This window comes from Lissotriton vulgaris, chromosome 10 (genome assembly GCF_964263255.1).
Source record: "Lissotriton vulgaris chromosome 10, aLisVul1.2, whole genome shotgun sequence".
In the NCBI taxonomy this organism is placed as follows: Eukaryota; Metazoa; Chordata; class Amphibia; order Caudata; family Salamandridae; genus Lissotriton; species Lissotriton vulgaris.
This window is the reverse complement of record NC_141698.1, coordinates 1,146,846,124-1,147,134,481: the sequence shown is the minus strand read 5'-3', so window position 1 is coordinate 1,147,134,481 and position 288,358 is coordinate 1,146,846,124. Positions and strand designations below refer to the sequence as shown.

Here is a 288,358-nt window from a genome sequence, read left to right as displayed (position 1 = left end):
ATATCTTGCTATTAGATAGCAAGCAACCCAATGGATTAAATATGGGGGAGGACATGTACACATATCTGGAATGATAGCATAATCATAACATCCATATCTCTACCCATAACAACTTAAGGGATGAGGAAAACTAACTGAACATAAGAATATAAAGGGGTCAAGTCAGGAAGAACACCAGGAATCGTTGTATTTAGTAAATCTTTAAATTAGTTAATTTTATGAATTTTTGATATGTATCTTAAATTTATTGTAAAAATTTACTTTTAGAACCTTATTATATAAATGTGCCTTTTCTATAAAATGTATTTTTATATTGGTTTTATGATCTCGGATGGATTGGGAATTTTTAGCTATTTAAACATGAATTGATTTTTTATGAATTTTATTGAAAATTAATTGTGGGAATCATGTTTTATAAACCCAGCTAAGAGATAATCCATTTAACCTGCACCCTACTAAACGTGAAAAAAACACCGGCATATATATGTAAGAAAACAGCATAACAGAAAATACCGCACAGATAAAAGTATGTAGCACATTAGCACTTTATTATTTATATGCACTTGAATAGCACTTTTTTATGTGAGACACTAAAAAAGGCTAATTAGGGGATGTTCCGGGGGAAGCACAGTATTTTGATTTGAATAACAGAGGTATTGAAAACACAACCACAATTTCAATGAGAAATGGGAAAACATACAGTCACGTAACCATGTCATTTCAATATTGAAGTTTGTTACATGTATTTATACAAAACATTGGAGTAACTGTAAAGAGCAAAAATGTATTATACAAGTATTTTTGGTGATAACGGCGAAATGCCATACTGTAAGGTGGACATGAATGTTCCTTTAATTCCCAGAATGCATAAATGTATTGTACATATAATCACAAACAACGGAAAAAGTTTGTAGTTGTAAATATGAAATGCCAAAAAACGGATTACCGTGATGTATATATCTAAATACCTCTTTTATGTCTATTAATGAGCACTAGCACTTTAAAAAGGGATGTGCTTCACTGACGTGTTGTCATGTGATCAAGGCAGGGATCTGCCGAAACGCGTCGTGAGGGCTGGTGAAATAAACTGAACGAAAGCACTAAGAAGGGTCTGCCTCGTTTTCTTTCTGACCCTATGGGAGTTGGTGGCTGAAGCGAGCAATTCCAAAAATATATATATATATATATATATATATATATATATATTACGCTCGACTCTCCCAAAGTCCAAAAGAAAGAGGCAGCACTCGCGGAGCAAAGTCAGACCAGGGTTTTAATCAGAGGGAAAAAGAAAAGCACAGACGCGTTTCGGCGTGAGCCTTCGTCAGTGTGTCATTCGTCCACATCTAACAGTCCATGTTATAAACATACACACAAACCATAGGCATTGTCATGGACATAGGACTACAACCCTTACGCCACTGTGGGCGCCATCTTGGAATGGTGTTCTCTCCAAGGGTCAAATACTGATTTTAACATGAAGTGATCATGGTTAAAAATAAAGCCGTGGATCGGCATGTGTCCTATGGCATGTATCTACAATGCTAATATGGTCACATTAGTGCAAAGAAAACATGCAAGAAGTCATATAAGTTCTCAAGCACATGAAAGCAAAAAGCAAAGAATAAGAGGAATCCAAAAGAGAATCAAAAATGGAATTGGTACCTGTCCTATAACAGTCAATAAACCAAACATTCTGTCATAATTCGTCACGGTTCATAGATAATGCTGTTTACAGGATATATAACAGGAAAAAACTCTTTTATATTCCTAAAGCTTGCAAAGGAAAGGTGTATTTACACTATTTACATGAATAGAGTCGAACTAAGCCATTTCTACGTGTGTATCGTAGTGAAAATGAAATTGAAAATTTAATATATAGTTGTTTGTCAAGATGGAAATCCCAAAGTCACAGACAAACCTATACTCTCAAAATTATACCCATCATCCAATTATTTACAAATACATCTACAAGCGGAATCACACACTTTACATATATAGTGTATGTATATATCAGTTGGGATGGAGTTTCTCTGGGTATATAAACACGTCCATGGTAGTCCATACTCGATTCCATCAGGGGGCAAGGGTGTATAGGTGTTGCAAATTCTACATAATAATTCAGAAAGCATATATACAAATATACAGGTTGTACAGAAACTCATAGGTCAGGTTCAAAGATCTTATGATTGAAGACTGCCACCCAAACAGAATGGGAGAGATGTTACTGATCTTGCAGAGTCCATATATACAGAGGTAGAGGTTGTCCCATGGCGCAAACCTATTCCAGATGGATTTTCATCACAGTGTGTATGGCTACCTATAGGAACGGACACTCTACTCATCCCATATCGTTACTTGCCCAAATGATATGCTAATTCCTCCCCGCTATTGAGCCCACCAGGTTGTTTCGTGGAGAGATCTACAATATATATATATATATATATATATATATATATATATATATATATATTCACTGTAAAAACCATAGGTTATAGACCATATATAGTTAGGAATTTGCATTTACAAAACCTTGAAAATTCACTGAAAAAACCATAGGTTATAGACCATATATAGTTAGCTGGACATTTTATTGACATAAAACCAATGAAATTCCAGATATAGTTAGTTGCACTAACTATATATTTCGCGCACCCGCAATCCACTGCTGATGATGTCACATATTGCATCATTCATGACATGGTCAGTGACATCACTGATGACATCATCCAGTGACTGTGTGTTTCTGTAAAGTTTAAATATGTTTTACAAATTGAAGAATGAGTGGATGTATAAGTGTCTGGATGAATGATTCAGTAGGTGCGTGACTGACTATATGAGTGAGTGAATAAATGTGTTGTACTAAATGCATGGGTTAGTGACTAAACTGTCTGAATGTGTGCATCAGTATGTCTGTTGTGATGTAAACTGCTGCATGTGTTGATCATTAGCTATACGAGAGGCTATATGTGTTATTGATTGGTTGCCCAAGTATTTGTATGGGAGATTGAGTTTGTGTGGGGGTGGCTGGGAGGTGTGTGACTCTGTGCATAAATGTGTGAGCAGTTGATTCACTAGGTGTATGAGTTCAAGAGTGCATGTGGAAACAGCTACATGGGCGGTTGACTGTGTGCATGAGTGTATTGATGAGTGAATGGATATCTCAATGCTACATGTCATAGTAAGTACCTATGTAAAACACAGTACATGTGAGAGTTGGCATATATAAATAACTGTACATGAGAGCGAGTGAATGTGTGAGTGGCTGTATGGATCATTGTGAACTTGTATCAGTGATTGTTTAAGAGAGTAAATATGTGTTAGTATATGTTTGAATAAGTAAGGTGTGTATAACTGTATAGTTGAGGAAATGGAGGTGAGATTGATTCTTTCCATGACTGACTAGGTGTGTGAGTAACTCCATGGATGAATGACAGTGTGTGAGTGTCTGTATACACTGAGTGTATCTAAGGTTATATTAGAGTTTGAAGAGGTTCATCGTATTAGCACATGAATGATGTCATCAGTGATGTCATTTGAGATGTCATCAGTGATGTCATTTGAGATGTCATCAGTGATGTCATCAGTGATGTCACTGACCATGTCATGAATGATGTAATATGTGACATCATCAGCAGTGGATTGCGGGAGCGCGAAATATATAGTTAGTGCAACTAACTATATATAGAATTTCATTGGTTTTATGTCAATAAAATGTCCAGCTAACTATATATGGTCTATAACCTATGGTTTTTTCAGTGAATTTTCAAGGTTTTGTAAATGCAAGTTCCTAACTATATATGGTCTATAACCTATGGTTTTTTCAGTGAATTTCCATGGTTTTTTAATAGCAAATATCAAAAGCTTTTTTGTGGAAAATGACTAAAATTAGGTATACATAAGCGGCGTTCATTTATGTTCACCACAGCCACTGTTGAAAGTAAAGTGAAAGTCGCGAAACAGTGGCCACGCCATCTAGTCCCTTTTAGGCCCCATCATGCACGTAAGTAACAGCCATTTTGTGTGTCATGGCCTCTCTGCCCACTGCCAATAGCCTGTGATTGTTCAGAATTGGTTCTCTTTGGGTGATTCTCTATTCACAAATAGGCACAGAGTCGCAATACTCTGTTTAATTTTTGCAGATAGTGAAGGATAGGTAGTGCAGACTTTTGTCCCCTTTGTAACCCGTCATGCCTATCTCTGCCCCGTTTGTTGGTAGTTGGTTCAACCCGAACCGTTTATTAGAGGTAGATCGACCGACTCCACCGGAGGACACCCCTAATAAAAAGGACATATATATAAAATGCGGACTAGCCGCTGTATCGTGCTAGCAAACTATAACATAAAAATCGTTAGAAAAAACTAAAGGAATCGAGCAAAATCAGTAGACCACTGATGGGATCTCTTTTTGACCTCGCTAAAATAGAAACATTAGATACAACCCCTCATGAGAAATATGAAACTAGTGAGAGGAACCGAGCTCGACGCCATGATGTCTGCAAGACAGCTCGGCACTGCCGCCCACCCTGCCCAAAATAACGACAAACCCTATGCAAATATTATAAATATATACAACACACCAGCAAAGTAACAGGGTAAAACGTTTTATTAAATAACTATTTACATGGCAGCCTGCTGCAACATCGATCCAAATACATGACGCTGTTCCTGTCGAGGTAGCATAGCTGGCGGCCTAGGGGTGGAGGACCATTGTGCAAATAGCCCGGGGACGACACCATGCGCCAAGGCTCGTCCCCAGTACATCCAGAGGTGATGTCTGACAAGTTGTGTGGGGAGATGCCTTGCTGATGCCGCCACCCCCACCACCTTCTTGTTGCCTAATCCGGCCAGCTCAATCGATCGAGCATGAGACTCATGCACTCTGACACCTTGGCCTCAGTCAAGCATCAATAGTAAGATTTTCATAGGTGAGTGTAGGTTCATGGTTTTCCATCCACAGACTAAAAGCCTGGAGTGGGAGTGAAAAAAACATAACTAGGTAAGAAGGAAGGCAGGGGCTGTAGGAAGGACTCTGGATATGCTTGGTCCCTGAGATGCTTCGATGTCACTGCCTTGCACAAATGGCATAAGTCCTGGATGTTGGGTGCCATAGTTGAGGGTTTGACCTAAAGACACGTCCTGCGGTGCCCTGGTCCAACCATCACATATACCTGCGCCAGGAGACGGCGTGGGGTGCACTGGAAGGGAGAGGTGGCGCGAACGAGCCTCCCCCACCTCCCCAGGTGGAGGTTTCACAGCTACACCCCAGCGCTTCACTCGACAAGCTGAGTTGCGCCCGCTCCTGCGGCACATTGCCTCGCTCGGCCAGCTGAATTACGTCTGCTCTTGCTATTACAGCGTCTCACCCGCCATCCGGCTGAATTGCACCCACTCTTGCTTGCCGGTGAGAACAACTGATCTGAAGAAGAGCTGCCTGCGGTGCCTCCCTGAGCCGCTTGACGGAGGCCCCCGAGGGGCGGTGTGGTGGCACGGACTCGGAGGGGGCGCTTGGCTCCTGCCCCCTCCCCAAGTCTTGTTGCCCTGGTATGGCCTGAGATCGCCCCCGACATAGGCAGCCGGCTTGCGGGGTCAGGCGGAACTTGTTGCCTTTTGATGCCTCTTCCATTCTGGACCTTGTCCCACAATCCGTTTGACCTAAGGACACGTCCTGCGGTGCCCTGGTCCAACCATCACATATACCTGCGCCAGGAGATGGCGTGGGGTTCACTGGAAGGGAGAGGCGGCGTGAACGAGCCTCTTCCACCTCCCCAGGTGGAGGTTTCTCAGCTACACCCCAGCGCTTCACTCGACAAGCTGAGTTGCGCCAGCTCCTGCGGCACAGTGCCTCGCTCGGCCAGCTGAATTACGCCTGCTCTTGCTATTACAGCGTCTCACCCGCCATCCTGCTGAATTGCACCCACTCTTGCGGTACAGCAACAGGCGGCTGCCATTGAGCTCAGGAAATGGCGGTTGGCTCCACAGACTTGGGCCTGGCCTACAAGGATGGCTCTGGGCAACCCTGGAACTCGGACGCTTGACTGCTAGGGCATGGGCCCCCTTCCCAAAAGCGTCCCCTCAGCCTTGAAGATTCTACAAGAGTCACCGGGGCCCCCGACTCCCACAGACTTCCGGTGGGGAGCGACTGCCATGATTGCTCGCGGAATGGCCACGACGTAGCTACAGGATGGTGGTGCTCTCATGCTGATGCCAGCTTCAGTCTGAAACATCCAGAAACACTGTAGACTACCAATTCGATCAGTTCCGGTGGAGCCCCAACGACGTATCGCGTTGTTGCGTAATGCGTCATATGACGCGCCGCGTTAGCGCACCCGGAAGTGCTCCGGTGCGCGAGGCGCGAAGCGCAGCTTCCCGGAAGCGATCCGGGGCGAGGCGCGGAGCGCGTAACGTAAGCATAACAGGTCATGTGACTTGTTAATAAAACTTTTCATTGGTTCATTTCACTTTTGGGTTCCTAATGATGTAAGGCTAGGACATGTGACCTAAAAATAACACTTTTCATTGGTTTAGAACTATTTTTTGTCCCAAATGATGAAAACCCCTCCTTGTTTCCTCACTCTGACTTTCATCTTTGTGAGAGGAAGACCTTTTTTCCTCACTTAGCAATAGCAAGTGTTGTAGCTTCAGCTGGTGCATCCGCACCACCACCACCACCTCCTAGGAAGAGAGTACCATACCACCTCCTCAGGTGGTGGTTGAGCAAGAGGTGCCCCCCTCCCACACCTTCTTGTTGCCTGATTCGGCCAACTCAATCGATCGAGCATGAGACTCTGTTGTGATCTGAAGAACCGCTGCCTGCGGTGCCTCCCTGAGCTGCTTGACGGAGGCCCCCGAGGGGCGGTGTGGTGGCGCGGACTGGGAGGGGGCGCTTGGCTCCTGCCCCCTCCCCAAGTCTCGCTCGGCCAGCTGAGTTTTGCCCACTCTTGCGGCCTACGACATGGAGAGGCCGGGGCGTTGACTAGGCGGGGCCTCCGGCCACAACCACAGCGCCAACGATCGCTGCTGACGGAGGGGAGCCTTGCCGGTGAGAGCCACTGATCTGAAGAACCGCTGCCTGCGGTGCCTCCATGAACAGCTTGACAGAGGCCCCCGAGAGGCGGTGTGGTGGCGCGGACTGGGAGGGGGCGCTTGGCTCCTGCCCCCTCCCCAAGTCTCGCTCGGCCAGCTGAGTTTCGCCCACTCTTGCGGCCTACGACATGGAGAGGCCGGGGCGTTATGGATCAGTATGGACAAGTATACACTTGAGGATTCACAAGCAAGAACAAGCCTTTGTATTTTGGGCTCAAAATCAAAAACAGTGACAGAGAACAGAAGCGAACTAAGCACTCAGGGGCTACGTTTAAACGTAACATCATCTCCCCAGAGGTACATCACCTTACACAGACATGCACTCTGATCTCCTTGGCCTTAGTCAAGCATCAATAGTAAGATTTTCATAGGTGAGTGTAGGTTCATGGTTTTCCATTCACAGACTAAAAGCCTGGAGTGGGTGTGAAAAAACCATAACTAGGTAAGAAGGAAGGCAGAGGCTGTAGGAAGGACTCTGGATATGGTATGTTGCTTGGTCCCTGAGATGCTTCGATGTCACGGCCTTGCACAAATGCCATAAGTCCTGGATGTTGGGTCCCGGGGTCAGGCGGAACTTTTTGCCTTTTGGTGGCTCTTCTATTCTGCACCTTGTCCCACAATCCGTTTGACCTGAAGACACGTCCTGCAGTGCCCTGGCAATGTGGCCTGGACCCTGAATGTGTGTAGGGGGACGGTATTCCTCGCTCGGCCAGCAGAGTTGCACCACTCTTGTGACCTACGACATGGAGAAGCCAGGGCGTTGACTAGGCGGGTCCTCCGGCCGCAACCACAGCGCCAACGATCGCTGCTAACGGAGGGGAGCCTTGCCGGTGAGAGCCACTGATCTGAAGAACTGCTGCCTGCGGTGCCTCCCTGAACCGCTTGATGGTGGCCCCCGAGGGGCGGTGTGGTGGCGCGGACTGGGAGGGGGCGCTTGGCTCCTGCCCCCTCCCCAAGTCTTGTTGCCCTGGTGTGGCCTGAGATCGCCCCCGACATAGGCGGCCGGCTCCCGGGGTCTGGCGGAACTTTTTGCCTTTTGGTGACTCTTCCATTCTGCACCTTGTCCCACAATCCGTTTGACCTGAAGACACGTCCTGCGGTGCCCTCGCAATGCGGCCTGGTCCCTGAATGTGTGCAGGGGGACAGTATTGATTGGATTAAGATGGCGGCTTCACACAAAGCTGACTCAAGTGTTGATGCTGATGCTATGCAGACAAAAACTGGTTTTCAGTTTGTACATTCTTCAGGATTTTTCCATCCAAGGCTGGTTGAGATGGCTTCAGATTTTCAACATACTACTCTTCAACATTCTTCATAAATGTAAAAATGTGAGACTCACTAGGAGAATGGCCATTTATCTTTCCTTTCAAAATGCTGCCAACAATATTTTCTGAATGGAAGACACCATCTTGTACCATAGAGGGCTGCGTCAAGGGTGGTCCTACCCAAGTCTTGTTGCCCTGGTATGGCCTGAGATCGCCCCCGACATAAGCGGCCGGCTCCCGGGGTCAGGCGGAACTTGTTGCCTTTTGATGCCTCTTCCATTCTGGACCTTGTCCCACAATCCGTTTGACCTAAAGACACGTCCTGCGGTACCCTGGTCCAACCATCACATATACCTGCGCCAGGAGACGGCGTGGGGTGCACTGGAAGGGAGAGGCGGCGCGAACGAGTCTCCCCCACCTCCCCAGGTGGAGGTTTCCCAGCTACACCCCAGCGCTTCACTCGACAAGCTGAGTTGCGCCTGCTCCTGCGGCACAGTGCCTCGCTCGGCCAGCTGAGTTACGCCTGCTCTGGGTACTGACTGGGAATACGGACAACCCTATTTATGTCGATTTTTCATTATTGTTTATTGTATTAATAAAGCTTCGAAGTAATGTTACCCATGATACTCGCCCATGGTGTGCGTATGGACGATTTTATTGTAACTGATCCTATTATACTTTCAATTATAAAATCAACCTTCACTGATCCTGCAACCGTTTGGCACGTTTAGTTTTTTCAATTAAATGGCTCGCTTGTTACATACTCCTATACCACTGGCTTTTGACCCTTTCCTACGCACGGTCTGTACTACCGCCCTCGGGCGATCTATGTAATGAACAGACTACTATTGCCGAAACACAAGGGAATGCATCTCAGAGAGATAAGTCAAGTACGTGGTAGATAAAACATTTTTTGTTTTTATGCACGCTGATGTGCTTTGAACGCTGCCCCCCCCCCCCTTTCCCCCTCTCCTCATCATTTAGATTACCACCGCCCATTGCACAAAAGCGTACCGGGCGCTCCCCACGCAAAAAAAACGATTTTTTATTTTTATTTATTTTATATTTTTTGCCCCGTGGGGCCCTTTTAAAGCCTCCACATCAAACCTAGGGGGTCAGGGAGGATCTACTATGCCCCCTTATGGTCATTTCCCCCTTCGTTTTGGCCTCCTCTTGTCTCTCGATCCTACCGAGAGACAAGATGGCGGCCGCTCCGCACTGTTTAGAATGTCGACAGACACCGGAGAGCCAATCAGCTTCGCTTCGCGAAGTTCCGTTACGCGTCAAGTACGCGAACCGAAGCGCTACCTGGAGCGCTGTCACAGATATATCTGTTTTTTAAAACGTTAATTTCTCAAAATCCACTGGAGCACATATATTGAGACCTAGCAAAGGCACATCGGGCTAACAGTCCCTACAATTTTGCCAAGTTTCGTGCAAATCCATTCAGCCGTAGTGAGGCCAACCGCCCTATGGAAATTAACAGGGGCTGCTCAGAAACAAATCGTGCCATTTTCCTGAAAATTTCAGTCGATTCCATCCACAAACGCCAAAGTTATTAGACATAGAATTTTCAAAAATCCCATAGAGAAAAAATCCTAAATATATATATATTCACTAAAAAAAACATAGGTTTCACATCAGTTATTGTTAGCTGGAAACTTTTACTGACATAAAACCATTGAAATTCAACTTTATAGTTAGTTGGACTCACTATAACTTGCGCGTGTAATGCACTGCTGATGACGTCACATATTACATCACTCATGACATGGTCAGTGACATCACTCATGACATCACTGATGACACCATCCAGTGAATGTGTGACTTTCTGAAAAAGAAATATATTTTATATATGTATATGTAAAGGTCCATGGAACAATAAATGTTTTAATAAGTGTGTAAATGGATGTTTTTTAAAAAAAAAATGATTGATTAACTGGCTTGTTAAGTGTATCTTAGTGAATACATATATTAACGATTAATGTTTAAATATTTAAATATATGTATCAGTGTTTCACTTTGTGTATAAATGGCTGCATGGGTTGGTGAGTAGCTACATATGTGTGTATATAGATTATTAGATTTTTTTAGTATCAGTATGAGTGTCTGTACCCACACTTGTGGGACACCCCCGCGCCGCACGGCCACCAGCTGCTGCGTGTGCCCCATCGCCTTGCCCTCTGCCTCGCTGCCTGCCTCGCTGTCGTCTGTTTTGTTTTGTTTTTGTTAATCATTTGTGCTTGTTTTAACAGTATTTTCTTCCCGTGTTAGCATTTTTGTTTTACATTTGTGCCTGTTTTTTCTTGTCAGTTTCTGCCCTTTTTTGCGTTCTCCTTCCTGTCTGCCCGCCTACCTCGCCGCCCTCCGCCTTCCCTCCCCGCTCCCCGGTTCCCGCCACCACCGCTGACCACGCCCCTTTTTCCCTTCTGTTCCCTCCCCGCTCCCGCCTCCCAGCTGCCCCGCCCACCCGCGCACTTCGCCTTATATGGCGACCGTGCGAACGCGCAGCGGTCACGCGCAGCGGGCGCGCCGATTGTGCGCCGAAGGCGCGCCAAAGGTAAGCCCGTCTGCGCCCGTCCGCGACCGGACCGCGCCCAGTGCCAGGACCCCTGGACCTCGAAGACCCCGACCGACCCACCGGACGTACTCAGCCGCCACCCTCAGCGCACTCAACACCGGCCGACGCCCAGAGTGCCACCAAGCCACACCACGACGCACCCACAGACCCTTCAGCTGCCACGCCTGCAAGTTCTCCTGCATCCGGACCTGCCTCGCACCAACACCCGCCAAGTCGAACACCAGCAGCACCCACCTCAATTGCATCCTACTCAACACCCGCTCCGTCCACAGACACGCCATCGAACTCTGGAACCTCCTAGACACCACTGCCCCTGCCTTCCTCACAGAGACCTGGATGAACGCCTACAAGATCGTCCGGAGGGACCGCAACGCCAACCAGATGGGAGGAGGCATCGCCATCATCCACAGGAACACCATCCGTCTCACGACCAGCACCGACAACACCCTGACCACCGCCGAACACCTGCATTTCCAGATTCACACCGACCCGAACACCACCCTCAGAGGCACCCTGATCTACCGACCTCCGGGACCACGCACCCAATTAAGCGAGGACATCGCCGACTTCGTCAGCCCACATGCCCTCCCCTCCGCCGACTACATCCTCCTGGGGGACCTCAACTTCCACCTGGAGAACAACAACGACCGCAACACCAGCACCCTGCTCGACAACCTCGCCAATCTTGGACTCAAGCAGCTGGTGTCCACCCCCACCCACCTCGCCGGACACACACTCGACGCAGTCTTCTCCTCCAGCACAGACATCGACTTCAGCCACGCCACAGAGCTTCAATGGACGGACCACAGCTGCGTCCACTTCACCTTCAAGAGAACGACGACCCACCACCACCAGCATCAGGCCACCCGCAGAAGCTGGAACAAGATCACAGCAGACCAGCTCGCCGCTTCCCTGAGCCAGCACCCTCCCGCCAGCTCAGCGAACCCCAGCCAGGCCGCCGACAACCTCACGAAGTGGATCAGCAACTGCGCGGACGAACTCGCCCCGCTGAGGACCCCGCCCAGCAGATCCGGCAGCAAGAAAGCCCCGTGGTTTACCGACGAGCTCAAGAGCTCCAAGAAGAACTCCCGAGCCCTCGAGAAAGTCTGGAGAAGGGAACCTACACCGGACAACAGGACCACCTTCAAGCTGGCCACCCGGAAACACCACCAGCTGATCCGTGCCGCCAAGAAAACTGCTTTCAAGGACCGGCTGGACAACAACGCACACAACTGCAAGGAACTCTTCAACATCGTGAAAGAGCTATCCAACCCCAGCGCAGGAAACAACGACATCACCCCATCGCAAGACCTCTGCAACTCCCTCGCTTCATACTTCCACAACAAGATCGCGGACATACACAACAGCTTCAACAACCAACCAACGCACACCAAGACCGAACAACCACCCCCCACCACCACCCTCCACGCCTGGACCCCGATCAGCACCGAAGACACCATCCGCAAGATTAACTCCATCCACTCCGGATCACCGACTGACCCCTGCCCTCACCACGTCTTCAACAAGGCTGACGCTGTCATCGCACCCCACCTGTGAGACATCATCAACACATCCTTCGACACCGCCACCTTCCCTGAGAGCTGGAAGCACGCCGAACTCAGTGCTCTTCTCAAGAAACCCACAGCGGACCCCACCGAACTCAAGAATTACCGCCCCATCTCGCTCCTCCCGTTTCCAGCCAAAGTCATCGAGAAGACCGTCAACAAGCAGATGGCCGCCTTCCTCGAGACGAATGGATCCCTCGACCCCTCACAGTCCGGCTTCCGAGCCAATCACAGCACCGAGACCGCCCTCATCGCCGCCACCGATGACATCCGAGCCCTCATGGACAACGGAGAAACAGCAGCCCTCATCCTCCTAGACCTCTCCGCGGCTTTCGACACTGTCTGCCACCGCACCCTAGTACAGCGCCTCAGCAACATCGGAATCCAGGACAAGGCGCTGGAATAGATCATCTCCTTCCTCGACGGAAGAACACAGAGAGTCCGCCTAACACCGTACAAGTCAGAGGCCTCCGAAGTCATCTGCGGCGTCCCTCAAGGATCATCCCTGAGCCCCACCCTCTTCAACGTCTACATGAGCCCCCTCGCGGCCATCGCACGCCAGCACAACCTCAACATAATCTCCTACGCCGATGACACCCAGCTGATCCTCTCCCTGACTAACGACCCCGCCGCCGCCAGAGCCAACCTGCACGAAGGGATGAAAGAGGTAGCCGAGTGGATGACGACCAGCCGCCTGAAACTGAACTCGGACAAGACGGAGGTCCTCATCCTGGGCTCCTCACCCTCCGCCTGGGACGACTCCTGGTGTCCTCCTGCCCTGGGCACCGCACCCAAACCGACAGACCATGCACGCAACCTGGGCTTCATCCTGGACTCCTCCCTCTCCATGACCAGGCAAGTCAACAACGTCTCCTCGGCGTGCTTCAACATCCTACGCATGCTACGGAAGATCTTCTGGTGGATCCCCACCGAGACCAGGAAGACCGTCACCCAGGCCCTCGTCACCAGCCGACTGGACTACGGCAACGCCCTCTACGCCGGTACCACCGCCAAGCTCCAGAAGAGACTCCAGCGGATCCAGAACGCCTCAGCCAGACTCATCCTCGACATCCCACGAACCAGCCACATCTCCGGACATCTGAGAGACCTTCACTGGCTCCCCGTCAACAAAAGAATCACCTTCTGCCTCCTCACCCACGCACACAAAGCCCTACACGACCAAGGCCCGAGCTACCTCAACAGCCGAGTCAACTTCTACGCTCCCAAACGCCACCTCCGATCAGCCAACCACGCCCTCGCCGCAGTCCCCCGCATCCGAAGAGCGACTACAGGAGGAAGGTCCTTCTCCTACGTGGCCGCCAAGACCTGGAACTCCCTCCCGACCGACCTGCGCCTGACCCAAGACCACCTCTCCTTCAGGAAGAAGCTGAAGACCTGGCTGTTCGAGCAGTAGCGGCACCCCCCCCTCCCCCAGCGCCTTGAGACCCTACGGGTATGTAGCGCGCTCTATAAATGTCATTGATTGATTGATTGATTGATTGTATGGTTTGGTGGGAGTGTTACTTAGCACATAGATGCATCAATGACTGACTCACTGTATGTTTTTTGAAGACGGCACATGTGCAGGACTGTATGGGTGGATGAGTGTGCATATGCGTGTGTTAGTGAGTGAATGACTGTCTCATTAGTGTCTTTATCAGTAAGTACATATGTTTTAATCTAGTGTATGTGAGTATTGATGTATATGAGTGAATATATGTGAGAGTGATTGTTTAAGAGAGTAAGTATATGTAAGTTTCCTTAGAAGGTGGTAGTGTGTGTTTAGCTGTATATGCAAATAAATGGATGTTCAATAGTTTATTTGCTTGTGTGAGTATGTGTGTGAGTAACGTTTGAATGACTGTCGGTGTGTAACAGGATGTATAGGTGTATCACTACATATGATGAGTGTATATATGTATGAATGACTATATAGAACTGTTGGTGAATGAGTGAATGTGTATATAGATGGTGGAATTATTGAATTGGTTGATGTAACTGGTATGGGTATCTCCATTTTTAAAAAAAATTTAATTTATATTTTTCAATATGTGTTTTCATGGGTTACATTACAGTGAAAGGAGGTCTGTAACTCTGTCACAAGGATGATGTCATCAGTGATGTCATGAGTGATGTCACTGACCATGTCATGAGTGATGTAATATGTGACGTCATCAGCAGTGCATTACACGCGCAAGTTATAGTGAGTCCAACTAACTATAACGTTGAATTTCAATGGTTTTATGTCAGTAAAACTTTCCAGCTAACTATAACTGATGTGAAACCTATGTTTTTTTTGTGAATTTAATAGGTTTTTTAAATGCTAATTCCTAACTATAACTGGTGTGAAACCTATGGTTTTTTCAGTTAATTTCATAGGTTTTTTAAATGCTAATTCCTAACTATAAGTCTCACTTTATAAGTAAGACTGTTAGCGCTCTAGTTGTTTAGAACACTCTGATACATTCTGTCATTGGGCAACAGATGGGCTATATTTGAGCTATATTTTTTTTTGTCTCTGGTGGCCATCTTTGGGCTACATTGGGCTACATTTGGGCTACATTTTTGCTCTAACATATATAAAGCCCAATGTAGCACAATACAGTTAATTTTCGTAAAAAGCACTTCAGAATAGGGCTACCTGTCCCTACAATTTCCCTTTTTTTTTTGTGCGCTCCTGATGCGCGCCCCGGGGAGCGCCCCGAAAAGCGTACTTCTATAAAGCGTCCCGAGGCGCGCTCCGGGGAGCGTCCCGAGAGCGCCAATATCACGAACGAAAACATGATTGTGACGTATCGCGTAGCCGCGTCCGCGTGATACGCACGGCATAAGCGCACCCGGAAGCACTCGAGCGAATACGATCGCGCAACGTACGCATATGACACGCTTACGCGGAGCGCCTCTGGCCGCGCCCTGCGGCGCGGCGCGTAAGCACGTCGGGTCATGTGACCAGAAAATAACACTTTTCATTGGTTCATAACAGTTTTGGTTTCATAATGATGAAGCCCATGGTCATGTGACCTGTAAATAACACTTTTCATTGGTTCAATAATTATTTTTTTCAAAATTTAGAGAAACCCACCCATTTCTCTCACTATTGATTTGCACTTGGAGAGAGCAAGAGGTGTTTTGTGAATTTTCAACTCATTACTTTCCTGATCTACAGCAATGACTGCAAGGGAGTCATCCAGCAGTGATTCAGATGGATTTGTGCAAGAGGACCCTCCTCACCAGAAAACAAAGAACCACTTCATCTGGAAATTTTATGACATCCCTGAAGGACAAAGAAAAGTTAATGCAAGTAAAGTAACTTGTAAAATATGTGGAAGTATTTTATCCAGAGGCAATCCTCTAAAAAAATACAGCTTTGCAAATGCCAATTTAATGAGGCATGTCAAAAGAAGACACCCCAACAATTACTCCAGGGAGAGTGTCAGGGAGCTGGCAGAGAAGGCACGAAGAGATGGCAGCAGCACCTCCACTGGTGGAGCAACACCTTCATGTTCAACATGTGCAAGAATGATCCCTAACGTCCAGCCGGTATTTGCAGGAATAAAATTTTTATGCAAGGACTGTGACAAACTACTCTGTTACGGGGAGCAGAGCGTTGAACTCATTGCAATAAAGAAACAGGAACACCAATGCTCTCCCCGTCCCTAAATTTTCTCATTTTTTTGCTCCTGTTGAGCATTTTTTGAATCCCTGTTTTTGTTTTTCCCCTGTAAAAAATCCAAAAAAAATATAAAATCGTTTCAAAAAGTATAAAAAAAAATATAAAACAACAAAAACAAAATAAAAGTTCTTTTCAGAACTACCTCCAATTTATAAAAAAATGCTATTTTTTTTAAAAAAGTGTCATTCTTTTTCTCAATCGTACGCTCACCGGTGCGCGTACCAGGCGCTCCCCCGGCGCAAATTAAAAAAATAAAAAATGTTTTTGCCCCGTACGGCCCTTTTATGACCCCCACATCAAACCTAGGGGGTCAGGGGGGGTGTACCCTGCCCCCTTTTGCTCATTTCCCCCTTTGATTTTTACCACCTCAATCCTACCGAGCTACAAGATGGCGGCCGCTGCGGACTGTTTCGAATGTTTACAGACACCCGAGAGCCAATCAGCTTTCCGTACGCAAGTCACGTGGCGCGCTTTGAGCGCTCCCCGGTGCGCGTACCGGGGCGCGGCTCTAGATATATATATTTTTTTGAACCTAAATTACTCAAAATCCACTGGAGCACATATCCTGACACATAGCAAAGGCACATCGGGCTACCAGTCCCTACAATTTTGCCAAATTAGGTGGAAATCCATTCAGCCGTTCGGGCTAAAAGTGACATCGACCGCCCTATGGAAATTAACATGGGAAAAACACGTTTTGGGACCCCCGTTTTATCTCGGCCCCCGCTTGATGCATCCCCCCCAAACTTTCAGGGAAGGACCGGAGCTCCACGAGCCCATTTTGAGGAAATGTTCAGGCAGATTCGTCAACCGGCGCCAAAGTTATTCCAAATAGAATTCTGAGATTTAACATTGAAAAAAATCCTAACTATAACTACCTACTGGCGACCGCCAGTAGGTAATATATATATATATACATATATATATATATATATATATATATATATATATATATATATATATATATATATATATATATATATATATATATATATATATATATATATATATATATATATATATATATATATATATATTACCTACTGGCGGTCGCCAGTAGGTATATATAGTTAGGATTTTTTCCCTATGGGATTTCTGAAAATTCTATGCCTAATAACTTTGGCGTTTGTGGACGGAATCGGTTGAAATTTTCAGGAAAATGGCACATTTTGTTTCTGAGCAGCTCCTGGAAATTTGGGGGGGGTTCGTCAAGGGGGGGCTGAGAAAAAAGGGGGGTCCCAAAACGCGTTTTTCCCATGTTAATTTCCATAGGGCGGTTGGACTCACTTTTAGCCCGAACGGCTGAATGGATTTACACGAAACTTGGCAAAATTGTAGGGACTGTTAGCCCGATGTGCCTTTGCTAGGTCTCAATATATGTGCTTCAGTGGATTTTGAGAAATTAACGTTTAAATCAAGATATATATCTGTAACAGCGCTCCGGGCAGCGATCTGGTTCGCGTACTTTTCGCGTAACGGAACTTTGCGCACGGAAAGCTGATTGGCTCTTCGGTGTCTGTCAACATTCTAAACAGTCCGGTGCAGCCGCCATCTTGTCTCTCGGTAGGATCGAGAGACAAGAGGAGGCCAAAAGAAAGGGGGAAATTTCCATAAGGGGGCATAGTAGATCCTCCCTGACCCCCTAGGTTTTATGTGGAGGTTTTAAAAGGGCCCAGCAGGGTTCAAAAAAATGTTTTCTTTTTTTTTTTTTTCGCGATGAGCGCCTAGTACGCGAACCGGAAAGCGTTCTAGGCAGCGTACTATAAGGATAATAGAATGATATACTTTTCAAAGACTAAATGTTAATTGTTTGTTGTTTTGTTTGTTGTTTTTGTTGTTTTTTTTGTTTTCTTTATTTTTAACTTTTTTTTTTTATTTTGATTGTTTTTCATAATTTATTAAACTTTCTAACATTTCAGTGTCTGAAATGTCATTATTTTCTTGAAATATTGTTTGCAATCTGTGAAGTTGTAAAATGTCCTCATTTGCAAGGAGGGCATCTACTGCTTGGACACATTGCAGCAGTTCATTATCCAAGCTTTGATCCATAAATTCCATGTCAATTTGTTCAATCAATTCCTGGCTGCTCTCTTGCAGGTCCATTTCAAAAGAAACTTGGTTTTCGCCTTCCATTTTGCCTGAAATTTGGATTAAAAAAATATATATTAGTAGAGATAGGGCACTGTTGGGATTAATTTTAGATAGTCATTTTTTATCAGTGAATTTATCTTTTGGCAGTGTATAGTATCAGAGTGGAAATAGGACTATAAAAAAGTGTATGTGATTTAACCACGACAAGCCTAACTCCATTCATAACTATAACAGAGAAGTCTATCTAAATACATTACTACTACAGAGGGATAGTGTATATCTAGCAGAAAAAGTCTACTATATTAAGTTATAGTGCACAATATATGTCATTTTTAAAAATTATAACTTACCTTCACAAAGAAGTTGAAGTTTTTGGAAGCTATTGAAATGTGATGTACAACAAGAAGTAGTAGTAGATATCTTGCATGTAGTAACGCAAGTTATTGTTGTACAGAGAGCCCATTCCATGGTCTCTCATGAAAGCTGAAACAGATTTGTTTACATGCTTCCTCGCTTTCTCAATTTGTGGAGAAAATTGGTTGGACCACCTCCATTTCTGTCTTTGGAATATATTGGAATATACCAAAGCAGTTTGAGGAAAAAGTGCCATTAATTGCTCAAAGGTGTCCTTTAAAAGCATTTCCAGACCTACCCCTGTCAAAGTGCCCAAATCATTACCTCCACAGTGCACTATTAACAGGTCAGGTTTTGGCAAATGCATAAAGGTTTTCACCAATGGTATCAATTGGTGACATTTTAATCCTCTTTGGCCCAACCACTTAATTTCCACATCCTGTAAATTGAGGTTGTGTAAATTTCTGTTCTCAGCATACCTTTGAGCCCAGTGGATGTAACTATGTCCAACAATCCAGACCTTAAACATGGTGGGAGAAGGTTGTTCTGCAGTCAGATGAAGTGTGGTAATGAAAGGGCAGTTGAAACAGTAGGAGTTTGTAAAGAAAAAAAACTGTGGATTTCCAATGCTAATGAATCATTAGCAGTGATTGGTGCATTTCCATTTCTGAAAACAGAAAGTTAGGGTGCATGGATGTGTTCTTTGAAAGATGTAATTTGAATGGTCAAGGAAGAAACATTTAATGAAAGATTGCACTGGATACGCAGGTGCACTGAGAGTTCAGAGTTCAATTGAAACATTGTTGTGTGAATTTGCAAACATGAGAGGTCTTCCAGGAGGCGGTTGCTATGGAAAAAAGGCAGAGAGGGCAGAGGGGGGAAGGGTTTTGATTTGAAAAAAGTGAGGGAAGAGTTATGATTGGCTAATATGAGAGATATGTGAAATGAATATCTGTATTTCTGTGCTTTCAATAGCTGCAGCCTCTGGAGTGCATCGTTTTTCTTCTGCTGAAGACAATTTGGTGTATTTCTGAGACTGTTTTCAAAATTAAAAAAGTATTTGCTAAGGTGAGAAAAGATTTATTTATTTTAGATAGAGAATAGTATGAATTAAGGAGAAAATTATGAAGAAAGCTGTGTTTTTAAACTGTGGCTTTGTCTGTAGTGATATAGAAATAGATTTTGTTACTTTGAGAAATTGTAATTGCATATTCGGTGTAGCATTCTGGCATGCAGTAACACAAGTTATTGTGGTACATGGAGCCCATTCCATGGTTTGTTATGTAAGCTGAAACAGATATGTTGTTTTTAAAAACCATTTTAGAAATCAATTACATTTCTGGATATGTACTGCTAGAGCTTCATAGGTTGTTTTGGGCCATATTTATAAGGCATTTGAGTGTCTATTATGCTATTTTACGTTCTTCATGGTGCAAATTTCTTGTAAATACGCTCCCACTTGTGCTTTGCAAATTTAGATTTTGATTATGGGAGTTACATAGCCATGTTAATAATGTCCAAACAATGGTGGTAGGGCATTCAAGAAAACGCTTTCCTGTGTCTCTAGGACATTTTCAGTCCTTTCCTCTTGAAAACAGGTATACAATTGATTTATATGCTGTGTTTAAAAAGGAATTTTGAAATCAATTACATTTCTGGATATGTACTGTTAGAGCTTCATAGGTTGTTTTGGGCCATATTTATAAGGCATTTGAGTGTCTTTGATGTTATGTTTTCCTTTTAAAATGGATAGTGTTCCTCATGGGGCCCTGAGCAGTTCTTAGCCATGTTATTTAATGGGAAGTGGATAACATGGCTAAGAGCATTTGCTGGAAAATGCATGAATATCGCTGACTGTTCAGCGATATTCATGCATTGCGGCCGTTTTTTTTTGCATTTGCGAGCAGTTCTTAGCCATGTTATCCAATGGAAGGTGGATAACATGGCTAAGAGCATTTGCTGGATAATGCATGAATATCGCTGACTTTTCAGCGATATTGATGCATTGCGGCCGTTTTTTATCGCATTTGCGAGCAGTTCTTAGCCATGTTATCCAATGGGAGGTGGATAACATGGCTAAGAGCATTTGCTGATATTCATGCATTGCGGCCGTTTTTTTTTGCATTTGCGAGCAGTTCTTAGCCATGTTATCCAATGGAAGGTGGATAACATGGCTAAGAGCATTTGCTGGATAATGCATGAATATCGCTGACTTTTCAGCGATATTGATGCATTGCGGCCGTTTTTTATCGCATTTGCGAGCAGTTCTTAGCCATGTTATCCAATGGGAGGTGGATAACATGGCTAAGAGCATTTGCTGATATTCATGCATTGCGGCCGTTTTTTTTTGCATTTGCGAGCAGTTCTTAGCCATGTTATCCAATGGAAGGTGGATAACATGGCTAAGAGCATTTGCTGGATAATGCATGAATATCGCTGACTTTGCAGCGATATTCATGCATTGCAGCCATTTTTTATCGCATTTGCCATAAATCTTGCTAAGGAGAAAATGATGAAGAAAGCTGTGTTTTTAAACTGTGGCTTTGTCTGTAGTGATATAGAAATAGATTTTGTTTCTTTGAGAAATTGTAATTGCATATTCGGTGCACCATTCTGGTATGCAGTAACACAAGTTATTGTTGTATATGAAGCCCATTCCATGGTCTCTTATGTAAGCTGAAACCATTTTTGAAATCAATTTCAATAAATTTCTGAATATGTCCTGCTAGAGCTTCATAGGTTGTTTGGGGTCATACACCTTTTTTAGGGAGAGATTTATGACTGTTGTATGCCTGTTTTGTACCACTGTGTGTCATTTTTGTGATGCAGTGCTGGTGCAAAAGATTTGCTATGTTAAATAATAAGTAGGGCATTAAGTTTTTGATGACTGTTATTCACTTACTGTTTGGTAATAGTGGTTAATAACATTTTTTATTATATTTTTCCACAGATTCAACTGCAGATTCTTTCATAGTTTGGAAAATGCCTACAAAAAATAGAATTAGAAAGGCTAGAAAACGTCAAAGACAGCAGGATGATGTTTTATTGCAGCAGTCCTCTTCCCCAAATACTTGTCAAAACACCAAGAAAGCTCCGGGTAAGAGCACGAAATCATTCTTAAGAAATATTTGTAGTAAAAAAAGTATTTCTCCAAAAAATGTTTCAGTCCACAAAAAGAAAAGCAATTTAAATGGAAAGGAGAGACCCATCAAAAATGTTACTGGTAGAGGAAGAGATAACTCTGTGCATGATAGTAGAAGGAAACAACAGTTTAGGGACATTCGACATCGAATGTTCCGTAACAGGATAATAGTTAATTCATTGAAAAATATTTAAAAAAAAGGCCAACAGAAAGCGGCATTTTATAAGAAGAAGAAAAATGTAGAGAAAATTATTGATCATGCTTTTGAAATTAAGCGAAAGTTGTTTATTTTGGTAATCAATAGAATTAGGAAACTAAGCAAGGTAATTTCTGATTTCAAAACAAAAAGTAGATGGAAGAGAGTAGTAAATCGTACTAACTTTTGTGAAGTTTTTTCCAGAGAATGGATGCATAGTTCAAGTTGTGAGGCATTTTTTAATGAGGAGAGTTATTTTCAGGATAATGATTTGGTGTTTGCAGTTGACACCAGTGGTCGAGCTTATGAAGTGAAGGATGGTTGTCGAGTTGAAAAAGAACAACTTGTGACAACAGAGACAGAAGAGGCGCTAAGTGATGAGGTTTTAGGAAGACGTCCTAAGGGTCCTGTGTACATTTGGAAGTGTAGTTCTATTTGCAGTGTGCGACAGGTTTCCATCAATTTGCTTTGTGATTTTATACGGACATTTGATAAGAAAAGTTTGAAGCAGAAAATGAAGTTGTTGCAAGATTTAGATCCTTGCAGAGTGAGACAAATGACAGGTTTGCGTGGTCATTCACTGGCTTGTCTTTCCAGGAGAGTATGCCAGAGTGTTTTTCATCATTTCAGGATGCTAGCAGTGCATCATAATAAAGTGAGAAAATTAGTGAGAATGTTGTATTATGCTAAGAGTCCAGCAATTATGCTTAAACAATTATGTGCTGCTCTTTTGCATGGGTCTGAAATAGATGTGAAGAATATTTGTGAAGAAATTGAGTTTTGTTACTTTGGTAGTAGAGATGAGAATGTTCAAATTGACCCAGAAGTAGAGGGTTATGTTGAAGATAATGTACAGGTTTCCAGTACATATAATTTTCAGAAGGAAATTGCCACTTTTCAGATGAAATCAAGTGAGAGGCCTAATTTCACTTGTGTATGTTGTCGACGCACTTATTATAAGAATCAGACTAAGTTAGTGGATTTATATGCAAAAACTGAAAGGGAAAATAATAGTTAATGGAAGGATTTTGCCACATACTTGATGGTAGAAAATTGTTTTGATTTGGGAGTGGACCAACGTGTGTGTACTTATTGTTGTAATAAATTAAATCAAAACCAGATGCCTGCTAGGGCAGTTCATAATAATCTGGAATTGGTTGAGATTCCTTCAGAATTGAAGGATTTAAATACTTATGAATCTATTTTGATTCAAAGTATCCATCCCTTTCAGGCTATTGTAAGAATGGAGCCAAAGACAGGGAAGTTGCCTCCAGCAGATTTACAGAGAGGATTAAAGGGAAGAGTTGTTTATTTGCCTCTAGATTTGAACAAAAACATTAACACAATTGGAGTTGAGAAAGTGGAAGAGGAACCTCTGGTTATCTTGGTTAATGGGGTTCCAACAAAGAATAAGAAAATATGGCAAGATTTAGTGGATGTTAGGAAAGTGAAAAATGCAACTTTGTATTTGAAGAAAAATAATAAGTACTATAAGAATGTATATGTTGCAGAAGAGGAAGTAAGTGATGAAGAGGATAGCGTTTTGTGTGCTGGCCAAATTGAGAAAGTAGAGGTGTCTAAAAGTGAAGAAATATATGAACATTATAGTGTTCATCCTTTGCATTCCAAGGAAGTCATGGGGAATGCTATTGAGTTGTTTCAAATGAAACAAGCCAAAGGGAGTCCCATTAGTGTTTGGGAGGAAAGTTTGGAAGCTCGGTGTTTCCCACAGCTATTTCCCACAGGTCAAGGAGGAAGATATGATGAGCGACCTCATCAAATTCCTGCGTCTGAATACGATTTTATGCAGAAGATCCTAGGTTTCGTCAATGCATTCCCTATTTGTTTCATCTCCTGTTTGAAAGCGATCTGTCAGGACTGTCATATGCAGTGAACCACATTTTAAAAAGTGGTATACAGATGCGAAACATCTCTGCAAGTGACTTTATGCATAAAGTCAATGTCCAAGACAGTATTTTGGATTCTCACTTAATTAATCTCATGGCGTGTCAGCGTGGTACTAATGAGTACTGGTACCGTCGTCATGGTGATTTAAAATGTATGCTGAGGAACTTAGGAACTCCAACATGGTTCCTCACTCTGAGCTGTGCCGAGTATGGCTGGGAAGACTTACTTGAATTTCTACGAGAGGCAAATGGAAATATTGAAAACATTGAATTCAAGACACCTGGAGAACTGTGTTCTTTGGATCCAGTGAATGTATGCAGGTACTTCAATCATAGATTTGAAGCTATGATGTCTTTCATCACAAATAAAAAGAATCCACCTCTTGGAGAGGTGTTGGATTTCTTCTGGAGAAAGGAGTACCAAGCAAGAGGTGCCCCTCATATACATATGTTGTTGTGGATCAAGGATGCACCTACATTTGGAACAGATCCGGATGACTTAGTGATGAATTTCATAGAACAGTATTCTACGTGTGCTGTTCCAAATGCAACGGAGAAGAAAAGCCTAAGAGAACAAGTTCTACGTTTCCAAAGCCATCGTTGTGGAAAGTACTGTCGTCGTAAATTCAGAAACAAGGACAAGTTCTACACCAAATGTCGTTTCAACTTTCCACGACCAGTGATTTCTAAAGGAAGAGTGAACAGTTTGATGTCTTCGCTGCGACATAATGTGACGAGGAAATCACCCAAGAATACATACAATTTGAAAAGGAACGAAGAGTCCAAGTACATCAATGACTACAACCCAGTGATTTTGTCAATGTGGAATGCTAACATGGATATACAGTTTGTGGCTGACAACTGTATGGCTGTGGCTCGGTATGTGACATCTTACATCACCAAAAAAGAAAAGACAGAACTGAAGGATATGTGGGAGGACATTTCCCATGAAAAGAGCCTCAGCAAGAAGTTGTACAGTTTCAGTCTGAAGATGTTGTCGCATCGAGAAATCGGAGCTTACGAATGTTCTGATCGATTGTCTTCAGCAAGTCTCTATGCTAAATCCAGGAGTCTCGTTTGGGCGAGTCTTGGTCTTGCTGCAACGCGAAATCGAGTTCTAAAACCTGTCCGGGAAATTGAGTATTTGGCAGAAAAGGAACCAAACAGTACCGACATTTTGAAGAGCAACATGTTGGATACATATTATCCAAATCGAAGCAGTCACCTTGAGAATGTTTGTCTATATGAGGTTCTCCAAAATTATATATTCAAGAGGAACATCAAAGAAGATATTGAGAAAGGAGTGTATGCTGTAATTGGAAGTGAGGGATGCCTGGTCAAGCAAAGAAAATGCCAATTAGTAAACCATCGAAAATTGAGTGGTGAATCTCCAGAAAAAAAGGAGTTTTTCTATTTAGCACTTTTGCAACTTTTCAAGCCTTGGCGTGCAGAAGAGGAACTGCTTGGAGATTTCCTCTGTTACGAAGACTCTTTCAATGCAGCCAAGGAGTCCATAGAATGTCCTGCTTTTCCTAAATATCAAGAAATGCTAACTTTGGAAATTGAGCAGGAAGCAACGATTGCAGCCGAGATTGCCAGAGACAGTTCTCAGGACAGTCAGAGTTCTGTTTCATTGAGTCAAGATCCACTTGGAGGACCTATTATCGAAAATGAAGCTGCCACTGCTATGAATGAAGTAGAAAGAGCCATGGCACATGCTCAGGAGGATTCAGTTAACTTAGAAGACTTGGAAAAACAACTCAACGTTGAGCAGAGGAAAATATATGATGAAGTTACCAAGGAAATTGAGCACGGATTAAGTCATGAGAAGAACGAGTGCTCATGTACATCGTTGAAGCCTGTCCGACTGTACGTGAGTGGAGAAGCGGGAACTGGAAAAAGTTTCCTCATTAAAGCAATTTCTTGATATTTGCAGGAAAGGACTGAGTCATCGCTGTCTTGTGTTGTCACCGCTCCTACTGGACTGGCAGCACATAACATTAAAGGTATTACTTTGCATCGTCTACTGATGCTGCCGGTGGAGCATGACAACAAATTACAATACAACAAGTTATCTGGGGATGCTTGCTGTGAAGTTTCAAGAGTCTTGAGGAAAATGAAACTACTTATCATTGACGAAGTAAGCATGGTTTCTAATGTCATGCTTGCCTTTGTGCATTTGAGAATGCAAGAAGTACTTAAAACTGAATATGATGTGTTATTTGGTGGCAAACACATCATTGTTTTCGGAGATCTTCTGCAGCTGACACCAGTTAAAGGTCAACCTGTGTTCAAAATACTCACGCATGAAGATACCAGGGAGTGCCTAGGGAGCATTGGCAACGTCAATATATGGTTAAACTTCAATTATGCTGAACTGCATGAAAATATGCGTCAGGCAAAGGATGAAGATTACAAGACTATTCTACAAGATATTAGAATTGGAAAAGTGACCGAGCATGGGAAAGAAGCTTTAAATGCACGATTACTGTCAAATTTATATCCCAAACAAGAGATTGTGCCTGAGAATATTTTTCAGAAAATTACTGAGAAGAAATCCGGGATATGTTTGATGCCAACTCTTGCAGAATGTGCCATCTTCAACAACAAAATGTTGAATTTAGAAAAGCAAGAGATTGTGAAACTTGAAGCTATCGACAAATTAGAGCATATGGGATCAACAATTATTTTGTCAGACAATTTGAAATCAAAATTGGATTCATTAGAGAAGACTATATCTAAAACAGCGGGTTTTGAAAAGACTTTGAATGTGTGTTTAAATTGCCGAATCATTTTGAGAAGGAATTTACATGTAGAAAGAGGTCTGGTAAATGGATCAATGGGTAATGTTGCTGATTTTGAGAAATACAGAAATAGAGATGGAATAGAATTTTTAAGAATTACATTTGATGGCATTGAGGAAGTACAGCAAATTGGTCGTTGTTCTGCTAGGTTTTTGCTTGTTAAAGACTTATATGTTCGCCGTAAACAGTTTCCTGTTTGCTTGGCATATGCGGTGACAATCCATAAATCGCAAGGTTTAAGTGTAGACAGTGCATTGGTGAATATTGGCAGTTCTGTGTTCAAGGAGGGTATGGCATATGTGGCATTGTCACGAGTTAGAACTTTATCGGGATTGTACTTGATTGACTGTGATGTCACAAACATTTGTGCGGATCTAGATTGTGTTAAGGAATACAATAGGTTAAGAAGAGAGTATGCGCCACATTTGCCTCAATATACTTTGTTTGAGAAACGTGTGGTAGGCCGGAAACGTAGAAATATCAGTAATAGTAGGGAGGTTGTTGCAAAAAGACTAAAAGTCAATGAACCGAAAAGTGTTAGCAGAAAGAAAGTGGATTCTGTTGAAGATGTTGTCGGTTTTCAATTTGAAAACAGTTCTGGTGTCAACTGCTATGCAAATGTAGTGGTTAATGTTCTCTTTTCACTAGAGAGTTTAAGAGAACAGATTCTGTTGAATTCAGAACAAATTTTATGCTGTTTGTTGAATTCTGTTTTCGAGAAATGTAGCACTGATCGAACAAAAGTAGAAAGTGTGTCTGAAGTTCGTTATCTGTTAGATGAATGTTCAGGTCAAACAGACTTCTCTGAAAATAATCAGCAAGATTGTCAGGAGTTTTTAATGTATATGCTTGATGTATTGCAAGATGAGGGTGTAGATGTAGATCACCTGTTTGGGCTTTCTTATCAATGGCAGCATGACTGCGAGAACTGTATGGTATCAAGTACTACTAGTGTAGACTCAGAAAGATTTATATATTTAACTTTGCCAGACAGTAAATCAGTGTCCTTTAATAAGCTAGTAAATGCAGCGGATCACAACATGGAGTGTAGCCAATGTAAATGTGATATGATGTCAACATTATTTATACGTAGATATGGCCAGTATGTCATTTTAATGATCCAACGATGTAGGCCTGATGGATCAAAATTGTCAACTTTAATAAAAAATTTTGTAGCTTCTCAGCTGTCAATATCAGGGAGGACTTTTGTAACTGTAGCAATTATCTATCACGATGGTCCATCAACAACATCAGGACATTATACAGCTTACTTAAAGTCTCAAAACGGCTGGTCATTCTGCAATGATTCCGTTGTAACTTTAAAAAAAAAATTGCCGTTTGACCTTAAAAATTCTTACCTGGTGTTTTTAAAACCAAAATTTTAAGTAGAGGGAATGTAAGTCTGCAATGCTGTCTAGATTAAAAATCCAACTATATAAACATGATGCAAGTAAGTCTGCTTCATAGTAAGCAGTATCAGTGTCATAGGAAAAGGAGAACATGAGTGACAAAGAAAAGTAAGATATTAGTAGTCCAGGATTGTGAAAATAATCTCAAATGTTTTCTTTTTGAAAGTTGCGAAAATAGAAAATGTCGGGATTTGATTGGAAGAATTACAAGACTTGCGAATCGCGGCAACATGATTTGGCCTAGTGGAAACATGTGATAGAATGAGAGAAGTCTTTTTCTCTATGTAACATATTTTTCGTATCGATGGAGGTTTGCTTTCAGAAAGTGGCGGGCTGAAAATATTTATAGCACAACAGAGTGGATGCTGTTCATAGGAGATCCTTCGACGTCATTGAAAGTAAGTTAATTTTAAGGAGTTTTGAAATCAGATTTCTTAGGTTGTATGGGTTTTTTAAACACAGTCATTTTGATTGTGTTTTTTTTTCCCCGCTGTTACATGATGAATATCTTCAAGTCACTGATTTAAGTGAAATTTGATACATTCTGAGAACAGCAAAAATAAACCATTTAACATGTATAATTAATGTTATGCTTTTTGTACTTATGATATACATTTAGAAATGTGAGGTAGATATGGAGAGGCTGAGTTTTCTGTAAGTGTCAATTTTAATGCTTACAGTGCTGTACTTCTGGGTACTGTTTTTAAAAAAAAAAAAGAAATAGGCCTCACCTCAAAGAAAGCTCTTGAAAGCACACATCTTATTTGCATCCTAAAACAATCATTTAAAATGTTAGACACAATTTTATGATGGTTTTACATCTCTTTCGCGCTCTTATTGCATCACTATTGTGAGACATAAGCAATGCAAAAGAAGCATCATATTTCAAAATAGGCCTCATTTCATCAGCATGAAGATACTGTTTGTTTAAAATAAATATATTTAGGATTGTGTAGGGGTCGTAGAGAAGTAGAGGTTTCTGTAAGTGTCAAAGTTGTTTAAAAACTGTTTCTTCTTGAACCTTTTCCCTTCTTTTTTCTAATTTTTAAATACATGTTTTAATATTTTTGGAAATGTTTTTTCTCTCTTTTACAGATTGAATGTATGAAAAATTTCTTGAAAAGTTAACAAGAATTATAAGGTAAATGTTTTCTACTTTTTTAACCTGCATTGCACTGCTGATGATGTCACTGACTATGTTATGAATGATGTGATAAGTGGGCACGTTTTACTGCAATGGTAGGTCTTCACATCTATTATCTTGTCTGTATTCTTCAACAAGCATAAATTTGATATGCAACCCAGAGTACGGTTCACCTTAAACAAACTTTTAGAGAGGACACACCTTATCGTCACACTCACTCAATCATTTAATCTATCACATTTAACATCTATTAGTTCTACTGCTTCATTTCTTTAATCTTTACTTTCCTGTGTTTGCTACTTCTCTCCTTCCTTTCTCTATTACTTAATTTTTCTACTCCTTCCAGTATTTTTCTCACTCCCTCTCTTCTCATACTTCTTCATTATTATTCACTAATTCTGTCTCTATTAATGTTACTGTTTCTGAATGATCTCCAAAAATTTTTAAAACAAGAACAGTAAGTATAAGGATAGTAAAAGACATTTATGTTACAAGAAAGACAGCTATAGGAAGTAAACAAAAAAAAATGTTACTCGCAATCCACTGCTGATGATGTCACTGACCATGTCAAAAATTATGTCATATATGACATGATCAGAAGTGAATTGTGGGTAACAGTATCTTTTCTTTACTCCCTATAGCTGTCTTTTTTGTGACATAACTGTCTGTTTCCTTTCCTTATACTTACTGTTCCTTTTTTTTAAAAAAAAATTTTGGGTTCGCTTAAAGTTCGCGTACCGGAGTTCGAACTGGGAGCGAACTAATAGAAATAGAGCTTGGCAGAGTTCAAAGAATTCTACCAATTTTTTTTAATAATGGGGAGGTAGTTCTGAAAAGAACTTTTTTTTTTGTTTTTGTTGTTTTAAATTTTTTTAATTAGTTTTCTGAACATTTTTTATATTTTTTTGTTTTTTTCTGAACATTTTGTATTTTTTTTAATTTTTTGGGGGTAGGGGGGAAACAAAAATGATTCATCGAAGAGGCTCAACAGGAGCAACAAAAAAAAGAAGAATTTATTTTTTGGGGCGTTTTGGGCACACATGATTGTTGATGGCTCTCATTATAAGGATAATGCTACTTTCGCGGTAGCAAAGTGTCTGGTTGCACCACACACAGACTTGCTTCACTTCCCCCATGTTGATTTGGATGTTCGGGATTACCTCCCTCGCCTCCGGTCCCGATACCTCCTGAACAACAGATCTTCTTGCCATTTCTGGGGGATTTTGTTGTTGGTCGCGAAGCTGGGCATTACTGTAATTGTTAGGGTGCCACCGACTCATGTGCCTGTGCATTGTATAATTCCCATAGCTGTACTTTTTGTCAGTGCCCCTTGAAAGACGTTCGCCGCAAATACGGCAAAAGACGTATCTGGCATTGACTTTTTTTTGGTCAGCTGGAAATTTAAAAAATTGCCAGATGTAATTTTCTTTCCTGTTATATCTCCTGGGCTCTTCTGGCAAAAACTCAGGATGTTCTTCCTCTTCCTCCTCTTCTTGATTTTCCTCCTCTTCTATAATTAGTGAAGCAGGTGGTCCTTTCTTCCCATGAGGAGGTGGAGGAGGTGGTGGGGGCACACTGGCTGAAGCAACCATTGAAGCCATTGCTGAAGAATCAAAAAGGGTCTTTCTCTCACCAAGATGAAAGTCAGAGTGAGGAAAGAAGGAGGGGTTTTCATCATTTGGGAGAAGGAAAAATTCTAAACCAATGAAAAGTGTTAATTTTATATCACATGACCAAGTATTACATCATTAGGAACCCAAAAGTGAAATGAACCAATGAAAAGTGTTATTATCGAGTCACATGACCTGCTGTGTTTACGTTTCGCGCTTTGCTCCGTTTTCCGGTCCACTTCCGGGTCCGCTAACTTGGCGCGTCCAATGACGTATTACGCGATAACACAAAACGTCATGCGATCGTAACAGTTACGCTAAAGGAACGATTACCGGTTCGCGTACTAAGCCGCAGCTTTAAATTGAGCTAACGGGAAGCTGACCGGTTCGCAGACTGGGAGCGAAACAAAAAAAATGTTTTAAAAATATTGTCTAAAGAACATGACAAATATATTACAAGATTTAAAGAAGAATATATTTTACAGCTACAGATATTAGCTTTTAAAAAAACCATTGAAATTCAATGAAAAAACCATAGGTTATAGTCCATATATAGTTAGGAATTTGCATTTACAAAACCTTTAAAATTCAATGAAAAAACCATTGGTTTTAGGCCATATATAGTTAGGGATTTGCATTTACAAAACCTTATTTTACTCGCATAAAACCATTGAAATTCCATATATAGTTAGATGCGCTAACTATATATCGCGCACCCGCAATCCACTGCTGATGATGTCACATATTACATCATTCATGACATGGTTAGTGACATCACTGATGACATCACTGATGACATCTCAAATGACATCACTGATGACATCACTGATGACAACATCCAGTGACAGTATGTTTCTGTAAAGTTAAAATATGTCTTACATATTGAAGAATGAGTGGATGTATAAGTGTCTGGATGAAGGATTTAGTAGGTGCATGACTGACTGTATGAGTGAGTGATTAAATGTGTCTCACTGAGTGCATGGGTTAGTGACTAAACTGTCTTAATTTGTGCATCAGTATGTCTTTTGTTGTGTAAGCTGCTGCATGTGTTGATCAGTAGCTATAAGAGTGGCTATATGGGTTATTGATTGGTTGCCCAAGTATTTGAATGGGAGGCTGAGTGTGTGTGTGGGTGGCTGGGAGGTGTGTGACTCTGTGCATAGATGTGTAAGCAGTTGATTCACTAGGTGTATGAGTTCAAGAGTGCATGTGGAAACAGCTATATGGGCGGTTGACTGTGCATGGGTGTGTTGGTGAGTGAATGGATATCTCAGTGCTACATGTGCAAGTAAGTACGTATGTAAAACACAATACATGTGAGAGTTGACATATATAAATAACTGTGGATAAGAGCCAGTGAATGTGTGAGTGGCTGTATGAATCACTGTGAGCTTGTATCAGGGATTGTATAAGAGAGTAAATATGTGTTACTATATGTTTGAATAAGTAAAGTGTGTATAACTATATAGTTGAGGAAATGGAGTTGTGATTGATTCTTTGCATGACTGACTAGGTGTGTGAGTAACTCCATGGATGTGTGACAGTCTGTGAGTGCCTGTTTACACTGAGTGTATCTAAGGTTATATTAGAGTCTGAAGATGTATTATCACATAAATGATATCATCAGTGGTGTAATCAGTAATGTCAAATGAGATGTCAGTGATGTCATCAGTGATGTCATTTGAGATGTCATCAGTGATGTCATCAGTGATGTCACTAACCATGTCATGAATGATGTAATATGTGACATCATCAGCAGTGAATTGCGGGTGCGCGATATATAGTTAGCGCATCTAACTATATATGGAATTTCAATGGTTTTATGCGAGTAAAATAAGGTTTTGTAAATGCAAATCCCTAACTATATATGGCCTAAAACCAATGGTTTTTTCATTGAATATATATATATATATATATATATATTCACTGAAAAAACCATAGGTTATACACTATATATAGTTAGGAATTAGCCTTTAAAAAACCAATGAAATTCACTAAAAAAAACATAGGTTTTAGGCCTTATATAGTTAGGAATTAACATATAAAAAACCATTGAAATTCCTCCTATATAGTTAGCTGGACATTTTATTGACATAAAACCCAATGAAATTCCATATATAGTTAGTTGCAATAACTATATATCGCGCACCCGCAATCCACTGCTGATGATGTCACATATTACATCATTCATGACATGGTCAGTGACATCACTGATGACATCACTGATGACATCATCCAGTGACTGTGTGTTTCTGTAAAGTTTAAATATGTTTTACATATTGAAGAATGAGTGGATGTATAAGTGTCTGGATGAAGGATTTAGTAGGTGCGTGACTGACTGAGCGAGTGAATGAATGTGTTTTACTGAATGCATGGGTTAGTAACTAAACTGTCTGAAAGTGTGCATCAATATGTCTGTTGTTGTGCAAGCTGCTGCATGTGTTGATCAGTAGCTATATGAGTGGCTATATAGCTTATTGATTGGTTGCCCAAGTATTTGTATGGAAGACTGAGTGTGTGTGTAACTGGCTGGGAGGCGAGTGACTCTGTGCAGATCAATGTGTACTTGTATCAGTAATTGTATAAGAGAGTAAGTATGTGTTAGTATATGTTTGAAAAAGTAAGGTGTTCTGTGTTTAACTGTATAGATGAGGAAATCGATGAGTGATTGATTCTTTACAGGACTGACTAGGTGTGTGAGTAAGTCCATGGATGAGTGGCAGTGTGTGAGTGTCTGCATAGGTGTATGAGTGCATATGACAGTGTTGTAATAATGAGTGACTGTATGTACGAGTGATTGTATGGGTGAATGAGTGAATGTGTGCGTAGACGTAGGAATCAGTGAGTGCGTATGTAGTAACTGGTATTGGTGTGTCATGATGTCATCAGTGATGTCATTTGAGATGTCATCAGTTATGTCATCAGTGATGTCATTTGAGATGTCATCAGTGATGTCAACAGTGATGTCACTGACCATGTCATGAATGATGTAATATGTGACATCATCAGCAGTGGATTGCGGGTGTGCGATATATAGTTATTGCAACTAACTATATATGGAATTTCATTGGGTTTTATGTCAATAAAATGTCCAGCTAACTATATAGGAGGAATTTCAATGGTTTTTTATATGTTAATTCCTAACTATATAAGGCCTAAAACCTATGTTTTTTTTAGTGAATTTCATTGGTTTTTTAAAGGCTAATTCCTAACTATATATAGTGTACAACCTATGGTTTTTTCAGTGAATTTCATTGTTTTTTTAAATGCTAATATATAGATATGTAAGGGCAGAAACCTATGGTTTTTTCAGTGAATTTGCAAGGTTTTGAAAATGCTAATTCTATTAGCGGATAACGTTTAAATATGTTACTATCCTTGTGGGACCACCTGAGCAGCCCTAGGGATCCGATTTTTGATGCATGAACGATGGTTGGATGCATGATGGATGAATGATTGTTGGGTGGATGAATGGATGGATGCATGCATGATAGATGGGTGAATGGATGCATGAATGATGGATGGATGCAGGATGGATGGATGGGTGGGTGGATGGATGTGGTGCATGAATGGTGGGTGGGAGGGTGGGTGGGTGTTGGATGGATGCATGCAAGAGCTCATAAACATGAGACTCGCCTGCAACATCATTCACACTACAAAAGTTGTGGAGATGCAGCAATATCAACACAAAAATAAGATGCATCAGCCAACATGCATGGAGTATCAAACGACAACATACACCACTCATTGCCAAATCATAGCACGAATCATCTACAACGGGTCAGAATGGTACTAAAATGTGTCATCATATGAATTTAAAATTTGCAATGCAGATGTTTGAATGTAAGAATGAACACTTGGCATAGTACAGCCGATTCCATATGCAGCTGTAACTATAATTAACGTTTACGATCGGCTCAATAAACTGATCGTTGAGGAATGAATATACATCACAACTTGCCATGGGGTAACTATGCTTCCAACCCCTCGCTGTGAGGTATGAAGAACGAAACTGCAGACACTGAGAAATGCAGTAAGCAATATAGAAAGATACATGGAAATGGTTCATGTATTGCACACATCTACATAGGCACCAACTAAAGTTATGACTAGTGACATGAAGTATATCATTCATAAACAAGAAAAGGGCTAGATATGTTAAACGTAAACAATCTCCAAAGTGAAGTAGACTTCTCAATAGTTTAATCAAAGCTGTGGTCAGATTAGGAGACAGAGGCACAGTAGGCGCACGATTCACCCAAGATCGCATACTTTGGTAAAGTAGGAAACCCGAAATAGCAATGATGCACTTGCATGTTCCAAAGGCTATAACTTTGCCCTCATAATACATTGCCAGGAATAAGCTGGAAAACTGGGCTCTGCTGAAAGGTACCAGCTCACAAAAAATATAATAAATACAATAACGAGATGGATAGAATTCTTTAATCTCAACCACTAGTAATTACTCTGGTTGCATTCCAGTCCATCATTTTTGGCTCAATGCGAGACTACCAACAGTAGCCAACTAAATGCAATTCCACCCAAGTCAACTCCAACAGAAAGTCTAGTCGGACCGCTAAACCTCCTATTCTGGAGATTATAGCTTACAGGCAACATTCAGTAGGAAAGAACTCCAAGTTAAAGCTATTAATCCAGGTGAAGGGCTTGGGTGCGGAAAGAATGGTCACCACAGGTGAGCGACACTTGTCTGGCATATCCTGGCTGGGGAGGAGGGTACTTAGTAGCCGAGAGGCAGAAGACTCATCGGATGAGAGACAGTGAAGAAGAAATCGTGGGTAAGTGATGGTACGTAAACAAACCACACGTGCTTCGCAAGTGCTGAGGAGCAAGGTGAATGGGAGGGTACCCATTGATGCGTAGGGAGGGCACCATGAACAAGTGAAGATACGATAATCTAGGCGAGTGACAAGAAGCCACCGCGGGTGAAGAGCTGTTGATGTGGAAGACGCCACAAGTAGAGAAACGGAGACCCATAAGGGATTGGCAGGTGACGGCTCGGAGGCCAGTTCCGATTGGCTATCAGGTGCTTGAGGGGCACAACATCGATATGGGTGAGGGTTCAACCTTGGCTAGGAACAACTGCTCCGTCACTTTTCGTCATGCTGTAACAGTTTGTGCTGCCCTATGCTATGCATGGAGACGAGTGGCGCATCTCTAAGTACACACCGCAGACTGAGAAAGCAGCTACAGAGGGAGATATATAGATTGTACACGCGGTCTGGTTGAGACAGCGTGGGGAGTAGAGGGAGGCTGAAGCGCCTTCTTGTTCCATGCCCTCCAAGCCAGCCCTACAGCTGCAAACACCGCTATCCGAAAGCGACCAGTCTTTTAAAGGATCAAGGTTGCCGTGAGAACGGTCCCTTCTGTCTCCCACAACAGGAACTTACCCGTCATTTGAAAACCTTGGTAGCAACTAAACCAGAGCCAGCAGGAAGAGCGAATCAGCCGCGCGCGCTCCGTTTCCGGACGCCACCTGACGTACTTCCGGCGGTGTTGGGATAAACAAACGCCTCCTAAAGCTCAGCATCATAATGAGAGTGCAGGAAAGAGGCGAGAGAGCCGAGCCTGCTAGGCGCGATTGCACGTTTTGGAAAGAACATATGACTTTTGCGCACTTTGGCATAGATCGTTTACAAAGGAGTTAACCTCCGAACGATGGGCCAATCCCAGCGCGGCCCTGAGGCAAGCCCCCTGATGATGTCAAAGCTCCTTGACCAATCGGAGGGCGGCTCCTTCGCCGGCCCCGCCCACAACCAGGCGGCGGCCATCTTAAGGCAGCTCGGGCGGCGGCGGTGATCTCGGGGGCCAAAACGAGGGGTGGGCACCCTCGAAATTAAAATAAAAACATTAAAATGAAAGAGAGAAACCCCCCAAGCCCACCCCCCCAAAAAAAAAAAAAATCGCGAAAAATCGCGGGGTGCGCGCACGCGTTCGCGCTTATATATATATATAATGGATTTCTCTTCTAATTTTCTCAGGAACCACTGGAGGGATTTACACAATTTTACCAAAAGCGTGATCTGCATACCAGACACTACCATTTTGACAAGTTTGGTGTAATTCCCTTCAGCGGTACAAGCTTCAGCTGAGTCTAAAGGTCCTATGGAAATTAACATGGGGAAAACACGTTTTGGGACCCCCCTTTTTTCTCAGCCCCCACTTGACGAATCCCCCCCAAACTTTCAGGGAAGGAGCGGAGCGGAGCGAGCCATCTTCTTTGAGAAATTTGCGAAGATTCATCAACCAGGGCCAAAGTTATTCCCAATAGAATGTTGGGGATTTCCTATGGGACACCGTCCTAACTATATATACCTACTGGCTATCGCCAGTAGGTAATATATATATATATATATATATATATATATATATATATATATATATATATATATATATATATATATATTCATAGAAAAAACCATAGGTTATAGTGGATATATAGTTAGGAATTTGCATTTACAAAACCTTGAAAATTCAATGAAAAAACCATTGGTTTTAGGCCATATATAGTTAGGGATTTGCATTTACAAAACCTTATTTTACTCGCATAAAACCATTGAAATTCCATATATAGTTATAAGCGCTAACTATATATCGCGCACCCGCAATCCACTGCTGATGATGTCACATATTACATCATTCATGACATGGTTAGTGACATCACTGATGACATCACTGATGACATCTCAAATGACATCACTGATGACATCACTGATGACAACATCCAGTGACTGTATGTTTCTGTAAAGTTAAAATATGTTTTACATATTGAAGAATGAGTGGATGTATAAGTGTCTGGATGAAGGATTTACTAGGTGCATGACTGACTGATTGAGTGAGTGATTAAATGTGTCTCACTGAGTGCATGGGTTAGTGACTAAACTGTTTTAATTTGTGCATCATTATATCTGTTGTTCTACAAACTGCTGCATATGTTGATTCGTAGCTATATGAGTAACTGTATGGGTTATTGATTGGTTGTCCAAGTATTTGTATGGGAGACTGAGTGTGTGTGTATGGGTGGCTGGGAGGTGTGTGACTCTGTACATAGATGTGTGAGTAGTTAATTCACTATATGTATAGATTCAAAAGTGCATGTGCAAACAGCTGTATGGGCGGTTGACTGTGTGCATGAGTGTATTGGTGAGTGAATGGATATCTCAGTGCTACATGTCAAAGTAAGTACATATGTAAAACACAGTACATGTGAGAGTTGACATATATAAATAACTGTGCATAAGAGCCAGTGAATGTGTGAGTGGCTGTATGGATCATTGTGAACTTGTATCAGGGATTGTATAATAGAGTAAATATGTGTTAGTATATGTTTGAATAAGTAAAGTTTGTATAACTGTATAGTTGAGGAAATGGAGGTGTGATTGATTCTTTGCCTGACTGACTAGGTGTGTGAGTAACTCCATGGATGAGTGACAGTCTGTGAGTGTCTGTTTACACTGATTGTATCTAAGGTTATATTAGAGTCTGAAGAGGTTCATCGTATTATCACATGAATGATATCATCAGTGATGTTATCAGTCATGTCAAATGAGATGTTTTCAGTGATGTCATCAGTGATGTCATTTGAGATGTCATCAGTGATGTCATCAGTGATGTCACTAACCATGTCATGAATGATGTAATATGTGACATCATCAGCAGTGGATTGCGGGTGCGCGATATATAGTTAGCGCTTATAACTATATATGGAATTTCAATGGTTTTATGCGAGTAAAATAAGGTTTTGTAAATGCAAATCCCTAACTATATATGGCCTAAAACCAATGGTTTTTTCATTGAATTTTCAAGGTTTTGTAAATGCAAATTCCTAACTATATATCCACTATAACCTATGGTTTTTTCTATGAATTTCATTGGTTTTTTAATAGCAAATATGAAAAGCTTTAAAATGTCAAGTACGTGATAGATAAAAACATTTTCGTATTTATGCACGCTGATGTGCTTTGAACGCTGCACCCCCCCCCCCTCCCCTCTTTTGTCTTAGTAGTACTCTCTCTTTGCAGATAGTGAACGGTAGTTAACGCAAGCCTTTGCCCCCGTTGTAATCCGTCGTGCCTGCTTGTCTCTCCATTTGATTGATTGTTGTCCAAGCATTTACTGTTTTAGAATTGGTTCTCTTTGGATCATTCTCTATTTACAAACAAGCACAAAGTCGCAATACTCTGTTTAGTCTTTGCAGATAGTGAAAAATCGTGTAAAAAAATAAAAGTAATCGAGCAAAATCAGTAGGCCACTAATTGGATCTCTTTTTGACCTCGCTAAAATAGAAATATTAGGAACAACCCTTCATGAGAAATACGAAAATAGTGAGATGAACTGAGCTCCACACCATGAGGGCTGCAAGACAGCTCGCCTCCGTCACCCATCCCGCCCAAAATAACGACAAACCCTATGCAAATATTAAAAATATAGACAACACACCAGCAAAGAAACAGGGTAAAACATTTTATTAAAAAACTATTTACATAACGTTGGTTTATAAGATGATGTCAGTAGTGGACCGATGTGTGAATAGATCGAAAACAGCACAAGGCTCCAAGATCCGGATGGCAAGCTCCTGGATGTTGGGTGCCATAGTTTAGAGTTCTGAATTTCAGCCTTTTTCAATGCCTGTGCTTTGTTGAATCAAAATGGCGGCTTCACACAAAGCTGACTCAAGCGTTGCTACTGATGCTATGCAGACCAAAACTGGTTTTCAGTTTGTACATTTTTCTAGATTTTTCAATCCAAGTTTGGTTGACTTTGTAGAACGATGGCTTCAGATTTTCAACATACGGTGTGGTGGCGCTGACTGGGAGGGGACGCTTCGCTCCTGCCCCCTCCCCAAGTAAGATTTTCATGCGTGAAAGTACGTTAATGGTTTTGGTCCCTGAGATGCTTCGATGTCACTGCCATTCTCAAATAGCATAAGTTCTGGATGTTGGGTGCCATAGTTAAGAGTTCTGAGCAGTGCTTGTAACACTGTCTGAAGCTTATTTCCACCTACTGCAGCTTCACTATTCTCAAAGTAAGTGAGTGTCGTTTGTGGACCTGACTGCATTAGAAAACAATGTGATATGTTACCTTCCTAAACAGCTTGACGGAGGCCCCTGAGGGGCGGTGTGATGGCCATGGACTCGGAGAAGACGCTTGGCTCCGACACCCTCCCCAAGTCTTATAGCACTGGTGTAGCCTGAGATCGCCCCCGACATAGGCGGCCGGCTCCCGGGGTCCGGCTGAACTTTTTGCCTTTTGATGACTCTTCAATTCTGGACCTTGTCCCACAATCCGTTTGACCTGAAGACAAGCTGTAGTGAGGCGCCCCTTTATCGTTTTAGTTGCCATTCCGCCCGCTTTTGCTACACTGTGCCTCTTCCGCCATTCAGCTGTTTACCGCCCGCTCTTGCGACTACAGCGTCTCGCTCACCATGTAGTTGAGTTGCGCCCGCTCTTGCGGTGCAGCGATAGGCGGCTGCCAAAGGACTCTCAAAATGGCGGCCGGCTCTTCGGTTTTGGGCCTGGTCCACTAAAATGGCCCTGGGACACCTTGGAACTCGGACGCTTCCCTGATAGGGCTTGGGTCCCATTCTCGAAAAGCGTCCCCTTCCCCTCAGCCGTGAAGATTCTACAAAAGTCTTGGGGGCCTCCAACTCCCGCAGGCTTCTGGTGGGGAGCGGCTGCCATGATTGCTCGTGGAATGGCCACGACGGAGCTACGAGATGGTAGTGGTCTCATGCTGACGCCAGCTTTAGTCTGAAACATCCAGAAACACTATAGACTACCAATTCGATCAGTTCCGGTAGCGCCCCAACATGACCCGGAAGAGAAGAACTTGCCCTCCCCTCTTTGACTGATGGTTCTTGTTGCCTGTCCCCTCTGTTGTCATTTAACAGAACTTTTTGGACTGCTGAAAGGGGTTGTGTTCTGAACGCTGGTTGGTGGAGACATTTAGACTATATTCTTGACCTACGTTGTCGCGTAATGCGTTTTATGACACGCCGCATTAGCGCACCCGGAAGTGATCCGAGGCGCGGCGCGCAGCGCGTAACGTAAGCATAACAGGTCATGTGACTTGTTAATAAAACTTTTCATTGGTTCATTTTACTTTTGTTAATTTAATGATGAAAAGCTTGGTCATATGACCTAAAAATTACGCTTTTTATTGTTTTCGAACAATATATTTTTTTCAAACATATGTTATAATATTCCAGGCTAATGTACTTTCCCGGAAAATTTACAACTGTCTTGCAAGTAAAATATATTCCTTTTTCGAGAAAAAGGGCGTTTCTTCCTTCCATGACGGAGCCGTTGAGTAAAAGAGATTCGGCCTGCTGTCTTAGTCGCCGATACGCCTGATTATCAGATTCTTATCGATCACTTTATGTTGCAGACATGAAAAACACAACTGCCCTTGACCATTTATCTTTACTGCGTTCCTACATATTATACCTTTTATCCGTCATGTATTTGGACTGCTTTATTTCACTTGCCTTTTACTGATTCGAAAACAGTGACTAAAAGTAAAAACTTTACCAATGTAAATACTACTACCGTGTTTTGTTTTAAAAACCTTTATTGTGAAAATGTCAGTATACAAATACGGGCCTATAACCACGTGGGCCGGCCACGGAGCAAACTGAAATCGTATATGATGAGGAGACATTTACACTGTAGAGGAACGTAACGAGCGGGCCATTAGGTTGCAAGAACTAAGGTGTCTAACAGTTGCGGAATCGGTGGACATACATTTTGTAATTAAAATAGAACAGGGCCACTTACAATAACATTTTCTAGATATACATTTGCGGGCAAGGAGTTACGAGTCCCATTTATACCGGCGCCATTTTGGGCGAGGCCGGGCAGGTCCAAGATATAGTCAAAATGTCTCCACCAACCATCGGCCAGACCAGAACCCCTTTCGGCCCTTTATGCTACAAGATGGTGTCTTCCATTCAGAAAATATTGTTGGCAGCATTTTGAAAGGAAACAGAAACAGCCGTTCTCCTAGTGAGTTTCACATTGTTACATTTAGGAAGAATGTTGAAGAGTAGTATGTGGAAAATCTGAAGCCATTTTTCTACAAACTCTCAATCAGACTTGGATGGAAAAAAAAAACCTGAAGAATGTACAAACTGAAAACCAATTTTTGTCTGTATAGCACCAACAGTAACGCTTGAGTCAGCTTTGTGTCAAGCCGCCATTTTCATTCAATCAATAGCGTCCCCCTGCACACATTCAGGGACCTGGTCGTGTCTTCAGATGAAACGGATTGTAGGAAAAGAAGCAGAAAGGAAAAGGAAAAAAGTTCTGCCGGACCTAGTGAAGCTGCAGCAGGTGCAAATAAGCTTCAGACAGTCTTACAAGCACTGCTCAGAACTCTCAACTGAGGCACTCAACATCCAGGACTTGCCATTCGGATCTTGGCTCCTTGTGCTGGTTCCGACCTATTCACACATCGGTCCACTACTGACATCACCTCATAAGCCAACGGGGCACCCCACGCCGACTTTCGGCGCAGCATTGTAGGATGGCCACACCAGTGCGGCAACTTGCTGGACACAACATCAGGGCCATCCAGATCTCGGCGCGTTCGACTCACTGTACCGCAACAGTGACCGCAACTCAGCTGGACACGCCGTCTTTTGGCGCAGCATTGTAGGATGGCCACACCAGTGCGGCAATTTGCTGGACACCACCTCGGTGCCATCCGGATCTCGGCGCGTTCGAGTCACTGTACCGCAACAGTGACCGCAATTCAGCTGGACACGCCGTCTTTCGGCGCAGCATTGTAGGATGGCCACACAAGTGCGGCAATTTGCTGGACACCACCTCGGTGCCATCCGGATCTCGGCGCGTTCGAGTCACTGTACCGCAACAGTGACCGCAACTCAGCTGGACACGCCGTCTTTCGGCGCAGCATTGTAGGATGGCCACACCAGTGCGGCAATTTGCTGGACACCACCTCGGTGCCATCCGGATCTCGGCGCGTTCGAGTCACTGTACCGCAACAGTGACCGCAACTCAGCTGGACACGCCGTCTTTCGGCGCAGCATTGTAGGATGGCCACACCAGTGCAGCAATTTGCTGGACACCACCTTGGTACTATCCGGATCTCGGCCCGTTGTGCTGCCTTCGGCCTATTCGCACATCGGTCCGCTACTGACGCCGCCTCACGTGCCAACGGATTTTCTACACTTTTTGTAGCCCTATGCCGCATAACAGGTCATGTGACTTGTTTATAAAACTTTTCATTGGTTCATTTTACTTTTGGTTTCCTAAAGATGGAAGGCTTGGTCATATGACCTAAAAATAACACTTTTCATTGGTTTAGAACATTTTTTTTTCCCAAACGATGAAAGCCCCACCTTGTTTCTGGATCATTCAGACTGAAGCTGGCGTCAGCATGAGAGCACCACCATCTCGTGGCTCCGTCGTGGTCATTCCGCGAGCAATCATGGCAGCCGCTCCCCACCGGAAGCCTGCGGGAGTCGGGGGCCCCCAAGACTTTTGTAGAATCTTCACGGCTGAGGGGACGCTTTTCGAGAATGGAGCCCAAGCCCTAGCAGGCAAGCGTCCGAGTTCCAAAGTGTCCCAGGGCCATTTCAGTGGACCAGGCCTAAAACCGAGGAGCCGTCCGCCATTTTAAGAGCCATGTGGCAGCCGCCTATCGCTGCACTGCAAGAGTGGGAGCAACTCAACAACATGGTGAGCGAGACGCTGTAGCCGCAAGAGAGGGCGCAACTCAGCTAGATGGCCGCCACCTGGGGAGGCCCGTTCACGCCGCCTCCCCCACGCCCCCCCCGGGCCGCCGCACGCCAATTTTCGGAGCAGCATTGTAGGATACCAAAACCAGTGCGGCAGTTTACTGGACATCACCTGGGTGCCTGTCGTACATGTTGTGTCAGCCATGTGACACTGGACACAGACCGCTACTGACGAGGCCTCCCCCCGCACCACCCGGGACGCCCCACGCTGTTTTTCTGTGCTGCATTGTAGGATCCCTAAACCAGTGCGGCACCCAGGCGACATCACCTGGGTGCCGTCCAGAACTCTGCACGTTGTGCTGCCTTGGGACTATTCGCACAAAAGACAGCTTCTAACCATTGTTGCTTTTTGTGTTGAGAAATGTTTAAATGTTTTTAGTTTTTGTTCCGTTCGTTAAAGTTAATAGTTAATAAAGTTTTATAACCTTACTTTGTTGGAGTGTTATCTATTTTTTTTAAAACGGGTGAATGGGGCCTTGAATCGGGTTATTGTCATGTGTGGGCTTTGGAAGTGTGCTGCTGCAGGATCGGACATTTCAAACTCAAATGCACGTTCTTTTTCTTACCTTTCCGAAGCATGGAGCGCAATAGCAAGCAGAGAAAGGGTGATGCACGTGTTGAACACTACCTGACCTGGCAAGTTGCTGGCAGTGCCCCCCCGCCCGCTCCTGAAAGAGGGCACACACACACACCGCCGCTCCGAGTACTTCACAAATCTTTAAAAGACCATGCGCTTGTTCATGAGGCTTAAATGGTTTATCACCTCTTCTAGAACCCCTGCATCGACCCTCTGACGTTTCCTGGAAAAATTACCATGTAACACAATACCAAGCCCTGTCAGCTGAAACCCCCAAGGAATCGTGGGGCATATTATCAAGGGGGTTTATCTCCGCTTTTTTGGCTTTAAAAGCCTTGAAAGCGGAGATAAAATTATCTCCCTATTACCAAGCTGTCGCTAACACCAGTTAGTGACAGCTAAAAGGAGATAGCGACCATCTTGGGCCCCGCTTTGCATGTCAGTGATACTTATCACTAATGACATGCTAAGTGGCGTGCCAAGATGTTAGCGACTGGAAACAGTCCCTAACATCGCTACCTTCTATTACCAACTTTTGGAGATATTCGCGCTAAGCGCGAATATCTCCAAAATCTAACACCTGCCCTGAGCAGTTCTTAGCCATGTTATCCAATGGGAGGAGGATAACATGGCTAAGAGCATTTGCTCGATAATACATGAATATCGCTGACTTTTCTGCGATAATAGCAAGGTTTATCTGCGATAAAAATCGCCGATGTGCGGCGATAATTTTTGTCTCTAAACAAGTTAGAGACAAAAATGATCGCTAGTTGTTCGTAATATGCCCCCGTGTTTTTGCTTGCAGAAATCGGGAGGCGGGAGACTAGCACTGAAATCAGTAGTCACACGCCTGAATCGGGAGGGTTGGCATGTCTGAATTCTCTACAGCTGGGGCCATAAACTACATCCGCAGGGGTAGGTGATAGCCTGGGACCAGCCTGGCATCTAAAATGGCTGCCGTGCACGACAAAATTGTGGCATTGGAAAAAAGGCAAGATGGCGCAGCCGCTGGAAGAGATGTATCAACATATATCAGCCTCCTCAGCCACCCTCAGGAAACATAGGGGATTAGGATACGTCTCCCGCACCCACTTATACCTAGTAATTTAATTAACGAAGCACAAAATGGCGAATTCCCGTTTCGCTACCAGTTTGCGGCCCAGTTCGCGGCCCGTGAAGCGCTTCTACCGTGAAAAATCTTTTTTTTTTTATTTTCCCCACGGGACCCTTTAATAACCCCAACAACATTCCTAGGGGGTCAAGAGGGGGATACCTTGCCCCCTTTCATTAAATTCCCCTTTCGTTTTTCACCTCTTCTTCTCTCTCGATCCTACCGAGAGACAAGATGGCGGCCGCTCCGGACTGTTTAGAATGTTGACAGACACCGGAGAGCCAATCAGCTTTCTGCGCGCAAAGTTCCGATAAGCGAAAAGTAAGCGGACCGGATCGCTGCCCGGAGCGCTGTTACAGATATATATCTTGATTTAAACGTTAATTTCTCAAAATCCACTGAAGCACATATATTGAGACCTAGCAAAGGCACATCGGGCTAACAGTCCCTACAATTTTGCCAAGTTTCGTGCAAATCCATTCAGCCGTTCGAGCTAAAAGTGAGTCCAACCGCCCTATGGAAAACTCAATGCAAAAAACGCGTTTTGGAACCCCCCTTTTTTCTCAGCCCCCCCTTGACGAAACCCCACCAAATTTTCAGGGGCTGCTCAGAAACAAAATGTGCCATTTTCCTGAAAATTTCAGCCGATTCCGTACACAAACGCAAAAGTTATTAGACATAGAATTTTCAGAAATCCCATAGGGAATTAATCCTAACTATATATACCTACTGGCGATAGCCAGTAGGTAATATATATATATATATATATATATATATATATATATATATATATATATATATATATATATATTACCTACTGGCGGTCGCCAGTAGGTAGTTATAGTTAGGATTTTTTTCAATGTTAAATCTCAAAATTCTATTTGGAATAACTTTGGCACCGGTTGACGAATCTGCCTGAAAATTTCCTGAAAATGGCCTCGTCGAGCTCCGGTCCTTCCTTGAAAGTTTGGGGGGGATTCGTCAAGCGGGGGCCGAGATAAAAGGGGGGTCCCAAAACGCGTTTTCCCCATGTTAATTTCCATAGGGCGGTCGATTTCACTTTTAGCCCGAACGGCTGAATGGATTTACACCAAACTTGGCAAAATTGTAGGGACTGGTAGCCCGATGTGCCTTTGCTATGTCTCAAGATATGTGCTCCAGTGGATTTTGAGTAATTTAGGTTCAAAAAAATATATATATCTATAGCAGCGCACCGGTGCGCGCACCGGGGAGCGCTCCGGGCGCGTGACGCGAGGTGCGCACGGAAAGCTGATTGGCTCTCGGGTGTCTGTAAACATTCGAAACAGTCCAGAGCAGCCGCCATCTTGTGTCTCGGTAAAATCGAGACATAAGAGGTGGCTAAAACAAAGTGGGAACTGACCATAAGGCGTCAGGGATAGACCCCTTTGACCCCCTAGGTTTGATGTGGGGGCTATAAAAGGGCCCCGCGGGGCATTTAAATTATTTCTTTTTTTTTCGTTTTGCGCGGGGGAAGCGCACGGTGCGCGCACCGGGGAGCGGCCCTGGGAGCGCACTATGATGAAAAAAGGTGACAGAGTGTTTAAAAAATGAAGTTTTGATTTAGAAATTGGAGGTAGTTCTAAAAAGAACTTTTTTTTTTCTTCTTTTTGTTGTTTTAGATTTTTTTTGTGTTTTTTGAACTTTTTGTACTTTTTTTGGCTTTTCAAAACAGTTTTATATATTTTTTTGTATTTTTTTGGGGGAGAAACAAAAAAAGGGAATTGAAACTGGCTCAACTGGAGCAAAAAAACAAAAAACCCAAAAAATTACTTCTTTTTGGGGCACTTGTGATTATCACCTGCAAGGACGATGAGTTTCACACTTTTTTCCCCATAGGAGATAAGTTTGCCACAAGCAGTGCAAGTAATTTTAAAATCAGCAAATCTCGGCTGAATGCAAGGCATCACCTCAGATGTTTCTGGTTGCGAGGAAGTGGGTTGGTTTCTTTGGGAGGGGGTCCTTGATGACTGGGGGAGGTTACTGGCCATTTCCCGGAACTCTGCACGAGAGTAGTTATTTGGATGCTTTCTTGTCATGTGCCGAATCATGGTATAGTTACCAAAAGAATATTTCTTATTTGGGTTGCCCCGTGAAAGTTCATCATTGCAGATGAGGCAAGTGACTTTGGGCGCATTCACCTTTTTTTTCCCCTCTGGAATTGAAAAAAACTGCCAAATGAAGTGTGGTTTGGGTTTATAAGGTGTGTTTTCTTCAGGCAGCCATCTTCTTCTCCCCTCCTCCTCTTCCTCTTCCTCTTCCTCCTCCTGTTCTTGACCACCAATATAATTTGGAGCTGGTCCTCTTGGTGGTTGTGGTGGTGGTGGTGGGGCAGATGCACCAGCTGATGCTACTAATGAAGCCATTTTATAGTACAAAATATTACTCAAAGAGCAAAAAAGTAGACAGAGCAACAAACAGGTCTTCCTCAGTCAAAGGACAAAGTCAGAATAAGGAAAAAAGGTGGGGTCTTTCATCATTTAGAAAAAAAAACTGTCCTGAACCAATGAGAAGTGTTATTTTCAGGTCACAAGACCAGGGGCTTCATCATTATGAAACCAAAACTGTTATGAACCAATGAAAAGTGTTATTTTCTGCTCACATGACCCGACGCGCTTACGCTACGCGCCCGGGGCGCGCCCCGGGTCGCGCAGCGTAAGCGCGTCGGAAGTTTACGTTGTGCGATCGTATTCGCTCGAGTACTTCCGGGTGCGCTTACGCCGTGCGTATCACGCGGTCGCGGCTACGCGATACGTCACGATTATGTTTTCGTTTGCGATATTGGCGCTCACGGGACGCTCCCCGGAGCGCGCCCCGGGGCGCTTTGTAAAAATACGCTTTTCGGGGCGCTCCCCGGGGCGCGCTCCGGGAGCGCTCCCCAAAATAATTTTTAAAAAAAAAATTGGGAAAATTGTAGGGACAGGTAGCTCTATTCTGAAGTGGTTTGTAAAAAACATTAACTTTAGAAAAATATGTATTGTGCTACATTGGGCTTAATATATGTTAGAGCCAAAATGTAGCCCAAATGTAGCCCAAAGTAGCCCAATGTAGCCCAAAGATGGCCACCAGAGATCAAAAATTGAAAATGTAGCCCAAAATTCAACTAGATGTAGCCCAACTGTAGCCCAATGAGAAAATGTACCAGAGTGTTAAAAAGAACAACTAGAGTGCTAACAGTCTTATTTATAAAGTGAAACTTATAGTTAGGAATTAGCATTAAAAAAACCTTTGAAATTCACTGAAAAAACCATAGGTTTCACACCAGTTATAGTTAGGAATTAGCATTTAAAAAACCTATTAAATTCACTGAAAAAACCATAGGTTTCACACCAGTTATAGTTAGCTGGAAATTTTACTGATATAAAACCATTGAAATTCCCACGTTATAGTTAGTCGGACTCACTATAACTTGCGCGTGCAATGCACTGCTGATGACATCACATATTACATCACTCATGACATGGTCAGTGACATCACTCATGACACCATCCTTGTGACATAGTGACAGACCTCCTTTCACTATAATGTAACCCTTGAGACACATATTCAAAAATAGAAACTGAAATTTTTAAAAAAATGGAGATACCTATATCAGTTACAACAAGCAATTCAGTAATTCCACTATCTATATACACATCCACTCTTTCACCAACAGTTCTATATAGTCACTCATACATATACTCACTCATCATATGAAGTGATACACCTATACATCCTGTTACACACCGACATTCATCCAAAAGTTACTCACACACATATTCACACGTGCAAATAAACTATTGAACATCCATTTATTTGAATATAGAGTTATACACACACTTCCACCTTACTTCTATTTAAAATTACACATATTTATTCTCTTAAACAATCACTTATAGAAACACATACTTATTTAAACAGGAACTCTTACAATCTCTTACTCTCACATATACTCACTTATATACATCAATATTCATATATACTAGATTAAAACATATGTAGGTACTGATAAAGACACTAGTGAGACAGTCATTCACTCACTAACAAACACATATAGACACTCATCCACCCATACAGTCCTGTACATATGCTGTCTTCAAAACACATACAAACAAAGAGTCAGTCACTCATGCATCTATGTGCTAAGTAATACCCCCACTAAACCATATAGACAGTCATACTGATACTAATAAAAATATCTAATAACCCATATACATACGCATGTAGCTACTTACCAACACATGTAGCCACTTATACACAAAGTGAAACACTAATATATATATTTAAATATTTAAACATAACTCACTAATATTTATTTTTCAGAAAGACACATATTCACTGGATGGTGTCATCAGTGATGTCATGAGTGATGTCACTGACCATGTCATGAGTGATGTAATATGTGATGTCATCAGCAGTGCATTGCACGCGCAAGTTATAGTGAGTCCGACTAACTATAACGTGGGAATTTCAATGGTTTTATATCAGTAAAATTTCCAGCTAACTATAACTGGTGTGAAACCTATGGTTTTTTCAGTGAATTTAATAGGTTTTTTAAATGCTAATTCCTAACTATAACTGGTGTGAAACCTATGGTTTTTTCAGTGAATATATATATATGTATATATATATAAATATATACATATATATATACATATATATATATATACATATATATATATATATATATATATATATATATATATATATATATTACCTACTGGCTATCGCCAGTAGGTATATATAGTTAGGATTTTTTCCCTATGGGATTTCTGAAAATTCTATGTCGAATAACTTTGGCGTTTGTGGACGGAATCGGCTGAAATTTTCAGGAAAATGGCACATTTTGTTTCTGAGCAGCTCCTGGAAATTTGGGGGGGGTTCGTCAAGGGGGGGCCGAGAAAAAAGGGGGGTCCCAAAACGCGTTTTTAACATTGAGTTTTCCATAGGGCGGTTGGCCTCACTTTTAGCTCGAACGGCTGAATGGATTTGCACGAAACTTGGCAAAATTGTAGGGACTGTTAGCCCGATGTGCCTTTGCTAGGTCTCAATATATGTGCTTCAGTGGATTTTGAGAAATTAACGTTTAAATCAAGATATATATCTGTAACAGCGCTCCGGGCTGCGCTCCGGTCCGCTTACTTTTCGCGTTTCGGAACTTTGCGTGCAGAAAGCTGATTGGCTCTCCGGTGTCTGTCAACATTCTAAACAGTCCGGAGCGGCCGCCATCTTGTCTCTCGGTAGGATCGAGAGAGAAGAAGAGGTGAAAAACGAAAGGGGAATTTAATGAAAGGGGGCAAGGTATCCCCCTCTTGACCCCCTAGGAATGTTGTTGGGGTTATTAAAGGGTCCCGTGGGGAAAAGAAAAAAAAAATGATTTTTCACGGTAGAAGCGTTTCTCGGGCCGCGAACTGGGCCGCAAACTGGTAGCGAAACGGGAATTCGCCATTTTGTGCTTCGTTTTAATTGTTTAGAGACAAAAATTATCGCCGCACATCGGCCACAATGCATGAATATCGTTGAAAAGTCAGCGATATTCATGCATTATCCAGCAAATGCTCTTAGCCATGTTATCCACCTTCCATTGGATAACATGGCTAAAAACTGCTCTGTGCGTGACGTTTGTTAACGTTCGATTCGATGGAAATCAGGAAGTGTTGAACACCATTTTGTCACTGCGAGTAAATATTTTGTTATAAATGAATCCTTATTGATAAACATTGTCTGCGCCATCTTGCGTTTTTGTCCAATGCCACAATTTTGTCGTGCACGGCAGCCATTTTAGATGCCTTGACCAGGGCCACTCTCTGCACGCCGCCGATTCTCAGCATGGCTCCCCACCCTCGCACGCATCTCCCCCACGCAATGGTCACCCCCGCTCTCTCTCTCATGCATGGGACATATACTTCCCCCATCTGCGCTGCTCTTCTCTGAGAATCACACCCTGTGCCCGCTCGACACCTCCCTTTCACCCTATTCACTACCGCACCCTCTGACACTCCTCTTCCTCTGTGTCCGATTGTCCAGGCCGGACCTAGGCTATCACCTAGCCCCGCTGAATAGCGTTGAAAAGTCAGCGATATTCATGCATTATCCAGCAAATGCTCTTAGCCATGTTATCCACCTTCCATTGGATAACATGGCTAAAAACTGCTCTGTGCGTGACGTTTGTTAACGTTCGATTCGATGGAAATCAGGAAGTGTTGAACACCATTTTGTCACTGCGAGTAAATATTTTGTTATAAATGAATCCTTATTGATAAACATTGTCTGCGCCATCTTGCGTTTTTGTCCAATGCCACAATTTTGTCGTGCACGGCAGCCATTTTAGATGCCTTGACCAGGGCCACTCTCTGCACGCCGCCGATTCTCAGCATGGCTCCCCACCCTCGCACGCATCTCCCCCACGCAATGGTCACCCCCGCTCTCTCTCTCATGCATGGGACATATACTTCCCCCATCTGCGCTGCTCTTATCTGAGAATCACACCCTGTGCCCGCTCGACACCTCCCTTTCACCCTATTCACTACCGCACCCTCTGACACTCCTCTTCCTCTGTGTCCGATTGTCCAGGCCGGACCTAGGCTATCACCTAGCCCCGCTGAATATCGTTGAAAAGTCAGCGATATTCATGCATTATCCAGCAAATGCTCTTAGCCATGTTATCCACCTTCCATTGGATAACATGGCTAAAAACTGCTCTGTGCGTGACGTTTGTTATCGTTCGATTCGATGGAAATCAGGAAGTGTTGAACACCATTTTGTCACTGCGAGTAAATATTTTGTTATAAATGAATCCTTATTGATAAACATTGTCTGCGCCATCTTGCGTTTTTGTCCAATGCCACAATTTTGTCGTGCACGGCAGCCATTTTAGATGCCTTGACCAGGGCCACTCTCTGCACGCCGCCGATTCTCAGCATGGCTCCCCACCCTCGCACGCATCTCCCCCACGCAATGGTCACCCCCGCTCTCTCTCTCATGCATGGGACATATACTTCCCCCATCTGCGCTGCTCTTCTCTGAGAATCACACCCTGTGCCCGCTCGACACCTCCCTTTCACCCTATTCACTACCGCACCCTCTGACACTCCTCTTCCTCTGTGTCCGATTGTCCAGGCCGGACCTAGGCTATCACCTAGCCCTGCGGATGTAGTTTATGGCCCCAGCTGTAGAGTATCCAGACATGCCAACCCTCCCGATTCAGGCGTGAGACTACTTATTTCAGTGGTAGTCTTTCGCTTCCCGATTCCTGCAAGGAAAAACCCGGGGGCATATTACCAAAAACTAGCGGTAATTTTTGTCTCTAACTTGTTTAGAGACAAAAATTATCGCCGCACTTCGGCGAATTTTATCGCACATAAACCTTGCTATTAGCAAGGTTTATCGCAAATGCGATAAAAAACGGCCGCAATGCATGAATATCGTTGAAAAGTCAGCGATATTCATGCATTATCCAGCAAATGCTCTTAGCCATGTTATCCACTTCCCATTGAACAAGCGCATGGTCTTTTAAAGATTTGTGAAGTACTCGGGGCGGCGGTGTGTGTGTGCCCTCTTTCAGGAGCGGGCGGGGGGGCACTGCCAGCAATTTGCAGACCAGGCAGTGTTCAACACGTGCATCACCCTTTCTCTGCCTGCTATTGCGCTCCATGCTTCGGAAAGGTAAGAAAAAGAACGTGCATTTGAGTTTGAAATGTCCGATCTTGTAGCAGTACACTTGCAAAGCCCACACATGACAATAACCCGATTCAAGGCCCCATTCACCCGATTTTTAAAAAAAATATAGTACTCCAAGACAGTTACATTTTAAAATTTTATTAACATTTAAATATAACGAACGCAACAAAAACTGTAAATATATTTAACCATTTTTTGAAATTAACCAGAACTATAACGATAACAACAACAACAACAATAATATAACTTTTATGCCTAAATTACGCAAACATTTAGCTAATCTGCTAAAGGGGGGAGTCGCCATTTCTTTACAATAATCAATAATGAAAAATCCACATCAATAGGGTTGCCCGTTTTCTCGATGCAGCACTATAGTGCAATATACACAGCACCTGGGGTGTCAAGAGTGAACAGGTCTTTCTTTGTTCCTTAAGATGTTATCTCCGAGAATGCTGATGCATTGGTGTCTGTACACTTCTTTGTCAATTCTGTCAAGATGATAACTGCTTTATAAACAGACGATATCTTTGTTTAGTCATTAGTGTTAAGTGTGTCTGAAACTACAGTGCCCTTCTGTTTTTTTTTCTTCAGTCTCTACAGAGTTTTGTGTGTTGTTCTTTTGAGCGACAATTATTCCAGAGGTTTCAGGTTCACTTGTTTTGTCCTGCAGTGAGTTAACAGCTTTAGAGAGTTCATGTTTATTTACTATGTCCTGCTGTTCGTCAACTGCTTCAGAGACGTCAGCCTCATTTTTTATGTTTCAGTAGATCCTGGACCTGCCCGGCCGCGCCCAAAATGGCGCCGGTGTAAATGGGATTCGTAACTGCTTGTTCTGTACTGGTTGCCCAACCTTGATATCACGAGATACAGATGCAGTTTTGAAGCACATGGCGGAGGCTTGTCTGCTGTAGTGGGGCGCCCCTTTATCGTTTCAGTCGCCATTCCGCCCGCTTTTGCTACACTGTGCCTTTTCCGCCATTCAGCTGTTTAGCGCCCGCTCTTACGGCTACAGCGTCTCGTTCACCATGTAGTTGAGTTGCTCCCACTCTTGCGGTGCAGCGATAGGCGGCTGCCACAGGACTCTTAAAATGGCGGCCGGCTCTTCGGATTTGGGCCTGGTCCAGTAAAATGGCCCTGGGACACCTTGGAACTCGGACGCTTGTCTGCCAGGGCTTGGGTTCCATTCTCGAAAGCGTCCCCTCAGCCTTGAAGATTGTACAAAAGTCTTGGGGGCCCTCGACTCCCGCAGGCTTCCGGTGGGGAGCGGCTGCCATGATTGCTTGCGGAATGGCCACGACGGAGCTACGAGATGGTGGTGCTCTCATGGTGACGCCAGCTTCAGTCTGAAACATCCAGAAACAAGGTGGGGCTTTCATCGTTTGGGGAAAAAAAATGTTTTAATCCAATGAAAAGTGTTATTTTTAGGTCACATGACCTAGTCTTACATAATTAGGAAAAGAAAAGTAAAATGAACCAATGAAAAGTTTTATTAACAAGTCACATGACCTGTTATGCTTACGTTACGCGCTGCGCGGCGCGCTCTGGATCGTTTCCGGGAAGCTGCGCCTTGCGCACCGGAGCACTTCCGGGTGCGCTAACGCGTCGCGTCATATGACGCATTACGCGACAATGCAGGTGCAGAATATAGTCAAAATGTCTCCACCAACCAGCGGTCGGAATACAACCGCTTTCAGCAGTCCAAAAAGTTCGGTCAAATCTTAAGAGCGGGAGCAACTCAACTACATGGTGAGCGAGACGTTGTAGTCGCAAGAGCGAGCGGTAAACAGCTGAATGGCGGAAGAGGCACAGAGTACCAAAAGCGGGCGGAATGGCAACTAAAACGGTAAAGGGGCGCCCTACGACAGCGTGTCTTCAAGTGAAACGGATTGTGGGACAAGGTCCAGAATGAAAGATTCTTCAAAAGGGAAAAAATTCCGCTGGACCCCGGGAGCCGGCCGCCTATGCCGGGGGCGATCTCAGGCCTCACCACGGCAACACGACTTGGGGAGGGAGCAGGAGCCAAGCGCCCCCTCTCAGTCCGCGCCATCTCACCGCCCCTCGGGGCCTCCGTCAAGCGGTTTAGGGAGGCACCGTATCACATTGTTTTCCAATGCAGTCAGGTCCACAAATGGACCCCACTTACTTTGAATAGTGAAGCTGCAGCAGGTGCAAATAAGGTTTAAACAGTGTTACAAGAGCTGCTTAGAACTCTGAAGTATGGCACTCAACAACCAGGACTTATGCCATTAATGTAAGGCAGTGACATGGAAGCAACTCAGGGACAAAAAGCATGAACGAACATTCACGTATGAAAATCTTATTTGGAGAAGGGGTAGAATCCAAACGCCCCCTGCCAGTTCGCGCCACTACACCGTATGTGGAAAATCTGAAGCCATCATTCTACAAACTCTCAACGCTTGTTATCAGTGCATGAGTTTCATGCTCGATCGATTGAGCTAGCCCGATCGGGCAATAAAAAGTATAAAATAGTTATGTAAATAGTTATTTAATAAAATGTTTTACTCTGTTTCTTTGGTGGTGTGTTGTGTATATTTATAATATTTGCATAGGGTTTGCCGTTATTTTGGGCGGTGTGGGTGGCGGAGTCGAGCTGTTTTGCAGCCCTCATGGTGTGGAGCTCAGTTCATTTCACTATTTTCGTATTTCTCATGAAGGGTTATTCCTAATGTTTGTATTTTACCGAGGTCAAAAAGAGATCGAATTAGTGGTCTACTGATTTTGCTCGATTACTTTTATTTTTTTACACGATTTTTCACTATCTGCAAAGACTAAACAGAGTATTGCGACTTTGTGCTTGTTTGTAAATAGAGAATGATCCAAAGAGAACCAATTGTAAAACAGTAAATGCTTGGATAATAATCAATCAAATGGAGAGACAAGCAGGTACGACGGATTACAACAGGGGTAAAGGTCTGAGTTAACTACCGTTCACTATCTGCAAAGAGAGAGTACTACTAAGAGAAAAGAGGGGAGTGGGGGGGGGGGCAGCGTTCAAAGCACATCAGCGTGCATAAACACGAAAACGTTTTTACCTATCACGTACTTGACATTTGACAGCTTTTGATACTTGCTATTAAAAAACCATTGAAATTCACAGAAAAAACCATAGGTTATACTCCATATATAGTTAGGAATTTGCATTTACAAAACCTTGAAAATTCAATGAAAAAACCATTGGTTTTAGGCCATATATAGTTAGGGATTTGCATTTAGAAAACCTTATTTTACTCGCATAAAACCATTGAAATTCCATATATAGTTATAAGCGCTAACTATATATCGCGCACCCGCAATCCACTGCTGATGATGTCACATATTACATCATTCATGACATGGTTAGTGACATCACTGATGACATCACTGATGACATCTCAAATGACATCACTGATGACATCACTGATAACATCTCATTTGACATGACTGATCACATCACTGATGATATCATTCATGTGATAATACCATGAACCTCTTCAGACTCTAATATAACCTTAGATACAATCAGTGTAAACAGACAGTCACTCATCCATGGAGTTACTCACACACCTAGTCAGTTATGCCAAAAATCAATCACACCTCCATTTTCTCAACTATACAGTTATACACACCTTACTTATTCAAACATATACTAACACATATTTACTTTACTCTCTTATACAATCTCTGATACATGTTCACAATGATCCATACAGCCACTCACACATTCACTAGCTCTTATGCACAGTTATTTATAGATGTCAACTCTCACATGTACTGTGTTTTACATATGTACTTAATTTGACATGTAGCACTGAGATATCCATTCACTCACTAATACACTCATGCACAGTCAACCGCCCATACAGCTGTTTCCACATGCAGTTGTGAATCTATACATATAGTGAATCAACTACTCACACATCTATGTACAGAGTCACACACCTCCCAGCCACCCATACACACACACTCAGTTTCCCATACAAATACTTGGACAACCAATCAATAACCCATACAGTTACTCATATAGCTACTGAACAACATATGCAGCAGTTTGTAGAACAACAGATATAATGATGCACAAATTAAAACAGTTTAGTCACTAACCCATGCACTCAGTGAGACACATTTAATCACTCACTCAATCAGTCAGTCATGCACCTAGTAAATCCTTCATCCAGACACTTATACATCCACTCATTCTTCAATATGTAAGACATATTTTAACTTTACAGAAACATACAGTCACTGGATGTTGTCATCAGTGATGTCATCAGTGATGTCATTTGAGATGTCATCAGTGATGTCATCAGTGATGTCACTAACCATGTCATGAATGATGTAATATGTGACATCATCAGCAGTGGATTGCGGGTGCGCGATATATAGTTAGCGCTTATAACTATATATGGAATTTCAATGGTTTTATGCGAGTAAAATAAGGTTTTCTAAATGCAAATCCCTAACTATATATGGCCTAAAACCAATGGTTTTTTCATTGAATTTTCAAGGTTTTGTAAATGCAAATTCCTAACTATATATGGAGTATAACCTATGGTTTTTTCTGTGAATATATATATATATATATATATATATATATATTCAATGAAAAAACCATAGGTTATAGTCCATATATAGTTAGGAATTTGCATTTACAAAACCTTTAAAATTCAATGAAAAAAACATTGGTTTTAGGCCATATATAGTTAGGGATTTGCATTTACAAAACCTTATTTTACTCGCATAAAACCATTGAAATTCCATATATAGTTAGATGCGCTAACTATATATCGCGCACCCGCAATCCACTGCTGATGATGTCACATATTACATCATTCATGACATGGTTAGTGACATCACTGATGACATCACTGATGACATCTCAAATGACATCACTGATGACATCACTGATGACATCTCAAATGACATCACTGATGACATCACTGACATCTCATTTGACATTACTGATTACACCACTGATGATATCATTTATGTGATAATACATCTTCAGACTCTAATATAACCTTAGATACACTCAGTGTAAACAGGCACTCACAGACTGTCACACATCCATGGAGTTACTCACACACCTAGTCAGTCATGCAAAGAATCAATCACAACTCCATTTCCTCAACTATATAGTTATACACACTTTACTTATTCAAACATATAGTAACACATATTTACTCTCTTATACAATCCCTGATACAAGCTCACAGTGATTCATACAGCCACTCACACATTCACTGGCTCTTATCCACAGTTATTTATATATGTCAACTCTCACATGTATTGTGTTTTACATACGTACTTACTTGCACATGTAGCACTGAGATATCCATTCACTCACCAACACACCCATGCACAGTCAACCGCCCATATAGCTGTTTCCACAGGCACTCTTGAACTCATACACCTAGTGAATCAACTGCTTACACATCTATGCACAGAGTCACACACCTCCCAGCCACCCACACACACACTCAGCCTCCCATTCAAATACTTGGGCAACCAATCAATAACCCATATAGCCACTCTTATAGCTACTGATCAACACATGCAGCAGCTTACACAACAACAGACATACTGATGCACAAATTAAGACAGTTTAGTCACTAACCCATGCACTCAGTGAGACACATTTAATCACTCACTCATACAGTCAGTCATGCACCTACTAAATCCTTCATCCAGACACTTATACATCCACTCATTCTTCAATATGTAAGACATATTTTAACTTTACAGAAACATACAGTCACTGGATGTTGTCATCAGTGATGTCATCAGTGATGTCATTTGAGATGTCATCAGTGATGTCATCAGTGATGTCACTAACCATGTCATGAATGATGTAATATGTGACATCATCAGCAGTGGATTGCGGGTGCGCGATATATAGTTAGCGCATCTAACTATATATGGAATTTCAATGGTTTTATGCGAGTAAAATAAGGTTTTGTAAATGCAAATCCCTAACTATATATGGCCTAAAACAAATGGTTTTTTCATTGAATTTTAAAGGTTTTGTAAATGCAAATTCCTAACTATATATGGACTATAACCTATGTTTTTTTCATTGAATTTCAATGGTTTTTTAAAAGCTAATATCTGTAGCTGTTAAATATATTCTTCTTTAAATCTTGAAATATATTTGTCATGTTCTTTAGACAATATTTTTAAAACATTTTTTTTGTTTCGCTCCCAGTCTGCGAACCGGTCAGCTTCCCGTTAGCTCAATTTAAAGCCGCGGCTTAGTACGCGAACCGGTAATCGTTCCTTTAGCGTAACTGTTACGATCGCATGACGTTTTGCGTTATCGCGTAATACGTCATTGGACGCGCCAAGTTAGCGGACCCGGAAGTGGACCGGAAAACGGAGCAAAGCGCGAAACGTAAACACAGCAGGTCATGTGACTCGATAATAACACTTTTCATTGGTTCATTTCACTTTTGGTTTCCTAATGATGTAATACTTGGTCATGTGATATAAAATTAACACTTTTCATTGGTTTAGAATTTTTCCTTCTCCCAAATGATGAAAACCCCTCCTTCTTTCCTCACTCTGACTTTCATCTTGGTGAGAGAAAGACCCTTTTTGATTCTTCAGCAATGGCTTCAATGGTTGCTTCAGCCAGTGTGCCCCCACCACCTCCTCCACCTCCTCATGGGAAGAAAGGACCACCTGCTTCACTAATTATAGAAGAGGAGGAAAATCAAGAAGAGGAGGAAGAGGAAGAACATCCTGAGTTTTTGCCAGAAGAGCCCAGGAGATATAACAGGAAAGAAAATTACATCTGGCAATTTTTTAAATTTCCAGCTGACCAAAAAAAAGTCAATGCCAGATATGTCTTTTGCCGTATTTGCGGCGAACGTCTTTCAAGGGGCACTGACAAAAAGTACAGCTATGGGAATTATACAATGCACAGGCACATGAGTCGGTGGCACCCTAACAATTACAGTAATGCCCAGCTTCGCGACCAACAACAAAATCCCCCAGAAATGGCAAGAAGATCTGTTGTTCAGGAGGTATCGGGACCGGAGGCGAGGGAGGTGATCCCGAACATCCAAATCAACATGGGGGAAGTGAAGCAAGTCTGTGTGTGGTGCAACCAGACACTTTGCTACCGCGAAAGTAGCATTATCCTTATAATGAGAGCCATCAACAATCATGTGTGCCCAAAACGCCCCAAAAAATAAATTCTTCTTTTTTTTGTTGCTCCTGTTGAGCCGTCTTCGATGAATCATTTTTGTTTCCCCCCTCCCCCCCAAAAATTAAAAAAAATACAAAATGTTCAGAAAAAAACAAAAAAATATAAAAAATGTTCAGAAAACTAATTAAAAAAATTTAAAACAACAAAAACAAAAAAAAAAAGTTCTTTTCAGAACTACCTCCCCATTATTAAAAAAAATTGGTAGAATTCTTTGAACTCTGCCAAGCTCTATTTCTATTAGTTCGCTCCCAGTTCGAACTCCGGTACGCGAACTTTAAGCGAACCCAAAAAATGTTTTTTTAAAAAAGGAACAGTAAGTATAAGGAAAGGAAACAGACAGTTATGTCACAAAAAAGACAGCTATAGGGAGTAAAGAAAAGATACTGTTACCCACAATTCACTTCTGATCATGTCATATATTACATAATTTTTGACATGGTCAGTGACATCATCAGCAGTGGATTGCGAGTAACATTTTTTTTTGTTTACTTCCTATAGCTGTCTTTCTTGTAACATAAATGTCTTTTCCTATGCTTATACTTACTGTTCTTGTTTTAAAAATTTCCGGAGATCATTCAGAAACAGTAACATTAATAGAGACAGAATTAGTGAATAATAATGAAGAAGTATGAGAAGAGAGGGAGTGAGAAAAATACTGGAAGGAGTAGAAAAATTAAGTAATAGAGAAAGGAAGGAGAGAAGTAGCAAACACAGGAAAGTAAAGATTAAAGAAATGAAGCAGTAGAACCAATAGATGTTAAATGTGATAGATTAAATGATTGAGTGAGGGTGACGATAAGGTGTGTCCTCTCTAAAAGTTTGTTTAAGGTGAACCGTACTCTGGGTTGCATATCAAATTTATGCTTGTTGAAGAATACAGACGAGATAATAGATGTGAAGACCTACCATTGCAGTAAAACATGCCCACTTATCACATCATTCATAACATAGTCAGTGACATTATCAGCAGTGCAATGCAGGTTAAAAAAGTAGAAAACATTTACCTTATAATTCTTGTTAACTTTTCAAGAAAATTTTTCATACATTCAATCTGTAAAAGAGAGAACAAACATTTCCAAAAATATTAAAACATGTATTTAAAAATTAGAAAAAAGAAGGGAAAAGGTTCAAGAAGAAACAGTTTTTAAACAACTTTGACACTTACAGAAACCTCTACTTCTCTACGACCCCTACACAATCCTAAAGATATTTATTTTAAACAAACAGTATCTTCATGCTGATGAAATGAGGCCTATTTTGAAATATGATGCTTCTTTTGCATTGCTTATGTCTCACAATAGTGATGCAATAACAGCGCGAAAGAGATGTAAAACCATCATAAAATTGTGTCTAACATTTTAAATGATTGTTTTAGGATGCAAATAAGATGTGTGCTTTCAAGAGCTTTCTTTGAGGTGAGGCCTATTTCTTTTTTTTAAAAACAGTACCCAGAAGTACAGCACTGTAAGCATTAAAATTGACACTTACAGAAAACTCAGCCTCTCCATATCTACCTCACATTTCTAAATGTATATCATAAGTACAAAAAGCATAACATTAATTATACATGTTAAATGGTTTATTTTTGCTGTTCTCAGAATGTATCAAATTTCACTTAAATCAGTGACTTGAAGATATTCATCATGTAACAGCGGGGAAAAAAAAACACAATCAAAATGACTGTGTTTAAAAAACCCATACAACCTAAGAAATCTGATTTCAAAACTCCTTAAAATTAACCTACTTTCAATGACGTCGAAGGATCTCCTATGAACAGCATCCACTCTGTTGTGCTATAAATATTTTCAGCCCGCCACTTTCTGAAAGAAAACCTCCATCGATACGAAAAATATGTTACATAGAAAAAAAGACTTCTCTCATTCTATCACATGTTTCCACTAGGCCAAATCATGTTGCCGCGATTCGCAAGTCTTGTAATTCTTCCAATCAAATCCCGACATTTTCTATTTTCGCAACTTTCAAAAAGAAAACATTTGAGATTATTTTCACAATCCTGGACTACTAATATCTTACTTTTCTTTGTCACTCATGTTCTCCTTTTCCTATGACACTGATACTGCTTACTATGAAGCAGACTTACTTGCATCAGGTTTATATAGTTGGATTTTTAATCTAGACAGCATTGCAGACTTACATTCCCTCTACTTAAAATTTTGGTTTTAAAAACACCAGGTAAGAATTTTTAAGGTCAAACGGCAATTTTTTTTTTAAAGTTACAACGGAATTATTGCAGAATGACCAGCCGTTTTGAGACTTTAAGTAAGCTGTATAATGTCCTGATGTTGTTGATGGACCATCGTGATAGATAATTGCTACAGTTACAAAAGTCCTCCCTGATATTGACAGCTGAGAAGCTACAAAATTTTTTATTAAAGTTGACAATTTTGATCCATCAGGCCTACATCGTTGGATCATTAAAATGACATACTGGCCATATCTACGTATAAATAATGTTGACATCATATCACATTTACATTGGCTACACTCCATGTTGTGATCCGCTGCATTTACTAGCTTATTAAAGGACACTGATTTACTGTCTGGCAAAGTTAAATATATAAATCTTTCTGAGTCTACACTAGTAGTACTTGATACCATACAGTTCTCGCAGTCATGCTGCCATTGATAAGAAAGCCCAAACAGGTGATCTACATCTAAACCCTCATCTTGCAATACATCAAGCATATACATTAAAAACTCCTGACAATCTTGCTGATTATTTTCAAAGAAGTCTGTTTGACCTGAACATTCATCTAACAGATAACGAACTTCAGACACACTTTCTACTTTTGTTCGATCAGTGCTACATTTCTCGAAAACAGAATTCAACAAACAGCATAAAATTTGTTCTGAATTCAACAGAATCTGTTCTCTTAAACTCTCTAGTGAAAAGAGAACATTAACCACTACATTTGCATAGCAGTTGACACCAGAACTGTTTTCAAATTGAAAACCGACAACATCTGCAACAGAATCCACTTTCTTTCTGCTAACAATTTTCGGTTCATTGACTTTTAGTCTTTTTGCAACAACCTCCCTACTATTACTGATATTTCTACGTTTCCGGCCTACCACACGTTTCTCAAACAAAGTATATTGAGGCAAATGTGGTGCATACTCTCTTCTTAACCTATTGTATTCCTTAACACAATCTAGATCCGCACAAATGTTTGTGACATCACAGTCAATCAAGTACAATCCCGATAAAGTTCTAACTCGTGACAATGCCACATATGCCATACCCTCCTTGAACACAGAACTGCCAATATTCACCAATGCACTGTCTACACTTAAACCTTGCGATTTATGGATTGTCACCGCATATGCCAAGCAAACAGGAAACTGTTTACGGCGAACATATAAATCTTTAACAAGCAAAAACCTAGCAGAACAACGACCAATTTGCTGTACTTCCTCAATGCCATCAAATTTAATTCTTAAAAATTCTATTCCATCTCTATTTCTGTATTTCTCAAAATCAACAACATTACCCATTGATCCATTTACCAGACCTCTTTCTACATGTAAATTCCTTCTCAAAATGATTCGGCAATTTAAACACACATTCAAAGTCTTTTCAAAACCCGCTGTTTTAGATATAGTCTTCTCTAATGAATCCAATTTTGATTTCAAATTGTCTGACAAAATAATTGTTGATCCCATATGCTCTAATTTGTCGATAGCTTCAAGTTTCACAATCTCTTGCTTTTCTAAATTCAACATTTTGTTGTTGAAGATGGCACATTCTGCAAGAGTTGGCATCAAACATATCCCGGATTTCTTCTCAGTAATTTTCTGAAAAATATTCTCAGGCACAATCTCTTGTTTGGGATATAAATTTGACAGTAATCGTGCATTTAAAGCTTCTTTCCCATGCTCGGTCACTTTTCCAATTCTAATATCTTGTAGAATATTCTTGTAATCTTCATCCTTTGCCTGACGCATATTTTCATGCAGTTCAGCATAATTGAAGTTTAACCATATATTGACGTTGCCAATGCTCCCTAGGCACTTCCTGGTATCTTCATGCGTGAGTATTTTGAACACAGGTTGACCTTTTACTGGTGTCAGCTGCAGAAGATCTCTGAAAACAATGATGTGTTTGCCACCAAATAACACATCATATTCAGTTTTAAGTACTTCTTGCATTCTCAAATGCACAAAGGCAAGCATGACATTAGAAACCATGCTTACTTCGTCAATGATAAGTAGTTTCATTTTCCTCAAGACTCTTGAAACTTCACAGCAAGCATCCCCAGATAACTTGTTGTATTGTAATTTGTTGTCATGCTCCACCGGCAGCATCAGTAGACGATGCAAAGTAATACCTTTAATGTTATGTGCTGCCAGTCCAGTAGGAGCGGTGACAACACAAGACAGCGATGACTCAGTCCTTTCCTGCAAATAACAAGAAATTGCTTTAATGAGGAAACTTTTTCCAGTTCCCGCTTCTCCACTCACGTACAGTCGGACAGGCTTCAACGATGTACATGAGCACTCGTTCTTCTCATGACTTAATCCGTGCTCAATTTCCTTGGTAACTTCATCATATATTTTCCTCTGCTCAACGTTGAGTTGTTTTTCCAAGTCTTCTAAGTTAACTGAATCCTCCTGAGCATGTGCCATGGCTCTTTCTACTTCATTCATAGCAGTGGCAGCTTCATTTTCGATAATAGGTCCTCCAAGTGGATCTTGACTCAATGAAACAGAACTCTGACTGTCCTGAGAACTGTCTCTGGCAATCTCGGCTGCAATCGTTGCTTCCTGCTCAATTTCCAAAGTTAGCATTTCTTGATATTTAGGAAAAGCAGGACATTCTATGGACTCCTTGGCTGCATTGAAAGAGTCTTCGTAACAGAGGAAATCTCCAAGCAGTTCCTCTTCTGCACGCCAAGGCTTGAAAAGTTGCAAAAGTGCTAAATAGAAAAACTCCTTTTTTTCTGGAGATTCACCACTCAATTTTCGATGGTTTACTAATTGGCATTTTCTTTGCTTGACCAGGCATCCCTCACTTCCAATTACAGCATACACTCCTTTCTCAATATCTTCTTTGATGTTCCTCTTGAATATATAATTTTGGAGAACCTCATATAGACAAACATTCTCAAGGTGACTGCTTCGATTTGGATAATATGTATCCAACATGTTGCTCTTCAAAATGTCGGTACTGTTTGGTTCCTTTTCTGCCAAATACTCAATTTCCCGGACAGGTTTTAGAACTCGATTTCGCGTTGCAGCAAGACCAAGACTCGCCCAAACGAGACTCCTGGATTTGGCATAGAGACTTGCTGAAGACAATCGATCAGAACATTCGTAAGCTCCGATTTCTCGATGCGACAACATCTTCAGACTGAAACTGTACAACTTCTTGCTGAGGCTCTTTTCATGGGAAATGTCCTCCCACATATCCTTCAGTTCTGTCTTTTCTTTTTTGGTGATGTAAGATGTCACATACCGAGCCACAGCCATACAGTTGTCAGCCACAAACTGTATATCCATGTTAGCATTCCACATTGACAAAATCACTGGGTTGTAGTCATTGATGTACTTGGACTCTTCGTTCCTTTTCAAATTGTATGTATTCTTGGGTGATTTCCTCGTCACATTATGTCGCAGCGAAGACATCAAACTGTTCACTCTTCCTTTAGAAATCACCGGTCGTGGAAAGTTGAAACGACATTTGGTGTAGAACTTGTCCTTGTTTCTGAATTTATGACGACAGTACTTTCCACAACGATGGCTTTGGAAACGTAGAACTTGTTCTCTTAGGCTTTTCTTCTCCGTTGCGTTTGGAACAGCTCACGTAGAATACTGTTCTATGAAATTCATCACTAAGTCATCCGGATCTGTTCCAAATTTAGGTGCATCCTTGATCCACAACAACATATGTATATGAGGGGCACCTCTTGCTTGGTACTCCTTTCTCCAGAAGAAATCCAACACCTCTCCAAGAGGTGGATTCTTTTTATTTGTGATGAAAGACATCATAGCTTCAAATCTATGATTGAAGTACCTGCATACATTCACTGGATCCAAAGAACACAGTTCTCCAGGTGTCTTGAATTCAATGTTTTCAATATTTCCATTTGCCTCTCGTAGAAATTCAAGTAAGTCTTCCCAGCCATACTCGGCACAGCTCAGAGTGAGGAACCATGTTGGAGTTCCTAAGTTCCTCAGCATACATTTTAAATCACCATGACGACGGTACCAGTACTCATTAGTACCACGCTGACACGCCATGAGATTAATTAAGTGAGAATCCAAAATACTGTCTTGGACATTGACTTTATGCATAAAGTCACTTGCCGAGATGTTTCGCATCTGTATACCACTTTTTAAAATGTGGTTCACTGCATATGACAGTCCTGACAGATCGCTTTCAAACAGGAGATGAAACAAATAGGGAATGCATTGACGAAACCTAGGATCTTCTGCATACAATCGTAAAGTCCGGTATTCAGATGCAGGAATTTGATGAGGTCGCTCATCATATCTTCCTCCTTTACCTGTGGGAAATAGCTGTGGGAAACACCGAGCTTCCAAACTTTCCTCCCAAACACTAATGGGACTCCCTTTGGCTTGTTTCATTTGAAACAACTCAATAGCATTCCCCATGACTTCCTTGGAATGCAAAGGATGAACACTATAATGTTCATATATTTCTTCACTATTATACACCTCTACTTTCTCAATTTGGCCAGCACACAAAACGCTATCCTCTTCATCACTTACTTCCTCTTCTGCAACATATACATTCTTATAGTACTTATTATTTTTCTTCAAATACAAAGTTGCATTTTTCACTTTCCTAACATCCACTAAATCTTGCCATATTTTCTTATTCTTTGTCGGAACCCCATTAACCAAGATAACCAGAGGTTCCTCTTCCACTTTCTCAACTCCAATTGTGTTAATGTTTTTGTTCAAATCTAGAGGCAAATAAACAACTCTTCCCTTTAATCCTCTCTGTAAATCTGCTGGAGGCAACTTCCCTGTCTTTGGCTCCATTCTTACAATAGCCTGAAAGGGATGGATACTTTGAATCAAAATATATTCATAAGTATTTAAATCCTTCAATTCTGAAGGAATCTCAACCAATTCCAGATTATTATGAACTGCCCTAGCAGGCATCTGGTTTTGATTTAATTTATTACAACAATAAGTACACACACGTTGGTCCACTCCCAAATCAAAACAATTTTCTACCATCAAGTATGTGGCAAAATCCTTCCATTCACTATTATTTTCCCTTTCAGTTTTTGCATATAAATCCACTAACTTAGTCTGATTCTTATAATAAGTACGTCGACAACATACACAAGTGAAATTAGGCCTCTCACTTGATTTCATCTGAAAAGTGGCAATTTCCTTCTGAAAATTATCTGTACTGGAAACCTGTACATTATCTTCAACATAACCCTCTACTTCTGGGTCAATTTGAACATTCTCATCTCTACTACCAAAGTAACAAAACTCAATTTCTTCACAAATATTCTTCACATCTATTTCAGACCCATTCAAAAGAGCAGCACATAATTGTTTAAGCATATGGCTGAGATACCCGCCACCCCCTCTCAACACAATCCCCAAGGATGGGAAACCGGAAACAGTTCTGAAGTTTTTGGAGACGGGAGGGAGTGACCCTCCCGGGCCGTATTTATTAAAATATGAAACAAAATTAAAACATTAAAATAAACAGTTTCATATTATGTACAATTTCATTACCACATTGCGATGTTTGGCTAACCTTAACATATCCTCTAGTACAAAGGTTCTCCTAGCCGAACTAACATCCTACCAAACATTTACTTAACTTTTGAAATTGTACATCCTAACGTTTAAGGGCCAACGGCAAGGTCGTAACCGGTGTCAAGATCCCTAACCCAGACATATCCCCCTCACTTGAGAGGGGCGGCACGGAGGCATACCTCAAGTGCAACTACCGATTTCCCTTGACTTGACGGGGGCCCCAATAAAACTCGACGCCACTTAAAGGTCGTACGAGGACTCGTGTGAGGTATCTAGAAGGTAGCGTAGACCCCCCCCAAACCCCACACAACTTACCACATCTGCCGTCGCAGACGTCCTGGCCCCGGGAAATTCCCCAGGAGGGGGCTGTAACCCCTCCTACCCATGAAGGGGCCTTGACCGCCTTCCCTTTCCTTTCGGCGACCCATCCTTAGAAGGGACCGCCTCCCCGTTGAGGGGCCAATGGCCACCTCCCCCGAGCGCCCCCATCCGTAATGGGTGACGCCCACTCATAGGGATCTTCCAATTAGTGCTCACCGATCATGACCTTACCGCCCGACCAAAATAAATACGACAAGATAACTAAATAACTAAAGACTAAATATAACAGACAGTATCGACAACACTTTATTCAAAGCATGCTTACTGATGAACACTAAAGCACAATTACTTTATTTGCAAAACATAACACAAATCGATCATTCTTTATTGCATACTCAAAATCTTCACGATTATACCACAACCTGTAAACGAAAATCAGAATTATCCATCAAACTTTATTCAAAACCACTCGCTGTCTTCAGGGGCTGGTGGGTGGGTCAAAATTGGCTCTTCGTTCCGTCTCGAGCTCACGTGCAGCGAGGAGGGCAGCTTCAGAGCACAGGAACAAGAGGATGCTTTCTGGTCTTGTTCCTCCTTTTATCCGTCTTCAGGGCGGGCGTAAACCCGCCCCTGCCTGCCCCAAGGGCGTGGCCAGCCGCTTCAGTGTCTAGGCCAACCCACTCTAGGGCGGGAAAAAGGCGCGCCCCGGCTACGCCGCTTCGGGCATACCAGCCGAGACTCGCCTCCCGCCCAAGATGGCTTCCCGGGGGGATCGTGGTACTCTGCCATACGTTCGGGGGGACCGATTGGTCGCCCCTTTCCATATGGCTGAGATACCCGCCACCCCCTCTCAACACAATCCCCAAGGATGGGAAACCGGAAACAGTTCTGAAGTTTTTTGGAGACGGGAGGGAGTGACCCTCCCGGGCCGTATTTATTAAAATATGAAACAAAATTAAAACATTAAAATAAACAGTTTCATATTATGTACAATTTCATTACCACATTGCGATGTTTGGCTAACCTTAACATATCCTCTAGTACAAAGGTTCTCCTAGCCGAACTAACATCCTACCAAACATTTACTTAACTTTTGAAATTGTACATCCTAACGTTTAAGGGCCAACGGCAAGGTCGTAACCGGTGTCAAGATCCCTAACCCAGACATATCCCCCTCACTTGAGAGGGGCGGCACGGAGGCATACCTCAAGTGCAACTACCGATTTCCCTTGACTTGACGGGGGCCCCAATAAAACTCGACGCCACTTAAAGGTCGTACGAGGACTCGTGTGAGGTATCTAGAAGGTAGCGTAGACCCCCCCCCAAACCCCACACAACTTACCACATCTGCCGTCGCAGACGTCCTGGCCCCGGGAAATTCCCCAGGAGGGGGCTGTAACCCCTCCTACCCATGAAGGGGCCTTGACCGCCTTCCCTTTCCTTTCGGCGACCCATCCTTAGAAGGGACCGCCTCCCCGTTGAGGGGCCAATGGCCACCTCCCCCGAGCGCCCCCATCCGTAATGGGTGACGCCCACTCATAGGGATCTTCCAATTAGTGCTCACCGATCATGACCTTACCGCCACAGGTCCGGATAGTTGACCGGCTATCCGGACACCCCACCACACTCCTACCTAAAGGTCATGTTTAACGTCTTCAGCCAAGCTATGAAGTCTCCTATGAGTAACTCATGCCCCATCCGAGACAAATGAACACCATCCCCCAAGTACATACTGTCATCATTAATACATCCATGCGCGATAGAATGCAGTGCATTGGAACGGAACAACCTACTAACTTTGTTATTAATTTTTCTCACAGAGTGATTTAAAGCAGAAACCGAAAAAGCCCCCCGCCACACTTTTCGTGGGATCATATGGGACCACGCAATTGTGCACCCTGGAACTCTCCTCGCTAACCAACTTACAGTGGAAAGCATCGCTTCCAGGAGAAGTCGTCTACCAGTGGTGACCAAATCATTGCCCCCAAGATGTACTATGACTACAGACGGCGGTGACCTCGTCCGCCCTAGCAAACCCTCGAAAAATGATTGAAACTGGTCAATACAGAGACCGCCCTTTCCGTAGAAGGACACACTGTACCCGTATTCCCCAGCCACGTGCACCATGTCACCTGCCTTGAATACGTCCGCGGCACGCCTCACGTATGAGTGGCCCACGACCCACACCTCCTTTGTAACAGCCGGTGATGTCTGACCGCTGGCCCGGTGTTGGGTCGACTGCATAGTCCGCCCCGCCTCGTAGGCTTGCGTAACTGAAAACCAAACAAAACAAGAAGCGTGAGTACATCATTACAGCTTCACAACATGTGCAAACGCACATACCTTTTATAACAATTGGAGGACCAACGCCCCATACGTTTAACTTGTTCCACATTCAGACCCCTGGCTGTAGCCTCTGTAGCAGCCCCTATCCGAAAGGAATGGGTCCCAAATTCGCCCGTGTTCAAGCCCGCAGCTGTAATCGACATCGCAAGCACCCGCTGAAACTGAAACCTTGTCAGTGGGGTGGCGTCCGCGTGTCTCAACAAGGTCCCCCCCCATGATGCCACCCTTCGTGTTTAATAATCCTCTAAACACTTCACTGGGCACATGGACGACCCGGGAATCCTGCGTATAATTATGCATTCACCCATCCCACTCTGGTCGGTCTTGGACCTCACAAACGAGACAGTCATCGTCTCCCCTCTGATCTGAACGTGCTCTGCGCACAGTCCTCCCGTCACATCCTGCTTGTTCCTTGCCACTAATTCGCTTACCCGCATAGCCCCATGAAATGCCAGCGTAAAAGCGGCTCGGAATAACACTGTCTCAAACTGAGACGAACATGTTGTAGGGAGTCTGGATAATAACTGGGCCAACCTATCCAAACCTATCGGGCGCCTCTCATCTACTCTGCGACCCTCAAGGCGTTGCCACCCACGTAGCGCTTTTTGCACAACGAAAGACGCTGTCGGGTCCTGGATCCCATGAGCCCTAGCAACAAAGGAAATGGCAGCCCGATGCCTCTGGGCCGTGGCCACCGTTTTCCCTGCCAGATGTAATGACATCAGAAAGTTCACTACCCCTTCCTCCTGGCCCCAAAGCTCCTCTCTAGCAGTCCCCAAAAAGGCTAAATAGGACCGGAACGCCCCTTCATATGCCTTCCTCGTCCTGGGTGCTAAACTCTCTCCCACGAGGTTACGAAGTTCGGGGCACCGAGAGACCAGAGAGCTTCGGGAAAGGGTGCCGGCTCTGGGTCCGCTGTGGGAAGAAAACCCCAGAAGGCCTGCATACGAAAACGAGAAAGGGCATCAGCCGCCTGGTTCATTACCCCCGGGACATGTCTTGCTTTGAATAACACATTCAATTGCATACACAGTAATACGATTTCCTTGAGCAGTCTCAAAACCCATTTGCATCGTGCTGCCTGGCTATTGATACACTCAACCACGGTCATATTGTCAGACCAAAATACCACAGAGTGATCTCTGAACCCTTCGGGCCACATTCTCAGGGCCACAAAAATGGGGAAAAGTTCCAGGAAAGCAATGTTACTTGTCAGTCCACTGTCATGCCACCATGCCGGCCATTTTTGTGCAGACCATCGAGTGCCGAAAATGGCACCAAAACCCATGCTCCCTGCCGAATCTGTCCACAGCCCCAGCTCCTCAGAGGACACGGCCGGTTTGTTCCAGACGACTCGACCATTGAAATCCGCCAGAAATGCCAACCAAATGCGCATGTCCTGGCGGACCTCTGCCGAGAGCCTTGTGCGATGATGGCCCTCCTTCAGTCCAACCATGGCTTGAGCGATCGAACGGGAAAAAGGGCGGGCCATTGGTATAACTCTTAGGGCGAAATTCAACTGTCCCACTAACTGCTGTAATTGATGCAGCTTAACCTTAGATTCACTCATACACATTTGCAGGGATGCCCTGAACTTTAACACTTTATCACTTGGTAAACGGAAACAACCTTCTCCGGAGTCTAACTCGATCCCCAGAAACTCGAGGCAAGTCGAAGGACCCACCGTCTTACCTGGTGCCAATGGAACGCCAAACTGATTCATTAAAACACAAAATGCAGCCAAAGCTTGCCCACATTCCGGATCCCCGGCTGCCCCCAGGAACAAAAAATCATCGAGATAATGCATCACATGTTGAAAACCTGTCTTCTTAGTGAAGACCCATTGTAGGAAGCTACTGAATTTCTCGAAATGGGCACAAGAAATAGAGCATCCCATCGGCATACACCTATCCATGTAATACTGACCCTGAAACATGAAACCCAGGAGACGCTGATCGTCTGGATGTACCGGGAGCAACCGGAACGCTGACTCAATATCAGATTTTGCCATCAGCGCCCCGGGCCCCAGGCGATTCAAAATGGCCACGGCCTCATCGAAAGATGCGTACCGTACCGAACACATTTCCGGGTCTATCGCTTCGTTTACGGAAAGACCACGTGGGGCTGACAAATTATGTATCAGCCGAAACTCACCCGGGTCCTTCTTGGGGACCACTCCTAAAGGCGAACAAACAAAGTTAGCCACCGGGGGTACACTAAACGGACCGGCGACTCGACCTCGAGTAACCTCCTTCCGGATCTTTTCCTGTACCACGGTCGTATGCTGCAAGACCGATATCTGATTTTTGCATTTCTCCACACCCTGAAAGTCCCCCACTGGGATGCGGAAACCATATGAAAACCCGTTCCGCAACACCCCAGCAGAAGCACGATCCGGGTATTCACTGAGCCAGGGAATCATTGCCAAGGTATCAATCGGGGTAGGTAAAGGCGCCCCTCGGACTATGTTAGACCTGTTTGGCACCTCCTCTACCCCCGTTATCACCCGTTTTGGCTCTGCACGTGGACTCAGGATGGGATGATTGCCCACACCCACTGCATTCATGTTTAAATTTGCACGATCCCTGGGGCCTAGTACATTTACCCCTGTTAAAATTCCAACAAACCCCCTTTTTACCTGTATTACCGGTAGGCCTCGAGTGATTGTCGGTACCCGTACCTGATCGAAAAGGCGTCCCCGCATACTGACGGGAGGATTCGCCCACATTACTCCCTACTAATGGCACTTTCAACATACCAGTATCCTTCATTTTGGACCAGGACACAGAATCATAACAATCCCAAGTTAAGTTTTTATCATGTTCTTTTGCTTTTCTGAAAAGATTATCATAGCAAAACCAATGATTACCCTCGTGTGATACCGAGTACCCCATGATCCGTGACTGATAACTCGGCAATTCAGGTAGCAATTCGGGCCTCCGTTCTCCCAAGATCGATGTGAAAATCCCCCATGCCTTGCCCCAATTGCCAATGTTTTCATTAACCTTAAAGGCGGCCATCTTTGCGCGCCAAACACTCGGATGCATGAGATCCTTCTGACTTTTAACATGCTCCATCTCATAATGATCAGTAAGCAACGAGAAGATGTTTACATATTCCCCTGCCCATATCTTTTCTTTAATAGCTAAAGGAACATGCTGACCCAACCTCTCCCTTCGAGAGGGTGCCGACTCCTCCCTCGCAATCGGCAATGGCCGCTTACCTGAACTGGACGCTGTCTCTGCGACTAAAACCGTCCCCTGAGGCTTCTCTACGGCCGCGGCCGGCGTGGGCACCCTCGCTGCTTCACGAGTTTCCCGCAGTTGCTTCATCAACACCTGCGCGTCGACAGCCGTGGCGCCCTCGCTACTTTTACCCAACCACGCTGCTACTTGTGCTGCCAGCTCGGGCGGCATATCTTCCCCGGACACGGGGGTGACCACCACGGGAATCGGATTCCCTTCCTCCGGCACAGGAGTGGGTGCTTCGAGCGGGACACTGGGACCCGGGGTATCTCCCCCAGCTGCTCCTCTCCTGGGCCTCTTGCCTTTTCCTCCCGGGGCCATTCCCTCCAAAGGACGTTTCGGGCCCCCTTCCTCATTTTTATCCATCCGCCTCTTTAGGTCGGTCATCTCCTTCATGAGAACACGCAGCATCTGTTCGGTAGTCATTCGCTTTCCCGCCTTCTTTGGCATTCTCCGACAGAGTATCTGCAAAACAAACGAGAAAGATTACAACGCTCAAAATTGGCTCTTCGTTCCGTCTCGAGCTCACGTGCAGCGAGGAGGGCAGCTTCAGAGCACAGGAACAAGAGGATGCTTTCTGGTCTTGTTCCTCCTTTTATCCGTCTTCAGGGCGGGCGTAAACCCGCCCCTGCCTGCCCCAAGGGCGTGGCCAGCCGCTTCAGTGTCTAGGCCAACCCACTCTAGGGCGGGAAAAAGGCGCGCCCCGGCTACGCCGCTTCGGGCATACCAGCCGAGACTCCCCTCCCGCCCAAGATGGCTTCCCGGGGGGATCGTGGTACTCCGCCATACGTTCGGGGGGACCGATTGGTCGCCCCTTTCCATAATTGCTGGACTCTTAGCGTAATACAACATTCTCACTAATTTTCTCACTTTATTATGATGCACTGCTAGCATCCTGAAATGATGAAAAACACTCTGGCATACTCTCCTGGAAAGACAAGCCAGTGAATGACCACGCAAACCTGTCATTTGTCTCACTCTGCAAGGATCTAAATCTTGCAACAACTTCATTTTCTGCTTCAAACTTTTCTTATTAAATGTCCGTATAAAATCACAAAGCAAATTGATGGAAACCTGTCGCACACTGCAAATAGAACTACACTTCCAAATGTACACAGGACCCTTAGGACGTCTTCCTAAAACCTCATCACTTAGCGCCTCTTCTGTCTCTGTTGTCACAAGTTGTTCTTTTTCAACTGGACAACCATCCTTCACTTCATAAGCTCGACCACTGGTGTCAACTGCAAACACCAAATCATTATCCTGAAAATAACTCTCCTCATTAAAAAATGCCTCACAACTTGAACTATGCATCCATTCTCCGGAAAAAACTTCACAAAAGTTAGTACGATTTACTACTCTACTTTTTGTTTTGAAATCAGAAATTACCTTGCTTAGTTTCCTAATTCTATTGATTACCAAAATAAACAACTTTCGCTTAATTTCAAAAGCATGATCAATAATTTTCTCTACATTTTTCTTCTTCTTATAAAATGCCGCTTTCTGTTGGCCTTTTTTTTAAATATTTTTCAATAAATTAACTATTATCCTGTTACGGAACATTCGATGTCGAATGTCCCTAAACTGTTGTTTCCTTCTACTATCATGCACAGAGTTATCTCTTCCTCTACCAGTAACATTTTTGATGGGTCTCTCCTTTCCATTTAAATTGCTTTTCTTTTTGTGGACTGAAACATTTTTTGGAGAAATACTTTTTTTACTACAAATATTTCTTAAGAATGATTTCGTGCTCTTACCCGGAGCTTTCTTGGTGTTTTGACAAGTATTTGGGGAAGAGGACTGCTGCAATAAAACATCATCCTGCTGTCTTTGACGTTTTCTAGCCTTTCTAATTCTATTTTTTGTAGGCATTTTCCAAACTATGAAAGAATCTGCAGTTGAATCTGTGGAAAAATATAATAAAAAATGTTATTAACCACTATTACCAAACAGTAAGTGAATAACAGTCATCAAAAACTTAACGCCCTACTTATTATTTAACATAGAAAATCTTTTGCACCAGCACTGCATCACAAAAATGACACACAGTGGTACAAAACAGGCATACAACAGTCATAAATCTCTCCCTAAAAAAGGTGTATGACCCCAAACAACCTATGAAGCTCTAGCAGGACATATTCAGAAATTTATTGAAATTGATTTCAAAAATGGTTTCAGCTTACATAAGAGACCATGGAATGGGCTTCATATACAACAATAACTTGTGTTACTGCATACCAGAATGGTGCACCGAATATGCAATTACAATTTCTCAAAGAAACAAAATCTATTTCTATATCACTACAGACAAAGCCACAGTTTAAAAACACAGCTTTCTTCATCATTTTCTCCTTAGCAAGATTTATGGCAAATGCGATAAAAAACGGCTGCAATGCATGAATATCGCTGAAAAGTCAGCGATATTCATGCATTATCCAGCAAATGCTCTTAGCCATGTTATCCACCTTCCATTGGATAACATGGCTAAGAACTGCTCGCAAATGCAAAAAAAAACGGCCGCAATGAATGAATATCAGCAAATGCTCTTAGCCATGTTATCCACCTCCCATTGGATAACATGGCTAAGAACTGCTCGCAAATGCGATAAAAAACGGCCGCAATGCATCAATATCGCTGAAAAGTCAGCGATATTCATGCATTATCCAGCAAATGCTCTTAGCCATGTTATCCACCTACCATTGGATAACATGGCTAAGAACTGTTCGCAAATGCAAAAAAAAACGGCCGCAATGCATGAATATCAGCAAATGCTCTTAGCCATGTTATCCACCTCCCATTGGATAACATGGCTAAGAACTGCTCGCAAATGCGATAAAAAACGGCCGCAATGCATCAATATCGCTGAAAAGTCAGCGATATTCATGCATTATCCAGCGAATGCTCTTAGCCATGTTATCCACCTTCCATTGGATAACATGGCTAAGAACTGCTCGCAAATGCAAAAAAAACCGGCCGCAATGCATGAATATCGCTGAACAGTCAGCGATACTCATGCATTTTCCAGCAAATGCTCTTAGCCATGTTATCCACTTCCCATTAAATAACATGGCTAAGAACTGCTCAGGGCCCCATGAGGAACACTATCCATTTTAAAAGGAAAACATAACATCAAAGACACTCAAATGCCTTATAAATATGGCCCAAAACAACCTATGAAGCTCTAACAGTACATATCCAGAAATGTAATTGATTTCAAAATTCGTTTTTAAACACAGCATATAAATCAATTGTATACCTGTTTTCAAGAGGAAAGGACTGAAAATGTCCTAGAGACACAGGAAAGCGTTTTCTTGAATGCCCTACCACCATTGTTTGGACATTATTAACATGGCTATGTAACTCCCATAATCAAAATCTAAATTTGCAAAGCACAAGTGGGAGCGTATTTACAAGAAATTTGCACCATGAAGAACGTAAAATAGCATAATAGACACTCAAATGCCTTATAAATATGGCCCAAAACAACCTATGAAGCTCTAGCAGTACATATCCAGAAATGTAATTGATTTCTAAAATCGTTTTTAAAAACAACATATCTGTTTCAGCTTACATAACAAACCATGGAATGGGCTCCATGTACCACAATAACTTGTGTTACTGCATGCCAGAATGCTACACCGAATATGCAATTACAATTTCTCAAAGTAACAAAATCTATTTCTATATCACTACAGACAAAGCCACAGTTTAAAAACACAGCTTTCTTCATCATTTTCTCCTTAATTCATACTATTCTCTATCTAAAATAAATAAATCTTTTCTCACCTTAGCAAATACTTTTTGAGTTTTGAAAACAGTCTCAGAAATACACCAAATTGTCTTCAGCAGAAGAAAAACGATGCACTCCAGAGGCTGCAGCTATTGAAAGCACAGAAATACAGATATTCATTTCACATATCTCTCATATTAGCCAATCATAACTCTTCCCTCACTTTTTTCAAATCAAAACCCTTCCCCCCTCTGCCCTCTCTGCCTTTTTTCCATAGCAACCACCTCCTGGAAGACCTCTCATGTTTGCAAATTCACACAACAATGTTTCAATTGAAATCTGAACTCTCAGTGCACCTGCGTATCCAGTGCAATCTTTCATTAAATGTTTCTTCCTTGACCATTCAAATTACATCTTTCAAAGAACACATCCATGCACCCTAACTTTCTGTTTTCAGAAATGGAAATGCACCAATCACTGCTAATGATTCATTAGCATTGGAAATCCACAGTTTTTTTTCTTTACAAACTCCTACTGTTTCAACTGCCCTTTCATTACCACACTTCATCTGACTGCAGAACAACCTTCTCCCACCATGTTTAAGGTCTGGATTGTTGGACATAGTTACATCCACTGGGCTCAAAGGTATGCTGAGAACAGAAATTTACACAACCTCAATTTACAGGATGTGGAAATTAAGTGGTTGGGCCAAAGAGGATTAAAATGTCACCAATTGATACCATTGGTGAAAACCTTTATGCATTTGCCAAAACCTGACCTGTTAATAGTGCACTGTGGAGGTAATGATTTGGGCACTTTGACAGGGGTAGGTCTGGAAATGCTTTTAAAGGACACCTTTGAGCAATTAATGGCACTTTTTCCTCAAACTGCTTTGGTATATTCCAATATATGCCAAAGACAGAAATGGAGGTGGTCCAACCAATTTTCTCCACAAATTGAGAAAGCGAGGAAGCATGTAAACAAATCTGTTTCAGCTTTCATGAGAGACCATGGAATGGGCTCTCTGTACAACAATAACTTGCGTTACTACATGCAAGATATCTACAGAGGAGATGGAGTTCACTTCTCAGATGAGGGCAACAGAATTTTCATTCTGAATTTAAGACTGTGCATTGGTACCTACTTATAAGTACCTAAATGTACCATAAACCCAAAAGCTCTTCTCAGAGCTACCCTTCATCTGATCACACACTTTTATTATTTTTTTTCTAACTTTTTTCTGCAAACTACGCTCAAAGAGCGCTATCCGGTACGCGAACTGGAAGCTAACCGCGCAAAATTAAAAAAAAAAAGTTTTTCCTCGCACATATAGTCCTCCTCAGCCACCCTCAGAAAACGTAGGGGGGCAAAATACTTGTACCATGCCCCCTTCTACCCATTCAGAACATTATTTACCCGCCATTTTATACCTTGATTCGACCGAAACACAAAATGGTGGACTCCCGTTACGCTCCTAGTTCGCGGACCGGACCGCTTTCCGGGAAACGGTCCAAAAAAAGGTGGGAAAGTAATTTACAGAAAAACGACTAGAGACACTCTCACCAAATATAAATTAGCTCATACTACATAACAATCCCTTTCATTCTCACAAATTTGATTGAAATTTAATTTAGCCATTTAGCCTGTAGACCTCTCCAAGTACCGTGAGGTAAATTACTTCACAAAACACATCTGAAGTGTTGGAATTGACAACCAATGAAAATGTTACTTTCATTTTCTACTTTTATTACCTGACATTTGATTGGTTATATACTTGAATATATAAAGGAAGAGAAGAAAACACAGCCATTTTGACTACTACTTCTTGTTGTACATCACATTTCAATAGCTTCCAAAAACTTCAACTTCTTTGTGAAGGTAAGTTATAATTTTTAAAAATGAAATATATTGTGCACTATAACTTAATATAGTAGACTTTTTCTGCTAGATATACACTATCCCTCTGTACTAGGAATGTATTTAGATAGACTTCTCTGTTATAGTTATGAATGGAGTTAGGCTTGTCGTGGTTAAATCACATACACTTTTTTATAGTCCTATTTCCACTCTGATACTATACACTGCCAAAAGATAAATTCACTGATAAAAAATGACTATCTAAAATTAATCCCAACAGTGCCCTATCTCTACTAATATATATTTTTTTAATCCAAATTTCAGGCAAAATGGAAGGCGAAAACCAAGTTTCTTTTGAAATGGACCTGCAAGAGAGCAGCCAGGAATTGATTGAACAAATTGACATGGAATTTATGGATCAAAGCTTGGATAATGAACTGCTGCAATGTGTCCAAGCAGTAGATGCCCTCCTTGCAAATGAGGAAATTTTACAACCTCACAGATTGCAAACAATATTTCAAGAAAATAATGACATTTCAGACACTGAAATGTTAGAAAGTTTAATAAATTTTGAAAAACAATCAAAATAAAAAAAAAAAGTTAAAAATAAAGAAAACAAAAAAAAACAACAAAAACAACAAACAAAACAACAAACAATTAACATTTAGTCTTTGAAAAGTATATCATTCTATTATCCTTATAGTACGCTGCCTAGAACGCTTTCCGGTTCGCGTACTAGGCGCTCATCGCGAAAAAAAAAAAAAAGAAAACATTTTTTTGAACCCTGCTGGGCCCTTTTAAAACCTCCACATAAACCCTAGGGAGTCAGGTAGGATCTACTATGCCCCCTTATGGAAATTTCCCCCTTTCTTTTGGCCCCCTCTTGTCTCTCGATCCTACCGAGAGACAAGATGGCGGCTGCACCGGACTGTTTAGAATGTTGACAGACACCGAAGAGCCAATCAGCTTTCCGTGCGCAAAGTTCCGTTACGCGAAAAGTACGCGAACCAGATCGCTGCCCGGAGCGCTGTTACAGATATATATCTTGATTTAAACGTTAATTTCTCAAAATCCACTGAAGCACATATATTGAGACCTAGCAAAGGCACATCGGGCTAACAGTCCCTACAATTTTGCCAAGTTTCGTGTAAATCCATTCAGCCGTTCGGGCTAAAAGTGAGTCCAACCGCCCTATGGAAATTAACATGGGAAAAACGTGTTTTGGGACCCCCCTTTTTTCTCAGCCCCCCCTTGACGAACCCCCCCCAAATTTCCAGGAGCTGCTCAGAAACAAAATGTGCCATTTTCCTGAAAATTTCAACCGATTCCGTCCACAAACGCCAAAGTTATTAGGCATAGAATTTTCAGAAATCCCATAGGGAAAAAATCCTAACTATATATACCTACTGGCGACCGCCAGTAGGTAATATATATATTTATATATAAATATATATATGTATATATATATATATATATATATATATATATATATATATATATATATATATATATATATATATATATATATATATATATATATATATATATATATATATATATATATATATACATATATATATTTCTATCTCTGAGTTCCATGCGAAATACTGGTTTGGTTTCACAATCATAATGGCAGCTCCCAAACAATTCTACAGATTATTACCATTGTTTGGGCTGCTAGAATTATGCGGCACAATTATATAAGTTATGTGATATGGGTATCTATATTATGCTGCAAAAAGGGCACAATCCTTCACTCTTTTATCCCTCAACTATCGTTTTCAATTAAAATTAACAGACTAACATGTTCACTTCTCAAATTCCATATTCAAATATACCAATTCACCACTAATCCTTTATGGGTTCCAGAGTAGTGTGCAACTCGCCAATAACGCGTTTCCCTTTTCTACCCCTCCCCAACCCTTCTCAATCCAAACAACTGACTAACATATCCACCACAAAAATGAATTTCATGTTTCACCATATTGATTCAACATAATCCTTATGGGTTACAGAGTAGCGTGCTACTTGCTTTTCAAAACCCCATCAGGGGTGGCAAGTGCTTTATAAATGCAAACCTCTTTCCCATTTCTATCCCGCCACCTACCCTTCTCTACCCAAATAGCTGAATAACATATCCACTACTCAAATTACTTCATATTTTACCATACTAATTTTCATCACTAATCCTTTATGGGTTCCGGAGTGGCGTGCTACTCGAAAGGAAAGCGCTTCAACATCCATCAGGGTAACAAGTGCTATATAAATGCAAACCTTTCTTCCCCTTTTATCCCTCCACTACCCTTCTCACTACAAATAACTGTCTAATATCCACCACTGAAATTACTTTCATTTTTCACCATATTAATTCACTGCTAATCCTTTATGGGCTTCCTGAATAGCATGCTTCAACACCCCATCAGGGGTAACAAGCGCTATATAAATACAAACCTTTTTAGGTCTCGACCTCTGCCAATGCGCTTGCGCATTGCAGATGTCGAGACTATTGAGTTGAAACAAGGAAAGCTAAACCAGGCGGATTGCGCCGAGTGCATGTGTGTCAGTGCACGCGTTTTCCATTTGCTTCCCGAGCCGCCTGCCTGCTTCAAGCTTCAAAGGAATGCGCCCCCTGCCCACGCAATGCTGAGAGCCAGCGCTTCCTTCCCACTCGCTCACTCCCCTTCTCCCCCGCCCCCATCAAATCCGACTTGATTTTTTATTGCCGCACGGCGTCACATTTACAGCCGCGCGGCGCCAATGCTTGTTGAAATTGCATTCACTTATACAGAAAACAACGTGTTGTTTTTAAGTCCCGACAGTACATAGTTATGTCTGTGATACAATTTGTTCATTGTAAAACGGAATTCCTTCTTTAAAGCACCTCAGCGAATCAGCACTGACTCATTCATTCACTTCATGAGTTACAGGAAACGACTACTGTAGTTAAAGTGCAACTTGTGAGTTTTCTGTATCCTCCTTTTTTCCGCAACTCAACACTGACATCCGAACCCTCAGCCTCTTAATTATATGTGGGTGACCCGTAGCTGCGTGATTCACTTGGCCACGCTCTCGTTGACGTTCTTGTTTACAAGGAGGTTGCAATTACACAAGACACTACCATCCGATATTTGTGGAAAACAAACACCAGGTATTCGGTTGGTTTCCTGGACCGGGCAGGGCTTCCTTCACAGGCACAAACTGCGCACGTTTCCAGACAGCCATGTTGAACGTGGAATACTTCACTTTCTGCAGGCAGAACCATTCTTTTCTGATAGATGTTCTCGATAAAAGCGTTTTATTCTTGGATTCAAATGCTTCTTATGTAGGGCAATTGTTAAGCTGTGGATAGCTGGTGAATATTTCATATTGAGACCCCGGTATCCTCGCACTTACACCTTCATAACTATGACGTTTGTATTATTGGTCCCAGTTCTGAATATCTTTTGCTGAATGGACACTGTAACTTAAAGTAGGTGTCTGTGGCCTTTGTAAAATTTCCGGCATAATTTTGTCTGAACAAATATTCTGTGCATTGAGACATAATGTTCGCTGGGATTGAACCCACCTAGATGCAAAGTGTATGCAGACTTATTTTTCCCTTTTTTTCTGCCCTTATGCCCTCAGTTAAACCCGTTTTTTGTGCCTTTGTGCCCTCTGTTAGACTCGTTTTTTGTGCCCTTCTGCCCTCTGTTAGACTTGTTTTTCCCTTGTTTTTGTGCCCTTCTGCCCTCTCTTAGACTCGTTTTTGTGCCTTTCTGCCCTCTGCATCACCACATCATCACTCAGCGCTACCCCAGCATCACTCAGCACCACCACATTATCACTCAGCACCATCACATTATCACTCAGCACCACCACATTATCACTCAGCACCACCACATTATCACTCAGCACCACCACAGCACCACTCAGCACCACCACATTATCACTCAGCACCACCACATTATCACTCAGCTCCACCACAGCACCACTCTGCACCACCACCACAGCACCACTCAGTACCACCAAAACATCACTCAGCAGCACCACCACAGCACCACTCAGCACCACCACATTATCACTCAGCACCACCACATTATCAATCAGCACCACCACAGCACCACCACAGCTCCACCTAGCACCACCACAGCACCACTTAGCACCACCACAGCATCACTCAGCACCACCACAGCACCACTCAGCACCACCAAAGCACCACTTAGCACCACCCCAGCATCACTCAGCACCACCCCAGCATCACTCATTACCACCACATTATCACTCAGCACCACCACAGCACCACTCAGCACCACCACAGCACCGCTCAGCACCAACACAGCACCACTCAGCACCACCACAGCACCACTCAGCACCACCACATTATCACTCAGCACCACCACAGCACCACTCAGCACCACCCCAGCACCACTCAGCACCACCACAGCATCACTCAGCACCACCACAGCATCACTCAGCACCACCACAGCACCACTCAGCACCACCACAGCATCACTCAGCGCCACCCCAGCATCACTCAGCACCACCACAGCACCACTCAGCACCACCACAGCACCACTCAGCACCACCACAGCATCACTCAGCGCCACCCCAGCATCACTCAGCACCACCACAGCACCACTCAGCGCTACCCAAGCAGCACTCAGCACCACCACATTATCACTCAGCACCACCACAGCACCACTCAGCACCACCACAGTACCACTCAGCACCACCACAGCACCACTCAGCACCACCACAGCATCACTCAGCACGACCACAGCACCACTCAGCACCAACCAGCACCACTCAGCACCACCACAGCACCACCACCACATCACTCAGCACCACCACAGCATCAGTCAGCGCAACCCCAGTTTATAGGTGTCACATTTTCAAAAGTTATAACTATTGGCATTGTAAATGACTAAGCTATTAATTTAGCTATTTACAAAACCAACACATAAATAAAAAAATTGTCATTTACAAGGCCAATAGCTCAAACTTTCCTAATACGAGACCTATTGCATTGCAAATGCTTGTTATAAGTTTGCATGTGAATTGAGCTGTGGACAGAGCAACCGATTCAACCGTCTGGGATCTCTTAAGATTTGAATGTACACTACTCACCTCGTGCTGATCTCCTCGTGCTCTTATTTTATTTTTTTTCTTTTGTCATACATGGTTCTTTGCTGTGTGAATCATTCCTCTTCAAACATTGGCTACTTTCTCTCTGCTAGCCTCTCACTGAAGGTCAGGTTATTTCCTCTAATCGCGTCCAGCGTCATCACGCATTGCATGGAACCATTGTGATTTTCTAAAGTTACCTCAGGTTATTTTCTCTAATACCATCTGTGACATCATCATGCACTGATTAGAAACTATCGTAAGTTCGTCAAGCAATTTTTACAGTTACTGGGCTGCAGCGGAAGCATGATAAAAATAAGTTTTTCTTATTAAAACTGGAATCGGTCTTTGTTTAAAAGAAAAGGAAAAAAAACAGTACTGTTATATACCTTGGTGTGATTTGTGATACTTTTATATTTTGGTGAATATTTCAGCGTGCACTACAAGGATAATGCTACAGTGACACGCACACTATTTTTCAGCGTGCACCAACAAATAGCATGCACCAACAGATAGTACTGTGTAATACATTGATGTGATTTGTGTCTCCTTACATTTTTGTGATTATTACAGCATGCACTACAAGGATGATACTGCAATGACACGCACACTACTTGCAGCGTACAGTGACATGTACGCTATTTCAACATGAAGCTTATGTTTTGTTTTTAATGAGACAAATGTTCTGCTTATGTTATTTTATTGCTTTATATTGCAGGTAATTTTCAGTGACACACACATTATATTTAGCGTGTTCTACATTTTAGGGTATCTTTCAGTGTATCACAGTTATATTTTTGTGATTATTTCAGCGTGCACTACGAGGATGATATTGCAGTGACACGCACATTAGATTATCAGCGTGTATACTGTAAGGAATTTATCTGTGGTACGCACACTCTCATCTGCATATTCAAGTTGACATTTAAGTAAATAGGTGTAATGACATTGTATTTTTAATTTCAGTGGCATACACAGTTGGTCTTTTTCACGTATTGACGGTTTAATTTAGTGAAAATGCAGAACTTCACTGCTGCTCCATTTTTTTTTGACAGATCCAGAAGATCCTCCAATTAGGTAGAAAAAGTGAAAAGCAGTCTTTGAGAGATATGCGAGAGTGTGTGGTCCATCACTCAGTGCAGAAAGGAAATCTGCTCTTCTTTTACACTGTTTAGGATCCGAGGGACAGGATGTGTTCCATCACCTTCCTGATCTCTCAGCTATTGATGCTAGAGGTTTAAATGATTATGAAATCTGTATAAAAAATTGGATAATCATTATCTTCCCAAGGTTAGCATGATTTTAGAGAGATACGAATTGCTTAACGACGTATGCCGGCAGAAGAAGAATGTATTGAAACTTATATCACTCATTTAAGGAAGCTTGCTTCCTCATGTAAATTTGATAATCGTACTGATGAAAGAATACGTGTTCAATTAATGTTTGGTTGCAACATACTAAAGGTCAGGGAAGAACTTTGGTTGCGTGATGAGCCATCTTTAGAGGAAGTTTTACCAGTGGCTAAAAGAATTGAAGTGTGTGGCGGTCATCAAGAAGGACAGCAATAAAGATTTAAAGGTTCAAGTGGTCAAACAGAAGCCTGAAAGAAAAGGTAAAGTGTTTGTTGGTAATAAGAATGAAACCAGTAAATCTGATATTGAAAGAAAATGTTTTAGATGTGGAAAATATGATCATCTTGCTAATGATAAGAAATGTCCAGCTATTAATCAAATGTGTAGCAAATGCAGGAAAAAAGGGCATTTCTCATCATTTTGCAGAACTAAGCCAAAGAGCAAGATAAAGAAGGTTGAAGTGTACAACGAGTGTGAAGGTGAAGAGCGTTCTGAGGATGCTGACTGTGGTCAAGTTGTAGTACAAGTTGTTAGCAATTCAAAAGGTAAACAGAGTCCCCTTGATGAGATCTTAATTGATGGTGAGTCCGCGAAAGTTTTGTTTGATTCAGGGGCAAAGATTACCCTAGTGTGAAATGATTTTTATGTTAAAAAACTGAAGCAAAAAGTTCAATTGTTGAAACCTGACACAATCCCACTTGCATACGGTGGTGAACCAATTAAATTGTATGGATATTTCATGGGTTTAATTGAATATAAAAATAGATTAACCTCTGGGAAAATGTATGTGTCAAAGAGTGGTGATAGACTTATAAGTTAGTTACATCAAGGAGATTTAAGGGTCTATCTTGAACCAAATTCCAATCCTCCTATTTGTCTCAGAGAGGATATTTGTTCTGTTTCTAAAGAATCTGTTGAGGATTTTATACACTCATTGAAATCTGAGTTCAAAAATGTTTTTAAAGAAGAATTGGGGTGTTTAAAAGGGTACTGTCACAAGATTACGTTGAAAAAAAATGCTTTTCCTACATGCTCTAAAGTAAGAAATGTTCCTATTTCTGTAAGGGACGACATGAAAAAAAAGAAATTCAAAAGTTATTGGAAGGTGGATTTATAGAGGAAGTTGAGGGCACAGAATGGTTGGCTCCGGTCGTCGCAGCACGTAAAACCAATGAGGACCTTCTGGAGTTCTGGACTTTTTGGTTCCGTCCAGAGGTGTCAGGGAACAACACCCAAAGACCCCGGAGTTCCACCTGCCTTGGTGCGCAAATGAACAGAAACACGGGCTTCTCGATGGTGGCGTCAAGGACCAAAGGTTTATTACTGCAGGGACACAGAAGTCACAGAAACTACGCATGGGCAGTAACCAGGAGCCTGTTCGATTTGTACATTGAGGGTTGCTCCTTATATACTAAAAATTGTGCTTCAGGCAAATATTTCACATGTCAGTACATTCCTAAACCTTTGTATCTTAAACAATAAATATTTGGCGTTACACAGGAACTGTCGATAATATCTGATGCCAAACATCACGAAGAGGGGTTCCCACTAGTCCATCACAATCCCTTGTCAATATTGCATTCAAGAGCCGGACCGCCTCATCGTAAAGTTCGTTACCTCCCCCTAATAAAGGCCCAGAAGGAAAGGAGCAGAGCCAGGTGCAGGAGATAGGAAAGCGGGATAAGAGATGTTTGTGGGTTGTAAATGGGCAAGACTACCGGCTTCGGCCGCCTAATCATGATCGGGACAATGGACACGAGAACCAGTTCAGGTGGGCTGGCCTCGGGCAGAGGAGGCAGCCTTTGTCAAGTCATGCAGCTACAGCGTGATCTGGTTTAAGGTACACGTGTCATGAAAGAGGTGAATCTCCGGCTAAGGCTACGTGTCCTTAATCGAAATGAAGTGATCAGAGGTTATTGCGTATGTGAGGGCAAGAAACACAAAATGGCGGACATGATCTAAGATGGATGCCGTGGGTAGATCAGAAATGTGTTCATAACAGGAGTGCTCTTGCTCGTATCGTAGCGAAAACACCAGGATATGCTAAATGGATCATTTGCGGTTCGCTGATACTAATATTATGTATTTCCGACAAACTTGAAAACACGGGTTCAAATCGTCACGGAACCTCACTTCGTCTCAGCATAGATTTGAGAAGTCTAAATAAAAATGTAGTTGTTGATAGGTATCCCTTGCCCAATATCACTGAGCTTTTAGTTCTCCTCGGTGGTGCAAAAATTTTTCAGCACAATCGATTTAACATCTGCATATCACCAGATTGAGTTGCATGAGTCCTCTAGAGATTACACGTCTTTCATCAGGCCATTTGGAACATACAGATTTAAACGTATTCTTTTTGGATTGGTGTCAGCATCCTCAGTGTTTCAGCGAGTGATGGAAAAAGCTTTAAGGGATCTTCCTGGAGTATGTGTATATCAGGATGACATCTTGATATTTGCTAAAGACATGTTTGAACATGACTCAAGATTGAGGAGTATGTTAAATAGCTTGAGTGTACACAATCTTACGGTTAAAGTTGAAAAGTGCAAATTTCGGTCAGATTCCATTAACTATCTTGGTCATAATATAACTGGTGTTGGCATTAAACCTAAAATGGAATTAGTCAACACAATTAACAATCTGTCTGCTCCTGTTAATAAGAGTGAGTTGATGAAGTTTCTAGGCATGATAGAATATTATGCTAAATTTGTTAAGGGTTTTGCTTCTTCGACCGTTAACATGAGAAATGTATTATGTAAAGGTGTGGACTTTGTGTGGTCTTCACAATGTGAGGAGGAATTTGATGACATTAAAAAGAGACTTAATGATGCTCCATCTTTGAAAAGTTTTGATCCCTCTGCCAAGTCCATTGTGATCACTGATGCGAGTAAAAATGGACTTGGAGCGGTATTACAACAAACAGATGCTTCAGGAATTCGAACGGTTATGTTTTTGTCCAGATGCTTGAGAGATCCTGAAAACATTGTTCAGTAGTGGAAAGGGAATCTCTTGCTGTAACATGGGCTATAAAGAAATTGAAGACGTTTTTGTAGGGCGTTGAATTTGAGGTTCATTCTGACCATAAACCTTTGGTTGAGATTTCTTACAAAAAGGGCTTAGATTCCATCTCGGGTAGGATATCAAAATGGATTATTAGTTTACAGGAGTATAATTTTGAGTTGAAGTACTTGCCTGGTGTTAATGAGGTCGCTGATGTTTTATCTTGTCTGGTACCTTCAGAGGTTTCTTGTGAAGATGATGCAGACAATGATGATGAGTGGGTTTGTTGTGTTGATCATGAAATCATTTTGGAAGAAAAATAGCGTGAAGAGGTGGACCAGGATCCCACTTTGGTTGAAGTTATGTCTTTGATTCAAAAAGGTTGGACTACTAATAAATGTGGTTCCCAAGACTCTAAACCTTTTTGGGTTTTGAGAAATGAGTTATTCATAGATAAAGGTTTGTTGTTTAGAGGATGTAAATTAGTTCCTCCTTGTAATCTTAGAAAGGAACTCATTGATGTAGTTCACTCTACTCATACTGGAATTTCAAAGTGCAAAGAGCGTTTGCGTATGTCTTATTGGTGGCCAGGAATGGACAAAATGGTTGAGAGGGTCATTAGAGATTGTGTTCCATGTTTGCTTAGTGACAACTCCAAGAGCACATATGAACAACCAATGATGTTAAGAAAGCGTCTTGGCAAGACATTGCATTGGATATAATTGGTCCTATACATGGCAAAGCATCTGTTTCTTATGCTCTGACGATTATTGATATGTATTCGAGATGGCCCATTATTTTCTTCTTATCTAGTATTGATACTAGTTGTATAATTAGCTGCTTGGATTAGGTTTTTGCAGAAGAAGGGTTTCGTGGAACGTTGTTGAGCGATAATGGAGTACAATTAATCTCTAAAAAAAATGGAAGAATATTTGGCTTCAAGGGGTATTGTTCATAAAACTTCTTCGTTATATAATCCCGGGGCAAACGATATGATTGAGAGATTCAATAGGGTTGTAAAAGAGTCTATTATGTTGTCTAAATCTCAATCATTAAACTGGAAAGATGCAGTTCAGAGGAAATTTGAGGAATACAGGTTGTCTCTAGGGGTGGGCGTAGTTCGCGAAGTAGCGCTACGCGAAGCTACGCGAAGTGCACTTCGCATTACGCGAACTTCACGTAGCACTACGCGAGCTGCGTAGTACCATGTTCGCACTGTGCAAGATGCATTTTCAATGATTGCACAGTGCGGACAAGCATCCGGCACTGTGCAATCATTGAAAACGGCATCTTGCACAGTGCGAGCTGTAGTTTTCTGCTGCTCGAGTAGATTATTACTCGAGGGGCAGCTTTCTCAACGCGAACTGGTAGTTTCTCATTGAGAGCGGTCGCGACCATGCGCAACCACTCACAATGAGAAACCTTACCTCCCAGCGTTGATAATCTCGACGGGATGTCATTTTGCTTGCTCGCTATCGCAAACATGACGTTCAGGACCGCGAACAAGCAAAAAATGAGTGCTGCACCAGGCTACGCTGCACTACGCGTGTTTGCACTGTGCTACATGAAGCTCGCATAGTGCGAAGTTGTGCAAACTTCGCAAACTCTGCGAGCGTAGCGTAGTGCTTCGCCCAGGGTTAGTTGTCTCCTCATTTTACCACTGGCAAAACACCTTTTCTCTTGTTTAGAGGAAGGATACCTAACACTGTGGTGAACCTACTTGGGTGAACAAGTATGAATTATTTTAAGGGAAAGAGAGTTATGTGATGGTGAGGTTGTACAAATGAAAGATGAAGAAGAAGCGAAGCATAGGAAAATATATTTTGATGCTAAAAAGGGTGTTAAGAAAACCATTGTAAAGATTGGTGACTGGGTGGTGATAAAGCATCCAGTTGTGTTAGGGGGATCTTTTCCTAAATTTATGAAACCTATTAAAGTTATTAAAGTATTTAATAACGCTATTCAGACACAGGACCATCGAATATGGAACTTAAACAGAGTTGCAATTGTCGAAGGTAAATTTGATCATATTATCAAGGATGACAATGTCATGGTGGATGCTCATAATACTTTGATTAAAGATAATGATCTTTCTCTGAATATAAGACGGTCATCAAGAAGCATCAAAGCTCCTATTCGTTATAAAGATTTTGTACGATGAAAATGTATTTGTTTTCTTTTTCTCTTCTTTGTTGGTAAATTGTTTGTTGATAAAGAAGGGAGATGTGTAGTATTTCATAGTATTTCATTAGTTATGAAATATTTATTTATATAGTCAATATGATGTGTTAGAATGTTAGGTATGTAAGATAGCTCCAGGCTTAGAGGATTCTGAGCTTGTGGAATGTTTTAATGTGATTTGCAGCTGACAACTGGCTTGTGGTGTATGGGATCTTCCTCCCAGAATAAACTGCATTTGATCTGCCTTCCTGTGTCCATATCATCATTAACTGGATTACTTCAATGGTTCAAAAGAGTGAAAATTAATGCTTCCCGCATTGAAGACGGCATACTGTTAGCATCACCCATCTCCTCGTATAATGTAAATAAGTGGAGTTGGAGCAATTCCTGATATGTCTTGTAAAAAAAGGCAGTGAGGCCATCCATTCCTGGGGCATCTGCAGCTCGCATGTTCTTTAATACCTCAAGGATCTCAGCAGGCTCCACGGGGGTCATAAGGTGCTCTCTGTGCTCAGGGGTGAGCCACAACATGAGTATGTGCTCCAAGTTATGAAGTATAGCCTCATAGTTGGCAGTAATTCATGAATTGTCCAAAGTGGCATAGTATCTGCAAAATCTGTCTGCTATTTGTTCACTGTCATAGAGGGACTGTCCAGTTTTGTCTAAATTTCTGTGATTGTTACGATGTCTCTCCTAGACCGCATCAGCCCTGCCAGAGTAGCTCCTGGTCTTCCACCTTCCCCATACATCCTAGCAGTTGAGTATTACCCAAGTGTTTAATTTCACAGTGCACCATGTCATAATTCTCCTTAAGATTTGTCCTGATGTCATGCAGAGTTTGTGGATCACTGTAACCTTGATGTTCTCTCTCTAACTGTGCAATGTCTGCTTCCAGTTTCATGAGACTACCTCTCAAAGACCTGAGAACCCATACATGCTTTGCAATGGTGACCCCCTGATAGAGACTTTAAATGTCTCTCAAACTGTTGCAAACGTGTAAACTGTGCCTATATTATACAGTTCAGCCTTAAAATGGTATCTAATAAGTTATAGGGTGGGAAGCACAAGGCGAATAGCTCAAATGTTCAAGGAGGAAGTGCTAAATCTAAAATTATTGGTGAGTGGTCATAGTAGGTCCTTGGAAGAGGATCACACTTAATTACTCGGCGACCTAAGGTTTTGGACACTTACTAAAACCCAATGCGGGTGCAAATTTTGTGTACATCCAAATGATGTATATACCCAGTGATTTCTGAGAACTTATGTTTCCATATGTCGATTAGGCACAATTGCTCCATTAAAACCAGGATCGCCTCAGCCTTACTAATGCAATCACTGAGAAAAGTAGATACAACAACCTATTCCTCCTCAACATCCACTGTGTCACTCTCCAATGACAGCAGCACCCACCGCAATGTTGAAAATGCATGTTGTGCATTACAGTGCACTAAGTGGCAGTCACCACAGGGGTGCCTTCCACTTATTGTACTCAAATATAGGGGGATACCTATGCACATACACCACCCCCATTGGGGGCCTGCAACAGGCTGCCAAACAAGATCTCCACCAGCCTTTTCATGACAGTGTCGCCGCCATGGAAAGGCTGGCTCACAGCCTGCATGATAATATGGTGGACGTGCCAGTAAATGTCAAATGTCAAATGTAAATGTCAAGGTATTTTGTAGAGCGCACTGCCACCAAGCGGTTTCCTGGCGCAATTACTCATACCGCTGTGGAACCCTTCCTGGCTTTCCCTGTGAAGTGTCCACTCCTAGGCACCCCCAGGGTGAAGCCAGGCATCCTAGCGCTGTTGGGGCCGGTGTGGAGGTTAAGCAAGCTATTGCCCAGAGTTGCAGAGTGGGGCCCATGATTAGAATAGGCACCGAGGCGAGAATTGTCAGGTCCGAGGAAATTGAGCCCAAGACCCGCCGAGGCGGGAATTGAACCCTGGTCCCGGGTCAGAACTCTGCATCAGGGTCTGCCGCTCTAACCATTGAGCCACACTCCTCCACTAAGGCACCACCACCATTTTATGCATGCAGACGGCTCCGCCAGGCATTCGGTCTGATTGCCTGTGGTGGTTCCGTGGTGAAAGGTCTTTCCGTCCGCCATGATTACAGTCTAGATCACCTGCCATCGTAATGTGGCTGGGAAATTCACGGTCCAATGGCCGAAGGACTGCTACCGCATGGCTGGCGGTGACGGTCCTTCCGCCATCGTAATGAACCCCTTAGTCCCTAGTCCAGTGTTTGTACCACAATATAGTCACTAGTTGTTACTGCCGCCAGACACTCTAGATGATTTTAGCAAATTATTGTGACTTCTGTTGTGCTGTCTAGCAGAGTCAGAGCCCACTCTGTTCTGAATACGAGTCCTCAATATGTGTGGCATGTCTTTTATCTCAGTCACCTTCTTCTTTTCAAATTGAGGTTTTTACTGTGGAAATTTTTCTTCCTTTTTTATTATCAAGTCAGAAGAGCATTGCGACTCCTTCATCTGTTTCACGTACTCCACTAATCTGCGCTCTGATCGACCTCCTCGCTCTCTTTTCGATGACTCCTGAAGGAATGAGAAGGTTGTGTATTAGTGGCCTTATACCTTTAAAGCTGTTTAATTGTTTCATAGTTATGCAAATTGTAGCACATCTCAGAAGACTCCTGTGGAGGAGATCCGCCTTGTACTTTAATCTTGTCTTTATTTTTCTTATTATCCCAGCATTCTTTTAAAGACTGTGGTGCCTGTTTGCGGTTATCCTTTTCAGAATTATACTTAATTTGTAGTTTGTTAGGCCTGGCTCCCAAATTATCTCAACCTCTGGATGTATAGGCTTGAGCGATAATCATTTTTGGCAGTTCTCACTCCTGATTCATTAATGGTATATGGGCGAGACATTTCTATACCGCTGACTGCTGCTGCTTCCTCTTTAATAAAACTAGAAATAATTCAAGAGACTGTAGCATAATTGCTAATAAGTTTAATTCCCTGATCCAGGGCATGGGCAACAACTATTGATGTTGTATAAATAGCAGCAATTACTGTGCCCTACTTGGCGCAGTTTTCTACCGGGGGAACCATCTCCAAAGGAAGGCACTTTGTGAGAATTCTATGTTTATCTTGGGGTCCTGTATGGGGAAACACTGCTTCAAACTGATTTCTTTTGTGCAATCCAGAACGGAATCTGCTCCGGTCTAAGGGGAACCTTACCTATAACTCTGTACTAATTTTGGGCAGCTCCAATTGTGGTTGTGCAGATAGAACAGCCCTTGCTGGGGCTGATGTTATGTCTCGCATAACAAATTGTATTAGTTGTCTGTATAGTGTAATTATAGCTGTATAAAGTCTACACATTTCTGCTGCTGTGAGAACTCCTATTTGCGGATATGGTCTATAGCTGGCTAGGACTGGCCATGTTACCTCCTCATTACTGAGGTGACCCAGTCTGACATTTTCTATTGTATGTGGTAGGGTGCCTTGGATGAATGTGTATTTAGAATCTGCTAGTTGCTTCAATCTACCCACGTTTCAACACAATGTGAGGAAAATGTGTTTTTTTACAAAGTTTGAGGTTTGCAAGGAATTCTGGGTAACAGTCCTTGGTGAGAGCCAGACAAGTCACCCCATCCTGTATTCCCCTGGGTGTCTAATTTTAAAAATTGCATAGTTTTGCTAGGTTTCCATAGGTGCCAGCAGTGCTAGTGTTTAAAATCTACAGCTAGGCACTTTGCAACAAAAGGGTCAGTTTTCACTTTGAAATTGTGGTGTGTCTATGTTGCGTTTTGGGCCATTTCCTGTTGTGGGCACTAGGTCTACCCACACAAGTAAGAAACCATTTTTCTTGAAAGACTTATGGGAATGAAGGGTGGGTGTAATTTTGTGGATCCACGCAGATTCCAGAACTTTGCACCACAGAAATGTGAGGGATATGTGTTTTTTTTTACAAAGTTTGAGCTTTGCAAGGAATTCTGGGTAACAGACCTTGGTGAAAGCCAGACAAGTCACCCCATCCTGGATTCCCCTGGGTATCTAATTTAAAAAAATGTATATGTTTTCTAGGTTTGCTTAGGTGCCGGCAGAGCTAGGGTTCAAAACCTACAGCTAGTCAGTTTGGGCCGTTTCCTGACGCGGGCACTCGGCCTACCCACACAAGTGAGGTACCACTTTTTTTCTGAAGACTTTGTGGAATGTGGGGTGGGCGGAATTTTGTGGATCCATGCAGATTCAAGAACTTTCCATCACAGAAATATGAGGAAAATCTATTTTGTTTTACAAAGTTTGAGGTTTGCAAGGGATTCTGGGTAACAGAACCAGGTGAAAGCCAGACAAGTCACCCCATCCTGTATTCCCCTGGGTGTCTCTTTTTCAAAAATGTATATGTGCCAGCAGAGCTAAGGTTCAAAATCTACAGCTAGGCACTTTGCAAAAAAAAGGGTCAGTTTTCACTGTAAAAGTGAAGTGTGTCCACGTTGGGTTTTGAGCCGATTCCTGTTGCGGGGGACTAGGCCTACCCACACAAGTGAGGTACCATTTGTATTAGGAGACTTAGGGTAACACAGAATTGTGAAGCAACTGTTATTACCTATTGACTTTTGATGCAGTACTGCCTTTCAAATGAAAGACAATGTGTAAAAAAGAAGTCACTTATTATCATGCTACTATGGGTACTTACAATTTCGGAAATGTGCAAATAGCTACTGTTTATAAACTCTATATTTTGTTACAATTTCAGAAATACATAGGTGTCTTTCATCCCGACTTTTCACTGTATTTTTGTTCTCAAATCAATTGCTATATACCCGGTACATACCAAAACATTGCAAGATGCTGCTCAGTTATTGGCTTTAGCTACGTCGGGTTCTTGGTGAACCTACAAGTCATATATACCCCTACGTCCAGGAAGGTCTAGTGGATGTAACTGTATATTTGTGTCAACTCATTTTCAATTTTTCCTATTTTCAACTTTTAGTTTCTATAAAGAAACCTTGAAGGATCTACACAAATGACCCCTTTGTGAATTCAGAATTTTTGACAAATTTTCTAAAATGTATAGCTTTCCAGGATCCATTATTGCTTTCATACCTGTTTCTACCATTGATTGGAAGAAGGTTGAAAGCACAAAAATTGCAAAAATAGGTTATGGCCCAGTAAAATGCCAAAACTGTGTAAATATTTTTGGTTTTCAGACAAACGTCTCTCAGTCCCTGAAATCTGGAAAAATTGTAATTTCAGCCCCAAAACCCTTTGTTGATACAATTTGCTGGGGGAAAAACAGACGCTTTCATTTGCAGCACTTTTTATTCCCAGTTTTAAAAAAAATATATATATTGCTGTATTTTGACTAATTTCTCGGTCCCTTCCAGGGGAATCCACAAACCCTGGGTACCTTTAGAATTCCCATGATGTTGGAAGAAAAGGACACAAACGTGGCATGGATAACTTATGTGGTCAAAAAGTTACAGGGGCCTAAGCGCAAACTACCCCAAATAGCTAAAAAACGCTTGGCACAGGGGGGGGATAGGCCAAGCAGCGAAAGGGTTAAAACTCTTTGCACTTGCTGTGAACTGTCGTCATATGGGTGTATTTTCAAAAGATAAAATTATCAGAGATTGACCGGTGATGGTACTGAAGCTCGGAGCAGGGAGCCCAGTATGTACGAGAATCACTTGATTGATAAACAACCCAACATGCCTCCTCATGCAGGTGAATAATCATATAACAGCATTAGAACAAAAATGTTCAGAAAATATAGAAACCGTTATATTTTAATATGTTGCTGAAAATGCATTAATAGGCACTGTCCACTGAATAGCTCCAGTTATTGCCTTCATGGCCTGCCATCATGACCAACTCCTGCAACACCTCTCACTTCACTCTGACCTGTCTGCCCAGTGCCATCATCCAACGCTCTTCAGCAGCGGCGGTGTGGTCTCTACCACTGATGTCCATCTTGTTTCAATAGCACATTCATTACCTCAAACCCAGTGCAGCAGCTCTTTCCCTGCATGCTCTGTGCACATAACTAAACTGGGCAATGCACTTATCATGTGGTGCATTGATTTGGAACCTTTGTGACCTGTGACTCACTAAAAAGGCTTTAATCACAACCTCCAGTGCTACAATGAAAGTAGCAGCTCAGTCAGGACACTATTCATTCTACTGTAGGTATTATTCCAATGTGTGGTTATTTATTTGCTGTGTCCTCTTTCTGTTTCTCTGTCTTCTTCCAGTTACATCATTACATGAGGGATCTTCATTTTAAAACTACCTCTGGTGATGAAATCTACTTCGATGATCTTGGGGACCCGCCCACGCACTTTCACATTTTTAACTGGCATTACCTTGATTGGGGTAATTCGACAAGAATCAAAGTGGGAAGCTTCCATCGAAGCCCTTCTGGGGAGGAACAGCTCACCATTGATGACCGAGCCATTCTTTGGCACCCCGACTTTAAGCAGGTAATGGCTCCTGTCTGAATTGGGAACAGACGTGGACAAAAGGTGAGATCCATATGGATGTGCAAGAATAAGAATAATCAAAAGAGAAGTCATTGTTGCCTCATTTTGAGTTTGTATCAGCAGGTGAACCACAATCTATCACGGTTCAGTTGCCCCCCTTACCTCTCACGTACATATTTACAAGCCCCTAGCGCCACGGGAATGTCACTTTTTTCATGCTCCAGCGGGGTCCGTGCAAGCCCATATTTAGAAGGCTGCGTTGAGCCATTGTGCATGGCTTAACAGTGACCTGCTAATCTAGCCCTCCAAACACAGCTTTTCTGCAGCAAAGGGACATGCAATGGGTGCTTCTGGGGGCGTTCCCAGCAACACCCAGGGCTTTTTGACTCTGCCCCAGATGTACAAGGATCTGTAAATCTGAGGCAGCGCTAAACATGTGCCTTTCAAAAGGAGGACGTAATGTGATGTAAAGAGTAGTAATACTTTTATTTCTCCTAAGTGTTTCTATATAAAATGTTGATGCCCTGCAGCCCAGCAAGCCTTCCTGCTGCGCTACTGTGCATCAAAACAAAAGGGTAGGAATGTGCAGTATCTATGAGGGCGCCTGCCTAGGCGCATGTCATCCCGTGTGCACCAGTGCAGGGGAGAAGGAGAGAAATGCACCACATCTTTTAGATATTGCGCACACCTACCCAATGTGAGTTTTCTGCCGGTAGAGCCTAAATATTCTCAAGTGGCAGAGACCTTTAACCTCACATCTTGTCTTCCACTTGACCGCCAGCTTACAGTAGCAAATGCCTGGGTTGTATTGGGCAGAATGAAGGTCACAACGTTCCCCAGCCCTGGGCTACCGTGTCAGGCTTGGCGACCCACGGCAGGGACATTGTCAAATGATGCCCACACTCAAGGACAAAATTCCTCAAATTCCAGGACCATTTACTTTATTGTTTTTCAGGAAAAAACTCAAGAACTATAATATAAAACACAAAAGTTTGTATCTTGCAAGTTCTTATGCCTTCAAAGCAAACACCACTGCAGTGGATGCTCTGAAGGCTTAGAGGTTCCCAGCAGGAATGCGGGGGTCTCTAAAAGCAAGTGGCAGCACTTTATCAGAGGAGCAGAGAGTGTAGCCTTTGCTGACCTCATGGGTAAGCACATTTCCACCACAGTCTAAATGCCAGTTGTCATGTGTGCAGGATGGACCACATGCTGATGACGTTGCTAATATAATCAAGTGTACTAACCACGTACAATGGTTGTTGTTAACAGAATAACACACTAAGTGCCACAAGTACAACCAATTCATGTTGTGACTCTCAAATCACAATTTGCAAGTTGCTCATTGAAAAGTGCTGTGTATCAGACACATCTAGCAATGGGATTGCAAATGACCTACCTCATTCATTTTCATGAGGTAGGTTGCAATTTGTGGCCCATTGGGTATGGCCTGTGATCTCATGGATGGTGGACTACTAGGGTCAGCAGACCACCATGTGTGTGGTTGCTTTTTAAATGAAGCAATATTCTTTATAGTTAAATACAGCCCATTTTCCATTAAGGAAAACAGGATGCATTTAAAAAAGAAAAACAAACAGTGTCCTTTTCATTTTAGAGTAGGCAGTGGTCTGAGGGATCACTGCCTGCTCTTAAGAAGAAAAATGTGCTACCATTCACTAAGGAGAAGGGCTCCCCTTACTGTTTGCAACTGGCTAACCACCTACTTGAAGTAGGCAGTAAACTCAAAATATTTTGCGGTTGCAAAACAAGTGTACATACCCCTGTGACCCGCTGTTAAGAAAGGACACCCTTGGCACGCTCCTTCCTAATAGCAAGTAGCAAACCCTATTTACCAAGTCAGAAATAGGTTACTGAGGGTTGGTACATGGCAAAAGCCATTTTAGCGGTGGCAAATGGGCCGAATCTCCATTTGAAAGTAATTACTTAATTGTAAGCTTCAACTATGATTTATAATGCTTAGCTAATATTTGAGAAACAATTCCTGGGCTATATCTTTAGCTGTCAAGCTTTCGTTTCATACCAAAGATCCAACGGTTTGATGAGTGCAGGAAGAGTCCGGACCAGGGTGGGTCTGCTCAGTTCTTTAGCAGAGATTCACCCAAGGAACCAGATCCGCAAATGTTTTTGAAACAACAAATTCTTGCAGTCAGAGATTTGGGGGGGTTAGAAATTGAGAGTGCATATGAATCATCTTCGTCCTGTTTCTTAAGAAGGTTGCATTAAGGTGACGTAGAAGTAAGAATGAAGTAAAGCAGAGTTGTTTGGCAGGCTGGTGGAAGTGTATGTGACTTTTGAAGTAAGTTTGTCCAGTATTGTTTCAAATGTATGTGTGCATGAGAAGCTGGAATTAGATGTGCTTGTGCATGAGGAGCAGTGAAGCTCTTTGAGGTGAAATGTGATGTGGGTGTGGTGTGAGAGGTTACATTTCAGTATTATAGTAGTGTTCTGGATGATCTGAAATCTGTGAATAAGTTATTTGGAGATTCCGATGTATTGTGCGTTGTCGTAGTCTAGACAGCTAGTAAAGCCAGCTAGCAAAGTATTGTTGCATAACTGTCCTTCTGGTGTTCTGGGGCATCACCTTGAAGTCTTTCATAGTATATGTAGGATGTGAAAGCAGGAGGCACTCTCTGCATTGACTTGTGCCATCACTGTGTCCTCTAGAAAGACCCCCAGGTTTTCTGCATGGTTGGTAGGTGTTGGTCCTAGCTCCAATGGGCGAAAGTTGTAGCCCTATGAAAAGGTCCTGGTTGCAAAGATCAGAACCTTTGTCTTGTTAGACTTTAGTTTAAGACAGATGGTTTGCATCCATGCTTCTACCATGGTCATGCATTTGGTGAAGTTGGTTCTAGTGGCAGTTGTATTGCCCATCAGGGAGAGGATGAGTTGGGTGTCATCGGCACAGGGGATGAAGGTGAAGTCTTGTGATTGGATGATGTTGGTGAGCGGTGTCATGCAGATGTTGAACTGGATAGGGCTGAGGGACGATCCCTGAGGGAGTCTGCAGATCAGGTGCTTGGTTTCTGATGTGAAAGAGGCAGTCTGGCCCTTTGTGTTGTTCTTGTGAGGAAGGAGCAGATTCAGGTAAGCGTGGATCTGTGGATGACAATGTTATGGAGTCTTCTGATGAGCGTGTTGTGGGAGACAGTACCCAAAGCCATGTAGAGGTCAAGGAGAAAGGACGGCTGTGCTTCCTCTGTCCAGGATGGTCTGGATGTCATTGATGGCTGCCATGAGTGGTGTTTTGGTGCTGTGGTTCATACTGAGTCCTGATTGGGATTGTCTAGCAGGTGGTGATGCGCGAGGTGGGTTGAGAGTTGCTTGTTGATGGCTTTCTTTTGCAGCAAGGCACAGACACATACAGAAACTATGCTAGGCAGTTGCATCAATTTTCTCTGCCTTTGAAAGCTGTTCCGGTTATATAGCCAGTTTGACTTGGCTGGCTCTGGTACAGACACTGGGACCAATTCATCTGGACAAGGAAGAAAAGGCAGAAAATCAGAGAACAATACATTTTATCTTGGGGTAGGAGAACATCAGGCTTTGAGATGTAGAAAAATGATCCAAATTCTGGCATGTGTTCGTTTCGGTTCAGTTTACTTTTTTAACTTTTTTAACTCTTCTCTCAACACTCACGCTTGTCCACATCCTTGGGTGATACATTTAACAAATACTACTCTGGACCTCCAATCAAACAATTGAATGTACCGATAAAGTCATTTCAGAGACAGAAGTCAATCTAAACAAGGTTGTTTCTACTATTAAACACAGCCTTGTAGGGAAAGCCCTGGACCTGATGGTGTCCTGATAAAATGTTACATATTATGTTACAATAATTAATATTGCATACAAATCACCCCCAGGGGGTTATCTCGGCACAAGGAGCCTCCAGACACCATACCGCTGTCACTTCAAAAACTATCCCTAAAACAGTTCAGTTTTAAGTGATTTACTAAATTTGAGATGATCCGTACAGAAACATAAATGAACAGGGAGAGCATTCCAGTAGAGAGAATCTAGAGAGGAGAAAGCTCTCCCCTCTAAGCGAGACTTTTTAACACAAGGGATCACAAGCAACCTTTTTCCACGTGAATGAAGTGACTTGTTAGACTTTACAGAGTGTGCCTCGAGGTTAAGCATTGTGAGCCCTTCCCTATAAGGGTTTTGTGAGTCATACAACGGATCTTAAAGACAATCCCCTTACGAACTGGCTATCAATGGAAAGACCGTAACAGAGAAGTGGGTGAGGCCTTTGCAGGAGCTTTGCAGATAAGAGATCTGCTGTGTTTTCTCCACCTGTAGTTTTGTCAACTAGGACTCATTGATAGAAGTGAGTAAAGCATTACCATAATCCAAGTGACTCGCCACTAAGGCTTGGACAAAGGAAGAATTGGGATGGCACTTCTTCACAAATGTTTCATTTAAAAACAAAGTCCCCCAGTTTTGCAGACCTGAGCTTCCATACACAGGGATTGGCCCAGGAGCACTCTAAGATGTTTAACAATCATCTTTGTGGTTGGAGCAATACCAACTTCTTGTGACCACAGGTTTGAGGCCCATAGGTTGTAATCTGTAATAAATGGGGGTCTCTCGTTGGCAGAGATAGGTACCTTTGTCCAGACCCCTGGAGCTGAACCCCCTTGCAGAATTGTCAGGTCACCTGTGGCAGGTGTCCTGTACAATTGCCCCACCAGTTCAGAGGTTCTATCCTGGATTGGATCTCAGCCCAGGGTCTGTACCCTTAGACTAGGCAGAGGTCAGGGGTGAGGTTGCTCTCTCCCTAAACCCATACTGGGGACTTGCCCCCTCCTACCTAGACCGGTGCCCTGAGAAGACAAACCAGTAGGGGTACTGTTAGCAGGCTCCCCTTCCTTCAAGTCAGGGTGGGACACCTTGAAACTGGCCCTCCAACCCAGGGTTTGTACCCTTAAGCTGGACCTGTGCCTGGCAACCCAGGACTAATGGGGGAGTACACCAACACGCCCTAAGGGAAACACACTCCTCTGTGTAATAGTCTGCCTGGTGTAGGCCCTTCTGCCTCTTGTCCACCTGACAGAGCATGAAGACTCCCCAGGCCAGAAGTGGCCACTCCAGGGTTAGTCCTGGGGGGCTCTGACCTCAGAGCTGGCAACCCCTTAACCACTGTTCTTTCCACTTGGGACTGTACCCCCCTCACCCCTCTCTCTGGACTCACACACACCCCCAAATGCAGAGGGGCTGTCAGTCAAGAGAGCTGGTATCCCAAAGCTCAACTGACACCTTTGGATCCCCTCAGGGAATGGCCTCTCGGGACAGACTAGGCCCCCTCCTGGTGTTCCCTCATGGAACCAACCATGACTTGAGACTGGGTTTCAGATACCTCAGGACACAGCCCACTCCAACTCCTTCTCCTCTGAGATAAGACATGGGACCCATCACACCCTCTCACTACCCTGGGACCTATCTGTGCCATCACAACCCTCCCCTACCTCACTTGGTGAGGGCAATCATGAGCCACCTCCTTCAGGAGCACCCCCAGATGCCTCTTGAGACCCTACAGAATCCACCAAAAGGTCTGCCTCCAGTGTGAGCTCCCAGGGGCCAAAGAACTCACACTCCACCAGGTGTTGGCAAAGCTCTGAAAAACGGGGACTTAAAATATGCTCTAGGCTATTTGAATCACACAGCCCCATGCAGGTGTTAACCAAGATACCTTTTGCCTCACCATCCAATGTTGCACACATGTACCCCACATAACTCTCCTGAGATTAGCAAGACTGTCTCTGTCACTCAACCTACACTCTTCTGGGTGGCCTCCACATTCCCGACCGGGACTTCTAGCAAGGGGGAACCCCTCTCCCTACACCTCTCATCTATGATATTGTACCTGAGCCTCAAAACACAGTTCATCACGATGATCCTATAGTGGTTCCCGAGGCTCCTGAGTGTGCCCAAATTCTGGAGAGGGAATATAAAACATGCAAAAACAGAAAAAGAGCGAGACTACACAAGACGCAAGCCTCACGGTACAGAGCTACTACAAAATCACGACAACCCTTAACTAAGCTCGAAGGGTCAATTAAAGACATGATTGAAAGGGTCCTAACAGATACCATCGAAACTATGTTGATTAAGATCTCAAGTGATATTGTAGAAACCCTAAAAGACTGCGTATCTGCTATTCTAAGCAAATGTGATAGAATGAACTCACTGTTATTCCAAAAGGTAACAGAGCGCCTTGCTCTAGATCCACAACAGACTCTGACACAACAAAGCCAACCTACGGAGGAGACCAATAGTGCAGTGACTATGCCTAATCCAGTACATTTGCCACATATCCCCACCTCGAATTCCACAATTAACTCTAAAACTGTTGATAAAACATTGCATTCAATTCGACAGCACATCCCAGACCCTAAAAATAACTATAGACCCAACTCCAATGAAGAGGATGCCTCAAAAAGATTTAGCCATAGAACGGGCAATGGACAATATCCTAAACCTATGGTAAATTTACCCCCAGAGGCAACTCCGTTTGTGGCGGTACTGGTTAATGTACCAAGGCTTAAACCAGGAGAATCAGAAACCCAGCTTACCCTTATGGAAAACGTAAAGAGTTGGTGTGATACAAATTGCACAGGCCCAAGTGACATTTCTGCATCTATAAGCCTGGCAAGAAGAGTAACTTGGTTGGGTCCGACCGCCAAATGCTTTTCTGATGACTGTGTCATTATAAACTTTAGGAACCCACATGTTTGCACAAGGTTATTTTGGGACGCTACAAATATTACTCTTGGGCAAATTTGTGCTGTCCCACTAGGTTTTTTCTATCCCCGCCCAGCACAACAAACTCCCCTGTTGACTAAGAATACAAGGAAAAACACCCAACGACAAAATGTGCATCTAGCTACCTGGGCAACTCAATCACTAAGCTCCCAACTGACTCAAAATAACAAAGACCCTGTGGCTTCTACTCCAGGTCTGGAACTGAGAAACAGTTTTGATGTCCTAACAGATCTTGATGCTAATATTTGACTGTCTCCACAGGAGGGGGTGGAGGATCAGCCCGGAAATATCACTGACACCAGAAATTTAAAATTAATGACATGGAACATTTCTGGTCTCCAAGCCAAAAGGGAAGACACACTATGGCTGGAAATAATAAAGCAACATGATGTGGTTGCATTACAAGAAACTTGGGACACCGAATGTAACTTTTGGGTTGAAGGTTATGTATCCTTTTTCTTAGCAGCACAAAAGTCACATAGGGGGAGAAGCAAGGGAGGCTTAGTGCTCTTAATCTCAGTAAGTCACACGGGGGTGATGAAAATTATAAATGCTAACTCTCCCAACTGCCTAGTTTTAGAGGTTTTGATGAACACGGGGGAAAAAATCCTCTATGTAAATTTTTATAATTCAACAGAAGGTTCACAAGGTAGTGAAAATATCCTTATGTTGACCTACTTTTTAAATGATTATAAAAAGAATCAATCTACATTTGTTCATTATATACTCTTAGGTGATTTTAATACACATTTATGTAGTTTAAACTGTTATTACGGTGTTTGCCTGGAAGACGATTATTTGACTCACCCGCATTTTGAACACTCCGCAAAAGGGGGTGCCCTAGAAGAACTGCTGATAAATCTCGATATATCAGAACCCATTTTTGTGAACCCTAAAGACAGAGTGGCAACATACAGTGCCAGGGGTAGTAACACTATCATTGATTTTATTTTTGGGTCACCCAGTATTCTTAAAAATGTAATTTCCTATAATGCAACTCAGACGGCATTTAGTGACCATAACCCGGTTATTATGGAACTAATTAACAGTAACTCAACCATAATAAATACCGGACAACAACCAATTTACCCCACAGCAATCCGGGCTCATGACCAGGGTAGACGAGTCAAATGGTCTAGGATCATTGCTGATGACTTTTTTAATGATTTGTGTGACAAAGTAAGTTTAGAATTAAACATTTACAGAGATCCACTGACTACTGGAGGGAATGTTATAAAAGCCTTTGAAGATATATGTAAAAATGTTGCTCAGACACTTACGTGTAAACCTAACCACAAGCCTCGCAAAGTGCCTGGATGGTTCAACGCCGAATGTTCCAAGGCACATAAAAACCTACTAGAAGCCTTGAAATGTACTCCGCGTGATACTGTAGAAGTGTCAAAACTCAGGAAGGTATATAAAATAACGACTGAGGCACGTAAGAGAGAAATTAGAGACAAGGCCTGGGAATCATTATACGATAGACTAACATTGAGGGACAGTGCCAAGTTTTGGTCTATAGTGAATTCACCTCTGTTTAATGGCAGAGAAAATGAGGTATTGGAGGTTAACATCACTGAGAAACAATGGCTGGACCATTTTGAAATTATCTATGGCAGTAAGATCACCATAACTCCTTTCACCCCTATAGACTCTATAACCCCAGATACCCCATTGAGAATAACGGTGAAAGAAGTACAAAATGCCATAGAAAATACAGCAGGCGGAAAAGCCCCCGGCCCGGACGGGGTTCCCGCTGATATGTACAAGGCACACTCTCATGTGTGGTCCGTGGTCCTTGCAAATGTTTTTAATCTAGCTTGTATGGACAAATCTAATATACCTACATCTTGGTCACACTCTATCATCATCCCAATTTTTAAGAAGGGCCAAAGGGGTGACCCTAGGTGTTACAGACTGATATCGTTGCTCGACTCGTCATTTAAGATTCTAGGCAAAGTCATTTTAAATAAAATTAATAAGTGGGAAAAAGAAAATGAAATTTTATGCAATACCCAATATGGGTTCAGAACTGGGAGGGGTACTGAGGAACAGTGTCTTAATATGTATATGACCATTTGTAAATATACTGTTGCTGCCAGGGGGTCAATCCATCTGGCTTTTATGGACTTGCACACAGCCTTCGACCTAGTAAATAGGTCGAAGCTGTGGACAATTCTCCTGGAGATGGGTTTGGACCCAGCACTGGTAAATTTTCTAGCTTACCTGCACAGTGATCTGACTGCATCAGTGCGTATGACAATAGATGGAAAATGCACCTCTGGGTTTAGATCTGCTAGAGGGGTAAGACAGGGGTGCATTTTAGCCCCCATGTTGTTTTCTTTGTATATCAACTCATTGTATTCTGTTTTATCAACTGCTACACCAGATATACCTAGCATGGGTGGGTCCCCTCTGCCCGTACTGATTTATGCCGATGACACGGTCCTCATTTCTAGAACCCCAAATGGATTACCGTTGCTTCTTGACTCATTTGGGACTTTTATGCAGAAATTAGACCTGGTAGTAAACATGGAAAAGTCACACGTTATGTCAATTGGGAAAGGAAAGAAAACTACAAAAACCCTGCGATGTAATGGTGTGATATTGTCTAAAGTTAAAACATTTACATACCTAGGCGTAATATTCGATGACTTGGACACCTGGACCCCCCAGATTGCTAATAAAGCGATGGCCGTACGTAGGTCATTTGCAGCCATATTGAGCTTCGCAAAAAGACTGGGAGGGAAACCTACTGAAGCCATACTCACCCTGTATAGAGCCAAAACTCTGGCTTTGGCTAGATATGGGGCTGGGATTTGGGGCTATAAGGATCTTACCCCAATACAGAAAGAAGAGAACAAGTCCATGCGTTCTCAATTGGGTTTACCACAGTCCACTCCCTCCTTTTCTGTCCTTACGGAATTTGGGCTAGGACATATTGAGGATGCACTTAACCTGGCCCCACTACTTCTCTGGGTGAAATTATGGCTGAATCCTAGTCTGACTTTAAATCATAAAATTATCAGCGATTGTATGGGGAGAGATAATGCCAATGACATAAAATGGCTGAAACACATTAAATCCGTAGCTACACAATTGGGCCGCCCGGAATTATATTTTAACCCCGAAAGTCTGTGTAAAGAGGATGTCACATGGATTAAAATCCAATTTATGAATAATAGAAACACCCATCGTGAAGACCAGGAAATCGAGAAAACTACTGTAAGGGCACACTACACAGTAATATCAACTATGACCATTCAGCCTTATTTGATGGTAGTGAATAGGCCATATCATCGGTGGCTATTGATGAAATTCCGTTTTAACCAGATGCATCTTCTATTGGGTGAATATCTGAAACTGGAATAAGCCTAGGGATAATGCTCCTTTTAAATGTGATGCCTTCACTGATCAAGACCTGATACACTTTGTATTTTTTTGTCCCTTTTTTGTTGAGGGAAGGAAAAAATATATTATACCACTCCTTAGGGACAAGGGATTTAGGCAAGTGAAACCTGCATTGTTGTTCCTACAACTCATGGAGACCCCTATTGTGATGTTCGGGGTTGCCAATTTTTTAGTAGCAGCGATGCGTGCTAAACGGCATTGATCGCTGAATACTCCAATGACGGAATGTATTATGGAATAGCCAAAGTTTTAGATTTATTTTTTCTATCATGTGCTGTTCATTTATTTTGCTCCCTGTTGTGATCAGGCTTTCAGGATGAAGTAACATGGTAATGAAACTACCTATAAACGTAATCTGATGGTTTTTAGGATATATGAATCATTTCTAATGTTTTAATTGTTTCTGACTTTTTCCTACACAATTGTTCTTAATCGTTTTTAACAATTGCTTGTAATTGAATTGCATTATTGATTTGTGTATGTATGTGTACTCTCGTATAAATGTGTGTGTAGTATACTTTTATGATTTTAAAATAATCGAATAAAGTATTTTTGACTCTGAAAAAACCTCTCATCTAGAGTCAGTAGAGTGTCCCTCTCACTACTAGGAATATGAAACCCTGTGCCAGTTCTCAATCCACTTCAGGGACACTGCACACCACTGGAGCAACATCATCAGCCTGAACCCCCTTGTATATGTCAACCCTCTCCTTCAAGTCAGGTGCCACATCTTTGGGTGTGTGTGCTGCTCCCTCAGCACTACATAACACCATTTTTGCTGCCACCATCTGTGCTGGACTTCACCTCCAGCCCAGAAAAGCTCACTTCCTGAGCTACACACATTTCTTTTTCAGCAAAGGCTCACTCTATGGATTACAAACAGCTGCCTGAAGCTAAACTCTGTGAACACTGAAATCCTTATCCTCAGACCCTCCACCTCCACCTGGGACAACTCCTGGTGGCCTTCTGCCTTCAGGAGCCCGCCCACCCCTACAAACCACACACATAGCCTAAATATCATCCTCAACTCCTCCCTCACCATGACCCGCCAGATCAATTCCATCGCCTCCACCAGCTTCAGCTGCCTTCAGATACTCCGCAAGACCTTCAAAAGGATTCCCCCCGAATGCAGAAAGACCATCACCCGTGCTCTCATAGCAAGCACACTGGACTACCGCAACATCCTCTATGCCAAAATAAACAGCACTCTCCTACACAGGCTCCAAACCATCCAGAACACCACAGTCAGACTCATGCTTGGAAGCCCACTACACAAACACATGACCCAACACCTACAAGACCTCCACTGGATCCCCATTGAGAAGAGAGTAACCTTCAAACTGCTCACCCACACCTACAAAGTCCTCCACAACATCAGACCCAAAAACCTCAACGGGAAATTCTCCTTTTCACGTACCTAAGAGAAACCTACGCTCCGCCGACCTCGCCCTCACAGGGACACCCCACAACCGCAGAACCAGAGCAGGTGGAAGAGCCTTCTCCTACGTCACAGCCAAAACCTGGAATGAGCTCCCAGTCAACATCAGAAGCTCCCCCACCCGGCATGCCTTCAGGAGGAGCCTCAAGACCTGGCTCTTTGACTGAACCGGAGCTGCCCCCTCCCCACCAGCACCTTGAGACCCTCACAGGTAAGTTGTGTGCTTTATAAATCCTTGTTGATTAACCCTGGGCGTAGTGGGAGTAGTGGGGCTATGCGAAGCTTCGTGAAGGTGGCATGAATCTACGCCCACCCACGCTCTTCGCATAGCCCAACTAAGCGCCGCCCGCCTCCCTCCCGCCCTCTTTTACACCCCTAATTTGGATTTTTAATAAGTTAAAAAGTAAAGAAAAACAACTACCTTTTATGCAGCGTCCCGGGGCTCCATCTTCTTCTTTGCGTCCTGCAAATTGGGTTAGGGAAATTGGAATGTGTGAAGACAGAGTTGAGAGTGTGAAAACGATTCAGGGAGAGGCTACTGAGAAGGAATTGAGTATGTGGAAAGAAAGTACGGGAATGTTAGATTCATTGGGTTGTTGGACAGAGTTGTTGGAACATCAGCGGAGTGGTGTGGCTCACTGGTTAGAGACGGCAGACCCGGAAGCAGAGGACGGCCCGGGACCAGGGTTCAATTCCAGACGCGGCAGGGTCGTGAACCAGGGTCACCAGACTCAATAATTCTCGCCTCGGTGCCTACTCTAACCAGGGATCACACTCGGCAACTCTGGGCATTAGCTTGCCTCATCTCCACACCGGCCCCCCACAAACGCCGGGGATGCCTGGTTTCACCTTGGAGATACCCAGGAGGGAACATCTCACAGGTAAAGCCAGGACGGGTTCCCCAGCGGTCTCTAGCGCCAGGACGCCTCCGGGTAGCAGTGCGCTTTACAAGACACACACATTTACACATTTACATTTGTTACCGGACGCTTATGTGTTACCGGTCGTGACTATGGCTTATGGTCCAGCTCACATTAGTGCAAAAGGCATATGTAAGCTCTTGGCCCCGGTATGGCAGAATGAAGGAATTCCGAAATGTGCAGAAAATGTGGTTAAGCATTGTATTGTTTGTCTAATGCATAACCCCGGAAAGGGTACCCCAACTCCGGCAGGTCATTTTGCTCCCCCGTCATATCCTTTTGAAGTGTTGCAGATTGATTACATTCATATGGATCGCTGCAACAACCTCAAGTATGTTGTAGTGGTGGTATGTGCCTTTTCCCACTGGATAGAGGCCTACCCCTTGAAGGATAACACTGCTCTGTCGACTGCTAAAGTATTGATTAAGGAGTTCTTCCCTAGTTTTGGTTTGCCGCGCATTGTCTAGAGTGACAATGGAAGTGAATTTGTGGGCCAGATTATGCAGAAAGTATGTTCTGGTCTTGGTATTAGACAGAAATTCCATGCGGCAAACCATCCACAGTCAGCGGGTTTGGTTGAGTGTTATAATGGTACACTCAAGCTTAAACTGGCCAAGATTCAAGCCAGTACGGGTCTTGCTTGGCCTTATGCTTTGCCCCTAGCTCTTTTGTCAACCAGAACTACTGTGCACTCTCGTATGGGACTTAGCCCATATAAAGTAGTATTTTGGACACCCAGCTAATGTTTGGGGCGTCCCCCGCCCCAAAAGATATTCAGACATACCATATCCTTTGTTAATTGACTATTTGCATGATTTGACTTCAAAATAAGTGTTATTCGCCAACAGGTACAAAGTAGTTTGCCGGAGGCCTCCACAGACCCAGGTCACACCATCTTGCCCGGTGACTGGGTCTGTGTGAAGAACTTTCAACGGACTAAGAATCTGGAGCCTCGCTGGTCTGCGCCTACACAAGTTTTGCTCGTTACTCGCACGGCCGTGAAAGTGGTTGGCAAGCGTAACTGGATTCATGGTGTGCACTGTAAAAAGGTGCCACTGCCGTTACCCTTTGACCAGTGGATTCGTAGTGATGTAGGAGAATCGGACACTGCAGCGATTCCTTGCTTTGTTCCTTTCAGTGATGCTCAAATTTATGGGACTCAGTCTGAAAAAGCAGATTATGATATTCTTCAAGCCGCTGTGCCTGTGCATTGTCGAATAGACACTACCAACCCAGAAGCTTTATTCACGGATCAGATCGTGCCGAGCAAAACACGTTACGACTAAAGATCAAGAGCTAATAAAGAGAACTGAACATTTTTTTCTGAACACTTTTTAACACTTAAAGACATTCCTTTTTGGGTCCTTTTTTTTTGTTTTCTTTTTTGGTATAATATTAGTATTAGATGTGCCATCTGTCTCCGTCGCAGGGTCACGGTAGGAGACTCAGACTGTAACCTGATTTTTGTTCCTTTAGTAAGTGGCTAGTGCCTCAGGATATACAGAAGTGAGTAGCTGAGTGATTAAGGAAGAGTTCAGTGAGCCACATTTTTTTATAGATAAAGATGGATGGCGCAACAACCAGAGGTAGGGAAAATAGGAAGCAGGAAATGAGATCAAAGTATTGTAAATTATTGCGTAGTCGATTTGGCGTAACTTTGTGTGTTTTTATGTTTTTGTATAATTTATTAGCCTGCACAGGTTGGATCTTACATGTTTTGCAATCAAGAAATGTTGCTAATTCTACAACTTCTTTGCCTTCTCGTCTTTCTGTCTTTTCACACAAAATGCATACTCTACCCCCTCATGAGCAGATAAGGAGAGCTGAATATATGAATAATACGTTCATTCAGTTGTTACACCAACATCAGTTGGCTATTAATATGACTGACTGTTGGGTGTGCTGACTTATGCCACATAATACGCGAAAGGGAATGCCATATCTCGTTCTTCCTTTCTCATACAAAGGTTCAGCTTGGGCTTATCTGACAATGTTTTCAGCCGCATACCACAACAGACTTAGAAGCCCTGTAAGAACTTCTGGGAATGGACTAGATTTCCGTCACAGCTCTTTGATTAAAGGTATAGTGCTAATGGCTAAAATCATAGAGAAGAATAAGATTCCATTAAATGAGAAGAGAGCTTATGACGGATGGAATTTTACCCACTATGTCTCTATTCTTGGTGACAAAACTGAGAAGGGTGAGTCTTCTCCAGTATGGACTGTACCCCATCAAGGTAATTTTTGTCTCCAAGTCAATAGCAAGAAAGCTGACATCCAGCAGAAATGTTTATATACGTACAATTTTTCGTCCCCTGATTTTCCTCCGTTGGTCCAGTCTCAGGAACCTATTTTGTCTGTAATGACCGAGCTTATACTTGGTTCCCTTCCAACTTTTCTGGAACCTGTTACATAGCTTTTCTCCTTCCCCCTACATATACGGCTCTGTCAGACCATCACAGAGTTAGGCATAGCAGAGGTGTAATTGATGCCAAAGACACGGCAGAACAAGAGGGAGGAGATTTCCTTAAAGGATTTCTTCCCTTTTGGGTCCCGATGATTAACAGCAGACACATCAGGCAACTGGTTCGAGTGGTTGAGACCACTATTAATGTTACTGCAGCTGCGATAGGTAACATTACAGCAGAGCTTCAGGCTGACCGTCTCATGACGTTGCAAAATCGAATTGTGTTAGATGTGATCTTAGCAGACCGAGAAGGTGCCTGTAGATTGATTGGATCTAGTTGCTGAATTTATATTCCAGATGATGCCCCGGCAGTATACCAAGCCATTTCCAAATTGCACACGGTCTCCGAGTCGATTCATCAAGACGAAGGAGATTGGTCTTTTATGAGATGGTTTTGGGGAATATTGTCAGCTTGGGAATGGAAGATCTTAACATTCCTTGGAGCAACCTTGGCCATCATATTCTCCTGTTGCCTATGCGTTCAATGTGGTCCTGCAGTTTGTGGCCTGTTGGCTACTTTATGTGTTCCACAATCTGCTACTCAGAAGACAGAGAATATTAGAATGATGGTGCAGCAACAGCTTGAAGATCTTATGAACATCAGTGTTGATTCCGACTCAGATAAGCATGAGTTGGTTTGTTTTTGCCTGAGTAAAGGCAAAAGGAGGGTCTGAGGTTCTGAAAATTACGAATTCGAACGTGCTCAGCCTCCATTTTGTGATCGCCGCCATTTTATGGTCCCCTCACTCAGGCAACTCGGCGAACGCGATGTTTTTGTCGTTTCTGCCGTTGCGTGTCAGGTGGCTTCTCTGCTTATGTTTACTAACGAGTGTCAGGGTCTGACCAAGTACACTAATTCCAGTCTGAGCTGATTAATCCCCGTCCGGATTACATGTTGGTTCACACCATTGTTTCCTTTAAGTTATCTTATCTGCTGTCCTTTGCTACATGTCTCATGCATTCTCCTGTTTCACGACTGTCCTTCTACAACACGCAGCTTTGTTTTCTCTACGTGGAAATTGAATTGAGTGGATTCATTTGTAATTTACTTAAGGGGTCGAGTGACAAACGGAACCGGGAATTTGAGTTGCCTTAGTCTTAAAACATTGTCTATAACGTTTGCCTATAGCTCATGCTCTTGTGTGATTGCATTTTTGCATATTATTGTATCGTATATAAACCTGTGCGCTACGGAGTTAAGTGGCAGTCTCTTTTGAACCTTGTTGTACTGACGACTTCTAAGACCACTCTACTAGCTGCAGCTAATAAATACCATCTTCTACGCCAGACGAAGAGTCCGCGTCTCTGTATTTGACAAGGCAGGTGAATCCCGGGGATTTTAGGCGTACCCTGTGCCGCCGGGCCTTAAGGCTGCGGTTCTCCACAACTTAGTGATCCAAATTATTCGGGGTCAATGTGGATTCACCTACTTAACTTTTAATGAAGGTGAAAAAGTACCTATTGCTTACAAATCACATTTGTACACACAAGCAGAAATTAAAATTCACTTCTACAGAAAAAATTCTGACAGCAGTTCAAACCACTGTAGCAAAAGAGAGAGCCCTAGCGCAGGGAAAACGCATTATGGTTGTGACACCTGTACCAGCCTTAGTGGCAGTTAACAAAAGCGAGCATTCCAAAGGCAAAAGCTTTACATCCAAGATGGATACAATGGTTTAATTCTCTGGCTGAAACTGATCTTGAATAAGTTCTTGATCCTTATTTAAAAACACAAGCATTCCTGCAATACGAAAAAGAATGTCCTCTGCCTACTGAAATTCGGCCTCTTGACCAGTATGAATGTATAATTCATACTAACGGATCTGCACAATCACCTACTGGGGGTAAACAAGCTTTTAGTGAGGCATGCGCAATCATTAAAGGTCGTATGCGCGATATCAAATTCAGACCTAGGGTCACAAAAACTTAATCTCTAGGAGATTGTACAGCTCAGTGAGCTGAACTACAAGCATTCAAAACGGCTCTTGAAAATACAGATCACGAATTTCCCACACTAATAGTGTGCGATTCCTTTTATTGTGTTCAGTCATACAATGAATATTTATAGAATTGGCTTCAAAACGGTTTCAAAGTTGCAAAAGGTGGCACAATCAAGCATAAAATGTTTTGGGAACAAGTAGTTTAATTACGAGAAGGACTACAAAACACCCACGTGATACACATGCTGAGTCATCAACGTGATGGCATTCACGTTGAAGGGAATTCATTGGCTGATGAAGCCACGAGGGGGGCTGCTGCAAACGGCTTCCGTAGCTGTAATCACTCGCTCAAAAAGGAAAATAGACAGTGAAATAGTATTGGCTGTCAATGCTTCAAGCAAAGTCAGCGGTGCAGCGTTACCTAAATGGTGTCCACTCAAATACTCATATATAACTGATACAAACAATGTTCCATTTGCTCGAATCCCTGGCGTGGGGGATAGGGTAATTCCAATCATAGAACATAGATTAGGACTTATCCTAGCAGCACATGAAGGGCTCGCCTCTGATCATGTAGGTGTTTCCGCCACAGTATCATTATTAAAACAAAGATACATTGGGGGGTTGAGGATCTAACCAAAGTTTACAAATTTTCCTAGCCAGAAGGATAAAATAAAACAGCAACCCCCTCTGTTTAGATCTTAGTGCCTGCTGAGTTACGTAGTCCACTCCTAAGAGAACCAATGTTCCTTTTAGGGTTATATTTTCTCCTAAAATATCCCTTACCCTGTTTTCCACAGCGCTCTAGTAATCCTTTAGCCCTGCACATGTAAAAAAGACATGTAGATCATTTGCTTTGAGAAGGTTACACCTTTTACATCTTGGGGCCGGCCGTTGCACAAGTTGTGAACAAAGGTATGAGTGTCATTCTTGCTGATTAATATGTAATACATCATTTAACTTTAACATCAGGCAACTGAATTATTACCCGGTGGCCATTTTGCTATACCTTGCCTTAAACACGAATACATGTTTTACGGTACCTTCCTTGGCATTAGGAGATTGTGACTCACCCTTGTCGAGTTGAAATGGGAATGTTGCCTCCGTGGGATCTTCTGGTAGAGCAGATGAGACAGAAATTCCTAGAGCAAGTGTAATTGTAATAAACAGCAAGTTCCCAAACGTTTGACTCCTGAGGACCCATCGTTCAGTCACCACTTGAAGCCGGACCCCCAAGCAATTTGTATGATTTAAATATCAAACAGTTATTAAAAAAAATAAACACTTGTGCGTACAAAACAAAGACTCAATTTACTAAAAATGTTAGTAATTTTTATTGAAAGAATCAGCAAAAAACGAAAAATGTTAATGGGAAGGTTGGTACTGCATCTCCGTAAATAACTTTTAAATGGTTGGTTTTATTTTGCATTACGAGGCACCTGCTCCTGCTCCTGCCAGGGCCAGACTGGAAACCCAAAGCAATGTTTTCAGACCAGGCCCCATAGGGTGCACACCAAGTGCAGTGAGTGAGCCTGACCACTACAAAGGGGGCTTTGGGAGGCTGTCCTCCCCAAGAAAATGTAGGAAATATTGGTGCATTACACAACACGTTTATTATTATATATTGAATTGTATTCTCTTTTAAAGAAAAGTAAATGATGAACTTACTAAACACCAGGATACGATAATCTTTGTTGAGGTTCTTCAATGATTGCCTTATTATCACCCTCCGGCAGTATCTCTGATCTCTCCACAGCCCCTCTGTCACATGTATTTCATTTGTTTTATAGCATCTCTCATACCATGGTAGGATTTCAGAGCACTTCACATCACAAACATATAGAGACAATGAAATATATGTGTACATCAGTGTACAGAAAATGTTACAAAGGGTAAAGGGGACTATAAGGTGTATGATTCACATGCTATTCATACTGGAGGGAATTTGTAAAGTGCTTGGTCTGGAGAAGCACAAACTCAGATTTCAGAACATAATACAGCGGTTAGCATTGACTTTAACAATAAAAATGTATTTCCACCCAAATAAACCTTTTTAGCAGCATCAAGATAATGAAAGACTGGGAAAAAGCATAAGTTACTAACTGGTACCATGCAGTTGCAAGCAGGTCTTTGATAACAGTTTATAGGTCACTGTGTTAGACTACGATAGTCACTTATGAACTGCACAGTAACAAAAGAATCTGCAGGGTACGCGCTCTTTGCAGTAGGCACATTAACCCTCTGTGCTACATTAGATATGTCAATGCAGCCACAGGACAAAACTCTCATCTCTCTCCAGCAGCCACATTAATCAACCCAGTTATCTTGACACTTTTATTGTTGCTCGAAAACTGGTAATTAATCCTGGAACTTTGCAGTGCTAAAGCTGCTGCCTGAGGACCCGCTGGGAATGTGTCACAGACGTTGGGGGTCCGCAGACCCCAGTTTGTGAAACACTGGGTCGTACATGCACTGTTAGGGGCAGTCTAAATACAGTGATTTAGTGATTTGGGGCGCGATAGTAAGCAGCAAGGGGGTTAAGAAGGGGCAAAAGGCCACCCTATGCACAACTCCCCCCTCGCTGAAGACAAGTAAACCTGAATTCCACCTACCCAATCTAGTTGAAAGGCGGGCGTCATAGCCACAGGGAAAACCTTAGACTGATAGAAAAAGGAGATAAATTGCTAGAGGTAGATGGAAGACTCTCACATGGTCCTTAGAATGCCTCACCGCAGGGGCACTGAGGGAGCCAGTTGTGGCAATCACCCACAGGCAGAGTAGATATGATGCTCACGCTGGGCCCTTGGGATGCCTCACAGCAGGGGTACCAGAAGGAGCGAAATGTCAGAACTCAGCACCAGGCTCGATAGATGAAGTGCTCACACAGGATCCTTGGGATGCAACACAGCGGGGATCCGGAAGAGCAGGAAGGGGCCAAGACGGTGGTCAAAGGCAAGCAGGACTGCACTTTCAGCCCGGGTTGGTCCTGACGGACACCGACTAAATCGGTAGCAAGTTGAAGCCTAACAACGCGGAAACAATGGCGCTGGTGGTAGGCCCCCCCCTAGAGATTGGCCTGCCTGAGGACAGACAATAAACAATAATGGACTAAAAGGACTATAAATTCAAAGACAATATAAGTGGCAACATAATGTTATACATGAGCATGAAATTGGCAATATGGATACATGTTACGTTTTAATAAACTGCGACCTTTTAAGGCACCAAGCACGTGGTCACTGGTGTATATCAGAGGTTAAGAGGGGCGCAGTTGGAAGGGTGGGGGCGGTGACTCGCCGCCTGGGAGTTTTCATCTAGCTTTCCTCGGACTCTCCTTGTGTCCTCTATAGCATTAACAAGCCTTTGCCACTTTCGGAGAGAGATGAACAGCGATGGAATGTGTGTTCTGGGTGCTCGTTGGAGGTTAGATCGTTCTCTTTTTCCTGTGGGAAGGATGGGTCCGCTCTAGTGTCCAGAGGCTGCATAAGATAAATAAGCACCAACTATCTGTTTGGTGACAGAATATTGAAAAGGCTACTCAGGCTTGTGGCAGAAGACTAGAGCAGCCGACCTGCGAGCTGGGAAAGCAGGTTCGATCCTCGCCGTGGCTCAGTCAACATCCTGTCATTCAAAAAAGAAAATGCGTTTTGTGTAATGTAACTTATGCTCATGCAAGGCACTCCATGTTTGCTGCAGTATAAAACAAAAGAACAAGTCTCTTTTAACTTACATCAAAGGCCGAGTTGAACTATTGCAAAGTTACGTTTTTTTTACCCTGAGGGTACAAATGGAGAGCCCGACAGGCACCCATTTTTGGCACCTGCTTAAAAAAAATTCCAGTGCTGAGCACTGTCAGGCCCCGGCCCACTTAAAGCCCAGGTCTGATCCCTTGCTACTAAAGGCGATTCGCCTCCGATGTGTTTCTGACTTACTCCAAGACACTTTCTTGGCTAATGATAGATTGAGGGCAACAGTCGACTGGAGCACACCAGGCGCCCTGACAGACAGTCCAGGCTTACGAGAACTAGCTTTGAAAGGTATTGAATCTAATAATTTCCATCTGTCAGGAAAGGGACAAGACAGGTAAACTTTTGTCAACCCACTAGTGCTAAGAAGTAGCTCACAATCACAAGAAATCTCAATAAAACAAATAAGTAAATTCTAAAGGAACAATCTGTGAAATCAATAAAAGTATTACACATTTCCCCAAATCCATTCCGAGAATGGGCAGTACGTTCCATGATGGGCTGTTACTTAAAGTAGCCACTAACTTTCTCTGCCGCCTTCTCCCGAGAAAGGTTTTATAAACTCTTGACAGTGCTTAAACTAAAGGTTTCCAAAACCCAGTAACCCTACTAATGGAATGCAAGGCTTTCAGTGAGTCAGGGCCATCCCAGTCTCAGAACCTGGCAGCAATTAAAAACAGTCAATACAACGTGTCCCTATTGTGAGTTGTATTAATATCCTTAACTCTACACAAACCAACACCGATCGGGTGTGTAATAATTGTGAAAACTATTAGGGTAATGCAGTACTCCACCCCCAGGCATCAACACTCAGCATGCACACCTTGGCCCCGGTGTCTCTGGTGCAGGTGTGCCGCAGCCTGGCGCTCTCAGCCTGCACACCATGGCCCCGGTGTCTCTGGTGCAGGTGTGCCGCAGCCTGGCGCTCTCAGCATGCACACCATGGCCCCGGTGTCTCTGGTGCAGGTGTGCCGCAGCCTGGCGCTCTCAGCATGCACACCGTGGCCCGGGGTCTCTGGTGCAGGTGTGCCACAGCCTGGCGCTCTCAGCATGCACACCGTGGCCCGGTGTCTCTGGTGCAGGTGTGCCGCAGCCTGGCACTCTCAGCCTGCACACCTTGGCCCTGGTCTCTCTGGTGCAGGTGTGCCACAGCCTGGCGCTCTCAGCATGCACACCATGGCCCAGGTGTCTCTGGGCAGGTGTGCCGCAGCCTGGCACTCTCAGCATGCACACCGTTGCCCTGGTGTTTCTGGGGCAGATGTGCCGCAGCCTGGCGCTCTCAGCATGCACACCGTGGCCCTGGTGTCTCTGGTGCAGGTGTGCCACAGCCTGACGCTCTCAGTACAAAAGGGGGTGGTGATGGACGGAGCATCTGAACCAATCAAACCCTCACACCCAGTCAAAAGATCTGGCTTTATTCCATCATCGTTCTTTAGCCCACTCTGCCACCCCAGTTCTGACATGGCTATATGCAAACCAGTCTGACCCTTTGCCTCATGGGAACAGTCCAGCCCGAACTGCCAAGCCATGCCTTCCCTGGACCGGAAACAAGCTTCCGAGGACCGGTTTCTGGCATTCCAGCCGTCTTCAGCCCGGCTTGCTTGAATCCAGTGGCAAAGTGAGCAAGGGACTCATGACTGAGCATACCCTGCCACACTTATGGCGAACAAAGCAGTAAAAAAGGGGTGGTGATGGATGGCCTGGCGCTCTCAGCATGCACACCTTGGCCCCGGTGTCTCTGGTGCAGGTGTGCCGCAGCCTGGAGCTCTCAGCATGCACACCTTGGCCCCGGTGTCTCTGGTGCAGTGTGCCACAGCCTGGAGCTCTCAGTATGCACACCATGGCCCCGGTGTCTCTGGTGCAGTGTGCCACAGCCTGGAGCTCTCAGCCTGCACACCTTGGCCCGGTGTTGCTGGTGGAGGTGTGCCACAGCCTGGCGCTCTCAGCATGCACACCTTGCCCCCGATGTCTCTGGTGCAGGTGTGCCGCAGCCTGGCGCTCTCAGCATGCACACCGTGGCCCGGTGTCTCTGGGCAGGTGTGCCGCAGCCTGGCGCTCTCAGCCTGCACACCATGGCCCCGGTGTCTCTGGGCAGATGTGCCGCAGCCTGGTGCTCTCAGCATGCACACCTTGGCCCTGGTGTCTCTGGTGCAGGTGTTGTGGTAAATATTTTACCTAATCAATTTTTCCGTATAATTATCATTACAAGACAGCTCATAAAAATGAGAGGCAGAGTCCGTGGTATCTGAGTCATACGGGTTTTAATGGAAAAACCTCGAGGTTGGAGATCATGTTCCGTCACCACTAGGGTTCGGGAAGGGACAGTCAACGATTTATTAACATTACGCATTATATATAGTAAAGTAACATAATTGAATCCAATACAGTAGGCGTAACAGGTGAAAAAGAGAAGATAAGAACACATGTGCGTAACAGGAGGCGTGAAAGAAGGCGTGTAATAGGCATACACGGAGGCGTGCACTGTACATGTCAGAGAAACGTCACAAGAATCGTCACATGTGGGTGGGTGCATAGAGAAAGTTGCAGGATCAGCAGAAAGTGCGGATGCGCGCGCAACTAGCATGACGTGACATAGATGTGTAACTGGGGAGAACTTTAACACTAGTAGAAGAGACAGAAGTCTGGGATGTCAGAACGACCTGGACCTATAACATATCTAGTATCTTATGTTTGGAGGACGTATTATCTGGAGTAAAAGGTCTCTCGGGCAGAGGCTAGTCTATACTGAATGCTAGTGCGTGCATAAGTGTCTACGTGTCTACGTGCAGGGGCCATGGGCCTACTATGGCAACGGGAACTGTAAATTACTTGCATGGAAACAGGAAGGCTTGCTCTTTGCTCTGCAGCCGAGGAGATGTTTACGTAAATCACTAGACAGGAATGTATTTTCGAGGAGGCTGAACAGATAACTTGAAGGCAAAATACGATCTTGGCAGGCAGGCCAGGTTGAGCCAGGCACCGCTTCGCTTGGCAGGAAGTAAGGCAGAGGTCAGGGATACGTGTCCATGCTGCAGCTTTCAGAGGCAGGAGGCAGAAAGGGCTCGGAGACAGAAATCAGGGCCTAGCTCGGCAGAGCCAGGAAAAACGTAAAAGTGTACCATGTCAAGACGTTGGCATGGTATGGTTAGGAACTGAATTATCGATCCATTCATGGTGGATCTGAAAGAGGACATGTTAACGTTGGACGCAAATGTATTTGCGTCTTCATATTCGGTCATGGAGGGAAATTACATGTACTTGAAGCACGTACATGGAGACGTTGGGGTACCCGATAGGGGACATACTTGACCATAAAAATTTCAATTACCTCATTCCCTCCTTGTCCCCTACGGACCCTTCAGGATATATAAATCTTCATGAGTCCATCTATCTGTTCATATAACATCATTTGCTCATCTTTTTTCATTCGGGATTTGGAACGTGGACTTGGACGGGGAATACATGATGTGGCGCACAAAGCACAAATTGCCGGCCCACATTGTAGACATAGGCAACAACTGATTACTATGAGGAGGGCTATTCCAAGGAAGGATAGGACTTTCCATCCCCAGGCTGATATCACGCTCCAGAGCCAACCGGACCAGGTCCAGGTGCCTGGATTCTGGTGTATCTGACTTGCAATCTTGTGGAGCCGAGTTATGGCTCTGTATACTGACGGTGCGTTATTTAGAATGAAAACACAACAACTGGATCCGATGACTCTACAAGCCCCGCCCCTATCTGCCAGGATGACGTCAAGGACGAGACGATTTTGAAGAACGACAAGTCTCATAGCAGACTGTTCGTCTGTTAAGTTACCTAGGGCAAAAGTAGTTTCATTCACCACTGCTTCAAGGGTTCTGGTCAATTTACGTATCAGTTTACTATTTGAGACAGTTCCTAAATAAGGAAAGAATCCTTTATTGAAATCTGTGTATTGTTCCCATGTTGTTTCAGTGTAATCGACAATCGGGAGATCTCTCTTGGGTCTAACGTGAATGAGATGAGAATTTCTATGGTAATCAGGTGGGGCTAGAAAAACAGGTGGCAGTAGGAATGCAATGTAACAAGTACCATCCCAGTCTAGAGGTAAACTTATATAAGCTGTATGGCCACAAATGAAATAGGAATGTCGGGAAGCTTTGAATGTAGACTTGCCTTTATCACTGAATTCAATAACTGTATTACAATCGCTGTGTCCTAGATGTACTGAACCATTCTTTCTAACGCATAGGTCACCCTTCACTGGCAAAACTGATATCGAGGGTAAGTTCGACTTGTTTCTGACTGGACATTCAAAATCATGAGGCTAAGTGTAAAATTACCTAATCCATATACTTTGTTTTCTAGATCGGTACCTGTCATTTGGGGAAGACCCTCCTTGTCAGGGAAACATGCCTTATTCATAACTGTATTCAGGTCTCCCCATATCCAATTACCTTGGGAAACTTTAGACTTACTATCTAACGAGGACATTAATGTAAACCATGCACCACATGAACCATTATGTGTAAACGGGTAAGGAAAAAGAGGCAAGGCTCCCGTCATTTTCTGGTAGGGAGGGAGTCGGCCACATACCCAGCAATTAGTGGCATTACTGGTCTGATGGGAATGATGTAACATACGGATGAAAGAATTGTTGCGCAGTGCAAGTCGATGTGAGAGTTCATGTGGGGGCAGATCACTAAAGGTGTGATCTGTAGTGTCATTGAAAGAAGAATGTGCTTGTATAGGAAGATATACATGTAAAACATAGCTTAGACATATAATCGTAAGACTCAGAAAAAACATGACAATTAAAGTTACAATACATCTACTTCGGAGATTCTTGCAATATTTCTGTTTCTTGATCTCCTGTCTATCTCTCTCACTATGGGGGTCTAGCTTGTACATGTCAGGAACCTGTCTAACCGCTTCACCCAGGGGGGGACTTAAACAATTAAACTGTCTGACTTACTAGACCTCAACTTTGATCTGTACTCCTGGGACGGAGTTTTCTCTACCAGGGGGAGTTTAGTATCAACGATTGGAATGTGGCAGTCCTGGGAATCAGTTTTTGGCGGAAGTCCATAGCATTTTTTCACATGGCTCGAGTGGAGTCAATTTTTTCTGCCCTCTAGTTTTACAGCAGTCCTTGTGGTCATTAAAACGATCTTCGGCTCCTTCCAACGGGGCTCCAGAGGGCTCGACCGGTCAAAATTACGAATGTACACAAAGTCACCAGGGACGATCTTGTGTGGCTTCACCTCGGTGTTGTCTGGAAAGGCTGCTGCGACCTGTGAACGACATGATTGTAGTGCAGACATCAAGGAAGCAAGGTAATCTGTCAGCATATTACTGTCAACATCAGTTAATTTACGGGGCAGAGGCGTCCCGCACATATTGGGTGGCCGGCCAAAAACCCCCTCATACGGGGATAGCCCTGTCCTAGAATGGGCTACCAGTCGCATATAGAAGAGAGCAACTGGAAGGGCTACTATCCAGTCTACTCCTTTTTCTGCACAGACCTTGGCAAGACGTGTTTTCAGAGTCTGATTGTGTCTCTCTACTAATCCAGCTGCTTCGGGATGCCGAACACAGTGGAACTTCCATTGGTAACCTAACAAAAGGGAAACTTGCTTCATGAGCTCGGACGAGAATGGCTGTCCGTTATCTGAATACACGACACGAGGCAAACCAAACCTCAGGAAAAACTCACGAACCAACTGCTTGGCAGTGGTCGGGGCAGTGTAATCTGGGACTGGATATGCTTCTGTCCATCGGGAAAGTGCACATACAACTACGAGGACGTACTTGAATCCTCGGCATCTGTCCATCTGGATATAATCCATCTGGAGGACTTCAAAAGGGTGATCAGGAGGATGAAATCCACCTTGCTCGACGGGAATGCCTTTACCTGGGTTGAACTGACAACAGATCATGCAAGTACGCACTTTCTGTTTTGCTGCTGCTCGTAAATGTTTATTGAACCAAAGGTTTTGAATACTGTCTAACATGGCCTTTTCTCCTAAATGTGCAGGACTATTGCTGTGTTAATGATAACTTGAACCATAGAGTCGGGGATAAACCATGTGGCTTTTCCCTTCGTCATCCATCCTTGTTCTGTCTGTATCCCTCCTAGTTCAGTCCATTTCTTGATTTCGTCTGGGGTAGCATGTGTCTGTAAGTCAATTACATCTAGGGCGGGATCCCTGACTGTCATGCATTGTGTTGGAACTACTGTCTTTGTCATATCAGTATGAGTCTGTGCTGTATGCTTGGCTGTTTGATCTGCCAGGTCGTTACCCTGGGAATTGGTATCTGTGACTTTCGTATGTGCTTTACATTTCATGATGGCTATGGCTGTAGGCAAATGTATTGCTTCTAACAGAGCTTGAATGAGGGGACCGTGCTGTATCTTGGCCCCGTGTGAAGTTAAAAAACCTCTCTCTTGCCAAAGGACTCCGAAGTCGTGTACAACTCCGAATGCATAACGGGAATCTGTGTATATGTTAAGTTTCAGGTTCTTGGCTCGAATACAGGCTTGGGTCAGAGCAATGAGCTCTGCTGCTTGGGCAGACAGGGTGTCAATACGATGTGTTTCTATGACTTCAGTTTCGGTGGTCACGGCATACGCGGCCACTAACTATCCTGTACTTGTTCTCATACATGAACCATCCACATAAAGTGTCAGGTCTGGATCTGGTAATGCGATATCTGTCAAGTCTTGTCTGGGCTTCGTCATAGTGTTAATGACTTCCACACAGTCATGTGCCATAGGGTCTGTTGTACTTAACGGTAAAAGTGTAGCAGGATTCAGTGTGTTGCAACGTCTGATTTCTATGTGTGGCTGGAATAATGTTAATTCATAACCTGTCAGTCGTGCTATAGTCAAGTGCTGAGTCTGTGTACGGTTTAAAAGAACTTCCACGGAATGTGGAACCTGTACTGTCAGTTGGTGACCTAATACTATGGAATCACTTTGTCTGATTGCTAGAGCTGTTGCTGCAACTGATTTCAAGCACGCAGGCAGAGCCTGGGCTACTGGATCTAATGTACTGGAAAAATAAGCACATGGTTTGTGTGAACCTGCTTTATCTTGGGTGAGTACTGACAATGCAGTACCTTCGCATTCTGTGACAAAAGTGTAAAAGGCTTGCTGTAACATAGTGTCGCTAAAACAGGTGCTTGACATAGGGCTTTCTTCAAGTCGTCAAAAGCTTGTGTATGTTCCTGAGTCCAAGGGAGGACAGTCGATGACGCTGCCTCCTGGGTTGTCAACTGTATAAGGGGCTTGGCTAGATATGCGTTCTGAGGGATCCATTGTCTACAGTAAGAGGTGAGGCCTATGAAGGCCCGTACTTCTTTTTGTGTCTTGGGTCGTGGCATATGTACAATTAACTGGATGCGGTCAGGTGTAAGCTGTCTCCCCCTCTTGGACAGCAAGTGACCAAGGTACACAACTTGCTGAACACAGAATTGCAGCTTCGAAGGAGACACTTTGTGTCCCTTGTCGGCCAGAAAATATAGGACTGTCAGAGATGCATGTTCAGATTCTTGTTCACTTCGGGCGGTGATCAATAGATCATCGATGTACTGAAGTAGGGCAGTGTTAGCAGGCATGTGGAAACTGTCAATTTGTCTTTTCAATGCTTGGCTATAGATACTCGGACTTTCCGTGAACCCTTGAGGTGCACGTGTACAGCAGCCTGGCGCTCTCAGCATGCACACCTTGGCCCTGGTGTCTCTGGTGCAGGTGTGCCGCAGCCTGGCGCTCTCAGCACGCACACCTTGGCCCCGGTGTCTCTGGGCAGGTGTGCAGCAGCCTGGCACTCTTAGCCTGCACACCATGGCCCCGGTGTCTCTGGGCAGTTGTGCCGCAGCCTGGAGGTCTCAGCATGCACTCCTTGGCCCCAGTGTCTCTGGGCAGGTGTGCCGCAGCCTGGCGCTCTCAGCATGCACACATTGGTGTAAGTGTCTTTGGTGCAGGTGTGCCACAGCCTGGCGCTCTCAGCATGCACACCTTGGCCCTGGTGTCTCTGGTGCAGGTGTGCCGCAGCCTGGCGCTCTCAGCATGCACACCTTGGCCCCGGTGTCTCTGGTGCAGGTGTGCAGCAGCCTGGCGCTCTCAGCATGCACACCTTGGCCCCGGTGTCTCTGGTGCAGGTGTGCCGCAGCCTGGCGCTCTCAGCACCCACACCTTGGCCCTGGTGTCTCTGGGCAGGTGTGCCGCAGCCTGACACTCTCAGCATGCACACCTTGGCCCCGGTGTCTCTGGTGGAGGTGTGCCACAACCTGGCGCTCTGAGCATGCACACCTTGCCCCCGATGTCTCTGGTGCAGGTGTGCCGCAGCCTGGAGCTCTCAGCATGCACACCTTGGCCCCGGTGTCTCTGGGCAGGTGTGCCGCAGCCTGGCGCTCTCAGCATGCACACTGTGGCCCTGGTGTCTCTGGGCAGGTGTGCCACATCCTGGCACTCTCAGCCTGCACACCTTGGCCCCGGTGTCTCTGGGCAGGTGTGCTGCAGCCTGGCGCTCTCAGCATGCACACCTTGGACTAAGTGTCTTTGGTGCAGATGCGTCTTAGCCTTGCGCTCTCAGCATGCACACCGTGGCCCGGTGTCTCTGGTGCAGGTGTGCTGCAGCCTGGCACTCTCAGCATGCACACTGTGGCCCCGGTGTCTCTGGTGCAGGTGTGCCGCAGCCTGGCACTCTCAGCACGCACACCTTGGCCCTGGTGTCTCTGGGCAGGTGTGCCGCAGCCTGGCACTCTCAGCCTGCACACCGTGGCCCCGGTGTCTCTGGGCAGGTGTGCCGCAGCCTGACACTCTCAGCATGCACACCTTGGCTCCGGAGTCTCTGGTGGAGGTGTGCCACAACCTGGCGCTCTGAGCATGCACACCTTGCCCCCGATGTCTCTGGTGCAGGTGTGCCGCAGCCTGGAGCTCTCAGCATGCACACCGTGGCCCCGGTGTCTCTGGGCAGGTGTGCCGCAGCCTGGCGCTCTCAGCATGCACACCGTGGCCCTGGTGTCTCTGGTACAGGTGTACAGCAGCCTGGCGCTCTCAGCCTGCACACCTTGGCCCTGGTGTCTCTGGTGCAGGTGTGCCGCAGCCTGGCGCTCTCAGCACGCACACCTTGGCCCCGGTGTCTCTGGGCAGGTGTGCAGCAGCCTGGCACTCTTAGCCTGCACACCATGGCCCCGGTGTCTCTGGGCAGGTGTGTCGCAGCCTGGAGCTCTCAGCATGCACTCCTTGGCCCCAGTGTCTCTGGGCAGGTGTGCCGCAGCCTGGCGCTCTCAGCATGCACACATTGGTGTAAGTGTCTTTGGTGCAGGTGTGCCACAGCCTGGCGCTCTCAGCATGCACACCTTGGCCCTGGTGTCTCTGGTGCAGGTGTGCCGCAGCCTGGCGCTCTCAGCATGCACACCTTGGCCCCGGTGTCTCAGGTGCAGGTGTGCAGCAGCCTGGCGCTCTCAGCATGCACACCTTGGCCCCGGTGTCTCTGGTGCAGGTGTGCCGCAGCCTGGCGCTCTCAGCACCCACACCTTGGCCCTGGTGTCTCTGGGCAGGTGAGCCGCAGCCTGACACTCTCAGCATGCACACCTTGGCCCCGGTGTCTCTGGTGGAGGTGTGCCACAACCTGGCGCTCTGAGCATGCACACCTTGCCCCCGATGTCTCTGGTGCAGGTGTGCCGCAGCCTGGAGCTCTCAGCATGCACACCTTGGCCCCGGTGTCTCTGGGCAGGTGTGCCGCAGCCTGGCGCTCTCAGCATGCACACCTTGGCCCCGGTGTCTCTGGTGCAGGTGTGCCGCAGCCTGGCACTCTCAGCATGCACACTGTGGCCCCGGTGTCTCTGGTGCAGGTGTGCCGCAGCCTGGCACTCTCAGCACGCACACCTTGGCCCTGGTGTCTCTGGGCAGGTGTGCCGCAGGCTGGCACTCTCAGCCTGCACACCGTGGCCCCGGTGTCTCTGGGCAGGTGTGCCGCAGCCTGGCGCTCTCAGCATGCACACCGTGGCCCGGAGTCTCTGGTGCAGGTGTGCCGCAGCCTGGCACTCTCAGCATGCACACCGTGGCCCCGGTGTCTCTGGTGCAGGTGTACCGCAGCCTGGCGCTCTCAGCATGCAAACCTTGGCCCTGGTGTCTCTGGTGCAGGTGTGCCGCAGCCTGGAGCTCTCAGCATGCACACCTTGGCCCCGGTGTCTCTGGGCAGGTGTGCCGCAGCCTGGCGCTCTCAGCATGCACACCGTGGCCCTGGTGTCTCTGGGCAGGTGTGCCGCAGCCTGGCGCTCTCAGCATGCACACCTTGGCCCTGGTGTCTCTGGGCAGGTGTGCCGCAGCCTCTCACTCTCAGCCTGCACACCTTGGCCCCGGTGTCTCTGGGCAGGTGTGCCGCAGCCTGGCGCTCTCAGCATGCACACCTTGGTCTAAGTGTCTTTGGTGCAGATGTGCCACAGCCTGGGGCTCTCAGCATGCACACCGTGGCCCGGTGTTTCTGGTGCAGGTGTGCTGCAGCCTGGAGCTCTCAGCATGCACACCTTGGCCCCGGTGTCTCTGGGCAGGTGTGCCACAGCCTGGAGCTCTCAGCATGCACACCGTGGCCCCAGTGTCTCTGGGGCAGTTGTGCCGCAGCCTGGCGCTCTCAGCATGCACACCTTGGCCTTGGTGTCTCTGGTGCAGGTGTGCCGCAGCCTGGCGCTCTCAGCATGCACACCTTGGTCTAAGTGTATTTGGTGCAGGTGTGCCGCAGCCTGGCACTCTCAGCCTGCACACCTTGGCCCCGGTGTCTCTGGGCAGGTGTGCCGCAGCCTGGAGCTCTCAGCATGCACACCTTGGCCCCGGTGTCTCTGGGCAGGTGTGCCACAGCCTGGAGCTCTCAGCATGCACACCGTGGCCCCAGTGTCTTTGGTGCAGGTGTGCCGCAGCCTGGCACTCTCAGCCTGCACACCTTGGCACCGGTGTCTCTGGGCAGGTGTGCTGGAGCTTGGCGCTCTCAGCATGCGCACCTTGGCCCCGGTGTCTCTCGGCAGGTGTGCCGCAGCCTGGCGCTCTCAGCATGCACACCTTGGCCCCGGTGTCTCTGGGCAGCTGTGCCTCAGCCTGGCGCTCTCAGCATGCACACCTTGGCCCCGGTGTCTCTGGGCAGGTGTGCTGGAGTGTGGCGCTCTCAGCATGCACACCATGGCCCCGGTGTCTCTGGGCAGGTGTGCCGCAGCCTGGCGCTCTCACCACGCACACCTTGGCCCCGGTGTCTCTGGTGCAGGTGTGCCACAGCCTTGCGCTCTCAGCATGCACACCTTGGCCCCGGTGTCTCTGGGCAGGTGTGCCGCAGCCTGGCGCTCTCAGCATGCACACCATGGCCCCGGTGTCTCTGGGCAGGTGTGCCACATCCTGGCGCTCTCAGCATGCACACCGTGGCCCCAGTGTCTCTGGGGCAGTTGTGCCGTAGCCTGGTGCTCTCAGCATGCACACCGTGGCCCGGTGTCTCTGGTGCAGGTGTGCCGCAGCCTGGCGCTCTCAACATGCACACCATGGCCCCTGTTAGACGGGACCTGGAGGGTCGGCCGAGGACAAGGGGAGAGGTCTCCGGGGAGAGCCGTCTCCAGCGATCGTACAGACAAGCAACTTCCCCCCCACAGATGGACACCACACAAGGATAAGATTTAACGTTCTTTATAAGCAATCTTGAGGTACGGTAGGATGGTACAAGGAGGTCTGGACTCAGGGGTCCCCTCGATTCTAGTCTCTTGGATGGGAAAGGGGGTAGCGGGACAGTCTTATTACCAATCTGGTAGTTGCGATGAGATGATGGGTAGCTCACAATCCTCGAGCTCGGCGTTCTTGAAGGACGGGCCGCGGCAGCGCCAGCAGGTCCCGGGGTGGTCGAAGGTGGCAACGGTCCGCGGCAGCGCCAGCAGGTCCCGGCGAAGATGGTAGTTACAACGGGTCGCGGCAGCGCCAGCAGTTCCCGACGAAGATGGTAGTTACAACGGGTCGCGGCAGCGCCAGCAGGTCCCGATGAGGATGAAGGATGCAGAGGGCCGCGGCAGCGCCAGCGGCAGGACGACAGTTCACAAGGCAGGGCTGCGGCAGCGCCAGCAGTCCGTCAAGGATGAGTTCTTCTCGGTGTCTCTCGACTCCAGGATACAACTGCCTTCCTGCTCTGGAGCTGCCCCAGTTATAGGTCTGGTGGCCTTTGATGTCCGGACCCTCGCACTTGGAGGTCGGGAGGTCCGGGATGATGGAGTCCAGACACCCAGCAGGGGGGTGTAGCCAGCGCCCGGGGGAGCTGGAGCGATCGGCACCTGGCGGGGGAGAGCCATCGACACTTCTTTCTCCCATTGACCTGCCAAGTGGTCCGTTCACCACCTGGGTGGATGGTGGTGCCGGGATGTCGGGGCCTGGCTAGGCCCAGGGTTGGGGTCGAGCTGAGGCCATGTGGCCTCGTGGTGCAGTGTCCAAGATGGCGGCCGGGCCCGGCAATGATGCTGACGGTGGCCCGGGCCCGTGATACAGAGATGTCCGGGAGTAGGAGTCCCGTAGGGGACGGAGTGTGGGTTGCTTCTGTGGGTAGCACCTGGAGAGCTGATGTCCGGGTTCTGTCATGCGGGGAGGGAGCGAGCCCTTCATGTGGCCTGTCCAACATGCGTCCCCCCCAGCTGAAGGCGGGGAGAGTCACCCATCTTCTTGGGGACTCTCCTCGTCGAGGCGGAAAAATCGTGACAGGCCATCCGCGTTGGCGTGCTCCTGGCCGGGGCGGTGTTCCACAGTGAAGTCCATCCCTTGCAGGGATATGGACCATCGCAAGAGCTTGGGATTCTCCCCCTGCATCTGCATTAGCCATTGCAGGGGGCGGTGATCTGTTTGCACCCGAAAGTGGGTACCGAAGATGTAGGGCCGGAGCTTCTTGAGGGCCCATACCACTGCGAAGGCCTCCCTCTCGATGCTGCTCCAGCGCTGTTCTCGGGCCAACAGACGTCGACTGATGAAGGCCACTGGTTGGTCGACTCCCTCGGTGTTCAGTTGGGAGAGGACGGCTCCAATGCCATGGTCGGAGGCATCAGTCCGGACGATGAACTCCCAGCTGTAGTCGGGAGCCTGGAGTACCAGGGCGGTGCACATGGCGACCTTCAGCTTCTCGAAGGCCGCTTGACAATCGGGAGTCCAGTCGACTCTTTTTGGCTGGTTCTTAGATGTAAGTGCCGTGAGGAGCCCCACAATGCTGCCATAGTCCTTCACAAACCGCCGGTAGTACCTGGTGAGCCCCAAGAAGGCCCGGACCTCGGTTTGCGTTACGGGTGGTTGCCAGGACTGGATGGCAGCGATCTTGAGTTGGAGGGGGGCCACCAGACCGCTCCCCACTTGGTGTCCTAGGTAGGTCACGGACCCCTGGCCAATCTGGCATTTGCTGGCCTTGATTGTGAGGCCGGCCTGTTGGAGGGTGTTAGACGGACCGGGAGGGTCGGCCGAGGACAAGGGGAGAGGTCTCCGGGGAGAGCCGTCTCCAGCGATCGTACAGACAAGTAACTTCCCCCCCACAGACGGACACCACACCAGGATAAGGTTCAACGATACTTTATCAGCAATTCTTTAGTTACGGTAAAATTATACAAGGAGGTCTGGACTCAGGGGTCCCCTCGATTCTGGTCTCTGGATTGGGAAGAGGGTAGCGGGACAGTCTTGTTACCAATAGATGAAAATAGCTCTCAATCCTCGAGCTCGGCGTTCTAGATGATCGGGCCGCGGCGGAGCCAGCAGGTCCCGAGATGGATGAAGGAAGCGACGGTCCGCGGCGGAGCCAGCAGGTCCCGATGAAGATGGTGGTTACAAACGGTCCGCGGCCACGCCAGCAGGTCCCGACGACGATGATGATTACGAAGGTTTCGGCAGCGCCAACAGGCAGGACGATGGTTCGCAAGGCAGGGCTACGGCAGCGCCAGTAGTCCGTCAAGGATGAGTTCTTCACTGCGTCTCTCGACTCCAGGATACAACTGCCTTCCTGCTCTGGAGCTGCCCCAGTTATAGGGCTGATCCTCTTTGATGTCCGGACCCTCGCCCTTGGAGGTTGGGGGGTCCGGGATGAAGGGGTCCAGACACCCAGCAGGGGGGTGGAGCCAGCGCCCGGGGAGATGGTGGGCGAGCGGCACCTGGCGAGGGAGAACCATCGACACCTCTTTCTCCCATTGACCTGCCAAGTAGTCCGCTCACCCCCTGGGTGGATGATGGTGCCGGGATGTCTGAGGCCTGGCCAGGCCCAGGGTTGGGGTCGATCGGGGGCCACGCGGCCTCGTGGCGGAGTGTCCAAGATGGCGCCCAGGCTGGGCGCGCGGGCCAGTGAGGGATCGGGCCCACGAGGTCGATATGTTCAGAGGCAAGGGTCCCGGAGGGGACGGAAAGCGTGAAGTGGTGGTGTGTGACACTTGAGGGACCGGGCTCGGGCCTGGTCGGGCAGAGGGGGAGCGGCCCTTCACGTGGCCTGTCCAACATGCGTCCCCCCCAGCTGAAGGCGGGGAGAGTCACCCATCCTCTTGGGGACTCTCCTCGTCGAGGCGGAAAAACCGGGACAGGCCATCTGCGTTGGCGTGGTCTGGCCCAGGCCGGTGTTCAACAGTGAAGTCCATCCCTTGTAGGGAGATGGACCAACGTAGTAGCTTTGGGTTTTCCCCCCGCATCTGCATCAGCCACTGCAGGGGTCGATGGTCGGTCTGCACCCGGAAGTGTGTGCCAAAGAGGTAGGGCCCGGTGGCGGATAGGGGGGCTGTCCCCCGTGTCCACATCGTGCACACACCAGGAAGTGACACCTGGGGTGAGGGAAAACAGGTCGGTGAACTGCAACAGAAGGTCCCGACATTCCTGGCGTTGGTCCAGGGTGAGGGCTCCCGAGAGTCGGACCCCATCCACGGAGCCATCTTTCTCCCGAGTCCGTAGGAGGTCAGGAAGGGGTTCGGAGTCTTCTTCGGCTCCATTGTCTGTGGCCATCAGGAGGCTGAGTTCTGAACGCACAAAGTGGGGTTTCAGCCTATTAGCGTGGAGGACTCGGAGGGGGTTCCGGGAAGATTCCATGTCGATGAGATAGGTGACAGGACCCTTACGTTCGACTACTTTGAAGGGCCCCGTCCATTTGTCTTGCAGGGCGCAGGGCTCGGTGGGGGACATCACCCATACCTGTTGTCCGGGTTCAAATTCGATGGAGGAGGCATTTTGGTCATACCACTTTTTCATGTCCTCTTGACTGGCCTCCAGGTTTGCTTTTGCCAGCTCTCTGAACCGTCGGGTCTGGTTGCGGAGGGTCAGGAGGTATTTGAAGACATCCGGGGGGTTCTTTAGAGGGGGCATTTCCCAGCCTTCCTTGATTAGACTGAGGGGCCCCCGTACGGGGTGTCCATACAACAACTCAAACGGGCTGAAGCCGAGGGACTTCTGGGGGACCTCTCGATATGCGAAGAGGAGGCACGGCAGCAGCACATCCCACTGGCGACGGAGGGGCTCTTCCAACCCCCCAATCATCCCTTTGAGCGTGCGGTTGAACCGCTCAACGAGTCCGTTTCCTTGAGGGTGATAGGGGGTCGTGAATCGGTAGGTGACCCCACACTGTTGCCAGAGGGACTTCATATATTTGGAAATAAAGTTTGTGCCCCTGTCGCTGACGACTTCTCTGGGGAAGCCCACACGGGAGAAGATCCCCATCAGGGCCCGACCGACCACCGGGGCTGTCACAGTTCGCAGGGGAATAGCCTCGGGGTAGCGGGTGGCGTGGTCCACTAGTACCAGGATGAACCGATGTCCTTGTTTTGTACGGGGGTCCAGGGGCCCCACAATGTCTATCCCGACCCTCTCGAACGGGGTGGTGACCACGGGAAATGGTTGCAGGGGGGCTTTTAGTTTGCGGCCGCTCTTCCCACTGGCTTGGCACGTGGGGCAAGATCGGCAATGCTGGAGAACATCATTCCTCATTTTGGGCCAGAAGAAGTGGGTTACTAGGCGGCTGTAGGTTTTATCCTGGCCCAGGTGTCCCGCCAGGGGGACATCGTGGGCTAGGTTTAGCAAGAAGTCTCTAAAACGGAGGGGCACCAATAGCATTCGGCTGGCCCCCAACTCCGCGATCCTTTGTTCACTGTATAGCAGATCATTGTCCCAGTAGACCCAATGTGTTCCGGAGGTATCCCCTGCGCTCTGGGCGAGGGCTTGTTGGCGGAGTCCCTCGAGGGAGGGACAGGTCTTTTGCTCTTGGCGAAACTGTTCCTGTGTGGGTACCCCCTCTTGATGCCACTGGTCGAGGCCAGCGAGGTCCGGAGGTTGAGCTGGTTCTGGGGGGACGGCACGGTCGGTGTCCTCGACTGGGGCGACCGGGGGAGGAGGTGCCGGCCATTCGTGTTCCTCTTGTCGGGGATTGGCACGGGCGGCCATGGACCGGGTGGTGACGCACGCCCAGTCCGGGACGCCCAACATCCCCAGGTGTTCTCTTCGTTCTACGGCTGCCCAGGGCGAGCTTTCAAGGTCATTTCCCAGGAGACAGTCTACGGGAGCATCATCTCGGACCGTTACTTTCAACATGCCGGAGACCCCTCCCCATTCGAAAGGGACGCAGGCCATCCGACACAGACTTTCTGAGTTATCGGCTGAACGGACAGGGCAGAGAATGTTTGGTATGAACTGTTCTGGGGTCACCAGGTGACAGCGGACGGCTGTTACACTGGCCCCGGTGTCACGGAGGGCTTCGGCCCGGCGTCCATTGATGCTCACCCATTGGCTGTACTTCCGGGTGTTAGCGGGTAGGGGGACCCGCGGGACCATGTCTTTCCCCCCTAAGCATGCTAAAGTCATGGCGGCTGGCTCCCATTCTTGATGCTCTTGTTCGTATTCTTCCTGCTCCTCAGAGATCTGTTCTTCCCCTAGGGCAGCAGCAGCCACTTGGCGGGGTCTTGGGCTCTGGTACTGCGGGCAATTTGGGTCGTTTGCATAGTGGCCGACTCGTTGGCATCGGTGACACGTGACATTGGCTCTGTATCCCGGTCGCGCCGGGGTGCTGCCCCGGTTGGCCGGGGGGGGTGGTGCTGGTAGCGGGGGCGACCGGAGCGTTGTCTCTTCCTCGCCCTTGGCCCCCTCCTCCTCCTCGGGGACGGTGCTGACCGTTGTTGTTCCGGTTCTGTTCATAGGATCCATTTCGGCCCACTCTGGTGATTTCCCACCGGTCAGCCTCGGCTGCGAGCTGCCGTGGATCAGTCAATTTGCTGTCGAGGAGGTGCTGCCGGAGCTCAATGAAGCAATTGTTTGATAGATGCTCCCACACCATGAGGTTGAAGAGTTGTTCGTACGTTGTGACATTGCTTCCTTTGATCCAGCCCTCGAAGGCTCGGCTAAAATAGTTCACGTAGTCCACCCAAGTTGTACCCGGGATGCGGGTGCAGTCTCGGAACCTCTGACGGTACATCTCGGGTGTGAGCCCATAGCGGGTGAGGAGGGCAGCTTTCATGTGGTCATAGGAGGTCATCTGATGGTCCGGGAGCTGTAGCAGGGCATCGCGGCCCTCATTGAGGAATCTCCCCCAGAGACCGGCTCCCCAATCGCTTCGATCGATCCGGTGGGCGGTCATAGCGATTTCGTAGGCCTTGAACCATTGCTGGATGTCGTCCTCTCGGAAGTATTCTCGGACGACATCCTTGGGGATGTGTACCTTTTTCTCTGTTGCCCCTGGGTCGCGGGGTTGCTCGGGCACCCCTAATTCTCTGTTCTGCTTGCGTAAGTCTATCTCCGCTAGTTTGCGCTCATGTTCATACGCCAGCCTCTTTTCCTCGAGCTCCCTTTGTCTCTGTTTTTCCTCTCTTTCTTCTCGGAGACGCAGGTGCTCTAAGCTTATTTTTTGTTCGGCCAGCTTAAGTTCAACCTCCATTTTGAGCCGGGCCATTTCTAGTTCGTGTAGTCGTGTTTTCTCTCGTTCCTGGATCTCGTCTTGCGAGAGACCCGTTCTTTGCTCCTCGGGTGCCGTGGTGTTTTTTTCTACTGCTGCGATATTTTGGTCGGTGGTTTCCACGGCCCCGGTTTCTGCCCAGGACTCTAAGGCCTGCTTAAAATCGTCTTTGGTACTTAGACCGGTGGTAGCGATACCTAGTTCGATGCAGAATTGTTTTAGTTCACGATGGCTGTACTCGTTCAATTTCTCCATTTGAAATTTCTCGGTGGATCCGCTTTCTTTAGTTGTCATCGTGATTTCGTCGTGGGGTGATCTACTCTCTGTACGATTATGCGGTGATTCGGATCGCGCCGCTGGCCACCAATGTTAGACGGACCGGGAGGGTCGGCCGAGGACAAGGGGAGAGGTCTCCGGGGAGAGCCGTCTCCAGCGATCGTACAGACAAGTAACTTCCCCCCCACAGACGGACACCACACCAGGATAAGGTTCAACGATACTTTATCAGCAATTCTTTAGTTACGGTAAAATTATACAAGGAGGTCTGGACTCAGGGGTCCCCTCGATTCTGGTCTCTGGATTGGGAAGAGGGTAGCGGGACAGTCTTGTTACCAATAGATGAAAATAGCTCTCAATCCTCGAGCTCGGCGTTCTAGATGATCGGGCCGCGGCGGAGCCAGCAGGTCCCGAGATGGATGAAGGAAGCGACGGTCCGCGGCGGAGCCAGCAGGTCCCGATGAAGATGGTGGTTACAAACGGTCCGCGGCCACGCCAGCAGGTCCCGACGACGATGATGATTACGAAGGTTTCGGCAGCGCCAACAGGCAGGACGATGGTTCGCAAGGCAGGGCTACGGCAGCACCAGTAGTCCGTCAAGGATGAGTTCTTCACTGCGTCTCTCGACTCCAGGATACAACTGCCTTCCTGCTCTGGAGCTGCCCCAGTTATAGGGCTGATCCTCTTTGATGTCCGGACCCTCGCCCTTGGAGGTTGGGGGGTCCGGGATGAAGGGGTCCAGACACCCAGCAGGGGGGTGGAGCCAGCGCCCGGGGAGATGGTGGGCGAGCGGCACCTGGCGAGGGAGAACCATCGACACCTCTTTCTCCCATTGACCTGCCAAGTAGTCCGCTCACCCCCTGGGTGGATGATGGTGCCGGGATGTCTGAGGCCTGGCCAGGCCCAGGGTTGGGGTCGATCGGGGGCCACGCGGCCTCGTGGCGGAGTGTCCAAGATGGCGCCCAGGCTGGGCGCGCGGGCCAGTGAGGGATCGGGCCCACGAGGCCGATATGTTCAGAGGCAAGGGTCCCGGAGGGGACGGAAAGCGTGAAGTGGTGGTGTGTGACACTTGAGGGACCGGGCTCGGGCCTGGTCGGGCAGAGGGGGAGCGGCCCTTCACGTGGCCTGTCCAACAGAGGGCCTGCAGGACCTCTCGGAGGTGGCGGAGATGGTCTGACCAGTGGTGGCTGTACACCGCGATATCGTCCAGGTAGGCGGCGCTGAACTCCTCGAGGCCCGCCAATACCTGGTTCACCAGGCGTTGAAAGGTTGCTGGAGCGTTTTTCATGCCGAATGGCATCACTTTGAAATGGTAGTGGCCATCCGGGGTGGAGAAAGCGGACCGTTCTTGCGCACTGGGGGTGAGGCCGATCTGCCAGAAGCCCGCTGTCAGGTCGAAGATGCTGAGGTAGCGGGCAGCCCCCATGCGGTCGATCAGTTCATCGGCTCGGGGAATGGGGTGAGCGTCGGTCCGGGTGACAGCGTTCAGGCCCCGATAGTCAACGCAGAATCGGAGTTCAGGGGTGGTGCCGGGGGCAGCAGCTTTGGGGACCAGTACGACTGGGCTGGCCCAGGGGCTGTCCGAGGGTTCAATGACTCCAAGTGTGAGCATCTTGGAGACTTCTTCTTGGATGCAGGCACGTACCCGATCTGGCACGCGGTACGCCCGATGTCTGATGGGGGGACTGTCCCCAGTGTCCACGTCGTGCAGGCACCAGGGGGTGACCCCTGGGGTGAGGGAAAATAGGGCTGCGAACTGCAGCAGGACAGCCCGACAGTCTTGGCGCTGCTCCGAGGTCAGGGCATCTGACAGTCGGACCCCGTCTACCGAACCATCTTTTTCACGGGTCTTCAGCAGGTCAGGGAGGGGCTCGGAGTCTTCTTCTGCCCCACTGTCTGTAGCCATCAGTAGGCTGAGCTCCGAGCGCACAAAGTGGGGTTTGAGTCTGTTGGCGTGGAGGACCCGGAGGGGGTTCCCGGGAAGATTCCATGTCGATGAGATAGGTGACGGGTCTCTTGCGCTCGATCACCTTGAAGGGCCCCGTCCACTTATCTTGCAGGGCACAAGGTTCGGTGGGGGACATCACCCATACTTGCTGGCCAGGTACGAACTCTATGGAGGAGGCGTTCTGATCGTACCATTTCTTCATGTCCTCCTGACTGGCTTCAAGATTGGCTTTGGCGATTTCTCGGAACCGCCTGGTCTGATTGCGGAGGGTCAGGAGGTACTTGTAGACGTCTGGAGGGGTTTTCAGGGGGGCCATCTCCCAACCTTCCTTGACTAGGCTGAGGGGCCCTCGAACAGGGTGCCCATACAAGAGTTCGAAGGGGCTGAAGCCGAGGGACTTCTGAGGGACTTCTCGGTAGGCGAAGAGGACGCACGGGAGGAGCACATCCCACTGGCGGCGGAGGGGCTCTTCCAACCCCATAATCATTCCCTTGAGTGTACGGTTGAACCGCTCAACCAGTCCGTTTCCTTGCGGGTGATAGGGGGTTGTGAATCGGTAGGTGACCCCGCACTGCTGCCAGAGGGATTTCATGTATTTTGAAATGAAGTTTGTGCCTCTGTCGCTGACGACTTCCCGGGGGAAGCCTACCCGGGAGAAGATTCCCATTAAGGCTCGGCCGACCACCGGTGCTGTTACAGTTCGAAGGGGGATGGCCTCGGGAAAGCGGGTGGCATGGTCCACCAGTACCAGGATGAAACGATGCCCTTGTGCTGTTCGGGGGTCCAGGGGCCCCACAATGTCTATTCCCACCTTTTCGAACGGGGTGGTAACCACCGGAAAGGGCTGCAGGGGCGCCTTGAGTTTGCGGCCGCTCTTCCCGCTGGCCTGACAAGTGGGACAAGACCAGCAGTGGTTGAGTACGTCATTTCTCATCTTGGGCCAGTAAAAGTGGGTCACCGGGCGGTTGTAGGTTTTGTCCTGACCCAAGTGTCCGGCCAGGGGGATATCGTGGGCCAAGTTCAGCAGGAAGTCTCTAAAACGGAGGGGCACCACCAACACTCGACTGGCCCCCAACTCGGCGATTCTTTTTTCACTGTACAATAGATCATTGTCCCAATAGATCCAGTGGGCCCCGGCGGTATCTCCCGTGCTCTGGGCGAGGGCTTGTTGTCGTAGTCCCTCGAGGGAGGGACATGTCTTTTGCTCTTGACAGAATTGTTCCTGGGTGGGTCCCCCTTCTTGACGCCACTGAGCCAGGTCTGGGAGATCCTGGGGCTGAGCGAGTTCTTCTTGGGTTTGTTCCGGGGGGTCGGCGGTGTCGGCGTCCCCCACTGGAGCGATCGGGGGAGGAGGTGCTGGACATTCGGGTTCTTCTGGTCGGGGGATGGCGCGGGCCGCCATGGACCGGGTGGTTACGCACGCCCAGTCCGGGAGGACCAACATCCCCAGGTGCTCTCTTCTTTCTACGGCGGCCCACTGGGAACTCTCAAGATCGTTCCCCAGGAGACAGTCCACGGGGGCATCATCGCGGACCGTCACCTTCAGCATGCCGGATACCCCTCCCCACTCGAAGGGGACGCAGGCCATCCGACACATGCTCTCCGAATTGTCGGCTGACCGGACGGGGCAGAGAACGTTCGGTATTATTTGCTCGGGGGTCACCAGGTGACAGCGGACGGCCGTCACACTGGCCCCGTGTCACGTAGGGCTTCGGCCTTGCGCCCATTTATGCTCACCCACTGACTGTACTTTCTGGTGTTGGCGGGTAGGGGAGCCCGCGGGACCATGTCTCTCCCCCCCAAGTACGCCAGGACCATGGCGGCCGGTTCCCACTCTTGTTGCTCTTGTTCATATTCTTCCTGCTCTTCGGAGACTTGCTCTTCTCCTAGGGCGGCGGCAGCTACCTGGCGGGGCCTCGGAGTCTGGTTCTGTGGGCAGTTCGGGTCATTGGCGTAGTGACCGACTCGCTGGCACCGGTGACACGTGACATTGGCTCTGAACCCCGGGTGCATCAGGGGGTTGCCCCTGCTGGCCGGGGGCGGGGTGCTGGTAGCGGGAGCGGCCGGGACGGTGTCTTTCCCCCGGCCCTGGCCTCCTCCTCCTCCTCGGGGACGGTGATGGCCTTGGTTGTTCCTGTTCTGCTCGTTCGGGCCACCCCGGCCCACTCGGGTGCTCTCCCATCGGTCAGCCTCGGCGGCGAGCTGCCGTGGATCAGTCAGTTTACTGTCGAGGAGGTGCTGCCTGAGCTCGACAAAGCAGTTGCTGGAGAGGTGCTCCCACACAACAAGGTTAAAAAGCTGCTCGTAGGTCGTTACGTTGCTCCCCTTGATCCATCCCTCAAGGGCTCGGCTGAAATAGTTCACATATTCCACCCAAGTTGTACCCGGGATTCGGGTGCAGTTGCGGAACCTCTGGCGGTACATTTCGGGTGTCAGCCCATATCGAGTGAGGAGGGCGGCCTTCATGTGATCATAGGACGTCATTTGGTGATCCGGGAGCTGTAACAGGGCATCACGGCCTTCATTGACGAACCTCCCCCATAGACCGGCTCCCCAGTCACTTTGATCGATCCGGTGAGAGGACATGGCGATCTCATAGGCCTTGAACCACTGCTGTATGTCGTCGTTTCGGTAGAAGTCTCGGACGACATCTTTGGGAATGTGGACCTTTGGTTCTGAAGTTCCTCGGGTGCGTGGTCGCTCGGGCTTGCCTTGCTTACGTAGTTCTATTTCGGCTAGTTTGCGCTCGTGTTCATATGCCAGTCTCTTTTCTTCAAGCTCTCTTTGTCTTTGTTTTTCCTCCCGCTCTTCTCGGAGCCGTAAGAGTTCTAGGTTCAATTTCTGTTCCGCTAGTTTTAATTCTCCATCCATTTTTAGCCGTGCCAACTCTAATTCATGCAGTCTGTTTTTCTCTTGCTCTTGGATCTCTTCCCGGGAGAGACCCGTTCTCCTTTCCTCGGAAGGAGCGGGGTTAGTTTCTGGTGTTTCGATGCGTTGGTCCCGGGGACCAGCGGTGTTTGCCTCTGCCCATGATTCTAGGGCGTGTTTAAAGTCATCTTTTGTGCTCAGACCGGTGGTAGCAATGCCCAGTTCCATACAAAATTGTTTTAATTCTCGATGGTTGTACTCCTCCAGCTTGTCCATTTGGAATTTCTCTGTAGACCCACTCTCTTGGGCCGGCATTGTGGTTTAGTTGTGGGGTGAGTTGCTTTCTGTACGATTATGCGTTGGTTCGGATCGCGCCGCTGGCCACCAATGTTAGACGGGACCTGGAGGGTCGGCCGAGGACAAGGGGAGAGGTCTCCGGGGAGAGCCGTCTCCAGCGATCGTACAGACAAGCAACTTCCCCCCCACAGATGGACACCACACAAGGATAAGATTTAACGTTCTTTATAAGCAATCTTGAGGTACGGTAGGATGGTACAAGGAGGTCTGGACTCAGGGGTCCCCTCGATTCTAGTCTCTTGGATGGGAAAGGGGGTAGCGGGACAGTCTTATTACCAATCTGGTAGTTGCGATGAGATGATGGGTAGCTCACAATCCTCGAGCTCGGCGTTCTTGAAGGACGGGCCGCGGCAGCGCCAGCAGGTCCCGGGGTGGTCGAAGGTGGCAACGGTCCGCGGCAGCGCCAGCAGGTCCCGGCGAAGATGGTAGTTACAACGGGTCGCGGCAGCGCCAGCAGTTCCCGACGAAGATGGTAGTTACAACGGGTCGCGGCAGCGCCAGCAGGTCCCGACGAGGATGAAGGATGCAGAGGGCCGCGGCAGCGCCAGCGGCAGGACGACAGTTCACAAGGCAGGGCTGCGGCAGCGCCAGCAGTCCGTCAAGGATGAGTTCTTCTCGGTGTCTCTCGACTCCAGGATACAACTGCCTTCCTGGTCTGGAGCTGCCCCAGTTATAGGTCTGGTGGCCTTTGATGTCCGGACCCTCGCACTTGGAGGTCGGGAGGTCCGGGATGAGGGAGTCCAGACACCCAGCAGGGGGGTGGAGCCAGCACCCGGTCAGGCTGGGGGCGATCGGCACCTGGCGGGGGAGAGCCATCAACACTTCTTTCTCCCATTGACCTGCCAAGTGGTCCGTTCACCTCCTGGGTGTATGGTGGTGCCGGGATGTCGGGGCCTGGCCAGGCCCAGGGTTGGGGTCGAGCTGAGGCCATGCGGCCTCGTGGTGCAGTGTCCAAGATGGCGGCCTGGCCCGGCGATGGTGCTGACGGTGGCCCGGGCCCGTGATACAGAGATGTCCGGGAGTAGGAGTCCCGTAGGGGACGGAGTGTGGGTTGCTTCTGTGGGTAGCACCTGGAGAGCTGATGTCCGGGCTCTGTCATGCGGGGAGGGAGCGAGCCCTTCATGTGGCCTGTCCAACAGCCCGGTGTCTCTGGTGCAGGTGTGCCGCAGCCTAGCGCTCTCAGCATGCACACCTTGGCCCCGGTGTCTCTGGTGCAGGTGTGCTGCAGCCTGGCGCTCTCAGCATGCACACCATGGCCCCGGTGTCTCTGGGCAGGTGTGCCGCAGCCTGGCGCTCTCAGCATGCACACCTTGGCCCCGGTGTCTCTGGTGCAGGTGTGCCGCAGCCTGGCGCTCTCAGCATGCACACCTTGGCCCCGGTGTCTCTGGGCAGGTGTGCTGGAGCTTGGCGCTCTCAGCATGCACACCATGGCCCCGGTGTCTCTGGGCAGGTGTGCCGCAGCCTGGCGCTCTCAGCATGCACACCTTGGCCCCGGTGTCTCTGGGCAGGTGTGCTGGAGCTTGGCGCCCTCAGCATGCACACCTTGGCCCCGGTGTCTCTGGGCAGGTGTGCCGCAGCCTGGCGCTCTCAGAATGCACCCCATGGCCCCGGTGTCTCCGGTGCAGGTTGCCGCAGCCTGGCGCTCTCAGCATGCACACCATAGCCCGGTGTCTCTGGGCAGGTGTGCCGCAGCCTGGCGCTCTCCGCCTGCACACCGTGGCCCGGTGTCTCTGGTGCAGGTGTGCCGCAGCCTGGCGCTCGCAGCATGCACACCATGGCCCCGGTGTCTCCGGTGCAGGTTGCCGCAGCCTGGCGCTCTCAGCCTGCACACCATGTCCCCGGTGTCTCTGAGCAGGTGTGCCCCAGCCTGGCACTCTCAGCTTGCACACCATGGCCCGGGTGTCTCTGGTGCAGGTGTGCCGCAGCCTGGCGCTCTCAGCATGCACACCATGGTCGCGGTGTCTCTGATGGAGGTGTGCCACAGCCTGGCGCTCTCAGCCTGCACACCTTGGCCCCAGTGTCTCTGGTGCAGGTGTGCCGCAGCCTGGCGCTCTCAGCCTGCACACTATGGCCACGGTGTCTCTGGTGCAGGTGTGCCACATCCTGGCGCTCTCAGCCTGCACACCATGGCCCTGGTGTCTCTGGTGCAGGTGTGCCACAGCCTGGCGCTCTCAGCCTGCACACCATGGCCCCGGTGTCTCTGGTGCAGGTGTGCCGCAGCCTGGCGCTCTCAGCCTGCACACCATGGCCCCAGTGTCTCTGGTGCAGGTGTGCCACATCCTGGCGCTCTCAGCATGCACACCTTGGCCCCGGTGTCTCTGGGCAGGTGTGCCGCAGCCTGGCGCTCTCAGCATGCACACCATGGCCCCGGTGTCTCCGGTGCAGGTTGCCGCAGCCTGGCGCTCTCAGCCTGCACACCATGTCCCCGGTGTCTCTGAGCAGGTGTGCCCCAGCCTGGCACTCTCAGCTTGCACACCATGGCCCGGGTGTCTCTGGTGCAGGTGTGCCGCAGCCTGGCGCTCTCAGCATGCACACCATGGTCGCGGTGTCTCTGATGGAGGTGTGCCACAGCCTGGCGCTCTCAGCATGCACACCTTGGCCCCAGTGTCTCTGGTGCAGGTGTGCCGCAGCCTGGCGCTCTCAGCCTGCACACTATGGCCACGGTGTCTCTGGTGCAGGTGTGCCACATCCTGGCGCTCTCAGCCTGCACACCATGGCCCTGGTGTCTCTGGTGCAGGTGTGCCACAGCCTGGCGCTCTCAGCCTGCACACCATGGCCCCGGTGTCTCTGGTGCAGGTGTGCCGCAGCCTGGCGCTCTCAGCCTGCACACCATGGCCCCAGTGTCTCTGGTGCAGGTGTGCCACATCCTGGCGCTCTCAGCATGCACACCTTGGCCCCGGTGTCTCTGGGCAGGTGTGCCGCAGCCTGGCGCTCTCAGCATGCACACCTTGGCCCCGGTGTCTCTGGGCAGGTGTGCTGGAGCTTGGCGCTCTCAGCATGCACACCTTGGCCCCGGTGTCTCTGGGCAGGTGTGCCGCAGCCTGGCGCTCTCAGCATGCACACCATGGCCCCGGTGTCTCCGGTGCAGGTTGCCGCAGCCTGGCGCTCTCAGCATGCACACCATGGCCTGGTGTCTCTGGGCAGGTGTGCCGCAGCCTGGCGCTCTCAGCCTGCACACCGTGGCCCGGTGTCTCTGGTGCAGGTGTGCCACAGCCTGGTGCTCTCAGCATGCACACCATGGCCCCGGTGTCTCCGGTGCAGGTTGCCGCAGCCTGGCGCTCTCAGCCTGCAAACCATGTCCCCGGTGTCTCTGGGCAGGTGTGCCCCAGCCTGGCACTCTCAGCATGCACACCATGGCCCCGGTGTCTCTGGTGCAGGTGTGCCGCAGCCTGGCGCTCTCAGCCTGCACACCATGGCCCCGGTTTCTCTGGTGCAGGTGTGCCGCAGCCTGGCGCTCTCAGCATGCACACCATGGCCCCGGTGTCTCCGGTGCAGGTGTGCGGCAGCCTTACACTCTCAGCATGCACACCTTGGCCCGGTGTCGCTGGTGGAGGTGTGCCACAGCCTGGCGCTCTCAGCATGCACACCTTGCCCCCGATGTCTCTGGTGCAGGTGTGCTGCAGCCTGGCGCTCTCAGCATGCACACCGTGGCCCTGGTGTCTCTGGTGCAGATGTGCCGCAGCCTGGCGCTCTCAGCATGCACACCGTGGCCCTGGTGTCTCTGGTGCAGGTGTGCCACAGCCTGACGCTCTCGGTACAAAAGGGGGTGGTGATGGACGGAGCATCTGAACCAATCAAACAATCACACCCAGTCAAAAGATCTGGATCATCGTTCTTTAGCCCACTCTGCCACCCCAGTTCAGACATGGCTATATGCAAATCAGTCTGACCCTTTGCCTCATGGGAACAGTCCAGCCCGAACTGCCAAGCCATGCCTTCCCTGGACCGGAAACAAGCTTCCGAGGACTGGTTTCTGGCATTTCAGCCGTCTTTAGCCCGGCTTGCTTGAATCCAGTGGCAAAGTGAGCAAGGGACTCATGACTGAGCATACCCTGCCACACTTATGGCGAACAAAGCAGTACAAAAAGGGGTGGTGATGGACGGCCTGGCGCTCTCAGCATGCACACCTTGGCCCCGGTGTCTCTGGTGCAGGTGTGCCGCAGCCTGGAGCTCTCAGCATGCACACCTTGGCCCCGGTGTCTCTAGGCAGGTGTGCCGCAGCCTGGCGCTCTCAGCATGCACACCATGGCCCCGGTGTCTCTGGTGCAGTGTGCCACAGCCTGGAGCTCTCAGCCTGCACACCTTGGCCCGGTGTTGCTGGTGGAGGTGTGCCACAGCCTGGCGCTCTCAGCATGCACACCTTGCCCCCGATGTCTCTGGTGCAGGTGTGCCGCAGCCTGGCGCTCTCAGCATGCACACCGTGGCCCGGTGTCTCTGGTGCAGGTGTGCCTCAGCCTGGCGTCTCAGCATGCACACCGCGGCCCGCAGTCTCTGGGCAGGTGTGCCACAGCCTGGCGCTCTCAGCCTGCACACCATGGCCCCGGTGTCTCTGGGCAGATGTGCCGCAGCCTGGCGCTCTCAGGATGCACACCTTGGCCCCGGTGTCTCTGGTGCAGGTGTGCCGGAGCCTGGCGCTCTCAGCATGCACACCGTGGCCCGGTGTCTCTGGTGCAGGTGTGCCGCAGCCTGGCGCTCTCAACATGCACACCGTGGCCCTGCTGTCTCTGGTGCAGGTGTGCCACAGCCTGGTGCTCTCAGCATGCACACCTTGGCCCCGGTGTCTCTGGTGCAGGTGTGCCACGGCCTGGCGCTCTCAGCATGCACACCTTGGCCCCGGTGTCTCTGGTGCAGGTGTGCCGCAGCCTGGCGCTCTCAGCATGCACACCAAGGCCCTGGTGTCTCTGGTGCAGGTGTGCCGCAGCCTGGCGCTCTCAGCATGCACACCTTGGCCCTGGTGTCTCTGGTGCAGGTGTGCCACAGCCTGGCGCTCTCAGCATGCACACCATGGTCCCGGTGTCTCTGATGGAGGTGTGCCACAGCCTGGGGCTCTTAGCATGCACACCTTGGCCCCAGTGTCTCTGGTGCAGGTGTGCCGCAGCCTGGCGCTCTCAGCATGCACACCATGGCCCCGGTGTCTCTGGGCAGGTGTGCCGCAGCCTGGCGCTCTCAGCATGCACACCTTGGCCCCGGTGTCTGTGGGCAGGTGTGCCGCAGCCTGGCGCTCTCAGCATGTACACCATGGCCCCGGTGTCTCTGGGCAGGTGTGCCACATCCTGGCGCTCTCAGCATGCACACCGTGGCCCCAGTGTCTCTGGGGCAGTTGTGCCGCAGCCTGGCGCTCTCAGCATGCACACCGTGGCCCGGTGTCTCTGGTGCAGGTATGCCACAGCCTGGCGCTCTCAGCATGCATACCATGGCCCCGGTGTCTCCGGTGCAGGTTGCCGCAGCCTGGCGCTCTCAGCCTGCACACCATGTCCCCGGTGTCTCTGGGCAGGTGTGCCCCAGCCTGGCACTCTCAGCATGCACACCATGGCCCGGTGTCTCTGGTGCAGGTGTGCCGCAGCCTGGCGCTCTCAGCATGCACACCATGGTCCCGGTGTCTCTGATGGAGGTGTGCCACAGCCTGGCGCTCTCAGCATGCATACCTTGGCCCCGGTGTCTCTGGTGCAGGTGTGCCGCAGCCTGGCGCTCTCAGCCTGCACACCATGGCCCCGGTGTCTCTGGTGCAGGTGTGCCACATCCTGGCGCTCTCAGCCTAGACACCATGGCCCCGGTGTCTCTGGTGCAGGTGTGCCACAGCCTGGCGCTCTCAGTCTGCACACCATGGCCCCGGTGTCCCTGGTGCAGGTGTGCCGCAGCCTGGCACTCTCAGCCTGCACACCATGGCCCCGGTGTCTCTGGTGCAGGTGTGCCACATCCTGGCGCTCTCAGCATGCACACCTTGGCCCCGGTGTCTCTGGGCAGGTGTGCCGCTGCCTGGCGCTCTCAGCATGCACACCTTGGCCCCGGTGTCTGTGGGCAGGTGTGCCGCAGCCTGGCGCTCTCAGCATGTACACCATGGCCCCGGTGTCTCTGGGCAGGTGTGCCACATCCTGGCACTCTCAGCATGCACACCGTGGCCCCAGTGTCTCTGGGGCAGTTGTGCCGCAGCCTGGCGCTCTCAGCATGCACACCGTGGCCCGGTGTCTCTGGTGCAGGTATGCCACAGCCTGGCGCTCTCAGCATGCATACCATGGCCCCGGTGTCTCCGGTGCAGGTTGCCGCAGCCTGGCGCTCTCAGCCTGCACACCATGTCCCCGGTGTCTCTGGGCAGGTGTGCCCCAGCCTGGCACTCTCAGCATGCACACCATGGCCCCGGTGTCTCTGGTGCAGGTGTGCCGCAGCCTGGCGCTCTCAGCATGCACACCATGGTCCCGGTGTCTCTGATGGAGGTGTGCCACAGCCTGGCGCTCTCAGCATGCATACCTTGGCCCCGGTGTCTCTGGTGCAGGTGTGCCGCAGCCTGGCGCTCTCAGCCTGCACACCATGGCCCGGTGTCTCTGGTGCAGGTGTGCCACATCCTGGCGCTCTCAGCATGCACACCTTGGCCCCGGTGTCTCTGGGCAGGTGTGCCGCAGCCTGGCGCTCTCAGCATGCACACCTTGGCCCCGGTGTCTCTGGGCAGGTGTGCTGGAGCTTGGCGCTCTCAGCATGCACACCTTGGCCCCGGTGTCTCTGGGCAGGTGTGCCGCAGCCTGGCGCTCTCAGCATGCACACCATGGCCCGATGTCTCTGGGCAGGTGTGCCGCATCCTGGCACTCTCAGCCTGCACACCGTGGCCCGGTGTCTCTGGTGCAGGTGTGCCACAGCCTGGCGCTCTCAGCATGCACACCATGGCCCCGGTGTCTCCGGTGCAGGTTGCCGCAGCCTGGCGCTCTCAGCCTGCACACCATGTCCCCGGTGTCTCTGGGCAGGTGTGCCCCAGCCTGGCACTCTCAGCATGCACACCATGGCCCCGGTGTCTCTGGTGCAGGTGTGCCGCAGCCTGGCGCTCTCAGCCTGAACACCATGGCCCCGGTGTCTCTGGTGCAGGTGTGCCGCAGCCTGGCGCTCTCAGTATGCACACCATGGCCCCGGTGTCTCCGGTGCAGGTGTGCGGCAGCCTGACACTCTCAGCATGCACACCTTGGCCCGGTGTCGCTGGTGGAGGTGTGCCACAGCCTGGCGCTCTAAGCATGCACACCTTGCCCCCGATGTCTCTGGTGCAGGTGTGCTGCAGCCTGGCGCTCTCAGCATGCACACCGTGGCCCTGGTGTCTCTGGTGCAGATGTGCCGCAGCCTGGCGCTCTCAGCATGCACACCATGGCCCTGGTGTCTCTGGTGCAGGTGTGCCACAGCCTGACGCTCTCGGTACAAAAGGGGGTGGTGATGGACGGAACATCTGAACCAATCAAACACTCACACCCAGTCAAAAGATCTGGCTTTAATCCATCATCGTTCTTTAGCCCACTCTGCCACCCCAGTTCAGACATGGCTATATGCAAATCAGTCTGACCATTTGCCTCATGGGAACAGTCCAGCCCGAACTGCCAAGCCATGCCTTCCCTGGACCGGAAACAAGTTTCCGAGGACAGGTTTCTGGCATTCCAGCCGTCTTTAGCCCGGCTTGCTTGAATCCAGTGGCAAAGTGAGCAAGGGACTCATGACTGAGCATACCCTGCCACACTTATGGCGAACAAAGCAGTACAAAAAGGGGTGGTGATGGACGGCCTGGCGCTCTCAGCATGCACACCTTGGCCCCGGTGTCTCTGGTGCAGGTGTGCCGCAGCCTGGAGCTCTCAGCATGCACACCTTGGCCCCGGTGTCTCTGGGCAGGTGTGCCACAGCCTGGCGCTCTCAGCATGCACACCATGGCCCCGGTGTCTCTGGTGCAGTGTGCCACAGCCTGGAGCTCTCAGCCTGCACACCTTGGCCCAGTGTTGCTGGTGGAGGTGTGCCACAGCCTGGCGCTCTCAGCATGCACACCTTGCCCCCGATGTCTCTGGTGCAGGTGTGTCGCAGCCTAGCGCTCTCAGCATGCACACCGTGGCCCGGTGTCTCTGGTGCAGGTGTGCCACAGCCTGGCGCTCTCAGCATTCACACCGTGGCCCGGTGTCTCTGGGCAGGTGTGCCGCAGCCTGGCGCTCTCAGCCTGCACACCATGGCCCCGGTGTCTCTGGGCAGATGTGCCGCAGCCTGGCGCTCTCAGCATGCACACCTTGGCCCCGGTGTCTCTGGTGCAGGTGTGCCGCAGACTGGCGCTCTCAGCCTGCACACCGTGGCCCGGTGTCTCTGGTGCAGGTGTGCCGCAGCCTGGCACTCTCAGCATGCACACCGTGGCCCTGCTGTCTCTGGTGCAGGTGAGCCACAGCCTGGCGCTCTCAGCATGCACACCTTGGCCCCGGTGTCTCTGGTGCAGGTGTGCCACAGCCTGGCGCTCTCAGCATGCACACCTTGGCCCTGGTGTCTCTGGTGCAGGTGTGCCGCAGCCAGGCGCTCTCAGCATGCACACCGTGGCCCTGGTGTCTCTGGTGCAGGTGTGCCGCAGCCTGGCGCTCTCAGCATGCACACCTTGGCCCTGGTGTCTCTGGTGCAGGTGTGCCACAGCCTGGCGCTCTCAGCATGCACACCATGGTCCCAGTGTCTCTGATGGAGGTGTGCCACAGCCTGGCGCTCTCAGCATGCACACCTTGGCCCCAGTGTCTCTGGTGCAGGTGTGCCGCAGCCTGGCTCTCTCAGCATGCACACCATGGCCCGGTGTCTCTGGGCAGGTGTGCCGCAGCCTGGCGCTCTCAGCATGCACACCTTGGCAGCGGTGTCTCTGGGCAGGTGTGCCGCAGCCTGGTGCTCTCAGCATGCACACCATGGCCCCGGTGTCTCTGGGCAGGTGTGCCACATCCTGGCGCTCTCAGCATGCACACCGTGGCCCCAGTGTCTCTGGGGCAGTTGTGCCGCAGCCTGGCGCTCTCAGCATGCACACCGTGGCCCTGTGTCTCTGGTGCAGGTGTGCTGCAGCCTGGCGCTCTCAGCATGCACACCATGGCCCCGGTGTCTCTGGTCCAGGTGTGCCGCAGCCTGGCGCTCTCAGCATGCACACCTTGGCCCCGGTGTCTCTGGTGCAGGTGTGCCACAGCCTGGCGCTCTCAGCATGCACACCATGGCCCCGGTGTCTCTGGGCAGGTGTGCCGCAGCCTGGCGCTCTCAGCATGCACACCTTGGCCCCGGGGTCTCTGGTGCAGGTGTGCCGCAGCCTGGCGCTCTCAGCCTGCACACCATGTCCCCGGTGTCTCTGGGCAGGTGTGCCCCAGCCTGGCACTCTCAGCATGCACACCATGGCCCCGGTGTCTCTGGTGCAGGTGTGCCGCAGCCTGGCGCTCTCAGCATGCACACCATGGTCCCGGTGTCTCTGATGGAGGTGTGCCACAGCCTGGCGCTCTCAGCATGCATACCTTGGCCCCGGTGTCTCTGGTGCAGGTGTGCCGCAGACTGGCGCTCTCAGCCTGCACACCATGGCCCCGGTGTCTCTGGTGCAGGTGTGCCACATCCTGGCGCTCTCAGCCTGCACACCATGGCCCCGGTGTCTCTGGTGCAGGTGTGCCACAGCCTGGCGCTCTCAGCCTGCACACCATGGCCCCGGTGTCTCTGGTGCAGGTGTGCCGCAGCCTGGCGCTCTCAGCCTGCACACCATGGCCCCGGTGTCTCTGGTGCAGGTGTGCCACATCCTGGCGCTCTCAGCATGCACACCTTGGCCCCGGTGTCTCTGGGCAGGTGTGCCGCAGCCTGGCGCTCTCATGCACACCTTGGCCCCGGTGTCTCTGGGCAGGTGTGCTGGAGCTTGGCGCTCTCAGCATGCACACCTTGGCCCCGGTGTCTCTGGGCAGGTGTGCCATAGCCTGGCGCTCTCAGCATGCACACCATGGCCCGATGTCTCTGGGCAGGTGTGCCGCATCCTGGCACTCTCAGCCTGCACACCGTGGCCCGGTGTCTCTGGTGCAGGTGTGCCACAGCCTGGCGCTCTCAGCATGCACACCATGGCCCCGGTGTCTCCGGTGCAGGTTGCCGCAGCCTGGCGCTCTCAGCCTGCACACCATGTCCCCGGTGTCTCTGGGCAGGTGTGCCCCAGCCTGGCACTCTCAGCATGCACACCATGGCCCCGGTGTCTCTGGTGCAGGTGTGCCGCAGCCTGGCGCTCTCAGCCTGAACACCATGGCCCCGGTGTCTCTGGTGCAGGTGTGCCGCAGCCTGGCGCTCTCAGTATGCACACCATGGCCCCGGTGTCTCTGGTGCAGGTGTGCGGCAGCCTGACACTCTCAGCATGCACACCTTGGCCCGGTGTCGCTGGTGGAGGTGTGCCACAGCCTGGCGCTCTAAGCATGCACACCTTGCCCCCGATGTCTCTGGTGCAGGTGTGCTGCAACCTGGCGCTCTCAGCATGCACACCGTGGCCCTGGTGTCTCTGGTGCAGATGTGCCGCAGCCTGGTGCTCTCAGCATGCACACCATGGCCCTGGTGTCTCTGGTGCAGGTGTGCCACAGCCTGACGCTCTCGGTACAAAAGGGGGTGGTGATGGACGGAGCATCTGAACCAATCAAACACTCACACCCAGTCAAAAGATCTGGCTTTAACCCATCATCGTTCTTTAGCCCACTCTGCCACCCCAGTTCAGACATGGCTATATGCAAATCAGTCTGACAATTTGCCTCATGGGAACAGTCCAGCCCGAACTGCCAAGCCATGCCTTCCCTGGACCGGAAACAAGTTTCCGAGGACAGGTTTCTGGCATTCCAGCCGTCTTTAGCCCGGCTTGCTTGAATCCAGTGGCAAAGTGAGCAAGGGACTCATGACTGAGCATACCCTGCCACACGTATGGCAAACAAAGCAGTACAAAAAGAGGTGGTGATGGACGGCCTGGCGCTCTCAGCATGCACACCTTGGCCCGGTGTCTCTGGTGCAGGTGTGCCGCAGCCTGGAGCTCTCAGCATGCACACCTTGGCCCCGGTGTCTCTGAGCAGGTGGGCCGCAGCCTGGTGCTCTCAGCATGCACACCATGGCCCCGGTGTCTCTGGTGCAGTGTGCCACAGCCTGGAGCTCTCAGCCTGCACACCTTGGCCCGGTGTTGCTGGTGGAGGTGTGCCACAGCCTGGCGCTCTCAGCATGCACACCTTGCCCCCGATGTCTCTGGTGCAGGTGTGCCGCAGCCTGGCGCTCTCAGCATGCACACCTTGCCCCCGATGTCTCTGGTGCAGGTGTGCCGCAGCCTGGCGCTCTCAGCATGCACACCGTGGCCCGGTGTCTCTGGTGCAGGTGTGCCGCAGCCTGGCGCTCTCAGCATGCACACCTTGGCCCCGGTGTCTCTGATGCAGGTGTGCCGCAGCCTGGCGCTCTTAGCATGCACACCGTGGCCCGGTGTCTCTGGTGCAGGTGTGCCGCAGCCGGGCGCTCTCAGCATGCACCCCTTGGCCCCGGTGTCTCTGGTGCAGGTGTGCCACAGCCTGGCGCTCTCAGCATGCACACCTTGGCCCTGGTGTCTCTGGTGCAGGTGTGCCGCAGCCTGGCGCTCTCAGCATGCACACCGTGGCCCTGGTGTCTCTGGTGCAGGTGTGCCGCAGCCTGGCGCTCTCAGCATGCACACCTTGGCCCTGGTGTCTCTGATGGAGGTGTGCAACAGCCTGGCGCTCTCAGCATGCACACCTTGGCCCCAGTGTCTCTGGTGCAGGTGTGCCGCAGCCTGGCGCTCTCAGCATGCACACCATGGCCCCGGTGTCTCTGGGCAGGTGTGCCGCAGCCTGGCGCTCTCAGCATGCACACCTTGGCCCCGGTGTCTCTGCGCAGGTGTGCCGCAGCCTGGCGCTCTCAGCATGCACACCATGGCCCCGGTGTCTCTGGGCAGGTGTGCCACATCCTGGCGCTCTCAGCATGCACACTGTGGCCCCAGTGTCTCTGGGGCAGTTGTGCCGCAGCCTGGCGCTCCCACCATGCACACCGTGGCCCGGTGTCTCTGGTGCAGGTGTACCGCAGCCTGGCGCTCTCAGCATGCACACCATGGCCCCGGTGTCTCTGGTGCAGGTGTGCCACAGCCTGGCGCTCTCAGCATGCACACCTTGGCCCCGGTGTCTCTGGTGCAGGTGTGCCGCAGCCTGGCGCTCTCAGCATGCACACCATGGCCCCCGTGTCTCTGGGCAGGTGTGCCGCAGCCTGGCGCTCTCAGCATGCACACCTTGGCCCCGGTGTCTCTGGTGCAGGTGTGCCGCAGCCTGGCGCTCTCAGCATGCACACCTTGGCCCCGGTGTCTTTGGGCAGGTGTTCTGGAGCTTGGCGCTCTCAGCATGCACACCTTGGCCCCGGTGTCTCTGGGCAGGTGTGCCACAGCCTGGCGCTCTCAGCATGCACACCATGGCCCCGGTGTCTCCGGTGCAGGTTGCCGCAGCCTGGCTCTTTCAGCATGCACCCCATGGCCCGGTGTCTCTGGGCAGGTGTGCCGCAGCCTGGCGCTCTCAGCCTGCACACCGTGGCCCGGTGTCTCTGGTGCAGGTGTGCCACAGCCTGGCGCTCTCAGCATGCACACCCTGGCCCTGGTGTCTCTGGTACAGGTGTGCCGCAGCCTGGCGCTCTCAGCCTGCACACCATGTCCCCGGTGTCTCTGGGCAGGTGTGCCCCAGCCTGGCACTCTCAGCATGCACACCATGGCCCCGGTTTCTCTGGTGCAGGTGTGCCGCAGCCTGGCGCTCTCAGCATGCACACCTTGGGCCCGGTGTCTCTGGTGCAGGTGTGCCACATCCTGGCGCTCTCAGCATGCACACCGTGACCCCGGTGTCTCTGATGGAGGTGTGAAAAGGGAAGTGGGCACGGCGCACTACTAAGGTTGAAAAGCTGAAATTCAAGAGAAGAGTAATTGAGGTTTGTGGATTTCAAGGTGCTCCTACAGGTGACGCAACTGTTCCAGTGCGTCTGGAATTGTCAATGAGGGTAAGTGCGCTACAGAAATGTAGGCGCATCCCTGTATTGGGCACACTTATTCAGGTTCTGTGTGTCAATGACACCGTGGATTCCACTGATGGAGGTGTGCCACAGCCTGGTGCTCTCAGCCTGCACACCATGGCCCCGGTGTCTCTAGGCAGATGTGCCGCAGCCTGGCGCTCTCAGCCTGCACACCTTGGCCCCGATGTCTGCCACATCCTGGCACTCTCAGCATGCACACCTTGGCCCCGGTGTCTCTGGGCAGATGTGCCGCAGCCTGGCACTCTCAGCATGCACACCTTGGCCCCGATGTCTGCCACATCCTGGCACTCTCAGCATGCACACCTTGGCCCCGGTGTCTCTGGGCAGGTGTGCCGCAGCCTGGCGCTCTCAGCCTGCACACCATGGCCCCGGTGTCTCTGGGCAGATGTGCCTCAGCCTGGCGCTCTCAGCATGCACACCATGGCCCCGGTGTCTCCGGTGCAGGTGTGCCGCAGCCTGGCACTCTCAGCATGCACACCTTGGCCCCGGTGTCTCTGGTGCAGGTGTGCCACAGCCTGGCACTCTCAGCATGCACACCTTGGCCCCGGCGCTCTCAGCATGCACACCGTGGCCCGGTGTCTCTGGGGCAGTTGTGCCGCAGCCTGGTGCTCTCAGCATGCACACCATGGCCCTGGTGTCTCTGGTGCAGGTGTGCCGTAGCCTGACACTCTCAGCATCATCTCTTCAATTGTTCAGGCCAATGCTTTCAACGGAAGCCATATCAGGGGTCAATGCCACTTAAAATTGGAACAACAAGGGTTACATGTAGGCTAAAAATGCTCTACGCCTTGCTATCGAAAGTGGCAGCATAAATTACATCAGACAAAAGTGAAAAACGTATAAGTAGCCTCAGGCAACGGAGTGAGTTAGCTAAGACCAGGGATGATAAGATGTTTTGGGGGATGAAAGCTAATGGGGGTGGGGGTGAATGTCCTACTTAGCAAGCACACTTAATTTGGATTCCGTGTTCAAGCATTTCTCTGACCTCTATGGTCCTCTGTTGGAACCTGAGGAGCTGCCGGACCCAATGGGATCCCAGTCATGTTTTGCTTTGACTACATTAAGAGAATATCTGATGCAATATTGGAAGGTGTTGGAATTCCTTATAGTTAAAAAGCATCAGAAATTGTCCCTGTTCACAAGAAGGGCTCTAGGGACTCCCCACTTAATTATAGGCCAATAAACATTATTGATGTGGCCCAAAAGGTCTTGTGTAGGTGGATCTTAGAAATAATTGACCTTTCGATTGACAAACGCAATGCCCTTTCTAACTTTCAAGCCTTTATTGGAAGAGATGTGACTTCTATTAACAAGGTAATATACTGCAGAAGCCACATCTTTATTTAGTATTTGTGAACTTGAAGTCTGCATTAAACTTGGTCCTGCGTCAAAAACTATGGGAGACACTGAAGATGAAAAGGGTCCCTCCTGATTTTCTGAGTATCCTTGTGTGTTTGTACCAGGATACCTATGCCCAGGTTCGCTGGGGGAACAAGGGGAAGTTCATGGATGTACTGGAGTCTACAAAGGTGTTTTGCAGTGATGTGTATTGTCCCTACCTTGTCCTTTGTATAACTTAAAGATGTGATAGCTTATCTGGATGTGCACACACCAAGGGTTGCAGGTATAAAAGACCCTCTGCTTTTATTTGGAGAAGATACTCTACTGATCTTTAAATTGCCAGCTGGCTTGCAGATGCTGGTTAATTGGTTTGTGGCTTTTTGTTATGACCATGGGTTGATGGTTAATAATACAAAAACAAATTATATTTAATAATCCCCACAGGTTGCTCAGGGTTTCCATCCCCCTTGATGGAAATAGTCTTGAAAGGGTTTCCTCCTTTTACTAGATTGAAGTAACTCTAACCCAGTACATGCAATGAGTCCTCCAAGTTAGGAAAAGGAGTTTAAACATATGCCACCATACGTCTGGCATCTTGAGGATATATTATGGCTTAAAGATTAGACCTATTTCACCAGCTTTAAAGGTTTACATTGCCAAGGTGGAAGGTAGTGCCCCATATAGGGCTGAGTTATGGTGTATATCTGGTGGCTAGGCACAGCAGAGAATAACTTCTTAAGATCCCTGTTGTTCTTCCCAAAAAGCACTCCCCTACTTCCCTTACTATGGGAAAAGGGTATCCACTTCATTTCTTCTAGGGAACAGCTACTTCATCTTTCATTTTGGCGTAGGCTCAAGTACAACCCATCTCTCAGTACATACCTTGATGCATTTAGGAATATAGCTGAAGTAGATATAGGCATAGAAAAATGTGGTTGTGCTATGTTATGGGCATGTTGACTAGGCCTGGGAAAACACTACGCTACGCTTGCGTAGTTTACGAAGTTTGCAAAATTTCGCACTACGCGAACTGCAAGTAGCATAGTATGAATACACGTAGCGTAGCGTAGCACAGCGGTCATTTTTTGCTTGCTCGTGGTCCTCAACATCAAGTTGGCGACCGTGAGCAAGCAAAAATGACATCCTAGCGAGAATTTTTCCTCGTTCATGATCAGCAACATCAAGTTGCCTATCGCGAGAATAGAAAATAATACTCCCTGCAAAATTCTCAACGCTGAGAGGTCTGGTTTCTCAGTGCAAGTGGTCGCATATGCTCGCAACCGCTCACGATGAGAAACTACCAGTCCGCATTGAGAAAGCTGCTGCTCGAGTAAAAATCTCCTCGAGCGGCAGAAAACTACAGCTCGCACTGTGCAAGATGCCGTTTTCAATGATTGCACAGTGCCAGATGCTTGTCCGCACTGTGCAATCTTTGAAAACGGCATCTTGCACAGTGCAAACATGCTACTACGCAGTTCGCATAGTGCTACGCATAGCTCACGTAGTGTGAAGTGCACTTCGCATAGCTTCGCGAAGAGCTACTTCGCAAACTATGCCCTGCCCTAATGTTGACCCAATTGGAATTACCAGCATATTGGTGTGATTGTGAGGGCTGCACGCCTCTTTTTATTAGAGGCCCACCTATTGGGCTCATATGTGAGATCTGGAATTCAGCAATAGGACTCATGGGTCACTAACTACTGCGTTTTTAAATTTCAAACCATATTGTGAGTTGGAATACTTCATAGATTTTTTCCCACTTTATGCTGCTAGACTCATTTGCATTATGTAATGGCACTTTACCACTCTAAACGTTTTTCTCAAGATGGAAATCAAAAATTGTAGAAAGCACTATCAGCCCAGTGTGCTGTGATGCAGAGGAGACTCTATCCCACTTATTTTTCTTATGCCCCAGGTATGCTAGACCGAGAAAATGTCTGACCGCTTCTGATATGCAGATTACGGAGGGTTAGGCAGTGCTCAACTGCACTTAGGGTGCTGTGCATTGACACCAAAGAATCTTTTGTGTGTGTTGTCGACACATACCTGCACTGGAGCTGGCGTATTAGAGTCAGAGCACTGGGTTTGTAGTATATTTATGATCATTCAAGGATTGTACATTAATGTTTATAAGGTCTTTGTAAACTCTGTATAATTGTGACTCCTTCCCGACCGCCCCTTGAACTTCCTTATTATTTCTAAAATGATTTTAATGTTTAGTCTATTCTTTCTAATGTATTGCAGATGTTGCACATCAGAATTGTATGGACTGGATCTTTCAGATTAATTTTTAACTTTTAAACTGTTGTTAGGATCATACTTTTATGGTTTATTCAACCACAAAAGTATTTTGATGATGATGATGATGAATGATAGTCAGCATATGGGCATCTCTGCTGTCTGAAAACGTCACAGGTAGTGTTAGACGGGACATGGAGGGTCGGCCGAGGACAAGGGGAGAGGCCTCCGGTGAGGGCCGTCTCCAGCGATCGTACAGACAAGTAACTTCCCCCCCACAGATGGACACCACACAAAGATAAAGTTCAACGTTCTTTATAAGCAAACTTGAAGTACGATAGGATGGTACAAGGAGGTCAGGACTCAGGGGTCCCCTCGATTATAGAGTCTCGGTTAGGGAAAGGGGGTAGCGGGACAGTCTTGTTACCAATCGGTAGTTCCGATGATGGGTAGCTCACAATCCTCGAGCTTGGTGTTCTAGGTGGACGGGCCGCGGCAGTGCCAGCAGGTCCCGAGGAGATCATAGGTGGCAACGGTCCGCGGCAGCGCCAGCAGGTCCCGACGAAGTTGGAAGTTACAACGGGCCGCGGCAGCGCCAGCAGGTCCCGACGAGGATGAAGGTTGCAGAGAGCCGCGGCAGCGCCAGCGGGCAGGACAACAGTTCACAAGGCAGGGCTATGGCAGCGCCAGTAGTCCGTCAAGGATGAGTTCTTCACGGTGTCTCTCGACTCCAGGATACAACTGCCTTCCTGCTCTGGAGCTGCCCCAGTTATAGGTCTGGCGCCCTTTGAAGTCCGGACCCTCGCACTTGGAGGTCGGGGGGTCCGGGATGAGGGAGTCCAGACACCCAGCAGGGGGGTGGAGCCAGCGCCCGGGGAAGCTGGGGGCGATCGGCACCTGGCGGGGGAGAGCCATCGACACTTCTTTCTCCCATTGACCTGCCAAGTGGTTCATTCACCTCCTGGGTGGATGGTGGTGCCGGGATGTCGGGGCTTGATCAGGCCCAGGGTTAGGGTCGAGTTGAGGCCATGCGGCCTCGTGGTGCAGTGTCCAAGATGGCGGCCGGGCCGGACAATGGAGCTGACAGTGGCCCGGCCCAATGATACAGAGATGTCCGGGGGCAGGAGTCCCGTAGGGGACGGGGAGCGGGTTGCTTCTGTGGGTAGCACCTGGAGGGCCGGTGTCCGGGCCCTGTCATGCGGGGAGGGAGCGAGCCCTTTATGTGGCCTGTCCAACATGCGTCCCCCCCAGCTGAAGGCGGGGAGAGTCACCCATCTTCTTGGGGACTCTCTTCGTCGAGGCGGAAGAAGCGTGACAGGCCATCCGCGTTGGCGTGATCCTGGCCAGGCCGGTGCTCCACAGTGAAGTCCAACGCCTGCAGGGAGATGGACCAGCGCAATAGTTTGGGATTTTCCCCCCGCATCTGCATTAGCCATTGCAGGGGGCGATGATCTGTTTGCACCCGAAAGTGGGTACTGAAGAGGTAGGGCCGGAGCTTCTTGAGGGCCCACACTACTGCGAAGGCCTCCCTTTCGATGGTGCTCCAGTGCTGTTCTCGGGCCAGTAGGCGTCTGCTGATGAAGGCCACTGGTTGGTCGAGTCCATCGGGGTTCAGCTGGGAGAGGACCGCCCCGATGCCATAGTCAGAGGCATCAGTCTGTACGATGAATTCCTGACTGGCTTCAAGATTCGCTTTTGCTATTTCTCTGAACCGTCTGGTTTGATTGCGTAGGGTCAGGAGGTACTTGTAGACGTCTGGAGGGGTTTTCAGGGGGGGCATCTCCCAACCTTCTTTGACTAGGCTGAGGGGCCCTCGAACAGGGTGTCCATACAAGAGTTCGAAGGGGCTGAAGCCGAGGGACTTCTGGGGGACTTCTCGGTAGGCGAAGAGGAGGCACAGGAGTAGCACATCCCACTGGCGGCGGAGGGGCTCTTCCAACCCCATAATCATTCCTTTGAGGGTGCGGTTGAACCGCTCAACCAGTCCGTTTCCTTGAGGGTGATAGGGGTCGTGAATCGGTAGGTGACCCCGAACTGCTGCCAGAGGGATTTCATATATTTTGAAATAAAGTTTGTGCCTCTGTCGCTGACGACTTCCCGGGGGAAGCCCACTTGGGAGAAGATCCCCATTAAGGCTCGGCCGACCACCGGGGCTGTTATCGTTCGCTGGGGAACAGCCTCGGGGTAACGGGTGGCGTGGTCCACCAGTACCAGGATGAATCGTGAATCGATGTCCTTGTGCTGGTCGGGGGTCCAGGGGCCCCACAATGTCTATTCCCACCTTTTTGAACGGGGTGGTAACAACCGGGAATGGTTGCAGGGGTGCCTTGAGTTTGCAGCCGCTCTTCCCGCTGGCCTGGCAAGTGGGGCAGGACCGGCAGTGGTTGAGGACGTCGTTTCTCATTCTTGGCCAGTAAAAGTGGGTCACCAGGCGGTTGTAGGTTTTGTCCTGTCCCAAGTGTCCAGCCAGGGGGACATCGTGGGCCAATTTCAACAGGAAGTCTCTAAAGCGGAGGGGCACCACCAACACTCGACTGGCCCCCAACTCCGTGATTCTTTGTTCACTATACAACAGATCATTGTCCCAATAGATCCAGTGGGCCCCGGCGGTATCTCCCGCGCTCTGGGCGAGTGTTTGCTGTCGTAGTCCCTCGAGGGAGGGACAGGTCTTTTGCTCTTGGCAGAACTGTTCCTGGGTGGGTCCCCCTTCTTGTCGCCACTGAGCCAGGTCTGGAAGGCCCTGGGGCTGAGCGGGCCCTTCTGGGGTTGGTTCTGGGGGGTCAGTCTGGTCGGTGTCCTCCACTGGAGCGATCGGGGGAGGAGGTGCCGGCCATTCGGGTTCTTCAGGTCGGGGGATGGCACGGGCGGCCATGGACCGGGTGGTTACGCACGCCCAGTCCGGGAGGCCCAACATCCCCAGGTGCTCTCTTCTTTCCACAGCGGCCCACGGGGAACTCTCGAGATCGTTCCCCAGGAGACAGTCCACGGGGGCATCATCTCGGACCGTCACCTTCAGCATGCCGGATACTCCTCCCCACTCGAATGGGACGCAGGCCATCCGACACAGGCTCTCAGAATTGTCGGCTGAACGGACGGGGCAGAGAACGTTTGGCAGGATTTGTTCTGGGGTCACCAGGTGACAGCGGACAGCCGTCACACTGGCCCCCGTGTCACGTAAGGCTTCAGCCCTGCGCCCATTTATGTTCACCCACTGACTGTATTTTCTGGTGTTGGCGGGTAGGGGAGCCCGCGGGATCATGTCTCTTCCCCCTAGGCATGCCAGAACCATGGCGGCCGGTTCCCATTCTTGTTGCTCCTGTTCGTATTCTTCATGTTCTTCGGAGATTTGCTCCTCTCCTAGGGCGGCGGCAGCTACTTGGCGGGGCCCCGGAGTCTGGTTCTTTGGGCAGTTCGGATCATTGGCGTAGTGGCCGACTCGCTGGCATCGGTGACAAGTGACATTGGCTCGGAACCCCGGGCGCATCGGGGGGTTGCCCCGGTTGGCCAGGGGCGGGGTGCTGGTAGCGGGAGCGGCCGGGACGGTGTCTCTCCCCCGGCCCTGGCCTCCTCCTCCTCCTCGGGGACGGTGCTGACCTTGGTGGTTTCGGTTCTGTTCGTTCGATCCACTCCGGCCCACTCGGGTGCTATCCCAACGGTCAGCCTCGGCGGCGAGCTGCCGTGGTTCAGTCAATTTACTGTCGAGGAGGTGCTGCCTGACCTCGACGAAGCAGTTGTTGGAGAGGTGCTCCCATACAATGAGATTGAAGAGTTGCTCGTAGGTGGTGGCTTGGCTACCTTTGATCCACCCTTCGAAGGCTCGGCTAAAATAGTTCACATATTCTACCCAAGTTGTACCCGGGATCCGGGTGCAGTCGCGGAACCTCTGGCGGTACATCTCGGGCGTGAGTCCATATCGAGTGAGGAGGGCGGCCTTCATGTGATCATAGGACGTCATTTGATGGTCTGGCAGCTGTAACAGGGCATCGCGGCCTTCATTGATGAACCTCCCCCATAGACCGGCTCCCCAGTCATTTCGATCGATCCGGTGGGAGGTCATGGCGATCTCGTAGGCCTTGAACCACTGTTTTATGTCGTCGTTTCGGAAATACTCTCGGACGACATCCTTGGGGATGTGGACCTTTGGTTCTGTAGCTCCTGGGGTGCGTGGTTGCTCGGGCACCCCCAGGTCTTTGTTTTGCTTCTGTAATTCTAACTCTGCCAGTTTGCGCTCGTGTTCATACGCTAGTCTCTTTTCTTCGAGTTCTCTTTGTCTTTGTTTTTCTTCCTGCTCTTCTCGGAGCTGTAGGTGTTCCAAGTTCAGTTTTTGTTCCGCTAGCTTTAGTTCACCGTCCATCTTGAGTCGCGCCATCTCTAGTTCGTGTAGTCTGTTTCTTTCTCTTTCTTGGATCTCTTCCTGTGAGAGACCCAATCTCCGCTCTTCGGGAGCAGTGGTGTTGATCTCTGATGCTGCACGGTCTTGGTCCGGGGGTCTGGCAGCCCCGGTTTCCGCCCAAGACTCAATGGCGTGCTTGAAATTGTCTTTCGTGCTCAGACCGGTGGTAGCAATGCCTAGTTCGATGCAAAATTGTTTTAACTCACGATGGTTGTACTCTTCCAATTTCTCCATCTGGAATTTTTCTGTGCTCTCTTTGGTTGTCATTGTGGTTTAGTCGTGGGGTGAGTCACTTTCTGTACGTACGCGTTGATTCGGATCCCACCGCTGCCACCAATGTTAGACGGGACCTGGAGGGTCGGCCGAGGACAAGGGGAGAGGCCTCCGGTGAGGGCCGTCTCCAGCGATCGCACAGACAAGTAACTTCCCCCCCACAGATGGACACCACACAAAGATAAAGTTCAACGTTCTTTATAAGCAAACTTGAAGTACGATAGGATGGTACAAGGAGGTCAGGACTCAGGGGTCCCCTCGATTATAGAGTCTCGGTTAGGGAAAGGGGGTAGCGGGACAGTCTTGTTACCAATCGGTAGTTCCGATGATGGGTAGCTCACAATCCTCGAGCTTGGTGTTCTAGGTGGACGGGCCGCGGCAGCGCCAGCAGGTCCCAAGGAGATCGTAGGTGGCAACGGTCCGTGGCAGCGCCAGCAGGTCCCGATGAAGTTGGAAGTTACAACGGGCCGCGGCAGCGCCAGCAGGTCCCGACGAGGATGAAGGTTGCAGAGAGCCGCGGCAGAGCCAGCGGGCAGGACGACAGTTCACAAGGCAGGGCTACGGCCGCGCCAGTAGTCCGTCAAGGATGAGTTCTTCACGGTGTCTTTCGACTCCAGGATACAACTGCCTTCCTGCTCTGGAGCTGCCCCAGTTATAGGTCTGGCGCCCTTTGAAGTCCGGACCCTCGCACTTGGAGGTCGGGGGGTCCGGGATGAGGGAGTCCAGACACCCAGCAGGGGGGTGGAGCCAGCGCCCGGGGAAGCTGGGGGCGATCGGCACCTGGCAGGGGAGAGCCATCGACACTTCTTTCTCCCATTGACCTGCCAAGTGGTTCGTTTACCTCCTGGGTGGATGGTGGTGCCGGGATGTCGGGGCTTGATCAGGCCCAGGGTTAGGGTCGAGTTGAGGCCATGCGGCCTCGTGGTGCAGTGTCCAAGATGGCGGCCGGGCCGGACAATGGAGCTGACAGTGGCCCGGCCCAATGATACAGAGATGTCCGGGGGCAGGAGTCCTGTAGGGGACGGGGAGCGGGTTGCTTCTGTGGGTAGCACCTGGAGGGCCGGTGTCCGGGCCCTGTCATGCGGGGAGGGAGCGAGCCCTTCATGTGGCCTGTCCAACAGGTAGTAGTTCTGCACTGCCAAAACACTGCACTGTCCCCTCTAAAGTTTTGTTTTACATAGAGGTTCTTTAGGCTAACCTCTACAGTGAAAGCAGATTGTGACACATGCAACAGCGTCTACTCTGAACAATTCTTTGAGGAATTGCACACCAGTGTAGAAGTTATCCACCTACAAAGGATGACCATTGCCAAGCATCCACACAATTTTCTACCTCAAAAAGTGGGAGGACAACTAGGGGCTCAATGGAAGAATCCCTACCAGTGTACAACCTGAATTTATAGACATATCCAGTCCTACTCTCAGAGAACATATAGAGCTTAATTCCATAACGTGCCCTCTTGCTAGGAATCTACTTCCTAAAAACTAAACAGCCTTTGAACAGGACCAATGAATCATCCACAGCTATTTCTTGCCACGGAAAATGTTCTACAAAGTGATCAAGGACAGGCAGCATTCTGAAGAGCTGCTCACAATCAGGGTGATCCTCTGGCAATGCTGAACCATTATCAACAAAATGCAGCATCCAATGCTGAAGCAAAAAGCTAGCACGATTCTTGGGCGCAGGAAGTGTACAGTTGCCATCAAAGGACTAGAAGTCTAATATGAAGACAGCTTACTTGTGAATCTCATAAAAAAACTTCTTCAACTGATTCATATTTGTGGAAGGCCACTGGTTAGCTCTAGAGTGGGACTTAAGTCTGGCGCTGCTGTCCCTCAAACACTGTTCAGCATTCAAATTAGTCTGGTCAGCAGTGTCATCCAAAAATACACCATCCATAAACAAAGACATTTAAACACAAAACAGTTATAAACTATCAATCAAAGGTGCTGGTATTTTCTTGAAAGGACACAAGACAAAAGCAAAAAAATACACCAATTGATAAAAGCAAAATTTAACCCGTGAAGACAATCACCCATCACATACATAACGTTTTTCCAAGTTGACTCAAGTATTACTTCCCACCCTGAGGCCCAATCCACTAAAAAAGACCAAAAACCCAGAAAAATGCCCTCAAAGGGAGCAGCAAAATCCAAACATAAGAGGACATTACAATACAAAATCCCTGGTATATAATGGGCTTCCATCACCCCCAGAGGACAGATCATCCTAAAAAGGCCTAATCTGCCAGGGGAGAGGGAAGGGACAGTGAGAAAAATATGGTTCCCAAGGGTTACTCCCATTAAAACAACATCCCTTTTTCTAATATGATTCTGTACCCCCACAAAGGACATATAGGCCAGAAATGACTTATACACCCCCAGGGGGGCAGAATATAAATAGAAACAAAGGCCCCCAAGAGGGGTGACCCTTCTACACACTATCCCTAGTGGGCTTCTTACCAAAAGAGTTGATCACATTTTAAACAAAATTCTATGATGTATGCTGGGCTTCCGCCAACCGTGATTGAAGAACGGCCTAAAAATGATTGATTTGCCCTTACTGGGGGGAGGGACGGAATACAAACAAAGAGCCCCAAAGGGAAGCGACCCCATGGACAATTATTGCAAAAATTACATCCCTGGTGTCAAGTCGGTTTTGATTCCCCCCGGGGGTGGGGGGAGGGGGGGAATTAGCTGAAAAGAAAGGCCTAACTAGCCTGTGGGGGAGCTGAAACATAGTCATATCATTAGCCCATAAGGAGAGTGGCTCTTGCCCAAGGGACCACTACCACAACAAAAAATAAACCCTCATGGTCTGTTAGATTCAATTTCTTGCTCCACAATCGCAGCCCCACCCGCAACCATAGAGCTGAAATCCTCTACAGACAGACATGGCAGGAAAGGAAAAACTCTCTCCTTTTCCCATATGTAGGGCTGCCTAGTAAACTCCTCTCTCCCGAGAAGGTCTTACCTAAACGGAGACCTCTCTCTAAAATGCACTGAAAGAAAATCACTTCCAGCATGTCCCAGACACCATCTGATGATGTTGGTGCTCCATGCACGCATTGACATCATCAGAATGCTGAAGGGGGATTTGAGTGCCGCTGACACCCCCATTGGAGGCATGTCATGGGGTGGCGTGGGGGAGCCCCCAGTGTTCTCCATATGGGTGGGTGCCAGGACAGCCTGGATTTCTCCTCAGCACACAAGCACTGTGGCTGAGGATGGCTCCAGACCTTTGGGAGATTCCCTTCATCTCTTCGTCATCCAAGGACTTATTAGGTGGATGTTACAAATTAAATTGTAAAACTACTTCTACAGGTTCCTCCAACTTTTGATTAAGATTTTAATTATTTTTGGAATTCAAAAATACGTTCACAGTAATCCAGAAAGGGATTGTCGCACAACTGCTAATATCAATGTAGAAATCCCATCTTTGAATGAGAAATTGTGCATATACATTCATCGGAAAAATCCTGAGTAAGTGAAAGTGTACTTGCTCATTTTTTCATTTTCTCTATGCAAAAATATTTTTCCCATTGCAAAAACAATTTCTTTGCATTTTCGCCAATGTTGGGGTTGTTTCCTGCACTTCACACTTTACAAATGGATTTCCACCTGCCCTTGACAGATGTGTATCTCCACCATTTACCAGGTGGTTATGGATCAGAAAAATCTTGTCAACCCCTTCAAACAAGAATGTTCACTCTTAAGAAACTCTAATTTCCAAAGTATGTTTACACTTCATAAGGGTCTGTATATTTAAACTACACCTACACATTCAAAAAGGTCTGTATAGTGACGTCCCTGTTCCTCCTACTTCGGATGCTAGGTTTCTTAGTATTGTCTTTCAACCTGTTGTCCTCAGACCTCCTGGCTCTGTAATAATATGGCAAGTACCCTGTGTTTCTTCCCCATGAAGACCCTGACTCTGTTATATCAAGTGCCCTTAAATATGTCTTCTCTGTTTCACTGTTGTTATCTCATCTGCCCCACACCTCTTGCTTTCTGGATCTCTCACACTAACATTATCACACCTCCCCTGGCTTTCTGGCCATTGAATACCTCACACTGAGTTATCACATCTTCCTCACATCTCTTTCTCTCTGGACACTCACACTGATGCTATCACATCTGCTCTGCATCCCTTCCTCCCGTAAACCCTTGCACTGATACACCACATTTGCCATGCATCTCGTCTTCTCTTGAATCCACTCACTAATATTATCACATCTGCCCCACATCTCCACCTCACTGGTTCCCTCACACTGATGTTATCACGTGTGCCCCACATCTCTACCTCACTGGTTCCCTCACACTGATGCAATTACATGCTCCCACCTCTTTCACTCCCTCAATCCCTCCCACTGAACCTATGACATTAGCCCCTTATGTCTTTCTTCTCTGTTCTCTCACATTACAAACTATACAAATTCTTTCTCAGTCCGCAGGATGTGTGATAATATTGCATGTCCCCTTTGCTTCTTTCCCTGTTGATGTCTCACACATCTCCATCTCTTCCTCTCCAGATCCCAACCTCTGTGTGCAGTGAGAGTTGTCCTCCTGGATACAGGAAGGTCCCTATAAAGGAGAAACATGTCTGTTGCTATGACTGCACCCTCTGCTCAGAAGGAGAAATTACCAACAATAGCGGTAAGTGGTAAAGCTTTGCGTGACCACCAATGATCCTTTTCAAAGACCCAAATGAGAAGATGTTCAATTTGCTCATGAGTGTGAGTTACCTTGGCAAATAACCCTCCTCATTTTATATTTAATTTACATATATTCACCATGCCAGTCACATGGAAATAAAGTTATTTGAACAGAATGATCATATAATTTAAGGATCTGCCACAGCTAGAATTAGTCCATGGTCATCAATTAAACCACACCTTTATTTTTTTATTCTCTCTCCCTCTCCCTCTCCATTCTCCCAACTGTCATGGCTGGATTTTCTGATTAGATGGGATCAGCCCCTAGGGGCCCCTATAACCCAGCCAAAACGTAACCACATCCCTCCTCAGGACCATCTATCCAGGCACCTGGGTACCTACCTGAGGATGGGGAACTCGCAATATACAAGCTCATATTATTAAAAACACCACTAAATCTATAGGGATACTAAGAATACTCACTGATTACTAGGGATATCCATACCCTACACCACACTCATACATCAGTTAGTCTCGCGGCCACTCAGACCCAGACTGATCTACCTCAGGGCAGACATGACACACAATCCGGTGCGTCTACACACGTGGGTCTGCAGCCCCAGTGCTCTCCCTTATTTCCAAACGGTTCGCAATCCGGCAAACCTACACGCCAGTATCCCCCCTGACGCTCTCACTTACGCAAGCCACAATCCTGTGGGTATCCACGCTGGTCATCCACCCCAGCGCTCTCACTAACGCCGTATATCAACGACGACCACATTCCTATGAACACCTTCAGATATATGTCTCTTCACTAAGGGTCTGCTACTACAATAATATTATGGGATAGCCGAATTACTTAGTGTCAACAATTCCCTAGCTCAAGGGCTCCCTGTTCTCTCTATTTATTCAGACTTACCGGATCAGGGGCAGCATCTGTTCTGGCTGTAACATCTGACTAGGAGAAAAAGGTTACCTATGCTTTGGAACAGAAGACGCTGTTTACAGGATTATGGGAGAGTGTACTACCGTGGTCCCTTAGTTGCAGGTCTCCTCTCTCCCTCACTATTACTTACCTGATCAGGGGTAGCATCTGTTCAAACAGTAATACCTACCAGGACAGAAGATTACCCTCACTGTATGGGGACAAAGATATACACACTATGTGATTGAGTTATTTCTTGATTTAAGCGCTCCTACTCCCTTCTGATCCATCAGTGGCTCAACGGCAACTGGCTAGAAGCTAAGATAGCTTTATCATAAAAAACTCATGCACACTAATTCACTAATTAATGGGGATGTTTATTGTAACAATAATAAAGTATACATATACAAAACTATGGGGTCTCTATAACTAGCAGTAACTTTAACACACCGCTGAAAGAAAAGGATTAAACATACAATTTATTTGCGGGGTAACAGGAACACACCGCTGAAAGGGAAAAGATTAGACATACAATAGCCTAGGGAATAAGAACAAGATTAAAGTGTAAGTGTAAGTGTAACTAATTCAGACTACCTCACCTATTAGAAGGAAGATTTCTCTCTCTGCCTCTGGTGGGATTAGGGCTCTCTCTGTCTCTCCCTCCTTCACCACATCACCACGCCTCTGGTTCAGTTGCTCCAGCTGACAGCCTTCTTTGATGCCCTCTGCACTGCTCTCTCTCTCCTCATCTTCAGCAATCGTCTGCCTTCTTCCTCCATTCAAGAACTGCACTCTATTCTGCAGCTCCAGCAGACATTCTCTCTCTCTCTCCAAGCTGAACTGAGCTCCAAGCTGAACTGAGCTCCCAGCTGTTCTGAGCTCCAAGCTGTTCTGAGCTCCAGGCTGTTCTGCACACAAGCTGGAATGAACACCACGCTGAACTGACCTCCAAGCTGAACTGACCACTCCTCCTCTCCTGTAGCTCACTAATATGGATTCCTCTCCCCTCATGGAAATTTCCACCAGAGGGCTGCCTCCTACCGAATTCCTGTCCCAGCTCCCAGGCTTCCACGCAACCGCAGTGGCCATCTGCTTGTTACGTCTGGGCCCAAGAGAAAAACACATTCCTCGGATAAGAAGCAGTCCTAACTGGATTTTCCTCTAGCACACAACAGCCTTAACTATAAACTTTACCTTTACCCTGAAAAGCCTCTCAGCTTCATCAAGAGGGAGTCCCTCTAGTTCTAGGCCTGTAGGCCTGAAAGGGATGAAATGCCCCTTAGCTCTGTCAGAATACCTACATAAACCATACCAATGTGTCTAGTATGTCAAAGCCAATAGGCAATAGACAGGTTAAAGTCAAGAATAAAGGATCTATCATCATATTAAGCAGCTATCCTCTTCTAGGCCTGGAAGAAAGGGCTTAAAAGGGCCAACACAAGCTAAGAATACCTATCCTAGATGTGAGCAAGACTAAGATCTATATCACTGCTAAATAGAGCCAAAAACTCTGCCATTACTTTCCACCCTTAGATCCTTATCTTGCGAACATCTATACACAACAACATCCATATAAACAAACATCAACACAATCTATCAACAAATCAAAAACTAAAAAACTCTCTAAAAAGAATGACAACTTAAGGAAATTCCACCTGAAACTCAATTGTAGGGAATACAAATCTAACAACCAACTGAAAACAAATCAAAGCACCCTTGATTCGAATGCTGAAACATATCTGAGATTGGATCTGATAACAACAGAAACTAACCAAAGCATCCTCAAACTAAATGTGCCTCAACTTCTAGTGATAACTGGTGAAATCTAGTGATGTAGGCACTTATGTGTTGAATGAAAACAGGAAGGGGCCTAAATGGGGCCTACCTACTTCAGACAACTTAAGAACTAAATGTGTTTCAACTTCTAATGAAAAAACAACAAAGGGCCTAAATGAGGCCTACCTACTATGGTCAACTTAAGCTAATGATGACTCATGAAATCTATTGGTGTAGGGGCTTGTTTGTGGAATAAAAATAACAATGGGCCTAAATGAGGCCTACTGACATTTGTCAATTTAAGGAAACATTTTAGTGAAATCTGAGAAGTAAACATGACAAACTGTTCTCAAGGTCTGGGCAAACATTAATACATAATCATACTAAAAGACACACCTCCCAGGACAATCTAAAGTCTAGGGTAACCACCCTTTGATCAATCAAGGTGAAAATGTAATAACAGTAAAAGACAACCCCATTTCTACAAGATAGCTGGTGTATATATATAACACTTAGTTTCTTCACACTGTGGAACACATGTGTGCACCACCATTCAAAAAAAAAAGTCCTTCATTGGCAAAAACTGTTTTGAAGAAAACAGGAAAACTATAATAGGTGACATGTTTGTGTTTTTTTAAAAAGTGGGGCCTGCTCATAGTGATTGCAAAGAAAAACATGGGAACAATGCAGGCCAAGGAATTATAGAAGAAAATCCTTTTGCGATTCTGTCACAAAAAAAAAAAATTGTCTCTGATTGTTCAAGTCCAATGTCAATTTTGGGACATCAGTGTAGGCCACCACCCTGCATCTTCGGTATCCGGACACTTCCTCCGATGCGGCCATCCACCACCCTTCCGGTCTGGTCTGGTCTGGTTCCATCTTCCAAAAAATAATAAACTAACATAAAAACATGAAAGTAAAAAACTAAAATAATAAAGGAAGTGGGGGGGGGGGGGCACCCACGCACCAACACCACAACCCAGCAATCCTAGGACAAGAAAACAAGTATCATTAATCTTGCATGATAAAATTTTCCATTTAAAAAGCACCCCGGGTGCCTTTCATTATTGAAAAGAAAATATCCTAATTAATTAAAAACATTCAAAATCTAATTTTTAAGTTCATTTAGAAGGGCCTAACATACCCTAATCCTCTGTGAGACAGCCCCTCCCTTCAGAATAAGCGGGAGCCAGGCTACAGTGTGAAGCAATTTGAATCACTGCCAAATGATGATCTCACAGCAGGAGCAGGGGCTGCAAGCCTCCCTTTCCCTGATCAGAGGAAGCCCGCCCAGGCCCACTGTAACTAACTAACTCCAAGGGCCAAGAGTCTGCAAGAATCCCTTATCAGCAGGCAATGAAGCTGCCCGCGCTGACAGCCAGGAAGAGCGAGTTCACCCCACCCTTACATAAACACGCCGTCCGCAGAACAAAATTGGATTACAGCCAATCATAACAGGACAGGCTGCAGTCGAAGCCTGCAGAGGAAAAAACCCGTCTTCACAAACCAGCTGGTCTGCCAAGGTCGACAAACAAATTCCTTGTAAGCTTGTTCCCAGGCCTGATTTCTCTAACTAACGAAAGCTAGCATTTTAAAAAAAAACAATTCTGTTACAATGTACTGCTACTTTAAAGCTCCACTTTCTAAAAAGACTTTTGTCTAACTAATTCAGCATTTATGCAACATGCAGATCAACACACAAAAAGGGGCAATTTACTTCTGCACACAAAATTATGCATTCTGCATTTGAAAAAAAAACGAATTATCATGGACCATTGGGTTTAAAATTTGTCTGCACATATATCTATCAGGCAGCACGTTTATCGTGCAAGGTATTAAAAATATATATTATCAGCTGTTGAAAGAGAAATAATTTTAAAACAACATAAAATGCAGACACATTTCACCATTGTATTTTGTTCAACCAGGGGCATCATGTAATTTTGCATTACAGTGTAATTTATAGCGCAAACTTTTCAATTCAACCTAATAAAAGGGCCACATTCATATATTACTAAACAGCCATTTATTTTCTAACTGAGTTGGTTAACTTACCAATGCCGGTTTTGCTGCATACAGTCGCATTTAAAAAAAAAGGTTCAGTTTGGATTTGGGAAAATAATAATGAGAACACTTTTAACTTAAAAGCACACGGTTGCCTTTCACTAATTAAAAGCACATGTTACCATGCACTGTCGAGCAAGATTGATTATTCTCAACCTGTGATCATTGCAACCAGCACATTCCTTTCTAAATGGAAAACCCTCAAAGAAATAATTAATGAAAACAGCCCGTAGCATGCATTCTAACGGGCCACCTCCTTAACATTTCACTCATTTTAAATCATGCATTCAAAAATAATTCTCCACACGTCTGTGGGTGCATATTAAGAAGCATATTTAAAAGAACACAGCTCTCTCCGTGCAAACCCTTATCTCAATCCGACTGGTTGATTTATAACCGACCGACCCCTAATAGTCAGACACATGAAGTCATCAGTTCCAAGGCAAACCCACACAAATTCGTAGACGCATTTCAAAAAGAATGTGAAATGAACAGAACCCTTTGCAAAGCACAAGATGTTACCTTTCCGTCAAGAAGCTGACAAAGCACGTAGGCAGACCAAGGAATCAATAAAAGTCAAAATCAAACCACCAATCCTTAAAATAATACACTGACTTTTATAGTCAGTTCAGATAACCATGCAAGGTAAAACAGCATGTTAAAAATAAAGACTGCCATCTCAATTCAAGATATTAACCCTTTGGCAGCTCAAGCACAATCATTCCCCAATGTCCATGGATACATGGGAAAGTCATGAGCACATCTCTTCACGTTTACAGATAACAAGTACACACATTTTCAAAACGTTATCCCCAAGCACCCGAGAGAGATCCAGCTCTCTCCTGCCAAACGCAATGATAACATGCCCTGTCCAAGCCATTACCACATGGCGCTATTCACAAGCCATATTTACAAGACAAACTCTTCACAAACAATATATCCAAGGCGCAATTCACAAAGAACACAGCAGATCAACATGAGAACATGCACCTCACAAGCCACAATAACATGGCACTATTCACAAGCCATATTTACAAGGAGCTATATGTAAAGAACTCCACAAATCATATAACAATGAACACATTTCACATTGCACAGCATAAGCAGATGCAGCAAGCAATTTAATGGACAATTTAAAAGCATTTTTTACACACATTTATACAATTGGACCATCACAAAGATGTAACTGGCTCCCTCATGTAATGCCATCCTTCAACCCTGACAGTTTAAACACCAAGATGAAAACCATTCCTTCCACCCTGAATAAACCAAATGCCATGATGTAATGCAATCTCCTCACGCTGCAACTGTTCAAGCCCATAGGTCACACAGGCTACATAAACTGCAACATTACGCCAGATGGAACCGGCGCTCAGGGCACTCCCACACAACACATGGGAAACTCTCTAAGCACATGGCCAGGACACACAGGATAGGTAAGCAGTTTGTGACGCCAGATGTCATGGCAAACCTACACGCCAGTATCCCCCCTGACGCTCTCACTTACGCAAGCCACAATCCTGTGGTTTCCATGCTGGTCATCCACCCCAGCGCTCTCACTAACGCCGTATATCAACGACGACCACATTCCTATGAACACCTTCAGATATATGTCTCTTCACTAAGGGTCTGCTACTACAATAATATTATGGGATAGCCAAATTACTTAGTGTCAACAATTCCCTAGCTCAAGGGCTCCCTGTTCTCTCTATTTATTCAGACTTACCGGATCAGGGGCAGCATCTGTTCTGGCTGTAACATCTGACTAGGAGAAAAAGGTTACCTATGCTTTGGAACAGAAGACGCTGTTTACAGGATTATGGTAGAGAGTGTACTACTGTGGTCCCTTAGTTGCAGGTCTCCTCTCTCCCTCACTATTACTTACCTGATCAGGGGTAGCATCTGTTCAAACAGTAATACCTACCAGGACAGAAGATTACCCTCACTGTATGGGGACAAAGATATACACACTATGTGATTGAGTTATTTCTTGATTTAAGCGCTCCTACTCCCTTCTGATCCATCAGTGGCTCAACGGCAACTGGCTAGAAGCTAAGATAGCTTTATCATAAAAAACTCATGCACACTAATTCACTAATTAATGGGGATGTTTATTGTAACAATAATAAAGTATACATATACAAAACTATGGGGTCTCTATAACTAGCAGTAACTTTAACACACCGCTGAAAGAAAAGGATTAAACATACAATTTATTTGCGGGGTAACAGGAACACACCGCTGAAAGGGAAAAGATTAGACATACAATAGCCTAGGGAATAAGAACAAGATTAAAGTGTAAGTGTAAGTGTAACTAATTCAGACTACCTCACCTATTAGAAGGAAGATTTCTCTCTCTGCCTCTGGTGGGATTAGGGCTCTCTCTGTCTCTCCCTCCTTCACCACATCACCACGCCTCTGGTTCAGTTGCTCCAGCTGACAGCCTTCTGCACTGCTCTCTCTCTCCTCATCTTCAGCAATCGTCTGCCTTCTTCCTCCATTCAAGAACTGCACTCTATTCTGCAGCTCCAGCAGACATTCTCTCTCTCTCTCCAAGCTGAACTGAGCTCCAAGCTGAACTGAGCTCCCAGCTGTTCTGAGCTCCAAGCTGTTCTGAGCTCCAGGCTGTTCTGCACACAAGCTGGAATGAACACCACGCTGAATTGACCTCCAAGCTGAACTGACCACTCCTCCTCTCCTGTAGCTCACTAATATGGATTCCTCTCCCCTCATGGAAATTTCCACCAGAGGGCTGCCTCCTACCGAATTCCTGTGCCAGCTCCCAGGCTTCCACGCAACCGCAGTGGCCATCTGCTTGTTACGTCTGGGCCCAAGAGAAAAACACATTCCTCGGATAAGAAGCAGTCCTAACTGGATTTTCCTCTAGCACACAACAGCCTTAACTATAATCTTTACCTTTACCCTGAAAAGCCTCTCAGCTTCATCAAGATGGAGTCCCTCTAGTTCTAGGCCTGTAGGCCTGAAAGGGATGAAATGCCCCTTAGCTCTGTCAGAATACCTACATAAACCATACCAATGTGTCTAGTATGTCAAAGCCAATAGGCAATAGACAGGTTAAAGTCAAGAATAAAGGATCTATCATCATATTAAGCAGCTATCCTCTTCTAGGTCTGGAAGAAAGGGCTTAAAAGGGCCAACACAAGCTAAGAATACCTATCCTAGATGTGAGCAAGACTAAGATCTATATCACTGCTAAATAGAGCCAAAAACTCTGCCATTACACCAACCCAATGATGGCTTTGAGGTGTGACCACTGATACAGTGGCACTAGGTGCCAATGTCAAGGACGTGCCCTTTGCATGGCAGACTGAACTGAGATAAGAGGATTCCGCAGAGATATTTGTGTGGGCAGCATTTTCAGGTGTTATTACAAATAGAATGACAACTGTGGGGGTAAATGCAATTGAGGGAGGATCTTAGATTTGTCTATCACAGTTTTGACTCATGATATAGTAGCATAGAGGGTTAATGTTTCTGCTGCAATGCACAAAATGTGACATGCAGATCACAGATTAGTAATATATGTAGATAGCTTACTGGGTTATCGCTTTTATCACATAGATCCTTCTGTACTTGGAGTTCAAAAGTGACAATCCTTCAGATATAACCTATTGAACTATGAACTGGCCTCAACATCTTGCAAGCAAATTGAAAGGCAGATGTTTAGATCATTATTGTTTTTCTTCTCAATCTTTTGTTATTCCAGGATTGCTGAAAAAGCCACCTTTGGGGGGCAATGCAATTTTATTAGTTTGAATCCTCGATCATGTGTCACATTTATGGACAGATTTAGAAAGACTTTGTACCTGGTTTGCTGCACAAAAGTGTTGCAAACCTGGTGCAAAGTATTGCTTTGGGGCTTACCAGGGGTGGCAGATTGACCTTCCCCTGCACTCACCCATAGATTTTGATTTCCATTTACTAACGTTGATATGAAGGGATCGACATAAACAAATGATGCATCCATGAGACAGACATAAAGTTTAAAGAACCTTTCAAACTTTACATACGTGCTGCACAGTACGACTCACATACAAAGTGGTAAAGGGTTGCACTTTGTCAAATATAGAATGTTGTGCTGGATGGTCATGCGTCCAGTATAAAACCCAAGTTTGAAATCACCTGAACTCCCTTGCACCATGGTGCAAGTGTGTGTGCATTGGTGCAAGGCAGCCTAAAGTATGCAAACACTGGAGGAGAGAGCAACAGCATCATATCTTAGTGCCCCTTCGTTTCTCCATGGCCAGCACTGTAAAATGTAATGCCTACCTGTGAGAAAGTCATCGTTTTTACCCCGATCAGCCCCATTGTTTGATTGATACTGGTGGTAACTCACTCTGATTGTGCCCTGGGCCATGATAACCAGACCCAGGGCCAGTAGTCTGTGTCACCCCTAGGAGCCCCAGGGGTAGGGTGCCTTGCAACTATAAACAGGAACATTATATAAGAGATGTTTTATATTCCCAGGTGTAAGAAAAACTGCATATGTTCCCATTGTAGCACATGGGCTCCAAAGGCTAACATAGGAATACTGCAATTAATTAAAACTATTGATAGAAGCCAGCTAATAATGTACTTTAAATATTAAAATGATTGTTAGAATAAATCCAACAACTTGCCATGGTTACATTTATTATAACTATCACAGATAATAAATTATAGAACTATGTTTAGGATGTAGTAACAAGTCAGCCTTCCAACAGTCTCTCCTGATTGGCCAGCCTTTGACAGGCTGGTCCACATTGCTCTGATGAGGTGTGAAGTAACCTGAGCTGAGACAAAGGGCATCCGGTAGGAGGAGATCTGCAATCTGCAGAGCAAAAGGCAGGGTGGGCTTGGAGTAGCTAAAGTGGTCTTTAAATAGTGAATGACAGTTAGGACAGGGCACACGCTCACACTCACTTTCTGCACCCCAAGCCAGACAGGAGCCCCAGTAATTGAATTAGCAGAGGGGCTTGAAGGGAAGTGTTAATGAAACTTAGCCATGCCTGTTGTTTGGCTTAGCCAGATCTTAACCTCCAGAGATACTTCTCCATTTTGGATTTTTATGAAATAGTGTTTCTGGAACAAGAATAACCCTCACATTGGAGGAAGTGATCATACCTGAGGGTGGCACCCTGCACCCCATTGATCAGGGGTGCCCTGATGCTTATCACCCATCGACACTGGATACATATGGGAGAGCTGCCCCGCAACTTAGATCCCTGCCATTGCGTCAAAATCTTGCGCCTGCTTCACAGCAGGTGTAAGACTGATGCAGGCCCTTTCACATGGGGTTTGCCCCATGTGAAAGGACACATTGCTGGAGTTGCGTTACTTTTGTGACACACTCCACCAATGCGTCACTTTTGCGCTTACAGATACGTCAGAAGTACTGAGGTATCTGTAACTCCTTGCGACATGATGCGTCATACTGTAAATATGACGCATCATTAGTGTCGCAAGGAGGGCGCAATGAAAAGTGATGCATCGCTGTTTTCACGCAGCGATGCGTCACTTTTCATAAATGAGGGCCCTGGTCTGCACCAAGAGGATTGCACTCTGAATGACTGCACCTGCTGCACACTTTTGGAACTACAGATTTAAGGTCTTTGCCTTGCCTTAAAAAGAGAAGGAGTGGACTCCCTGAAACCAACATGTTAAAAGAACTCCACGAGCATCATCTTGAGAAGAAGAAACCAGCTGACAACCTTCAGCTGGACTTTAGAGGATTTGTCCAGGTTCATTGTGAGACACATAGTAACAACATCCCACGGAGCAACTCAGAGCTTCTGGAACCTTGGATTGGTGTTTCTACACTTCAGTAACCCAAAAGTTCATTCTGGAAGCGGTCGCTCCCCCACCTCCTCTCCTCTCCTGGTATTGTACCATACTGCTGATTTCTGCCTCGCAAATAACATTATTTATTTACATAACTGCACCGCGCTCTGTAACGCTGCTGTGCCTTGTGCTTGCTTGCTGCCTATTACAATTGTATTTTGATTTTGATGTGCTCCGTAATTTGCTCTGTTCAGCGCTTTCTGGCTTTACTTGTTATAGCGCTTCCTCTGCTGGCCTGAAATAATCTTGCCCCATAGCGCTCCATTACCATTATAGCTTTTGCTGTTGGAGACCCTTGCAGCATTTGTTTACCTGACTGCCATTTTCTTTGTTTTCTGCCCGTCCCAGACCCTCCCTGCACCTCGCTCCCGCCTCCCAGCTGACCCTCCCACGTTCCCGCCCCCTCCACTATCCATTTAAGACAGATTTCCCAACGTGCAGCGTCCACGCGCTGCGGCCGCGCCAAAGGTGCGCCAAAGGTAAGCCCGTCTACGCCCGTCCGCGCCTGGACCGCGCCCAGCACCAGACCCCCTGGTCCCCGCATCACCCACCCCTCCCGCTTTACATACAACGCCTCCACCCTCTTAGCACTTAACCCCGGCCGACTCCCTAACTGCGCCCAAGCAGCACCAGGACACACCCATGGACCCTTCACCTGCCACTCCTGTAAATTCACCTGCATCAAGACCCACACCAAACCCACAAACACCAAACAGAGATCCAACACCAACCACCTTAAATGCATCCTTCTCAACACCCGCTCAGTTCACAAACACGCCATCGACCTTTGGAATCTACTCGACACCAGTTCTCCGGACATCGCCTTCCTAACAGAAACCTGGATGAATGCCTCTTCAGCTCCAGACATCACCATAGCCATCCCGGATGGCTACAAGATCATCCGTAAGGACCGCACCATCCAAACTGGAGGAGGCATCGCCATCGTCCACAAGAACACCATCCGCGTCTCAACCAGCTCAGAAGACAACCTCGCTATCGCCGAACACCTTCACTTCCAGATCCACACCGACCCCAAGACCACACTTAGAGGCACCCTCCTCTACAGACCACCAGGACCCCGCACTAGATTCAGTGAAGACATTACTGACTTCATCACTCCACACGCCCTCCCCTCGGAAGAATATATTCTACTGGGAGACCTCAATTTCCACCTGGAAAAGAGCAACAACAGTAACACTACCACCCTCCTGGACAACCTCGCCAATCTCGGACTCAAACAACTTGTTAACACCCCCACACACTATGCAGGACACACACTCGACCCTATCTTCACTTCCAGCAAGCATATCTCCTTCACGCACACCACACCCCTCCACTGGACGGACCACAGTTGCATCCACTTCATTTACAATAAGACCACGATCCACAACCACCCTCAACCAACTCTGCGAAGAAATTGGAACAAAATCACCATTGACCAGATCTCCACATCACTGCTTCAAAACCCCCCGGCCTACTCAACGAACCCTAACCAAGCCGCCATCAACCTCACACAATGGTTAACCCAAACCAAACAACGCCCACAACAGCAAGGAACTTTTCAACATCATCAAAGAATTCACCAACCCCACCGCCAGCTCCAACGACATCACCCCCTCCCAAGTCCTCTGCGACTCCCTCGCCTCATTCTTCCATGACAAAATCGCCGACATTCATAACAGCTTCGACAACCAGCCCGTAAACCAGTCAACCTCACTTACCTCCGAACCTGTAACTCCTCCGAATAACCTTTTCGACTGGAACCCAATCACCACAGAAGACACCATTCGCCTAATGAACTCCATCCACTCAGGATCCCCTACAGACCCATGCCCCCATAACATCTTCAACAAAGCAAACTCCATCATCGCACCCCATCTCCAAGACGTCATCAACTGCTCCCTCAACTCCGCCACATTCCCAGAAAGCTGGAAACACGCAGAACTCAGCGCCCTTCTGAAGAAGCCCACAGCTGACCCCACCGAACTCAAAAATTACCTCCCCATCTCGCTCCTCCCATTCCCTGCCAAAGTCATTGAGAAAGCCGTCAACAATCAGCTCGCCGCCTTCCTCGAAACAAACAAATCACTCGACTCCTCACAGTCTGGATTCCGAGCCAAACACAGCACCGAGACCGCCCTCATCGCAGCAACAGACGACATTCGAACACTACTGGACAACGGAGACACAGTCGCTCTCATCCTCCTTGACCTCTCTGCAGCCTTCGACACAGTCTGCCATAGCACCCTGATACAACGCCTCAAAAGCATTGGAATTCAAGGAAAAGCATTAGACTGGATTATCTCGTTCCTCGCTGGAAGAACTCAGAGAGTCCACCTCCCCCCTTTTAAGTCAGAGGCCACCGAAGTCATCTGCGGCGTCCCGCAAGGATCATCACTCAGCCCCACCCTCTTCAACGTCTACATGAGCCCCCTCGCAACCATCGCACGTCAAAACAACCTCAACATCATCTCCTACGCTGATGACACTCAGCTGATCCCCTCACTCACCAAAGACCCAATCTCCGCCAAAACCAACCTACATGAAGGAATGAAAGAAGTAGCCGAGTGGATGAAGCAAAGCCGTCTAAAACTGAACTCGGACTAAACGGAAGTCCTTATCTTAGGCGCACCCACCTCCGCCTGGGACGACTCTTGGTGGCCAACGGCACTAGGAAAAGCCCCCATACCGACGGACCACGCACGGAACCTGGGCATCATCCTGGACTCCTCACTCTCGATGACCAGACAAGTTAACGCCGTCTCATCTTCATGCTTCAACATCCTACGCATGCTCAAAAAAACATTTCGCTGGATCCCTGCTGAAACAAGAAAAACGGTCACCCACGCACTGGTTACTAGCCATCTGGACTACGGAAACACCCTCTACGCCGTTACCACCGCAAAACTGCAGAAAAAACTCCAACGCATCCAAAATGCTTCAGCCAGACTCATACTTGACATCCCCCGCACAGACCACATTTCCATTCACCTGAAAGACCTTCACTGGCTCCCCATCAACAAGAGGATAACGTTCCGTCTCCTCACCCACGCACACAAAGCCCTATACGAACTTGGACCTGATTGTCTCAACAAGTGCCTTTCCTTTAACACCCCCACCCGCCAGCTGCGTTTGTCCAACCAAGCCCTCGCCGCTGTGCCGCGCATCCACAAAGCCACCATGGGGGGAAGATCCTTCTCCTACTTAGCGGCCAAAACCTGGAATTCCCTTCCCACCCACCTACGCCTTACTCAAAACCACCTATCCTTCAGAAAACAGCTTAAAACCTGGATATTCGATAAGTAAAACTCCCCCCCTTCCTCAAGCGCCTTGAGACCCTCTGGGTATGTAGTGCGCTATATAAATCTCGACTTGACTTGACTTGGAGAAGATTAGAGAATTTTTGGTAAAAATCACCATGATGGTGACCCACCCATCGACGGGAATCAAGCCAGAGACGTTGAATTACAATCCCCCCTGATATTCACAATTGCCCTGCTGAATCTCTGGAGCTTTTTGTTGCTGACAAGACTTCCAGGAGATGGCTTAGGTATCGCAGTGAGCCAAACTTCTGTCATTAACTCAAAACCCGGCCTGACAAGATTCCTTGCTTGACCTCAAGAGAGAAAGCTCCAAAAACGTGGCGTAGTCAGAAGGTAAAAACTTGACAGGGTCCTACTGCTAAGTGTCAGTCCAGAAACTTTGACTTTGCACCGGTTAATCACAACCAGAAGTCCCAAAGTGGTGCTTTTAGCTTTTAGGCATTAGAAATAGCTTCTTCTTTAAAAATCAATGTCTCTTGTTCCCCACATTGGGTTTTTGTTGTCTTGGTGTCATTTTAATCATAACATAATTTTCCTATTTTTATAAATTGGTGTTGGGTTTTTCTTGTGTGTTGTCTCTTACCTATTTAACATATTGGTGTTTTAAATGCTTTACAAACCTATTGTCAATGTAAGGCCTGCATGCTCTAAGCCAGCTTTTAAGGGTTGAGCAAGGGGATTATTTCTCCAGACCTTGATTGGACCTTATATTGTTATTGTGGACTTATTACTAGTGGTAGGTACCTACCTTCACCTACTAATGAGCTACATTCCAACCCTACCATGGTGGATGACGCGTGACTCCAACATATTTTAGTCATTATCGTTTTAAGTGACATTTCCTATTCATTGCTTTACACACTTTTTTTGTTCTCTGTATATGATGTAAATATACAAATGTAAATGTACATGTATTTATATAGCGCAAATCACCGACCCGGTATCTAAGCGCTTGCTTAGGGAACCCGTCCTGGTATTCCCCAGTGAGATAACCCCGGCAGGGTATCCGCAAGGTGAAAGCCAGGCATCCCACCGCGAGGGGCCGTTGTGGAGATTAAGCAAGCTATTGCCCAGAGTCGCAGAGTGTGAACCCGTGAGTCGAGTAGGCACTGGAGCGAGAATTGTCGAGTCCATGGAATTTTTTGAGCCCAAGACCAGCCGAGGCGGGGAATAGAACCCTGGTCCAGGGCCGATCTCAGCTTCCGGGTCTGCCGCCTCTAACCCCTGAGCCACACTTCTGTCCTGTGAAGCACTAGGACAGTCTACGTTGGAATGATTAGCGCTATAAAATAAATACATGCCGGTTAGTGGCTAAGGAGATGTGGGAGCACCATTGGCAGGTGGCAGAGTGGGAATATATGAAGAATAAGGTTATGGCGGGGTCAAACAAAGATTGTTGCACTGTGCGACACTAATGATGATGCCGGCCCTATTTCAATCCCTCACTGAAAGACCTTCTCTCCCTTTCCTTCAGTTTTCAGGATAATGGATCTCTCACTAGATCCTCTTCCCCTGTCAACACAGAGCACCCTCTGCCTTTCTCTTTTCTCTGTGCAGTGTGCTCTCTTTATTCCTTCTGTCCCCACCTTGCAACACATTTTTCTTCGATGTCTGTCTTTGTCAGTTTGTCGGTCTCTCTCTCTCTCTCTCTCTCTTTCTCTCGGTCTCTCTACTCCATCGAGCTCTGTACCTCCTACCCTCTTTCTCTTTTCCCCAGTTGTCTCTGTCTATATCCGTCTTAACCATGTTTTCAATTTCTCTCTTCTTCATTGCTTTTACTCTCTCTCTTCCTACACTGCTTTGACTCCATTTGGGTCTTATGTTTCCTCTATCCACTGTTGTCTTCCCTTTATTCTCCCAATTCTCCTAGGTTCCCTTTCATTCTGCTACTCTGTCTCTCTATTTTGTGCTCTCCTCCTCTTGCCATTGTCTGTCTTTCTCTTCATCTACGATTTATCTCTTCTGTCTCTCATCTGAAGCCGCCTATGCCACACTACTCCCCATTAGACCATCTACACATATGAGCAGGAGACAGAGGTGAAGTGTAAAGACACAGAGGTTTGAATAAGAGGGGTAGAGGCAAACAGGAGAGATAAACTAAGAGAGACAGAAGGGCCAAGGAAAAGATAAAAGATCAGACAAAGATGTTGATACTCAGGTCAATTCAGGCCAATTCACAAGCTGCATTTTGTAGCACAAACAATAGTACTACTCACATAATACATAATACTATTCACCAACCTACATACAGAGGCCTACGTCTCTGTCTCTCCTAATATTTTAATGCCGAGACCTCTCTCTCGTTGGAGGACATCTCCATAAACATACATCTATGTTTATTTTGTAAATGTGGATTAGGGGCAGGGATCAATTACTAGAAAATGGGGAATACTTACTACAAAAGAGAGGGGAATAGAGAGGGTTAAGGAGGAGTTAAGGGAGGCTCAAGGATGGGTTTTGGGAGGGACAACATTAACCCATAAAAGAATAAGGCCATTGCTAATCCCAGATCTAGAGTAATCCCAGCACCACGCACAACCAACCACTGGTACTGCAACACTCCTAGAGAAGTAATAGAGGCAGGGCCTTATAATAACACTATACAGAAATGCTGTTAAAATAAATGAATGTACTTTTAATTTATATATATATATATATATATATATATATATATATATAAATATATATATTACCTACTGGCAGACGCCAGTAGGTAGTCATAGTTAGGACCTAGTTTCCATAGGAAATCCTCAACATTCTATTTGGAATAACTTTGTCCCTGGTTGAAGAATCTTAGCGAATTTCTGAAAGAAGATGGCACGGTCCGCTGCGCTCCTTCCCTAAAAGTTTGGCGGGGATTGGTCAAGTGGGGGCTGAGATAAAAGGGGGGTTCCAAAACGTGTTTTCTCCATGTTATTTTCCATAGGACCTTTAGACTCGGCTACAGGTCGAACGGGTGAATGGATTTATAAGAAATTTGGCAAAACTGTACAGTCCGGCTCGCAGATTACGCTTTTTTTGGAATGGTGTAAATCCGTTCAGTAGTTGCTGAGGAAATTAAAGTTAAAGTCAATTATATATCTATACGCGCGCACACGTGCGCGCACCCAAACGGCTGCGCACGCGAGCGGAATTTTGCTGCGTGACGTCTGTTAACGTTCGATTCGAAGGAAATCAGGAAGTGTTGACCGCCATTTTGTCATTGCGAGTAAATATATTGTTGATTTCAAAGCGTTGGAACATGGAAAGGGGAGAAGGTAGAGATTGTTTTGCTGCGTAGGTTTTCTCAGGGTGGGCAGTAAGGCCCTTAAAGGCGAAAATATATATATATATATTTTTTTTAAAGTTGCGTGGTGCGCGCACTCGGTCGCGCACACCTTTTTACAAGAGTGTGAAAATGGAGATAAATCAGAAGTTTGAGTGCTTAGATATAAGGTGGCTCTGAAAAGAGCCATTGTGTTAATTGAGTGTTTTCTGCATTTATAAGTAAGTACCGATGCAGAGCCTGATGTTGCAGAGGAAGATTCTGTTTCCCTCATTCGTGAAATGAACACCGTCTCTCCTATAGACGTCTTGCATGTGGTATCGCAAGTTGTTGTGGTAAATAGAACCCATGCTATAATCTCTGAGGAAAGCAGAAACAGATTTATTTACATGTCTCCTTGCTTTTTCAAATTGTGCACAATGTTGATTGGACCAATTCCATTTCTGTCTTTGGCATATATTGGAATATACCAAGGCAGATCGAGGAAAAAGTGTCATCAATTGTCGAAAGGTGTCTTTTAGAAGCATTTCCAGACCTACCCCAGTGATTGTGCCTAGATCGTTCCCACCACAGTGCACAATTATAAGGTCTGGTTCTGGGAGATGCATAAAAGTTTTCACCAATGGAATCAATTGGTGACATTTCAATCCTCTTTTGGCAATCCATGTTATGTGTACATTTGGTAAGCCGAGGTTGCAAATTCGTCTGCTTACTGCATATTTTTCACTCCAGTGAATATAAATGTGTCCTATTAGCCAGACCTTCATTTTCAAGGGATTTGTAGTCGTCCTCCGATCGGTTCTGGAAGTGGAATGGTAGTTAGAATAAAGAAAAAGGAAGAGGCTGGGTGTGGTTTAAAAAATAAAAATGATTGGTTGATTGTAAGAAGTGGAGATTGAACAGTACGTTGCATGTTAATGTTTATGTTAAACGAAAAGTACTATTGGGTGTGAAAAAAAAGACATGTAACAGAGCTGTGGATTGGCAGGTGTTTCTGGAGGGAAAACAGTGTTGTTACTTTGCTGTAGAACGTTGAGATATGAACTTTTGACCTGTGCCTTCAGCCAGGTGCAGAATGAGGTGTTACCATGGAAACAGCCAGAGATGGCAGTGGGTGATGGGTGACTTTTATGTGACATTGAAAATATTGTGAGGGAGAACCAACTGAAATGTAAATGCTTACGTTACGCGCTCCGCGCCGCGCCCCGGATTGCTTCCGGGAAGCTGCGCTTCGCGCCTCGCGCACCGGAGCACTTCCGGGTGCGCTAACGCGGCGCGTCATATGACGGATTACGCAACAACGCGATACGTCGTTGGGGCTCCACCGGAACTGATCGAATTGGTAGTCTACAGTGTTTCTGGATGTTTCAGACTGAAGCTGGCGTCAGCATGAGAGCACCCCGTGGCTACGTCGTGGCCATTCCGCGAGCAATCATGGCAGTCGCTCCCCACCAGAATTCTGCAGGAGTCGGGGGCCTCGGTGACACTTGTAGAATCTTCAAGGCTGAGGGGACGCTTTTGGGAATGGGGCTCATGCCCTAGCAGTCAAGCGTCCGAGTTCCAGGGTTGCCCAGAGCCATCCTTGCAGGCCAGGCCCAAGTCTTTTGGAGCCGACCGCCATTTCCTGAGCTCCGTGGCAGCCGCCTGTCGCTGTATCGGAAGAGTGGGTGCAATTCAGCCAGATGGCGGGTGAGACGGTGTAATAGCAAGAGCAGGCGTAATTCAGCTGACCGAGCGAGGCACTGTGCCGCAGGAGCAGGCGCAACTCAGCTGGCCGAGTGAAGCGCTGGGGTGTAGCTAACAAACCTCCACCTTGTGAGGTGGGAGAGGCTCGTTCGCGCCGCCTCTCCCTTCCAGTGCACCCCACGCCGTCTCCTGGCGCAGGTATATGTGATGGTCGGACCAGGGCACCGCAGGACGTGTCTTCAGGTCAAACGGATTGTGGGAGAAGGTCCAGAATGGAAGAGGCATCAAAAGGCAAGAAGTTCCGCCTGACCCCGGGAGCCGGCCGCCTATGTCGGGGGCGATCTCAGGCCATACCAGGGGAACAAGACTTGGGGAGGGGGCAGGAGCCAAGCGCCCCCTCCGAGTCCGCGTTTCTTGGACCCTGAAGTATGGCACTCAACATCCAGAACTTATGACATTTGTGCAAGGCAGGGACATCGAAGCCTCTCAGGGACCAAGTATATCCAGAGTCCTTCCTACAGAAGGTGGTGGGGGTGGCAGCATTAGCAAGGCATCCCCCCACACAACTTGTCGGACCCTGAAGTATGGCACTCAACATCCAGAACTTATGGAAAGGGGCGACCATTCGGTCCCCCCGAACGTATGGTGGAGTACCTCGATCCCCCCGGGAAGCCATCTTGGGCGGGAGGCGAGTCTCGGCTGGTATGCCCGAAGCGGCGTAGCCGGGGCGCGCCTTTTTCCCGCCCTAGAGTGGGCTGGCCTAGACACCGACGCGGCCGGCCACGCCCTCGGAGGCAGGCAGGGGCGGGTTCACGCCCACCCTGAAGACGGATAAAAGGAGCGGAAGCCCAAGAAAGCATCCTCTTGTTCCCGTGCTCTGAAGCTGCACCTCCCCGCTGCACGTGAGCTCGAGACGGAACGAAGAGCCGATTTTGAGCGTTGTAATCTTTATTTGTTTTACAGATATCCCGTCTGAGAATGCCCAAGAAAGTCGGAAAGCGGGTCGGTACCGAGGAGATGCTCCGCATGCTCATGAAGGAGATAGCCGATCTGAAGAAAAAGGTTGAGGCTAAGGACGGGGAGGGAGGATCGAAGCGGCCTTTGCAGGGAACAGTCCCCGGTGGAAAAAGCAAGAGGCCCAGAAGGGGAGCACTTGGGGGAGAGACCCCGGTTCCCGAAACTCTTCGAGAGGAGCCAACTCCGGTGCCGAAAGAGGGGAATCCAATCCCTGTGGTGGTCACCCCCGTGAACAGGGAGGATATGCCCCCCGAGTTAGCGGCACAATTGGCAGCGTGGATGGGAAACGATAGCGAGGGCGCCACGGCTGACGACGCCCGGGCAGTAATGAGGCAACTGCGTGAATCTAGGGAGGCTGCGGAGGCGCCATCTTCTATTCCCCCACAGGTCCCGGCGGCTGGAAGTACACCAGACCCAAGTTCGGCGACAAGCGCGGGGTCTACTTCAGGTAAGAGGCCATTGCCGATTGCGGGGGAGGGGTCTGTACCTTCTCGAAAGGAGAAGATTGCCCAGCATGTCCCACAAGAAATCAAGGAATTGATCTGGGCGGACAAATATGTAAACATGTTTTCATTGCTTACCGATCATTACGAGATCGAGCATGTGAAGAGTCAGAAGGAGCTCATGCATCCGAGTGTTTGGCGCGCAAAAATGGCCACCTTTAAGGTCGACGAGACCATTGGTACTTGGGGCAGAGCGTGGGGTATTTTTACTTCCATCATGGGTGAGCGCAGGCCCGAGTTGTTGACCAAGTTACCCATTTATCAGTCACGTATTATGGAGTATTCTGTGGCATATGGGGGCAACCAGTGGTTCTGCTATGACAATCTGTTTAGAAAAGCTAAAGAGCACAACCCATTGTTGTCTTGGGATTGTTACGACTCCGTGTCTTGGCAGAAAATGGAGAGTACAGGGATGTTGAAGGTTCCATTGGTAGGGAGTAACGGGGGGGAATCCTCCCGCCAAAACTCTGGGACACCCTTTCGGACGGGTGCAGGTAACGAGTACCACTCGAAGCCGAGTGGCAACACAGGTAAAAGGGGGATCTGTTGGAATTTTAACAGAGGCAAATGTACTAGGCCCCAGGGGTCATGCAAATTCAGACATGAGTGTGGGGGGTGCGGGCAGCCATCCCATCCTGAGTCCATGTGCAGAGCCAAAACGGGTGATAACGGTGGTAAGGGAGGCGCCAAACAGGTCTAATATAGTCCGAGGGGCGCCTTTACCGACCCCGATTGATACCATGGCAATGATTCCTTGGCTCAGCGAATACCCGGATCATGCTTCCGCTGGGGTGTTACGGAACGGGTTTTCATATGGTTTCCGCATCCCAGTGGGGGATTTTCAGGGGGTACCAAACTGTAAGAATCAAATGTCGGTCTTACAGCACACGGCGGTGGTGCAGGTAAAGATTGAGAAAGAGGTGACTCGAGGTCGTGTCGCCGGTCCATTCGATTTGCCACCGGTTGCTGACTTTGTGTGTTCTCCTCTAGGGGTGGTCCCCAAGAAGGACCCGGGTGAGTTTCGGCTGATACATAATTTGTCAGCCCCACGTGGTCTTTCCGTGAATGACGCGATAGACCCGGAAGTATGTTCGGTGCGGTACGCATCTTTCGATGAGGCCGTTGCCATGTTGAATCGCCTGGGGCCCGGGACGCTGATGGCCAAATCGGACATCGAGTCAGCGTTCCGGTTGCTCCCGGTACACCCAGACGATCAGCGTCTCCTTGGTTTTCAGTTTCAGGGTCGCTTTTACATGGACAGATGTATGCCAATGGGATGCTCGATTTCATGTGCCTATTTCGAGAAGTTCAGTTGTTTTCTACAGTGGGTATTCACGAGGAAGACAGGTTTTCAACATGTTATGCATTATCTCGATGACTTTTTATTTTTGGGGGCAGCCGGGGATTCTGAGTGTGGACAGGCTTTACATGAATTTTGTGTCCTAATGAATCAATTCGGTGTGCCATTGGCGCCAGGTAAGACTGTGGGTCCCTCGACCTTGATCGAGTTTCTGGGGATCGAGCTCGACTCGGTGGAAGGTTGTTTTCGATTACCCAAGGAAAAAGTGTTAAAATTCAGGTTTTCCCTTGAGAAATGTATTCGTTCAACGAAAGTTAACCTGCATCAATTGCAACAGGTGGTGGGTCAGTTGAATTTTGCCCTAAGAATAATGCCGATGTCGCGCCCTTTTTCCCGCTCGATTGCACAATCCATGGTCGGCTTGAGGGAAGGACATCATCGCACGAGACTCTCGGCAGAGGTTCGCCAGGACATGCGCATTTGGATTGCATTCCTGGCGGATTTCAATGGTCGAATTGTCTGGAACAAACCAGCGGTGTCTTCCGAGGAGTTGGGGCTTTGGACAGACTCGGCGGGGAGTATGGGTTTTGGCGCCATATTGGGTACACAATGGTCGGCTCAAAAATGGCCGTCATGGTGGCATGAGTGCGGGTTGACGATCAACATTGCTTTTCTCGAACTGTTCCCTATTCTGGTGGCTTTGAAAACATGGCCAGAAGGGTTTAGGGATCACTCTGTGGTGTTCTGGTCTGATAACATGACCGTGGTTGAGTGTATCAATAGTCAGGCAGCACGATGCAAATTGATTCTGAGATTGCTCAAAGAAATTGTGTTGTTATGCATGCAACTGAATGTACTGTTTAGGGCGCGACATGTGCCGGGGGTGATGAACCAAGCGGCTGATGCGCTTTCTCGTTTCCGTATGCAGGCCTTCTGGGGTTTTCTGCCCACAGCGGACCCGGTGGCGGCGCCCTTTCCCGAAGCTCTCTGGTCTCTCGGTGCCCCGAACTACAAAACCTCGTGGGAGAGAGTTTAGCACCCAGGACGAGGAAGGCATATGAAGGGGCGTTCTGTTCCTATTGGGCCTTTTTGGGTACTGCTGGGGGGGAGCTTTGGGGTCAGGAAGAGTTTGTAGTGAGTTTCCTGCTCTCTTTACATCAGACAGGCAAGTCAGTAGCTACGGCCCAGAGGCATCGGGCCGCCATTTCCTTTATGGCAAGGGCTCATGGGATCCAGGACCCGACAGCGTCTTTCGTTGTGCAGAAAGCGCTACCTGGGTGGCAACGCCTTGAGGGTCGCAGAGTAGACGATAGGCACCCGATAGGTCTGGATAGGTTGTCCCTGTTATTATCCGTGCTACCGGTAACATGTTCATCCCAGTACGAAGCAGTGTTGTTCCGAGCCGCGTTCGCATTAGCATTCCATGGGGCTATGCGGGTAAGCAAATTAGTGGCAAAGAACAAGCAGGATACGATGGGGGGACTGTGCCGGGAACACATTCAGGTCAGAAAGGAGACGATGACGGTCTCGTTTGTCAGGTCCAAATCCGATCAGGGTGCAATCGGGGACTGTACAATCATTCAGAGGATCTCCGGGTCTTCCATGTGCCCTGTTGTGTGCGTAGAGGAATATTTAGCACAGAGGGTGGCAGCATGGGGGGGGACCTTGTTGAGACACGCTGACGCCACCCCACTGACGAGGTTTCAGTTTCAGCGGGTGCTTGCGATGTCGATTTCGGCCGCGGGCTTGAACCCCGGCGACTTTGGGACCCATTCCTTTCGGATAGGGGCTGCTACAGAGGCTACAGCCAGGGGTCTGAATGTTGAACAAGTAAAACGTGTGGGGCGTTGGTCCTCGAACTGTTATAAGAGGTATGTGCGGTTGCACATGTTGTGAAGCTGTAATGATGTACTCACGCTTCTTGTTTTTGTTTGGTTTTCAGTTGCGCAAGCCTACGAGGCGGGGCGGACTGTGCAGTCGACCCGACACCGGGGGGCCAGCGTTCAGACATCACCGGCTGTGAAAAGAGAGGTGTGGGTCGTGGGCCACTCATACGTGAGACGTGCCGCGGACGTATTCAAAGCAGGTGACATGATTCACGTGGCTGGGGAATACGGGTACAGTGTGTCCTTCTACGGAAAGGGAGGGCTCTGTATTGACCAGTTTCAATCATTTATTGAGGGTTTGTTAGGGCGGACGAGGTCACCGCCGTCTGTAGTCATAGTACATCTTGGGGGCAATGATTTGGTGACCACTGGTAGACGACTTCTTCTTGAGGCGATGCTTTCCACGGTAAGTTGGTTGGCGAGAAGAGTTCCAGGGTGCACAATTGCATGGTCCCATATGATCCCACGGAAAGTGTGGCGGGGGGCTATTTCTGTTTCTGCTCTGAATCATTCAGTAAGGAAGATTAATAATAAAGTGAGTAGATTGTTCCGTTCAAGTACACTGCATTCTATTTCGCATGGTTGTGTTAAAGGGGACAGTATGTATTTGAGGGATGGTGTTCATTTGTCCCGGATGGGGAACGAGTTACTCATAGGAGACCTGATAGCCTGGCTAAAGACTTTATGACATGACCTTTAGGCAGGAGTGTTGTGGGGGGGTCCGATAGCCGGTCAACTATCCGGCCTGTGGCGGTAAGGTCATGATCGGTGAGCAGTAATTCGAAGATCCCTATGAGGGGGCGTCACCCATTACGGATGGGAGCGCGCGGGGGAGGTGGCCAATTGGCCCCTCAACGGGGAGGCGGTCCTGTCTAAGGAGAGGCCGCCGGAAGGAAAGGAAAGGTGGTCAAGGCCCCTTCCTGGATAGGAGGGGCTACGGCCCCTCCTGGGGAATTTCCCGGGGCCAGGACATCTGCGACGGCAGATGGGTAAGTTGTGTGGGGTGCGGGAGGGGGTTTACGCTACCTTTTAGACACCTCACACGAGTCCTCGAACGACCGTTAAATGGCGTCGAGTTTATTGGGGCCCCCGTCAAGTACAAAGGGAAATTGGTAGATGCACTTGAGGTACGCCTCTGTGCGGTCACTCCTCTCACAAGTGAGGGGGGTATTTCTGGTTTAGGGATCTGACACCGGTTACGACCTTGCCGTTGGCCCTTAACGTTAGGATGTACAATTTCAAGTCAAATGTTTTGTGGGATGTTAGTTCGGCTAGGAGAACCTTTGTATTAGAGATCTGTTAAGGTTAGCCAAACATCGTAATGTGGAAATGAAATTGTACATAATATGAAACTGTTATGTTAATGTTTTAATTTTGTTTCATATTTTAATAAATACGGCCGGGAAGGGTGACTCCCTTCCCGCCTTCCAAAAGTTCAAGAACGGTTTCCGGTTTCCCAATTCTTGGGGATTGTGTTGAGAGGGGGTGGCGGGTTTCTCAGCCATATGACATTTGTGCAAGGCAGGGACATCGAAGCCTCTCAGGGACCAAGCATATCCAGAGTCCTTCCTACAGAAGGTGGTGGGGGTGGCGGCATTAGCAAGGCATCCCCCCACACAACTTGTCGGACATGACCTCTGGATGTACTGGGTGTTCAATTTCAGAATTGAAACTACTAAGAAGCAATTAGAAGTGTTGTTTTCATGTTGCAGTAGGCTGCCATGTAAATACTTATTTAATAAAACGTTTTATCCTGTTACTTTGCTGGTGTGTTGTATATATTTATAATATTTGCATAGTGTTTGTCGTTATTTTGGGCGGGGTGGGCGGCGGAGCCGAGCTGTTTTGCAGCCATCATGGCGTCGAGCTCGGTTCCTCTCTCTAGTTTCATGTTTTTTCTAACGATTTATATGTTATAGTTTGCTAGCACGATACAGCGGATAGTCCGCATTTTATATATATGTCCTTTTTATTAGGGGGGTCCTCCGGTGGAGTCGGACGATCTACCTCTAATAAACGGTCCGGGTTGAACCAACTACCAACAAACGGGGCAGAGATAGGCATGACGGGTTACAAAGGGGACAAAAGTGTGCACTACCTATCCTTCACTATCTGCAAAAACTAAACAGAGTATTGCGACTTTATGCTTATTTGTGAACAGAGAATGACCCAAAGAGAACCAATTTCGAACAATCATAGGCTATTGGCAGTGGGCAGAGAGGCCATGACACAGAAAATGGCTGTTACTTACGTGCATGATGGGGCCTAAAAGGGACTAGATGGCGTGGCCACTGTTTCGCGACTTTCACTTTACTTTTAACAATGGCTGTGGTGAACATAAATGAACGCCGCTTATGTATACCTAATTTTAGTCATTTTCCACAAAAAAGCTTTTGATATTTGCTATTAAAAAACCAAAGAAAATCACTGAAAAAACCATAGGTTATAGACCATATATAGTTAAATATCTGAAGTCCATCTCTGCACTCGATGGAGATACAGGTCGTCAATCAGAAGATGTGCTGGCCACCTCTAATGGTAATAGCGTGGCCAGGGCTTTTGTCGTTGCCTCTGCAAATTGCAGAGGGTGCACTTGTTTGACATGCCGCACCATGGTATGTATGGAAAAGGAATATTTTTTTGCTGGATTTCTTCTTGAGAGAACCAAGTCACATATCGTGCAGGTTACTTTTGGTGCATTCACTTTCTTTTGATCTTCAGGATAAGTGAAAAATTGCCAGATGAAAGATTTATTTTTTCTTATTAAAGGTAGTCGATCATTTTGGTCAGATTCGGAAGATGAGTGAGATACGGTAGCCATTTCACCAAAGTCTTCCGAAAGATGTAGGACGTTGTTCTCTCTTGAGAGTAGAAAAGATAGTGAGGGAAGTGGGTGGAGTGCTGCGTGTAAATTCCAGAATTTAAACTATTAAGAACCAATTGAAAGTGTTGTTTTCATGTTGCAGCAGGCTGCCATGTAAATAGTTATTTAATAAAACGTTTTACACTGTTACTTTGCTGGTGTGTTGTGTATCTTTATAATATTTGTCGTTATTTTGGGTGGGGTGGGCGGCGGAGCCGAGCTGTCTTGCAGCCATCATGGCGTCGAGCTCGGTTCCTCTCACTAGTTTCATATTTCTCATGAGGGGTTGTTCCTAATTTTTCTATTTTAGCGAGGTCAAAAAAAGATCTCATCAGTGGCCTACTGATTTTGCTCGATTCCTTTTGTTTTTTCTAACGATTCATATGTTATAGTTTGCTAGCACGATACAGCGGCTAGTCCGCATTTTATATATATGTCCTTTTTATTAGGGGTGTCCTCCGATGGAGTCGAACGATCTACCTCTAATAAACGGTCCGGGTTGAACCAACTACCATCCTGATTTTGTATATCTTCTGAGCTGGATTTAAGCACACAATTGTTAAAGTATGAAACGTTTTATATTTCTAAAAAAAATACCAAGGTGTGTACATCCGGTAACGCATGAAAGTTTAAAAAGACATTCGGCTCCATTTACTGAAAGTTTCATAAGAATAAAAAAGAAGTCTAGGTACAGTCTCTTTGACGTACTATAAGTTCTTTGAGGGGTGTATGAAGAAATTCAATAAGTTCAAATCGCAAGGTTTTTACGAAATATATAGGCAGGTGCGCGCACTCGGTCGCGCACGAAAGCCTGGAAATGCGATATCCATTTTATTGACAACTGTTGCCGAGAGTGCGCACACCGGGTCGCGCACGAAAGTTTAGTAAGGCTATTTTTATTTACAGACAAATTTTAATGTGTTTAAAAAAAGGCAAGGTACAGACTTTCGAATTCTGTATTGCTTTACAAGGAGTCTCTATGCAACTTGAACAGTGAAGAAAACGGCTTGTTTTCGAAAAAAATATTGCCAGAACTTTATTGCCAAAAGTATAGGTTGCATACACGACATTTTTCTGAATTAGCATTTTAAAAACCAATGAAATTCACAGAAAAAACCATAGGTTTTACACACGTTATAGTTAGGAAGTAGCATTTAAAAAACCTATGAAATTCACTGAAAAAACCATAGGTTTGACACATGTTATAGTTAGCTGGAAATTTTACTGACATAAAACCAATGAAATTCCACGTTATAGTTAGTTGGACTCACTATAACTTGCGCGTGCAATGCACTGCTGATGACGTCACATATTACATCACTCATGACATGGTCAGTGACATCACTCATGACATCACTGATGACACCATCCAGTGAATATGTGTCTTTCTGAAAAATAAATATTAGTGAGTAATGTTTAAATATTTAAATATATATATATATATTAGTGTTTCACTTTGTGTATAAGTGGCTACATGTGTTGGTAAGTAGCTACATGCGTATGTATATGGGTTATTAGATGTTTCTCTTAGTATCAGTATGAGTGTCTATATGGTTTGGTGGGGGTATTACTTAGCACATGGATGCATGAGTGACTGACTCTCTGTTTGTATGTGTTTTGAAGACAGCATATGTGCAGGACTGTATGGGTGGATGAGTGTGTATATGTGTTTGTTAGTGAGTGAATGACTGTCTCACTAGTGTCTTTATCAGTAACGACATATGTTTTAATCTAGTATATGTGAATATTGATGTATATAAGTGAGTATATGTGAGAGTAAGAGATTGTAAGAGTTCCTGTTTAAATAAGTATGTGTTTCTATAAGTGATTGTTTAAGAGAATAATTATGTGTAATTTTCAATAGAAGTAAGGTGGAAGTGTGTGTATAACTCTATATTCAAATAAATGGATGTTCAATAGTTTATTTGCACGTGTGAGTATGTGTGTGAGTAACTTTTCGATGACTGTCGGTGTGTAACAGGATGTATAGGTGTATCACTTCATATGATGAGTGAGTATATGTATGAGTGACTATATAGAACTGTTGATGAATGAGTGGATGTGTATATAGATGGTGGAATTACTGAATTACTTGTTGTAACTGATATGGGTATCCATTTTTTTTTTAATTTCAGTTTCTATTTTTGAATATGTGTTTCAAGGGTTACATTACAGTGAAAGGAGGTCTGTCACTATGTCACAAGGATGGTGTCATCAGTGATGTCATGAGTGATGTCACTGACCATGTCATGAGTGATGTAATATGTGACGTCATCAGCAGTGCATTGCACGCGCAAGTTATAGTGAGTCCAACTAACTATAACGTGGAATTTCATTGGTTTTATGTCAGTAAAATTTCCAGCTAACTATAACATGTGTCAAACCTATGTTTTTTTCAGTGAATTTCATAGGTTTTTTAAATGCTACTTCCTAACTATAATGTGTGTAAAACCTATGGTTTTTTCTGTGAATATATATATATATATTACAAAAAACGTCCACTCCAATTTGGCTAGACAAACGACCAGCACACCATACCACAGGTTTCAAAAGTCTTTAATTTAAGCCCCTACCCTCACAAAAAAAAATATATATGTATATATCTATACTACTATTATAAAGAGAGAACTTGCACCTTTAGGCAAGGTAAACTAGGGGACTACAGCGCCAATCCACACACCCAAGACATCTTAGAAAACCCCATGGCAAGCAGAAGGACATAGGCTACATAAAAATAAAAATAAAACGTTTTTTAAAAAGTTAATAAATTAAAAAAAATAGTCCCTTGCAACTAGCGCCGGCCGCGACGTCTGCGTGAGGGGAGGAGCGGCGTTTACGAAAACCAGGAAGAGCAGACGACATGAGGGGAGGAGCGGCGTTGACCACAACCAGGAAGAGCGGAGGACAACAGCGCCGGTAGGAGCTGCGAGAACCGGAGCAGTAGTGGCAGTGAGAGGTACGTTTCTGGGGCGGGAGGCAGGAGGGAGTCGGCGGGTGCACCAAGCAGGCTTTAAAGTTTATGGAGTCCGGGCGGGAGGCGGGGGGGCAGGCGGGGCGGGCAGGAGGCGGGGGGGCTGCTACAACTTAATTCGAGTCCGGGCGGGAGGTGGGAGACGGGCGGGCGGGCTGGCGGGGCGGGGCGGGGGGGAGTCGGAGAACATGCTGCCCCAGCCACCTTCTGCCCCGGGGTAAACATGCAGCCCCCAGCCCCCTTCAGCCCCAGGCAACGCTGGGGCGGGCTGCTAGTATATATATATATATATATATATATATATATATATATATATATATATATATATATATATATATATATTACCTACTGGCGGTCGCCAGTAGGTATATATAGTTAGGATTTTTTTCTCTATGGGATTTTTGAAAATTCTATGTCTAATAACTTTGGCGTTTGTGGACGGAATTGGCTGAAATTTTCAGGTAAATGGCACATTATGTTTCTGAACAGCCCCTGAAAATTTGGGGGGGTTTTGTCAAGGGGGGGCCGAGAAAAAAGGGGGGTCCCAAAACGCGTTTTTCCCATGTTAATTTCCATAGGGCGGTTGGCCTCACTTTTAGCTCGAACAGCTGAATGGATTTGCACGAAACTTGGCAAAATTGTAGGAACTGTTAGCCCGATGTGCCTTTGCTAGGTCTCAATATATGTGCTCCAGTGGATTTTGATAAATTAACGTTTAAAAAAACAGATATATCTGTGACAGCGCTCCGGGTGGCGCTCCGGTTCGCGTACTTGACGCGTAATGGAACTTCGCGAAGCGAAGCTGATTGGCTCTCCGGTGTCTGTCAACATTATAAACAGTCCGGAGCGGCCGCCATCTTGTCTCTTGGTAGGATCGAGAGACAAGAGAAGGCCAAAACAAAGGGGGAAATGACCATAAGGGGGCATAGTAGATCCTCCCTGACCCCCTAGGTTTGATGTGGAGGCTTTAAAAGGGCCCCGCGGGGCAAAACAAAAAAAAAAAGTTTTTTTTGCGTGGGGTGCGCTTGGTACGCGCACCGGAAAGCGGTCTGGGGAGCGTACTATGAGGAAACAAGAATGATAGACTTTTTAAATATTGTATGTTTATTGATTGTTCATTTTGTGGTTTTTTTTGTTTTTTTTATTTAAGTAGCAATATGTAGGTATCAATGCAGAGTCAAAAAAATTAATATACACCGTCTCCTTTGTAGATATTTTGCATGTTGTTTCAGAAGTTATTGTGGAATATGGAATTCATACCATAGTGTGTCAGGAAAGTAGAAACAATATGGAGGCAGGAGATGATAAAGAGATGTTAAATACACATTGGAGATAATATAGTTGGAGAAAGGAAGTAACTATGAGCAAAATTACTGTGTAACATAAAAAAGTTGCACAGTATACTATAAGTCTGACTTTACATTATAATCAATTTGGTACTAGTTTATGAATTACATATAAAAATGATTAAAGACTCGAATATTTTTTGATTATTAAATATAAATTTATTTTTCTGATTCTTTTTCAAAATGTAATAGACTGTCTAACATTTCACTGTCCGCAATGTCCTCTTGTTGAGTGAATATAACTTCCCACATTTTATCGTCCTCATAATGAAGTAACAAATCCACAGATTCTACACATTGTAGAAGTTCTTGGTCTCGTGATTCGTCCATGAATTCCAAGTCAATGCGTTCAATGATTTCCTCATTGTTCATCTCTAGGGCAATTTCAAAGGAAAATTCTGTTCTCCTTCCATTTTTGTGCTGAAATTTGCATTAAAAAAAAATATCAGTAGAGATAGGGCAATGTTGGGTTTAAGTTCAGACAGGTACTTGTGAGTTTATAACAGAGAAGTTATCTATGGGCACTGTATGGTTTCAGGCGTGAAGTAGTATTATTAAAAAGTGCCTGCGAAAAAGCCTAAGTAAATTCATAATTATAACACAGAAACGTAAATCAATCCATAATTATAATAAACAAGCCTTTCTCAATGTCTAACTCTTACAGAGGGATAGCTATCTGAAACTATAACTATCTGAAAATGTTTTCCAAATTAATTTAAATAGCATATGTTGAAATCAAACAGGAATCAAATGTTGTAGCAAAGAAGATTTAATGTCCAGCACAGCATCAGCAGGTACACAGCTCAGATCCAAGATAAAACTGACTGTCTATCTCTACACCTTCAATAATTCCAGGTCTTGTTGGAATTATAACATGATGTGCAGAGCAGACATCAGAAGAACAGGCAGATGTCATACAAGCAGAAATAAATAAATAATTGATAGAGAAAACATAGAATGTAACACATCCCCCTTTTTCATAACAAAAATAAAGCTAAACATAATCTCTCAATTTTAATGGTCTATTTGTAACGTGAACATTACGTTTGATCCTTGAGGCAATGGTGTCTTGATTACCCTGACCTGAAATATCAGAACTAGGTAAATCCTTAACACAAGCACCATGAACAGCATAGTTACACTTTGCAATTCTTTTTGTGTTCCATAACTTACCATCTTGAGTAATAACAGAATTTGAGAACACTTTTTTAATCTGTATAGGTCTACCAAACTTAGGTGAACCTTTAGTCATTAAACCAGGTTTTTTAATTCTCACCCAATCCCCTACAACAAAATCATGCATTTTGACTTTCCATTTTTTGTTGTACCAACACATGGTCTTGTTCTGTTTTTCTTCAACTCTTCTAGCAGTGTCATGTACATATTCTTTAGTAATTAATTTATCTTGACATTTATCCATAAGCCACCATGGACAAATCTTAGAAGCCGGATCTCTACCCTTTAATAATTTGAAAGGACTAATTCCAGTTGTTGAATGAGGCGTAATTCGATAAACCCACAACCTCTCTCTCAACTCACTCAACCATTCTCCTCGTGTATTAATGACATCAGAAACGTAAGATTTCAAAACCCTATTAAACCTTTCTACTTGTCCGTTTTCATGTGGTTCGTACAAGGATGTACATTTGTGTACAATCCCATGTCCCTTCATAAAGTTTTCCATCTCGGATGACTTCAATTGGACACCATTGTCCGTAACCAGAATAGAAGGACAGCCCTCTCGAGCGAAAATCTCCTTAAAAAACAAAATAACGGAATTGGTGGTGGCACTAGAAACAAACTTCACCTTTGGCCATTTCGAATGGAAATCAATCAACACCAATGCTAAAGTTGCGGATGAATTAGAAATGGAGAATGATTTTTTGTTTAAATCCGGCAAATGTGAATTCGAATGGAAATCAATCAACACCAATGCAAATCGTGAATTCTCTGGTAAGCTCTTGAAAGGTCCTGCAATATCGAAAGCTAATTTTTGCCAAGGCATCTCTGGCCATTTCACAACCTTTAAAGGTGGAACATTAGTTCTGAGCATCTTTTCACTTGATACACACTCTGTACATTCCCTTACTGTTCTGTCAATATACGCATCCATTCCTGGCCACCAAAAAAAACTCCTAATCAACCTCTTCATAGACGATATGCCTGGGTGTGTCTTGTGAGCCAATTTAAGAATCATGTCTTGTATACCCTGCGGTGGAACACATTTGCCTGATTTAAACAAAAAATCATTCTCCATTTCTAATTCATCCGCAACTTTAGCAAACAGTAACAACTCTTCCATAGTAAAAATTTTCTTGGGCCATACCTGTGCTGGCAAGATGACAGGAGTGTAAGGTGGTTCTTTCCCTCGTCACCAAAATATGTTGAAATCAAACAGGAATCAAATGTTGTAGCAAAGAAGATTTAATGTCCAGCCCAGCATCAGCAGGTACACAGCTCAGATCCAAGATAAAACTGACTGTCTATCTCTACACCTTCTAGAATTCCAGGTCTTGTTGAAATCATAACAGCAGTGTAAGGTGGTTCTTTCCCTCGTCACCAAAATATGTTGAAATCAAACAGGAATCAAATTTTGTAGCAAAGAAGATTTAATGTCCAGCACAGCATCAGCAGGTACACAGCTCAGATCCAAGATAAAACTGACTGTCTATCTCTACACCTTCTAGAATTCCAGGTCTTGTTGGAATCATAACATGATGTGCAGAGCAGACATCAGAAGAACAGGCTGATGTCATACAAGCAGAAATAAATAAATAATTGATAGAGAAAACATAGAATGTAACAGCATAACATAGTTCTCCGGTCAAATTTATAAAATAACATCTTACCTTTTGAAAACAAGTTTAAGTTGTCAGTGAAAATGCTCTTGCAATGTACTTCAGGAAGTAGTAGTCAAAATGGCTGTGTGTTTCTCTCTTTCTTTATATATATTCAGGTACATAATCAATCAAATGTCAGGTAAAAAAAGTAGAAAATGAAAGAAACATTTTAATTGGTTGTCAATTCCAACACCTCAGATGTATTTTGTGAAGTAATTTACCTCAGGGAATTTAGAGAGGTCTACATGCTAAATGGCTAAATGGAATTCCAACCAAATTTGTGAAAATGGTAGGGATTGGTATGTAGTATGAGCTAATGTATATTTGGTGAAAGTGTCTCCAGTGGTTTTTCTGTAAATTACTTTCCCACCTTTTTTAAGCGAGCGCTTCTCAGTGCGTGTCCCGGTACGCGAACCTGCAGCGTTACGGGAGTCCTCCATTTTGGGTTTTGGTAGAATTAAGATACAAGATGGAGAGTAAATAATGTTCAGAATGGGTAGAAGGGGGCACGGTAGACGTATCCTGACCCCCTAGGTTTTCTGAGGGTGGCTGAGGAGGCCCATATGTGCGAGAAAAAAGAACATTTTTTTCAATTTTTCGCGCGGTTAGCTGAACCGGGTAGCGAACCGGGAAGCGAACATAAGTGAAAATTAGTGAAAAAAGGTACATTCGAAATTTTTAAAGAGTAATTATAGTTAAGGTAGCTCTGAAAAGAGCTTTTGGGTTCTGTGTAAGTTCTAGGTACTTATAAGTAGGTACCAATACACGGTCTTAAATTTTGTATGAAAACTCTGTTCCCCTCATCTGAGAAGTGCACGCCATCTCCTCTGTAGATATCTTGCATGTAGTAACGCAAGTTATTGTTGTAGATGCAGCCCATATCATGGTCTCTCATGTAAGCTGAAACAGACTTATTTACATGCTTCCTCGATTTCTCAATTTGAGGACAAAATTGATTGGGCCACCTCCATTTTTGTCTTTGGCATATATTGGAATATACCAAGGCAGTTTGAGGAAAAAGTGCCATCAATTGCTCAAAGGTGTCCTTTAAGAGCATTTCCAGACCTACCCCAGTCAAAGTGCCCAAATCATTTCCTCCACAGTGCACTATTATGAGGTCAGTGTTTGGCAAATGCAAAAAGGTTTTCACCAATGGTATCAATTGGTGACATCTCAATCCTCTTTGCCCAATCCATTTGATTTCCACATTTTGTAAATTGAGGTTGTATAAATTTCTGTTATCAGCATACCTGTGAGCCCAGTGGATGGAGCTATGTCCAAGAATCCAGACAGAAAACATGGTGAGAGGAGGTTCTGTTGCAGTCAGATGAAGTGTGTGAATGAAATGGCAGTTGAAACAGTAGGAGTTTGTAAAACTAATGATTCATTAGCAGTGATTGGTGGATTACCATTGCTAAAAACAGAAAGGTAGGGTGCATGGATGTGTTCTTTGAAAGATGTAATTTGAATGGTTAATAAAAAATGATTTTAAGAAACACTGCAGTGGATTAGCAGGTCTAGTGAGAGTTCAGAGTTCATTTGAAACATTGTTGTGTGAACTTGTAAACATGAGAGGTCTGTCAGGAGCTAGTTGCTATGGAAAAAGGGCAGAAAGGGCAGAGGGGGGAAGGGTGTTGATTTGAAAAAAGTGAGGGAAGAGTTTTGATTGGGTGATATGAGAGATATGTGTCATTAATATCAGCATTTCTGTGCCTTTCTTGGTTGCAGCCTCTGGAGTGCATACCTTTTGCTCTGCTAAAGAAAAATTGGTGTATTTCTGAGACTGTTTTGAAATTCAAAAAGCATTTGCTAAGGTGAGATATGGTTCCTTTACTTTAGAAAGAGACTAGTATGCTTTTTGGAGAAAATAAGGAAACCAGCTGTGAATTTAAAATGATGTTTTGTGTCAAGTGTTTGCATTAAGTTTTCTAAGAAGATTTTGCTTCATTTACAAATTGTAATTGGAGATAATGTGAAGTATTAGTACTGAGAAGGTGTGCTTGTACATAGGAGCTGTGCTGTGTTTTCAAATTATGACCAGAAAATCGTTTTTAAGGAAAAGGAATGCTTTTTAAATTTATGAGAATTTATTTACTTGCGATGTGACTCCTGCAATGCGTCGCTTTTGCGGAACAGATGCATGGTGCATTTGTGTTGCTTTTAAAAGTGATGCATAAGTGGTGCAAGGGCCTGGTAAATACACCCCTATGTGTGCTTGGTCATTTTAAGTCACTTCCCCCTGGGGAAAGGGTCTTCTAAATATGTCCTGATGTGTGCTTTGCAATTTTAAGTCACTTCTCTCTGGTGCAAGTTCTTTGTAAATACGCCGTCATGTGTGCTTGGCCATTTCAAGTTACTTCCCTCTGGTGCAAGGCCAGGGCCTTGTAAATACGCCCTCATGTGTGCTTGGCCATTTCAAGTCACTTCCCCCTGGTGCAAGGGCATTGTAAATACGTCCCCATGTGTGTTTGGCCATTTCTAGTCACTTTCCCCCTGGTGCAAGGTCCTTGTAAATACGCCCCCATGTGTGCTTGGCAAATTTTGATTTTGATTGTTTGAGTTACATAGCCATGTTAAAAGTGATGGAAAAAAAGGTGCAAGGGCCTTAAAAAAAGTTTTCATGTGTATTAGGGCATTTTAAGTCACTTCCCCATGAATGTAGGTATATAATTGTTTTACATAATAGGTTTAGACTACATCTGCACAATGAGATAACTAAGCTGAAGAAATACAGGTGATGTGATTGTTAAATGTGCAAAAATATTTGCACGTTTTTCAATTATATCACCTGTGTTTCCTAACATTACGAATCACATTGTGCAGATGAGGTTTAGACGTGTTCAGGGAGATAGAGGAGGTCTGGCCTTTGTTCAAGAGTGCAGTGGACATGATTCAATTCATTGGTAGGCCTGCACATGTATTATCACCTCTGTACTCTTCAACAAGCCTAAATTTCATCTGCAACCCTAAGTAGGCCTCACCTCAAACAAACCTCTAGATAGTCCACACCTTATCGTCATCCTGAATCAATCACTTAAAGTGTTAGGGGCAGATTTATGATGGCTGTGCGCCTCTTTTGTGCTGCTGTTGCGTCACTTTTATAATGCAGCAGTGATTTACAAGATGTACCATGTTGCAAGATAGCAGCCGCGAGCCGTGGAAAGACTTACGGTGGGGCAGGGAGCCGGGAAGGGGGAGGGGCAGGGTGGAGGGACCTAAACACTGGCATATGGATTATTGCAGGTAAGTACACAATTTAACGTGCGTCAGGTTTCATGTGGGCGTTTTGTTGCAGGGTGGGCAGTCATTTGCATGAAAGCCCTGTAAAACTAACACAGTAAAATTATGAAGATTTCACTGAATCATCTTTATGGTATTGCTGAATCAAATCCTTACTGTTATAGATTTACTGTTTGGTAATAGTGGTTAATAACATTTTTTATTATATTTTACCACAGATTCAACTGCAGATCATTTCGAAATTAGACAATGCCGTCTAAGGATAGAATGCGAAAGGCTACAAAACGTCAAAGACAGCAGATTAGTAAATGCTTGCAGCAGTCCTCTACAATAAAATCTCGTCAAGTCACGCAGAAAGCTCCGGGTAAGAGAACAAAATCATTCCTTAGAAACATTTGTAGAAACAAAAGTATAACTACAGAACAAGTTTTAGTCCTGAAAAAGGGAGCCAATTTAAATGGAAAGGAAAGGCCTGTCAAAAAAGTTTCTGCTAGAGCAGGAGATAACTCTGTGCATGGCAGTAGAAGGGAAAATACATTCAGGGACATTTGTAGGCGAATGTTCCGCAACAGGATAATTGTCAATTTGCTAAAACAATTTAAGAAAGGCCAACAGAAAGTGGCATTTTATAAGAAAAAGAAAAATGTAGAGAAAATTATTGATCAGGCTTTCGAAATTAAGCGAAAGTTATTTATTTTGGTAATCAATAGAATTAGGAAACTAAACAAGGTAATTTATGATTTCAAATCAAATAGTAGATGGAAGAGAGTAGTTAATCGTAGCAATTTTTGTGAAGTTTTCTCAGGAGAATGGATGCATAGTTCAAGTTGTGAGGCATTTTTTAATGAGGAGAGTTATTTTCAGGACAATGATTTGGTGCATGCAGTTGACACCAGTGGTCGAGCATATGAGGTAAAAGATGGTCGTCCGGTTGAAAAAGAAAAACTTGTGACTGCAGATGCAGAAGAGGTGTTAAGTGATGAGGTTTTAGGGAGACGTCCTAAGGGACCAGTGTACACCTGGAAGCGTAGTTCTATTTGCAGTGTGCGACAGGATTCCATCAATTTGCTTTGTGATTTTGTACGGACATTCAATAAGAAAAGTTTAAAACAAAAAATAAAGTTGTTGCAAGAATTAGTTCCTTGCAGAGTGAGAGAAGTGACAGGTTTGCATGGTCATTCACTGGCTTGTCTTTCCAGGAGAGTATGCCAGAGTGTTTTTCATCATTTCAGAATGCTAGCAGTGCATCATAATAAAGTGAGGAAATTAGTGAGAATGTTGTATTATGCTAAGAGTCCAGCAATTATGCTTAAACAATTAAGCAGTGCTCTTTTGCATGGTTCTGAAGTAGATGTGAAGAATATTTGTCAAGAAATTGAGTTCTGTTACTTTGCTGGTAAAGAGAACAATGTTGAAATTGACCCACTAGAAGAAGGTAATGTGGAAGAGAGTGTACGGATTTTCAGTACAGATAAGTTTCACAAGGAAATTTCCACGTTTATGGTGAAATCAAGTAAGAGGCATAATTTCACTTGTGTGTGTTGTTGACGGACTTATTATAAGAATCAGACTAAGTTAGTGGTTTTATATGCAAAAAGTGATATGGAAAACAATAGTGAATGGAAGGATTTTGCCACATACTTGATGGTAGAAAATTATTTTGATTTGGGAGTGGACCAACGTATGTGTACTTATTGTTTTAACAAATTAAACCAAAACCAGATGCCTGCTAGAGCGGTTCATAATAATCTGGAATTGGTTGAGATTCCTTCTGAATTGAAGGATTTAAATACTTATGAATCTATTTTGATTCAAAGTGTCCATCCCTTTCAGGCTATTGTACGAATGGAGCCAAAGACAGGGAAAGTGGATCCATCAGATTTACAGAGAGGATTAAAGGGAAGAGTTGTTTATTTGCCTTTAGATTTAAAGAAAAACATTAATACAATTGGAGTAGAGAAAGTGGAAGAGGAACCTCTGGTTATCTTAGTTAATGGGGTTCCGACAAAGAGTAAGAAAATCTGGCAAGATTTAGTGGATGTTAGGAAAGTCAAAAAGGCAACATTGTATTAGATAAATAACAATGAGTACTACAAGAATGTATGTGTTGCAGAAGAGGAAGTAAGTGAAGAAGAGGACAGCGATTTGTGTGCTGGACAAATTGAGAAAGTAGAAGCCTCTAAAAATGAAGAAATATATGAACATTATAGTGTTCATCCTTTGCATTCCAAGGAAGTCATGGGGAATGCTATTGAGTTGTTTCAAATGAAACAAGCCAAAGGGAGTCCCATTAGTGTTTGGGAGGAAAGTTTGGAAGCTCAGTGTTTCCCACAGTTATTTCCCACAGGTCGAGGAGGACGATATGATGAGCGACCTGATCAAATTCCTGCTTCAGAATACCGGACTTTACGATTGTATGCAGAAGATCCTAGGTTTCGTCAATGCATTCCCTATTTGTTTCATCTACTGTTTGAAAGTGATCTGTCTGGACTGTCTTATGCAGTGAACCACATCTTGAAAAGTGGTGTACAACTGCAAAATATCTCGGCAAGGGACTTTATGGATAAAGTCAATGTGCAAGACAGTATTTTGGATTCTCACCTGATTAATCTCATGGCTTGTCAGCGTGGTACTAATGAGTATTGGTACCGTCGTCATGGTGACTTAAAATGTATGCTGAGGAACTTAGGAACTCCCACATGGTTCCTCACTCTCAGCTGTGCTGAGTATGGCTGGGAAGACTTACTTGAATTTCTACGAGAGGCAAATGGAAACATTGAAAATATCGAATTCAAGACACCCGGAGAACTGTGCTCTTTGGATCCAGTGAATGTATGCAGGTACTTCAATCATAGATTTGAAGCTATGATGTCTTTCATCACGAACAAGAAAAATCCACCTCTTGGAGAGGTGTTGGATTTCTTCTGGAGAAAGGAGTATCAAGCAAGAGGTGCTCCTCATATACATATGCTGCTATGGATCAAAGATGCACCCAAATTTGGAACAGATCCGGATGACTTAGTGATGAGTTTCATAGAACAGTATTCTACATGTGCTGTTCCAAAGACAAAGGAAGATAAAAGTCTAAGAGAACAAGTTTAACGGTTTCAAAGCCATTGTTGTGGAAAGTACTGTCGTCGTAAAATCAGAAAAAAGGACAAGTACTACACCAAATGTCGTTTTGGATTTCCACGATCGGTGATATCAAAAGGAAGAGTGAACAATTTCATGTCTTCGCTGCGACATAATGTGACGAGGAAATCACCCAAAAACACATACAATTTGAAAAGAAACGAAGAGTCCAAGTACATTAACGACTACAACCCAGTGATTTTATCCATGTGGAATGCTAACATGGATATACAGTTTGTGGCTGACAACTGTATGGCCGTGGCTCGGTATGTGACATCTTACATCACAAAAAAAAAGACAGAACTAAAGGATATGTGGGAGGATATTTCCCATGAGAAGAGCCTCAGTAAGAAGTTGTACAGTTTCAGTCTGAAGATGTTGTCGCATCGAGAAATCGGAGCTTACGAATGTTTTGACCGGTTATCTTCAGCAAGTCTCTATGCCAAATCTAGGAGTATCATTTGGGCTAGTCTTGGTCTTGCTGCAACGCGTAATCGAGTTCTGAAACCTGTACGGGAAATTGAGTATTTGGCGGAGAAGGAGCCAAGCAGTACAGATATTTTGAAGACCAACATGTTGGATACATATTATCCAAATAGAAGCAGTCACCTGTAGAATGTTTGTCTGTATGAGGTTCTACAAAATTACATTTTCAAGAGGAACATCAAAGAAGATATTGATAAAGGAGTGTATGCTGTAATTGGAAGTGAGGGATGTCTGGTCAAGCAAAGAAAATGTCAATTGGTAAATCATCGAAAATTGAATTGCGAATCTCCAGAAAGAAAAGAGTTTTTCTATTTAGCTCTTTTGCAACTTTTCATGCCTTGGCGTGCAGAAGAGGAACTGCTTGGAGATTTCCTCTGTTACGAAGACTCTTTCAATGCAGCCAAGGAGTCCATAGAATGTCCTGTTTTTCCAAAATATCTAGAAATGTTGAATGCAGAAATCGAGCAGGAAGCAACAATTGCAGCTGAGATTGCTAGAGATAGTTCTCAGGACAGTCAGAGTTCTGTTTCATTGAGTCAGGATCCACTAGGAGAACCAGTTATCAAAAATGAAGCTGCCACTGCTATGATTGAAGTGGAAAGAGCCATGGCACATGCTCAGGAGGATGCGGTTAACTTAGAAGATTTGGAAAGACAACTCAACGTTGAACAGAGGAAAATATATGACGAAGTTACCAAACAAATTGAGCATGGATTAAGTCATGAGAAGAATGAGTGCTCATGTACGTCGTTGAAGCCTGTCCGACTGTACGTGAGTGGAGAAGCAGGAACTGGAAAAAGTTTCCTCATTAAAGCAATTTCATGTTATCTGCAGAAAAGGACTGAGTCATCGCTGTCTGGTGTTGTCACCGCTCCAACTGGACTGGCAGCACATAACATTAAAGGTATTACTTTGCATCGTCTACTGATGCTGCCAGTGGAGCATGATAACAAATTACAATACCACAAGTTATCTGGAGATGCTTGTTGTGAAGTATCTAGAGTCCTGAAGAAGATGAAACTTCTTATCATTGACGAAGTAAGCATGGTTTCCAATGTCATGCTTGCCTTTGTGCATTTGAGAATGCAGGAAGTTCTTAAAACAGAGTATGATGTGTTATTCGGTGGCAAACACATCATTGTTTTCGGTGATCTTCTGCAGCTGACACCAGTGAAAGGACAACCAGTGTTTAAACTGCTTACGCATGAAGATACCAGGAAGTGCCTAGGGAGCATTGGCAATGTTAACATATGGTTAAACTTCAATTATGCTGAGCTGCGTGAAAATATGCGTCAGGCGAAGGACGAAGATTACAAGAATATTCTACAAGATGTTAGAATCGGGAAAGTGGGAAAGAATCTTTACATGCACGATTACTGTCAAATTTGTATCCAGAAGAAGACGTTCTGCCAGAGGACATTTTTCAGAAAATTACTGAGAAGAAATCTGGAATATGTTTGATGCCAACTCTTGCAGAATGTTCCATCTTCAACAACAAAATGGTGAATTTAGAAAACTAAGAGATTGTGAAACTGGAAGCTATTGACAGAATAGAGCATATGGGAGCAACAATTATTTTGTCTGAGAATTTGAAATCTAAATTGGATTCATTAGAGAAGACTATATCTAAAACTGCTGGTTTTGAAAAGACTCTGAATGTGTGCTTAAATTGCCGTATCATTTTGAGAAGGAATTTACATGTTGAAAGAGGTCTGGTAAATGGATCAATGGGTAATGTTGTTGATTTTGAGAAATACAGAAATAGAGATGGAATTGAATTTTTACAAATTAAATTTGATGGCATTGAGGAAGTACAGCTAATTGGTTGTTGCACAGCTAGGTTTTTGCTTGTAAAAGACTTATATGTTCGCCGTAAGCAGTTTCCTGTTTGCTTGGCATATGCGGTGACAATCCATAAATCGCAAGGTTTAAGTGTAGACACTGCTTTAGTGAATATTGGCAGTTCTGTGTTCAAAGAGGGTATGGCTTATTTAGCATTGTCACGAGTCAGAACTTTATCGGGATTGTACTTGATTGACTGTGATGTCACAAACATTTGTGCGGATCTAGATTGTGTTAAGGAATAAAAAAGGTTAAGAAGAGAGTATGCGCCACATTTGCCTCAATATCCTTTGTTTGAGAAACGTGTGGTAGGCCGGAAACGAAGAAATATCAGTAATAGTAGGGAGGTTGTAGCAAAAAAAACAAAAGTCGATGAACCGAAAATTGTAAGCAGAAAGAAAATGAATTCTGTTGAAGATGTTGTTGATTTTCAATTTGAAAATAGTTCTGGTGTCAACTGCTTTGCTAATGTAGTGGTTAATGTTGTCTTTTCACTAGAGACAGATTGTGATCAATTCGGAACAAAGTTTATGCTGTTTGTTGAATTCTGTGTTAGAGAAATGTAGCGCTGATAGAACAAGAGTAGAAAGTGTGTCTGAAATTCGTAATCTGTAAGATAAATGTTCAAGTCAAACGCAATTCTCTCAAAATATTCAGCAGGATTGTCAGGAGTTTTTAATGTATATGTTTGATGTATTGCAAGATGAAGTTGTAGATGTAGATTATCTGTTTGGCCTTTCTTATCAATGGCAGAATGATTGCGAGAACTGTAGGCTATCAAGTACTACTAGTGTAGACTCAGAAAGATTTATATATTTAACTTTGCCTGACAGTAAATCAGTATCCTTCAATAAGCTAGTAAAAGCAGCCGATCAAAACATGGAGTGTAGCCAATGTAAGTCTGCAATGCTGTCCACGTTAATTATACGAAGGTATGGCCAGTATGTCATTTTAATGTTCCAACAATGTAGGTCTGATGGAACCAAATTGACAACTTTAATTAATAATTTTGTGTCTTCGCAGTTGTCAATATCAGGAAGGACTTTTGTAACTACAGCAATAATATATCATGACGGTCCTTCAACAACTTCAGGACATTACACAGCTTATTTAAAATCTGGAAACGGCTGGTCATTCTGCAATGATTCTGTTTTAACTTTCAAAAAAAGATTGCCTTTCCACCTTCAAAATTCTTACCTGGTGTTCTTACAACCAAAATTTTAGGGAAGGAATCTTGGGATTTATTCTGAGGAATTTCAAGAGGTTCTAATGGCTCCTACTCTATATGGCCTTGTGGATAAGTGGTCGTCTCCTTATCCCAACTAGTCGACCACCCAGAGAACCTAGCCAACTGTCTCACACAAATCCATAGCTGGATGAGTGACTCATCATTAAAATTAAATGGGTCCAAGACTGAAGTGATGCTCCTGGGAAAACAATGGACGACCATCCCCCCAACAGTTTGGCCCGACGTGTTCGGAGAAATCCCCTCCCCGAAGCGTGAAATAAAGACCCTTGGAGTATGGCTCGAACCTGAGCTCACCATGAAGACGCAAGCTGCCAAAACCGGGGGCACCTGTTTTGGGCTCATGCGCACTACTCGCAATATTCTCCCCTTACTACCACCCGCTTCCAGGAAACTCCTTATCCAGGGACTAGTTTTGTCCCGTCTGGATTATAGTAATATGGTCTACCTGGGAGCCCCAGAGGCCACCCTGACGAGACTGCAGCGGACACAGAACGCTGCGGCACGTCTGCTCATGAATCTTCCCTCGAGAGTGTCAGCACAACCAGCCCTCAAAGCCTTGCACTGGCTCCCTGTGCGCCAAAGGGTGGTATTCAAAGCCATGTGCACAACACATAAACTGATCAACGGATTTGGCCCGGCGATCCTTAGCAGTCTGATCACCCCCTACAAAGCACCCAGATCCCTCCGTTCGGAGAATGAGCACTTAGCCAACATCCCCAAATTCAAAAGGACACGCACAGGAGGACGACGATTTTCGGTTCAAGCGGCCACGGGATGGAACTCCCTCCCACGCACCCTTAGACTGGAATCCAGTTACCTGGCTTTTCGCAAAAAACTGAAAATGCACCTATTCCCGAAATAAATGTTCCTTCTCCCTTCCCTTCACTCAATGGATAACAACCTTTTGACAGCTCGGGGATGCCCTTGGGTCACCAGGCGCTATACAAATCGCTAAATAAATAAATAAATAAATAGTACAGAGCGAAAACTGTTTGTGTTTATAAGCTAATTCAAGCAGCAGATCAAAACAAGGAGTAGAGGAAATGTAAGTCTGCAATGCTGTCCACATTATTTATGGAAACTTATGGGTGAAATGTAATTTTACAATTTCAACTACATAAACTGGATGAAAATAAGTTGTCAAGTCTAATTAAAAATGTTTTGGCTACACAGTCATCGATTTCAGGAAGAACATTTGTAACTGCTGCTATTATATGTTATGATGGTCCTTTGACAACATCAGGATATTACACAGCTTATTTGAAATCTAAAAAAGGCTAGTCTTTTGGCAATGATTACCATTTTAGTATGAAGCAATGTTGCCTTTTGACTTGTTTTCAGAAGTGAGAATTTAGGGTAGGTAACTGGATTATAATGATTCTAGGTGTTGCTGTAATTTAGTGTGCTGTTTTAAATTGCTTTGTATGTCTCTTTTTTCTTAAAACAATGGAGTTTATCTTTCAGAAAGTGGCGGGCAGAAAATAGTAGCAGCACAACAGAGTATAAGCTGTTCATAGGACTTCCTTTGACGTCATGGAAAGTAAGTTACTTTTGAGGAGTTCTGATTTGTGATTGATTATATTTTATTGTTTTTTTAAACACAATCATTTTGATTGTGGTTTTTTTTCCCCGCTGTTATATGTTGAATACCTTCAACTCACTGTTTTCAGTGAAATTTGATATATTCTGAGAACAGCAAAAATAAACCATTAAATATGTATAATTAATTTTGTACTTGAATTGTGATTTTTAATATGTATTCATCTTGTCTCATGCTCACTCATCTTTTACTACCTTCTATTAATTTAAAATTTTTTGTTCTTTCTTACACAGATTAAAAGTATAAAAATAACAAGTGACTAAGTTAACGACAATTATAAGGTAAATGTTTAGTACTCTTTACGTTACATCTCTATCAAATTTAACTTTTATTAGTTCCACTGCTTCATTTCTTTAACCCTCAGTTTCGGCCTTTGCTTCTTCCCTCATTTCTTTTTCTATTACTTATTTATACTACTCTTTCCACTCCTTTTCTCAGTCCCTCTTTCAACAGTATCTGTGTGTTACTCCCTCTATTTGTCTTTCTTTTAACATTACTCTCTGTTTACTTACTCTTCTTTTTTAAAAAACTTTTTTTTTAGTTCGCTTCCGGTTCGCGTACCAGCGTGCGAACCGGGAAGCGAATCAAAAGAAATAGAGGTTGCCAGAGTGCTAAACATTCTAGCAATTTCTTATAAAGGGGAGGTAGTTCTGAAAAGAGCTTTTTTTTATTATTTTTGCTGTTTTATATTTTTTTAATTATTTTTCTGAACATTTTTATAGTTTTTTTGTATTTTTTGAACGGTTTTATATATTTTTTGTTTTTTTTGGGGGGTGGGGGGGAAACAAAAATGATTCATTAGAAAGGGCTCAACAGGAGCAACAAAAAAAAAGAAAATGTATTTTCTGGGGCGTTTTGTACATTGATGATGTTCAAAAGCTCTATTGATTAGAGTTACACTCCTCTCTCCATAGGAAATTAATTTTTCTCAAATTATACAGGTAAATTTCATTTGGCCAAAGTTCATCTGTATATTTAGGACTGTCTCCCTTGCCTCTGATCCCGTCACTGCCTCTTCATTGGTGGATGTACTGGACATCAGGTCGGGGGTTATCCACAAGATCACGTATTTGTGCAGCACTGTAATTTATCGGGTGCCACCTCTCCATATGGCGATGCATGGTATAATTACCATAACTGTATTTTTTTTCTGTTCCTCTGGACAGTTCATTTTTACAAATCAGGCAGGTAACATACCGGGCGTTCACCTTTTTTTGTCCTTCGGGAAATGAAAAAAATTGCCAAATATAATTTTCTTTTATCTGGGAACTCCTTGGCTGTTCTGGTAAAAACCTCCCTGTCCCTTGCTCCTCTCCCTCTTCTTCCTCTTCTTCCTCCTCTTGTTGGAGGATGACCTGAGGAGGTGGTCCTCTCTTCCTAGGAGGTTGTGGTGGTGGTGGGGGTCCACAAGCTGCAGCAATCATTGAAGCCATTTGTAAGGTAGTCAATGTAGGTCTTTCTCTCATAAAAATGAAAGTCAGAGTGAGGAAAAAAGGTGGGGCTTTCATCATTTGGGAAAAAAAGGTTCTAAACCAATGAAAAGTGTTATTTTAAGGTCATATGACCAAGCCTTCCATCATTAGGAAACCAAAAGTAAAATGAACCAATGAAAAGTTTTATAAACAAGTCACATGACCTGTTATGCTTACGTTACGCGCTCCGCGCCGCGCCCCGGATCGCTTCCGGTGCGCTGCGCTTTGCGCCTCGGTTCGCGTTCCGGAGCGCTTCCGGGTGCGCTAACGCGGCATGTCATAAGACGCATTACGCGGTAATGTGATACGTCGCGCTTATGCGACGCGTCACGATGTTGCTTTCTAACGCGGTACTTGCGCTAACGGAACGTTTACTGGTTCGCAGACCGGGTTGCGGAACAAATTGAAGCTAACGGGAAGCTGTCCGGTTCGCGGACCGGCAGCGAAACAAAAAAAAATAATTAAAAAAAATATAAATAAAAAAATATATTACAAAAATATAAAAAATATATTTTTGAATTAGAATAAGAATATATTTTACAGCTTTTGATATTTGCTATTAAAAAACCATTGAAATTCACTGAAAAAAACATAGGTTATAGACCATATATAGTTAGGAATTAGCATTTACAAAACCTTGAAAATTCACTTAAAAAACCATAGGTTAAAGACCATATATAGTTAGGAATTAGCATTAACAAAACCTTATTTTACTCACACAAAACCATTGAAATTCGCATATATTTTTTAGTTGCACTAACTATATATCGCGCACCCGCAATCCACTGCTGATGATGTCACATATTACATCATTCATGACATGGTCAGTGACATCACTGATGACATCGCTAATGACATCATCCAGTGACTGTATGTTTCTGTAAAGTTAAAATATGTCTTACATATTGAAGAATGAGTGGATGTATAAGTGTCTGGATGATGGATTTAGTAGGTGCATGACTGACTGTATGAGTGAGTGATTAAATGTGTCTCACTGAGTGCATGGGTTAGTGACTAAACTGTCTTAAATTGTGCATCATTATGTATGTTGTTCTGTAAACTGCTGCATGTGTTGATCAGTAGCTATATGATTAACTATATGGGTCATTGATTGGTTGCCCAGGTATTTGTATGGGAGAGTGAGTGTGTGTGTGTGGGTGGCTGGGAGGTGTGTGACTCTGTGCATACATGTGTGAACAGTTGATTCACTAAATGTATGGGTTCAAAACTGCATGAGGAAACAGCTGTATGGGTGGTTGACTGTGTGCATGAGTGTATTGGTCAGTGAATGGATATCTCAGTGCTACATGTCAAAGTAAGTACATTTGTAAAACACAGTACAAGTGAGAGTTGACATATATAAATAACTGTGCATAAGAGCCAGTGAATGTGTGAGTGGCTGCATGGATCATTGTAAACTTGTATCAGTGATTGTATAAGAGAGTAAATATGTGTTAGAATATGTTTGAATAAGTAAGGTGTGTATAACTGTATAGTTGAGGAAATGGAGGTGTGATTGATTCTTTGCATGACTGACTAGGTGTGTGAGTAACTCCATGGATGAGTGACAGTCTGTGAGTGTCTTTTTACACTGAGTGTATCTAAGGTTATATTAGAGTCTGAAGAGGTTCATTGTATTATCACATGAATGATGTCATCAGTGATGTTGTCAGTGATATCAAATCAAAAATCTTTATTCGATTGTAAACATTACAATCATAAAAGCACAGTTGATCAACAAACAGTTAAAAACAGTCCGTATAGTTCATTTATAAAACACAAGTTTCTTTAGACAATGTAAAAGACAGAAGCAACGGGCAGCGTAAACAGTTTAAAAATATATAAATAATTTCTATACAATAAAAGATTAAAAATGCCTAGGGCATTAGCAGCATAAATATCCCTCCATACTTTTCCTGAAGGTAATTGCTAGTTTCAGGAAATTACAAATAAATAAAGTGCAATCGCATTTCAATAATTGAAGGTAATAAAGTGCTGGTTTTATCTGTGCAAAATTCAGTTTTTTAAGGCATGGCTTTAAATATAGCCTCCGGGGTGTTATATAATAAGGACAAAAAAATAAAAATTGATGTCATCATTGATGTTGTCAGTGATATCATTTGAGTTGTCAACAGTGATGTCATCAGTGATGTCACTGACCATGTCATGAATGATGTAATATGTGACATCATCAGCAGTGGATTGTGGGTGCGCGATATATAGTTAGTGCAACTAACTATATATGCGAATTTCAATGGTTTTTTGTGAGTAAAATAAGGTTTTGTAAATGCTAATTCCTAACTATATATGGTCTATAACCTATGGTTTTTTCAGTGTATATATATATATATATATATATATATATATATATATATATATATATATATATATATATATATATATATATATATATGTAATTCTCAATACAAACCTTTTTCCGATGTGTTGTACACATAAGAGGTCCGACAAACACCCTGTACTCCACCCATGGGGTCAGGGTACTTCTAGCCTGACGCCTTCTATCACTCTCATTGTTTAATTTTAGCTCCCGGGGACCATGTCCTGTTACATAACATGGTGGACGCAACTTTCTACAGAGGTTGCATCCAGCCAATCACAGCATTCCTGTTGGTCCGTGAATTTGAGATTCATTGCAAAATAGGTCCAAAGGATTTGTGCCTACAGATATGCAAATTTATTTTTACATTAGTATCTCAAAGCCTACTGAATGGATTTACACCAAACAACAAAAAGTGCTCTTTCTGGACCAAGAGCTACCTTTCTGCCTAATTCGGTGTAATTCTGTGAAGTGGCTTTGCTGTAGTCGTGTTCAAAATCCCTGTTTGAATTAACATGAGAAATACACTTTTTTTGCCCCCTTTTTCTTAGCCCCAGCTTGACAGATCACCCCATACATTTCCATGCACAATATGACCAAGGGGAACCATTTTTTGGGAACGTTTCGTGAAGATTTGTCAACCTTCCCCAGAGATTTAGACAAATCAAAAACAATTTTCCTATGGACACTTGCTCCAGAAAAGCCCTTTTTGTTATTTGGTGTAAATTCATGCAGTAGTTTTCGCGATATTACAGGAAAAACAAATGTCTATATCAAATATGCAATATTCATTTTGTTATGATATAAAATAGTTTAACAACAGTTTAAATGTAATATTAAATGTAACCTTAGTTATTTAAAAAGTGAACTGATTTAAATACATTTTCTATATAATTTTTGGTAATTTTTTTGCAACATAATAAATAAATAAATATAACATGTTACTTTGGTAGGATTTTGTCAAAATAAATCTAAAAAAATACATATTTGTGAAATGTAATATATATTTAATTAATTAAATATTTAGTTCAAAATTAACCTAGTTCTACTGAGAAAATACATAGTTAATATTAAGTTATATTAATAGTTACCATGGGAATATGTTTTAGATGTTTTTTTTAATGTTGAATATATTTTTTTTTTTATTTCACTCTACTTTACCATGGGGAGATATCCATCCAGTGGTTAAGAATTCCGCCGATATGTGAAAAGTTATTAGCTGTAACTTTCCACTTATATATTGAGGCTCTTCCTCCATGCTTCCTGGAGTGGGGATACATACGTTTACACTATGGGGCCGATTACAATGAGGCTCGTAAAGGCTCTGACTGACATTTGGAGCTTTCAGGGCCGCATCATAATGGGTTGCTTGATTTTAGTTCTAGGTGGTCAGAAACTAAACCAGCTGGTCAATCCGGCTGGCTTTCGACGGCCAGTATGAAGCCAGCCAGTAATTCCAAGGGTGGGCCATTCCGCCCTTGAGAGTACGATGCACAGTATTCAGCAAGGTTTCCTTCAAGCCTATCCGACATGGAAACCATGTCAGAAAGCATGTTTGTAGGCCCACAACGGGGCCCCTTGAGTGTGCAGACTTCTGGGGGGCCCGAAGAGGGCACCCAAGGTGCCCCCTGTTGCTCCCTGCATCCCTTGGCAGGCTCCTAACCTGCACCCTCTGGCAGACACCTTTAGTGCCTGCCACGTGGTGCAAGGATGAACCACACCTCCCATTTCCCTCTGGGAGCATGCATTACGGCCTGGTTTACAGCAATAATGCATGCTCCCATAGTGAAATGTAGGAATGCGACTGAACATTGTTCAGTTGCGTCCTATTTATGGGAGTGGGACCGCTGACTGTGTGTCTGTCAGTCCCAGGACCGAGTTAGTGTCGGGCGGAAGGAATTCTTCCCGACATCAAAATAAGGCCCTGTGTAGTAAATTTACACTCGGAAATAGTGAAAAGCCAAATTGAATACATTTACTACAAAGTGTTAGAGTAAATTTAAATGTGTGGATTTTCTCATTTGTGAATTTCCTACATTTGGTTATTCACCATTTCCAAATGTAATATTAATACATAATAATTATTAAATAACATTAAAAAAAGAAACAACCTAGCAATTATATTTTCAGTTACTATTTGTTAAACTTAATCAAACATTGTATTTAACTAACTAATTATTAATTGTGTATACTTTTTAAGGCACACACACAAAAACACATACACACATATGCACATAATTTAAAAGTAAACCTAGTTTAAATATTTTAACATTTTCTTTTTCTACAGGGTGTTTTATTGCGTCTTTGACTCCATTACTTTCTATGGGGGTGCTTTGCAAAAAGTGTGAGTGGCTTTGCGTGGCGCAGAACTCACTTTAAGGCTTGGCTGGCGTTCGTTTGCTACTGTTGTTTATGTTTTTTGTAGTTTTGAAAGTATCTATCTTTATACCTCTGGGTGGAAAGCAGACAGCCTATCACAACAAATGCAGCATGAACCTTGCTTTATTACATCACTTGATGCAGTATCGCTCCCTAATAGCGCTACGTTAGTCATAAAGAGCCCAATGTTAAAGAGAAACAGACACTCCAGAGAGTAACAGTATGCAGTATTAGCAACACAATTTAGATGCAGATCAAACTTGCCCTGCGCACCTGACCACCTTCCTCATCAGAGAATGTCATCCATGCCTTATCTCCAGACTCCCCACACTTTGTCAAACTTCTTAGGACATTGCAGTAGTTTGTTCACCATTATTTTTTCATGGCCCATACACCAATCCATGTTGGCCTCCCAACTTCTCTGCTTCAGGACCTCACTTCTCGGGTGGGTGATAAATACTGCTACGCTGGAGAATTTGCAGAGTTTTGCTCACTGTCCATTCAACTTGGAATGTGAAGTTCAGACAAAACTCTGTCAACTGCAGTGTGGTGGAGGTTGTTCTCATCTGCCGCTCCTCAACTTTAAGTTGGCGAGAGCATCTCATAATTTGCAACCCCTGGTGCAATTTTGTCAACACGGACGGTGGCGAAAGCTTCACATTGAGAAAAGTGCCATTCGAGTTGAAAATCTACTTGAGCTGCAGAAAGAAACAGAACCCTCTGGCACACCGTGTTGTGCCATTCACACTGAATTTACAATGTTGAACAAGCTCCCAGCGCTAAAAATCCACATAAGCAGCACAGCGTGCCAAAATCTGACTGCTCACAAAACTCTGCATCATTACATAAAAACTCTGTGATTTCCGCTCACCCTTAATCACTACCCCCCCCCCCCCACATTCTAATGACATCCTGCTTGGCTACCATAAGAGCTGTACTACAAAAGAGCAGGGCTTATCTGTCTGGGGACTTGTTGCTCCATATGCTCAGGGCTACCATCTGGGGGTGTCAGTTCGATCGTACAGTGTAAGACTCTGAGAGCCACCTTCAAAATACCCCCCCAGTAGTTCCAGAGGAATGGACAGGCCCACAAGATGTGGACTATGGTTTCACTCTGTCCACTGCTTCCCTTACAGCTGTATGATCCAATCTTCACCATTCAGAACAGTCTGAAATGGATATAATAAGCCTGGTGGGACAGCCTAAGTTGTATCAGCTGAAACTGTCCCGAATGCCTACTTCTCATGGGTATCTGCAGGTTGCCCCCTCAGTTGTCATCCTCCATTTTACCCAGGACCACTTCCCACTTCTCCCTGAGGCTATCCAGTGGGGAAAAGGGTTGGTATTTTGTAGTAAGTTGGAATATAGTTGAGACACAATATGGCTGGTAAGGGGGGCCTAACACTCTGTACTCCAAGGGAGATTCAGCTGGGACCTGTATCAGGGCCTCCACATGTGGGCAAAGGAGGTAACTTAGGGCTTCATTACAATGTCAGTTAGAAAGCAATCAGACCGACCACTTGTTGGAATCGTTGCTGACTGACTCAGTTTTGGGGGGTCTGACTGACCGATTACGATGGTTCGAAACACCGTTCAGTCTGACTCGCATTGACTTCAATGGGAGCCTGAGTTCTCACCAACAACACAGGCTCCCATTGAAGAAAGGGGTGGTTGCAGAAAACGTTCTCCATTGTCAGGTTATGCCTCCCGCCCAGGACACTGGTGGCTTTTTTCTATGTCTCTACCAACACATCTGTAAGCACAGGCAGCAGAGGTAGTCCCTTGTTGTCGTACAGACACCAGCATACATTTCTGGCTCTATTGCTCTTCTGTCTGCCATCACCAATGGCTTCTTTTGAGATACATAAACCCAGTCATTGATTGTCTGAAGTTGGGTCGCCCAGTAGTATAAATGGGGGTCAGGGATTTTTGTGTGGTTCCTGCATGGCTCAGTGTAGTTTTCCTCAGGTCAGCCTAACTGTGCACGTAATGGGCCTCATTTTCTTTTTCACTTGTTACTATATTAACACGCTTGCTTTTGTGCCACAATTATTTTCACAAAGAACCTGCAGATGTTTTTGTGTTCTCTTATTTTCTTGGAATTTAGTCTGAACACCACTTACAAGGGCAAACTACAATGTCCCTTGTTATTGTAACAGGTCAGACACTAACATCTAGACATAACATGAGAATGCTGTTGTTGTTTGTGAGTAAGCATATCTAGTCATATAGATGAGCACAGGAGTCCAAAAACATACACGAAGCAAGAGTTTTGAGGCAAGAGCATTGCATCAGTTGAGATGTAAACTGATCAGATAGAATACTGAGGAACAAATTTTGACTCACCAAAATATCGAGTGAAAAAAATCATGGAATGGAAATATCAAGTGCCAGAATAAAGTTGTCATGAATATGGATTTGAAGGTAAATAATATACATTTTTAAAATGTAGAAGTCATTAATATTGTATCCATAAATTATTGTTTTTGAATTTGCTTGCAGCCCGCAGTGGGGAACGACGCCGACATCAGCCGCTGCTTTTTTCGTGGCTTTTTCCAACTTTTCAACCTTCTCAGCCTCACGACCCCCAGGCCCCCGCAGTTTCTACTTTCTACCAGGGGGGTCCAGCGAGAATTTCCTTGAACATTCTTCGAGCGTTTGAGCGCTCCTACGCAGGCTCGCCTCATTAGCTTCATTAGCCCCAATTGCTGCCCCCCTGCCTCCCTGCTCCTTCTGTCTCTGCCCCCTGCCTCCACGGCCAACAGACAACAGATAACGGCTGCTCCCGTCCTCCACAAGAGTCCCGCGCAGGGGTGAACAGGGGTGAGTGGGGGTCGAGTCGGGTTAGGGGTGCCTCAGGAAGTGGAGGTACAAGTGGCGTGGCAGCCAAGCAGCACGAGGCATGGCAGCCAAGCAGCAAGTGGTGTGGCAGCCAAGCAGCACGAGGTGTGGCAGCCAAGCAGCACAAGAAGTGGCAGCCAAGCAGCAAGCGGAGTGGCAGCCAAGCAGCCAAGCTAAGACACAAGTGGCCAGGAGCGCTGGTGGGTCACTGGTGGGTTCACCAAAGTGCGTAGAATGGTGAGCAGGAGGAGGCCCCAAACTGAAGTGCCAGCAAGACCAGCCACCTGCTTCCCTTCGCCCACCCGCCACCATCTGTCATCACTGACATCACTGCCACTGCAACCAACTGCCATACGGCCATGTTGCCACTGCGCCACAGAACATAGATCCCAGTTGCCTCGCACATCCTGTGCAACTTGCATCACCTCCTAATTTCCCCTATCTAATCGCTCCCACACCCATACCCACTCCCTCCCCAAGGATGCGGTCCGGGAGAGTAAGAAGCACACCTCCACCAAAGAACAAGGAGAGAGCTAAAGCGGCAGCAGCCAAAGAACCCCAATGTATGACCTCCCCCGGCCCCTGTCATTCTGTTAAAAATGAAACACATCAGGGGCCAGAACTTGGAGCCTTAATAGATAAGCAGCCACTGCTTACTAAAGCAAAAGCAACAACTGTAGCAACCACAAGCAACTGGTTAACTGCTGCACTAAAAAAACATAGTTGGGGCTCCTGTAGCAAAACGGGGTGGCAGCACCAAGACCATCTCGATAGCCCCACCAAGGCACCACTCAGTACCAAACAACAGTAAACGGGCACTGATCGATGACTTTTTAAAAGTTGTAATAGAATCCACCTCATCTAACCGACTCCGCAGTATCCCCGGCGCCCCCAACACAAGAGGCGAAACCAGCATCCCCCCAGCGAGCGAGGTTACAACACGCACCCCTAGTGGGAAAACTTCGAACCTGGAGAGTGGTAGGAAAGGTTCCCAGTCACCAAAACGTCTGGAAGCCCCCCATGAAGCACTTACTGGCATCCCATGCCTTCAGTCCCCATCGTCCAATGCCCTTATTCCTTTCGAACTCAGACATAAGCAGCACAACCAAGTCTTCGAGGCACAAATACACACCCCCCCCCCACTTTAGTTGATTATCCTAAACATTCGACATCATTTTCTTCTGTCTCATTTTTCCCACATATAGATGGACCCAAAAGTCACAATGAAGGGGCCCCTGCAGAGGAGACGACCACAAACATCTCGCACTCAACTGGGAACATCTGGCCCCATTAACACTAGCACTAGCACTGGCACTAACAACGGACTCCTGAGGCGAAAAGCCGGGAGCTAGACTCTGCTTGATTTTAATATGTGCCTGTGATACTGTGTTTTTACTATTTCCCCGACCTACCTGCACTCTGTTGGCATCTTCTAAACAGCGCTCCACGCTGCAACGACTCCCTTCCTTCTGGCCGCCATTCACGAGGGCGAGGCGCGCCTCGAGACACACCCCCTCGGTTGGCCACGCCCCCTCACCAGGCACATAAATAGCGCGCGCCGACGCTAGGCGCTGCACTAACAACGGACTCCTGAGGCAAAAAGCCGGGAGCTAGACTCTGCTTGATTTTAATATTTGCCTGTGATACTGTGTTTTTACTATTTCCCCGACCTACCTGCACTCTGTTGGCATCTTCTAAACAGCGCTCCACGCTGCAACGACTCCCTTCCTTCTGGCCGCCATTCACGAGGGCGAGGCGCGCCTCGAGACACGCCCCCTCGGTTGGCCACGCCCCCTCACCAGGCACATAAATAGCGCGCGCCGACGCTAGGCGCTGCACTAACAACGGACTCCTGAGGCAAAAAGCCGGGAGCTAGACTCTGCTTGATTTTAATATTTGCCTGTGATACTGTGTTTTTACTATTTCCCCGACCTACCTGCACTCTGTTGGCATCTTCTAAACAGCGCTCCACGCTGCAACGACTCCCTTCCTTCTGGCCGCCATTCACGAGGGCGAGGCGCGCCTCGAGACACGCCCCCTCGGTTGGCCACGCCCCCTCACCAGGCACATAAATAGCGCGCGCCGACGCTAGGCGCTGCACTAACAACGGACTCCTGAGGCGAAAAGCCGGGAGCTAGACTCTGCTTGATTTTAATATTTGCCTGTGATACTGTGTTTTTACTATTTCCCCGACCTACCTGTACTCTGTAGGCATCTTCTAAACAGCGCTCCACGCTGCAACGACTCCCTTCCTTCTGGCCGCCATTCACGAGGGCGAGGCGCGCCTCGAGACACGCCCCCTCGGTTGACCACGCCCCCTCACCAGGCACATAAATAGCGCGCGCCGACGCTAGGCGCTGCACTAACAACGGACTCCTGAGGTGAAAAGCCGGGAGCTAGACTCTGCTTGATTTTAATATTTGCCTGTGATACTGTGTTTTTACTATTTCCCCGACCTACCTGCACTCTGTTGGCATCTTCTAAACAGCGCTCCACGCTGCAACGACTCCCTTCCTTCTGGCCGCCATTCACGAGGGCGAGGCGCGCCTCGAGACACGCCCCCTCGGTTGACCACGCCCCCTCACCAGGCACATAAATAGCGCGCGCCGACGCTAGGCGCTGCACTAACAACGGACTCCTGAGGCAAAAAGCCGGGAGCTAGACTCTGCTTGATTTTAATATTTGCCTGTGATACTGTGTTTTTACTATTTCCCCGACCTACCTGCACTCTGTTGGCATCTTCTAAACAGCGCTCCACGCTGCAACGACTCCCTTCCTTCTGGCCGCCATTCACGAGGGCGAGGCGCGCCTCGAGACACGCCCCCTCGGTTGGCCACGCCCCCTCACCAGGCACATAAATAGCGCGCGCCGACGCTAGGCGCTGCACTAACAACGGACTCCTGAGGCAAAAAGCCGGGAGCTAGACTCTGCTTGATTTTAATATTTGCCTGTGATACTGTGTTTTTACTATTTCCCCGACCTACCTGCACTCTGTTGGCATCTTCTAAACAGCGCTCCACGCTGCAACGACTCCCTTCCTTCTGGCCGCCATTCACGAGGGCGAGGCGCGCCTCGAGACACGCCCCCTCGGTTGGCCACGCCCCCTCACCAGGCACATAAATAGCGCGCGCCGACGCTAGGCGCTGCACTAACAACGGACTCCTGAGGCGAAAAGCCGGGAGCTAGACTCTGCTTGATTTTAATATTTGCCTGTGATACTGTGTTTTTACTATTTCCCCGACCTACCTGTACTCTGTAGGCATCTTCTAAACAGCGCTCCACGCTGCAACGACTCCCTTCCTTCTGGCCGCCATTCACGAGGGCGAGGCGCGCCTCGAGACACGCCCCCTCGGTTGACCACGCCCCCTCACCAGGCACATAAATAGCGCGCGCCGACGCTAGGCGCTGCACTAACAACGGACTCCTGAGGTGAAAAGCCGGGAGCTAGACTCTGCTTGATTTTAATATTTGCCTGTGATACTGTGTTTTTACTATTTCCCCGACCTACCTGCACTCTGTTGGCATCTTCTAAACAGCGCTCCACGCTACAATGACTCCCTTCCTTCTGGCCCCCATTCACGAGGGCGAGGCGCGCCTCGAGACACGCCCCCTCGGTTGGCCACGCCCCCTCCAACATCTTGACCCTTCACCATAAATCATGTGTCTTGGCAGGAAGCGCAGCGGGCGCGACGATTGCGCGCCGAAGTCGCGCCTAAGGCAAGCCCGTCTGCGCCCGTCCGTGACTGGCTGGGACTAGGGGCTCGTCACTCTGCCCCGCTTATCACTTATACCCCGGACCAACTTTGTTGCTGCCAAGGCCCCTGGCCCATCTCGGCTTCTACCTGCTCTCGCATTTTCTCTTTTGGTCTCACTCCTACCACTCCCCCTCTCTGTCCTCTCTCTACAGCTGATACCTCTCTCACGTCTTGCAGCACTGTTCCTTCATTAACCCCTAAAGCCTTTACGGCCTTCTATCTCAACACCCGGTCCGCAGTTGCCCATGCGCATGAACTCTCAGTCTTATTGGATCTTCATGCCCCTGACCTTCTTTTTTTAACTGAGACATGGTTCTGCGATGACTCCCTCCCTGCCCTACTATCCACTCTACCGGCCACCTACTATGCCCTCAGGGCGGACCGCCCTTCAGGCAGGGCCGGGGGTGGCGTGGCGGTCATCGCACGCACCAATCTTCCCTTCCAAATTTTATCTCTGCCTGACATGGCGACCACTGAATTCCTGGTGATCCGCACAGTCTCCACCTCTCCCCCCCTGACCTGCTTCCTCACCTACCGTCCCCCTCAGTCCCCCCTACAGTTTCTCCCCGACTTCTTGGAGGTCCTGGCCACCATTACAGTCAACAATTCCTCCATTCTGCTCCTTGGCGATTTTAATTTCTGGCCCTCCGACTCCGCTGAATGCCCATCCTCCAAGGAATTTTCCGAAACCCTTCACTCCCTCAACTTCATTTCCCATGTCCACTCCCCTACCCACATCAAAGGTCATAAGCTTGATCAGATCTGGTCCCTGAACTGCCCTGTGGAATCACTCTCTATTTCCCCTTGTTCCTGGTCCGATCACCACCTAATTTCATTTCTTCTTCCCATCCACCCTCCAGCTAAGCCCCCCGGCCTAAAAACACCTGGGTCCGATCATGGGGTCGTGTCAACCTGGAGAACCTTTCCTCCCTTCTTACCTCCTCCCTTCCCTCCCTACAGGGTCTTCCCACCCTTTCCCAGGTTGACGCCATAGATCAGTGGCTCTCCTATGGCCGCGACTCTGTTGCCCCGCTCAAGCGCATCACCTCCAAACGAGACAAGGACGCCAATCGGTGGTTCACCGAAGAGCTTAAGGCCACCAAACTAACAGTACGCCGCGCGGAGCGGGCATGGAGGAGAAATTACTGCCCCACCCTGAAACTGGAATACACTAACATCCTTATCCAGTATAAAAAAGACATCTTGGAGGCAAAAACATCTTATTTCTCCTCCAAAATCCTAGCCGCGGAAAACCAGTCCAAGGAGATATTTACCATCGTCCACAACTTGGCGTTCTCGGACAGAACTACTCTTAAGCCGGCCCCGTCCGAAGAACTCTGTTTCTCTCTCAATAATTATTTCATTCACAAAATCACTACCATCAAGGCTAACATCCCGCCCCCTTCCCCCTCTTTTGTTGACCCCCAATGCCCCCCCCCCAGGGCGTGCTCACCTCCCTCCCCCCTTTCACCCGGGAAAGCTTGATCACCTTGGTGCCCCTGGTCAAATCCGGCTCTCCGCTAGACCCCTGTCCTGCTCACATTCTCCGCCATATCTTTGTCTCCTGCCCTGACCCTCCCCTTCACCTTCTTAACAGCTCTCTTGCCCAAGGCTTTGTTCCTAAACCTTTGAAATCTGCGGTAATTGTGCCTATCCTAAAAAAACCCGGGGCCGATCCATCTGTCCCTGCCAATTTCCGTCCTATTTCGCTCCTACCATTCTTGTCCAAGGTGCTCGAGCGCCACGTCACCTGCGCTCTGAGCTCCTTTGTGGAGAATCATGGTGCTCTTGCCCCCCGTCAAGCCGGTTTCCGCCCCGCACACTCTACGGAGTCCGTTGTCCTGTCGGTCTTGGACACCCTCAGGGAGGGCATGGACACTAATCAGCACCAGGCCCTTGTGCTCCTCGATCTCTCAGCCGCCTTCGATACGGTGGATCACACCATCTTACTTTCCCGTATCAGGGCGGCGGGGATCGGGGGGACTGCCCTGGTCTGGTTGTCCTCCTTCCTGAGCGACCGCACCCAGGCTGTTCGCCTGGGCGACTTCACGGCGGACGTCCGGAAAGTTCAGTGCGGGGTTCCCCAAGGATCTTCTCTCTCTCCCCTCTTGTTCAATCTGTATATCGCTCCTCTAATTTTCTCTCTTCAACAGGTTAGCTCTGTGGTATCCTCTTCTTTCCTTTCACTGCGCACTATTCGCAGGGTGTCTCGTTTCTTCACTTTTTCTGCTCTTAAGCTCATCATCCTGGCCATGGTGGTTTCCCGCCTGGACTACGGCACCGCCCTGTATGCCGGTATCCCCGCATACAGTTTGCGCCGCCTACAACAGATTCAAAACCAGGCGGCCCGCCTGGCCTTCAAACTCCCTAAATTCCACCACTCTATCCCACTTCTGAAATCGCTACACTGGCTCCCTGTGCGAGCCAGAATTTAATTCAAGCTTGCATCCATTACTTTCCGTGCCCGACACGGACTGGCACCTGCGTTCATCTCTTCTGAGATCGTCTCCTTTGTTCCCTCCAGGGAACTTCGTTCGTCTTCCCAGTCCCTCCTCACCATCCCTCGCTACCGGAGAAAGAAGTGGGGAGGCTCTAAATTTGCCACCCTTGCCCCTACCCTCTGGAACTCCCTTCCCCTTGAACTCCGCACCACCACCCTCTACCCACAATTCCGTAAACAACTCAAGACCTATTTATTCAGGAAATCTTTCGAATAATAACCCTCCTGTTCCCCCAGCTCTTTAACCTAGGATCCTGTTAGTAATAGCGCCAAGAAACCGCAGGTATACGTGCGCTCTATAAGAAATTTTAAATTCAAATTAAATTCAAACAAGCCTCCCTTTTCTCCTCTTTTTTATGAAGCACAAGCAGAACAGAATCACTCTCAGTCCCCCCATCAGGTAATCCAACAGGAGGCGTAATCTCCCCTCCCGGCAATGCAGGACTTAAATCTTTTTCAGCAATCACCCCCAACCAGGAAATCACTTAGCAGGACTTCGTCCTTTCTACACTCCCCTCGGTCAGGACGCTCAATACAAAGGACAAACAGCGTCCAGGCTTCTCCAACCGAACCTGGCAGTAACTCAATTCCATCAGCCTGGCAGCTCTTGCTACAAACAATGGACACAATTGCCAAAGCAATGTCGTACCACGCAGACAAGTTGGATACCCAAGTGGGCCTTTTAAACATCTTAGCAATCCACGTTCAGGGGGTAGAACAGAAACTGCAAGGTTTCAACGAGATGGTCTCGAGGGTGCAGCGAGACCAGGAAACTACATATCAAACGTGTAACTGACATTGCACCCAAATAATAGACAAACTAGCGAAGGTCCCCACCATCCAATCAGATCTACTTGTCACAAGCAGGGAAGCCACAGAAAAAAACGCCCCGCAAACAGTGCAAGATAACAATGCACTAAGGGCGACTGACCCCGAACCACCCAGCCACGTGGGCGAACAGACACAAAGCGGCGCTTTTTCCATTTCAGAACAATTACAGTCAGACCTCACAGCACCTAGTTCAGCAATTACTGACACCAATTCAAACACCTCAGCCCTTCATCCACCTGAAAATCGGGAGCAACCACTATCCGAGCCACTCACACCAATCAAGTCACTAACCAAGCATGAGAGAAAACGTCTAAGAAAAACAAGAAACAAAAGGCAATCTAGACAGGCAACCAACTTACTCCGTGTCCAAACCGATCAGGGACTGAAACAGAGTGACCACAATGCAGCCCTCACTCCCCCGGACACAACTCCATATAACGACCAATTGAACCATCCATCCACGCAACTCACCTACACAAACAGTCAAAATAACATCAAAAGGGAACTACTGCACTCAGAGAAAGTAATAAAGTATATTTAGACCACCATTGAAAGAAAAACACCTTAAATCCACCAAGGCAATACACCTAGAGAACTCTCCAATTAAACTAAAGAAACCTACGACAGACATAAGTACACCAAGTCCACGTATAGCATCTTCAGTTACCGAAAATCTAGGGGAAGACATCTGTCACACTGACACAGGCAATAACCCTAACGCGGGAAGCAACCAAGCAAATCGGAAAATTGTCCACAAACATCCAACCCAAAACAACGCAGATGTAACCTTGACCACTTCCTTGATAATAACAGAGTCATCCTTGGCCGATAACGTCTTGGGAAAGGCAATACATCTCGCGTCGCACCAGGACTCCTTCCCAAATTCCAACAAATTAGACTTCATCCCCCATTATGTATCAAGGGGAACCCATGACATTCTAAATAGAAGTATCCTACTTAAACTCTTTAAAGCTCTGCCCCCCTGAGTCACATAAACACCAGCGACATTGTCAGTATTGCACTTAAACAGAACACGTACTTCATGGGACAAGAAATCACCACAGCCTCGTTCTCAGCCACCTCATTTAGTGAACAAATTTGGCAGCAGAGGGACCAATTCGCAAAGTGGGGCATCAAGTTAAAAAAGATCGACCCCCCTGCTACCACAACCTGCTCCAACCAGTCTACCAACCAGAGGGCCTGTTAAAGGGGGCAAAAGGATCAGACCATCAAACTTCCCAAAAAAGAAACAAGTGCACGACTAAGAACATTACTATCACCTTTGCTAACCCAGAATCCATTAAGCCCTTTGGACCCTGGGACCGAATCGGAGCCGTACTGTTGGACAGGCCACATGAAGGGCTTGCTTCTTCCCCGCATGACAGGGCCCGAGCCCGGCCCTCCAGGTGTTACCCACAGAACCAACCCGCACCCCGTCTCATACGGGACTCCTGCCCCCGGACATCTCTGCATCATGGGGCCGAACCACTACCGGCTCCCTTGCCCGGCCGCCATCTTGGACACTGCACCACGAGGCCGCGTGGCCTCAGATCGACCCTAACCCTGGGCCTGGCCAGGGCCCGACATCCCGGCACCACCATCCACCCAGGAGGTGAGCGGCCCACTTGGCAGGTCAATGGGAGAAAGAAGTGTTGATGGCTCTCCCCCGCCAGGTGCCGATCGCTCCAGCTCCCCCGGGCGCTGGCTCCACCCCCCTGCTGGGTGTCTGGACTCCCTCATCCCGGACCTCCCGACCTCCAAGTGCGAGGGTCCGGACATCAAAGGACGCCAGACCTATAACTGGGGCAGCTCCAGAGCAGGAAGGCAGTTGTATCCTGGAGTCGAGAGACACCGTGACAAACTCATCCTTGACGGACTACTGGCGCTGCCGTAGCCCTGCCTTGTGAACTACTGTCCTGCTTGCTGGCGCTGCCGCAAACCTTCTGAACCCTTCATCTTCACCGGGACCTGCTGGCGCCGCCGCGGACCGTCGCTACCTACGATCTTCTCGGGACCTGCTGGCTCCGCCGCGGCCCGACCATCTAAGAACGCCGAGCTCGAGGATTGTGAGCTATCCATCTTATCATCGTATCTACCAGATTGGTAACAAGACTGTCCCGCTACCCCCTTTCCAACCAAGAGACTAGAATCGAGGGGACCCCTGAGTCCAGACCTCCTTGTATCATTCTACCGTACTTAAAGATTGATTATAAAGAATGTTAAACCTTATCCTTGTGTGGTGTACGTCTGTGGGGGGGGAAGTTATCCGTCTGTACGATCGCTGGAGACGGCTCTCCCCGGAGACCTCTCCTCTTGTCCTCGGCCGACCCTCCCGGTCCGTCTAACATTGGTGGCCAGCGGCGCGATCCGAATCAACGCGTAATCGTACAGAGAGTAGCTCACCCCACGACAAAACCACAATGACAACCAAAGAGAGCGGATCCACCGAGAAATTCCAGATGGAGAAATTGGAAGAATACAGCCATCGTGAGTTGAAACAATTCTGCATTGAACTAGGCATTACTACCACCGGTCTGAGTACGAAAGACGATTTCAAACACGCCATTGAGTCATGGGCAGAAACCGGGGCCGCCAGACCCCCGGACCAAAATGTTACAACATCGGAGAGGAGCACCACGGCTCCCGAGGAGCGAAGAACGGGTCTCTCGCAGGAAGAGATCCAAGAGAGAGAAAAAAACAGACTACATGAGTTAGAAATGGCCCGGCTCAAAATGGACGGTGAACTCAAATTAGCAGAACAAAAACTGAACCTAGAACATCTGCGGCTCCGAGAAGAACGAGAAGAAAAACAGAGACAAAGAGAACTCGAAGAAAAGAGGCTAGCGTATGAACATGAGCGCAAGCTAGCGGAAATAGACTTACGAAAGCAGAGCAAAGAACTGGGGGTGCCCGAGCAACCGCGCACTCCCGGAGCGACAGAAAAGAAAGTACACATCCCCAAGGATGTCGTTCGAGAGTATTTCCAAAATGACGACATACAACAGTGGTTCAAGGCCTACGAGATCGCCATGACCTCCCACAGGATCGATCGAAGTGACTGGGGAGCCGGTCTATGGGGGAGGTTCGTCAATGAGGGCCGCAATGCCCTGTTACAGCTCCCAGACCATCTGATGACCTCTTATGACCACATGAAGGCTGCCCTCCTCACCCGATATGGGCTCACACCCGAAATGTACCGCCAGAGGTTCCGAGACTGCACCCAGATCCCGGGTACAACTTGGGTGGAGTATGTAAACTATTTCAGCCGAGCCTTCGAGGGGTGGATCAAGGGGAGCCAAGTAACAACCTACGAACAACTTTTTAATCTCATGGTATGGGAGCACCTCTCCAACAACTGCTTCGTCGAGCTCAGGCAGCACCTCCTCGACAGCAAATTGACAGATCCACGGCAGCTCGCCGCCGAGGCTGACCGGTGGGAGATTACCCGAGTAAGCCGGAATGGGCCGCACGAACAGAACCGGAACCACCAAGGTCAGCACAGTCCCCGAGGAGGAGGAGGAGGCCAGGGACGAGGAAAAGACACCGCCCCGGCCGCTTCCGCTGCCAGCACCCCGCCCCCGGCCAACCGGGGCAACCCCCCGGTGCAGCCGGGGTACAGAGCCAATGTCACGTATCACCGATGCCAGCGAGTCGGCCACTACGCAAATGACCCGAACTGTCCTCAGAATCAGACTCCGAGACCCCGCCAGATGGCGGCCGCCGCCCTGGGGGAAGAACAAATCTCCGAAGAGCAAGAGGAATGCGAGCAAGAACAACAGGAGTGGGAGCCGGCCGCCATGGTTCTAGCGTGCCTAGGGGGAAGAGACATGGTCCCGCGGGCTCCCCTACCCGCCAACACCAGAAAATATAGTCAGTGGGTGAACATTAATGGGCGCAGGGCCGAAGCCCTACGTGACACCGGGGCCAGTGTGACAGCCGTCCGCTGTCACCTGGTGACCCCAGAACAGATCCTGCCGAACATTCTCTGCCCTGTCCGTTCAGCCGACAATTCCGAGAGTCTGTGTCGGATGGTCTGCGTCCCCTTCGAATGGGGAGGAGTCTCCGGCATGTTAAAGGTGACGGTCCGAGATGATGCCCCCGTGGACTGTCTCCTGGGGAATGATCTTGAGAGTTCCCCGTGGGCCGCCGTAGAGAGAAGAGAGCACCTGGGGATGTTGGGCCTCCCGGACTGGGCGTGCGTAACCACCCGGTCCATGGCTGCCCATACCATCCCCCGACCTGAAGAACCTGAATGGCCAGCACCTCCTCCCCCGGTCGCTCCAGTAGAAGACACCGACCGTGCCAACCCCCCAGGGCAAACCCCCGAAGGGCTCGCTCAGCTCCAGGACCTTCCCAACCTGGCTCAGTGGCGTCAGGAAGGGGGGCCCACCCAGGAACAGTTCCGTCAAGAGCAGAAGACCTGTCCCTCCCTCGAGGGACTCCGCCAGCAAGCCCTCGCCCAGAGCGCAGGGGACACCACCGGAAGCCATTGGATCTATTGGGACAACGACTTGTTATACAGTGAACAGAGAATCGCGGAGTTAGGGGCCAGTCGAGTGCTAGTGGTGCCCCTCCGCTTTAGAGACTTCTTGCTAAACTTGGCCCACGATGTCCCCCTGGCTGGTCACCTGGGTCAAGACAAAACCTACAGTCGCCTGGTGACCCACTTCTTCTGGCCCAAGATGAGGAACGACGTCCTCAACCACTGCCGGTCCTGCCCCACGTGCCAGGCCAGCGGGAAGAGCGGCCGCAAACTTAAAGCACCTCTGCAACCCTTCCCAGTTGTCACCACCCCGTTCGAGAGGGTGGGAATAGACATTGTGGGGCCCCTGGACCCCCGTACAGCACAAGGACATCGGTTCATCCTGGTACTAGTGGACCACGCCACCCGCTACCCAGAGGCTATCCCCCTGCGAACTGTGACAGCCCCGGTGGTCGGCCGGGCATTGATGGGGATCTTCTCCCGGGTGGGCTTTCCCCGAGAAGTCGTCAGCGACCGAGGCACAAACTTTATTTCAAAATATATGAAATCCCTCTGGCAACAGTGTGGGGTCACCTACTGATTCACGACCCCTTATCACCCTCAAGGAAACGGACTAGTCGAGCGGTTTAACCGCACGCTCAAAGGGATGATTGGGGGGTTGGAAGAGCCCCTCCGTCGCCAGTGGGATGTGCTGCTGCCGTGCCTCCTCTTTGCATATCGAGAAGTCCCCCAGAAGTCCCTTGGCTTCAGCCCGTTCGAACTCTTATACGGACACCCTGTGCGAGGGCCCCTCAGCCTAGTCAAAGAAGGTTGGGAGATGCCCCCTCTGAAGACCCCTCCAGATGTCTTCAAGTACCTCCTGACCCTACGCAGTCAGACCAGGCGATTCAGAGAAATGGCGAAAGTGAATCTTGAGGCCAGTCAGGAGGACATGAAGAAGTGGTACGATCAAAATGCTTCCTCCATCGAGTTCTAACCTGGCCAACAAGTGTGGGTGATGTCCCCCACCGAACCGTGCGCCTTACAGGACAAGTGGACGGGGCCCTTCAAAGTGGTCGAGCGCAAGAGCCCCGTCACCTATCTCATCGATATGGAATCTTCTCGGAACCCCCTCCGGGTCCTCCATGCCAATAGACTAAAACCCCACTTTGTGCGCTCGGAGCTCAGCCTACTGATGGCTACCGACTGCGGAGCTGAAGAAGACTCCGAGCCCCTCCCTGATCTCCTAAGGACCCGGGAGAAAGACGGTTCCGTGGACGGGTCCGACTCTCAGAGGCCCTCACCCCGGAACAGCGCCAAGGCTGCCGGGACCTCCTGCTGCAGTTTGCAACTCTGTTTTCCCTCACTCCAGGGGTCACCCCCTGGTGCTTGCACGACGTGGACACTAGGGACAGTCCCCCTCTCCGACATCGGGCATACCGCGTACCAGATCGGGTACGGGCCTGCATCCAAGAGGAGGTGTCCAAGATGCTCACGCTCGGGGTCATCGAGCCCTCAGACAGCCCCTGGGCCAGCCCAGTGGTACTGGTCCCCAAAGCTGCCGCCCCCGGCACCACTCCAGAGCTCCGATTCTGCGTCGACTACCGGGGCTTGAACGCTGTCACCAGAACCGACGCTCATCCCATCCCCCGAGCAGATGAACTAATCGACCGCATGGGAGCTGCCCGCTACCTCAGTATCTTCGACCTGACAGCGGGCTACTGGCAGATCGGTCTCACACCCAGGGCCCAAGAACGATCCGCCTTTTCCACCCCTGATGGCCACTACCACTTCAAGGTCATGCCATTCGGCATGAAGAATGCCCCAGCTACTTTTCAGCGACTAGTGAACCAGGTCTTGGCGGGACTCGAGGAATTCAGCGCCGCCTACCTGGACGATATCGCTGTGTACAGCCGCCACTGGTCCGACCACCTCCACCACCTCCGAGAGGTCCTGCAGGTCCTCCAACGGGCCGGCCTCACGATCAAGGCCAGCAAATGCCAAATAGGTCAGGGGTCCGTGACCTATCTCGGACACCAAGTGGGAAGCGGTCTGGTGGCCCCTCTTCAACTCAAGATCGCTGCCATCCAGTCCTGGCAGCCCCCCATCACTCAGACCGAGGTCCGCGCCTTCTTGGGCCTCACCGGCTACTACCGGCGGTTCGTGAGGGACTATGGCAGCATTGTGGGGCCCCTCACGGAACTCACATCCAAAAATCACCCAAAGAAGGTCAACTGGACCCCAGACTGCCAAGTGGCCTTTGAGAAGCTGAAGGCCGCCATGTGCTCTGCCCCTGTGCTCCAGGCCCCCGACTACAGTCGGGAATTCATCGTCCAAACGGATGCCTCCGACCATGGCATTGGGGCAGTCCTTTCCCAGTTAAACCCCGAAGGACTTGACCAACCAGTGGCCTTCATCAGCAGACGCCTTCTGGCCCGAGAACAACGCTGGAGCACCATCGAGAGAGAGGCCTTCGCAGTGGTGTGGGCCCTCAAAAAGCTCCGGCCTTATCTCTTTGGTACCCACTTCCGGGTGCAGACAGACCATCGGCCCCTGCAGTGGCTAATGCAGATGCGGGGGGAAAACCCAAAACTATTGCGTTGGTCCATCTCCCTGCAGGGAATGGACTTCACTGTGGAACATCGACCTGGCAAGACCACGCCAACGCAGATGGCCTGTCACGCTTTTTCCGCCTCGACGAGGAGAGTCCCCAAGAGGATGGGTGACTCTCCCCGCCTTCAGCTGGGGGGGACGCATGTTGGACAGGCCACATGAAGGGCTTGCTTCCTCCCCGCATGACAGGGCCCGAGCCCGGCCCTCCAGGTGTTACCCACAGAAACCAACCCGCACCCCGTCTCATACGGGACTCCTGCCCCCGGACATCTCTGCATCATGGGGCCGAACCACTACCGGCTCCCTCGCCCGGCCGCCTTCTTGGACACTGCACCACGAGGCCGCGTGGCCTCAGATCGACCCTAACCCTGGGCCTGGCCAGGGCCCGACATCCCAGCACCACCATCCACAGAGGAGGTGAGCGGCCCACTTGGCAGGTCAATGGGAGAAAGAAGTGTCGATGGCTCTCCCCCGCCAGGTGCCGATCACTCCAGCTCCCCCGGGCGCTGGCTCCACCCCCCTGCTGGGTGTCTGGACTCCCTCATCCCGGACCTCCCGACCTCCAAGTGCGAGGGTCCGGACATCAAAGGACGCCAGACCTATAACTGGGGCAGCTCCAGAGCAGGAAGGCAGTTGTATCCTGGAGTCGAGAGACACCGTGACAAACTCATCCTTGACGGACTACTGGCGCTGCCGTAGCCCTGCCTTGTGAACTACTGTCCTGCTTGCTGGCGCTGCCGCAAACCTTCTGAACCCTTCATCTTCAACGGGACCTGCTGGCGCTGCCGCGGCCCGACCATCTAAGAACGCCGAGCTCGAGGATTGTGAGCCATCCATCTTATCATCGTATCTACCAGATTGGTAACAAGACTGTCCCGCTACCCCCTTTCCACCCAAGAGAATCGAGGGGACCCCTGAGTCCAGACCTCCTTGTATCATTCTACCGTACTTAAAGATTGCTTATAAAGAACGTTAAACCTTATCCTTGTGTGGTGTACGTCTGTGGGGGGGGAAGTTATTCGTCTGTACGATCGCTGGAGACGGCTCTCCCCGGAGACCTCTCCTCTTGTCCTCGGCCGACCCTCCCGGTCCGTCTAACACGTACCATCTCAAGACATTGCATGAATCAACTCCTACGCAGCTCTCAATCGACTTCAAGGCTGTAATATCTGCTCCTGGAATGTGTTCGGGCTCAGCACAAAACTTGAAGATCCAGGCTTCATGGAATTTATTTTAAAGCATAAAATTCTTCTCTTCCACGAAACTTGGATGATTAACCCTACCCCCATAATTGGATACAAGGAATTTCAGAGCCCTGCCTAAAAGGCAGGAAAACTAAGGAGAGCCAAAGGAGGTCTTTCAACTTTTGTCTCAATCGATATTCCATGGCAAGCTTCAATAATAGACCTCGAGTCTTCTTGGCTGCAATGTGTCTAACTCGAAGCCCCACTTCTAACCTGTCTGCTGATACTTAACATCTTTATCCATCCAGCGTTTAGTCAGAAAAAGATATGTGTAGGCCATTTATTAGCAACAATGACAACCCTAAAACTCACCCACCGGAATGCAAACATCATCCTGTCAGGGGACTTTAACATGAACTTACTGCAAGCCACTAATGAGTGTATACACGCACCTAAACAACAAGATACACTCGGCAAGAGATGTGCGGCCAGTCTGGCGGAGCTTTCAATGAGTATGCTAAACGGGAGGAGCCCGACAGACTGTCCAGATGCACACACCTGGATTGCTCACAAATCTGCTTCAACAATAGACTACACTTTTACGGATCACGAGCCTCCAAATATTGGATAGGACGGAAAGCAACCACCAACCGCAAACATTTATGTTACTAATTAACACAGACAACCCAGTGCCACCCAGAGTACTATCACACCAAACGCAATAATAATAATAATAATAATAATAATTACGCACTTATATAGCGCACGACTACCCGGAGGCATCTTGGCAATTGTACGAATACCGCAGAGTCACCCTTCCTGGCCTTTCCTTGTGAGGAGCCCACTCCTGGGCACCCCCAAGGTGAAGTCAGGCATCCTCAGCGTTGTTGGGGCCATTGTAGAGATTAAGCAAGCTATTGCCCAGAGGTGCAGAGTGGGGCTCATAATCAGAATAGGCACTGAGGTGAGAATTATCAGGTCCGAGGAAATTGAGCCCAAGACCCGCAGAAGCGGGAATTGAACCTTGTTCGCGGCCAGACTACTGCATCAGGGTCTGCCACTCTAAACATTGAGCCACACTTCCCTACAATGCTTTAATTTAAAACGTCTGGCTTGGAAATCAGATTCGATCAACGACATCAGGGGGACCTGCACCAACCTCTTAGAAAGCCTACAAACAGAACCCATAAACACTCAGGCATGGGAGCGCTTTATCCTAGAATGAAATCAAAAATTCTGCAAGCAGGCCACAGGTAAAAAATTCAATAGTCACCAAGGGGCTGAATGGTTCACAAAAAACCTCAGAATGCAAAAACAACAACTGAACAAATACCTCAGGAGATTACGCACTCAGTGCTCCGCTCCCTCCCAGGACCTCCTGCAACTAATCACCAAAGCCAGAAAAGACCTAAAAAAAGCCATCAAGGCAGCAAAAAAATTGTTCCAAGAACAATTCTGGGCCAAACTCCACCATTCTACCAAACAAAGGGACTCAAGGCAGTTCTGGGCATTAATCAACCAGTTAGCAAATGGCAAGAACCGGCATTACAACTCTGACATCATGGAGGACTCCTGGAGTGCCCACATTGATTACCTATATAACAATATGTCAATGGTTCCTCTGGCAACTCACGGATCAGAACCAGGCGAGAAGTCAATTGTTGCAGGCCAAACTAGAATTACCCCCAACCCTGAAGCATTCTAATATTCTCTGCAAATCCGGAAGGAGCAAGTACTAAAAATAATTAAAAAACTGAGACCCGAGGGAGCCCCAGGACCCAACGGGTTACCAAACGCTTTGTTCTGGCATAATCCCCTATTTTGGTCTGATCTCTTCACACCACTTTTTTCTTCAATTTTAGCTTCTTCTTCCATCCCAGACTCTTGGAGGGGCAGTATTCTAAATCCCATATACAAGTCGGGTGCCCGCTCTGACCCCTCCAACTATCGTCTGATAGCCTTAATTGATGTAGAGGACAAAATGTATGCATCAAACTTGCTGGCAGACCTGGAGGACTGGGTCGGAAGCAGTAACCTCATCCCCTACACCCAAACAGGATTCAGGGCAGGGATGGGCAAACTCACTAACATCTCTGCGGTCACCCTGCTCGCCAACCAAGCTCTCTGAAAGTCCAGGCCTTTGTATGCATGCTTCATAGACCTGAAAGCAGCCTTCGACAAAGTCCCAAGAGCCAAGCTATGGGTAAAAATGCACAACTGGGATGTTCCAACCAAATTCCTGGACGAGATAATTAACTTGTACTTCCAGACGAGGTTCCAGGTCAGGAAAGGCAACGGGCATAGCATAACCAAAAAGATTCAAACCCTTACCGGATTAAAACAAGGGTGTGTGCTGGCACCCTGCCTCTTTAACATCTATATCGCCGACCTAGATAACCAACTATGGTCAATTCCATCAGACCCCCCAAAACTGGGTAACGTCCCTACACCCAGTCTCCAATACGTGGACGATATAGTGCTCCTCGCTCTAACACCTTTAGGTCTGCAGCGACTCATCACCAACCTAGGAGCTTATACCACCAATGCCCAATCAACCATCAACCATCAAAAAACAAAAGTGATGTGTTTTGTCAGACCTGTTAAAATCAAGGCTCATCGCAAATTCACCTGGTACTTGGATGGGCAACCTCTGTCCCCAGTAGACTCATACAAATATCTAGGTTTCCTAATAGACCGCAACCTCAACTTTAAATTACAACTGGGGCAAGGCCGTACCAGAGCTAAACAACTGCAGTTCGCTTTCAGAGTCCTAAAGAAAAAACTTACGGGGTGCTCCACAGGCCATTTGCTTAAAGCTATTTCAGCACAATTCTTACTCTCGATTTCATACGGCTCGGAAATCCCAAACATGAAAGATGTCATCCCCCTAAACTCAGCACAATCAACCCTTTTTAAGGTCCTGTTCTAAATCCCCCGACACATTTCACCATCCCAAAATCATCCAGAGTGTGGCCTGAGAAACCAGACCCCCGATAGACAAGGGGCATCAGTTAAATACTGCTGGAGAATGAGGGACGCAGAGGACAACACCCTAGCACACTACTGCTGGAAGGAAATTGAAACTCAATCCAGGCAAAGTAACTCAACGCTCAGTGTACTGAAAGACTCCCTCGCAGCATTGCAAGTCGAGGAGTCCTGGCTCACCCTCCCCACTTACTCCAGTTTCAAAACCGTAGTGAACAACGCAATTAAAAGTACCTCCCTACTAATGGACAAAACAGCAGTCTCACAAAAAAAACATGCCAGGACCATGATTCAAGGCTATCAGCGGCTGAAACCTCAATCATATTTACGTGATCGCTTCTCCCAGGCGAGAAAACACTACTTAACGTTATTGCGGCTGAGGTCATTCCCATCAAAAGATCTGACACCAAAATGGAAATACCCCTGGCAACCCAAGGAATGTCGCTTATGCGGAGGTTGGGACGAGTCCCTCCTACACTTATTATGCATATGCCCTTCCCTGGTAGTGACCCGAAGAACGGTCCTCCGGGAAGCCTTCAGGAAGGAACAAATACGGACATGCAGAGCTGCTGTCATCCAATCCCTCGGGGGCTATCAATCCAATTGTCCTGCAGAGCAATCACATTTCTCAAAATGGCAGCAATAGAACTGGAAAAAAAGGAAATCATTCACTAATTGAATAAGTTCCAGCATACCCATTAACGCCATTGTCTCAATGTTTCAAATTCTTTTGTTTTTAAAGTTAAAATGTATTTTTACTCATGGTGGTTCCCCACCCTTTTATGATTTTTTAATGAAATCAAATAAAAGTATTTATGACTGACTGATTGATTGTTTTTTTTTAATTAGTCATGTTTTATAGCATATATTTTAAAAATGTATATGACATCATTTTTTTGTTTATCTATTGTTTATGTTTCTTACTATATTAGTTACATTATTAGTAGCTGTGAAATTTAATGTAATTAAATGTTGTATTTTTTAGTTCTGTATTGGGTTGTGGCTTTATAGGGGAATAAGGGTATAGGGTGGGAAGTAATTTAGTTATAATAAAGTAATGTTTTTTCTTTTTAATTAATATTATGTGTTTAATTGATATTTAAGTTTGTTAGTTGTATTACTGTTTTTTATGTAAATGTTTTTGCAGGTGTGCTATTTATAGGGGTAAAGGGAGCAAAGTAATTTATTTTGAATAAATTAATAACTAGTTTTAAATTAATATCTAATTAATTGATAATTAATTATGTTAATTATGTATTTTTTGTTTTTAGGGGCTGGTTGTGGGATTATTAAGGTAAAGAGTGGGAAGTAATTGTTTTTTAATTTGTTAATATTTGGTTGTTAATTAATAATCATTAATTAATTGATAATTAATTATGTTAATTGTACAATTAATTGCTTTAGGTGCAGGATGTGGTATTTTTGGCATAAAGAGTGGGGAAGTAATTTATTATTTAGTAATTAATAATTAATTGATAATTGTTTATTTGCTAATTGATTATATTTATTGTGCAACTTTAAAAAACAATATTGGGATGGGTTTGTGTTTTTTATTCAACATGTTTTTTATGTATTTACTTTTTATTATTTTTATTTTTTATTTTGTTCAAGATATTTTACTTGTTTTTAGTGGTGCACCGACGGGAGTGGGACTAGTCAATTTTACTTCACCATAATCCGACACTTTCCCTACTGTTAGACTGACTGGAGTACGGATAGGACATTTTACTACTCTGCAATCCATCACTTTCCCTTCTGTTGCAATTACTGGAGTGGAAATAGGAAATGTTACCCCTCAGCAATCCAACACTTTCCCTACTCTTGCACTGACTGGAGTTTGAATAGTAAATGTTACCCCTTGCAATGCAATACTTTCTCTACTGTTGTACAGACTGGAGTGGGAATAATAAATGTTACCCCTCCGTAATCCAACACTTTCCCTACTGTTAGACTGCCTGGAGTGGGGATGGTACATTTTACTCCTCCGCAATCCAACACTTTCCCTACTGGAATTTGAATAGTAAATTTTACCCCTCCCTAATCAAACACTTTTCCTACAGCTGCACTGATTGGAGTGGGAATAGTACATTTTACCCCTTCCCTATCCAGCACTTTCCCTACTGTTGCACTGACTGGAGCGGGAATGTAATTTTTTGTTGTTAATTATAATATTTTTTGTTGTGTTAATTGTTTTGGGAATAGTAAATGGTAGTATTTTCAAATGTTATATTTTAATAAATGTTATATTTATTGAAGTTAGAGTAGAACATCCTATTTTTGTGTGATGTAGAGTATTTTTTTATTTTTGTGTTGTTTTAGTTGGGGAATTTGTGTTTATTTATTTTTATTTTTAATAATGTACTTTATTTTTTTATGTTATGTTATGTTATGTTATAAAAAAATTATAAAGCGCTCGTACACCAAGGGTGCATGGCGCTATTCTGAACTGGTCGCAGCCAAAAAGAAAAACGTGTTAGTCGTGTGCTTGTTTGAATAACCATGTTTTGAGAAGTTTCCTAAAACACAATAGTTCTGTGCAAGACCGTATCTCCAAGGGGAACAAGTTCCACAGCTGTGGGGCCAGGTATGCAAAACGACAGCCTCCATGTCGTTTCTGGTTGAATTTTGGAGTGACTAACAGATGGAGATGTTTGGAATGAAGATCCTGGGTAGGGATATACCTAGATAACAAATTATTAAGGAATATGGGACTGTGGCTATTTAGTGATTTAAAAATTAGACAGCCTGTCTTAAAAACAGACCGTTGAGGCAGAGGGAGCCAATGTAATTTTTTTAAGAGAGGTCTGGCAGATTGCCACCTGGGCTGCTGGTGGATCAATCTTGCTGCCTGATACTGCACCAGCTGGAGTCGCTTAGTCAGGCAGAGTGGTAACCCTAAATAGATCGAGTTGGCATAGTCCAGGTGGGACAGTACCAAACCTATCACCACCTGTATTAGTGCTGCATGAGTAAGCAGGTGGCGGATCTTTTGCAATTGAAAGAAGCAGGTTGATACCACTGTCCCTATTTGGGTCTTCAGAGATAAATCTCTGTCTATGGTCACCCTGAGGCTTTTTAGAGAGGTAGAGGGCTTGCGGGGGGCAAGTTCTGCTGGCCAATAGTGAGGACCCCAGGAGACCTGGCTTCCCCCTATCAGTAGCACCTCAGTCTTGCCTGGGTTAAGTTTCAAGTGATTGTAGTCCATCCAATGACGGATGTATAACATGGTTTCCTGAAACTTAGTGATTGAATTTAGGGAGTTGTCTATGCTGAATGTGAGCTGTAGATCATCCGCATAGTTGAATGTCATCACATTCCTGTCTTTTAAGGACTTGATTAAGGGTTGGAGGTACAGATTAAACAGGTGAGGGGATAAAGAGGAACCCTGTGGGACCCCGCACGTAGTAGTCAACTTGGGTGCTGTAAAATTAGCCAGGCGTACTGCTTGGGTGCGGCCCTCTAAAAAGGATTCAATCCAATCTAGGGCAGGGCCCTAGATACCAGCCTGTCTGACACGGTCTCCCAGTATTCTGAGGTCAACCATGTCAAACGCGGCCGATAAGTCCAGGAGTACCAAAGCCTGAGGGGTCTCTAAATCAGCTTTCCTACGTATATCTGTTGTAATTCAAAAATCCTGCCTCTCAGGGGTGTCACTGATACGTAGTCCATAAAGCAGTAAGAGACTGACACAGAACTCTGAAATATCAAAGGACAGTTTATTACACTCATATGAGGTGAGGCTGCGTCGCCCAAAAGCCATGGCAAATGAATGAGACAGTCTGAGGAATTCAGAAGGCTGGCGCCTTAAATACATTTCAGACTTACACAGTAAGCATAAATGAAAGGGGCAGTCCTGGCTCCTGTGAGCACACAAAATTACCAAATATGGACATACAAGTTCTCTTTGTTCAACCAAGTGGGAGGAGCTAACAGTTTCAGAACGTAGTGAACACATTCCTATGTAAAACTAATCAGTAACAGCTGCAGACTCTACCGGGCATTTCTGAGCATGCGTGAAAGTGGAGGAGGCTAAATATATCCTGTTACTACGCAGACTTCAGGCGCAGCTAAAAGGAAAGTAGGACAAAGCACATAGTGAGCACATGGCAGCACATGGTAGGCAAGATGGCCGCCAGAAACTCAAAATGGCTTATAAAAAGCAGATAAGATAACATCTAAATGCAAGATGGCTTCTGCTAACGCTAACCCATTTTTACCAATTTACAACATATCGTCCAGGACTGCCAGTATCACTGACTCCGTGGAGTTGGCAGGACAAAATCCTGCCTGATGCGGGTCCAAATAACCAGATTGTTCCATAAAATTGGATAGGAATTTAGCCACATGTGCCTCCAATATTTTAGCTAGGTAGGGGAGTAGAGATATTGGACGATAGTTAGAGGGATTAGATGGATCTGCTCCAGGTTTTTTAACCAAAGGGCCCACTATTGCATCTTTAAATGGTTTAGGTACACAGCCCTTTGACAGTAGATGCATTCAGGAGAGACAGATCAGGCTGCGGGAAGGTGGAAAACATTTCTTTCAAGATATATGGCGGGCAGCAGTCCCGCAGTGAGCCAGATTTTACTTTCAACAATAGGAAGGAGAACACCTTCGGGCTAATCGCAGGGAACTGTTCTAGCAGTGAGTTGTTCGTGGGTGTGGCCAGGAGAGGTTCATTGGGAGAAGGGCATGGGATGCTGCCTTTAATTGTGGCTATTTTCTCAAAACAAAAGTTGTTCAAATTGTCACAAAGCTCCTGAATAGGAGTAGATTTGAGCGAAACTCTTTCGGCATTTGATAGCTCATTCACAATCGAGAAAATCTCCTTCGATTTATTACTGGAGTTCAGAATCCTAGTAGAGAAGTGAGTTACCTTTGCCGCATTGATGGCTTTATGATAATTTTTCTGCGCCTCTATATAAAGGAGCTTATCTTCAGGAGTGTATTTTAGTCTCCATTTTCGCTCTCTTTGTTGAAGTGCTAGCTTCTGTTCTCTTAGTTCATTGGAGAACCATTTATGCGCGTCAGCCCGTCGATTGAATCTAAGTTTCTTATATGGAACAAACTTATCGCTGAAATTTTGGAGCCATGATGCGATATGGGCTTCATGGAGATTTAGATTCTGAGTAGGCATTGGGATTGAGCCAGCTAAGGAGTTCATGAACTCTGTTCTATTGAGGGTACCCCAGCTTCTTATCATGGCCCCTCAACCGGGGGAGAGTTAATACTGGGAGGTACTGTTATCGAGAATGTTATAGGATAGTGGTAGGACCATAAACATAGAAGTATCATAGGGGCAGAGATAATAAGATTCATGGTATATGACCCTTATTATGTGTCGCCAAGGACAAATGCTGAATAAGGTTAAGGTTAGTTAGTAACTCTGTAAGTTCATGTGAGTGAGGGCCACCGAGTGTGTTGCTAAACCAGTATTTAAAATCACCAATTAGTATAATATTAGTGTAGTTGGTCGCTATATTTGCTAATTGCTCACTCAGTGTAAGGGGAAATAATGGCATATACTGAGGAGGCCTATAGATTACAACACAAATCAGTGAAGTCGAATCTGATTCCAATGTATTGACCAAATTATCCACTGCCACAAGGTTCAAAGAAGAGACTGCGGTAAATGTGTGGTTGCGATGGATAATTGCAGCTACTCCCCCCCGATTTACCACATGGACGGTCCGCATGGAGAATATAATAATCATTAGGTAGTGCAGCCAGGATATCAGGTGTAGAATCAGGGGTCACCAGGTTTCAGTTCAAATCTAAATATCAGGTCGATCAGTTACCAATAGCGTGAATACCTCTAACTGATGTTTAACTAGGGAGCGTGTAATTAACACCTTGGCTGCTAAGGGGTTTTCCACTCCTGTGCTGCAATCTCAGATTTACCATTGTTCATGACAAGGTCAACTCGTCATAAGCACAGGGCAGGTAAAACCCATGACGAGTTGACCTTGTCATGAGCACTGAAGGGGTTAAATAGTGTACGCGAAGCGCTACCTGCTTAGAAGAGATTGCATCAACTTACTGCTCCATACTGGTTGAAATTTCTGGAAAGCTATTGCGTGGCTGATAGATCCTGTTCATGTCCAGGCAGATTTTAGTGGCAGGGTCTAGTGGGAGCGACGCCCAGTGAAGCCCTCGAAGTTCCTCTTAGGTAAAATTGAGGAATCGGGCAGAGTGACTAGCCCCTAGCCCCGTGCTGGCGCAGATGGGTGCAGACGGGGTTGCCTCTGGAGCCATTGGAGATTCAAATACAAGTTCCCCGCCTAATTCTCCGCCCCGCCCTTAGTGATTGGCTGAGCAGAGGGGAACACCGTGGCTCGTTAGGGAGTCAGCGCCGGCTATGTCGGTAACAGTTTCTCCGTTTTGGTATGTATATAATTATGTGTTTGATTTATTATGATTATAATATTTTAAAATGTTAATATTTTTTGTTTGTAAATTATGTATAATTAAATTGTAAAACAAAAGTCTTGTTTACTTTTTATTTTCATTAAATTGGTTTTCTTATTAAATATTTTACGTTTATGATGTATTTAAATATGTATACATACATTTTTGATAATATATTATTTACATTTTCTTTAATTATATTATTATTTAAAATATTAGTTTGTTATGTATTTTTAACAGTAAGTTTATTTGTTATATTTTGTAAGATATATTTTAAATTAAATATATATTTAAAAATCGATATATAATGCAACTATATTATTGTAAATGATATATTGTTCTCAATATTTTTGTACTTACCTTTTTTCTTCAATATTATTTTCATCGATATTCTGTCAGTGAACCAGAATGTTCATCTGTGTATGCTAAGGTATGGGGTCTGGTACAAGAGATCTTTGATTTATAATCATTTATCTTCTGTAGAAGGGTAGGGGTTTAGGTTACTCTGTTATATAACATGACAGGGCTTTTCATGGTATAAAGTTTATTGTCCATCCTAACAGTATTTTTACTTTGCATTTGTTTTATAATTGTGGCCCGAGTACTGCATTTCAGAGCACAATAGTTTAAATAAATATTCTACATTTCCTTTGTGTCTCTTGTTTATCTTATTGAGGACAAGTGTGAGTGAGAGAGTGAAAATATGTGTCCTGTTACTGTGATCGCTGATAGGGTCGAGAGTGCTTAGTTCTGGGATGCCAATTTGCTTGTTCCTTGGTAAGCTTAGGAGGGCAAGTGAGGCACTATATCTAGTCAGACTCAAGCTTATAGACACTGAGCCGGTATGGTTACTCATTCCCTACATTCCGATGTTCTATAGCCCCAAGCATAGTTCCATAACTAAGAATAATCCCTCCACAGGAGAGCTATGCCCCCATCTAACACATTCATCATAAGGGATGCCTATGCTATGCTTGGGGGAATCAGCCTTAACAATGCAGGCTGAGCCACGCATGCAGTTTCCCCGCAAGCTCAACCATCCATGCCTTAACCAAGCATATGCCTTAACAGCGCATATATGTAGTTACAGCAGTGCAAGGTCTAGATGCTGGAATGGACAGGCCCAGGAGCTGGAAGGATCGGGAGAGGGCGCATTGAGGTAAGTGGAGCTGGGTCAGGGTTTTGGGGGCTGGGGTAGTTTTTTAAGGGATGAGGATAGTTTTAGGGCTCAGGCGGTGTGGATAGTTTTTTGGGCTGGGGTTCTGAATAGTGTCTTAAGCTCATTGGGTCAGGGTAGTGTTTAGTTTCAGGGGGTTCGGGGTCATTTTAGCACTCATGGGGAGTCAGGGCAGTGTTTAGGTCTCAGGATAAGGTAGTGTTTAGGGCTTGGGGGTTTGCGTAGTTTTTAGGGCTCAGGGGGGTATCAGGGTAGTGTTTAGGACCTGGGGTCAGGGTAGTGTTTAGGGCTCAGGCAGGGTAGTGTTAAGGGCTCAGGGGGTCAGGTAGTGTTCGGGGCTTGGGGGGTTTGTGTAGTGCTTAGGGCTTAGGGGGGTTGGGTAGTGTTTTGGGCTCAGAGGGGTCAGGGTAGTTTTTAGGGCTCAGGGAATGTGGGTAAGTGTGTGATATTTACCACACACCCTTTACCGGTCATGCCTTTACCACAAAAATGTGTGGTAAAGGCATGTGTGGTAAAGGAATGCATGGTAAAGGCATGCAGGGTGAATAAATGTGTTGTTTAGATGCATTAGTTGTTGGGGCCTCATAGTAGAGGCACACGTGGTTTAGCCATGCATGCCCATGTCATACTATTCTTGGGAACCAACCTCTCGTGACTACATTTTCTGATCTAAAAAAAGCCCTTGGGCACAGGGAACAGAGTGTTCTATCGGACCTTAAGAAACTCTCTAAGGTATATATAGTCTTGTAAAGTGCTCCTTTACCCATGGGCAGCTTCCTCCTATGGTCAACTGCTGTTTACCTGTGCCTCTTGAGCTGCCACCTCTTTATCTCTCTCTTTGTGTTTGCCCATAATGTGTGCAAACAGGATTTCTCTTGAATCTGTCTTGTATGTCTCTCACAGGGTGACCTACGAGGCAGCTGTTCACCAGTTCTCCTGGAAGTATTAGGGGCTAGTCTCCATCCTGAGTTTCCTATTCTACCAGGCTGCTAGGTCCCAGGGGTCCAATTTCCACTACTCCCTTGATCTCTTAAATGCTTTTCTGCTGAAGTACTGTCAGTGGTGAGTGGTTAGGTATGCCCTGTGAGTGTATCTCTGAGTGCCCAAATCATCCTACTTGGTGTTTAATGGCAAGGGAATAGTACAAGGAGTATAATTGGAGTTACAGGTGTCTTGGTGGGTTTCTTGATGTTCCTCTCAGCACAGGTGTACCAATCCCATGGTCTTTAGGAAAATCTCTAGGAGTGGGTTGTGTTTTGGTCTTGGTAGATCGCCTGATTTTTGTCTGTCTATCTCTTTCTCCATGATGTATTAAATGTAGGTCATCTCAATCAGCAGGACCGAGCCCACCACTTCCGCTAGTCACATTCACATTTTGTCTAGCCAAATTGTCTGTAAACCTGCAGGAAAAACCAAGTGGCCAGTGTGAGGGAGAGCCCAGTCCACTGACCACTCACTGTTGCTTGGCATCCCAACTTATCTGTCCATGTGTTTGATACCCTGAGGGGTAGCGATCAGTGAACCAGAATTTCTACCCCTCTTGATCTTGGTGAGTATCTGTCATGCACTAGTGGAGTGTCCTGCCATGGTGAAGTATTCTACAAGCATTTCCTGTGAGATGCATTTCTTGGAGGAGAATATTTGGATTTAGTTGTGTCAAGTATTTCCACATTACACCCACTTCCATTTGCATCCTAGCCAACTTATGTTACAGGATAACATCTTAGGCAGAAGACTCTTGTCTGTTAGGCGATATGTGACCATTGTCGAGAGTGTCTCCCTTGGGCCCATATTTTTCCATTTTGTAGGTATCTCAGTGTACCATTAACCATCCCCTGAATGACCCCCACCCAAGCACCTCACATTGTGGTTTCAAAATGTCCTGTGCCCCCAATGCACGGGGTATCTGTAGCTTCACCAACAACAATAACAACATTGCATTTATGAATAACAAGTCTTCACTCTGGAATCTAACTCCAGAACTATAGTGGTGCTGGGTAGGCTGTAGTCACCCTTCCTGTCACCCTTGCTGTAGTCATTCTTCTTATCTAGCCAGCCCAGCATCTGGAATAAGTCGTAGGCCACTCAACAGTCTCTCATCAGCCTGTACGAGCCATCGGTAACTTCAAATTATTGTGCCCGCCGTCATTGGAGTGGACTACTGGCCTGTCAGATTCTCCTGAGCATTCCTTTGTCCCCATAGTAGCTTTAATTCCCTTCTGAGTCATTCATCAAGACTGCCTTTTTGTTGCTTGACTCCCAAAATCTGAAGCTCTGGATGTCCGCAATCACCTTAACTCATTCCGCCTCTGCCTGGGATCTTATTGGAGCCAACGCTGACCCCCAGGGTCTTCTCTGCCTCGGTTTTTGCCTCCTGCACTTTTGATTAGTAGATTGTTTGCCTTGATCCAGGAGGGGGTAGCAACCCCACTTCCAGGCGTCCGCAGTCGCGTGGAAAAAGTGTATTTAAGGTTTTGTGGAGGTGTTGCTTTACCACACAGAATTATTTCTTTGTTTACGGATGGCATTGGCATAGTTGGGATAATTATTCACTGTGGCATCATCCATTTGCCAAGGTATGTGTGTCCGTGCCAAATGCAGGATATGGTCCCTGTCGTGGAAGTTGTGCGGCAATGCCACTATTGGTTGAGATGGTTTAGCTTGTTTAATCATCAGTATTTTGGCTGCTTTGCCTCTGAGAACCTCCTTGGGGAGACAGTCCTCCAGAAACATGCATGGCTCCTCCTTTAACTCTGTGACTCCCACTATTCTCACATTGTTCTATCTCGAACGCCCTTCTCATTCTTCGACATTTTCCTAAAGTTGGGCAACTGTTTGTAGTGGGGGCTGGAATTCTGCATCGCTACCCCTAAACCGGGCCCCAGATCTCCCAAGATTTGCTCTGTTCCATCCACTCTCTCCACCAGTTTCTTGTTGTCTGTCCTCAGGAGACCAAGATCCAAGTCTAATGCGTTCTTCCTGTTTTCTGGGGCTAGTTTTGTGTTCTTAATTGCTGGATAGTGCCTGCGTGATTCTTTAGTCCATTCTCTGGTGGGCTACATCCATCCCTACTGTATGGGAGTCTAGGAGGGTTTGACATGGGACACATATTCCTTGGCTTTGGCAGGACATCCTCCCTAGGTCTCGGGGGCACCCCTTGGTCATCCATTATTCAGGGTGGGTTGCAGTGTGAGGTTTGATGTCTGGTCAAACACCATCTTCTTCTGCCCCCATCAGGGCCTCCCAACTTGACCCCCTTTGGGGCCAACCATGTAGCTGCAATGTTTACAGTGCACGCCCAGCAGGACGTCAACCCACAGCCCCTCACCTAGGCACAAGCACCCTCCACCTACCTCTTAGTTCCACAGCACGCCACTGCATTATTCTCAACTACAGCTCTCGTTATACCCCGTGTCTCCCCTCTTTTGCATCACACCTCCTGCTCACAGCCAAGAGGGACAAGTGTGCTTCAGGGGGGCTGCTCTGCAGTCCCACCAGGTACTTCAGTACTCCCATGTAGACACCCCCTGAGCCGGCCTCTTCACAGTGCTCAGAGGTGCCTCTTTATGGTCCTTGTTTCTAGTCAACCTCTCTAGAGGTCATTCTTCAGCCGGTCGCAATACAGGGGCCTTCCCTGACCTCCCAGAGTCTACTGTGCTCCAGTTGGTCCCTTCTATGGCCTCCTGTGGTCTGCATCAAATCCGGGGCCCCACAGGCCCTCAAGCCACCTGGATGTCGTTGTGCTGTTTGATCAGTCAGAGCCCCAAATCTCAGGGCCCCCCCAGCCTCCACTGTCCCGCTAGAGCAAATCAGGGATCTTTAACACCATCAGTGCTGCAGCAATTCCCCCTCTGTGCTGACTCTCATTTACTCCCATTGTTCATGATGAGCTCAGCTCGTCATGAACACACGAGCAGTGTACTGCATGACTCAGCTCGTCATGAGCATCGAAGGGGTTAAGTGGCAAAGGCACCCAGCCGCCCCACACTTTGTCCATTGGTCACCACCTTTTGTCTTTGCCTCTCTCCTGGCTATGTTGGATCAAGCTTTTGCCCGTTTCAGCGGCCCCATCCACTGTGCTTACAGATGGCAGCCACTCTGGGGGCACATTGTGGAGGGGGGCTGGTATATCTATGATGATGGGCCAGGCCATGAACAGAGCTCCTCAAAATGCCTCCTTCCTGACTGCCATCTGAGCCATGCTACTATTTTGTCACCTTTAGGGCAGTAGTAACCTTAGGCATGTAACTTGTGAATAACAATGGTCCTATTTATTTGTGGGTGGTGGCTGGTATTAGCATGTTCATTAATAAACTTCTCCTTACCTCATCCTAACCCCCTCCCTGCTCCTCCCTAAACTACTCAATCAATCAATCAATACACTTGTACAGCGCGCTACTCACCCGTGTGGGTCTCATGGCGCTGGGGAGGGGGAGTGCCGCTACTGCTCGAAGGGCCAGGTCTTGAGGTGTTTCCTGAATGTGTGGTGGTCTTGGGTCAGTCGTAGGGGGGTGGGCGGGGAGGGAGTTCCACGTTTTGGCCACCAGGTAGGAGAATGATCTTCCTCTGGCGGTGGTTCTGCGGATCCATGGGACGGTGGCGAGGGCGAGGCTGGCGGAGTGGAGTTTGCGTGTTGGAGTGTAGAACGTGATGCGGTTGCTGATGTATACAGGGACTATGTCGTGGAGCACTTTGTGTGTGTGGGTGAGGAGCCTGAATGTGATCCTTTTGTTGACGGGGAGCCAGTGCAGGTCTCTCAGGTGGGCTGATATGTGGCTGTGGCAGGGGATGTCGAGGATGAGTCGTGCGGATGCCTTCAGTATGCGTTGGAGTCTTTTCTGAAATTTGACTGTGGTTCCGGCATAAAGGGCATTCCCGTAGTCTAGTCGGCTGGTGACGAGGGCCTGGGTGACTACTCCCATTTACCTGCAGCTATTCCCTATTTTTGCACAGCTCCAGGATTCCCTTTTACATTAATTACAAAGGGCCCAATTCCGATGTCGGACGGGCTGGAGTTCATCCAACATCAGTTGAGAACTGGAACCGAATGACCTCCTGTCTTTGGTTCCAGCCCCGCAAGTGGGGTCTGTCACAATCCTATTCTTTACAATGGGAGCATGCATTCTGAATGGAATGCATGCTTCTATTGCAAAGAGCAGAGGTGCAGTTCATCCCTGCACCCCGAGGCAGGCACCTCAAAGTGCCTGTCACCGGGTTAAGGGATCAAAAGGGGGGCATGATAAGTGCCCCCTAGGCTGCTATTTGGCAGCCTTGCACCCATGGGAGCCCTGCTGGTGGCCCCCAAACACAGATTTGCGAAGTCTTTCTGTGTCAAAAAGGCCGGCAAAGAAAGGCTGTGGGAATCCGCCATTGTAATCCCTCAGTCGGAAAGAGCCGGCCAAGGGATTACTGAAGGCTCCCTAATGGCGAACGGGCTCTCTGTGCCCATCGGAGGCCATTCGGAAATCCTATTCAGATTCCCTTCTGACTCACCCTATCAACATGGGTCGGTTGGAAAGGAATCCAACCAGTCGATTATGATGAGGTCTGAAGGGCTTCAACCGACGGTCTGAGCTGTTTCAGCCTGCATCGTAATTGGGCCCTTAGTAGGAAAGACATGCATGTAAAATATACAACAGCTGGTGGTGGAGATTTCGAACCAAAGGCTTTTGACCTGCAATATGTAGGACCTGCAATATGTACTACAAAGTGCAGTTTGTGAATTAGACCCCTTGAGTGCCCTTCTCTGAATGTAAATGGGAGCATCATGCTTGAAGAAGGCAGAAGGAGGGCGAGTACGACCTGTACAAATTCTTTGCCCCCAGGATATTCAGGATGGTTCCCCTTTTCTACCACACACACTCACGGCTCATACCTCTTTTTCTTCTGTACAGTAGAATATCTTACTCACTCACGCCACAGATCTCAGTTTCTGCAGTACTCTACACTACTGTAGACACTCAAACATAGAACAGTACAGTACATTGTACACTGATTGCACAGATGTTAGTGTCTGCAGCACGGTATGGTACTGTGCGCACTCAGGGACAGATCTCACTTTCTGCAGCACAGCGCTTTACCGTGCACACTCAGGGCACAGGTATTCAGTTTACAGATCAAAGATGAGAGCTCCTAAGTTGCAGACATGTAACTGGAAGTTCATTTACGGAACATCTTAAATGGCAATCCAAGACCTCTTCGCATATGTGGTCCGGCTGCATTAAACTTCAGGTCTAAAGATGGACTTTAGATCTGAACTCAGGGACATATTTACAATGCCCCTGTGGCACTTTTACTGAGCTTCAGTTTTGTGATACTATGGAGGCACAGTGTGCCGACCTATAGCTACAAGGCAAAGCAAAGCCACCCTGTGTAGCTTTTCATGGCTTTGTAAATATGCATTAAGGCAATGCCTTACTCTGCCTGAAAGGGACGTTACATGGGTGCTATTGCGGGTGTTCCCACGCAACACCCATGGGCTTTGACACTGCCTCAGATTTACAACATAGCGTAAATCTGGGTCAGTGTCAAAGCTGATGCCTTCCCAAAGCAGACGTAACAAGGAGAAATGTGTTCATTCTCATTTTTCCCTCTTTCCATGTGTGCTGCATTCCGAAGCATACACAGAATGAGAACAATGTACCCTTTGATGTCCCTTCCTGCTCAAAAATATTCATGCCAACAACACAGACTCCCTTACACCATTGTGAACGGGTGCATGCGTTGGCGCTCGGCTGCAGTTTGTGTGCCAGCGCTGACGGAAAGGACAGGAATGTGCTATATCTTGTAGATACGGTGCACTCCTCCCCTTATCTTTTGCTGTAGAGCAGCACAGCCAGAAGGCTTGTGGCGCTGCCCTATGCAAAAATATTTTAAACATGTGCCTCAGACTTAAGGTCTTACGTTAGAATTCAGATGTAGAGTTAGACTTCAGGTCTAAACGTAGAGTTGAGGTCTAAACGTTGATGTCAGGTCTAAAGATAGACTTTAGATCTAAACTTGAACGTCAGATCTAAGTTAAACTTTGTGAATTTGGCACCCTTCCTCTTTAGTTTAAACATGTGACTTTGTCCATGCTACTTAAGTAAACCATAGAATAATTAGCAGAAGACATCCCGAAAATGCCTTAAACAACCCCTTCTGAAGAAAAGCTTTCATGTGCACCAGTTAGAACAGAGTATCCCACCTGTGTGTCTAAGGGACAGGCTCTAGCACACAACATGTGTCAAATCACAATCTTCTGCACTATGGCATTCAAACATCATCCAAGGAATTGGTTCTAAATCTTCTAGAATAAGATTTGTTTCTTCAAAAAAGCAACACTCTTTATTCTGGGAAATGCATAATAGGATTGATTCAAATTTGATTTGATCAATCAGCCATGGGGAATATTTACAAGGGGATTGCGCCACTCAAACGTCACTTTTACCAATGTTCCAGTGGTGCATTGCCCTGCATCAGATCTATAAAGTGGCGTTAAGTCACTTTTTGTGGCTTAACGCCACTTTGTAAACATGGTACCCTTTTATGCAGGTATCTGCATGAAAGGGGTGTGAAATGGGTGTTGCTGTGGGTGATTCACCGTCGGGAGCACTACCTTGCCGGTGCTGCGAACGTCCAACGACCGACGCAGCCCCACCCACTCCGCGCAACTGCCACACTGCCGCGACAAAACGGCCCCGACTAAAGTATTAAATACTGCTTTGTTGTTTACAGTATGATATGTATCTATTTATAGTTCAAATTTTGACAGTGGAAACCTTAATTAGAGAACAAAGAGCTGAAATGGAGGTATTGGGATGCAAGAACAGAGAGAGGGGACATTTTAAGATTGTGTCCATACTGCAGAGGAGAGGTCTTGAAGTTAATGAGGCTTATGTAAGATCAGGAGATTAGATGAAAACATTGAGAAATTCCTATATTGTAACAATAGGGGCTGCATTTCCAACCCAGCAGCACCAGGGTAAATACAATAAGGATGCTTTTTCCAAGCAGGGTCCAGACCCTTACGTTACAGGTGCTGCTAGATGATCCCTTCTCTAAGGATGTTCTTTTATTGGCTGAGGACATGCCTCTGTGAAAAGCAGCATCTTCCTGTTGCCCATGTGCATGACTCATTGAAGACTAATACATACATGTATGTAGACAGTATGAGTGTATCCACACCCTACAGCCAATCACTTCAAGAATATGTTGATACTACTCTTAGGTTTGTGATGGCACTCAAGCGCAGTATGGTGGCTCATGCAAGCTGGCAGTTGTGACTATGTCTGTCCTTCTGGACACCTCAATGGAGATGCCGTGTCAATATCCGTTTTTAATAATGGCTTTCCAAGGCCCAGTGTGCATGTTCCACAGACAGTACACCCGCACACAGGTACACATCTAGCCATAGGACAGGTCTGAATAACTATACTGTGTCACATTCCACTCATCTCTCCCAACTTGAAAGCATCTTCTGTAATACTGAACAATTTTCTTTTCCTGCAGATATGGCGAACTGCTTAGCATGCCCTGAAGATCAGTGGTCCAATCAGAAGAGAGATGCTTGTATTCCACGGGTGATAGAGTTCCTGGCCTATGAAGATCAGCTGGGAGTTGTCTTATCCTCCATTACAAGTTTCTTCTCCCTCCTCACTGCTGGAGTGCTGGCAGTCTTTATTAAATACCGGAACACACCTCTGGTTAAAGCCAATAACAGAGATCTCAGCTACATCCTCCTCGTCTCCCTCCTGCTGTCCTTCCTCTGCTGTCTTCTGTTCATTGGACGTCCTTCAAAGACTTCCTGCCTTCTCCGGCAAACTGCCTTTGGGATCATTTTCACTATAGCTGTTTCTTCAGTTTTAGCCAAAACTATCACAGTGATCATCGCCTTCAACGCCACAAAGCCGGGCAGCAAGCTGAGGAAGTGGGTGGACCCACGCGTTTCTAGTTTTTTGGTGCTCTTCTGCTCACTGGGGGAGGTGGTGATCTGTACTGTGTGGCTCCTCAGCTCTGCCCCATTCCCAGACATTGACACCAGATCAGAAACTGGGAAGATGATCTTACAGTGCAATGAGGGTTCTGCTGCTGCCTTCTACGCTGCGGTTGGTTATATGGGATTCTTAGCTCTTCTGAGTTTTGTTGTCGCCTCCATAGCTAGAAAGTTACCGGCTACTTTCAACGAGGCCCAGTTTATCACCTTCAGCATGCTGGTGTTCTGCAGCGTCTGGGTCTCCTTCATCCCAGCGTACCTGAGCACCAAGGGCAGGTACATGGTGGCCGTGGAGATCTTTGCCATCCTGACTTCTAGCGCTGGACTACTGGGCTGTATCTTCATCCCCAAAGTCTACATCATCCTCCTTAGGCATGAGCATAACACCAAAGAATATCTAATGGGGAGACAAGGAACCCTCTGAGACCTACAGGACTGGGATAGTTGTATCTCACAATATTGAGTGACAAATTATTGTTCTACAACAATATCAAGTGCAGAACATTGGATAGCACTATATCGTCAAGTTAGGCATGTATAAGTGTGTATTTAGATTTACTATTCTTAACTTCACTTCTATGGGCCTAATTTTGATGGCGGACGGATGCACGTGCAACGCATCCCTGTACTACAGGACAGGCACCATGCAGTACCTGTCACTTGGTACAGGGATCTATTTGGGGGCACCATAGGTGCCCCCCACACCAAAAGAAAAGGCTCTGGGGTGTAGGGGGGCTTGTTACAGGCTGTGAACCGCCATAGGAAAGGCTGGCAGGGTGGGACCATCCTAAACCTTACGGCGGTGCCTGGTGTGCAACGCCACCAATTTAGGGATTGGGCGGCCTCCACCGCATCTGTGGGCTCAAGGAGCCTGTCGGATGCATGGCAGTCGGGATTTCCACCCGTCTGCACCCCGCCAGCCATCAACATATGGCGGGCGTAAAAGCTGCATAGGATGGCAGGATAACTGCCACGGACACCCTATGGTGGCAGTGTCCCTGCCATCCTAATCAGCACCTAAGTATCTTGACAACATATATATCATCAAGGCACATTGATGTGGAGGTAACAATATTAAGGGCGATTTATATGGGTTTTGAATCACCCTTGGGCCACTCAAGTGGGTGCAAGGGCCATGTAAATTATAGGTAGGATTCATCAAGCCATGCAAGGCCACCTTACGTGGCCCGAGTGACACAATGAATCCAAAGTGATGCAACTCAAATCGTAGTGTTGCATTACTCTGCCCTGGGAAAGGATTCCAGGGGCGGATGAGTGGTTGTTCCCAAGTATGCACCCATGGATTCCGAAACATTCCCAGATTTACCAATACTGGTAGACCTGGGAACACATCAGAGCGGCCACTCCTTCCCCGGTGAGGCGAAACAAGGAGAAATATCTGTCTATCCCCCTGTTGCTTCATCTTTATTGTGTGCTGTACTCGGCAGCACACACAGAAAGAGGAACATTCCTCAGGGGATTGTTTTTGTGCAGGGAGAGTCCCTGCTCAACACACAGGCACCCTTGCACCATGGGGCAAGGGCACCTTCATTGGTGCTAGCCAGAGCATTGTGTGCCAGTGCAGAGAAATGACAGGAATACACCATATATTGTTAAGTGTGCCACATTCATGCCCTTACTCCATCACACAGTGCAGTGCAGCACTGATATCTTGACTTACCAATGGACTTACCTTGACTTTACAGCTGCAGACGCTGTTCTGGCTTGATTTTTTTGCAGGCCAATATTCTGCACTCAGTTTTGTGGTAGAAAATTCCCCAGAGACCAACGTATTAAAAGCAAATATGTGTCACGTTGTACTGGTGTATTGTCACAGTTGGTAATTTACACACAATTAGCTTTGTATTGTACACAGCAAAGTTTTACTGACTCAAACATGTGATCCTTATTGTTATCAGCTTGTTGTTCTAGAGATCAAAGCTTTACTGTTGAGAGCGATAATTGTGATTTAAGTAAATGTGTGCCTGACATTATATTTCTGCGCTAAAAGAAATACACTGCACTTGGCAAAACTATATTTTGCTGTGCTTTTCAGAACTAGGTGCAAACTAGGCCTGAACTCCATCTTCAATTATACAGCAGCCATGATGTGTGTTTTCATTTCTTCTTTCATCACATGTGACAAAATGTGCATCATATGTTGATATGCTGTTATTTAAGAATGTCGAAGGAAGAATTTACTTCATTTCAAGGCTCCTACTGTCTGTACTCCTGCAGTGGACTTTACGGTTTGAGATAGTAAGTGTGTAAGTGGAACATGATTTGCACTGATTATGACGTAGAGTAGTTTACTCTGAGATGTGCCTTCATGTCCTTCTCTTTGCTGCATTTGACTCAGCCTCATGCTAATTGCCTGTATTGATGTACCATGCTTTTTGACTAACTATTAAATGTGGCTTCTGTATCACACTTTATTATTAGATAAACCTTCATGGGTTCAAAGCCTTGTAGCAGGTTTATTCAATCATATTTTGTTTAATATTTATATGCTTCCTTTGTTGCACTCATTAAAAAATTTCAAAGTCACTACTTTTAATTATGCAGCTGATCTGCAACTCACTTTCACCATTGATGACTCCCCAGAATCTGTTTGCCAATGTCAGTCCACCATGCTCTTTATAGGTCACTGGATGGACAGTAACCATCTTAAATTGAATCCTGAAAAGACGGAGCTGGTCCTCTTCGGGAAAAGCAAACTTCTCTGGGGGCCACATTATTGGCCCTCCAAACTTGGTCGGCCCCCTACTCCGTCCAAATTGGTCAAAAGTCTAGGGGTACTTATTGATGACGAGCTCTCACTAAAGCCTCAGGTTAACACAGTGGTGTCATCCTGCTTTTTTCAACTTCGGAAAATGAAAAAGATCAGCCGAATGCTTACTCAGTCCGCTTTGACCCAGGTTGGTATGGCACTGGTATTATCACACTTAGATTATGCTAATGCCATCTACCTGGGCCTCCCTGTGGCTCTCAGTAAACGCCTCCAGTTGGCCCAAAATCAAGCAGCCAGACTTATCTATCGCCTCCCACGCTGGCAATCTGCCAGACCGCTGCTGAAGCAACTTCACTGGCTTCCTATTACACGGCGTACATTTTTTAAAACTGCCTTGATGACATTTAAAGCTCCTCGAGCACGCAGTCCTAGGTTCATCCAGGAACTTTTGCCCAAGTACACTCCTCCTCGCAACCTGTGGTCCGCTTCTCAGATTCTTCTGAATGTCCCTAGTTTTAAATTCCAACGGAAGGGAGGTGGCAGGTTTGCCACGCTTGCCACTAAACTGTGGAACTCCCTCACTTTGGAGATCCGCTCCTCTACCACTCTCCTTCAGTTCAGGCGGCAGCTTAAAACTTGGCTGCTTGTTCAGACGCTGGCCTAGTACTCCATTTCTCTTCCCTGGGTTCAGTTTCTAGACCTATTGGTGAGCGCCATGAAACCCCCGGGTGAACGTGCACTGTATAAATTCTGGTTAAGATAAGATAAGATAAACAATGCTAGTACAAGAAAGAAGCTCCACAGCGGATCAACAAGCAAGCACCTCAAATTTCCTAAGTCCTTAGAATACTCAGTCTTATTGTGCTGTCAACCTCCAGGACCTGCTGTGGTTCAGTCCCACTGGAATTCCAGATAGAAAATTTGAAAGAACGTTGAGGCAGCACCGATCTTGAAGTAAATCAACAAGGCCAAAGTTTTTTTCCAAAAATATATTTTTCTTTTTATTTTCGTATTTTCAAAGTGCACAGGACAGCCAACGCGTTTCGCTCCCCAACCATGGGAGCTTCGTCAGGGCTGAAAACAACATGAAATATACACATATATTAATAACACATACTAACATAAAAAAATACATCACAGTACACACAAAATTTAAAAACAAATTAATACAGAGTCAAAGAACAAAGAAGATGACACTACACCTAAAAGGTCACATTAACAATCCTACTAACGTCAGGACATGTTGCCCCAAATCAAGAGACACAATAAAATTATTAACGCTCCAGGGTGAGTACAGCTACTACGTTGTCAAGCAAAGTTTTATACAACCATAGATCACATTGAAATCGAAAGATGGGAGTAAGTGGAGAGCAGGGGGAAGGGCAAAGTTGGAAAAGGGAGAAAGGAGAAGGGGGGGTTATCTATTGTGGAGCCCTTGTGGGTGGGAGAAACAATGAGGGATAACTCAATGCAATAAACTTTCAGTAAATTAAACAATATTAACCCGGTAGATAAAACATATAATTCTCACCAATTTTAATAGATGGTTCTCCTACAGTAGTGCAATCAAATTGAAGAAAGTGCTGGCCACTATAATGGTACATATACTGTAACAACAAAAATATATATATATATATATATCAAAAGCCTAAAAGAGAATTTATTGGAATTGCACATAAAGAGAAACACGTCAACCATGATGGTACATATACTATAACGGAAAGGAAAGCAATTAATATCAAACACAAGTTCCTAAAAGAGACTGTATTAGGATTGCGCATAAGAAAAGACTCATCAACAATGAGGCATAAGGTCCCGGAAAGTCTTCATAAAACAAGTGTCTCAACAATATTAGTATTGAGGAATATAAACAATGTTTCCTAACATGAGGGATAAGCCTGGACCTGTTATCTCCTCACCTAGTAAAAGGTTACAAGTAGAATAGAAGTATCCAAAGCGTAGAGGACCGTAAAATTATTCACACAATTAGCATATCAGATTGTCCCATTAGGTAAATCTGAAAGAATAATAAATGGAGAAGTGTCACTACATGAAGACACACAGCAAATAGAACCCAAGCTCATCATTGCGAACTTTCCTATTACCACAACAGGAGAAACCTCATTGAAGGGCCCCATATTAACACAATCAGAAGATTCATTCCATCAGTGATTATCTACGCGGAAATAGTGCCAGTATACCTGGTTCTAAATCTACTGTAACCACTAAACATTACTTGTGGTGCTATATCTTAATCCAAAGTATACATAATTGTAAGCGAAGGAGTAAATCAAGCCAAGTTAGGCACATAATCGTAAACAGCTTAATTGCGACTCACATTAATATCCATAGGGTTATCGTGACGCGAAGCGACGTATGTGCAGTCCTTGATATGCTGCTAATACACACGTGTTGCAACGAGAAATGGAGTAGATGAAGTTTATGTACCCGCTTGAATCATACATTTTTTGTATATTAAACAAATCATTACTATGCTGAAAAGGTCCAAAGGGGTCACCTAATTCACATAGCCCATATAAATCAAGCTTGACCCCGAGAATGCCCATTAACATTGTTAGGGTGTATCGGCCAGATTGTCCATGTAGGTGAGGCACCTAAGCTCCCTCCTCCCCCAAGTAGTACACAAATAAACATGAGAACCCCCATATCAAAACCGTACATGATGAACTCGCTGGGGCAATGCTGGCGCATAGTGATCAACCAGAAAAAACACGCGACCAAACAGAAACTAAGTTTACAGTTTCGAGGTCCTAGTTGCAAATTCCTGGTTGCAGCGCTTACCTTCAGAGGGTTATGTCAGCGTGACGGCCCACGACGGATTTTCCCAAACAACATCGAAGGAACCGAGCCAACTTTTTAAAGCCGGCGGGCCGGTCACGTGATCCAACTCACCAATATGTGGAGAGTGGAGACGAAAAAAGCGGCGTTGAAAAGTGTGGCTGCCATGAAAGACTAGTCAAAGTTGAACTAAATAACCATAAACAAAATTGTACACAACGCTCAAACCAATTAAAGAGCACCATAACGAACATACATAATTAGAAAACCAACGTTAAGACCCATAACGAATATCTGCAACAGTGGGTAAAAAGAACAACGGGGCTAGCTCATCAGTGCTGGTACGAGGATCACATGACCCAGAACTCCGGTAATGTAGAAAGTGGTAATGGACATAATGGCAATGCAGGGTATAGCGGCCATGATGGAATGTCCAAACCCAACCAATGGGCAATAGCAAATTACACGCAAGGCCCAACGGTGGACTGACAAGTGCACAAATGGGGGCTAGCCAGATTGGTATTGGAATGTAATGAATATATCCGCATCGTAATATTGAGGAAGGGCCGCAAAAAATATATATATGCCAATTATAGTTGCATTATCGTAAACACGAAAGAGAAAGGGTGAGTGCACAAATGTATCCACAAGCGATAGAAAAAGCTTCAAGAGTGGAGAAGAGGAGGTAAAAGGTGCAAATGGAGTAAATGAACTAAATGTACATACATGAGAATGTCTTAATTTCAGCATTATAAAAGTTTCAAGCAGTGTGAAAATGGCATTTCATCCAATCGAGGGTTAAGCCATGTCAAATAAACCAGATATTAGAGCAGGAAATACACTATAAAAAATAGTGCATTTCCTTATCAGAACTGTGTCCTTGGTTGATCGCTCGAAGGCGACAAATCCATTTGGCTTCCTCCCTTCTTGGAGTTAACTCCCTATTCCCACCTCTCTTGTTATGGGGAATATTTTGAATCGCATGGAACCAAAAGGTATCATCATTTACATGTTCCAGGTTGTAGTGTTCCATTATTGGGTGTCTAGTGTCCCTACAGATGATTGTCCTACGATGTTCTTGAATTCTTAATTTCAACGCTCGTATACTGCTGCCCACATATATACGACCAAAAGGGCAACCAAGGACATAGACTGTGTAGGGGGTGTTGCAGTTACAAAAATGAGTAATTCTAAACTTGCGGTCACTGTTATATGAGAAGATCGTGATCTTATTCCTGCCCATCTCACAAACAATGCATGTTCCACAGGTAAAGAAGCCGGCAGGTTTGGGAGGTAACCAATTGCCTTCATTGGGGGGTGTGGTCACATAGCTAGGACACAATTCATTGCGTAAGGATACACCCCTCCTATAGGTGACGGATGGCTTTTCACCTATATGGTTTTTTATTCCCTCGATTCCAGTTAACAGGTGCCAATTCCTCCGAAATACATTGAATATTTTGTCGCTATGCGACGTGTACTGAGTAACAAATCTAACTCTGTTAGAGCCTTTGTCCAGTTTAGTCCTTTCAGTCTTGTTTGTAAGGGTAGAGTCCCTGTCCAGAGACTCAATCCTGGATACTGCTCTATCTACGATTTTTTGGTCATAGCCGCGTTTAAGGAATCTTAGTTTGGTCTCATTTACATTTTCCCTAAATGTATTTTGTTCACTGCAGGTTCTGCGCACTCTTGTTAGTTCACCAAAGGGAATATTTTTGATCACCGAACTGGCATTCGCACTAGACGCATGCAGTACCGAATTACAGGAAGTTTCCTTCCGGTAGAGTTTCCTTTGAACCTGACCATTCTGTACATAGAACGTAATGTCTAAAAAGTTAATGCTGCTCTTATTGTGTGACATAGTGAACTTAACATTATAAGGATTGTCATTGAAATACACAAAATAGTTGTTGAGATCCTCAGCAGTACCTGACCAGAGGCAAATCACATCATCGATGTACCTCCCTCAGAACACAATGTGATTGGTCCAAGGGGAGGCACATCGGGTCCAGGCATGCTCCCTCTCGTACCACCCCATGAAGAGGCAGGCATACGAGGGAGCAAACCTGGAACCCATCGCGGTACCACTGGTCTGTTGGTACCAGCGACCATCAAAGAGGAAGAAGTTATTAAGCAAAATCAGATTTATCATTTGCATGATCATTTCGTTCTGTGAGTAGAGCTGGGCGTCCTCTCTATCCAGAAACGACTGGACTGCTATTTTCCCATGTACTCTGTCTATACACGTATAGAGACTGGTGACATCCAGTGTCACAAAGCTAAGGTCATCCGACCACTCAAAATCATTAAGTTTTACTAGGATATCCTTACTATCTTGAATATACGAGGGGAGACCAAGGACATATTTCTGCAACTTCAGGTCCACATAGTGAGACAGCTTTTCTGTAGGTGAGCCCACCCCATAGATGATGGGCCTGCCAGGTGGAAAGCCCCCCCTCCCTTGTGAATTTTTGGGAGGATATATATACAAGGGAAGGAAGGGTAGGACACGTGTAAGAATTTAAATTCATCCTCTCTCAGCAGGCATGAATCCTTCCATTCGCACAGTCTTCCATTGATGTCATTCACTACATGTGATATCGGATTGCTCTTGATCTCTGTAACTGTGAAGATCATCAAGTTGGCGTTTGATCTCACTAAGGTAGTCAACCCGGTTCATAATAACCACACTCCCGCCCTTATCGGCCTCCCGTATGACAATATTAGGGTCATCCTTGAGATTTTTAAGGGCTTGTCTTTCAGAATGAGTTAGATTTGCTCTAGTTCCTAAACTAGACTGGTTAGATGTGTCCAGTTTGTACAGATCCTCTGTGACCTTTTTGTAAAAAACATCTATATTGGGATGGTATCCAAAAGTAGGGATGAATTTGGATCTGGGATGCAAGCCACTATCATCAGTTATTTCTTGGCTAATACCCAATTCCATCATCAGGGCAGGTAATTCCGTCTGTTCCTCCTCATCGATAGTCATGAGGCAGAGAACAGCACGAATCGAGGCAACAGTATGTTCACTCTCACACATTCTGTCTGGTAAGTTCTCATTACACAAAGCTCTATTTGAAAAGAAATCATTCAATTTTAACAGCCTAGTAAATTTGAACAAATCAACGTGTACATCAGCAAGATCACCCATTTGAGTGGGGCAAAAATTAAATCCTTTACTCAAAACTTTCATTTCCATAGTGTCATGAACTTTATTGGACACATTCACAATTTTCAAATCCTGTATATTGTCAGTCACATTTATCATATCAACAGTATTTACTACTTCTTTGCTTTTACAGACTTGTCGGTTTTCCCTACTGCCTTTCCACCTCCTGCCCCCCTCCTGGTTTTGGCTGTTCCCTTTTTTGTTGTAGGCGGCTTGACATTCTTAACTTCGCCAGTTCTTTTTGGAACGACGATGAGCCCTCGCCTAAAGGGATTTCAGGTGTAGTAGTAGAGGAGGCAACACTACTGGTTGAAGAAATAGAGATGTTACTGACTGACTGGTTATCTTCACCATCATCCCTTTCCTCCCTGGTTCTCTTTTTATCCTCGCCCACAGATAGGTTATCAAATTTTTTGGCAAAGGTGTAGATTCGACCGTCCTTGTAATCACGGTCATCCCTCTTGATTTTTCGCAATTTTTTGTCCTTAAGGTAAACTTGATGATTTTCCATTACTTGTTTCAAAATGGCAAAATTCTTCTCAATAAGATCCTTCTCCCCTAACTCACCAATCTCCTTCTCTATCAACTCAATTTCCTCCTGTAACTTTTCTCCCTTTTCCAAAGAGTGCTTTACCAAAGTTTTCATCATTAAACGTGAGGCTCCATCTAAATTGCTCTCCCATTCCTTAAGTAAATTCTCACTCAAATCCTCAAAGGTGGGGAATATGAGGATCCTCAGTCCTCTGGGGACTTTTCCATTCTCAAGGTATTGTGTCAAGGTCACCCCATCCCACCATCTACTTAACTCCAATTTGCATAATCCTTCCAATTTTAAAAAAAGGTTCTTTAGACTTTTTTTACCAGGTTGTTCAGGAGCTGGTATTACCCTAGGATTGTTAGGTCCAAACAGATTAAGGGCCATCTCCTCACGTCCATCATTGTATCTGGACATGTTATAGTGTCAAAAAATGTCTCGGGAGGAAAGAGTGCTAAACGATCCAAATATAGTAGTACAAGAAAGAAGCTCCACAGCGGATCAACAAGCAAGCACCTCAAATTTCCTAAGTCCTTAGAATATTTAGTCTTATTGTGCTGTCAACCTCCAGGACCTGCTGTGGTTCAGTCCCACTGGAATTCCAGATAGAAAATTTGAAAGAACGTTGAGGCAGCACCAATCTTGAAGTAAATCAACAAGGCCAAAGTTTTTTTCCAAAAATATATTTTTCTTTTTATTTTCGTATTTTCAAAGTGCACAGGACAGCCAACGCGTTTCGCTCCCCAACCATGGGAGCTTCGTCAGGGCTGAAAACAACGTAAAATATACACATATATTAATAACACATACTAACATAAAAAAATACATCACAGTACACACAAAATTTAAAAACAAATTAATACAGAGTCAAAGAACAAAGAAGATGACACTACACCTAAAAGGTCACATTAACAATCCTACTAACGTCAGGACATGTTGCCCCAAATCAAGAGACACAATAAAATTATTAACGCTCCAGGGTGAGTACAGCTACTACGTTGTCAAGCAAAGTTTTATACAACCATAGATCACATTGAAATCGAAAGATGGGAGTAAGTGGAGAGCAGGGGGAAGGGCAAAGTTGGAAAAGGGAGAAAGGAGAAGGGGGGGTTATCTATTGTGGAGCCCTTGTGGGTGGGAGAAACAATGAGGGATAACTCAATGTAATAAACTTTCAGTAAATTAAACAATATTAACCCGGTAGATAAAACATATAATTCTCACCAATTTTAATAGATGGTTCTCCTACAGTAGTGCAATCAAATTGAAGAAAGTGCTGGCCACTATAATGGTACATATACTGTAACAACAAAAGAAAAAAATATATATATATCAAAAGCCTAAAAGAGAATTTATTGGAATTGCGCATAAAGAGAAACACGTCAACCATGATGGTACATATACTATAACGGAAAGGAAAGCAATTAATATCAAACACAAGTTCCTAAAAGAGACTGTATTAGGATTGCGCATAAGAAAAGACTCATCAACAATGAGGCATAAGGTCCCGGAAAGTCTTCATAAAACAAGTGTCTCAACAATATTAGTATTGAGGAATATAAACAATGTTTCCTAACATGAGGGATAAGCCTGGACCTGTTATCTCCTCACCTAGTAAAAGGTTACAAGTAGAATAGAAGTATCCAAAGCGTAGAGGACCGTCAAATTATTCACACAATTAGCATATCAGATTGTCCCATTAGGTAAATCTGAAAGAATAATAAATGGAGAAGTGTCACTACATGAAGACACACAGCAAATAGAACCCAAGCTCATCATTGCGAACTTTCCTATTACCACGACAGGAGAAACCTCATTGAAGGGCCCCATATTAACACAATCAGAAGATTCATTCCATCAGTGATTATCTACGCGGAAATAGTGCCAGTATACCTGGTTCTAATTCTATTGTAACCACTAAACATTACTTGTGGTGCTATATCTTAATCCAAAGTATACATAATTGTAAGCGAAGAAGTAAATCAAGCCAAGTTAGGCACATAATCATAAACAGCTTAATTGCGACTCACATTAATATCCATAGGATTATCGTGACGCGAAGCGACATATGTGCAGTCCTTGATAAGCTGCTAATACACACCTGTTGCAACGAGAAATGGAGTAGATGAAGCTTATGTACCCGCTTGAATCATACATTTTTTGTATATTAAACATATCATTACTATGCTGAAAAGGTCCAAAGGGGTCACCTAATTCACATAGCCCATATAAATCAAGCTTGACCCCGAGAATGCCCATTAACATTGTTAGGGTGTATCGGCCAGGTTGTCCATGTAGGTGAGGCACCTAAGCTCCCTCCTCCCCCAAGTAGTACACAAATGAACATGAGAACCCCCATATCAAAACCGTACATGATGAACTCGCTGGGGCAATGCTGGCGCATAGTGATCAACCAGCAAAAAAACGCGACCAAACAGAAACTAACTTTACAGTTTCAAGGTCCTAGTTGCAAATTCCTGGTTGCAGCGCTTACCTTCAGAGGGTTATGTCAGCGTGACGGCCCACGACAGATTTTCCCAAACAACATCGAAGGAACCGAGCCAACTTTTTAAAGCCGGCGGGCCGGTCACGTGATCCAACTCACCAATATGTGGAGAGTGGAGACGAAAAAAGCGGCGTTGAAAAGTGTGGCGGCCATGATAGACTAGTCGAAGTTGAACTAAATAACCATAAACACAATTGTACACAACGCTCAAACCAATTAAAGAGCACCATAACGAACATACATAATTGGAAAACCGACGTTAAGACCCATAACGAATATCTGCAACAGTGGGTAAAAAGAACAACGGGGCTAGCTCATCAGTGCTGGTACGAGGATCACATGACTCAGAACTCCGGTATGTAGAAAGTGGTAATGGACATAATGGCAATGCAGGGTATAGCGGCCATGATGGAATCTCCAAACCCAACCAATGGGCAATAGCAAATTACACGCAAGGCCCAACGGTGGACTGACAAGTGCACAAATGGGGGCTAGCCAGATTGGTATTGGAATGTAATGAATATATCCGCATCGTAATATTGAGGAAGGGCCGCAAAAAATATATATATGCCAATTATAGTTGCATTATCGTAAACACGAAAGAGAAAGGGTGAGTGCACAAATGTATCCACAAGCGATAGAAAAAGCTTTAAAAGTGGAGAAGAGGAGGTAAAAGGAGCAAATGGAGTAAATGAACTAAATGTACATACATGAGAATGTCTTAATTTCAGCATTATAATAGTTTCAAGCAATGTGAAAATGGCATTTCATCCAATCGAGGGTTAAGCCATGTCAAATAAACCAGATATTAGAGCAGGAAATACACTATAAAAAATAGTGCATTTCGTTATCAGAATTGTGTCCTTGGTTGATTGCTCGAAGGCGACAGATCCATTTGGCTTTCTCCCTTCTTAGAGTTAACTCCCTATTCCCACCTCTCTTGTTATGGGGAATATGTTGAATCACATGGAACCAAAAGGTATCATCATTTACATGTTCCAGGTTGTAGTGTTCCATTATTGGGTGTCTAGTGTCCCTATTGATGATTGCCCTACGATGTTCTTGAATTCCTAATTTCAACGGTCGTATACTGCTGCCCACATATATACGACCAAAAGGGCAACCAAGGACATAGACTGTGTAGGGGGTGTTGCAGTTACAAAAATGAGTAATTCTAATCTTGCCGTCAATGTTATATGACAAGGTCGTGATCTTATTCCTGCCCATCTCACAAACAATGCATGTTCCACAGGTAAAGAAGCCGGCAGGTTTGGGAGGTAACCAATTGCCTTCATTGGGGGGTGTGGTCACATAGCTAGGACACAATTCATTGCGTAAGGATACACCCCTCCTATAGGTGACCGATGGCTTTTCACCTATATGGTTTTTTATGCCCTCGATTCCAGTTAACAGGTGCCAATTCCTCCAAAATACATTGAATATTTTGTCGCTATGCGACATGTACTGAGTAACAAATCTAACTCTGTTAGAGCCTTTGTCCAGTTTAGTCCTTTCAGTCTTGTTTGTAAGGGTAGAGTCCCTGCCCAGTGACTCAATCCTGGATACTGCTCATTCTACGATTTTTTGGTCATAGCCGCGTTTAAGGAATCTTAGTTTGGTCTCATTTACATTTTCCCTAAATGTATTTTGTTCACTGCAGGTTCTGCGCACTCTTGTTAGTTCACCAAAGGGAATATTTTTGATCACCGAACTGGCATTCGCACTAGACGCATGCAGTACCGAATTACAGGAAGTTTCCTTCCGGTAGAGTTTGCTTTGAACCCGACCATTCTGTACATAGAACGTAATGTCTAAAAAGTTAATGCTGCTCTTATTGTGTGACATAGTGAACTTAACATTATAAGGATTGTCATTGAGATACACAAAATAGTTGTTGAGATCCTCAGCAGTACCTGACCAGAGGCAAATCACATCATCGATGTACCTCCCTCAGAACACAATGTGATTGGTCCAAGGGGAGGCACATCGGGCCCAGGCATGCTCCCTCTCGTACCACCCCATAAAGAGGCAGCCATACGAGGGAGCAAACCTGGAACCCATCGCGGTACCACTGGTCTGTTGGTACCAGCGACCATCAAAGAGGAAGAAGTTATTAAGCAGAATCAGATCTATCATTTGCATGATCATTTTGTTCTGTGATTAGAGCTGGGCGTCCTCTCTATCCAGAAACGACTGGACTGCTATTTTCCCATGTACTCTGTCTATACACGTATAGAGACTGGTGACATCCAGTGTCACAAAGCTAAGGTCATCCGACCACTCAAAATCATTAAGTTTCACTAGGATATCCTTACTATCTCGAATATACGAGGGGAGACCAAGGACATATTTCTGCAACTTCAGGTCCAGAATTTAAATTCATCCTCCGTCAGCAGTCATGAATCCTTCCATTCGCACAGTCTTCCATTGATGTAATTCACTACATGTGATATCGGATTGCTCTTGATCTCCCCAAGGTAGTCAACCCGGTTCATAATAACCACACTCCCGCCCTTATCGGCCTCCCGTATGACAATATTAGGGTCATCCTTGAGATTTTTAAGGGCTTGTCTTACAGAATGAGTTAGATTTGCTCTAGTTCCTAAACTAGACTGGTTAGATGTGTCCAGTTTGTACAGATCCTCTGTGACCTTTTTGTAAAAAACATCTATATTAGGATGGTATCCAAAAGTAGGGATGAATTTGGATCTGGGATGCAAGCGACTATCATCAGTTATTTCTTGGCTAATACCCCATTCCATCATCAGGGCAGGTAATTCCATCTGTTCCTCCTCATCGATAGTCATGAGGCAGTGAACAGCACGAATCGAGGCAACAGTATGTTCACTCTCACACATTCTGTCTGGTGAGTTCCCATTACACAAAGCTCTATTTGAAAAGAAATCCGTCAATGTTAACAGCCTTGTAAATTTGAACAAATCAACGTGTACATCAGCAAGATCACCCATTTGAGTGGGGCAAAAATTCAATCCTTTACTCAAAACTTTCATTTCCATAGTGTCAAGAACTTTATTGGACAAATTCACAATTTTCAAATCCTGTATATTGTCAGTCACATTTATCATATCAACAGTATTTACTACTTCTTTGCTTTTACAGACTTGTCGGTTTTCCCTACTGCCTTTCCACCTCCTGCCCAATGCTGATTTATTTGCTGTCACACTGTCATCTGTTGGGGACATAGACTCATATGTTCCTGAGGTTAACACAATGTCCGATACTGCACAGGTGCTGAGTCTTAGATTATCTGATAAGATGTCGCCAACACTTTCGCAAACATGAGGTCCATTAGAGACCACCTTAACTGCATATTGTTGCCGGCGGATGGCATGGGTTGTATCTGGAAGTTGAGGTTCAATGATGTTACAAAAGCATGAGACAGTGCTGTCCATGCGGAGGTACCATCTGTGGTGCTTCATAAACCCAATAGAAGCTCCTTCATCTAAGCCTGTCTTAGGGACTCATTAGGATGGCGGGCAGACATCAGCCCGCCGCCATCAGTGCATGCTGGGGACCAGGTGCCGGTAAGGCAGTGGTCCCGCTAAGTGATTTACAATGTGCCCCCAATTACGGGGGAACATCCTGGGCCCTGAACATTGCTGACAGTGCAGCTGGCTGCAGCACCGTTCACAGTTTGAAAGTGCCATGTAGTGCATTTCCCTGTGGTGCCTGCCACTCTGTGCAGGAAAATGCAGGGGGTCAGTGCACAACCACCCTCCCCCCACACAGAGGGGGCCAGCAATAGGCCCCCAAACACAATCCCCACCAACCTTTCCACGTTGGCACTGCCATCATGGAGAGGCATTTTTAAACACACATCCTAATTTGGTGGACGGTGCCTGCTAGGCACGTCACAATTTTAGCCATCCTGCACCTTCCGCCAGGCAATCGGACCGATTGCCTTTGGTGGTGAAGTGGCGGACGGACTTTGAGTCTGCCGCTGTACCCACCGCCATCCTAATTGGATGGTGAGAAAGTCCTGTGTGATAGCAGAAGGACCGCCACTGCCGGCCCAGTGGTGGTTGTACTTTCGCCATCGTAATAACCCCCTTAGTGAGGTGCTGAGTTGGCCAGCCTTAGGGAAGCACAGTTACTGCATGATGATGCTGTAGACCCACGAGGACATTGAAATAACTGCCTCCTCTGCTCTTTCCTGAAGGCATTAGGGTGAACATCAAAACTGATGACAGAGTGTAACAACTATTGTCCAGGTATTGTGTATTCTTGTGTTTCACTGTCACAGCACCTGCTAACTGTACTGCAGCTCAGACACCATGGTCTATCCAAAGAGCAACCTGGTAAGCAATGCACAATGCTGTCCACATGTCACACTCCACCAAGACCTGTAAGCGACATATCCTGCAGTGCCTTCTCACAGCACTGATTATATGCACTATACATGAGAAGTCACTGAGTTTTGTAATCAAAGTGGACTTACAATGGGTGGACCAGCACACTCCCCACCTGGCGACCACCAGCGGTAATTGGAATAGTGGCATTGATCATGTCAAGAGCCACACAAAAAAGAGAGTAGCACTTTCTCTCCTCCTCTGTCTCCATCCCTCTTTTCATTCTCTCTCTCCATATATCTTTTTATTCTCTCTCTCCATTTTTCTTTTCGGTCTCTCTTCATCTCTCTCTCTCTACTTTTTTCTCTCCCTATCTCTAGCTCTCTTTCCCTCTCCCTCTCTCTATGTCTCTCTTTTACTCTAGCTTGCTCCCTCTCTTTTTCCCTCTCTATCTCTCCCCTTCTCTTCTGGCACTGAATGGATCATAAACAAGTGAAATTATCCCTTGCAAAGGAACCCTTTCTACCCAGATTTAGATGTATCAGTAAAGTGCATAGTTAATTAAAACCATTACACCAAAATGTATATGCTAAAAATGATAAATGCTTTCAGAACAACAATTTTTCATATTATATCAGTAGGGACAGTGTTTCCAATGGGGTAGCTGCTTAATTACCTGTGTCTCTTTTACCTGTAATTGTTTACACTCACCAACTGGTCCTTTGCCGTCATCAGAGACGAATATGCAAACTTAACAACCCTTATGTTCAAAGTGGTATTTTCAGGGCCTGTGTGAGTGCTTGTCTACAAGGTCTACCTCCTACTTGGTTAAAATAACCTCTTTTTTTCTGTAGGCAGGTAACACCGGGCAAACAGTTAACAGGTGAACAATCAGCTCTGTACTTCCCCCACAGCCTGCATTTGTCCCCATATTTTGTCCTGGACCACACAGGCATCTGATCCCAGGAGGACTGGTCACTAAAAACCATCTGCATGATTGACAACTTCAAATGAAAAGGGCATCCTTGGCTGTAGTAAGACTGAGGTTTTAACACTTTGTAGGAGTTAATAACTTGTCAGGTATGCTGCTTCATGGCCAGAGTGCTTTGTTGTCCTGGAAGGAAAGTGCATTGATGTTAGAATTGATATTGCTCTTTAATTATTTAGACAAGCTTTTCAAGTTCCATATGATTTTTTCAAGGCGAGATTATATTATAGCGTTTAGAGCACCTCTTTTGAGTTGCCTGAATGTATTTCCTGCATGTATCACCCGAGATGTCACAGTGTTGTTATCAGCATGGTGGAAGGAGTGACAGATTTTCAAGAAGGCTTTTTGTGGCCACATTCAAGGAACACCTGGGCCTGTGATGTGTGGCTAGGTAATTTACCAACTGAGCGGCAGGTCTTAACTGTTAGTAGATCTAAAAAAAAAAACATTTTTTCCTCCCACAATTTTGAATCCATATGGCTAAGGTGTACAGAAGTTTGGCTACTGTCACCTTCTGCAGAGAACCAAGGATTGGATCATGCAAGGATTTGTGAGCTGCCAAAATCCTGTTGTTAAAGAGGCAGACTTTAGCTCCATGCTCTCCCTCTGTGGGATGGAGGACCCTCCAGAATCAAATCCCTCCAAGATATTTATAATGTGAGGTGCACTCAAGGATAGATCCGCCTTGTACTAGGCCCCTGGAGGTCGACATTTCATCGTGAAATGTACTACTTTAGCTTTATAGAGGATCATTTCTGTGTTCAAAATATTTTTTATTCAGTTTTTGATAACAGAAAACATACCCAAAAGAATTGCGAAAAAGTACACATGTTAATCCAATAAAACAATATGTAAGTAGATAAACATTATAATTTATAAATAAACATCAGGAATATTTTTAAAAAGTACCTATAACACTGTAAAATAAATGAAAAGGACAACATTATAATTCTATATCTGAAGCTTAATATAGCTACTAAGTTAAGTGTTAAGCCAAACCTTAGAAAGTTATACTATACCAACACTTACTAACAATTCAAATTCAAATAATCATCAATAGATTTTCACAGTACTCACGGGTGAGTAGCGCACTTATAATTTCCTCCCTGATTGATTGAACATTTTAATAATTCAGAGTATTATGAAAGATACCAGATAATGTCAAATTAGCACCACTTCTAGTAAAAATTATCCAATCCCATCACCTATGAACTGATATTAACAAGGTATCTTTCCAATTAGCAATAGTTTACTTTAAAGCTGTGGAAATGAGGAAATCAAAAAGTTCATTGTTCAGCAGAGACATTTGAGTGCAGAGAGAAAAGGGTTTATAAATACCTATTGTATATGATAAAGTATCTATAACATGCAATATATGAGTAATTATCTACCAAACTTCATCTCAGAACTTCTCAACACTATGACACTCATATAAAATATGTCTTAACGAACCTTTATTTATTTATTTATTTATTTAAAGAGTTTTATATAGCGCTGGCTAGACCCGAAGGTATCAGAGCGCTTTACATGAGAATTAACAATGTAACAGAAAGAGATCAACAATTTCATAATACATCAAAAAATAGGGAATACATTAGGAGAGGAAGAAAGGAGAGAGAAAAGTAGTAGAGGGGACAGGGGAGGTGAGAAAGGGAGGATAAGGGAAGAGATAACAGGGATAGACAAAATGAAGTCTGTCTAAAGACCGACTGGGTAGGTGACGACCAGGGAGGGAATCCACTGCCCATCTCCCCTATAGCTAAACCAGGTAGCTCCATCGGGCATCAGACAAAATAGTTCAGTCTCAATACATTGAGAGAGGAGAGAAGGAGAGACTTAAATAGATAGAGGCTGCGGGAAGAGACGACAGGAGAGACGAAAGAAAGTCTGTCTAAAGACCGACTGGGAAGGTGACGACCAAGGAGGGAATAAACAAACAGTGGAAGAATTTAAAAGTGTTCTATTATATAATTTTAAGAGGGTCCATAGACAATTAAAAAGTATAAAGGAGGGGGAGGAGCCAAGATGGCGACGGGAGCGGACGTGTAGTCGCCCGGCTCCCCGATCCTTTGTTCCCTGCAGCGCCATCCTGCTCCAGATCCTGACACAGAATGTAAGCGGGAGGTAGCTGACGTCGCGCTGGTACCGGAGGTGTTCCCCCGGTGTCTCTAGCCGTCTGCAATCTGGAGATGGGGCACGCTTCTCTGCGGACCGGGACTGCGCACTGGACCTAGGACCCCGTGTCCCTGAGCAACGCCGGAGGGGGACGCGACTCGAAGGGCTGATGGAGCGGTGCACTGTCGGACGCTCCAAGGCGGACTGTGGGCAGTGAGAGTGCTGGACTTTGCCCTCGCTGGGGAGTGCGTGTCGCCTGCCGGTGGTTGTACTCTGCCTCACAGCTCCCACGCGACACAGAGGTGAGAAGCGCTGCTCCTTTGTGCCATCCATGCAGCGGGCGGCCATGACTAGCCGCCTCACTCGCTCCTGCCAGTAACTACGTGGAGGGGTTTCTTCTTAACTCTTGCACAGGCGGAGACGGACCCGGCTGTCCGGTGCTACCGTCTAGTCTGCACATTGCTTGCCTGCCTCCTCGATCGGAGAAACCCCTAGCAGCACAATATGGCGGACTTTTCCTCTGTGTTCGTAATGGGCTCCACCTCGGCTTTGGCATCGGCTGCATTGCCGGCATGTTGGCGGAGTGGTGAACGTGGTGCTACACTCTATGCTATGGACGCGCATGGCTCCCCGCCTGAATATACCTACGCCTCTATTATGAGCGCTCTCACTGCCCTGACGGTGGATATGTCCGAGTGCTCCCGAGTGCTGGGACAGAAACTGGATGGAGCTGCACACGTACTTCAGGACATCATGTCTGCCTGCTTGCATCTTCCCTCCGGCCGACCCCCGCATGATGGTGTGCTGGCTACATTGTCGCAGAGCGCCTGTGACCTTGTGCACACCTCCTACTCTACTGTCTCAGGAATTACACCGCCTGCCGGTCCCGGCGTCGCTACAAAGTTACCTATCCTGCCTAAGAACTCCATTCGGGCTACTGTATCACCATCCTTCCGTGTGACCCGGCAGGCGCGGCCCTTAGCTTTATGTAACACCTGCATGCCTCGCTACGCTGCTCTAAACCTCAGCGCTCCACCACTACAGATGGTCATTGGACTGTTGCCCTTCTGGTCTGCTGAAACTATGTCTGCTTGGAAGTGGCCATTCTGTTTTAGGGGATCGTCTCTTCACCGAATGCGGCCATCTTCTCTCTTTGTTCCACCTGAGGCGGGGCTTTCATCGGAGCTCTGTTTGCGACAGCGTCTGCGATCTGGCCAGGGTTAGACGTGCCCTTGTCGAACGAACTGTGTTTCTGGATGGTTGAGGCCCGGACTGGAGTGCTTCCTCAGCGCGAAGATGTGCTACTCGATATTCTTCCCTTTTCAATTGTTGTTTGATTCTCCTTGTTTGCTTAAGTTGATTGCGGGGAAGTGAGGGTTGTGATCGGGGTTCTCAGGGTGACTTGTGAATTGCTCCTCCTCCTATAATTGTGTGGGAGTTCAAGGATAGACTCTGTTCTTACTCCCTATATCACTGGATTATGTTTCTTTAATCTTTCTTCTTCTCTTTCCTCAATTTTTCTTTCCTTCCTCTTTTCTTTTCCTTTCTTACTCCTCCTTCTTTCTAAATTTCGGGTTTATTGGGGCGACAGACACTCTGCTAGGGGGGGGGGGCAGGCCGTAGCCTCTGCATGTGTGTAGGTTGGGGGGTTATATTTAGTTTTAGTTAGTTTCTATGGCGCCTATGTATGATCTTCTTTTATGATTTTTCTTTTTCTGTTTTGGGTCTGTGTTAAGGATTAGTGGGGGGTGGGAGTGATGTGGGTGGTATATAAATGCGAACTGACTCTCCTGCTGCTCTACGCTGTACCGCTGACTTGAATGGGAGTCCTCATTATTACTGCTACTTCTTGATGCTGCCTGCCCATGTGCTGTAGTCAATGTACGGACTCGAATCTCCTTGGTTTATTCTTTATTGTTTATCTTGGACTAAACTCTAGAAAATCTAAACCTTCAATGCTCCTCCTCCCTAGCGCCACTATTCCGTTCCGTGTAACTACTGTTAATTACTGCTATATTGCCTGTTGTCACTGGGGGAACGTAATGCTTACTTACGTGCTAAACAGTTTTGTGGCCGGCCCGAGGGTTGTAGGCCCGTATTTGTACCACTCTTCATGCACAATAAAGGTTTTCCAAAAATTTAAAAAAAAAAAAAGTATAAAGGAATTATAAAGTTACATGCTTCCATCCCGAGACAAAATTCAACCAAATCTTCCTCCATATACCCAAAGATAAAGACACATCTAATTCTTCATTCCAAAAGGCAGGAAGAAAATTGACATTGCCCCAATCAGAATTCTTTAATTTTTTATATAACAATGACACCATGTGGGTTGAAGATGCAATTGTTTGAAAATAGACTTCTAAATCAGAAGAAACTATTGAAGGAAAGTCATTATGGAATGAATCAAGAATAGAGTTACAGAGCAATTCATATTTAACAATATCTGACTGTTGCAAATGAAATCTTTTTTTGTAACAGAGCCATTAAGATTAATTATTAGGTTTATAAATGCTGTAACCATAAAAAACATTGTTTTAACATAAAAGCTTTATTATACACAAGTAAATCTGGTAAACCAAACCCACCATTTTTTAGACAATTTAATTTTTTTATAAATTAACCCAGGAGATTTGTTCTTCCAAATTAATTTAGAGAAACATGTGTTAAATGTCTTATAACATTTAAGAGGGAGTTGAATAGCTAGCATTGAAAAAAGATAAAAAAGTTAAGAAGCTACAATCATTTTAATTGCATCCAATATTCCCCACCATGAGAAACACAAGAAGGACCATTTTTTTCTATACAATTTAAAATAGCAGTTAATAGGGGTTCAATTGCAAGAAGAAAACTTTAGGGAGATAACGCCCAACATTTCCTAGTTTTTCTAAAGAGGAAAAATGGTTGGGAGAGTCGACCATTAATAAAAAGTTTGGCAGACGGACTAGAGTAGAGAGCTGAAATCATACGAACAAACAATATACCAAAATGGAAAGCAGACAAGGTGCAAAAAAGGTAATGCTAAGGAATTTTATCAAAAGCCTTTTCCGAATCTAATGCTAGAGCTCCTGCTAGAAACGGCAATAATGATCTAGCATCAATTGCATAAGGTAATACTTTAGCATTATTTGTTGAATGTCTATTTTTCATAAAGCCAGACTTTTCCACATGTATAATATGAGGAAGTACAATAGCTAATCTAGTACAATCATTTTTGCATTGAGTTTACAATCTTGATTTATTAAAGAAATAGGGCAATAATTTGTAACCAGCGAAGGGTCTTTATCCGGTTTCGAGAAGACTTTAATTATCGCATCCGTGAACAACCTCAAAGTAGACCCGGTATTACTAAACTAAGAAAACAAAGAACGCAGATGCGATGAAAGCTGAGGTGAAAATTCCTTATAAATTTCAGCTGAAATACCATCTGGATCTGGAGATTTGTTTGTCTTCAGAAATGTAATTGCTGAAAATATTTCATCTAAAGTAATAGGAAGATCCAATTTAGTTGCATTTGCTTGCGAAATCTTAGGTAAACCATAAACTTTCCAAAAACTATCAATATGCACTATATTATTAGAAGATGGTTTGTTATATACATCTGAATAATATTGCATACATTCCTTCATTATGTAATTGTGAGATAAATAAAATGAACCATTTGGAGGGTGAATAGCCTTATTTCTTTTTTTTATACAGTGATAGTTTGCAAGAGCTCTATCAGATCTATAGGCACTAAAGCAAAATTTACCTTTGTTATTAGAGATTTGTATGCCTTTTCTATTGCTTAAAACAGAGTTCAATTCATAAAGACATTTCTGCATTTGTACCATATATTTTATGTTGTTAGAGGTAATATATAGATGTTCATATTTGGCTAATTTGTTTATCCAAGTCTTTAATTTTAGTATTAAATATTTCATTTTCATGTGCCATAATGGAAGTAGTTTCTCCTCTGAAATATGTTTAAATGCATCCTATTGATTAGTGATAGATGTAGAACCTTCAGGGTTGAATGAAAAATATTCATCAATTGCAGACTTTGGCTTATTTTAGCCAATAAGAACAATATTGGTATTCATGCACCAACGACCTTGACCATGTTGATGGATAAAATGCATGATAATAGTACATGGTCACAAATATCTATATTCTGAACAGTGGGATTAAAAATTAAGGATATTAGACTACAAAAAAATTAAAAATATTCAAGTCAAGAATAAGAATTATGTAGATTCAAAAAAAAAGTAAACATCTACCATTTAAGTAGTTTTAAAGAATGATTTGAGATTTAAAAAAGTTTTTGGAGGACGGAATTTGTTTTGGGAGATTATATCCAGTAATGGTTCAGAAATAGGATTAAAATCCCCTCCAATAATCAGAGGATCATTACCCAATTTTAGAACTTCTGAAGTAAATCTGGACCAAAAATCAGAATCATCATTTGTAGAACGATATACATTAATTAGGTGTAAATCCTTAGTGTCAATTTTAATATTGGCTGTAATGAAACAGAACGTTTATTCAAAATCTGAACATGTTAATTTTTTTACAAAAAGAATCACAACCGCATTTTTCCTAATGAGAGCCAGAGATTAAATAATAGAACCCACCCATTTTTTATTCATGTAAGAAAAAACTGTATCATCTACATGAGTCTCTTGAAGTAAAAATATATCTGCTTTATGCCTAGCTAAATAATGTAAAACCTTAGTATGTTTAACAGGGTGCAGTAAACCATTAACATTAAATGAAACAATACTAATACCGTTAATGCTAGACATTATGAAAAAAGAACAAAGTTAGATAAAAAGATTGACGAGTAAGATTGACTGAAACAATAAATTAGCTCTAACATCAATAAAGAGAAGAAAAGAAGGACACAAACTGACACAAAAAATAAACATTAGATAACATAGTAACATAAATAGTCCTCTTGAATTGCACACACGCATGCCAAGAATAACCTTACTTTGCATGCCCTTATAAAATACTCTAATCAAAAGGCTAGCAAAACAGATATTCAAATATCACTAAGGTCAGGTATCCATCTCATTTGTTTTCCTGGAGGACTGTGAAGGTTGATCCAAGAAGCAACAAAGATCATCTGTTTGCTGAAAAAACGTAGAAGTCCTATCTTTCCATATTTGCATAGTGGACAGATCAAATAAACCATATTTATATCCAGAATTTCTCAGTTGAAGATCAGTGAAATCCCTGAGAATGGTGACAGTTTCCTTAGCAAAATCTTGATGAATAAAAATGTTATCCCCCCTTTAAAGAAGTAATGTCTTGGCAGTCTTTCATTTCAAAATTAATGGTGATGATGCTAAACTTTGAAAATCATTTGACAAGGCTTATCTTGTCTGGCATTACGATGAGAATGAATTCTATGTGCCTTATCAATTTAACATTTTTCAGGAAATGTTATACGTAAAAGACCAGGTAATTATTTTTCTGAATATAACCTGCAGTCATTATCTTCCACACCAAATCATCAATACCGGGCACCTACGCTGCAGCTCAGCGGGAGGTGGCCGTCTTGATCTGCACACTCGAGCAACTGCTTAGATGCTCACTTCTAATTTCTTCTGCTGTGTGTAAGAGAAAATGATGTTTAAAAGGCGCTGTAAGTCTACTGGGGTTGGACTCATTAGTAGCAAGTCGTCGGCGAGCAGGATGTGCATCGAGGGTGAACCAGCAAGTTTTGGAGGGGTGAGCTTTTAAGGTGTTTAGAGAATGTGGTAGGTCTGAAATTTATATTTTGAACAACACTGAGGTAAGAACACACCCTGCTTCAAGTCCTTAGTTGTCTGTAACTTCTGTGAAGGTTTGGTACCATCTCCCTCACGAGGTCAGCTTCAGCATCTCGTGCAGTCAAAATGATAAATTTGCAATCCATCCTAAAAAGGTTAGTGTAATGGATACAAAGGAATAAGTAGTTGGCATTCCTCTTGGAGATCGGCCCAACAGGAACACCGCACAATCAGAGAACCTGCGCCTAAGGAAATCACAGAAGAAGCAGAGCTAGTTGAGAAAGATCTTTCCTATTTCGAGTCAAAGGAATGGGAAAAAATGCTGTTCTCATACGGAAACGCCATCCCTGGCCACCCTCGGCCATCATCCTTTGCATAAACAGCACTGCGAGGCCTTTGCATAAACAGCCCTGCGAGGCCTTTGCATAAGCAGCACTGAGAGGCCTTTGCATAAACAGCCCTGTGAGGCCTTTGCATAAACAGCACAGAGGGGCCTTTGCATAAACATCCCTGCGAGGCCTTTGCATAAACAGCCCTGCGAGGCCTTTGCATAAACAGCCCTGCGAGGCCTTTGCATAAACAACCCTGCCAGGCCTTTGCATAAACAACCTAGCGAGGCCTTTGCATAAACAGCACTGAGAGGCCTTTGCATAAACAGCCCTGCGAGGCCTTTGCATAAACAGCACTGAGAGGCCTTTGCATAAACAGCCCTGCGAGGCCTTTGCATAAACAGCACAGAGGGGCCTTTGGATAAACATCCCTGCGAGGCCTTTGCATAAACAGCCCAGCGAGGCCTTTGCATAAACAGCACTGAGAGGCCTTTGCATAAACAGCCCTGCGAGGTCTTTGCATAAACAGCACTGAGAGGCCTTTGCATAAACAGCCCTGGGAGGCCTTTGCATAAACAGCACTGAGAGGCGTTTGCATAAACAGCCCTGCAAGGCCTTTGCATAAACAGCCCTGCGAGGTCTTTGCATAAACAGTACTGAGAGGCCTTTGCATAAACAGCCCTGCGAGGCCTTTGCATAAACAGCACAGAGGGGCCTTTGCATAAACATCCCTGCGAGGCCTTTGCATTAACAGCACTGCGAGGCCTTTGCATAAACAGCCGTGCGAGGCCTTTGCATAAACAGCCCTGCGAGGCCTTCGCATAAACAACCCTGCGAGGCCTTTGCATAAACAGCACTGAGAGGCCTTTGCATAAACAGCCCTGCGAGGCCTTTGCATAAACAGCACAGAGGGGCCTTTGCATAAACATCCCTGCGAGGCCTTTGCATTAACAGCCCTGCGAGGCCTTTGCATAAACAGCCCAGCGAGGCCTTTGCATAAACAGCACTGAGAGGCCTTTGCACAAACAGCCGTTTGAGGCCTTTGCATAAACAGTCCTGCGAGGCCTTTGCATAAACAGCTCTGCAAAGCCTTTGCATAAACAGCACAGAGGGGCCTTTGCATAAACATCCCTGCGAGGCCTTTGCATTAACAGCCCTGCGAGGCCTTTGCATAAACAGCCGTGCGATGCCTTTGCATAAACAACCCTGCGAGGCCTTTGCATAAACAGCACTGAGAGACCTTTGCATAAACAGCACTGAGAGGCCTTTGCATAAACAGCCCTGCGAGGCCTTTTCATAAACAGCACTGAGAGGCCTTTGCATAAACAGCCGTGCAATGCCTTTGCATAAACAGCCCTGCGAGGCCTTTGCATAAACAGCCATGCGAGGCCTTTGCATAAACAGCCCTGCAAGGCCTATTTCAAAAAAAGAACAGTAGGGACATATGATCAAATACCACCTTGCGACCTGCGCATTACTAGGTCTGCGAGGCAAGCGTAACAAGAGGGTGAGGGCGATTCACAAACAAGATTACAAGCCTATGCAGAGAGCATTGTGAAGACAACCCATGGACCACTTTCAGTGCAATCTTTTCCTCCGTCGGGTTTGAGAGGTTCCTCCATCCTAAACTGCTTATTTCAGAACAGGCCCAGGTAAGTGATGGAAATCCTAACATAGAGAGACAATACTCTGAGTTAAATCGTTATTTATCTCTGCCTTAAGTATTAAGATCTTTCTCAGGGTGTCATCAGCCTGTTCGCCGTGATGTAGTTGGTTGGCGTGTGTATGTTCTAAATATATTAATCTATTTATTAGTTGAGTATGTATCTTTTCTCGCTCTTTTTTACCGCTAGCAACAAAGGTGGCAGTCTCACCCCTTAACGCAGCCTTAAAACTATCCCATACACTAGTACGTGATGCACTATATTGATTTATGTCAAAAAATTCTTTGGTCCATTGTTTAATATGCGCTATGTATTCCTGATTGGCCAGTAGTTTTCGATCAAATGTCCATTGTGGATAAACTCGGTTGTATCCAGGAACTGCTAATGTAATATCAATGGAGTTATGATCGGAGATTGTCTTAGGGGCTTTGAAAATAAGAGCATTCAGTGCAATATCCATGGTTGCAAATATATAATCTATGCGTGCGTATTTTTTATGAGGATAAGAAAAGTAGGTGTATCCTGGATCTCTACTATTTTTTAAAGACCATATATCTTGAAGATTGTAACTCTGAATTAAGTTTAATACTGCCCTGAATACTCTTGGTTTCCGGCCAGAGTAATTGTATTGGCTCTGATGGGATTGAGATTGATTGAATGTTAAATTAAAGTCTCCGCAGAGAATTAAAGTGGCTGACCATGATGCTAATTCTAATTCTAGTTCGATATATAGCGCAGGGTCATCAAGATTAGGGCCATAGATGGAGCAGATAGTAATGCCCATATCTAACTGAACAATGCCCCATCTTCCATGGATATCAGCTCTTTTACGTACTGGGGTGCCTAATCTTGTTCTTGCGAAAATTGTAACTCCTCTGGTTTTCGTGGTTTGTGTTGTTGTGACCAATAAATTAAAGCCTGGTATTTTTAACTGACTTATCTCTCCTATGGGAATGTGAGTTTCCTGTATACAAATGATATCCCAGGAGCTGTGGACCATTGATTGGGAGAATTGGGCCCTCTTTCCTCTGTCATTAAGACCTGCCACGTTCCAGCATCCTAAGTTTAGCTTCCCCATTCAGTTGTTTTGTATTTTAAACAGTATTTGTAGGCCTTGCATGATAATGTGTTATCTATCAACATTCCTTTAGTAATCTCGAGGGTGCTCATTTTACATTGCTTTTTTCCTCCCCCGCCCTGCTCACCCTGGTTCCCACCCAACACCCTCCTCAGTCCCCTCCCCCCTTGCCCCCCCCTGACCTCCCAAAAAAGGCAATAAGACTCCATAAGAGTCTATAATGATGGATTAGCTTATTCCAATCAGAACTAGTGAAGCATGCAGTCTTAGGTGTATAGCAAAAAAAAAAGAAAAAATGTAGCGAAAAAGAAAAAATGAAAAAATGAATGTAGTAGAGATAGACATTAGAGAAGAGAAACAATAATATAGAATAGAATAGCAAATCTTAACCAATTCACAAGTAGCTATTTAGGTCCATTACACTAAGTTACGAAAATAAACGAGTAACCAGTATTCTCTCCCGTCGGTGGCTAGTAGAGCGTAAGTATTTGTTCAAGAATCTTTCATAGACTCTCTAGGTATTCTTTAGCCTTGATCTCAGATGTGAAAAATGTTGTTTGACCCTTATGAATTACTTTCAGCTTGGCTGGATTGTTCAGATATACTACCGCCTTCTTTTCTTGAAATGGCTTGATGAGTTGCCTGAGTCGCCATCTCCTTTCAACTGTCCAATGACAGAAGTCAGGGCGTACAAAATAGGATATAGAATCCTTGCTGCGATGTTTATCTGGCGTGACTTTTGCTGAAATAGCTTGTCGAAGCAAAAAGTTCCCAAAATATACTAGGATTGCACGTGGATATTTGCCTGTGGGCGCTGTAGATTTATAGACATAGGAACCCTATGGGCTCGCTGTACCTCATAGTTCCAGTCCCAGGTGTTAAGTTCAGGAAGGGTATCGCGAAAGAGTTGTATAATAGCGACAGTCCTCCCCCTCCATTTTTTCTGGCACCCCAAGCACTCGTAGGTTATTTCTACGAAGTCTATTTTCATAGTCTTCTAGCTTCCATCTAATATCTTGAACCTGTGTTTTGTTTGCTTCGACTCGCTCATTTGTGGCAGCAGCCTCTGTTTCATTTACTACAATCCGATCCTCCATGTCATTTAATCTTTCTGTGAATGCACCCATTGTCTTAGAGAGTTTGCGAACTACGCCTTGAACCTTTTGTAGCCCTGCTCGGGCTTTGCGACTATCTTTTGAGGTCTCCTCCCGGTGAGATGCTATGGCTTGCAGAACTGTTTCCATTACTTGTGTTAATGTGGCTCCCGATGGATCAGGTTGCTCTCTGTTTGGATTCTGGTCTAAGGATGATATTTGAGGTTTTGCGATAGGGATATGATTCTGATTCAAGGTCAAAACAGTTGGGGTATAGTCCCATGACAATTCATTGGCTCCATGATGTCCTGCTTTTTTCTTTTTGAGTATGGTTCTCCTCCTATCGCGTTGTTCTTTTTGGGGGTTGAGATCTGACTCTGAGCTTAAATTGGAGTCTGTGTCATTCTCCACTTCATCAACTTCATCAAGTTCATCAGTATCCCCAGACCAGCTAATATCCTCCGAAAAAGAGTAAAAGTCTGTTATATCTTTATCCGCTTCCAGCGCCTCATTGGCGTCTATGGGGTGATCATTTATCGCTGAGCTGGCTTTTGATGTTCCTGTATGAGATCTTAAGCCTTCTATAGTCTCTATGACCTCTTTCTCTTCAGCTGTAACTTTTGTTTTATTAGCTCACATTTGTAAGTCAAAATGTAAGTCTGCATTTAGACTAAGTATCTCACTCTGAGGCGAGGAGTTTATCCGCATCTCCGTGCTCGGTTCCAAGTTTAGTTCAGAGATATGGTTGACATCATTATTACTGTTACTATTACCACTTATCGCGGTGGGAGTGTTAAGTAAAATAATGTCAATAATGTCAGTATTGTTAGGGCTTCCCGCTTGCATCTCTAGGGGGTCTGTATTCACAATTCTTTCAGTAGAAATACCGCTAACCCCCTGATTAAGCATATCTGGTCTAACTGGGGAAGCAGAATCAAGAAGAATTGCCTGTCTTACCTCTGTGGTAATGGAGTCCGGTCTCTCAGGCATATAGTCAGCCTCAGTCTCTTGTCCTTCAGGCGGTACTGGCACTTTCTGACCTCCAGTTAACTCTGTCAGCTTCGGTGCAGCAGCGTTATTTTCTTTACCCCCTTCCACCGTTGGCATTATATTTTCTTCCGTGGAGATGATGGACTGTTTCTTCTGGTTACTTTGTGGTGCCTCTTTAGCCACTTGTTTTTGGTTAGCGGCATGTTGAAACATAGTAATCACTGTTGGGGCAGCCTGCGCTATAGCTTTGGCAGAGTGGGGCGCTGCAGGAGTTTTGTTAGAAGTGGCTCCTCTCCGGGCCGGTGTTTTCTCCGCCACTGAAGCTGCCGCCTCGGCTGCAGTATCGTGTAACTCGCTGCGTGTAGCACCGCGTTTACTGCCTGTTTCCTGATCTCGCAAAGCCTGATGCGCCGCTCTCATCTTGGCTGCCGCTGATGCTACCGCGGCTGCGTTTTTCGGAGCCATAGCGCACTGCAGGCTCTGTGTGTTGGTGAGAGTTGCTGGCGTTTCAAGGTCCGTACTGGTCACTGAGTTTCCGGAGTTTGTGCAGCTCAACCACCACAGGGAGCGTTGATCACTTGCAGATGGGCGGTTACTGATCACCAACCTCAGGACTGCATATCCAATTGCCGAGGCGAGGAGTGAGAGCGACGCCCTTGCAGGAACCGCAGGGATCAGACAGTCAGAAGGTACGACCCTTAGGTTGGCGGGCTGTATAATTTGCTCTAGTCTCGGCATCTCTTTATAACGGCGTAGTACTCTGTATGGGTTGTCAGCAAAATTCTCTCCTCATTTTTCTTCTTCCTCGCAGCGGTTTAGTTTAGATTAGCTGCATGCTCCGCTGCTCTGATCAGAGGTTGCTACCGGCGTCTAGCCTGACGCCGCCATCTTGGCCTTTAAGGCAGAGATAAATAATGATTTAACTCAAAAAGCAGCAGAAACTCTCCAAGCTAATCGAAATAAGATATATATGAGACAGGGGAAAATGTAGGGAGACATCTTGCTCAATCTCGTAACTTCATACAAAGCATTGACTACGGTGGCCAGAAATATACCACCCAGGAAGAAATAGCTATTTGTTTTCAGGATTATTATCAAAAACTATATCAGAATGAAGACAAACAATCGATTGATGAAACCAAAGAGTTCTTAGTCAACTGGCTTAGAGAGACTAACATGGTACAAACCATTGATGGAGATACAAAGAAAGAATAAGACAAAGAAATCACCAGAATAGAAGTAGAGCTGGCAATAGCAGAATTAGCTGCAGGGAAAGCAGCAGGACCAGACAAGATACCCCTAGATCTATATAAAATATTGGGTAAAGTAATAATTCCATTTCTGTATGATCTTTTCTTAGGGATTCAATGGCATGGGAAACCCCCTGAATCGTGGAAACAAACAAATATAGCTGTATTTAAGAAAAAGGATAAACCCCCCGAAATAACAACATCATATAGGCCGATTTCACTGATCAACTCAGACTCTAAAACATATGCCAAAATTGTTGCTAACCGTCTTGGTAAGATCATTGAACAACTAGTGTCTCCCTGGCAACACGGGTTTATACCAGGCAAAAGCATCACTGACCACACACGTAGAGTAATATCTCTCTTTGCCATCATGAAAATAGAGAGGGGTCAGATGTCGCTGATCTTGTTGGATGCCGAAAAGGCTTTTGACCGGGTCTCCTGGCAGTTTCTTTGGGAAATATTAGCCATCAA

At 45.9% G+C, this 288,358-nt stretch overlaps 1 protein-coding gene across 1 annotated transcript; it reads left to right on the top strand.

The window, feature by feature from the left end:
- The first annotated feature begins 97,319 nt into the window (after positions 1 to 97,319).
- Positions 97,320 to 256,991, top strand: LOC147689492 (vomeronasal type-2 receptor 26-like). The gene is made up of 3 exons (XM_086940117.1): positions 97,320 to 97,547; positions 167,371 to 167,494; positions 256,084 to 256,991. The coding sequence occupies exons 1-3, from the start codon at positions 97,320 to 97,322 to the stop codon at positions 256,989 to 256,991; spliced, it is 1,260 nt and encodes a 419-aa protein (XP_086796243.1).
- The last annotated feature ends 31,367 nt before the right edge of the window (positions 256,992 to 288,358 follow it).

Excerpts from the sequence above, each read along its gene's own strand:
- LOC147689492 (XM_086940117.1), top strand. The coding sequence starts at position 97,320 with ATGAGGGATCTTCATTTTAAAACTACCTCTGGTGATGAAATCTACTTC. Across the intron at positions 97,548-167,370 it reads TTAAGCAGGTAATGGCTCCT|ATCCCAACCTCTGTGTGCAG; the intron begins GTCTGAATTGGG and ends CTTCCTCTCCAG. Across the intron at positions 167,495-256,083 it reads AGAAATTACCAACAATAGCG|ATATGGCGAACTGCTTAGCA; the intron begins GTAAGTGGTAAA and ends CTTTTCCTGCAG.